Source organism: Prosopis cineraria, unplaced genomic scaffold (assembly GCF_029017545.1).
Source record: "Prosopis cineraria cultivar Desert tree isolate PC_DT_omini unplaced genomic scaffold, ASM2901754v1 PC14, whole genome shotgun sequence".
NCBI lineage: Eukaryota > Viridiplantae > Streptophyta > Magnoliopsida > Fabales > Fabaceae > Prosopis > Prosopis cineraria.
Genome location: NW_026555345.1, coordinates 22382405 through 22670762, shown reverse-complemented (window position 1 = coordinate 22670762; position 288358 = coordinate 22382405). Strand labels below are relative to the sequence as shown.

Sequence of the window (288358 nt, the reverse complement as noted above, 5' to 3'; positions counted from 1 at the left end):
GGTATAAACAAACAAACAAACAAAAGAAAGAAGAGGAAGAGAAGCTTTCGGCGGGGAATGATTACCTATACATATAATAATAATAAAAAAAAAAGGAGAGAGGAAAGAGGAAAATTTAAAAAAAAAATTGTGGGACCCACTCTTTATTTTAAAACCAACCTGTGTTTTTCATTTCTCTCCTCTCTTCTTCATTCTTTCTTGCGCGACACAGAGAGTGAAAACAGAGATGGCAAGCGCGACACCTGCGACATAGCTGATTTAGAAGGTGAAGCTCCATATTAGGATACTTCATATGAGATTTTAAGTATTCTAAGACTAGGTAAGTGTTCTAAAAATTTTTCTTAGTCATCCTTTCTCTTTGGTTTCTAATTTTGTGGTGGTAGAAAATTTAAGATCTGGAAGAGGGATGAATTTATGTTGAATAAATATGGTTTTGAGGTTGTTAGTAGTGTAATAAATATTTTAGAGTATTATTTTGTTGATAGAATTGGAATTTGAGGCATTTAAGTTTATTTTTAGATCCCTATGGGTAGATTTTTGATTAGATCTGAAAATATAAATTGATTTGTTGATATTTAGATGATTGTTTGAGATAAGAAATAGATTATTATGGCTATAGAATAATGATTCTAGGTTTGAAATCAAGTTTGTAATTTTTTGGGTATTTTTATGTGCGAATTTTTGGAATAAAAAAAGAAATTTTAATATTAGAAAAATATTTGAATGAAATTATTGTGAAGGAGACTATTGAACTAAGTAGATAGGTTCAAATACATGAAATTAAATTTTAGAATTTAAGAGACTAAGACTAATTTCTTAAAAATAAATAAATAAATAATAAATATAAAATAAAATAAAATAAATACTTAGGTTTTAGAGTATGAGTGAAAATTGTGTTAATAATATTATTGACACATTAGGATATGATTAATTGTAGATTAATTTTCTTTTGACACCATTTTGGAAAGCTTTGGAAATGTTGTAACTTGAGGGGTAACCTTTGACCTCTCAAAGGTTAAGGTAACCAAGAAAAATCTATTTTATTCATTTGTATGTTAATTAATTAATTATGTTAGTGAAACAAAAGAATATATATATATATATATATATAAAATTTGAAATAATTGTTTGTAATACATGTGACTTTGTTGAGACTTTATGACTTGTGACCAAGTTAATTATGACTTGGTGTGAGTAATGAGATTGATGGTTGATGATTATGTATACACTCTTAGTTATAAGTTGTGGATTGTGCACAGTGATGAAGTGTATGAGCATGTTGAGTTTTATATGATGCTAATGTAGTTTTGTATGATAATATAAAAATTGATACAAGAGGCATGATTGAAATATGATGATTCTTGATGTTTGTATTATATTAATGGGCCAAAATATTTGTGCAAGTAAAAAAAATTAGTTATTATCATGCTTCCGCATATGTTTAATTGAATGATATGAATTCTTAAAATATTTTAAAAACTTGAGATCCCTTTGTATTAAATAGCTTGTGAAAAATACGTGTTAAAAATTCATTGAGGTTAATCTCGTATTGGATAATCCATTTTGATTAATCCTTGATTAACCATGGTTAGTGTGATGATTAAGTCCTAATTTAGGACGCCCATTACATCTTGCGCGGCTCTCTATATATAATATAAACGGACTTCCATTTGCGTACGTCCAAAAGAAAAACTAATAATAAAAATGATAAAACTACTCTAAGTGACTCTAATTGAAAACTATACTAAATAACCCAAAATAAATTCAAACAAAATTTTAAAGATTTGATTCTTGATTTAATCTCTAAGCATGCCCATATTCTTCTTATTCAAAATATTCTCTATCAATATCTTCTAAATTGAATCTAAAAAATCTGCACAAATAAAATAAAATTAAATAGCACCTGTGCAAAAATATTAAAGATATTATTTATATTTTAAAATCAAATATTTAGTTAGTTAAAATTTTAAAACTAAATATTGGCTAATAGAATCAAATAGTATCTACTTAAACTCAATTAGCCTCAAATAAATATTTAAAAGTCTAAATTAAAAGGATAAAAATATATAAAATTGCTATTTATCAGGATTCGTTTAGAAGCTACTAGCTATGCAGGTGGTATTTAGTTGCTTATAATAATGATGAGATCAATATTGACTATATCTATTCCAATGTTTAACTCCTTTATTGTAAAGTTAATCACATCTTAAAGAAAACATCCTACCTCCTATTTTGTATTTATGGTGATCCTAATCCTTGCAATCGAGACCAACTTTGGAATTTTATTAATAATCTTGCTTTTACCATTACTAACCCTTGGCTCATTATGGGGGACTTCAATTCCTACCTTTCTTGTGATGATAAGAATAGTGGAAGTGTAACAATCTTGAGTTTTAATTCCTTGATTAATTAAATCTAATTAGGGTAATTAAATAAATTAAAGTGGTGTATGGCCAGAGAGGTCTAATAATCATGTTTGATGCTATTTTAGCCCTAGTTATGGGTTTGGTATCGAGGCAGACTAACCGGGCATCGAAAGGAGAACAAAAGGAAGAGTTGAAGTTATTGTGCCACACGTCAAGGCGCATAGATCGTCTGTCGTGGCGTACAGCCATTTCTAAGTAAGGGAGGACCTCTGTGCTATGCGTCACGGCGCATTGTGCATCCGTCGTGGTGTATGGCTATTTTCTATACTTTATCAGACGAGAAATGAGATAGAAAAAGAAAGAAGAGAAAAGAGAGAAAGAAGAGGCGCACCAAAGCTCTGCTAAGGTTTACTTAGGAGCCACTTTAAGAGTATTTTGAAGGCTACAAACACCCAAGGTAAGTATCATACTTATTAATCTCTCCATTTCTTCCATATTTATAAGTGTATGATTAGGGTTTGATAGTAGAAGTGGGATTTCAATCTATATAGATTATGGGTCTAAATTTTTTGACTCAAATGGAGTTAATGAGGGTAGATTAGAGTATTTAAACCTAAGTATGATGATTTTTAGTGTCTTGAGTTGTTGGGCATAATAAATGTCCAAAAATTCCATTTATTATGGGTGGTTGAAAGTTTGTGATGCCATTAACAGGGATTTAATGGCTCATTAATGCTATTGGAAGCTAAAGATAACCATTAAACCTAATGATTAGGCTCCACCTCTTGTAAAGTGAAGGTTGGGCAATTTAGAAGTAGAGATTGAGGGTTTAAATGTTTGAGTTTGTTATGTTGATGGAATTCAACTTGGTTGATTGTAGTTTTGGCTCTTGGTCACCTATTGAAGTGGAAATTCAAACTTGCAAGTTTATTGATTGAGGGATAAACCTTTGACCTCTTAAAGGTTTGAAGTAACTGGAAAAAACTCTACTTTGGATAGTTGTATGTTAATTAATGGTTAATTGGTTGTTGAATGTGAGATTATGAATGTTACATGCATGGAATTGATTGTTAAAGTAAAAACTATATGTTAGTTTCATTGAGCACATGAAAAAGCTATTCTTGGCTTGAAAATGCTTATACTTTTAAAAGATGAATATGATGATGTGTAAGGGTATTTGTATGTCAGTGATCAAATGTATTTGAAAAAATAATGAGAATACACACTTGGGTAGCGCAAGGTCGTGAACCCAACGTGGTGGTTGTAATAGTGAGTAAATGAAAGCGAAAAAAATAAACTCAAGTGTGTAATGATTATGGCATGATCAATGGCAGGAGTTTGCCTAGGGATTGTGAGTAGAGAAAAAAATCCATATGATAATTAGGCTGCCTTTCAATGCACGGGGGCTATAACCTTGTCCCATTGTTTGTTGAGAGACTGTCCCGTAGTTTGTCGAGGGACTAAAATCTAACTATCTCCACTAGTTCAATGAGGAGAATAGCCTAGGTTATAAGACACCCTAAGGATTTAAAAATGAGGGAAGTTGTGGTTCGAGAGTGAGTTTTGTGATCTTTAGCTAGGTTATACCTCACAATTGATGAGCTTGGGTAGTCCAGTCACACGAATGGAGCCCTAATCAGTGTTATAGCCCACAATTTTAGTCTGAAGAAATAAGGAGGATATAAGGTTGGTTGATCATTACCTAAGTAAATATATGACGTGTCACATGTACTAAATAGTGGCAGGTCGTGAGAGTAGGGGTCATGTCACATATATGAGATATGGTGACAATGTACCTAATTACGTGAGTTAAATAAGCTATATAGTAATAAATGGTAAATTATGATACATGTGAGTTTGATTTGCATATTTGCTCTCCTTGTGCATATATTTGTTTTATAAGTTATATACAACTGCATAGGATAAGGTTAATCTTAGTTATTGAGTGGCTAGACTCACCCCTCTTATTTAATACTTTTCAGGCTCTAGCTCTGGCGTTGAGAAGGAGAAGACTAAAGAGGCAGAGAATTAGCATATTCATACTGTATGCCTCTAGTTTAGCTTTAATTGTATAATAGTATATGGCTTGCCAATTCTAGAATGCATATTACCTCACTTGAATTATTTTGGTTGTTGAAAATGTTAGAATTGTATTTTGGGCCCTTAGCCTTTGTGTATATTGACATATATATGTTTATAGGGCTAAAATACTAGTACAAGTGTAAAAATAAAGATTTAAGCATGTTTTGAATGATTTGAGTTAAATGCAATGGCAAATTACCTCCTCCTTTATTTTTAATAAATTGGGGTTGAGGAGTGAATTTTAGTTATACTAATGTTTTGATGCTTGTGACATGTTATACTGGTAGTCCCGGGTCCATTGGATATGGTCCAGGTGTTAGAAAAAACTTTTGGCACTTGTTGAGGATTTTAAACACTCATTTTGTGTAAAAGTATTAAAAAGTGATTAAAATGTGTTTGGGTGTCCAACTTCCTAGTGTAACTTGTTTTGAAAGTAAAACTCATGTCATTAGTTAGTACAGGAAAAGAGCTTTCCATAGATACCTAGATCACATCATTCAGATGTCGGACGGAGAATCAGGGCGAGTCAGAAGTTCCCTCGATTCTGCAGTCAAATGATAGCAGAACCAATGAAATTTCGTGCAACACGCTACAGTGCATGGTGCCTGAACCACGACGCGTGGCACAAAGAGCAACACACTGTAGCGCAGAGTGCGTCCGCCACGGTGCATTGCCCTATATTTTAGTACATAATTTATTTCAACCGTTTTCGACTTCTTTTACTCCTTTAAGGTATCTCATGCTTCTAAAACTTATCCTTACTCTGATATGAAAGATTTTGATCGATTTTAACTTGTTTCTATTTAGAAAACTTAGGATTCCTTACTTTTGAATTAAACCTTGGTAATCACTTTTTAAGCTAATCCTCTGATTACCATGAGTTTCTTTTATTAATTACAATTAGTGGAGTGAGAATGTTATAGGAAGTGATTATAATTGAAGGTCTATGAAACTTTTTAGACAATGCATCAACTCCTTCAAACTTCTTAAACTTAATTTTGCTGGAGATACATTCACTTGGGAGAAAGGCAACACTAAAGAAAGACTTGATTAGTCCTTCTGTAATGTTGAATGGAGACTCAAATTCAACCAAGTGAACATGTATCATCTCCTTGAATATGGCTCAGATCATTGTCCTATCAGCATTCAACTTGAAAATTCACCTAATTCTACTCTTCATGAAAAACCTTTCAAATGTCATGCTACTTGGATAATCAAAGATTCTTTCCAAACTATAGTAAAAGATGCATGGAAAAATCAAGAGTGGAAACAAGGTGCTTCAAGATTTACTACCTCTACAACTTCATGAAACAAAAACTATTTAGGTAGTATCTCAGCTAATAAGAAAAGGATTTTAAGAAGACTTAAAGGAATTGATCGTAATAGGAACTCAAATGACAGTTACTTCCTTAGGAAACTTGAAAAGTCTCTTTGGGAAGACTACAATAAACTCTTCTTCAAGAAGAACTTATTTGATTTCAAAATTCTAGATGCAAATGGTTGAAATGGGGAGATAGGAATTCTAAATTCTTTCATACAACTGCCATCATCAAGAGGAAAAAAAAATCAAATATTATCTATTCAAGACGAAAATGGTAACTGGATTCATGATCATTCTGCTCTTAAGAACCAAGCTGTCTCTTACTTTGGGAAACTCTTTTGTGAAGATACTTATCCTAAGCCAAAATTGTTAACTGATAGGAGCTTTCCACCTCTGTCCCCTATTCAATTAAAGTCTATCCACATAGAAGTAATTGAGGAAGAAATAAACATGCTGCTTTTAACATTGGTGCTTTTAAGGCTCTTAGGCTTGATGGCCTCAATGTTGGATTCATTCAATGTTATTGGAATGATCTTAGAGATAGCGTCAACTAACTTGTAAAGAGGATTTTCATTGATCCTAATATCATCAGTGAAATTAATGATACCTTCATCACTTTTATCCCTAAAATCGATAACCCATCTAGTATGAAGGATTTTCATCCGATATCTTTATGCAATGTGAGCTATAAAATTATAACTAAGATATACTCCAACAGGCTTTAACAATGTATGAATCTCTTAATTGGAGACAACCAATGTAGCTTCTTATAAGGTAGACAAAGTAGTGACAATATCATTATTGCTTAAGAAATCATTCACTCTATGAGAAATAAAACTGGGAAAAAGGGCTTCATGGCACTCAAATTTGACCTTGAAAAAGCTTTTGACAGACTTTCATGGGACTTTATTGATGATAATCTTCACATTATTGGTTTCAATGAAAAATTCAGAAAACTCATTATGACAGTAGTCTCCTCCACTCGTATGAAAGTCCTTTGGAATGGTGAACCCATTGAGGAATTCACCCCATCATGTGGCATAAGACAGGGAGATCCTCTTTCACCTTATCTCTTTGTTCTTTGTATTGAATGTTTAAGTCATATCATTTATAGCAGTATTGATAAGAAAGATTGAAAACCCATTAGCCTTACAACTAATGGACCTCCTATCTCCTATCTATTTTTTGCTGATGATTTGTTTCTTTTTACAGAATCATCCCTCAAACAAGCCAAGATTATCCAACAATGTCTCACTGATTTCTGTAAAGCTTTTGGGCAAAAAGTCAATAATACCAAATCCAAGCTCTTTTGCTCAAAAAAATGTTAATTTCAACAGGGTGACTCAACTTAGTAAGGAATTGAGAATTCCCCTGACCAGCAACCTTGAAAAACATCTTAGGATTCCCATCATTCACGAAAGAGTTTCAAAACTCACTTTTGCTCCTCTAATTGATAAAATCAATTCTCGTATCTCTAATTGAAAAAGTCATTTCCTTAACACAGCTGGGAAAGTGGTGCTTATAAAATATGTTCTCTCTTCTATTCCTAGCTATGTTATGCAAACCATGCTTTTACCTGATAATATTCTTACAGATCAAGAAGGTATTGGCATCAAAAAGCTTAAAAGCCGTAATATAGCCTACATTATGAAGCTCTATTAGGGAATCATTATAAAGCCTAATTGCCTATGGGTTCATGTCTTGTGTGATAAATACAAATGCAATAGCCCTATTACTCCTATGGTTGTTAAAACCAACTCTTGTTCTTACACATGGACCAGTATATGCAAAGTATGGGACCAATTCATATCCCATGTGGGTTGAAAGGTAGGAAAGGGGGATCACATTTCTTTCTGGTAAGACAAATAGTGCCCCCTTCCTGAACCCCTTGTTAATTATGCATCTCCTAAAGTAGACTCGATTTTACATGCTAAAGTCTCTGATTTCTGTTCTACCTCAGGAAAATGGAATGTTGATCAATTAAGCAGATATCTCCACCTAGATGTCATTAAACATATCATCATTATCCAACCTCCAAACGCCAATGCTGACATTAATGCTATTTGTTAGAGACCTTCAAATGATGGTAACTTTACCATCAAATCTGCTTTTAAGGCTATTAATAACCACTATACAGTCCTCATTCTAAGATTTGGCTGAGAATTTGGAAATGGCCAATGTATGAGAAGATCAAGACCTTTCTTTAGAAAGTAGCCTGGGATCGTCTTCAACCTAAATTTATCCACTCCAATGATAGCCATACCTTTTTTAGACCATGCCCATTTGGCTGCAACTCCTTAGATTCAACCGCTCATATCCTGAGAGATTGCAAGACTTCTAAAAAGGTTTGGATAAAACTTGTTAAACAATCAAAACTTAACACTTTCTTTTCTCTTCCTCTACAAGATTAGATAGTTTGGAATGCTGATCACGATGCGGGAATGCTTGTTCAAGAAAGATCCTATGGCAAAAATTATTTGCTCATGTTTGTTAGAATATCTGGAAAGACGGATGCAAAATCATTTACTCTACAGAAGATAATCCTAAGAGAGACATCACTTTTATTAGCATCCAAGATGTTCTCAATAATCTACGTCTTCAATCTAAAATCAATTTTTTGAACCAACAAGGTGATAGAACAAATGCTAAATGGCTATGCCCTAGAGAAAGATGGGTTAGACTTAATATCGATGGCTTAGTTAATAATCAAGGTGCTTCTTCTTACGGTAGGCTCATAAGAGATGAACATGGGAATTAGATCAAAGGATTCTCTAAGTATCGTGGTTACCATCCATGTACGAGAGCTGAGCTTTTGGGAATATTGGAAGGACTTAACATTTGTTGGGGAAAGAAGATAGACAAAGTTCATGTCTACTCTAACTCTATGGAAGCCCTTACGTTAAGAGTTCTCTACTAATCATCTGCTAATTGCTACCATCAACAATATTAGAAATCTCGTTATGAGAGATTGAATAGTCACTTTTGATCATGTCTTTATGGAGGCAAACAAATGCACAAACTGGTTGGCTTATCAAGCTCCTATCGAAAATTTTAATGTTCAAATCTTTGACACTCCTTCCCTAGCATGTAGGGATTTTTTGTACGTTGACATGACATAACATGCCTGCACGGTATCCACATGGCCTTTTTATTCAAAAAAAAAAGAGTCTATGTTTCATTATATAGATAGGCTACCAACATCCAAAGCCCATTATAATTATCATCTTAGGCAGTTTTTTTTTTTTTTGCAAAACATAATCTTAGGCCTCTGAAGACCAACTTTCCACTCCACTAGGCCCAAGCCCTTATCATGTAGGAGAGGCTCACTCACACCTAGGGAAGAGCAAATTTGGTGACCTAAAAAAAAAGGCAAGAGTAAATTTTTTTTTACTACATTATTTTTAGGGAGAATGGCAAAGATGTCTTTTTTAGAAGGATTGATTAATTCAACCTAGGTTTTAAGTGCCAAATTTTAAGAATTTATAAGTTTGGTTCTCAATTTTACAACTTTGTTGTAATAAATTTTTAACTTATGTTTCAAATTTTAACATGATTGAAAAATAAATAAATTTATTTTTCGTGTTAAAATTTGGAACACGAGTTACAAATTTATCACAACATAATTATAAAATTGAGAGCTGAACCTATAAATTCTCAAAATTTGGCACTTGAGATTTAAGTTAAAAGGGACCTCTCTGTTATTCTCCCTTATTTTTTTGGTGAAAAACACAAAATATGTTATAAGAACAAGAATGGAAAAGAGTTCACCAAGCATAGAAGGTCACTAACAAAGATTTGGCCTATAACTTACAAAATTATGGGATTAAACCTTCGATTGATGTAAAAAATTGTTGGTGAACAATTTGTAAGTACTTATGCACGTGTTTTTTTGAGCTTGCAAGTATGTCCTAGCTCCAATGAGCTCCTAACATCCAACTCTCTCTCTCTCTCTCTCTCTCACACCCCCAAAAATCCCAAGCCCAATCACTTTACTGCAAAACATAAAACACCACAATCACCGACCCCTTGACCCAAAAAAAAGAAAAGGAAGTCAGGAAAAAGAACTCTAGTAATAATGCTAAAGACAAAGGATGGGCCACTTTATTTGTTAATTACATCAAGGGGGCGCTTGATTTAATTAGTTGAAGGAGTTGAATCAATTCATCCTAGGATCTCAAGTTTGAATTTTGAGATATGTAATTGTATTAAATAAATATATTAAAAGTATTCCTGAACTACTTATGAGGTAGCTATTGGTAATAATAGTCCTACACAATGAGAGTTCATGTTAATCTAAGCGAGAGATGATAATACCCATCTTTCCTAGGCTAACAGGAGGTAAAATAAAAAACTAGTAGTAAATTATTTTAGAGATTTCCATTTGACTTGCCAGAATCTAACTTGTATGTGTTTGTGATCAGGGGCGAAGCTAAAAATTTTAATTAGGGGCTGAAATTACAAAGTAAAAGGCTAAAAGCATTCATGTAAGGAATTTCAATAAATTAGATATTTAAAGAATAAGTAACTTTTTTTCTAGAAAACTTCCCAACCTTAATTTTTCAATTTTTGAATAAGTAATCTTGTCATTGTTATCAAACACAAAACATTCAATGTATGTTGAGATTTTTGTGCAATACTTGACATAATTTGCTAGTAATTCTTATAATTTTTTTCATTAAATGTAAAGTAAAAGCAAAATCAAATGATTTCAATGTTTTACGAGCACATGTAGCTATACCTCATTGAAAATAAATAGATCATGTGACAACTATATCTTTCAGAATTAAAGCAGTTGCACTATATATGCATAAAAAATTGTATATATAATTGAAATGAGAATATCATCTAGTATTTTTATACTACTATAATGTGCTAACTTAACCCCTTTCTGTTGGAATCTCATCATTTTCAACCAAAAGGGCAATTTGAAATGCAAAAATGTCTTGTAATTCATTATTGTTATTACAAGAAGAACACACAAAATGAACAAATATATTCAAGTTTTGAAATAAGGAATGTACATAAACTATTTCTTTACTTGCAGCAACAAGAGTTATTTATAATTGATGAACTAAACAGTACATGTATTTGATTTTTAAGAGAGGCCGAACATATATACCTCTTTCATTTTATTTAGAAAAAAATATTAAGAAGTTAGGGGGGTTGTCCCCCTGTTTCCATCACTGTTTATGATTTCATTGAAGAAACCTTGTCCTATGACTTCCTTAGTTCTTATTTTTATTTTTAATTGTGTACAAGATATTAAAAACTAGACCAATGATTTAAGTAATTATGATATTGATTCAATTGTTAGTAATTAAAACTGCAGTTAAATCATGGTCAAACTAGTATGATCAAAGCATTTCATTGAACAAATAAATACATTGGTTCAACGTTTTATCTTTCTAACTAGCCGGGTTAACTTTAGATTTACACTTGATCTTAGCCAAAAGACTAAAAATGGTATAACTTATATTTCAATACTGTGGATATGTATTTAACTTGAACGCCCCTCTCTCATAAAATTTAACCTTGATTTATCATTAAGTGAAAACTCATCAATTTTACTAGACTCAATGACGCTTTAATATACTCAAATCCAGATTCACCGTCCGAAATTATGAGATCAAGATACAAACCATCGTATCTCCGACTGATTCAACCTGGCATATATAATTACAAAGTAAAATTAAAAAAGATAGAATGTGAAAAGAAGAGAAGATCCCAGTTGATGGCAAAATTATTGGTGGGGACAACTATTTCTGGAAGCTTCTTAGATGTGGGGGAGAATGAGTGTACCTTATTTTGTGAATGGCAAAGCATGTAATGCAAGCAGTGTGATTTGTCATTTGCGAACTGTGGTGTGTGGATCAAAGTTGGGAGGGACGTTGGTGGGTCTCATTCATAGAAAAGTGTCCAGTGCATGCACAGACTTTTATTAGCAAAACGACATCGCTTGCATCATAAACATACTATTCCAAGTCCACGGCATTCTCTATCTTCTCTCTGTTTTTTTTTTTTAATTTTATTATCAAAAAGTTGAAATGAATTGGATCAATTAAGATTTATTAAAATCAAGACATATCCTCATAGTTTAAATTTAAAAAACGCTTATAAAATATTTACAGATCATTTATTAATAAAATTTTTACATTAATAATAAAATTTAATCTCATAATTTTATAAATTATGAGTTAAATTATTATTAATTGAATTACCTTTTATTAGTTTTGGTGAGATGTTTCTGTGGTCTCCTCCGCCATCTGTTTTCTCTTTCTTGTGTTTTCTTTTCCTTCTTTGGGCTCCATTTCCTTTTTTTTTTCTTCTCCGCCACCCATTTTTTGATTTAATTTTATTAAAAATAAAAAATTCATCGTAATTGACCCCACCATTATATAATATATTATCATCTTCTATCTAATTCAAACCGACATCCTCAAGTTAAATCTTTCTTTCAATGCGTGTTCAGTATTTACTTTTTACATCGGAAATTTTAAAACCATGGGAGCAATATGACTACATAATTTTACAAAACCATTTATGGTGGCATTTAAACCAGATAAGTGGACATAAAAAAAAATATAAATCATGATCGCAAAGAAAAATTTATGTATTTTTTATTTTCCAGTGCTTTTCTATATATAAAATATAAAAGCTGTATTAAAAATATATAAAATTTTTAGGAGTATAAAACACTAAAAATTATAGGAACAAACTTAAAAATTAAAATAAACTAAAAAATCAAAATATTATTTTTTTAAAAAATTACTTCTTGTTGTGTACTACATTAGTACGTACTGCATACTATTGGGAAGGGGAAAAAAATAGAAGGGGTCTTTTTCTCTCAATCACAAACGAATTAACAAAAGTCAACAAACTCATTGGGCTTAAGCACAGATTTATCCATTATGTAAATGTTATGCTAGTCAATTATTTGAAATCAAGGTGCAGGCTTGCAGCTGCAATCCATCAGGATTGAAACTAATTGGTTTATTTTCACACGCCATTTTCAACTAAATCTATATACTTTTTTCATTAAAAAAATATAAGGTATTTTTTGAAAGTTAGATAATTTAAAATATAATATATTTTTAATCTTTCGAGGTGTGATCATTTTTTTCTAAAAATGCCCCTATTGATAATAATTTTATATTTATTATAGGGTGTTTAATGGGAGTAAATATAAAAAATAGGGTTAGTTTAAAAATATGTAACTATTTTATTGGAGTGAGGTTCGGTTCTATTAAAAATGTCTTACATTTTTTAATGGAAGGAGTACTTGTTTAACAATTTCTTTAAATAAAATATGATACATGCAGGGCAAGATTTATATATTTAGCTTTATATACTCGATATACTTTTATCAAATTAAATTAAGACAAGTAAATTTTAATGTGCTAATAATATTAATAATAAAAATTTTTTATAGAATAAATAATCTATAAAGATCTATATCTATTGATTTAATTGAAAATAAATTTCTTAACTTTTTTTCCTTTTGTTAATAACTTAATATGGTGCGGGATTACAGGACAGAACATATATGAGGTGAGTTATTGTAGAGAACTCAAAAAAAAAAAATACATATACATAGAGATTGATTATTTATTAAATTACTTGAAATCTAAAAAAATAATTAAATTTCTTTAAATAAAAAATTAAATGAAAATTTTCACTCATGATCATTTTCCTGTTGAGGTAGGAAGATACATGTAGAACAAGAGAATCCTATGACTAGTGTTTGACTCTATTCCTATAGCATATGTAGTTTATATAGCCATGTTCCTAAACTATAATGATAGTAATAATAATTCAAAGGATTTTTTTTACACAAGTAGTGTGAGTTCTGTGTCTTATTTATGACTTATGAATATGAAACTCATTAAAATTTTGTATTATATATAAATTATCTGATATTTGATGCTAACAACTCAAATTTAAGTATTATTATATCAATTAGGATAATTCCCGCAAAATAATTTTTTTCATTTACAAGAGTTTATACATGATTTTTGTTTGACCATGTAATTGAACGAATTTGACAGGCTGGTTACCTTGCAGAAAGAATTCCTTAGTTTTTCTAAAATGGTATTATTATTATTATTTTCTTTTCTTTTTTTTTTCAAAATTTTTTTTTCCCTGCTACATGCCCCGGAATAGAAGTTAGACTAACAGAGAACGAAGCATATTCTGCTTCCAGTATTGTGCTGCAGAATCAGGTTCCTAGCCTTTTTTTAACTTTATACCATTCTCAACTTTTTAGCTAAGGTAAAGCAAGGCATTTTTCTTTCCTTTTAAGAACACTTCAATAAACAATACGTTTTTATTTGGATCTCCTTCCAAAAAGCTGTGTGAATTATGTTCCTCTTTTCCACTAATACCTGAGATCTCTTCCCTACTAGTTAAAATGAATTATCTTTTAACCGCACAAAAATCAATCCTGATTCTCCCAGAAAAAAGCTTTCTTTCCCACAGTTTCATAGTAAAATATTCACCAAACATTGATGATCACATTGCAGAGAGAAAGAAACTCCATGAGATATATATTATCAACATATAAGTACACAGCTTTGCTTCTCAGTTCTGCACATAATTTACACATTTTTAATGTCAAAACTCAAAAATACATTACAACATCAACAGAGATGAAAATGCCCCCAGTGTCAGCAGAATTAGTAAGCCAAAAGGTTTTTAAAGCACTAAAACATTTGCAACCTTTTACTCTTACAATTACATACACATGATTTTGACATTGACACAGAACCTTAGCTCTGGACTGGTGAAACCAAAGTCTCAACATAGACTTCTGCATCAAACCAGCCCTTTCCACCTTCAATCCTGGGAAACTTAAATGACTGGTCCTTTTGATCGTACAGAACCAAGTCAAATTCAAACATCAACAGGACTTGACCATTCTTTGAGATGCAATATGGTACTGAGTATGAAAAATCTTCAGGATTAGGCAGATAAGGGATGCTTACCAATTTCACCCAGGATTCTCTAACACCATAGTCCTTCATTAACCACACAACAAAATGGGTTTTCTTGTAGTCATAGTTCATGCAAAGGCAGCCTCTCAGAACACCTAAAGTTGGTGTGGAACAATCCTCTTTCTCATACTCAGGAGGATGAACTTCCCTGTATGTTTCGTTATGAAGATCCAAAGATATAATTACCCACAAAGAAGTTGGACCAGAAGAGTAATTTGCCGCCCAATTGAGAGACCCACTCACGAATTTCCCTGAGTTCTGGTACGGTGTGATACCAAAAGGGAAATCCTGAATCTTCCTCCATGAATTAGAAGCCATGCTGTAAATTTTAACTTTAGTTTCACTGTAATACACATTGGGGTCACAGAACACAGCGACAACCTTGTAATCGTCGTTGACATGATCATAACCAAGCCCAAAAGCAGTGTAACATCCAGGTCTCCAATCATTACCCAGTGGAGGTGATTTCTTCGATACTCTAGTTGATGGGTTCCAAAGAAGCACAGACTCAGCTTTAATGGCGAAACAGAGTAATCCATGATAGGAGCCTATGATACCATCATGGCGAAACTTGTTCTTTACTGGGTAATTAAGGTCCTCAGAAATGGTGGACGGGTTATTGATCAGAGAGCTCATATGGCAAGATTTGAGATTGAATTCGGCAGTTGTGGAACTTAATATGATCCTATGGTGAGTGAAATTGGGGCTCTGAGTTGATAAGTGAAGGTGCTTCCTCACAAAGTAAGAATCAGATATTAACGACTTCCATCGCTTGCAAACGCACCTGAATTTAAGAAGCGATTTCACGGGAAGCCTCGAGAGAATTTCTTCGATGAGCTCGTCGGGAAGGAAGGGCAGAAATGGAATCAAACCCAGAGAAACGGTGTCGTTTCTACGCGGAGCTCTATACTGATCCTGATGATGAATCGAAGGTGGTGGAAGCAGCCCGAGAGCTTGATGATGATTCTTGTGATTAGTGAGTCGCTCTCGCTTCCGAGTAGAATCAGGGGGAGTTCGCCGGAGAAACGGAGGGCCTCGGCGGTGGCGGTCGTGATCGCTGTCGTCTCCCGACGACATAACGGTGACGGAGGAGATTGTTGGGCGGATAAAAAGGATTCGCTTCGGAATTTTTCTGGGTAGTGGTAGGGGTGAGTGAGTGAGTGAGTGAGTGCGTGATTTTCCTCCTCTTCTTCTTTGTGTTGGTGTTTCTGGTTCTTCTTCAACCTCTCGCTGTCACAGATTCATTGTGGCTTATGAAGATTAATAGATTACCATCATACCATGATTGCGCGCCACAAACACGCCATGACAGTGTTCTCCTTTTTATTTTTCAATTTAATAATCTTAACATATTTTTTTTTTTTTACCCCTCCTCCTTCGGATATAGTACAATATAGAACATGAAGTTGAAGTTGCGTAAAGACACAAAAAATAATAAAATGTTTAAGACCTATTTAATTTTGTATTTTTAAAATTATTGTTATTCTATAAAATTATTATATTAAAAAAACATTTCAGGTTTGTTTTCTTTTTTTTAAAAGTATTTCTTCTGTCCCTGTATATAAAATGTTACACTTCATGTAATCATTGTAAATTAACTCTTAATTATAATTGATTACTATTATAAACTATTATCATAAAATCACTAATCGCTTACTACCATTACTCTAAAATTGTTTTAAAATTAATAAAATCAAACATATTTTATTTTAAAAAATAATTTACAAAATATTTTTAAAAATAAAAAAATGAGAACAAATTCATATAAACCCTAAACATACAAACTTATGGTCGCGTAGAACATCGTGTGGGATCAAATTGTTAAAATTTATTACCTATAAAATATAGTTGTGATCGATCTAAATTACTAAAATTCCAAAAGCTTCCTTCAGTAAAATAATATACATCCATTGAATTAACATTTCAATAAAATAATAATAATAATTACTATGACGTATTTATAACAACCCTCCCTTTTCGAAAGAAACTTTTAACATTAAACAGTTGTTTCTGGTGAAATTTATGGAGGCAAAAGCAGTACAAGTACAATACGACTAGAATTCCACAAATTACTATGTCGTTTTCAACCTCATAAGTAACTTTTTGGACCTTCCAACTTAATGAACTTTCGAGATTTATCAAAAAGAGTATGCTTGAAACGAAAAAAGAAGATGAAAATTAAAAATTGCTTTTACAAGTAGCAAAGAAAGCAGAGATCAAAGAATTCTCAAGCGGTTACAACAAACCTGATCAAATAGGGTTGGGGCTTACTTCATCGTCATCTAACAATGGTCGCCGGAGTTGTTATAGGCGGTGTCTGCAAAATTTTCGGTGGCGGTGAGTGAGTTTATGTGATGATCGTCGTCGTCGTCGTTATCTTATTCTATCACAACCACTCGGTCTCAGAGAGCTTGAGCTTCATGTTTTTAAAGAGGATGATGATAGCGATAAGTTTGTATGTATTATCATATAGCTACACAGTCGTGCGGTCCCAGCTTTCTCTATTTTCTTAACTCTTATCTTTTCTTTATTCTCTGGATAAGACAAGGGTAATTTGAGAATTCTTGTGAGTCATTTAAATTACTTAAATTCAAAAGCTCATCTGTAAAACGACAAAAAAAAAAAAGAAAAAGAAAAAGAATAGAATAAGTAATTTAAGGGGTTTTTACATATATATAGCTTACTCCTTTTGTTTTTATTTATAAAAAAATATTATTTTTTACTTATTTTTTATATAAGTAAAATCACCCATTTTAATAAACATTTATTATATATTTTTTAAATTACTTTTTATAAGTTACATCAATGAGAAATGATTAATAATTTCTTATGTTGATTAATATAAGATATTTTAGTTTAATTTTTTTCATTTTTAGACATAATTATTATGGTTAACTAACTTTTTTTAAATTGTATGATATAATTTTTTTCTTATATATAAAAGCGAAGGAAGTATATTATAGGGCTAAATCAAGCAAACATTATTATATTTATTATATTTATTATATTTTGTGTTGTGATCGGTTTATTATATTTATTAATAATATACCTTCAAAGGAAAAGGAAAATACTTGGATAAATCAGGTGCATTATATTATTTATGATCTGTCTAATTAAAACATAACATTTGGATAGTATTGAATATAAGTTAATTTTAATATTAATGATAGTAGAGAGAAAAAGCAAAAAAATCAAATAGGTATTATGTTATAAAAATAAAATTAATTAAAAAATATTATATAATATTTTATTTAGATTACTTAGAATATTTTAATTGAAAAGATTATAAATAATATGATACACCCAATTTATTTAAATATTTTTTATCACTATATATTAATGACAAATTTTTTATAAATTTTTAATAATAAATTTATTGTGTATCAAGTTATATTATCAAGTTTTTAAAAATTTAATTCATATCTTTTGAGTACCAGATATTTTTCCCCCCGACCAATGAACTAATTTATCTTTAATTTAATTATGTGATGATGTAGACTTATCCGCTCCATGCTGTTGCAGTACATAGGAATTGAATTCCAATAATTGTCTGCTTAGGAATTATTAGTTGTTTCTCTGTAGCTTTGTCAACTTGCTTTTTAAGCTTATTGGTTCGTCTGTTATGATGTTTATCATCACGGGAGATTCTTATGGAACTCTCTGCTCTCTGTTTTTTTTTTTTTAATTTGGTTTTTGTTTTATTAAAATAACATGAAATGATTAGTTTAATAGTGATGATTCATCTTCTCGTGATGGTAGTTAGTCAAGCATGATCAATATTCTATATCCTAAATTCTTCCTTAACGGCTTACCAATTCTAATTTGGATTCTATTATGTGATGTAAACAACGTTACCTGTTTGAATTTCAATTAGATATAATTAAAGTATGTTCATGATACCCGATTACTTGATATGCCTGCCAGAACCCAATTAATTTTTGCCCAGTCCGGCCAAAAAAAAAGCTCAAAATGTTCTGTGCATGTTTGGGCAAGACAATGTGCGGGCAGGGCCAGGCAACAAGCAAGTCATGCATCCCAACCCCTTTTTTTTAATTATTATTATTTTTAGTTCAGAGTTCAGACTTATTGAGAATGAGAGGGAATTGGCTACAGTCAAATAAAAAAAGAGAGGGAAAAGATTAAAGTTAAAATTTTTCTATTGCAAATCTGCCATTTCCCTAACTGAAACCGAGAGTCAAAGATTAGGGAGAGAACAAGAGCGACTAGCGAGTGAGCGACAGGCAACCACGACTGAGCTCTTCTTTCCTCTCCAATCTCCTCTCTCATCTGAGCTTTTAAGCTTGAACAAAGTCGGATCATCTCCCAAATTCCATCAACGGCGTGCGAGTGCGATGATGCCCTTCCCTCCCATCTGCAAATTAATGCTTAATCTTCACCTTCTTTCCCTGTGCAAGTATGAGTGGCAGTACAATGTGTGACTGTGCAAAGGAGCTTGAGTGCTTGACTAAACTCAGCATCTCTCACTCCACCACTCTCTAGTCTCCAGTCCCCACAATTGCATTGTCGCACAAAAGCTCTCGTCTGCCCAAGTTCACGGTTTGTCACTCTCATCACACAGAAGGTCTCGTTTGCCTAAGTTCATAGACTCATCTGCCCAAGGTAAGATCTTCTCTCAATTTTTTTTCCATAATCTTGTCATGGTTCCCTGTATTATAGAAATATTTGATTTGAGCAACCCTGTTTTTAGATTCTTCCCTTAAGGAGGTTCTTGGTTTATATTGTGAAATTTTTATGCTCAAAATTGATCTAATGTATTTCTGCTAAGAAATACTAGGCTTGAATGTTCAATTTAAAACTTTGTTTGCTTGCTTTCATTGTGCTGATTGCTAAACATGTGGTTTGGCATTGCTACGTGTAACACCCTCAAATTTACAAACCGATTTTTCGCAAATTATTAATTCAACAAATTATTTTTTTTTTGAACCCTTATCATACCCTTATCATGGTAGAAAAATTTCTACCATGATACATCCAAGATAATATATCACAGGTCTTAAAATATCTCAAAAAGCAATTAGAACCATGAGGGACAGACAGGATCCTCATGTCATGATATTCAAATCAGATCATAAATCAAGAGGGACAGACATAATCCTCTTGGTCATATAAATACTTTTAATAAAAAGAATTAGAGTTTACATGCTTCACAAAAAGATATGTCCTAAGTTGGCACAAGATACATTGTATAATCTAAAATAAGAGGCAACGTAAAAGATGGTGTCTCATACACCATAGTTACACCTCTGGTGCTTTCTCGGCCGGACTCGCTCCTGTAAAAATATTAACCACGAGGAATGAGACTTAAAAGTCCCAGTAACCAAAAATTAATATGTAATGATGCATGCGGATGTAACTAATCATGCGATTGCTAAGTGGGCACACAAAACATTTAACCGAACAATATTTTCAAACAAACCGATCAAGTATTTAATTGCATGACTGCACCTTATATCCTTCTTTCACCATGCTCGGACGCCAAATCACCCGGCCAAAGGTGAGTTGGACCAAGCGACACGCCACTCATTGGGTCCAATGAGGGCTTACCACGTGGTAATAATTAACCGAACAGAAATTCCCATTAACACCATACATTAAAATACCCTGACAAGTCATGCATCATTCAAATATCCAAACAGGAATATATCCGAACAATAATATCTCATCATGATAAACAAAAATAAATTTTTAACCCACTTGACAACGATTTCACAGAAGTATATAACAGTATTTATTTTCAATAATTCATAATTTTTCCAAACAACAAAACAACACATAATCATTCACAAACACACCCATCACAACACATTAATAATGGTTACCTTGTGTCTTGAATAATAAGTTTCCCTTCACAACTCCTTTTTCACCACTATCTTTGTCAATATAATCTACATAATTATTTCATAATACTATATATTAATTTTACATTAAAATAAATAACTCTAATTTAAAGAGTTAGAAAGTCTTAGATTTATAGTCCATATTAACACTAATTTAAGATTTATGCCTTATTTAACTTCTCAAATTCTTTTCTAAAATTCTCGTACCCTAATGAACTATTTTTTTTTATCCTCAATTCACTTCTAGTATCACAATTTCATCCTTCTATATTCTAAAAATTCATCCAAAAATAAATTAAAAATTTTAGAATTATCCTGAAGCCTCAAATCACCTTTCTATAACCTCAAAAATACCTATTCATACTTAAATAAATATTTAATAATCATAGGTTTATCCCTACGTCTCAGATTCCACATAAATTCAACCATATAGATCTAGATTTTAACTCAAAAATTCTTAAACATGAGTTTCAACCTTAAGAAAATATTCTATAATATTTTTTATATTCCTAAAAATTTTAACCTATATTTTTAATCCATCATATCATCAGATTAACTATCCTATAGAAAAATCCTAATCAAAATATTTACTCTATCCTACAAAATAATCATATCACTAGAAAGCTAATATTATTTAGAAAATAACTATAAAATTAATTTTGTAATTAAATAAATTTTTAAACGCTAATCTAAACAGGAAAGTTAGAACATACCTGAAGAAAAAGAAAATAATCCCCCCTTGCGAGAAAAACGCCGAGCAACGTGAGAGGAAGAGAGAAAAAAAATATAAAAATGGGATTGTGGTCCCAAAATTATATAAAAAAAACTATAGGTTTGAATTTAATTATTCAAACCTTTGGGCCAAAAGTTGTAATTTTTTTTAAATTGCATCTTAGCCCTCATGCTTCCTAATGCACACACCCCCTCCTTTTTATACATGAAGGTACCTCTTCTCTTCCCTCATCTAACCAATGTGGGACTTAGAAACAACAACCTTCCACCCCCTTTTTTTTGTTCCTTCTACCTTCTCTTTTTTTTTCAACACATACATAAAAAAAATTATTTATGTATTATATCTTAACTAAATATTGCTTATGTGATTTTAAATTTAAATTTTTAAAGTCATAATTAAATACCTAACCATAATATTATTTCTAAATAACCTCAAATAATATAAATTCCTATTATTATCATTTTTTTTCTCAAAACCTAAATTCCACAATTTCTTTATTATATAAAAAATCAGGATGTTACACTACGGCCATCTAAAGTTTTCTTTAACTACTACTTGGGTTAGTTGCATATATACCTCAGTGCAATTATATCACATTTTGTAAGGTGTTATTCTCAATTTTTTCTATTTTTGGTTGCATTAGTGCATATCACATCCTATACTACAAGCATTTTGAAGGTCTTGTCTGCCCAAAGTTAGATTTTCTCTCAATTATTCTTATACCAAATTCTACTCAGGAAGTCAAGGGAAAGAATTGAATTAATGGAATTGGATTACATTTTGAACTTGGACTACATTTATGTGTGTGTGAATTTATTGTTGGACTTGGATTTGCACTTCTAAATGGATTTATGTGTGTGTAAATTATTGTTGGACTTGAATTACATTTTAGAGTTATATGTGTGAATTAATGTTGGACTTGGATTAGATTTTTCTTAAATAATGTAATTTGTGGTTCTGTATTTTTTTATGCTAGTTTGGAGGATCAAGCTTCTGAACACCCCTTTCTTTAGTTTTTATATTAATGTAATTATTTTTTTTTTGTCTTCAGATGCAATACTTGGAGGGGAGAATGTAGCTGCTAGTGCTGATTAAAGTGTTTCTTTAGAAGTAGTTTTTTTGCTAATTTTTCTGTTAATTTCTTGCTAACTTTTCTATGATTTCTTGCTAATTTTTCGACAAACTTATATATTATTGTTGTTAAATCTCTCATATTCTAGTTCCCATTTTTCTTTAAATTTTCATATATGTTCTTGCAATTTTTCTATCTAGTTATAACATATTTTTTCTCTTCCATTCATGCAGGTTGGGAATTGAGAAGAGGCTTTTTATAAATTGGAGCCTACTCTTTGAAATTATTATTTCTCATATGATGTTCCAAGCTTTTGTTATTTCGAATTATAACTATTATTTTAAATTGAATTATCAATAATTTAATATTGTGCTACAACTTGTGATAGTTTTAGTTGTTGTTGAGCTAATAATTGTAAAAACTAGCTTTTTTTTAAAACACTTTTCATGAAAATTTAGATATTAAGATTTTAAAAGATCCGCTACTCATGTATAAGAAATTATTGTTCTATAACGTAATCTAATTAATTTTTCTCCCTTTAGAAATAATTATTAGTCGGGCATGTAAATTTTATAAATTTTGTATTTTCTATTTTTAATATTTTGCACCATGCACTCAATAAAAAAAATTTTGGATTCAATTTTTTTTTCACCAACTGAATTCAAAATTTTATTAGATATATACTATTTTAATAATTACAATAAAATATGAATAGCATATTTACATAACAAATTTCAATAAAAATTTCTTTAAAAGATAAATAATGATCAAGTTATTTTTATTATTATAATTTTAATCATAATATACTTATTATTTTTAATTATTAAATTTTTATTTTTAAATTAAATTATCTTACATTTGGCTTCACCAAGCATGTCAAGCTACTGTATTAATATTTTAACTTTTTATTATAGAACTTTCACAATTTTTTACTTTAAAATTAATATTTTTTTGAACAGCACCATTTTTAAATTCTTGAGTTGACTCTCCTAATTTATCATTTTTTGCTAACAAAATCATGCCAACTCACTTATAAACTCAAATTAGATACAAATTTAATTAAACTCCTAAGTTGATGCTCCACATTTACCAATTTTATGTTTTTAACTTATAAAATCATGTCAACTATTTATAAACTCAAACTAGACATAAATTTTCCAAATTCATGAAATTTTTTTCAAATTGAGTGAGTCAAGTATATAGTGTAGAAATAAAACTCAATTTATAAAAGTGGTATGATTTGGTTTAAAGAAAAATAAAACTCAAAAAGTAAATATTAATATTAATAAAAAAGAAAACAAAAAATAACAAAAATAAGTTGCATTTGAAATTTCTATGTTAAATATGATACTTTATCCATGTAGATAAATTTATTTTCAATGATTATATATATATATATATATATTAAAATCAAATTATGATCATATTTTATATTTTAATTATTAATTATATATTTTTAATGGTTATTTATTAATAGAAATAAATTTTTTCTACGATCTAAGTTTACATTTCTATCATAAGTTTATTTAGATTTACGAGTTTGACAACATTGATTAGCATAAACAGATGAACACAACATAAATATTTAATAATACAGGCAACATACACAGTTTTAACTGATCATCAGCGTTTTTACCAATATGCTATAAATAGTAAATAAAATTACAAAAATGCTACATTGTGATAAGTATTTATCCAAATATTATACTAGAAATCGTTCAAACTGAAAATAAATTTGCATTTGTGCACAACTTATTCATATAAAGAATAATTTTGTAGTCAGAAAATTTGACATTTAATTATTTATGAAAAGTGAAATGTTTCACTTTGTGAATGAGTTCAACTTTTTTTTTTTTATTGATGAGACATGATATTCGTTGGGAAAATACGACCCATCCTTGTAAGAATCTCCCTATATGTTTTCCCTTTCTTATTATTATTACATGGTGATTGCTTGTTTTCTTAACCATCAGTTAAAAATGTGTAAGAGAATAAGAGCTTTAAAATTTTATTCAATCTCTTTACATGTTGCCTTCATCATCATCATCTTTTTTTAGCTCACTCACTCCTACTTAAATGTTAAGTTGAAAAGGGATGACAATGATGAGGGTGGCATATGATGAAATTAATTAAAATTTTGAAACTTGTATTCCATTGCATTTTCATTTTCAGTTGGTGTGGGTAGACAATTACTCACCATGCAATGAGAATAGGGAAGGAAAAGCATGTAGGGAAATTCTCTTAGGGAGGAGTCGCATCTTCAAAGTGAATATTATGTCTTATTAATAAAAAAAAAAGGACTTCATTTTTTATAAAAAAATAAATGTCACATTTTTTGATTACAAGATTGTTCTTTATGTAAACAAGTTCTTCACAAATATAGACTCATTTTTTGTTTGAATGATTTTTGGTATAGTACTTGGATAAATATTCTTCCGGTGCAGTATCTAGGTAATTTTGTTTCCTGTGTACAGCATATTTGTGAAAAAGCCATGATCATCATTTGCTTTTTAGCTTTTAATTAGTGAAAAATCATAATATCCCACTGTAAATACTGTTTCAAAAATGAAATGATTGCATGATAAAATAATGCGCAAAGTAATAATTTAATTCTTGAATTGGATTATTAATCACATGGCTCGGTGTTTAAATAGGGAAAGGTCGGTCGACATAATCGTCTTATAGATAAGTATTAGTTTTATAACAATATAAGAAACATTACATACCTATTTTAATAACATGAAAAGCAAATAATTCTTAGATCTAAAACCAAATTAAATAATTCTTAAAATTAAAAAAATTTAAAAATAAATGTATTTTGATGTTATAATTTTGATCATCTTGGAGTCGCTTATTTTTATTTTATATTTAAAAGAACAAATTAGTCTCTCAAACATAAATTTAGAAGTGTATGGGATCTTAAACTCTTTATCAGTGTAATATTTTTCTTTAATTGTTGAAAATGATGTAATTCAATTCCTACCATTAACAATAAAAATTAACTTTAATCGTTAGTTGATAAAAAAAATAAAAAGTATTTCAAAAATTACAAAAAAAAATAACAATCAAATTTTCTTAGTCTTTTTCTATAAGTTTTTGAGTCCTTTATTATAATTTTTTAGGCTTTTTTTTTATAAGTTTTGAGATTCTCTTCTGCTATTTTCTAGTCAACTAATTAATAATTAAAATTAACTTTTATTAATGATAAAAATTGAATTGTCTTGTTTTTAAAAATTGAGGGAATATTAAAGAAAAAATGAGTTAGGATTCTAGACACTCCTAAATCTATAATTTAGGAACAAATTACTTTTTTATTTTTTTAATTACTAATACTTGTTTTTTTTTTTTTGCAAGTCGAATATTACACAATTAAGAAGAATAGAAATTAAGGGTTTATTTGGTTACCTAAAAATAGTTTTCCGTTCTCCAAAATAACAAAAACAAAAAAATTTATTTAGCAATATGTTTTCAAAAAGTATTTTAAAAAATAAAAAAACAGAATCATCTTTTAAATGTTTTGATATTATTGTTCTGAAAAATAAAGGATAATAAGAAAAAGCTCATTTTTATTATTTTTATTCTCAAAACATGTTCTATAAAACACTAATTTTTAAAATAATTAAATAAAAATAATTTCAAACAACTCATTATTTTTATTTTCCTTCTTCAACCAACTTTACCTAGACTTTTGGCACCATAGAAGCAAATTTAGTGCTTGTTTGTTTTTAGTATTTAAAAACTATTTTTTGAAAATAAAAAAATTTAAAAACTTATTTACATAAGTGTTTTTAATTTAATTAATTTTTTAATTTTTGAAACAAAAAATAGAAACAACCTTGAGTTGTTTTTATTTTATTTTTTTCAATTTTAAAATATTCTACATTTAATTATTAAAAATTACAATTATCTTTGCCAATTTCTTTCATCAGTCATTACTATTAACCACTTATAATTATCAATATCAGTCCATTTTTTATTTCTAAAACTGTTTTTAAATTAATAGAATCAAATGGGTTTTTATTTTATTTTATTTTGTTTTGCAAAAATTAAAAAAATATAATTTTAGATCCCTACACTTTACTTAAGTTTTGTTATAGGTTCTTATATTTTTTCAGTGTTCTAGAGAACAATAAAAAATAAAAGTATAGGAACCTAAAATACTAAAAAATGTGTAAAAATTTTTAATAAAACTTGAGTAAAGTATAGAAATCTAAAATTATATTTTTAAAAAAATTTTAAAAATTATATTATAAAACAGTGTTTAAAAATAAAAAATAGGGAGAAAAACCAAACAACATAAATTATATATAAATACATTCACGCATTCTTATTCTTTTAATATATAGATATTTTGTACCCATCCAACATGAGGGTTCAGATTTAGATAGCTCTAAGCCTCTAACTGCTACATGTTTGTGTTGACTTTCCTCCTCCAAGTGGAGCTTCAAGCATATCTAAGATCTCTAGTGGGGAGAATTAGCTACATCACCAATCAAAGAACTGTCTTATTCAAAATATAAACATTTCATTCAACTAATCTTAATTTAAAATTTATACAATTTAATATTTGTAAAAAAATTATTTTATCTCTTTTTATTTATTAACTTGGATTCTCCTATATGTGAATCTATAATCTTCTTCCTTCAACATAAAGTAGAATTGAAAGTAAGAAGGGAAAACAATATACTCCTATATTTTTATGAGAACTAAAATTTTCTTAACATACAGATTATTGTTAAAAGATTCTTACAATTTAAATCATAGCAAGTATTTTTGATACATTTATTTTTCTTTCTTTTATATTAGGATTTATATTTAGATTGGGAATGGAGATGCTAATGCTTAAAAAATTGTAAATATAGATGCATTTGGTAGGTATTCAGTATATGAACCATTTATACTTTATAATACGTATGACATGTTGTAACATACGTATAATGATTTTTTTTTTACAACAAAACATTTCTATATTACTTTAAAATGTTACAAAAATTAATATTTTAGTTGATAGTTGTAAATATTTTTTATATTATTTTAAAACTATTTGTTTAAAATTCGAGATACTCATACATATATTCTAAAATTTTTAAATGTACATTACACACAGTCACACACACTCATATAACCGTATCTCAAACATTTTAAAATTATTGTTTTTGAGCTTGTTTGTATACCCCAAATTAATCAATTATGCCAATTAAAACCATGGTTTTAACCCCAAACAAAAAAAAGCAAACAAACACCCTCCATTTTTTGTTAATTGTGTTTGGCTAAAAGACTCCATTGTGAAGAAAGTTAATACCATGTTGGATGGGTATAAAATACAGGGACAATTATATTGAAATTTCACACAAAGAAATTAATTACGGTAAGGTCCATTGTTTAGTTCAGTTGTCAATGAATCTTGTAGTAATTAATTCTCTTGTATGAAATCTAACTGTAATTCTCTCTAAAATATATGCATTAACTTTTCAATTTTAACCCAGAGACTACATATTTGTAAATCCTCCTTGACACATTTAAAAAAAAAAGAAAAGAAAAGCTTCAGCACATCTCTTCTGGAGGCTATTGAATGAGTTCAATCATTTTTGTCTCCTTCATCTTCTTCCGCCTTTCTCCAAGTTCGATCTTGCTCGTCATCCTCTATCTATAGTAGAGTTGAGAAACGGGCAAACCTGACCTGTATGAACTTGAGCCCTTAAGCATGGTTTTCTTAAAATACCTAATTTTTTAAAGCCTGGTCTTTATATAAAGGGCCTAAGGTCAAGCCTGTAAGCCCTTATTATTATTTTTTTTATTTTTTTAGAATTTTTAAAAATTAAAATTTTTAATTATAATATTTCATATGTTTTTTAAAAATAAAAACTATAATATTTAAAAATTAAAAATAAATAATAAAAATTTTAATTTTAAATTATAAATATATATTCCAAAGTTTAAATTCAATTTAAAAATTAAAAATATTTTATTTTTTAAGGAAAAAACAAAAACAAGCCTAAAAGAGCTTTCAAGCCCGATTTTTTTTAAAAATATAATTTTTTTAAAGCTCAAATTTTTATAAAAATGAGCTTAAACGAGCAACCCTTCAGGCCCGACCCTTATTTTGGACTCTAATCTATAGTAAAGCCACCTCCATCTTTTCTCCATCGTTTTTCCCATCTGAGTCCCTCCGGTGTGACATCCTCTCTTTTTTCTTAATTAACACTAAAAATGTCTTTTATTTAACATAACTTTAAATTCATGTACTTAATCATTATACTATAATTATTTTAATTCTCTCTCCATTTAAAAAGTAATATTGAAAAAATATAATTAATGAAAACTTATTTTTGTCAAATTGAAATCCAAACATGCCCTTTGTTATATTACATTGTATCATATAGTAAGTATTTAAAGGTGAATTGCTAGTAAAATAAAGTGCTTAAAGCTAAAGAAGTAATGAAATGTATTAACCAAATGAGTGCTTGGTTCAACTAGTCAAGCATGTCAAATCAATTTATTCTAGGATCAATATTGAAGGTCGTCCTAGTATTCATGAGGCTACCATTGGTAGGAATTTTTTCTTACACCATGAGGTTCAAATTAGATTGAACTGAACATGTAATAGTAATCAAATAATTTGAAGAATAATCTTCATCCTTTAGGATTCAACAAATGATAGGCAAATTAAATTGTAGCAAAAATAGAGAATATATTCCTTACATTACATGCCCCATGATCATTGTTGTTGGTTGTCTCCTCCTCCTTCCTCACTTTCACTATGAAGTGAACGTAAACTCTCTCTACATGCAATGGCGTTATCCTCATATGGTTGATTCTTGTATTCATAATTCTCCAGCACTTTCCCTTTGTCATTGCATTTCAATAACTTATCATAACCAAGTACTGATCCAACAATTTCACCACGTTTGGTGAGGCATATTGGGAAGAAGAACTCACAAGGAATCTCAACAATCACAACCATGGATTTAGTCCAAGACGACTTCATTCCATATTCCTTCATCAACCATATTTCAGCTCCGTTAATGTTTTCATCAACAATGGATGGATTGAGGCATCTTCCAAGTGTCCCCAAATAAACAAATTCCATGTCTTGCAAAAAACAATTAAGCAGTGGAATATCAATTAATTTCCTCTATGTTAAATAAAAAGAAAGAATTAAATCAACAAAGGCATCATCGTCACGGTAGACCAATGAATGAATGGCTTCATTAAGAAATACCCCAGCTCTAGAGCGCTCCACGGCGTTGATATAGGGAAAACCAGTGCCCTCAATTTTCTTCCACGAATTGGCTTTCATGGAGAAAAACTGAAAATCGGATTCCGAGTCACCATCATTTGGACCAAACTTGCTTAGAAGTATCTAATAGTCATCATTAGAGGCGTCATAGCCGAGACTATCAATGAAAGGGAAAAGTCAAGACAGCATAGGAAAGTACAGTACTTGTTTGTAGACACCAGTTGATGGATTCCACACAAAAATGATGATAAGGATGAAAATAGAAAAGCACAAAGCCTCTACAAGAACCTCTAATGATCACATTAAAAGGAGGTGGTGTAATTGGAAAATTAAGGTTTACAACAGCAGAATCGTCGGTTGAAAGATGAGTGGAAATCTATGGATCGAACTCCAGAATCAGAGATGTTAACAAGCCTATCGGTGACGGAGGAAGATAACTGATAATGGGATTGGGCAAAGCAAGGATCAGAAATCAGAGAACGACATAACTTACATATGGATTTGAAGCGCAACAAAGATTTGACGGGCAATCTCAAGAGAATGTCGACAATAAGCTCCTCAGGGAGGGTCTCCATGGTCAGCACACACTGCAATATAAGGGATTTGGTTGCTTTATAGAATGGTTATTGCCAGAAACTTGCAAGAGAATTCAGCTATTGGAAAGTCACTATTCAGATGCTTCACTTCTCAGTTCTCAGACCCCTATCCATACAAGTTAGCTTCTTGAAGAATACTGCCTGGCATCTTTACATTTTTGTCATTTTCACCCTCAACTCTTGGGGTAGAAATAATGTCTGTCTAATATCCTAATTTTCCTGGTAATATTTTCTTGAGAAAATTTCATTCAGGACTTCTTGACCATGTTTAATGAAAAAAAAACCTTCTTAAACTTTGAAAATTTATTTCAGACAAGAGGTATTGAAATAAGATTAAAATGCAAAGTAAAATTACCTCATTGTTTCTCAGACTTGTTCTAATGACACAAATAATTCCTATAGGTCAATGAATAATTTATTTTATTATAATTACAATATTTGAAATAAAATAAAGATTTAGTAATGACACAAACAATATTGATTCCTATAAGTCAATGAAAACTTCATATAAGAAATGAATAATTTGTTTTACCATGATTACAACACTTGAAATAAAATTAAAATTCAATAATGATATAAACAACTCTTGTAAGGCAATAAACAACTTTATGAAAGAAAATGAACAACCCATTTTACTATAATTACAACACTTAGAATAAAGTTAAAATTTAATAATGGTACAAACAATTCTTGCAGGTTAATGAATAATTTTATGTAAGGAAATGAACATATCATTTTACCATGATTATAACATGGAATAAAATTAATATTCAACAATGACACAAACAACTCTTGTAGGTTAATGAACAATTTCATATAAGGAAGTGAACAATTTTGGTATGGGCAATGAACAATTCATTTTATCATGATTCCAACATTTGGAGTAAAATCAAACTTTAGTAATGACATAAATAACTCATGTTGAAAAAATTAATAACATATATTAATAAATTATCATTTACATTAGCATCGAATGTTTTCCCACATGAAATCTTTTCATATGCAAATGAACCACTTTACAAAAGGCATCCTATATGGAGAAACCTAATTTACAAAGATTTACCCATTTCAGTAAACCTCCTTTACAAAGAGCAACTCATGCAAAAAAAAAAAAAAAAAAAACTCTAAATGGGTTGTGTGGATACATTCATGTACAAACTCTAAAGGCAAACTCTATTCAGTTAAACTTTCTGTATTGGAGGATCTCTGCGAGCTTTGAAAGCCAGCTGGTGGCACACTTTGCAAGGGAGAAGGAGTGTTTGTTGGCACTAAATTGAAAGGACTCAATGAACTTCCCTCTACAAATCCTTACAATTTCAGTATGCTGCATTAACAAGTGTACAAGGGAAATTAAGAACTTAGTGTATGTCAACTAACAAGTTTGTTAATATGATTGCTTTGGTAAAAAGGAAAAAAAAAATTCTAATAAAAGTAACCTCTTTAAAATAACTCATCTTCCCATGCTGACCCTCCGGACCAAAATTAGAACTCGTTCTCATGGCCAGAATCCCATCTTCAGATACAAATTCTCCATCGAACCAAGCTCGGCCAAATAATGTACAGTAGACCAACGAGACATTGATGACCGAATTGAACCAAACTCTTCGACATAATTGGAGGTTACCTTCCCGGTCCCGCAACGTTCTTTGATTCTATTCATATATTTGTCCTGCTCAAGACTGCGTACATCTGCAGAATTTTCAACGGCAATTTGATCAAAACTCAGAGTCATTTGATCCAATTTCATTCAAGATTGCGTACTTGCCCGAGAACAACCACGCATGTTTGACAACAGTTGATGACTTTTGGCAGCGAGCTCAACCAAGTGTGGAGACTGGAGAGCTTATTCGTTGACAAAGAAAAAATGAAAATTAAGCCAGAAAAGAATAGAGGCTATAAGAGATAATAGATAATTTTACTCTGTATTTTAATTTTATTTCAATACTTTCGTTTAAAGTGAATTTTTAGACTTTAAAGAACCTTTTTTTTTTTTTCATCAAGTGTGGTTAAAGGATTTTAAATCACATTTTCTCCATTTTATTTCAACAACAACTATTTTTAAATAAAAAAGTCTGTTTATTGCAAACACATTAGTCCAAACAAAACAGACTTGGCCCACAAAGCAAATGGAAAGAAAAACTAACAAACACCATAGAGAAAAAAAAAAAAAAGAGGGACCCTCTAAAATAAATCCCACTAAGACATCATCAACACAGAGTGAGACAAGTAATTGCTGAACTTGAGGAGAATTACAAGCCTATAATGCAAAGTGTGCATGAAACGAGAACGATGAGTTCTCCAGGTAGCGGCAAACAGGCATGAAAAAAGTGGGACGGCATTCATTCGGTGCACAATAACTGATCTGGACGGTCCATTTCATTTAGAAATTGATCCCAACAGTTCATTTTAAATTGCATTTATCTAAATAAAATTTATAAAAAAATTTTAATTTTAAAACTAAACTATTAAAAATATATATAAATTATGTTATTATAAATTTTTTTAATATTAAATTGGAACGTGTTTATTATTTTTATAATTTATAAAAATGATAAAAAATTTAATATTAAATTAGAATGTCTAGATTAAATTTATGCTGATTGATGATTAACATATTTATTAAAATATTTCATAATTTTCCATTTTGATAAATAAAAAATTTAAATTTACACAGTCCAGTATCTCATGCGTGATGAGCACGAAAGATAGTTTAGATTTAATATAATTATTTTAAATTTTATAAATTTTATTTTTATAAATATAACTTTAACAATATATTAAAATTAATTTAAAATGAATGGCTAGGATTATTTCAAAACAAAATGGTGACTCACATCATTCAGTGGCCAGTGAGCACTCGATGCTCATCACAACAAAGAGCACTGAACACATTAGTCACCCACATTTGACTTCCCCAGTAAAAACTGACAGAAAACTAGCAAACCAAACAAAGGAGTAGCCTGAAGAGATGGTCAAGATTATGACACTGTCCGTTTCATGATCTTAAAAATGGATATGCAACAATTTAAGCAGCATCCGATATAAGTGAATAATAATAGAAAAATATGTTTAAAATTTTTATAAATTTATTATTAAAATACATGAGATGTCACATAAGCCACTATATATCTTTTTTTTTTTTAAACATGACATAGTAACTTTTATTAATAAGATAACTAAAAAATAATAGTAAGGGAGTCTATGGTAAAAAAAAAATTATAAGATTAATTTTAAATTTTTAAATGTGAGGAGATTCTGTATAATTGTCTCAAAATTCAGAAAATTTTATATATTAAATTATATAAGAAAAGAATTAAATAAAATTAAGATAGATTAATTTTAATTTATGGATACTCTTAAAAAGTGGTAATATCTTTTTATTATTTTAATTATACAAATCATCTTTTGTTACTTTTTAATCTTTATTGAATAGTTAAAAGTATATCTTAGATTTTGAACAAATGTAGACAATACTTCTTCTGCTCCTATTATAAATCACTTTTGACATGTTTTATTAAAATTAAAAAACTTTAAATATCATTAATTAAATAACATTACTCTAATTATATATATTAAAAATAAAATATCTTAGCATTTAATACCATTTCTCACATTTAATATGGTATACAAAAATTTAAAAAAAAAAAACTTTATAAATAGGATTGAAACGAATGCTTCCTCACCCTTATAAATAGGACAATAGCCAATAATTGTTGTTGCTTTGAATAATGATTAGAGATATTAATTGCATTGGTTGAAGCTCGAAAAGAGAATTAAAAGTGAAAACCATACAGCATGCAGGGGAGGGAAAACACAGGATTCTGCAGAATTAATTTCACCCTTCAGAATTCAACAAAAGAAAGGAAAATGTAATTGTAAATAAAAGAGAGAGAAAATGTTCCCTAGTCCTTGCCCCATGCCTTCTCGTTCATTATTGTTGCTTGTCTTCTCCTCCTTCACCACCATCACAAGGAAGTGAAAGTAAACTCTCTGTATATACAACTGTGTTCTGCTCAAACATTTGATAATTGTAATCGCCACGCTCTAGCACTTGTCCTTTCTCATTGCATTTCACTATCCCATTGCGACCATCTGATCCAACTATTTCACAACTCTCGGTTAAGCATATTGGGAACAAGAAATCACAAGGAATCTCAACAGACACAACCATGGATTTAGTCCAGGACGACTTCGTTCCATATTCCTTCATCAACCAAATTTCTCCTCCGTTCAAGTCATCATCAACAACGTATAGACTGAGATATCCTCCCAGTGTTCCCAGAAAAACGAATTCCAATGTTTCGAAAAAGTCACCAGGCAGAGGAATTTCAACTAATTTCCTCTGTATCACATTGAAGGCAAGGATTAATTCAACAGAGGTATCATGGCGGAAGGCCAACCAATGAATGGCTTCATTCAGAAACACCCCAGCCCTAGCGTCATCTGTGGCGTTCATATAGGGAAAACTACCAGTGCCCTCAATTTTCTTCCATGAATTGGCTTTCGTTGAGAAAAACTGGAAATCGGATCCGCAGTCATCATCATACGGATCACACGCCCCGATAAGTAACAAATAGTCATCATCGGTGGCGTCATAGCCGAGACCAAGAACGAAAGGGCAAACTGGCGACGGCATAGGGAAGTACGGCACATGTTTGTAGAAACCAGTGGATGGATTCCAGATAAACAGGTGATCATAAACATCGAGAAGCACAAAGCCTCTACAAGAACCCCTAATCATCACATTTAATGTGATCGGAAAATTAAGGTTTGCAATCGCAGAATCGTCATGGAAAGATGAGTGGAAATCTATGGATCGAGCTCCAGAATCGGCGATGTGAACAATCCTATCGGCGCGGGAGGAAGACATTTGAAAATGGGATTGGGCAAAGCGAGGATCGGAAATCAGAGAACGCCATAACTTACTTACAGATTTGAAACGCAACAAAGATTTGACCGGCAATCTCAAGAGGATGTCGACGATGAGCTGCTCCGGGATGCTCTCCATGTTCAACACTGCACACACTGCAAATTAGGGGTTTGGTTGCTCTATAGAATGGTTAATGACGGAAACTTGCGAGAGAATTCAGCCATCGGATACTTACTATTCAAACACTTGACTTCTCAGACCCCATCCATAAGCAAGTTAGCTTCTTGCAGAAGTGTTTGGATTCTGCTGCTCAAAAGATTTTTCTTAACATATTTCCAGATAAAAAAAAATATTTTTATTAAAATATAAATAAATAAATAAAATATTTTCATATATTTCATTGATCCTATTTATAAGATAAAGAGAGGATATTTGCTTTGATCTTATTTATAGAGCACAATTATTATATTTTTCTTTACTCTTTTACCTTTATTTAATGTAGGAAAATTATTAAATGCTAGAGTCTTCTATTTTTAGAATAAATATATTTAATAACGATAAAGTTAAAAACTTATTAAATTTTTAGATAAAATTAATAAAATTTATTTTTTTTAATTTTAATAAAAATATTAAAAGCAACTTATAAATATTATGAGAGAGAGTAATTGAAAAGATTATTTTAGTTCTATTTTGTTTCATTGTGTGTGCGTGTGCGTGCGTGCATGTGTGCGTATTTTATAAATTTTGAATAAATATTTATAAATAATAATTTTAAAATATTAAATATTTTAATAATATTTATTAAATTTTTAGGTTATTTTTTATAATTTTTTGGTCAATTAATGATTTTTTTTAAAATATTGTGTCATCCAAATTTAATATTTTGATATTTTGCAAATTTATATGAAAAAAGAGAAGGAATGAACATCCAAATTAATGAATAAAATGAATCACCAAATTAATCAAGAGATTTTTTCTCATCTCTTCATTATTCTCTTGTTAAGTTTTTTTTTTTTGTAGCACATTAAGGGGACATATAATATTATTCAAACAAGCATTTTTGTTTTCATACTGATCCTGGTCTATTATATTTATAATTTTATCCTTAACACTACAAGAGTACTGAATTTAAATGGTATAATATTTTAAAGGAAGATTATTAATTGATTAAAAAAAAGTATAGAAAAGTGCCTAAAAAATTCAAAATGTCCAGTATTTCAGAAAAAAGAATTTAAAAATAAACTAACATAAAAGGATACAGTTAGAATCTTACTTATCACAGAAGTTAAAAATAATCAAACTTCAACTTTGAGACAGTCATGTAAGATACCAACAATATTTAGAGTAACAGCCGAAGACTCAGCTCATAACACCATCAAGGTGGGCCATTTTTTTATCTGACATACTGTTAGAAAATGGAAGTGCTGACGCTGCTTTGCTCCAGCAATTTTTTTTCTTAAAATAAAAAAAAGGGCTTAGCATGCGTTCAGCACCATGGTTTTAATTAGGCTAATTTGTGTTGCAATTATGACATTTGGATCTGCTATTTAATTTAGGCATGTCATAATTTTGGCCTTCGTATTAATGATTGTGTAGCCTAGTAACATATAAATTTTCCTGTAATTGTAAGTGAAAGATTATGAGTTTAATATAGCTTGTAATCTCAGGCTATTAATAGATGTTCTTCTACTTAAAAAATAATAATTCAGGCCTTCATTTATTTTTGGTTCTATAAATTGTTTAAAAGGCAACAAATGCGGAGCTAGGCTTCGTTGGGCCTTTTGAGCTGGATTTGTGATGCAAATTTCCAGAAAATTGGTTTGGGCGCCACTTGTGTTCTTATTAAATTCTCACCGAAATTTTGATGTGTATGCAGTTCAAATGCACATACCCACTCTCGGCTCTTTTATTAACTAACTAATCAAATCAAGAAGATATCGTTAAGTAATTAATTTTGTTTAAAAATAAAATAAACTCTCCATTTTACTTCTATTTAAATGATTTTTTTAAAATTTCAATTACATTCTTTTTATAGTTAATGAGTCTAAATATAAGTAATATTATAAAAATATAAATAATATGCTTTTGAGTGTTTTATATTAAGGATCAAAGAATTTTTTAAAAGACAACCTTTGTTATACTAGCGTCTTTGTCCACATGTAAATATTAGTATAAACGTCATTAAACATACATGCATGGCATTGTGATTGCCTCAAAACTAAAATGTGACTGTGTTTACTTTCCTTTTCTAATTGTCTTGCAGTTTTTTTTTTTTTTTTTGTTATCTAGCATATATCTATAATCGGCAACCATGTGACTAATTCCTTAAAAAAAATCTAAGCAAAGTTGTCCTTTCAAAAACAAAGTTCTTCTTGTATACCTCCAAAAATCAAATCTTGAAATGATACTTAATCTTGTATTTTCTATAGCCACTTCTAGAATTGTTACATAAATTAGTAGCAAAACGTTCATAGATGGTACTAATTAACTACTCGGACTAAAAGGATGATGTTTTGCTTCAGCTTGGTTGCGTGGATTTGTATTCTGCTTTAAAGGTTGACAAACCCCTAAGCTAGTTGATAATTCTACTAAGCAACATGCAATGAACTATTATGATCAGTGGGAGCAATCTAACTGTCTATGACTTCTGCTATCTGAACACGGATTACAAGAAGCATTCGGGTGCTGTCCCTGAAAATTGTATTGCCAAAGATTATTTGCAGCTGTAGAATAAGCAATTCAAGCCATCCAACAAGTTGTTAGGTGAGAGTATTACTTTGAAAATCATATATGAAGTATTAGACTTGCAGGTATTGGAGGAGTAAGACAACATACAATGAAGATGAGATACTTCTCTTCACATAGAGGCCTTTTGACGATACAAAGTTTCTTACTACACACACATAATGAAAACTAGACAGGGGACGAACTACAAACCATATGTGTTCAAGAGGAAACAAGATTGCCGAAAAATGGGAGAGATGCACCAAATTAAAAGAGGCTTATTTAGTTGAGTTTTAATGAAAACTATTACATAATATGCTTTTAATAATGGGTAAAAAATATTTTTAATAGCGATTACATAACCGCTATTGTTATGGGGGATGTTAAAAGTCTGTGACGGACAACCGTTGCTAAAAAAACTTTCAACAACGGTTCAAAATCTGCTATTAAAAGTTGATCATTGTTTAAATTTTTGGAAAAAAGTGAGACTTTTAATAGCAATTATCGTAACAACCACGGTTGAAAGTATGACTTTTAATAGAGGTTGTAGTCCAAAAAAATTGAATCTGTTTCTACTTATTCCCCCAATTCTTGCAACTGAAATGTTCTATGCAATTTAAAGCCAGTTAGTTCTAGTACATATAAACAATGCAAATTTTAATACAAAATTTTATAGAAATTACGTAAAACTCAAATGGCCTATACAATTTCTTAAAAAACTACCTAAATCTCATATACCATTCACAAAATATTGTGCTCAGCATATGAAGATGTTGTTAACCTCTTCTTCAGAGAATGAATCTGCAATATCAAAAATCTAAATTGAAGTATAAAATTACAATTAAAATATTAACTAACTAATTCAAATAACAACAAAATTAGCCTTTCAAAAATATATTTACCTCATTAGTAAATTTAGTCATTCCTAGTGTGATGATGTTGAGTATGTGCTTCATCACATATACCCGCACAAGCTAATCTTTTATGGTTGCCTACGACTTTGTATAAAAACAATAAGGAATGGAATGAGTACCTCTAGTACTTTTACATCTTCTACCACTACTCTCACTTGATTTGGTTGCATTTGCTCATAGTGGAAGGTTTGTTCCAAAGTGTGAACACTGCCAAAAGCAACCAAGCATCTAGCAAAGTCCTTTAAATATAACTCACATAGTTTATTGATATTTCTAACTGAAGGACCCTTTGACACATGTCTAATAATATTACTCCCTTTCTTGTTGTGAAACTAATAAAATTATGTATGAAGTGCATTGGCAGTCATCTCTTATCATGAGGTCATGAAAGTCATCATCTCCTCTTTCATTTTTTGCAAGCTAAGCTTCCAAGCAAGCTTCAAATAAAGCTTTAGTATTCTTCATTGCTTGTTGCCTTATATTTGTCATTATAGTTTCTAGCTTCTCTCTCATAACAGCACTCGAGTTGCTAGGGTGTGTAGGTATTCTAAAGTAAACTTTGATTCTCACACCAAATCCAACACATCTAACATGTACTAGATGCTTTGGGTTGCCTATAACAACCAGCAAGATGTCATTTCTACCCTCTGGAGTGAAGGATCCTTAAACTTGCTATTCCTTAAGTGCCTCTTGTAACAAACAAAACAAAAATCATAACAAAAAATATGAATAATTGAATAAAGAAAATTTAAAAATTAAATGTTACTTACAATCCTTTCGGCAATCTCATGTGCCTTCTCACTTGTATACCCTACTTTCATGTATTTATGACCATATCTCTATTTATCCTCACAAGAGATAAGTGATGGTGGGCATAAGAGAATAGAATGATTGAATTTAGCTTCTTCTTCTCTCTTTTTCAACTTTTCATTCATTAAGATATCGTCAACCCAATGATAACTCCCATGAGATATTATGTGGAGGCTTTCATTTTTCCCAACAATTTCTTGCCCTTTTGCTCATTTCTCCTGTTAATTAATAAGAAATTAGCAAATTAATACAATCAATTAAATTAAATTACTAAAACTAAGTCAATTAAAAATTAACTAACTATAGCTTTTTCAAAAGTCCAAATCCTATAGAATTCCTGCCAAGTTTGTTCATCCAAAAATTGCCTCAAGAGGATTACGACGAGCCTGACATTCTTTCAACTCAACATGGATAAATTTCCTCACAAGGTCAGTCTTAAAAGCTCTTTAACACTCTCCATAATATTTTAGCAACTGTCTCTGACATGCTTGATCATTTGAAACATCATAGGTGAGCTACAATTAATAATAGTTAGTATTTTACATGTAATAATCACAAATATTTATAACTTTTCAATGATATACTTGAATGCTTTCCCAAATTTGTTTCTTCACATGTTTTGGCACATCAAGCCAATCTTCAAACAAGATATTGGGATTGTTACATGATAGGAGCCTAAGGTAGCTAACAAACTTAGCCTTATTTAGCCCTTATGGTTTCTATCGCTGGTCGAACTAAATTGATAATCTGCAGCCAATAGTCTCACTTAAGGTCAGCTCTCTTAGTTGCATGCCTCGTCTGTCCCTCCTCACTGACTAGCTTTGACTAAGATCATTATCACCACTCTAAGCAACCTCTACAGTTGGCTAGCTCTAAGTAACCTTTGTAGTAGGCTAACCTACGCAGTCGGCTAGCTCTGAGCACTGTTAGTAGATTTACTTTGATACATCTTCAAGTTCATAAAAATATAACAGAGAATTGTAAATAAAACATAATTCAAACAATACAACAATAAATAAAACACAAAGAATTGTAAATAAAACATAATTTAAAATTAAAAAACTAAAAATAATTTCAAAATTAAATTCATATAAGGATATTCTCTCATATCCCTTAATGGTAATCACTTCATATGGCATGTTTGTCATTTATCTCATTTAAATTCAAATTGAGTAGTCCTGACTAGAAGGTAGGGGTCTTAAAAATATCAAAGCCTGCTTCATTTTTATCATCACTATCAATTACCATTTTTCCTTTGAGAGCTATTGACTAACTTTTATTTGCTGGATTGGTGACATAGAAAACTTATTTTGCTTAGTCTGTTATAATAAATGGCTCCTCCCCATAAGTTAGCTGATAGGTAAGAATAATTTGGAAAGATAGAAAGTTGGGGGAGGGAGCGGGAATGAATGAGAGAAGAACAGAAAGATAGAGAGAGCAGGAAAGAAGAGAGATTAAAGAGGAGAAGTTGAGAGAGATTGAGAAATAGAGATTGCACTGAATAATACGTCTTCCGTTCATAAAACCTCAAAATACAATTATCAGCCTATATATAGATGTCCCTTCCCAAGCTTTTCCCAACGGCTATACTTTAACGGCTATACTTTTCCCAACGGCTATATTAACTAACTAATCAATTATATCCTAATTACAAATTTATAACAATACCCCCCCAAAGAGATCCTTGCCCTCAAGGATCAGTAACAACAAATTAAGGAAATTACTGCTGAAACTGATGTAAAGCTGTCCAGGATGCTTCTTCCTCAGGTAATTGCTTCCACTTGACTAAAATTTTAGTAATTATCCTCCTCTTTTTCCAGCCAACTCTTTTCTGCAAAATGCATTCAGGTTCTAAAACAGGAGGTATTTCAGGCCAGTCAAGAGGTGGATGCCTCTGCTTGACTTTAGGATTAGGACATAGCTTCAATAGGGATACATGAAAGGTTGCATGTATTCTAGAATCAGGTGGTAGTTCTAACTTATAGGCCACTACTCTAACTTTTTGAATCACCTTGTAAGGCCCAAAATAATCAGGTTGCAAATTCCCGATCAGATCTGTGTGAGTCTGCCCTTTGCTTCATCATATTCGCAGCACGATGGAGATGATGTTTGAGAACAGCTATCATCTCTTCCCTTGCTGTAAACGACCTGTCCACAGCATCTAGCACACTATTATGAGGTAAATAAGGAGAATGGAGAGGAGGTTTCTGACCATATAGAAGTTCATAGGGAGTAGCCTTAGTTGCTGTGTGAAAAGTGGTATTATACCACCATTCTGCCTGTGACAGCCACTTACTCCACTGCTTGGGCTGTTCCCAACACATACACCAAAGGTAGGTTTCCAAGCAACGATTAAGCACTTCAGACTGCCCATTCGTTTGAGGGTGATACGTAGTGGAAAGAAGTTGCTTTACTCCCAAAACCTGCAAAAACTCTTTCCAAAAGCCGCTAACAAATAAAGGGTCACGGTCACTAATAATTTCAGATGGTGCCCCATGTAATTTATAAACTTGATCCATAAAAATTTGAGCTAATATGGAAGCTGAAAAGGGATGAGTGAGTGGTACAAAGTGTGCATACTTACTCATACGGTCAATTACTACCCAAATAGTGTCCTTGCCAAAGGATTTAGGGAGCCCTTCAATAAAATCCATAGTGATACTCTCCCATACCTTACTAAGAATAGGCAAAGGCTGTAATAGTCCAGGGGCAGCAACAGTCTCATATTTACACCTAGCACATGTATCACACTGTTTAATGAAATCAAAAATGTCAATTATCATTTTTTTCCACCAAAATAAGGACTTAACCCTCTGATATGTAGCCTGAATTCCTGAATGACCACCTTGTGGGCTTGCATAGAGCCATTCCAATATTTGTTGCTTCAAAGGAGGATGAGACCCTATTACCAGCTTCCCTTTTCTTCTTAATAAGCTCCCATCCCAAGAAAAATGACCCCAAATTCCCTCATTCTCTTGCGTTTTCTTCCGAATTTCTGAAATAACAGCATCCACATCCCAACTTTCCTTTATCTTCTCAAGCAACTCTGGTGATGATGTGTCTAAAATCATCTGCATAATTTGCTGTTTTGGTATTCTTGAGAGAGCATCTGCAACAGAATTTTCATTCCCCTTTTTATACTGAATCTCATAGTCAAAACCAGCTAATTTAGCAACCCAAAACATCTGAAAACTGGTTTTTAACTTCTGCCCTAGTAGATATTTTAGGCTTTGCTGATCTGACCTTATTATAAATCTTTTCCTTTCCAAATATTGATGCCAATGAAGCACAGCCAAGACCACCGCCATCAATTCCTTTTCATATATCGAGAGTTTTTGATGCCTTTCAGCTAAACCCTTGCTAAAGTAAGCAATTGGTTGACCGAATTGCATTAGAACAGCCCCTACCCCTACTCCACAAGCATCAGTTTCAACTACAAATTGTTTCGAGAAATCTGGAAGAGTGAGTACAGGTGCAGAAATAAAGACTTCCTTGAGTTTAGTAAAAGCTGTAGCAGCTACCCTTGACCACTTAAATTCATTCTTCTTAAGAAGAAGAGTTAGTGGCTTAGCTAGAATCCCATAGCTCTTAACAAACCTTCTATAGTATCCAGCCAGCCCCAAGAAAGCCCTTAATTGCTTGATATTTGTGGGTTCAGGCCATTCAGCCACTGCTTGCACTTTCTTGGGATCTGTTCTGACTTGCCCCCCACCAATTAAATGTCCCAAATACTCGACTTCACTTGCTGACATTTGCTCTTTTTAATAAAGAACTGATGCTGTCTCAAAATAGAAAACACTTCCTTGAGGTGCTGCACATGATCATTAAGATTAGCGCTATAGATCAATATATCATCAAAAAAAACTAACACAAACTTCCTAAATAAGGACGGAATATACTATTCATAGCCCCTTGGAAAGTTGCTGGTGCATTCGTTAGACCGAATGGCATAACTAACTATTCATAATGCCCACTGTGTGTCTTAAAAGCAGTCTTTGAAACATCTTGAGGCACCATTCGGATTTGATGATAACCAGCCCTCAAATCCAATTTTGTAAACCATTTTGCAACACTTAACTCATCAAAGAGGTCTTCTACTAAGGGAATAGGATATTGATTTTTCACTGTCTTTTTATTTAATTCCCTATAATCTATACACATCCTCCAAATACCATCCTTCTTTTTGACTAAGACAATTGGAGCAGAAAATAGGCTGGAACTCTCTTGTATTACCCCCGTGTGTAGTAATTCCTTGACTAACCCTTCAATAACATCCTTTTGGGTGGAGGGATATCTATAGGGCTTTAAGTTTACGAGATTGGTACCTTCTTGAAGAACAATAGAGTGATCGTGTCCCTCACGAAACGATGGCAACCCCTTGGGTGCTTTAAAGAGGTTAGGGAACCCTTGCAATGTGGAATTAATCGCCTCTGGGATTTCCGTACAGGTCTGTACTGAGAAGATTTCCACCTTCTCACGCCCCTTGGGAATTAATTGCAGCAAAAATACTTGGTTAGTAGAAAAATCCTTAATTTCCACTCTCTTTGGTTGCACTACTCGTAGGGTATTGGAAGGCATAGCTTGAAGCTTACACATTTTTCCTTCAAGCTTAAAAAACATGGTTAGAGATTCATAATCCCAGAAAGTATTTTTAATACTTTTGAGCCATTTCAGCCCCAATATTAAATCATAGGTATGTAATTCAAGAATTCTGAAATCAAAAGAAAATTCTAAGCCCTGCATTCTCCATTTGAACCCCTCCTAAATTCTATGCACCTTTAATCTTCTTCCTCCAGCCACCTCTACCCATTCCTCCTTCGTTCCATCAGCTTGCCACCCGAGTCATTTTGCCACATTAAAGTCCACCAAGTCATGGGTGCTGCCACTGTCAATTAGAATATGAAGCTGCCTCTTGCCAAAATACCCTATGAGCCTCATTGAAGAGCCATCATCAACTCCTTCCATAGCGTGTAGTGAGATAAAAGGTTGGGTGTCTTCCCCTTCAACCTCACCATCTTCTTCCAGCTGAGTAACTTCTTTTGGGACATCATTAACCTCAATAAAATGAAGCTGTAATCTCTGCCTTTGTGGGCATCTATGATCTCGTGAAAAATTTTCATGACAGTAGAAGCACAAGTTTTTTCTTATGTGTTCAGCTTCTTCGTCCGCCGAAAGGATTTTCGGGACAGTGTTGACTAATTTTTGATTGACCGAGACACTTTTCTGAGGTAAAGAGGGTGTCTTGACTTTAGTATGGGCCCCATTACCCATTAGTGCTTTTTTATATGAACCCCACGTGTTTGACTGGAAGGTTTGTGTGGCTAGTGCTGAGGGTTGGGTGGCCGAAACTGAGGTGGCCACGTATCCTTCCCCTTTATTCTGGGTTTTCTTCTCGGTCTGTCTCTGGAATATGATTTCTTACATTCTCGTGAGTTTCCGAGCCTCCCTCAGGGTCCGAGGTTTGAATAGGCGGACTGGACCCTCATATTCCTCTCGAAGACCCGAGAGGTACATGTCCACCAAATACTCTTCTGGCAGTCGCAGCTTACACGCAAGCATATCAAACTCATCGTGATACTCAGCCAGAACTCCTCGTTGCTTCAGACGAGCTAAATCGCTCATTGGCATCTCATGAACAGGTCTGAAACGATCTTTCACTTCTTCTATATATTCTTTCCACGTCGGCCGAATTCCTTCCCATGATTTCTTATAAGCTTGATGCCATTGGAAGGCTCTTGGGTCAAGATGCATGCTTGCTATCTTGATCTTGGTTTCTTCTGGCGTCTCATCAAGCTCGAAATATCGCTCACATTTCAAAATCCACCCGAGAACGTCTTCCCGAGTAAACTTTGGGAACTCCATCTTCGTGAACTGCATGGGCCTCCGGTATTCTCTTCGTTCATACCCCTCTCTGTGTCTATAATCCTCATGCTCATGATGGCGTTCAGCAATCTGTCCATTTCAATGGTGGCCTTCTCTTTCAGCCTCTCGGTCCCTTACCAAAGACTGAAACTATTGGGAAAGCCTATCAACCAATTCGGTCAAGGCGTCAATCTTTCCATTGTTTTCTTCGATCTTGACCATGAAATCTTCCATCTCTGGTCGGCTTTGTTAGTGTCTGCTACGCATCTTGACCATGAACCGTAATTGGAGATATAAAAGAGGGGGCCAAGGAGCGCCTGGCTCTGATACCACTGATAGGTAAGAATAATTTGGAAAGATAGAAAGTTGGGGGAGGGAGCGGGAATGAATGAGAGAAGAACAGAAAGATAGAGAGAGCAGGAAAGAAGAGAGATTAAAGAGGAGAAGTTGAGAGAGATTGAGAAATAGAGATTGCACTGAATAATACGTCTTCCATTCATAAAACCTCAAAATACAATTATCAACCTATATATAGACGTCCCTTCCCAAGCTTTTCCCAACGGCTATACTTTAACGGCTATACTTTTCCCAACGGCTATATTAACTAACTAATCAATTATATCCTAATTACAAATTTATAACATTAGCCTTTTAAGATCAACCAATGTAAATCCTAACTTATCCTCTTGAATATCATTAATGTCAACCTACTTGCATTTGAAAACAGACACTCTAAATTTTGCATAATTAACCTTTCAAATCTCTTCAATAATCTCAAAATAAGGCATGGATACCAATTCTAGATTCTTATCTTTCTTACTTGAGTAGTATCCAGTTTCAGCCATTATCATAACTCTATTATTTTGCACAATACTCTTCTTATCAAGAGACTTTGTATAGAAGGAATGCCTAGTAACATCGTATGCACTCTAGCATATCACATCCAAGTTAAGACCCTATGCTAACCATTTAATCATATAAAAAATGTTATCTTCATTTAAGACTTTTTGTTCGAACCAATATGCAAAAGTCCTATTATGCTTTTTCAAGAACCTTTGTTTAGTCAGTCTGAGCCAATTGCGTTCTACCTTAAAAAGTTCTCTATGTGTATCTATGTAATTTCACACTTCGTCAATATTATTAAAGATATATAAATGTACTTCTTGTACTTCATCACGATTTATGCTCTTTATTGATATCCCATGTGTGCCTTGACCTAATTGCCTCCTCTCCTGATGAGGTTTAGAAAGGCCAATTGGTTCTGTATTTGATAAGTAATCAGAACAAAATTTCATAACTTCTTCAACAACATATTTTTGAACGATAGATGCTTCAGGGCAGTAAGAATTCTTTGTATACCCTTTTAATATTTTTATGTATCTCTCAACTAAGTACATCTATCTTAAGTAGACAGGGCCACGCATTTTACCTCACTCACTATATAAACCATTAAATGTATCATAGTGTTGAAAAATTAAGGAGGAAAGTGCATCTCAAGTTGACATAAGATAATATAAGCTCCTTATTCTAACTCATCTAATTTAAGGGGATCAATAACTTTACTATATATCACATTAAAGAAAAAGCAAAATCTAGTTATTGTGTGCCTCAAATCTTCTTTTAATATATCTCGAATGGCTACTGATAATAATTGTTGTATCAAGACATGATAATCATGAGATTTTAAACTTACCAATTTCAACTCTTTGATCCAAATATTTAAAGAATACACAAGCTTATTAATATTTGAAGTCAACCCGTTGTTGAGAGTTATTTATTTTTTTTATTTTTAGCACTTTCAACATCAGGTTAAAAGACATCTGATATTAAAAGTATTTTCTACAATAGTTTAATTTGAAGATGTTTAAAGTTTTACAATGTTAACAAATATTATAAAAATGTTACTGTCTCTACTTTCAATGGTGGATGCCTTTGAATTGATGTAAAAAATCTCCTATAAAAGATAAATTATGTACAAGTGGAAATTGCTGATAGAAGGGAAAGAAAGATAAGAAAAGGAAGAATAAATTTGCCCCGACATCAACAAACAAATAAAAGGGTGGCCAAATGTTTCTTTTGATATGCAAAAAGAAGGTGCACATGAAGAATGATTATACGAAGAGGAAGACTTGACCTTTTTTTTTTTTTTTGCCAGAAGGAAGACTTGACTTGAAAAGAGATGTATGATTGTTTAATGCGTTACTTTTAAATCTCACTTAACTGGTCTCAACAATGACACTTGATCTGGTGCCATCATACACATGTTGAATACCATGCAGCCTTTCTAGCTAGTAGCCGTCCACATGCTAGTGAATAAAAAATCTTCTCAGATAGTGGGATTGGCGATCGTGTAAAAGTGGTTGAAACTTTTTGAATTATTTTATCCAATGCTTTTATTTTAGATCTTTATTAAACTTGTTATGCTCCTCCGTACAAGAGCAACTTGATTTCTATGTCTAAATTGATTCCTTGATATATGGCTCGAACCTTTCTAAAGATTTTAAGTTTTAATAAAAATTCTTACAGTGGATATTGTTTTTATTGATGAATTTAAATCACATCACAAAGGAATCATCATTATAGACATAAAAATCAAATATCTCTTGTATTCAGAGGAAAGATCATTGAATTATATTTCTCACATGTAATCGATAACACAATAATTAAATAAAATAATAATATTTATATGCATGCCCACATATATATATATATATATATATAACATCAAGAATATTCAAATCATCTCAATTTAGATTTGTTCAATCATAATATATTTATTTTTAATTAATTTTCTTGTTTTTTAGATGTATATTTTTATTTAGCTTATTTGTCACCTTAAAGTAAGCGAGTTTCCACTCAAAATTTTATTATAACACTGAGAAGAAGTTGACATTAAAACTATTAAATTGAATAAAAAATTTTATTACTAAAATAAGATGAAAAAAGATAAAATGGTTTAAAGTGGTCCAATCATTATAGGTTCCGGGTTGATTTTAATTTTTTCAAAATTATTCTAATACCGAAGCCCACACAATAACTCAAAATTTCACTGTGTCTTATCTCACGAAGAGCACACAAATTGAAATACTCAAATGAAGATTTGGAATTATGCCTAAAATCTCTCAAACAAGGAACTCTCAACACTACAATTATCCAAAAGGTCACATGATATTCAACTTTGAACACGATTAAACAAGCAAAGCTTGTTAGAAAAAGAAATAACATTTATTCCATACGCTCTCCTTTGATACCCTCTTCGAGTAATATTTACAAAAATAAAAAGACACCTAACTTAAGTAGAACTCCCTAAAAACTCTAACATAAAAACTCTGATGGATAACTTAAGCCTAAAAGCCCACAATAGGTTATTAAAGCTTAAAATATTACGTAAAAAAAATACTTGAAAATTAAATACGAAAATTCAATAAAAATAGAAAAATTTGACTAAATTATACTAAATGAACTTTAATAATCCAAATATTATTTCCAACTTCTTAACCCTGCCACTCTTGATGCCACCATTGATGCCACCTTCAAAATCTTGTTGAATGCCACATTAATGAATCAAACAAAGCAACTCTTGTATCCAAATGGTGGTATAATCGTTCAAGGGGTCAGGTTCTTAAAATATTGAAATTATTACATCTTTTCTCTTTTTAAAATGGAGCAGAATTATTACTTTTTTTTTTTTTTGCAGAATTGTTAGATCCTTTTGAATTCAACAAAAGAAGGGAGAAAATATACTAGTGAAAAGACAAACAGAGAGTGAGAGAGTAATTTTTCTAAAGTTTATTAATAATCTTATCTATTAACAATGCATTATTAATAGCTTTAATTCAATTGTTAATAAATTTATAGTAATTAATTGTTTTTAGGTAGAACCGGGATGCAATTCTCCCTATTTCTTAATACCTCTTCTTCGTTTTTGTTGCTCTTCTTCTGTTTCTTCCACACCGCCCACCGTCACAAGGAAGTGAAAGCAAACTGTCTCTACACACAACTGTGTCATCCTCATCCATTCGATAATTGTAATCGCCACGCTCTAGCACTTGTCCTTTCTCATTGCATTTCACTAGCGCATTACGACCATCTGATCCTACAATTTCACCACTTTGAGTTAAGCATATTGGGAAGAAGTAGTCACAGGGAATCTCAACAGACACAACTATGGATTTAGTCCAGGACGACTTCGTTCCATATTCCTTCATCAACCAAATTTCTCCTCCGTTCAAGTCATCATCAACAACGTATAGACTGAGATATCCTCCCAGTGTTCCCAGAAAAACGAATTCCAAGGTTTCGGAAAAGTCACCAGGCAGAGGAATTTCAATTAATTTCCTCTGAATCACATTGAAGGCAAGGATTAATTCAACAGAGGTATCATGGCGGAAGGCCAACCAATGAATGGCTTCTTTCAGAAACACCCCAGCCCTGGGGTCATCTATGGCATTCATATAGGGAAAACTACCAGTGCCCTCAATTTTCTTCCATGAATTGGCTTTCGTTGAGAAAAACTGGAAATCGGATCCGCAGTCATCATCATACGGATCACACGCCCCGACAAGTAACAAATAGTCATCATCGGTGGCGTCATAGCCGAGACCAAGAACGAAAGGGCAAAATGGCGACAGCATAGGGAAGTACGGCACTTGTTTGTAGAAACCAGTGGATGGATTCCAGATAAACAAGTGATGATAAGCATCGAGAAGCACAAAGCCTCTACAAGAACCCCTAATCATCACATTTGGTGTGATCGGAAAATTAAGGTTTGCAATCGCAGAATCGCGATCGAAAGATGAGTGGAAATCTATGGATCGGCCTCCAAAATTGGCGATGTGAACGATCCTATCGGCGAGGGATGAAGATAATTGAAAATGGGAATGGGCAAAGCGAGGATCGGAAATCAGAGAACGCCATAACTTACTTACAGATTTGAAACGCAACAAAGATTTGACTGGCAATCTCAAGAGGACGTCGACGATGAGCTGCTCAGGGAGGGTCTCCATGGTCGGCACACACTGCAAATTCAGGGATTTGGTTGCTTTATAGAATGGTTAAACGCGGAAACTTGCGAGAGAATTCAGCCACCAGATATTCAATTTTCAGACGTTTGACTCCTCAGACCCATCCATATGCAAGTAAGCTTCTATCTACTTTGAAATTGGATAAAAGCCCGTCTTTTGATCGTAAATATTTTTTGTACGCTGACTCAATTTGTTTGTGTGTATAATTTTTTCTTTAGCCTTCTATTAAAAAAAAAAAGTTAAAGGCTTATTTGTAAAGCCAGATTTAGATTATCCAAGTTTTCGTGGCTTCTCTGATGGAAAAAAAAAAAAAATACTGGGTTTGAATTCTGCATGCTCAAAAGATTTAGGAATTTCTCTAAAATTATACTCAATATAATTAATTACTATCAAATATATTAATAATTGAATTTAGAAAAATGACAATACATAATCTTAAATTCAGTTGTCAATAAAAATGAGAGTAATTAATTATGTAAAGTGAGATTTATATGTAATTCTTCCATATTTTTAAAAAATAAAATATTTTTTATTGATATAATTGAAAGGCTATTTGAATTCTATTGTTTCATTAAAATTTAAAAATAAAAAAGAAATTCATTATGTTAATATTTAATGTAAAGACTTGTTATATGCCAATTTAATACGTGGGAAAATATCAATCAAGCTGAAGAAAATTTATATCAGTCAATGATCATTTTATTAAAATCAGAATAGATACTTATTAGTTCAAGTTAATCTTTTACTAATAAATATTTATTTAAGTTTTAATAAAAACTAATTTTACAACTTATTTGAGCTTTTTTTCATTTGAATTTTAAAAATAATTAGTTCTTGATTGATATAAATTTTTTTTAGCAATCCTTCATTATTATTTTCCCTTAATACTTCCTCCCATTTCTTAATGCAATATGCAGTTGTATATAATTCAAGACAGTTTACTTAGTAGTTTATGTCTAATTTTTTTACTATTTCCAAATTGATTTACTTCTAATTAATATATTAATGATTAATGATAATGATTAAATCATTTATTAAGGGTTGGGAGGAAATTAACTGAGTACATATTTGCTATTTCCATCCAAAAAATTCCAATAATTAATACGATTTTATTGACAGATTGAGACAGCGCCTTTACTGATTATAAGAAATTAAAAATGCAATTGTTGAAGTATTTCGAATCAAATTATTTACACTGCAAAGAATATTTTAAGGAAAAATTATGCATGGGCACTGTAAAGCAAACTTATTTATAAATAAAATTAAAGTATAAATTCACTCCTAAACTTTTTCATGAGAGGCAATTAATATAATTAAATTTTAAAAAGTGTGATGTTTCCTCTATACTTTTAAAGGTAATGTAATGTAGCCCAAAATTATAGGATTCCCAACAATATTTCAAGATAAGCACGATAGGCCACCTGAATAAGCTTAAAAGATTTTAAATATGAGCTTGAACAAATAATATATTTTTAATATTCAGACCAATTAAAGTAAGCCAAAATAGATTTGAAAAAAAATTGGTTCATTTTACATAGAGAGACCATATATTTGAGTATATTATTATAAATATTTTTTGAAAAAAATTAAAAACATGAGTATTATTTTATATTTTTTATTATTTTTAAAATATAAAATATTTAGAAAAGTGAGAATAATTTTTTTTATTATTTCTAACAACATGATAAATTAAGATTTAAATTTCATTAGGGGAGGTGCTTGTCTTGGAAGAGCTGTTAAATACATTATTTGGTAATGAAGAGCAAGATTTTCCATGAATTGGTTGTGACAAAGAAGACATAAAACCCTCATACTGAAAGAGGCAACAACAACAATGACAATACAAGAACTATTAAAAGAACTATTAAAGGCCCGTTTGGATTTTAATTGAAAAAAATTAATTTTAAGAATATGATAATGTTTGGATAAATTTTCAAAAATTAATTTTGATAAAATTGAAGAGGTTTGGATAATTTTTTTCAAAATCAATTTTAAATGGGTAAATTACAATAAAGGACATTCATTTTTATAATGTAATAATTTTTTATCAATTTTTTTAATGTAATATTGATAAAATGAATCCATGTAAAAATATAAATCTATATATCTAACTTAAAATAAATTTAATAAAAGAGACAAATATAAATCTTAAATATTAAACATCTAGTTTACAATCATTAATGACTTGGGAGATAATAAATCATCTGATCTCTAATGGCATCGTGAAGATGAGCCATATTTGATGAGGATGCTGTAGATGAAGGCAGGGATGAATAGTCATCAACATGATCATTATCCTCATGCTCCATGTGATCTTCCTTTTCATAATACATAAATTCATAATCAGAATCAAATTGCTTTCTAATAAAATTATGTATTGCCATTGTTGCAACAACAATTTGAACTTGTGTATCATAATCATAGTTAGGCATATGGTGTAAAATTGCAAATCTATTCTTCCAAATTCTAAAAGTTCTTTCTATGGTGCACCTTGAACTTGAATGATAATAATTGAAGACTCCATTTATTGTTTGCAAATGAAGATGACCTCTTGAAATTAAAAAGATGATAGCACTCATGTCTATACGGTCCAACATATCCATTTGGGTTTGGATACATAGTATCTACCAAATAATATTTACCTTATAAAAAACAATATTAATGTCAATGTTTGTAATTTTAAGTCTAAGATAACTAAATTTTTTTAAAAAAATTAATATACTTGAAGGCGGATGTGGGAAGTTCATTGAAGGAATTGTGAGAGCATTTTGAAATATGCGACAGTCATGTGCAGTGCCCTCCCATCTAGTTAAGACAAATGTGAAACACATGTACCAATCACAAACTGCCATTACCTTTTGCATTGGGATTCCTTTTCTTTCAATATATTTTTATTGTTCACCGGTATTGACCACACATGAAATATGTGTACCATCAATTGTTACAATTGTATTTTTAAAAAAAGGACAATATCGTGTACCATATTGCAATTTTGTTGATCTATGACAAAATGTTTGATCTCGTCGTTTGATACATTCCATTGCAAGGATATTGCAAACTGATAAAACACATGAAAGTGCTTGCTAATAGTTTCTCCTGAGTGTTGAAACCTTTCTTACGCCACCCTGTTTCCTGACCCATGTGCAAGCGTATTAAAAAAATATTGAAACCATTTCTTGGACTCCCATTTGCCTAGTTTCTTTCAATCCATACCTTACCAATTCAATACATAATTGATCAAACACCTGTTTTTCTATTCTAAACATTTCATAGCAATGAATTGGATGCCCTTCTAAAATTGCATTAATCCAAAATTGACCTGTATATTCACTATTTCTTCGAAGCTCTTTGCACAAATGTTTTACTACATATAAACCAACTATGGCACTGATTTTTTGAGCTCTTTTTAATTGTTATTTATATGACTCTGCCATAGTTCTTTGTACATGTAGTCAAATACATATTTACATGTACACTTTATCAATAATGATGTTTATGAAGTTGAATAAGTGATAAGCAACTGTAAATGCATAATCATATATAAAAGCATAATAATCATCTATGAAGTCAAATACCATAAAGTCAACAAAAAGCTTTATAGTACCATAGAGTCAGGAAAAATCATTACAATACCATGAAGTTAAGCTAATATAACTAAGTTACAATACCATCAAGTCAAGCTAATATAACTAAGTTACAATACCATAAATTCAAGCTAATATAACTAATTACAATACCATGAAGTCAAGCTAATATAACTAAGTTAATAAGTTAATAACAAGTTTTAATACACCTCATAATCATCTATTTTTAAAAGATTGATCTCTTAACCATGCAATGCAAGCCTCCATATTAGTTTTCCTCATCTCGGTAGACATTTCCCTTACAGTCTGGTCAATGGGGAGTGAAATACATCATGCACACAAATCATAGTCATTTCTAATTTCATCAACTGCATTAACATGTTGCATAACTTCAACTATTGATGTTCCATTTACACGGGTTGCTTCTATCTCTGATACACTGGCTATTTTACTTATTGCATCAGTTATTACTTTTGAGGTGGTCATTTTTTTTTCTCTTGTTGTTGCATTCAACCCTCTTCCTCTTCCCACTGCCTCCACTTATGGTTCCCAATTCCTTCCCATTACCTTCACCATAGATTCCCTATGAAGTATTTAGAATTACTCTTTAGAACTCACCACTTACTCCAGTAGTAACTCATTAAAATTTTATCACTATCTCCCAAACCTTCTTCAACATATACACCTTGTTTCATATATAGGCAATACTCATCTTCTTCTTCATCTTCAAGTCTATGATATTGATAAGGGAGGGCTCTACTTGATGGAGCCCATGATTTGGCTCCTGTGGCTGCTATATCTTGAAACAATTCACATACTTCATTTGCAAAGAATAATTCTTTATATCAAAATTTTTCATATGTTGGATCTTCCTGCACATATATTAGTAATAATATTGCACAAAACACATGAATAAAGAAAATAAATATATATCCTCATCATACCGATATCTTTTTCTCTCATCAATCATCCGGAGCATCTACCGTGTTCTTTTCATGATTCCATCTTAGCCCTGTCTCACTAAGAATGAATCTATTTTAGTCTTTCCATTCCTTTCTCAAATTATCCCATTTGTTTTTGAATTGTTGCTTATCATATTTTCTCTTGGTCTTACTATTGAAGGTAGTTTCTATATTTATCTAGCTTGCTTTGCTAAAGCTACCACCATTTCTTTGCTTCTTGTGCACTGGTCCAAGTATGTCAATAAAAATCTTAGTACTCCTCATATCCCATGAGGCTTTCAATTTATCCTTGGTCATTGTACTATATAAAAATCAATTTCAGCATATCACATATCAAAAATTATTCATCAACCATATAGTAAGCATGTTGAGGATTATTTGAAAAATTATTAAAAAACATATATGGAAGATGAATTTGAGGAACAAAAAAACATGAAGGCTGATTATCATCAACAATTCAGTTCACAAAAATAAAAAAATAAAAAGGCCAAATATTCTATTCATCATCTCCTGTGTTATTTTTTTTTTATTTTTGTTTTCATCATCTCCATAACAAAAAGCATGTTCTGAAGAGGTCAGAAGTTGAAGATACAAAAAAAAACATAAACACAGAGAAATCACAAGCAGAGGTTGGAGGAGACAAAAGGAGCACAAAAAAATTGTACATTACAGAGTATACAAAAGAACACCTAAAACAGGGGACCAAAGCCAAGAGGTAAAGGTCAAAGTTCGACAGAGAAGTACTAAAGGAAGGAGATCGAAGCTAGAGGAAGGAGATCGAGGATAAAGAATGAGGATGAGGAAGGAGTCAAACTTAGATAAAAGCAACGAAGGAAGGTTGTTCACGTCAAAATGCAGTGAAGAAGATGCTTTGTAGGTCACCACTCATGAGACACCATTCACAATTTAGAGCTTTGAGGGAGAAGATGAAGTTCTGAAGTTTAAAAGCTTGGAGTTTTAAGGAATCAAGAAGACACAAGGTTATTTCACGTGAGGGTTGGAGAGGAGGAGGAAAGAGTTTAATTTTTTATCTACCATCTGAGGCTATAATAAATGCAATAACAGTCATAATTGATTTTCAAAATGGAATAAAATTTTGCTTCACTGAAATGGAGTTTGGCAAGTTAAATGGGATTTCAGAAACATGGGGTGTTTGGGTAAAAATTTTCAAAACTATGATTTTATGGTTAAAATAAATTTTTTAAGGTTTTTTCAAACAGGCTCTAAGTAGTCATGAGTGGATTCTATGGTAGAGCCACAAGCATGTCCCCCTCAAATAGGAAAAATTTATTACATGGAGATGGAAGTATAGGTATTTGTATTTTATACCCCCTCTTTTTTATATTTTGTACCCTTCTTTTTTATATTTTACATTTTAAACTCATTTCATATTACTTTTTAACTTAGATCCAAAATTAATTTTTTTTAACTCAAAAGCCCAATAAATTTTAGCCCACAATTTCAATATACCCAAATACTAATATTATTTTATAAAAAATTAACATTTATTAAATCTTTAAGAAAATAAAAAATAATAATATGGAAAAATTAGTTGAAACTGGAAGACATATTTTCTATCCATTAGTTTACCTTCTATTGAAATTAGCAATGGTATTACCTATTGTCACAACAATAATTGAAAAAGGCTTTTCTGCTATGAAGTTTTTGAAAAATCAATCGTGTAATCGAATAGGAAATTTATGAATGAATGATCGTCTTGTGACTTATATTGAAAAAGATGTATTTGAAAGCATTGATAATGAGTTAATTGTTCAATGATTCTAAAACATGAAACTACATAGAAAAAATTTATAAGATATGTAATTATTAAATAATTTTTGTTATTTTTTTCAAATTATGAATATGTAAATGATTTTACCCTCCCAGCCCAGGATCCTGGCTCCGTCACTGAGTGGATTCATCATAATAAAAGCCATAAAACTAAGAGAGAACCCATGGAAGAGGAAGTGGGACATGTTTATGCTCACTAGTGGAATGATTCCAAAAAAGAAAATCATCTTCTTTCTTATTCAGAAGAAGTAAAAAACCTCAACAAGAAGTTAAAATCATATTGTAGTTGATGGGGGAATGGAGCTTAATGGTTATAGAATCGTCGTGAAGAGATGTATTGAGATCTATGGATCAAATTTGTTAATGAATTCTATAAATCGTTGCAAGTTAAGATTTATGAAGGAGGGATCAGAGATAAGAGAGAACCATGACTTGGACACAAACTTGAAACGTACTGCAGATTTCACAGGCAGGTGAAGAAGGATCTCCATTTTCATATTATCAGGAAGGTTCTCAATTATTGTTTGTTGCTACATAATCAGATCAATACCAAAAAAAGAAAGGCTTAGAGGGATCGATGATGTTAGTATAATCATAGTGGGTAATTAATCAAATTTTCAAAAATATATTAGGATAAGAAGATATCTCTATCTATATTTATAACTGTTATAAAATAGAGATTAAGAGAAAGAGAAAAAAGATAAAACTATACTTAGAGAAATATTAAGAGAGAATATTCAAAAGAGTGAGAGAAGAGAAAATTCTTATTTCAATATATTGAACACAACTGAGATGTCTCCTATTTATGAGCACATACTGTAATCAACTAGAATAAATAAAATACATAAAATATTAATAACTAAATGATATTTGAGTAACCGAAAGATACGAACATCCACATAATATCTTAAATATTCACAACACTCCTTCTTAGATGTCCATAAAAGATATTGTATCTCATTAAAACCTTATTAAAAAAACCCAGTGGAGCAAGATTTTAATGAAGAAAAAGAATGCACAATATACTCCTAACATTGCCTCATTAAAAACCTTTCCACAAAAAAAACCATAGGAAAAAAAACATGGTCAAGGAAAAAAGAGTATAGTGTATATAAACTCCCTCTCGTGACTAAATCATTTAATATTCTTGAGCCTGTAAACTCTAATGTTGTATACAAGCTTCACAAAAGTTGAAATATGAAGTGTTTTGGTCAACAAATCTGCTAGATTATTATTTGAACGAACTTGTTTAATTTGAATTTCTCCATTTTTTTGAATAGCATGTGAAGAAGAATTTTGGTGAGAGATGCTTTGTTTTGTCTCCTTTAATATATCCTTCTCTCAACTAGGCAATGTATGCAGCAATATCTTCACATATGATTGTTTGGATCATTTTTCAAAAGAAAGACCATAGGTGCTTTAGATGTAATAGACCACAAATCTTAACTAAATGCATTCTTGGCTTGCTTCATGCATTGCTAAAATGTGTGTATGATTAGAAGATGTGGCTACTGTAATCTGTTTCATAGATTGCCATAAAATATTGGTGCCACCACAAGTAAACAAGTAGCCTATTCAAGATCGACCATTATGAGGATCTGACATGAATCCTGCATCTACATAACTCACTAAATCTTTCTTGATTTTATTAGAATAGAATAAACCTATATCCATAGTACTTATAAGGTAACGTAAAATATGTTTAACTCCATTTCAATGTCTTCATGCTGGTAAAGAACTATGTCTTGCTAACAAATTAATAGCAAATGATATATTAAGTCGTGTATGACTAGCAAAATACGTTAATGCTTTAATGACACTAAGATATGATACTTTTGGACCAAGTAGTTCTTTATCCTCTCCTTGAGTCCTAAAAGGATATTTTTCATTGTCTAATAATCTAACAACTACCAAAGTTCTTAAAGGATGTACTTGGTCCATATAAAATTATTTTAGGACCCATTTTATATATGTTTCTTAGTACACAAAAATTCCTCCATTTAAATATTCAATTTGTAATCCAAAGCAGAATTTTGTCCTCCCTTAATCCTTCGTCTCAAATTCTTACTTCAAGTAATTCATAGCTTTTGGAATCTTTGCAAGAGTTCCAATAATATTTATGCCATCAATATAACTGCGATTATTACATCATTCCCAAAAATATTCAAGAAAATGCATAGACAAATAGGACCATTCTTATATCCTTCCTTTATTAAATATTCACTAAGGTGATTATGCCACATACTCCCAGGCTGTTTCGACCCATAAAAGGATTTATTTAACTTGATTGAATATTATTTTTGAGAATCTTGATTGTTTGCTTTTTACAATTTGAATCCTTCTGAAATTTTCATGTAAATATCTTTATCAAGAGACCCAAATAAATAGGTTGTAACAACATCCATTAGGCACAAATCTAATCTCTCTCGTACTGCCAGGCTAATCAAGTAATGAAGGGTAGTTGCATCCACTATAAGTGAGTATATTTTATCAAAATCAATGCCAGGTCTTTGTGAAAACCCTTGAGCAACAATTCATGCTTTATACCTTACAATCTCATCTCTTTCATTTCATTTCCATCCAAAAACCCATTTATACCTAGCGGTTTTTACATCTTCAGGTGTGCAAACTACAAGCCCAAAAACTTTTTATTTTTTAATAGATTTGTAATTCTGCCTCTATTGCATCTTTCCATTTTGGCCAACTACTTCTTTGTTTGCATTTCCTAATAGACTTTAATTTTTGGTCCTCATTGTCATTCATGACATTAAGCATTATATTATATGTAAAATTTTTGTCAATATTGACTTCATTTCTATCCCATTATGCTCACATATTTCAAGTACCTATGTCTCATCTAAAACTGACAAGACTTTAGTTGTGTCTAATAATCTTTGTGGAGTTTTACTTTCTTCGACTTGACATCTAGATCCTTAGCTCCTTTTCTTTTTTTAAGAATTTTTATCTTTGAAACCGATGAGTCTACCACAGTTCAAATAGGACTTATACTCATTAACAATGATTGATTGTCCAATAGGGACATCAATCTTGATCGGAGTATTAGTAGCTAGAATATATGATTTAGTCACTCTTTTTAGGTCAATAAATGAGTTTGGCAATTGATTTGCTAAACTTTGCAATTGAATTATCTTTTGAACTTATTATTTATACTATTTTGTATGAGGATCTAAAGAAGACAATGATAATTCATTCCAACTAATTTTCTTTTCCAACTGCTTTTTTTCTCCCCCTAATGTAAGAAAAAATGATTTATCAAAATGGAAATCAGCAAACATGCTGTAAATAAATCTTTGATTAATGGTTCAAGACATCTTATTATTGACAGAGATTCATATCCAGTATATATTCATAGCCTTTTTTTAGGTCTGATCTTTGTGCACTGTGGTGGAGCAATTGGAACATAAATAGCACAACCAAAGACTTTAAGATGGAAAATGTTAGGCTCTCAACCCAAAATCATTTGTAAAAAGAAGGAATTTTGACAACCTATTGGCCTAATGCGAAATAATGTTGCAGCATGCATGATTGCATGCCTCCAAGTGGATGTCAGCAGTTTTGATCACATAAGTAATAGGCTTGCAATAAATTTTAATCATTTAATAAATGATTTCATAAGTCCATTTTGTGTATGAATATGTACTATACAATGCTCAATTTCAATTCTAATGGACACATAATAGTCATTAAAAGATTGAGATATAAACTCAACAGTACTACCAAGGCGTATTTTCTTAACTGAATAATTAAAAAAATAAGTCCTTAGTTGGATTAATTGAGCAAGCAATCTTGCAAATGCCTGGTTGTAAGATAATAATAAGCAAACATATGACCATCTAGTTGATATATCGATCAAAACCATAAAATATCTAAATGGTCTACATAGTAGGTGAATTGACTTACAAATATCACCTTGTATGTGTAATATCCTCCTCTTTCTAATCCCATAATTAAAACTAATTCTCCAGTAACAAGGAAATGGGATTAAAGTAGTTAATATAATACCAAGTTCTAAATTGTTAGAATAATAGGGATCTTAAGTTTGAAACTAAAATCATTTTTAAAGTCTTATAATTAGACAAATCAGAGTTCACAAATATGTGAAAATATGAGATCATTCAAAACATGAGTGCATTTAATTAAGAATTTAAAAAAATAAAATTTTAAAAATTTTAGGGCGTGTTCGCCTCTGTGACATGCACCGCAGCTCGTGACACCATGCACTATGGCACAATTGTATGAATTTTGACAATAAATTCTATTGTCAATTTGACAGCTTTTAGGACAACTTCTGAAGTGCCCTAATTCTCTGTCCAACGTCCAATTGATGCAAACTAAGTGTCTACAAAAAGTTCTTTTCGAGCTCTAGCCAATGACTTTGGTTTTATAATCAAATTATTACTCAATGAAAATTTAGACACTCTTTTCAAAACTTACACTTTTTCAATACTTTTCATAAAACCAAGTATCCAAACCATTTATCATAAGCCATTAGCCATTGGCACCCATTTAACCATATGCAAAACATCAAGTTAAACTCGTGCAATGCATCATGTCACAGTAAACACTTATAAATTAAATTTTTACTACTCAACCCCTTAATCTCAAAAACATACAAAGGAAAGCTTAACATAATTTTCATCAAATAATCCATAACCATCTCATAATATGCTCTAATCTTACTTACATTAGTATTTTGGCCCTAGCACATATAACATATATCATCAACTCATTTCTTAAGGTCCAAAACACACTTCCAACTTCACAAATCACATCATGCAAGTAAGAATCAAAATGAACTATCCCTATTTGGCAATTGAAATTGTTAAATACACATAATGATTTAAAAATAAAGAAGCATATAAATTAGGATCACAATCCTAAACCTTTGAGAGCTTTCCTCTATTCAAATCTCTTGAGCTATTCCCTGAAATATTAAAGATAATGGGGTGAGTATAACTATTCAGTAACTAAGTCCCAACTAACTCATACTAATGCATGTCAATTAGTTTAAATGCAAGTGGTAAATAATATCAATACTTTAAACCATGTGAAATATTTGAAAGTCTATGTTCATACTTCCAAGCATAATAGCACATGCTTAGGAAATAAAAATTTTCAACAATCTTCACATCCTAAAAAATTTATCACATAATACAATTACATATAATCAAGAGTAATTAAAACTCAATTCATGAATATTCTCATTAAAGTCACAATACAGACAATCATGTACCCTTACTATATGCATAATCACACCTCTCTTATATCCTCCTTATTCCTATGACATGAAATCATAAGCTATAACACAATAGGATAGTCTATAATCTATGACTTCCCTAGCCTAAACACTTGTGAAGGGATTACTTGGCCAAGACGTACCCTACTCACTTATGAAACACGATTTCTCCCATTTCTCACACTATGAGCTATCATATACCCTAGACTAGCTTCTTTATTAAACCAACGGATAGCTAGCTAGGTTCGAGTCCCTCGTTAAATCAGTGGAATAGTTCCTTATTGAACAAGTGGGATAATATGAATATAATCAATCCAGGCAACCTATCATTAGGATGGGAGCCCTACCACATGAATTTAATTCTCTATTCCTCTTCCTAGGCAAACTTCTACATCTTAAGATCATGCAATGTATATTCATGAAATAATTCATACTTTACACAATTCACTCCACATAGCCAATTTCATTTAACTCCTTCATTTTACAAATCTTTGAACTTTTTAAACACATTTTCATGGAACTCCAAATCATACATGTCATTGACCTCTAATTCAAACAAATCGTTGAACTCCAAGTTTAAAAGAAAATCATTATACCTTACACATTCACTATCATTAAACTCCATACATTTCAAAATCATTGAACTTCTATTAACTCAAATCAATGAACTCCTATTTTCATCATCGTGGTACCTCATACTTTGAAAATCATTAAACTTCACAATTTTAAAATCATTGAACTTTATTGAATCACCTCTTCACAGTGGACATTTCAAACAAAACAAGCCACATTTGTATTTTAATCCATTTCACACAATTCAATTATCAATATTAATCAATAAACTAATTACCACACAAAAATACAAGGTAGAATTCTCCCGATTACCTCAAACCTTTGAGAGGTCAAAGGTTTTACCCCTCAATTACTCACTCCTAAAGCTTTCAAGAAGCTTGAATGGTGCCAACGGTAGTCACACTACAAGTATTTACTATACAAATCATTAATATCCATATTAGAGCTAATTTCACTAATACTTCCATATTTCTTAATATTTAAGATTCATTTTTTACTCATGTAAGAGTATTCATAAGATTTATTAGCTTCCTCTAAACCTCATTAATATTATTGAGGCCTTTAATGGTCATTAATAAGACCACATTATTCCTAACTACCACATTGATAGGAATTTTCTGACATTTAATGTCCTCAACCACCAATCATGATATAATCATAAATATTAAGTTTATTTAGCTCAATCTACTCTCATTAATTCTATTTAAGTTAATGAGTTCGGAGTTATAGAATCTATGGACCAAAAATTATCATTATCAATCAAACCCTAACTTCTACCATTGATAAAATGGAAGAAGAGAGGAAGATTTAAATGTAAGAAGCTTACCCTTGGTGTTAATAAGCTTCAAATTACTCCTATAAGTCAGTTTCTTCCAGCCCTAACTTAGCTCTTTCGCTACTCTCTCATGTTCTTTATTTCTTCCCCTGTTTTCTGCTTTATTTTGCATCTTATGACAGTAGAAATGTGACCATACGCTGTGATGGATGCACAATGCGCTATGGTACATGGCACAGAGAGCCTCTTCCTAGGCGTGTTGTTACACATGCGCTGTGGTAGCTCATCCACAAGCCACAACGTGTGGAGCAAAATCTCCTTCTTCCCAAATAATCAGATTCTCCTTCGAACCCGTGTTTAGAGCTGCAATCGAGACCAAACACGCCTGTTAGGCCCCTCTGGCCACACACCTCACTAACACACTTAATTCATCAATTTAGGCTTAATTAATCTGATTCAAAATCAAGGATGTTATAATATGCACTTTAAAAAGTTTACTGATTTACTCCCAATTTTAGTTAGTGATGGTTAGATAATCAATTTCCCTTGGAAGCAAGTAACACATGAAAAACCATTAGATTAAGAATCTGTTGGCTCTTTAAGTCATGTTTGCATGTACTTTCTATTACTTTTCACATCATAATTGATCCAGCATGGCCCAACTAATCATGCCAAATAAGGAACATGTGATTTGTATACTTCTAGTTTACAATAACATGTGATTTGATTGTACTAATATGTGTGTAGTGCAATCCGAAAGAGAATACAAGTAATCTTTTCAATACACATTTTTCAGTCAAGATACTTATCGTGATATGCAGATATTCAATATTCTTATTGTTCATCATTTTAATGTGATATCCATGTTTTTGGAAACCTTTAAAACTTAATAAATTCATATGAGACTTATAGGAATTTAATGCCTACAGGAGCACTTTTTCCAATAAGCACTCCCATATGCCCCTACATATGGGAATGCTTAACAAAAGAGCGCTCCCATAGGCTTCTTATTAAATAATATTTATCATAATCAAAGTATCTAAAATAAAGATCTACTACCACTTCTTAAGACTAATAAACCTTTAAAATGAAAGCCTATGGCACGAGAAATAACCTTATCAGTTATATCGCTCCTTGTTCTTACAAAGTCATATACCTTAAAGGCTTAAACTCATTCAATATGTACCTTTGTTTAAATAAAATAATACTAATATCCCTATATCTTAGATAATCGCACCTCTACATCTGTTATTTAAAATTTTTGTGACTTACCTTTTCATTGAAGTTGTTGAAGTAGCTCACGGTTCCACCTTCGCAAGTCAATAGCAATGAAGATCCAGAATTTAAACTAAAATGACACAGCATAATACCCATCACCCTCTCCCAATGTCATCTCAATCTCCATATATATACTATAAAGCTAAAATCAATCAACACCCAAACAAAAAACCTAAAATTTAAAATACCTTGCTACTAAACAAAGCATAAGATGCGCAAAGTTGGGCATGGCAAGGATAGATCTGAGAAAATGAGATGACATGGCTATGAGAGATGGCACGTCATTGATGGAGATGGACCTCACCTAGCAAATAAACTTTATCAGACACACACACATAGACAAACTACGTCAAACAGTAGCAGTAAATGGAAGAACTCATGGCTGGATAGCAGGAACACGTACACAGAAGGAAAATCTTGACATTAATGGCAAGATCTAGCGGACTAAGGGTTGCTTTGAACGGTGCCAGAGGAGATGGGTTTGTGAGGGTTAAGGCTGGCTAGAGGTGAGAGGAATAAAAAAGGAGATATCATGTGAGGAGCTCAAACATATTTAATCTTTATATCTGTTTTAAATTTTTTTTACGTTACTGCCTTTCGAAATGCTCCACATAGAGCGCTCTGGAAGGCTAGTGTTCAAGAGCGCTCTGCGTGGAGTGCTCCAAAATGGCTACGCTTCAAGAGCGCACCAGCTAAAGCGCTCCTATATATATTTTTTACAAAAATAAGTTTTTAATATTATATATTAATTTTTAATTCAAAATTCAAAATGTTAATAATTAAAAAGTTAAGCAATAATTAAAATAGTATTTTAAATAGTAATTTAAGTAAACATTATATTTATAATAAAATTACAAAGCTAATATTAATTAACTCGATGTAAAAGAAAAGTATATAATACTTTAATTAATGAAATTATAATATAATATTTTATAGATTCTTTTTATTTTGGATAACCAATAGAAGTAGTTTTGGATTTTTTTTTTAACTTAAACATTTGGAGTGCTTCCACAAAAGTGCTCCTAAAGGTATTTATTTATTTTTTGAATATTTTTTATGATTTACAGGAGCACTCTTTTTATAAGCGCTTTGATAGAGGTAATATTTTAGAGCACTTTTTCAAAAAAGCACTCCTATAGGTTCTACCTTATCTCATTAGAGCGCTTTTTTCTGTAAGCGCTGTAAAATAGGTGCTTCTAAAAGCATATTTTGTAGTAATGTGCATGCGTCATAGCACTATCCACCACAAGGTATATATCCGCATAATTAGTGTTGGTGCCAATCATAGAATTAGCCATTCTTCAAAACATTAAAAATAAATATAAGGATCGATGTGCTAAAATACATAATACATAAATTCCAATAAAAATATAAACTTTAACATAAATTAATATTCCATCATAAACTTCAATATTCTAGAAATGCATAAAATTATAAAAAAGAATACGTGAAACCTAAATGTAGAAAATAGAATTTAATAATAACAATATAATTTACGTTTAGACTGTTCTATCATCAATAAAGTGCCCAATATTTCCATGTTGGGTCAAAGAAGAAATCAACAATGTCCAAATTGGAGATGTCCATATTATCATCAAGATCATTATCATAAGATACAAAGTTTGTCTCCACTTTATTCTCCCTATTTTAGGATTCTCAATAAAGGTCAATAAGATGCCTTAGGTTACGATAGGTAGAAGCCCAATGACTAGTTCTGCCACTATGATAAAATTTATTGTCAACAATTTGATCGCTTACTCTACCCTTTTTATTATTGCATTTTTGCAATTCGTCACTTTGGGTAGGGAGTTTTGTGATGCAAGTCTTTACCTTGATCTTACGCACGTCCACAACCACGAACATGACCACAAGTTAAACCTTGACCATGTGGTTGCACATGAATATAGTAGTTATGTGTTGCTACATTCCCTAATGTAGCGATGCCAATTAGATGTGACTCATGGTTTTTCATCAATAACTCATTGTTTTCTTCAACAACCAAGAGACATGATATTAGTTTTGGATATTTCTTAAATCTTTTTTCATGATATTGCTACTGCAAGAACATATGGAATGCATGAAAGGTGGAGAATGTTTTTTCTAGCATATCTTCATCAATGATTTTTCCTCCACACAATTTGAGTTTAGAACTAATTCTAAACACAACTGAATTATACTTCTTTACAGTTTTAAAGTCTTGTAAGTTCATATACATCCATTCATATCATGCTCATGGAAGAATAATTGTTTTCTGATGATCATATCTTTCCTTCAGGCTTTTCTAAAGAAAAAGTGAGTCTTTCACATTAAGATATTCAGGTTTCAATCCTTCATGGAGGTGGTGGCGTAGGAAGATCATTGCCTTTGCCTTTTCTTGATTAGATGCTTCATTGGATGCTTTAAAGGTATCTTCTAGACCATTTGCATCTAGGTGAATTTTAGTAGCTAAGACCCAAGATAAATAATTTTTTTGCCATAATATCCAAGGCTACAAATTTGAACTTAGCCAAGTTTGACATTGTTTGTGCTATCACAAAATAAATTTAAATTAGGTGATGATTATTCAAATTAAATTCATGTAATATTATGGCTAACAATAAGAAGTTATGATAATAATTAAAGTTAACGATAAGTGAACAATAAATTAAAAAAAGGAACAGTAATTATGGATATCTATAAGCAAATGTAACAATATTATAATAAAAAATAATTAAAAACAAATGGGAGGTATAGTTGTAGGATTAAAAAATATTATAATAAAAGAAATTATTAAAAATTAATAAAATGGAAGCTATTACGAGATTTAAATGTAGAATAAATAAATAAATAAATATTTAAATGTAGATGTCTTTAAGATCTACTTTAATTTATACTGTGAATAGTTTCTAGATCCATTTTAGGTTATGTGAATATCTTCAGAATTCACTTTATATTTTATATAGATAAATTTAGGATCCATTTTCATGTTATGCTTTGATAACTTTATGACTCACTTTTCTCAAAATTATATAAGGTTAAGGTGCATTTTTGCCTCTAAACTGTTTTTTAGGAGCGTTGGACACCCTGTACTCATAAGTAGGATAATTTTTTTCCTGAATTATTTTTTTTAGGAGCAACAAATCCCTTTTGTTAGTCAGCCTTTAATTTTTTTCTACTAACCTGGCATGTGCGTAGGACCCACATATAGTAACAGGTAAGACTATGACCATATTTTTTGATACTAATTTGCTCTTAAACTATTTTTTTCAAGAGCATTAGGCATCCTAAAGTCTTTTTTAGGAGTATTGGCACCCTAAAGTTTCGTTAAAATAAAATTTAATAAATATTGCTAAAATGTTAAATATTTAAATATTTAATAATTTAAATGTTATTATTTATAAATATTCATCCAAAATTTATAAATTATTTTTTAAATATTAACATCTCATAAGTTTTTTCATAAATTTATAAATTATTGGTTATTTTTGTATATATTGACATCAAAGTCTCTCTTAGAGACAATGCATCAGATCATTATGCCTTTTGTGCAAAATCAAAACTTACGCATATTTTTAATATTGGTTAGGCTTCTTAAATTTTTAGATCATTCTCTTTAATTTTTGTTTCCAACTAATAATTTTCTTTTAAAATATTACACTACCCAAATTTAATACTCTTTGTAGGCTGTAGCATTAAGGGTAAAGTCAGAAATATGACAAATCAGGACTAATAATATGCTAATAAAAATACTTATTTGAAAGATACTACCTGTCCCATTAATATCCTACAAAAAAAAAGTTACTTAAACTAAACAATAATGGAGAGATGAGGGAAAAAAATCCTTTCATTAATTTAGAAGTTCATTCGCTTCATTTTTTTTAATATAAAATTACAAAATATCAAGAATATTAAAATATTAAATTGAGTGGTGTAATATTTTGGGAGAAAACCATCAATTGATTTAAACAATTATAGAGAATGTCTTAGAAAATTTAAAGAACTCAATCAATATTAAAAATATGATCGATATATAAAATATTACAAGCCATCTTCAAATTTATGAAAAACTAGTCTGAATCATTGATATTTAAAAAATCATTTATCAATTTTGGATGAATATTTATAAATAATAATATTTAAATTATTAAATATTAAAATATTTAATATTTTAATAATATTTATTAAATTTTATTTTAATAATATTTTAAAGTATCCAACGCTCCTAGAAAGACAGGTGCTACATACTCTTGAAAAAAGAATTCATAAGTAAATTAACATTAAAGGATATTGTCAGAGTTTTACTTGTCACTATATGTAGGCTCCACACACATGCCATATCAACATAAAATGAAAAAGTTAATTGTTGTTTAACATGAGGAATTTTTTACTCCTCGAAAAAATAATTCAAAAATAAAAATATACCTTAACTAAATTATATGTGTATATAATCAAAGGAATTATATATATATACAAGGAATTAAAAATAAGAAATTAAATGCAGGATAAATAAGTAAAAAAATAATTAATTAATTAAATATAAATATCTTTATTATATACATTATATCACCTGAATAACTTCAAGATCCACTTTAAATTTTGTGAATATCTTTAAGATTCACTTTTACATTTTTTGTGTATATCATCAAGATTTACTCTATGTTATGTGCACATAGCTTCACCATCCACATTATTTAAAATTTAAATTATGCCTTATACTTCTAGATGTGACACATAATATGCAATTTAATTAAAAAATAATTGATAAATAATTTTAATAAATAAATAAGTAACAAGTAAATATATTTTAGACATTGGCTCATTTTCAAGATAGTGCACCTATATTAGAGATGTTCATGGGCATGGGCTTAAATCTCTAATGCACTAATAGAATAAAGTAAAGTATACTCAAGAACAAAAAATAAAAGTATACACCTAATGATAATAGAAGTAAGACAATCATGTTAATAACGTGTTATAAAATAAAAATTGAGAGAACACTACTAAAAAAATGTGAATTAACGAGGGAATTTAGTTAGGAATTGCTTGTTCCTCTCAAAAATGCCAAATTAATAAGGAAATTAACAAGGAATATTGATTTTATATCTAGACTTAAAATTAGTGAGGAAAATAGTGAGAAAATATCTATCTCTATCTAAAATAAGATAAATAGTGAGAAAATAATGAGGAATTGTCAATCCCTCTCTAAAATAAAATAATTAGCAAGAAAAATAGTAAGAAATTGCCATCCCTCTTTAAAATTAGATAATTAGTGAGGGATTCAGTCCCTAACTAATTACTGTAAAAATAATTGACTTTCTAAAATGACTTTTAATTAATTATATATTAAATTATCTTTATTGAAAAATAAAATTCAAATTTAAAAATTAAATAAAATATTCTTGATAAAATTATTTAATATTTAATATTTCTTTATTTTAAATTCACTTTCCTTAAAAAAATATTTTTATTAAAAAAATATAATATAAAGAGTCATATAAATACTAATATAAATATTTTTAAAATATTAATAATTAAAAATAAAATATAATATACACACATATTTTTATCATATATTATTTGATATATTTCTGTAGTTAAATAATATATATTTAATTTCTCATATAATGATTACATATGTATTTTAGTTCAATTAACAAAAAAAAAAGAATATAAAAGCTTGGGAAAGGTAGGAGGGCAAGAATTCAAGTCTTGGCCTTATAAACTTAACAAATATGTGACACATGATAGTAAGCAGGTGATGTGACGTAAGGTGGATGATGACATGACATGAGTCGTCGTACACATGGTAGGTAATAAGGCATGGGATGGTAGATGATATGTTATGAGCTGACCCACATGTGACTAGTGATGTAACATTAGGTGACCATTTTTAAATATAGACATGTTTAGTGAGAGATTAAATTAATGAGGGAATGTATTTCGTTGTTAAATTTAACAAGGTTGCTTTTTATAACAAAATTAGCAAGGAACAAAATCCTTCGATAAATCCCATTTAGCGAGGGATATATGTCTAAATCAATTTTTTCTAGCAGTGGAAGGAGGGAAAAGAGAAAACTATACTGATGGAAATATTAGAATGAGAGAATATTCAAAGAGTGAAAGAAGAGATAATTTATTATTTCAGTGTATTGAAATACAACTAAGATGCCTCATATTTATTATAGGCACAGATTGTAACCAATTGAAGTAAATAAAATACATAAAATATTAATAACTAAAATATACTAGAATAACTTAGTGATATTGGAATAATTGAAAGATATGGACATCCATATATTATTTTATATATTCATAATAATAACAACGATTATCTATTTCTTTTTTTATAAAGAATATTTTATCTATATCTAGTTTTCTAATAAGTCTAATAAATCTTGGAATCAAGTTATGAAAAGGAACAAAACAAACACACACACACACACACACAAAGAATCAATGGAGAAAATTTACTTTAAATGGTAATAATTATTGTAAATTAATTTTTATTAAATATTATTAATTTTAATAAAATTTTAAAATAAAAAAATTAGGAAATACCAGCGTAATATCAATTTGAAAACAACTAATTTAGAGCACAAGTATATTTATTGGAATTCATGGAAGATGTGCTTACATAGTACATCCGTTCCAATTTATAAAACATTTTTAAATAAAATTATATATATATATATATATTAATAAATTTTATTAAATATATTTTATAAACTTACTTATTTCAAAAGTAAGGTTATAAAGTGTAGTAGTGAAAAATGATCATTGATGAAATTTTATTTTTATCAAAGTGTCCTTCCTCCATTCCTATATATGGTATTTTCTAAAAGCTTATTTTACTTTTTTTTTTGAGTAATTAAACAACTTTGTCATTCTTTCAAAAAATAAAAAATATATTAATTGTGTATTTTATACACCACATCATGATATTAATTAATATTATTAGGAGCAAAATTTAAAAATTATTATAATTTAATATGATTTTTAACTAAAAACTTTTATTTATATGTAAGATTCAGTTAAAGACGTGCTATGTATAGGGACAAAGGGGGTGTATTTTAAAATATCAAAATCTTCAAAAAATATCTTATAAACTAAGATGGAGGGAGTATTTATTAAAGCTCATATTTCATTTTTTGTCGTATTTGTATCCATTTAATATCTTCTTAATTTGCTTAAACTCTTAGACTGACTCATACATGATGGCCAGAATTTATCTGATAAGTAACCAAAGTCTGTTTATTTAATAATTATTTCATGTGGCATAATAATAATGGTTAGATTTACCCGAATAATTGTTAGAATTTATGACATGATACTCCATGAACTTTATAGTGCGAGTTTAAAAACTTTGATGACGATCTTGGTCAAAGCCTCCAAGAAATAACGGTGAGAGTAAGAGTATGACTTTATCTCCTGGCCCCAGAAAAAAAAAAAGTGAAATTATCCCAATAATTGTAAATTTACCTTCCGATCGATCCTATATAACGGGAAACCACCAAATCTCCACTTTTGGCAAAATATCGAAACAACAAATATAAATATAATAATAGAATACAATTGCAAATTTAGGTCAAAATAAGGAGAAAACTAATCAACAAAACCTGATCAAATCAATCTACAATCTCAAGGGAAGGAAAGTAAAGTTTCAGTATATAGAATCATAGGTCTCCAAAACTGAGTGCGTGGATGAACAAAAATTTCATGATGTTCTAAGAGCTCTCCTTTGTCACTCCATTTAGATAATGTTACATGACTATCTACTGCAACAAGTTCACCGTCTTTTGTAAAGCACAATGGCAAAATATCGTGACTGATCATCCTATCCCTCGTAATTTGACGATTCACAGACATGAACTTACTCCAAGATGACTTCAATCCATACTCTCCCATCATCCAAATCCTGATTTCATCGTCACCCTTGTACTCAGTCAGTGAAAGACATCCTCCAAGTACTCCCAAATCACCAAATGTTGTGTAATTAACATCATTTGGTGGCGTTGGTACTTCTCGTAAATTCTTTGTTGCTATATCGACTGCGATGATTATTTTTGCTGTCGATGGAGCCCCTCGAAGCCAAACTAACAAATGAAATGCGCCGTTGAACACTGAAGAGCCTCTGATTGGGAGATAACTGATAAATTCTTTATCGAGATCAAGTCTTTGCCCTGAATTGGTTCTCAGAGAGAAGACATAAAAGCTTGAAATGATATCAGAGATACGTGATGCAAGCAGAAGTAAGTAGTCATCGGTGGATTCATCGTAACATAAGCCGCACGGAACTACGAATTTCGATACGAGAGGTTGTGAGATATGCTTGTGGAAACCAGTGGAGGGATTCCAGAGGAGAAGATTTTGTTGTTTGGTGAGGACGAGAAGAAGACCTCGGCAAGAACCCAAAATATGGAAATGAGTGCGGGGTTGATTAAGAGGGAAATCGAGACTTACAGTAGTAGAATCGCGGTGAAGGGGCGTGTCGATGTCTATGGATCGGATTTCTGAAGCAGTTGTGTAGAGGAATCGATGGGAACGTTGGGATGTTCCCCGAAAATGCAGTTTTGCGAAATTAGGGTTTGAGATCAGAGAGAACCATGACTTGGACACACACTTCAATCGCAGGAGAGATTTGACAGGCAAGCGGAGAAGTATTGCCATCTTCAAATCTTCAGGAAGATTGTCCATCGTTGCCTGTGGTTGCTTCAGCATACGAGCGACGATCTCACAGAGAGAGAGAGAGAGAGAGAGAGAGAGAGGATCTTTTGAAGGTGACCGCCGACCGGGTAAAAAAAGCGACGAAGGAACGTACGTATTGGTGACGATGATGGTGATGATATCTAATTTAACGAAAATCAATCACTCAATTAAATCTTTATTTATTATTATTCTTTTTCTCTTTAACATGATCATATTTTAAGTTTAAATAAAATTTAATTTTGAATCTTAATACCTACTCTCTATACCTATGTCTATATCTATATTATATATATATAATAATATAACTGTAAACAACATATGATAATAACACATATTTTTTATTCTATTTTTCGTTATTTATAAATTTAAAATTAAATAAAATCATCCTATACCAAATATTTTTCTATTATCTCAACTTCACATTTACTTATTCATAATTTTAAAATTCTAATTTAAAAATAATAAATAAAATTCTAAATTAAATATAATAAGGATATTATCATAACTTCCCATTAATTTACTTATACTTCTATATTTCTAATATATATATATATATATATAAAAGTAAAACGGCAAGCTTATATTTAGTAATATCACCTATCTTTTATGTTTTTATATCAAGTTAATAATCATCCTAAATTTTAAATTATTGTGTGAATAGTACTATAAACTCTAAATTCGTGAAATGTAATAAAATTATTACCAACTTTTAAATTTTGAGTGCTTGAAATTCAATAACTAAGTTAGAGAAAATAGCCATTATTTTTAAGAGTCAAGATAAGTACCACATTAACATACAACTAGGCTCCACAAATACAAAAATAATAGCCATTTTTTGTAACTTAATGACATGATTTTAGATGCTCGAAATTTACAAATTAATGAGACTTCTTACATATTTCAGAAATTCATGATCCGAAATGTTATTCATCTAATAATTTAGAGTCTATGATGCTCATTAATCTTTTTATATTTTTTTCTGATATATTTCAAAAATAAATAAAACAGCCTCACCCCCCAACATATCTCATGCCACATGTCATTTATAATTTTTACATTTCATTGTTTATTTTAAAAATAAATAAAAATACCTCCTATCTCTCCGTTATCTTGCATATCTCTCCATTATCTCTTCAATTATTTCTAAAAATATTTTTTAAAAGATAATAACTACAATATTTTTAAAACTAACTGAAACCACTTTCCCCGATCTCTTATTCATCTCTCCTTTATTTTCATTTATTTTTAAAATATTCTCTCCCATTATCCTTCTCATTATCATAACTTCTACACTAACATTGATTTTTTAAAAAAAAAATAATTTTAAAAAATATATAAAAGTAGAACCACAAGTTTAGGTCTAATGATGCCACGTGTCATGCTCATATGTTTTAACTATAAAATTACCCCACCCTCAAATATCTCCTCATTATCCCCACCCCATAAAATTTTATATTTAAAAATTATAAAACTACCCCGCAAGTTATGATTTTCGTGAATGCTTTGAGCAACTGTCGTGCGTAAAGAACTCTTTCTCACATTGTGATATTCCTCAACATTTCTCAATAGGTGGTTAATTGTTATTTTTAAATCCAAATCCCTCTTCTAAATTTCTTCAGCATGCATATCAATCTAGCTAGAGACTTGTTCCCTCATCACTTTTAGTCTTTCTTCTTCGTTGAAGTCAGGCTATACCATCACCATTGCTCCGTCAATAACCTTGAACAAAGTATTACTGCTAATGTTTGTATTCTTTGTTGGAGGCAATATTGACTTCAATACTCATGATAGATCTCTAGAGGTTGGTGAAATTCTCCATCGATACTTGTCTTCGTTTTATTTCTTCTCTTTGGCAAATTCTTTTTACAATGAAAGCAAGAGGTCAAGCAAAATCAGTGTATTGTCAAGAATTAACTTTTCTTGGTCAATTCTTTTTTGCATTCTTATATTTTGGCAGTTTAGGAGACTCTATCAATGATAGAAATGGATTGCTATTTTCTGACTAAGATATACATGGAGGAAAAGGAAATGCATGAATGAGGTATGGCTAGCGAAATTGATTGTGTACATAGTTTGCTTCATATTTTTATCCTAGGTAGTAAGCTGAGGTTTTTTTGCTTAAAATTTTCTGGTACAGGAATATGGAGAAATCAATCCAAATACGACACACATAAGCTAAGCAAATCTCAGAAAATGAAGCTTATACGCGTATTGATTCATTCATAAAATATATTTAATTTTGTACTTTTTACCATATGGCTGATTGGTTGTAAAAATTTATAATCTATTGCTTTTTGCTTAGTAATAAGGTATGTGCCAATGTTCCATTCTTTTTTATCACTAGAGATCCAAACCATGTGCTGTTATCAAAATCACCCAAAGTTTTTATGGAAAAAAAAATACTTTCAGCGATGACTTTTAGCGACAACCCTAAAAAGTCGCTACTAACTGTAAATTTTCAACGACAACTTTTATTGTCACAACTGAAAGTTTGACCTTTTGTGGCGATATGCAAAGTCACCGCTAAAAATGTGACTTTCTGCAATGACAATATAAAGTCACCACTTATTGTCAAACTTTCAGCGGCAACAAGTGCATGTTACCGCTAAAAATATAAGCTTCAGCAATGACATATATGTCATCGTTAAAAATTTACAATCAACGATAATTTTTTAAAGTTGCCACAGAAAGTGTGACTTTCAGCGAAAACTTTTTAGAGTCACTGACTTTCAGCGGTAACTTTGTATGTCGTCGTTGAAAGTGTGACTTTTATAACTAGTATAACTAAATATTATCATCATAATTATTTATTTTTGGTTTAATCCAATATTTAACGTTTTAAAACATTAATTTTCTTGTATTATTGTAATTTTATGATGAATATATAAAATAACATAATAACTTTTCATTTAATATATGTTATGGTTATATTGATACTTTAAAATAAAAAAATTATTTTAAAATAAGGTTAAGGTATTATTTAATATTAATGAGTCGGACTAAAGAATCAAGCCAAAGCATATTATTTTAGGTCAATTTTTGGTATCAAGTAATGTTCAATTTGATTCGGCCCAACAATATAAGCCAATTTAGTTTATTGGCACTATTCAATTAACACTGAATCTAACTGAATTGACCAATGCATACCTTTATGTAAAGTAATAATTGCATTCAAAAACCTATTGTTTTATATATTAGTTTGGAATGCACTTAATGTAGTAGCAGAGTTTCTATTTTCAAATGTTTTATGATTAAATTGATATTTTAAACAATAACACTACTTATTCATAATAATTAGACATGTGATAGTTAAATTTATTCATTCATAAAATAATATTTTATCTAATCTAATTTTTTAATTTAAATTCTATATTTTATACCAGAAACTTTAAAGCTTGATGTTGGTTTAGATATTCTCAATTTGATAGCTAATGATAGGGAAGAAGAAGATGAAATGAAATGAAATATTTTAAAATTTTACTTTTAATTTTTACAATATATGAAATATATCTATCTATATCTATGTGATGCTATATAATTTCTTATAATTTTATCTTGCTACATAAATACAAAAAAATAAGATAATATAGTGTATAATTTTCTTATTTAAAAATGAAAACTAATTAAAAGTAAAATGTAATGTAAAAATAAGACAGTTCCATTACTTAAAAGTTTTTGTTACTTCTTTCGTTAAAAAGGGTAGGCATTTTTTGAGAAGTTAAACATCTTATTAAATAATGCTAAATATGAAAAGATGATATTAGTTTAAAGACAAGTAACTGCTTTATTGAAGGATGACATATTATTAAAAATACCGTATAGTTTTGAACAAAGGGAGTATTAAAATATATAATCATATAACTAAAGTGCGATATATATATATATATATATATAACACAAATTTATATAAACATAAAGGCAAGACTTATGTACTTAGCTATATATACTTAATTTTTTTTATCTAATTAAATCAAGACATGTGAACTTTAATCTATTAATAATAAAAAAATTTATAAAATAAATAATATATAAAAAAGACACATCATGATTTAATTGGAAAAAATGTGTCCTAAATATATAATGCAAGTTTTTCCTAAACATATATAATTCAGTTGGAAATACTATATATTATAATTATTTTCATTTTAGTTTTTTTTATAATTTAAATTACTTATTAATAGAACGTTTCCAATGTATGAATGTTTGAAACAAATGATTATTATATAGGTCTATATAAAAATTAATGTCATACATGGCCGAGTAACGCATTTGGCCTTAGTCGTAAGGTAGCGCGTTTCTTTCCTTGCTTGTGGACCCACGTTCGAATCGGCTGGAGCACTTTTCTCACCAAAATAACATAAAATTGTAGCTGATGTGGAAAGTACCTAAAAAGTGACGTGGCTCCATGCAAGAGTTGATGTGGAGTGACATGCTGTCATGTGGTAAATGTTCATTACGATCACTTTTTTGCTTATGCTCAACTTTTGGTGATGACAAATTAATCGTTGCTAATTGTTGGCTTCAACAACAAATGTCATTGTTGATTCTCAACTTTTAACAACGACAAATTTTACTTTCTATAACGACATTAGTCGTCATTGATTGTACACATTCATTAGCAATTTTTTTTATCGTTACAGATAGAATCAGTGACAAAAGCTCTCACGACAACATTTCGGTAATTTTTTGTTGTTGCTAAAAACAATCAACAATGACTTTTCAAGTTTCAATGGCAACTTTTGTCACCGCTAAAAATTAATTTTTTTATAGTGATTGGGAGACTTGTTAATCAAAGTGATGCTTATAAGGTCTTACATTACAATAATTAAGTGTTATCTTTAAGAAATTGCATGAAGCATTTTATCTAATGTGAAATTTTTAGATGCCTTTAATTACCCACGTCATCTTTCAAATAATCCTAACTAACACTATTACAAAATATTCCTTTACTTGACGGTTATTTTTTATATACTCGACAATTAATAACCATACCATTACTATAAAATATCCCCTTACTTGATAGCTATTTTTTCATACTTGGGAGCTATACTTGATGGTTATTTGATAAAATAACTATCAAGTATTCTCAAATATTTGATAATTATTATGATATATTTATCAAGTATTTATGATAAATTTTCACTACACAAATACTTGATGTATATTTCAAAATAACCATTAAACTAAGTATTCTCAAATATGTTATTTTGAAATATACATCAAGTATTTGTGTAGTGAAAATTTATCATAAATACTTGATAAATATATCATAATAATTATCAAATATTTGAGAATACTTGATAGTTATTTTAAACTAATCATCCCCTTTAGTGTAGTTGACAGTTATTTTGAAATAACTGTCAAGTATTCTTTTTTTTTTTTTAAGGAAAGCAGCCCTCTGAAAATTTACATAGACGAAATTAACTACATAACAACCAGTCAGCAACCATAAACAAATCAATCACTATTTTTATTAAAATTACTATCTGAACACATTAAAATTTTGATATTATTCGTATACCCTAAACCCTAAACTATAAAAAATCTATAATGTTAGCTAATTTGCAAACAAAAATTCCAAAATTAAGTAGCCTAGGATATAAAAGTTGTCTAAAAAAATGGATGTGTAAGTTATATATGTATATATATATACCTAAACAAATTATTGGGTCTAACTACCGCTGCTATCCATGTGTTAAACACAACTTGAGCCACATCTTCAAAGACTTCTTCTATATGTGCAGCTGCATACCAAACGCAGTAGATGTCAATGTATGTAAAGGGTCACAATATATTCAAGTTAATAGCTAGCTAGTTAACTAAAGTTGGTTAAAATTTATAATTCAAGTGTAATTAAATTTAATGTATAACATGCCATGTAATGTTGTAGGGGTATGAGTGATGATGTCTTTTATGCATCTCATCAAGCAATAACCACAATGATTACTCTGATCTGACTAGAGTAGACACTATAAAAAAAGCACATATCAATGAAATGATATAATATAAAAACTTAACTAATTAAATGAATACCTTAATTGTAACACATTTCTCACAAGAAAAAAAGTAAAGAATAAATGTGAGAAATTATGTGTGTGTGGGAGGAATTAAAATAACAAGTGAAGAAAATTTAACTCACATGTCAAAAAGTTATATCATATCTAGCCTATTGGTTGATTCTCCGTTAAGGGAATCGAGATATCATATTTTTCAAGCAACAAGAAATATTTAAAATAAACATCCAATGCCCCCTAACAAGAAATAGTAAGTGTTAGCAAACAAGTAAATATCTAAAATATTTACTCATATCAAAAGTAGCTAGAAAGCAGCTTACCCTTAGCATTAAGGAGTAAGAAATAAAGTATCCTTGCCTGCTCATCTGTTCTTGAATTGATCTGAAAACTTTCTTGCTCGATCTTCAAGAGCTCTCTTAGTAATATCATTGTGGGAAGAGATGTCATGGGAATTAATCACCTTGAACCTCAACATAAGGCCACCAAGAATCACGAATGAGGTATAAAAGTGACTTCGATGAAAAAATAAATGGGTTAATACGATGGGCGTGCATACACATATATATATAATTTAAGTAATTGATCAAACATTATTAAAGAACCACCTCAGGTAAAAGCTCATCAAACTAGTACTTGCCATTTCATGCATAAGGATTTCATTTAAAATTTTATCCATGACGACTTTAAATAAGCTCAATCTACCATATAGCCTATCATCAAAATTAATAACATCCACAATTGCCATTTGACAAGCCATTCTCATAGCCATCACATAAGTCTCAAGAGAACCATAGTATTTGTATTCTACAACAAACACCGATGCTGGATGCTGTGAAACCGTGGCTGACTCTTTGGTATGGCCCGGTGCCTTATCTTTCAAGTTGCTTTTCCCCCTCTACTATACAAGAGAAAAGTTAGATATATATAATTATATTATAATATTCTAAACAATTATTTAAGCTATAAATTTTCTTCGATGGCAATGGGTTCTTTGCTAGTGGCTTTGGCATTGCCATTATTACGAGATGACTAAGCCATGCAACAAATCTCCCCACTGCATCTCCCAAATTTTATAAATGTTTTTAAGTAAATTGCAGCTTAATCATTTTCTATCATGGTAATATAATAGGGGTTTAGTCAAATTCTTAATACCATGATAGAGTGTTTATATGTGATTTATTCTTGTCAAGATAGATATTACATAAAACCTTTACCAAGTTGCATTATTCTTAAGCTCTGAACAATTGATTTAATGCAGAATTTTATAATTATAATTGTTAAAAGACATTATGTCTTTATACGACACGTTCTTTAACTAAATTGTATGTATGAATGAATAAAAATGTTCTAAGGAAATTTGGTACCAATTAATTGTTAAAAAACAAAACCCATCAAGCTTCACTAATATCGGGATCCTACCTCTACTATTAGTGCGCATGACATGATTGATCTAAACTATTTATTTTTCAATTCTTTTGTGGGTTCCCTAATGTCTTGTAACGGTTACATATTGTTTTTTTTTTTTTGGCCATTTGATAGAAATATTATGTGGTGAATTTGAATTATTTACAAGAAAATTAGATGACTCAAAACATATATTTGCACTTAGTCTGTCTCATATTATGGCTTCAGGATTTGATATGCATTACACTACAATTTCATTGTAAATCGTTGCAATTTGTTGATACTTTAAATTTCTCATTGTGTCAATTGGCATTCCAGTAGCAGCTGGCATTTATGAAAATGTCATTCTTAAAATTTATATACCTAATGTGTGATGATAAATAGTTTGTTCTGAGGCATGTATTTTTTTTTTTTTTTTTAACCATCAGTTCCATGGCATGTATTTAGGTTCTAAAGAATATTGCCTCATGAAAATAGAAGAATATTAATGTGAGCCTCTTGAATGTATAATGGGATTTTTGTTTTATTTACTTACATTTACTTTTTCCTGCCCTTTGTTTATTCTGATTATATTTTCTTTCACATTTTGCTTCAATGTCTTTAAAAGAGGAAGATTATATAATGATAAGTTAATGATTTAGCAATGACCTTATGCCACAGTGGCACCAGCACTTCTCTTATAACAAGGAGAACATGTGTTCAAGCCAAGAGTGGGCAATTGTGGAGGGTGTGTGAGTTTCCTTCATATGAAAAGGGAGTGTAAATATATAGGTAGGTGAATTGGTATTATTGGGTAATTGTCCCCTACCAAAAAAGACAAAGATATGTTAATGATTTTATAGCTCTGCAAGTATATTAAACTTTCGTGAATTGTAAGATGAAAAGTTTTTAGTCATTTTAGCTTACTCAAATCAAAGTCAAGGCTTCTTTAAATCCATTGAATGTTTCCCCTCACACTTATACTCTTAAGCATCTTTTTGTAAAGTTGTTTTCAAAACCATGCTAAATTTGCTTAAGGACATTTACTTGATAAATCCCTTGACTATGGAGCAAACACGATTTGAAAATATTGATATTTCAATTGGAAATAAAATTTCCAGTACTTGATATATTAATATATTTATTTGTTAATGTCATATTTAATCAAAAATAAAATCTATATTGTTTCGAAAATCCATCTACCCAAACATGATTTCGTAGAAAAAATGGCACCCAATTACAATTTTTTATTTTTACCTTGTAATCTTAATTTTTCATAGATTGCATGTTATAAAAAAAATTATAAACTATTCAATTATTACGTATCCCAAAGATGAAGAGAACATACAAACTATCAACATTCATAATAAGTATAGGATATTTGGATGAAGTGCATGAGACCACTAAGGTATACCATTTCCACAATATTGGATGTGCAATAAAAATAATAAACTACGATTTCAAAGAAACTTCAATAACCTTGCTTATTAATAATTTTATTAGTTAATTTTTTAATTTAATTTATGTATATATTTTATCATCTATATCAGTTAATATTATAAAATTATTTTACTTTATGTTACAAAAATCCAGTTTATGAAATTAATTTTAATTCTTCATTATAATTTAATTGTACAGTATGGATATAATTTAAATCTATTTTATAAAAATTGATTTGGATTTTTAATTCATTCCACCGGGAAGGTACATGGGGATTTTTTAAAGGAAAGATGATAATCAAGTCCCAAAGGAAGCAATTCATTCAAGATAAACCCCAAGAGATTCAAAAATCCCACATAAGTCCTATGATCATTTAATGATCATAACTAACAAGCAAAAATACTCAATTTTCCTTATAAAACAATTCTAATCGTGCAATACTATTGTGATATTCTCTCGGAAACTCATGCTCCTAAGTCTCATAGATGAATACATCCCTTTTGAAAATAGTAGTGTACCATTATCCTTTATTTCTGACGACTCCGCCTCTATCATCGCAATGGGTGGATGCAGCTACTTGTTCCGCCATCCGTTGTGCACTACCTGGTGCTATCAAGGCTTCAATCCTCTGAATCAATGAAATGGAGGAGCTCTTTAATGATTTATTTGTTCTATGAAAGAAATAGAAGCAACTAGCCTAATTTCAATGCCTTGAATCAAGGACCAATACCAGAAAAGAGAAGCTACTCATTTTAGATCTACAACTTGAAAATGTACATTTTCTAAGTGTGTAGCATGCATTGTAAAATAAAAAAATATTGAATTTGAGAAACAGTTGCAAATTATTATCACTGAAGGAGTGGAAGAACTATTAAATTCTTAAAAAAAGTTATTCTAGAAGATAGCTCCAGTAATTAGTAAGTGAGATTTTAAATTTTGCAACTTCTCTACGAATAATTTGCAACTCCTTATTGAAATTTTGGGTGAAAAAACTATTAAATTTTTAAACTTGCAAAGCTATTAAGCTATTATTTTAGAACAACACTCCAATAATTTGCAACTAAAATGCCAAATTTTGCAACTATCTTACGAATAATTTGTAACTCATTCTCCAAATTTTAGGTAGAAGAACTATTAAATTCTTAAACTTGCAAAGCTACTAAATTATTTTAGGACAATACTCTAGTAATTTGTAACTTAAATAGCAAATTTTGCAATGTCGTTACGAATAATTTGCAACTCATTCTCAAATTTTTGAGTGGAAGAACTAATTCTTGAAGTTATTATTCTAGGACATAACTCCAATAATTTGTAACTGAGATACAAAATTTTATAACTTTCATATAAATAATTTACAACTCTTTCTCAAAATTTTGGTTGGAAGAACTATTGAATTCTTGAATTTGTAAAGCTATTAAATTATTTTAGGACAACACTCCAATAATTTGCAACTCAAATACCATATTTTGTAACTTCATTATGAATAATTTATAACTCTTTCTTAAAATTTTGAGTAGAAGAACTATTAAATTCTTAAAGTTATCATTCTAGAAGATGGCTCCAGTAATTTACAATTGAGATACTAAATTTTGCAACTCCTCAAAATTTTTAGCTCCAATAATTTACAACTGAGATACTAAAATTTTGAGAAAGAGTTGCAAATTATTCATAGGGAAGTTATAAAATTTGGTATTTTAGTTGCAAATTACTGAAGTCATCTCCTATAATAAATTTTTTTAGAATTAAATAGTTCTTCCACTCCTTCAGTGATAATAATTTTTAACTCTTTCTCGAATTCAATAGTTTTTTATTTTACAATGCATGCTACACACTCAAAAAGCACATATCTTTAAGTTGCAGATCTAAAATGAGTAGCTTCTCTTTTATAGTATTGGTCCTTGATTCAAGGCATTGGGATTAGGCCAAGTGCTTCTATTTCTTTCATAGAACAAATAAATCACTGAAAAGCTCCTCTTTCATCGATTCAAAGGATTGAAGCCATGATAGCACCAGGTAGTGCACAATGGATGGTGGAACAAGTGGCTACATCCACCCACTGTAATGATAGAGGAGGAGATGTCAAAAATAAGGGATAAGGGCATATTACTATTTTTAGAAGGGATGTATTCAGGTTCGAGACTCAAGAGCATGAGTTTCTAAAACATCATAATAAGAAAGTGGTGCATGACTAGAATTTTTTTATAAGGGCAATTGAGTATTTTTACTTGTTAGATATGGTCATTGAAGGACCATAGGACTTATGTGGGGCTTTTGAATCTTTCGGGATTTATCTTGAATAAATTGCTTCCTTTAAGACTTGATTATCATTTTTTCATTTTTAAATCATTATTATATTCAATCCATTTACTATTATTGAAAAACACCAATTACTTTAATTTAGAACTAATTTTTCTTTAATAATAATGCAATTTTGTAATTTAATTTATATCTTATTATTTATTTAAATTATTACTTTCATTTTAAACGCATACATCGCACAGGACACATGCTAGTTCAAAAATAATAAGAAAATTATGTATCGCAGGCAACATTTGATGACATCATGTGTCCGTAATTCTATTTTACTTTATTTAAAAAAAATAAATAAAACTATGTCACTCGCAAATGTCATGTTGTAACACCCTCAAATTCCTTAAATCTATATTTAAAGGACAACATCAAGCCTTTAGATGCAAAGGAAGATAATATAGACTTCACTATCTAAATAACGTGACTCTAATGGTTCAAAACGACAGTTACTTTCATATGCTTTCAGCACATTTGTATCTGCTAAACAGACTTCCAAAGCAAAAGATAAAAGCATATGAAAGTAATTGTCATTTTAAACCATTAGAGTCACGTTATTTGGATAGTGAAGTCTATATTATCTTCCTTTGCATCTAACAGCTTGATGTTGTCCCTTAAATACAGATTTAAGGAATTTGAGGGCGTTCCAACATGGCAAAGCAATAAAGTTTCAAGACGGATGGGTTGTGAATGATAAGAAAACTACACTCTTTTTATGGTTTGAATCTTGAAATATTGGTCAGATTAGTATCCAATCATAGATAGGTATAGAATTCATGACTGATAATTTTAGTTGTTGGTTTAATCTTTGATATCATGTGACTGTATTTGATTATTGGTTTTTTCTGATTTATAGTTTCATTAATTTGCAGACTTTATGGCTTCTTTAAGTGTGGGTCAAAGTAGCATGAACTAAGAGTTAAAATATCAAAATATGACATGCTTATGCAATCAAAGAGCATCCATCCAAATATTAGACTTAGACAAAAATTCTAGCAAATCTATATACACCATATATACTAAGGAGGTGCGAATTTTATGCTTGGGTCACACCAAAAAATGAAAAAGCTAAAACTGCCAATGGAGAAGTATATAAACTTGACATGGTCATATTTAATCATGTAATGTTCTCTTAAACCTTAATAGAATCAGCAATACACAAGTTATGAAAATGTGATTCGAAGTGACCATATTCATTCAATTGAATTCTTCAATGTAAAGTCGACATGAGGTCTTTTTTTTTTAGAATAAAAAGCTACAGAGACACCGTGCTAGATGACATGTTATGTCATGTTAGTGTACAAAAAATTTCTACACCCAAGTGGTGGAGTGTCAAAAATGTAAACATTAAAATTGTCAAAAGAAGCCTAATGTGCCAACCAATCTATGCATTTGGTGGCCTCCCTATAGTTGTGATCAAAGGTGATTGTCCAGTATTTTATAACAAGATCTCTAATTTTATTGATAGTAGTAGTTAGAGGATGATTTGTAGAGAACTCGTTGCATATTAACCTAAGGGCTTCGATAGAGTTAGAGTAGACATGAACTTTGTCAATCTTTTCATCCCAACAAATGCTTAGTCCTTCCAAGGTGCCCAAAAGTTCATCTCCCGTACATAGGTGAAAACCAAAATACTTGGACAAGCCTTTAATCCAATTGCCATGCTTATCTCGTATAAGTCCACTGCAGGAAGTAGCACCTTGATTATTAACTGAGTAGTCTATATCAAGTATAACTCATTCATCTTTAGGGCATAACCATTTAGCATTTGATCTATCGCCCTGTTGATTCAAAAATTTGATTTTTTAATTAAAGATATTGATCATTGAGTATATCCTGAATGCTGGTAAATGCAATGTCTTTGTCAGTATTATCTTATGTGGAATAGATGTTTTTGTATCTACCTTTCCAGATGTTCCAACATACATGGACGAACAATTTTTGCTAGGGGATCTTTCTAGAACTAGCATTGCCCACATCATAGTCAGCATTCCAAAGTATCCAGTCCTAAAGAGAGAGAGAGAAAACAATATGCTAAATTTAGATTATTTAACTAATTTTATCCAAACTTTTTTAGAATTCTTACAACCTCTCACGATATGAGTGGTTGAGTCTAAGGAGTTGCAACCAAATATAAGGTGTTTTCAAATTATAGTGACATATGTTAAAGTTGGTGTCTCAGTCATGTTCACAACATATATTCATAAATCTTCTAGTTTTTTATTAGAAACCCTCCAAAACACAAATTTAAATATCATAGAGAAATATTATCCAAATATCTATAAAGTTCAATTTAAAATCAATTTGTAATATCCCTAAGTTTGATTTATGACTCAATGAATTTTTCTAATAACAATTCATTCTTCTTTTTTATACACAATAACAACTCATTTTAGATGTTAACTAAATCTTGTTATTTTTAAATTTTTCACATCCCATGCTTATACTAGTTAATGTTAAAGAAAGATAAAGACACTAATATTACTCTTATACCTAAGGTTGATAAACCTGAATTATTTACTGAGTTCCTCCCTATTAGACTTTGTAATTCCTGTTACAAAATATTCTCTAAAATTCTAGCTACTTGCATGAAACCTTTTCTTGATACCTGTGTTTCTCAGAACCAAGGAGTATTTATCCCGGGTAAATTAATTCATGATAACATCATCATTGCACATGAGGTGTACCATTATTTGAGAAGGAAGCTCAATAGTAAGAAATTTGATTTTGCACTAAAAATGGATACAAGCAAGGCCCATGACAGGGTGAAATGGGATTTTTTGAATCAAGTTTTGCTGAAGTTTAGCTTTTGTAGACTATAGGTGCAGCTAATTATAAACTGCATTAGCTCAGTCAATTTGAACCTCTCTTTCTAGGAAAAAGTTAGCTTTGATCAAACCTGAAAGAGGTCTAAGACAAGGGGATCCCATTATCCCAATATCTTTTTATCCTAGTTTCAGAAGTTCTATCTAGTATGATTGTTAAGTATCAAGAGCCACACAGATTAAGAGCAATTAAAATGAGTTTACACTGTCTGAAAGTTACTCAGCTTTTTTTTGCTGATGACACCCTCTTCTTTATGAATGCAGAAGGGAATAGTTGTAAATTGATTGCACAGATTTTAAGGAATAATTGTGAAGCTTCTGCTCAAACTGCTAATATGGAGAAGTTTGCTCTTTTCTTCTTAGCAAATACTCCTCCAGCAGTCAAGAACTCAGTCAGCAATATGTTAGGTATAGATGCATCGAATGATCCAGGATGATATTTGGGTATCCCTAGTGTATGGGGAAAAACTAAATACCAGGCTTTATCGTATGTACGAGATCGGATGCAGAGAAAGGTTCAATGGTGGAGCCGTAGCTTCTTATCACAAGCAGGCAGAGAGATTTTGATTAAAGCAGTTATTAATGCTATTCCTACCTATGTGTTTCAAATTTCCTATCAAAATGCACAAAGAGTTTGATAGTCTTATCTCAAATTTTTGGTGGGAAGGTAACACTATAGGTAAGAAGATACACTAGATTTCTTGGCAAGACCTTAAGAGACCTAAGAATGATTGGGGCATGGGCTTCAAGGATTTTGTGAACTTCAACAACGCTCTTTCGGCTAAGACTGCTGAGGCTTATGAATAATTCTGACGAATTATGGGCTAGGGTTATTAAAGGGATTTACTTCCATCACTGTCATTTTCTTGAGGCCAAAAAGGGGTCGAAAGCTTCTTGGTGCCAGAGTAGTCTTTTGGAGGGTGGAGAGTTTTTGAGTGATAACCTGTGTTGGCATATAGGGGATGGTTGTTCTATTAAAATATGGCAAGATAATTAGATTCATACTCTTTATAGCTACAAGTTATGTATTGAGGATCCTGAGTTGAAAAAATCTAATGCACTACTGAGTACTCTTATTGAAAATGGACAGTGAAATCTCAGAGGCATTATTCACTATATTGATGAGGAGGCTGCTGCAACTATGAACTTTTGAACTCTTGCCTCCAACTCTGCTCAAGATAAGATTTGCTAGACATATGCCAAAAATGGCATCTATACAGTACAACAGGGTTATAAACATGCCATGGAGGGCTATGCTAGTGGGCAAACAAAGGTGGGATCCTCATCTCCCATATCCAGTCTTAGTTGGAAGGCCTTTTGGAAGACTAAAACGATGCGATGAATTATCCGCTTCATTTGAAGGTGCTTTTCAAATGCTTTGGCAACTAATGAAGCATTAACCAAGAGCCAACAGGCACAGGGGGCGCTCAATGTTGTGTCCTGTTCGTGAAAATATTTAATAAAATAAAGAGCAGTATTTTTTTTTTGGCAACCTTTGGCTATATAGAAGTGAAGAACATTATTTTCAACTAGAGCATTCATTTGACAACAAATAATCATATAGAAACAAAGAGGTGAAGGAACATAATTTTCCTATCTTAAATAAAACTTGAAACTTGCATATTTCATTATATACAAACTTATCAAACTTTAGAATATCAAATTAATTGCAACAGTAACTTGTTTGTCATTATCATAACTCCACCCCATGCATGTACAAGTATCTTGCAGAAAGAAAACAAAGCAATCCTCTATTGTCTATTGTCTTTTCATGTTTGCTTGTGAATAATGCAATATTATAATCATTTTGTTCAAAAAAAATGTAAAATATTTTTTGAATAGTTAAATATTAAAAAATGTAAGGTATTTTTAATATTTTAAAAGGTAATTAATATGTTTTTTTTTAAAACATCCATAATAAACAAATCATTTTAAGGACACTTTAAAGCATTCATATATTTAAAGATTAATAAGTATCCTAAATCCTAAATTATTATTTGAATAGCATCCTAGACCATGAATTCTTAAAATGAAAAAAAAACTCTCCTTAATTTGTAAATTTCAAGCAAATGATACCCCCATCATTTATCCATACAACGTTGACTGCTATATAGTCTAACTAAAATGCCACATGTCAAGAGGAGATTAGTTTCACATCAGCCTTTTGATTGAGCCTCACAAAGTTATAAGTAATAGCTGTTATATATAAATTACTAGTAGGAGTAATTTGCTATTTGAATAGTAATTTAAGGTCTAAGATACTCATTTTAAAAATTTAAAATTCAGGATACTATTTAAATAATAATTTTGGATTCAAGATACTCATTAACACTATATTTAAAATTGTCAATTGCAATAGAGTATGTGCAGCAACAATTGTTCTGCAAAGTGAATTTAATATGAGAGAAGGAATAATTGACACAAGACACTAGAATCGAGCTAATTCATTTAAGAAAATCACATCACAAATTCACAATGGCATTTCAAGGGAGACTTTTTGGATTATGAAAATATTATATGGACAAATTAATCACAACTCACAATATAACAAAATCATACTCTTCCCTTAATAGCAAATTATAACAAAATTTTTGGGACCAGAGCTAAAGGTGTATTTGATTTAAATTCAAACCTCATTTTTTTTGGGCCACAAAATCCAAAACCTCAATGGCTCCGTTTAGAATTTTAGATGGCCATGGTCTGGATTGAGATTTGACAATTGAGGTTAGCCCAGTTTAACTTTCTTTGGGAAAAATTTATATGAAGATTGACTTTTGGGTAAAACTAAAAAGTGAGATTAAACAAAATTTATTTCCTTTTATATTTATTTATAAAAACATAAACTACGTTAAAAAAATATTCAAACATATATTACATTAAATTAATTTACAAAAATACTTAAAAGTTAAATCTCGCTAAAATAAGTAACTTTTATCAAACTGCAATTTGCAAATTTCAATTTATTGAAACTCGAGTAAGTTTTAGTCCAATTATACCATGAGATCCTTGTGTGTTGTTCTGCCTAGAGAACTGAGCACCCATACCACAGCCACATTACAATATATTAGTGAAATTCAATATTAGTGCAACATGCGATGTACAATTAACAAGTAAAAACAAGTTTAACTGATAGCCTGAGCCTTAAAACAGAGGGCCTGAATAAAGCTGCTTCTGCATTCTCTCTCCCGAAGCTTCAGTTTCAACCTTCATAGTAGTCATACATTATTAATCCATAAAATTTTTATTGACAAATTAAGACAGCTTTTCTACGAGCTTATACAACACAATGATTTTGACTTGTTCGTAAATTATTTACACTACTAAGGATATTGTAGCATGAAAGTTGTTTATATTAATCGATGATTATCAGTAGAACAACCCATCATTATAATATTGATCGACTCCTTTGCAACAGAATCAAAACAAACTACCATTCCTATTTCATCATAACGAGAGCATAATATGTGATATTCTGTCAACCTATTACAAGGACCAAGCCAAAAAACTAGAAACCTTGAATACAGCTTCTACCGTCTTCTAGGGCATCACCTGCAAACTTATAAACTGCAGCAGAATATTATGAAGAGCATGAAAGCCAATCTGCGGAACTATCCTGCAACTGCAAGAATTTGCAAAAATAGCATAGCCAAATCATTAACTGTCGATGGATGCATGCAATCCCCACAAATCAGATTCCATCAACAAGCATAGTGTTAGCAGCAATGAAGTTCCCTCTAGTCCTTGAAAGTTTAAACAACGCATGAATTGTTAGATCTTATATTTCCTTGATTTGATAATTTTCAGATACTGAAACGAATTTAGGTAAGAAATTGACGTCTAAATATGAACTTTCAGATTTCTAAATTGTGAATCTTCGAAGAAGATGGGAAAGAGTTAAGAAGTTGCAAACAATATTACACATATATTATATAGTAGAATCAGAATTTGAGTATTTCTTTTTGAGCTGAACAAAAAGAAATTCTTACATACAGTCAGCAAGATTAAATGAGTCTGTTGAATCAACAGTACATATCAGAATGTAATTTGAGCTGCAAATTACTGCAATAAAGATATTCAGACATATCAGCCACCAAATGTCTAGCAATAGGACCACTAGAATGTTCCTATAATTGTTTCTCATTCTGATTATTTGAAGAGCAATTTCAAAAGTATCATAACAAAGTTAAGTCTTCTAAAGAAAACATCATATGATAGGGCGTCTTAATGGATACCAACGTGAAACGTGAAAAGGTTACCTTCAAGGATGATATGGATTTTGATTTCATAAAGGGTATTCACGAACATTACCATAGAAATATAATTCTTTTTATACCCTAACCAAGATTCACGTGGGAAGTAAGAAATATCTAATTTTCCATGACAATTTTTCAATTAGTTTCCCAAAAATGTTATTTTAGCTTCTTAACAATACTCAGTACAAAAGATCAACATTATTCGTCATCGTTATCAGACGTCTATATGCTTGCAAAGTTTTAACTCTATTTGACAAATTCCGAAGCTGCTCTGCAATTCCTAACATGAAATACACCAACACAACCATAAAGTAACCATTATAGGGTAAAAGCACAGGGTGACGATAAAATACCTGATCCTTCTAATTGGTCACCATCACTCTTGGGCCTCCTCCAAATGATCACACTACACTGACGGGAGGGAAAGCAGAGTTTCAGTGTACACACTTGCACACGCAAACGACATCGGACTACGAAAAAATTTCAGATAATCTACTACTTGCAGCTCTTCTTTGGCACTCAATTTTAGTAATCCTATAGTACTATTTCTTACAACAAGTTGATTGTCTTTGGTGAAGCATAATGGTTGAAAGAATTCGATATGGCACGGATTAGTAGATACAGTGAAAAGACGAGTCCAAGATGACTTCACTCCATATTCTTTCATCACCCACATCTTAATTACATCACTGTTCTCAGTTAGCGTTAGGCATCCTCCAACCACTCCCAAAAAACCTGAACCAACTTCATAATCATCAGGAACAGGTATCTCCCGCAAATTCTTCGCTGCTATGTCAAAAGCAATAATTGTAAAACACTCAGGTGGTGGTTGTCGTACACGCTTAGCAAACCAATGAATAGCACCGTTTAAGATCGAACCACTGGTCGGCTCATCCCATTGATAGATATATTGGCATTCATCAGCAAGTATTTCCCATGATTTGGTTTTGAGTGAGAAGAAAGCGAGGAAGTCTGACACAAGAACTAGTATGTAGTCATCAGTGGACTCATCATAAGCAAAGCCATACATATATACAAATATGTTCCGATTCAATGGCGGTATCTTTCTGCAGACACCATTGGAGGGATTCCAAATAAAAAGTTTTTGTTGTTTATCAACAACTAGTAACAGAAACCCTCGGCAAGAACCCATAATCTCGAGATCATCAGGTGTCCTGCGTCGGGGAAAATTGAGATGTACAACAGCAGAATCGTCATGAAAGGGAGCGTTGAAATCTATGGATTGAAATTGCGAATCAGCAGTCACAAGGATTCGATGGGTGCGTCCGGGGGATCGTTGAAAATGCAGTTCCGCGAAAAGAGGACTGGAGATGAGAGAGTGCCATGACTTAGAAACACACCTGAAACGCAGTAGAGATTTGACGGGCAAGCGAAGAAGGATTTCCCCAATGACTTCTTCGGGAAGGAACTTCTTGTGTTCTCGCCGTCGCCTTTTGGAAGAGTAAGCGCCCGAAAAAGAGGAAGCAGCTTTTCTGCTTCCGGAATGAAGTGAAGCTGACCGGAAAGAAGCGCTCGATCGTTTCAATCGATTCCTCCTTAAGGAAATTTGGAGAAGAAAAGATTTAGGGCTTAGAAACATAACCATGATGTAGCTAGCTCAAAGGTTCGGAAGAGAAAAGGCTCGCTTGCTTTGGAAAATGGTTCTGTTGTTGCGGGGAAGACGCATAAAATCTAGAAATGGGTTTCAATTTAGGGTTTGAAAGGGGCGGCAAACTCGAAAGAATTGGCGCGTAAGTTAAAAAAAAAAATTAATTATCTAGACTTTATAATTTTAAGACTAAAATACGTATTTAATCATTTAATTTTATACTCCCTTCATTTAAAAATATAATATATTTTTTAAAGAGTTAGATATTTAATAATATAATATATTTTTAATCTTTTAAAGTGTCACTATTATTTTTTTTAAAAATGCCCTTATTAATAATAATTTTATATTTATTGTAAGGTGTTTAATAGGGGTAAATATAAAAAAATAAAGTTAATTAAAAAGTAGTTAATTACTTTATTGGAGAGTAAGATTTAATTAAAAATGTCATATATTTTTAAACGGAGGGAGTATAAGGTTTTATTTTAATCCATTAATTTTATAAAATATTTTTTTAGTCTTTTAACATTGTTAGTTTTATTCCAATAAATTTTTATATTGATCTTTTAAATATTGATAAAACATTTTTAACTGTGGATATATTAAGTTTAATTTTTAAAAAATAATAATAATTAACACAAAAAATAATCATTTAAAACTAACGATGTTAAAATTAAATAATTAAAAAGATTCTTTATAAAATTAAAAAATTAAATTAAAATCTTATATAAAATTAAAAAATTAAAAGTATACCTTAACCTAATTTTAATTCAATTGTAGTTTAGTCTTGAATTTTAACTCATTGTAATTCCACTTTTATAATTTTAACTCAATTTTAATTTAATTTTTAAATTTTGACTCTTATAATTCAGTTTTTATAATATTAATTATTTAAATATTAATCTTTATATTTTAAAAAATAAAAGTGTGAATATTTAAATTTAATACTAATATTTTAAATTAATAAATCTTTTTAAAATGAGGTAGTTAGTTATAACTAAGTTAAGGACCTAGTTAAAATAAGTCAAAGAAATTGTAAATGAATCAAAACTCTAGGAATAATATGCTTAATTTTCACTTTACTTATCTTAGTATCGGTCCTGATTTTTGCGGCCTGCCGACATTGGCCCTTAAAAGTTGAAACTTAAATTATCTAATTTTTTTAAAAAAATTAGTATTATTTATTTATTATAATCAATAAATCAAGTTCTAAATAAAATTTAATTTTTAATTATTTTTAGTTGTCTAGTATATTTTTAATTTCAAACAGAGATAAAGGTGCATAAAGTTAATATGTAAGATTTACTTAAGTAAAAAAAAAAAAACTTTATGCATTTTGCATTGTGTAGATTTTACATCATGCGCGACACACAATAACATTAATGCTTTGTATATTGGGATGGGAACCTCTCCTTTTCCTCCTTGCAACAAGTGACCATCTCGGTAAAAATTAGAGCTAGGATATAAGTGGGCTCAATTTTTATGAGTTTAGTTTTTATGAGCTTGATTTATAAGGACTTGACTCTTTAAATTTGATTTTTTATTTTTTATTTTTTTTAGATTTGACTTTTATTTAAAAGGTTTAGAATCAAACTCGCAAGTCTTATTTTAAATAAAATTAAGTATTATAAATTAATTAAAATATTTTAAAATTTAAAAAAATAAAATTCTCATAATTTTTAGAAATTAAACAACACACATTTAGAAGTATAATAATAAAATTCAAATTTTGGTTAAAAAATAATTTATTTTTTATAAATACACAAATATAATAATTATAAAAAAAATTAAAAAATTAAAAATTTTATATTATACATTGATATTTATTAAATTAATTTTAAAATAAATTAAAATTAATAATAATATAATACATATAGGATTAATATTTCGAGCAAGCAAACCCTTATTGATTTCAAATGTGTATTTCACCAGAAAAAAATAGTAATAGTAACATAATAGGATTTGAAGAACCGCTCGAGTTCAAATCTCTTTTTACCAAATTTATTCAAACCAAGCCTTTAAATTTCATTATTTAAAAAAAATAATTTTTAAAATTTGAATTTTTATTTCCATCTTTAGTAAAAATTAGGCCCATTCATTTCTTTTCAATGGCCACTGCTTTCTTTCGCAGTTACAGATCTGAAAAAATTGTGGAGTAGCAACAAAATGCAACAAAATTTGTACTTAAATAATTTACACCTCAGAATAAAGTAAACAATGATACCCTTCTGTCCCTATCGCAAAGCACTTTTCAAAAGGAGCTTTTGGTTCTTATATTAAGGTACATAGAAAGTTATTAATTACTATTTTCCAATTTTATTTCCTTTGTAAATTAATTTCTATAACTCATTGTTTACTGTATATTTTTTTATTTTTATTTTTAATGGGAGTAAAATTGAAAAAATCACTCAAATCTCGCACAAGTAAACTAAATATAGAAAAGTCTAATATAATTAGAAAATTTTATTATATTCAAATTGCTTTGGAGTTGATATTTCAAGCCAAGTTAATAAATCAACCTAAATAAATTTAAAAAATTTTAGGTATGAGCATAAAAAAATAATATATTTTTAATGTTTAGGCCTGTTTAAATAGGCCAGAGTAGGTTGGTAAAAATTTTGGCCTAACTCAATTGGATTAGTCGAATAACATTTTATTTTTTTAAGAAAGTATATATAATATATTAAATATAAATTAATCATTTATACATGTATTTATACTTATAAAATTGGCAAATTGATCTCAATACTATAAAAAAAATTATTTACTCATATACTACACTTATAAATCTGAAACTTGAATTGTGTCATACTAAGATCGAAACATTTTTTTAGTATAAAAGTACAAAATTTGGTCTCTATCAGACCGAGTTCATGCTCATGAAGGAGGAAAAAAAAACCTCAGTCTCTATCAAACTGAGCTGTAAAATTTGCTAGAGAATTATATTAAATTTTATTGGCACTACGTGTACTGCTCGGTCTAACAGAGATCGAGTTTTGTACTTTTATATTAAAAAAATATTTCAATTTCAATATGATATAAGCCAAGTTTTAAATTTATAATATATGAAAAAAATACTTTTAAAAGTATAGTATATGAGTAAATTTTTTTTTTTTGTAGTATCGAAATTATTTGCCAATAAAATTTTATTTAATTCTCTAGCAAAGTTTAATCGATTATCAATACCAATGCCAGAGAGGTATCAGTGTGCGTATGCTAGACAACTCATGAATCCTCTGATTATCATATACAGCCTGCAGTGATTTATTTGTTTAGCTATCAGAAGACAACTCATGAATCTTTTGTCACTAATTTGCCAAAAGAAGATACATGAAGGAGACATGAGTTTTTCTAACATGGTCCTTAACAAGGCTAATTGAAGTCAACCAGGGCAAACGTTGTTTAGACTGTTTTTGCTGTTTAAAATTGAAGGAAACTTAATACCACTAACAGTTTTAAGATGACAATCTGTGAAGTAGAGACAAGTTAGATAAACTATTACGATGAGAAAAAAGGTTAAACGATGATGGGTCCGTTTGATTTTTCTCTATTTTACGTTCAGGAAGTAAAATTTTATTTTTAAAAAGTTAAAAATTGTTTGTATAAAATATTTTACAGAAAAGCATATTCTGAAAGTACATTCAAATAGTAATTGAAATTGAATTTTTAAAACATAACTATTTAAACTTTTAAAAAGTGAATTTGAAAAGTAAGATATTATTTGATCATACTACCCTAAGTTTAATCTATTATTTAAAAACTAGTTAATTCATTAAAAATATAATTTTTATTTTAATAATAATAATTAGATATCAATTTTTTTAGTATTATAAATTGAGAAATTAATCATGTTAATTTTTAGAATTAATGTAAAATAAAAATTATAAATCTTCATTACATCTTTTAAAAGTACAAATTAAAAAATACAAATAACTAGAAATCAAATTTTTAGCATTATAGATCAAAATTTATGTTATTTAAAATATTTATTATTATTTTTAAATATTTTAAATATATTATATTTGTAAAATAAAAATTATAAATCATTATAAATCCATATCTTTTTTTATAATTATATATTTAAAAGCACATTTCACTATCATAAATCAAATAATTTTTAATGTATTAAACTAACTTTTAAAAAAATATATTTAAATATAAATTTTATTATAATAACTGACTTTTATTAAATTAATTTTTATTAAATAAATTTTATTAAATAAATTTTTGATAAATTAAAAATCAAACGCTTTGTTGGTGATTGAAACAGGTTAATGGTAAATGAATTGAAAATATGATAAGCTAAAGATGTTCGAACAGAATTGGCAGAGTTCAATGGCAAAAAAGAGATCATATCAAAGTACACTTAGCTACTTTATTGAAGATCCATACTGACAGACTACTATAGAGGCATGCTTGAGTAGGTATGAATTACAAGTCAAGGACCAGTAATCCTATTCTACTCTTTTCAGGATATCAGATCATGATGCAGGTACCAGCATAACAGTTGCTAATGCTTTGAAATAAAATTTATGAAGAAGATGATTTTGGATTATACCCATCAAATGGCAAGTTGAAATAAAACTGAACTATGCTTCCCCACCCATGGGAGAGGATGTCTCCTCATCTCTTCTTTTCATTTTTGTTTTTAACTTTTTCTCTTCACCTTTATATCAAAATTTTTTAATGGTTCATATTTAATTTTAATGAAATTATGATTATAATTTTACACAAAATATATAAATAAAATATTATAGTTTTTCATTATTTAAATTAAAATTTAATAATTCAAATTTATTTATATATTTTTATATAAAATTAAAATAATAATTTTATCAAACATTAAATTTAAATCATTGAAATTTTAATTCAAAGTGATGAGAGAGAAACGGAGACATCCTCTCCCCTCACTGTCATCTATGCCTGGAACCAAGAGCAAGGGCAATAAATATTTACTTACATCAACTGTCTCCATCTGCTGCCAATTTATCCTTCGAGATATAATTCCCAAAACAACATTTTTTATATCCAAAGCGGCACAGATTTATATTTTTTATAATTTAAAAAAAATATTACAAATACATCTTGTTAATTTTTTAAAAATAAAAAAATAATTTTTTATTATTTTAAAATATCAAGATGTCAAGATATCTTTTATTTTATATAAAAATTAATTATTTAAAAAATAAAAAATAAAATTAAGAAGCTGAAACATTGCAAGAAATATTAAAAAATGACACATTATTCCTTTGACTCATAAATCTCACACAATCAATTGGTATTTGTTGCTGTATATTGAGACTCTAGATTAAACAATACAAGCTTAGCTTTTACGAAAAGTACAATGACTTTGAAGGAAAGTGTTAGTGTATATTATCTATAAAAATTTATTTTGTTTAAATTTCAAAAATATTTTGTATTCATTTTATATTATCTTTTTTATTTTAAGTTATAAGATATTTTTAAATAAAAACTCACATATTAATAAATCTTATTAAATATATTTAATAACTTTTTTTAAAAAAATATAAACTTTTATAAATATTGTTTATTTAATAACTTTAAATATACACTTAATTAATATTGAATAGAAAGAAAAAGGATAATATTAAAATAAATTTATTTAATAAAACATTAATATTTTTAAAGTATCTCATATTTTAAAATAGTAAATTTATTTTAAAAATATTTTATTATTTGAGATGGAAAGAATATTAAGATATTATACCTTACATGAGTAAATGGATTCAAGTTACTTACCACCCAAACACCTTTTGGTAGAGTCAGCAGAGTCAAATGTATGACTAATTCAAATCACATAGCCATGGGTGATATTGCTGGCTGAACAACCAGAGCCAAAAGCCATGCTTGTCAAGCCAGCCTGATTTACTAATAATTAAACATGCGCGCGAGCTTGAGCACACAAACAAACAAACACTAAACAGAAGGGAAGCAATCAAAGAAAATCAGCAATACAATGTTAAGCAGTTGCTGATCATTCCGTCATGATTGATGGAAAATGAGAACTCTGCAGCATTTATAAACTACGTATATGATTAAAAAATTTACAATTAAGTTAGGACTTAATTGAGGTTAGGAAAAAAGGCGTATAATTGTAATATAATTTATGTGTTCGGATATCTTTTTAAAAAAAAAATCAGTTGAATAAATTAAAATTTATTTAAATAATTTGATTTAAAAGACAGTTGAAATGTATAAAAATAAAATATAAATAAATTTTTCTGTATATATTTTTATGACTAATTTGAAATTTTTAGGAAAAAGTATTAAACTTAAAATTATAATTAATAAGAAAAAAAACGTACATGAAATTTATTGTATATATTTTTGTAATTAATTTAATATTTTTTAAAAAAATTAAACTGAAAATTACAATTGAGTAAAAAATCTTAATTTTTAGCGGCAAGTAGAGGATGAATTAGCAAAAAGGTAAGAAGTAATGTCAGGCAAAAACATCACCGATATATACAATTAATAAATAATTAACGACACTTGATTACCAATTAAGCTAATATTAATATGTCAGAGAGCTGACCCTCTCTTCTTCCTTTTCCCTTGAATCACACTATGCTCTATCTGCTTGAGCCCACCGCTAATCCAAACGTCCCACCAGCACCGTCCAGCAGCTTCGTCGCGCGTTTCTCTCCCAACACCTTTTCACTATTTTTTTTAATCCAAACAAAATTTTTTCGGCTTTTATCATGCCCCAACTAAGGAAAAATTACAGTCAAGACTGCCGGAGAAACATATTTACAATTGAGGATCACTTAGTTTTTAAATTACACTGCAGTTTTGAATGTCCTAACTATAATAATTTGCACTGTGAAAGGACGAAAATGCCCCTGTAATAGCTGTGTGTTCAAAGTTGGTGAACAACACATTGTTTGGCAAAAAACAATTCCCTTTTGTTATTTTAACAATAAATTATTCCGTGTGTTTTAACTCATTTTTTGTAAAAATGTCGTGTTTAAAACTGGTGAACAATGCACCGTTTAGGAAAAAACAACTTTCTTTTTTATTTTAACAACAAATTATTCTATGCATTTAAATTCATGATTTATGAAAAGGTTGTGTTCAAACTTGGTGAATTACACACCATTCAAGAAAAGAAAAACAACTCCCCTTTTCATTTTAATGACAAATTATTCTGTGTGTTAGAATTTCTAACTTGTAAGGGCCTGTTTGGATATTTATTGAGAATTAATTTTGGGATCAATATTATGATTTTGCAAAAATTTATCAAAACACCCTCATTTTACAAAATTTTGCCAGACTTGAGAAACTTCATTTTAGAGAAGTTGAAATTTATTCCATTTGCAAAACTTCATTTGGCTCTTTTTTTTTGTATCATTTATTTACACATTCAAAATTAATTCTTAAAAAATCATCCAAACATATTCAATTTATCAAAATAAATTTCTAAAAATTTATCCAAATATCATCACATTCTAATAATTAATTTTTTTAATTGAAATCCAAACACATCCTAAAAGGATTGTATTTAAAGTTGGTGAATGACACACCATTTAAAAAAATAATTCTTATTTTATTTTAACAATAAATTATTTCGTGTGATTGTTAGGACCTTCATTATAGGGGCATTTTTATTTTTTTACACTATAAATTAATTACAGTTAGGATTTCTGAAATTACTGTGTAATTTTAAAATTAATTGATCATCCATTGTGAATACGTTTTTCCAGCAATCCTTGACTTTTCCAAGTTATAATTTTATCCAAACACACACTGTATCAAAAGCAATCCAACTTGTATTGAAGAAAACTTCATTATTCAAATAATTTCATGCAAGACCTCAGCTGATCAAAAAGTAAACGCCATATCATGGTTCCTGACTTCTGATACGGATGGAAATTGGTCTTTTCGATGTAATTACATAGCTTGCTCCATACATGTCATGTCAGATCAGAACACTCGTTTGCCAGCTCTCTTCTTTCTTTCTTTTCTTTTTCTCCCTTTTATTCTCATTCATTTTGGGAAACGTGGCTTATCATTTTGTCGGAAGGCTTTGTTAGTTTCTTTTTAATATTAAAAAAATAAGGGAAAAGTATTTGCAAATAAAAACCTATGTTATTAAATTAAATCAAATAAATAATTTAATATTTATCATATTTTATATTATAAATAAATTAATATTTTTATCAATAATATAACATTATGTATTAATAATAAATGTTTTATAAATTTTTAAATTATTAATGACAGATTTTTTATATATTAATAATAAATTTTTTTATATTAATGTGAATTAATTATTTTTTTAAATTTTTAAAAATTTAATTCATTTTCTTAGGTGTAATATTCATTTCGTCCAATGAACCAATTTATTTAATAAAAAAATTAAAAAAGGAACCAAAACTAGTAAAAGTAAAACAAACCACTAAATATAACGGCGTCACATGGAAACTAAGTCCTTAACATCTTAGTTAATATCCTGCAAAATGTAAGGGCAATACGTGAATCTCAAAATCCTGGAAGAATCATATACTAGTATGTATTATTTATTTTAATATTATTATTACAATTACTTGCGTGTATTTTCTTCTTCTACATATATTTATGTGTGTATACTTAATAATTACGGTATACTATACATGCTTACTTATATAATCCTATAATATATATTTTATTTGTATGAAATCAAAACTTGGTTATATTTAGGGTAAAAATATTTTCTATGATTTTTTTTTGACAGTGTTACAAGATTCACAATTAACTCTCTTAAATTTTTAATTAATATTATAAATAATTTTAAGTACGTTTTGTTGATTTTTTAACTGATTATTTATATTTTTTTAATTGCAAATAAGAAATATGATTTGTATTAAAATTTTAATATTTCAGCATTTGTAATTTTCATTACAATCTTATGAAAATCCGTAATTATTATTTTCCCTTTACTTGATGAATTTTTTCAAAGGCAACAAATGTGGAGCTAGGCTTCGCTGTGACTTGTGTGCGGAATTTGTGTTGCAAATTCTTAAAAATTAGTTTGGATTCCAATTTCGTGTTTTTATTTAAATTCTCGCTAAAATTCATGTATGTATGTATACTCTCCTTGGTTCTTGTAATAAAATACTTTTAACTATCTCACCAAAATTAAAGAGAAATAATCAAGTTATTAACTTTGTTTAAAAAATAAAATAAATTTTTAATTTTATCTTTATTTAAATAAAAAATTTTAAATTTGTATTACATTTTTTGTTATAACTTATGAGTTTAAACAGAAATAATATTTAAAAATATATAATTAATACCCAACCTTGTGTTTTATATTAAAGACTAAAAAAATATTTATAGAAGATATCTTATAACAGAGATTAGAAGATATATATATATGTGTGTGTATACACTACCTCCGTCCCAATTTATAAAAAAGGCAAAATTTAAATATTTAACCTTATGTATTTAATATACTTTTATATAATCAAATTAAAATGACTATAGAAGGGAATATTAACAATAAAGATAATGAAAACCTTACATTAATCTTCCCAATTAAGATAAATTACAAACCCTAACTTTGAGATGAAGTAATAAAATGAGGACTTTTTTTAACCTCCCTATGGGTGTGGGATACAACTCCCAACCTCTAATAAAACGTAATGTCATTTATATATTTATCTATTTAAAAATATAAGATATTTTAAACTGAATATCATCCTTTAATAAAATAATTACTTATTTTTAAATTAATACAATCTTTCTATATTTACCCCTATGTAATCGGGCATTTTACTTTAAAATAAATATAAAGTAATTATTCAATAAAAAAACTTTTTAAAAAAAGAGATAATAATTTTATTTTAAAATATTAAAAATATTTTATATTTTTTAACATTCAATTCTTAAAAAAAATACTTTTGCATTTTTTAATGAAAAAATTAGATTTTAAGGTCATCAATGATTAACTGATTAAATCTAATCACCTATTAACACCTTAATATTCCAATAAAGCAATTAATTTATAAATAAGATATAAAATTAAATATTAAATAACTATTTAATATTTATATATTGCAATTAATTTATAAATAATATATAAGATTAAATATTAAATAACTATTTAATATTTAAAAATTAATATATAAGACTAATATATAACTAATATATTCAAAAATAAATATTTTAAATATATAAGTTCTGTGGCTGCAGATTCAAGATTCTTTTACTCTGCCAGGTGGCTGGCAAAAGGACAGGGGAAAGGAATCCAAGTCTTTTCTTCATATCGAAGAAAACTATTTCAACGGAAGCAGCAAGGAATCGACATTTATATCATCGCTGTCGAACTTAAAGAGGACCACAATAAATATCAGTTTGTTCCACTCGTCCTTCAAAAACATAACCAAGTTCATATTTTGTCAGGCTTTTCATTTAGCTTCAAGCTTATATAGAACCATGGCTTCCGGAGGACAACAATCAGCAGCCCCCATCCTCTTGGTGCTTAACCTAGTCTTGTACTTCATAGTTACAGCAATTGCTTCCTGGGCAGTCAACCATGGGATTCAAAGGTCTCGTGAAACAGGTAATAATTAATCATCATAAGTTCCTTCATATTCTCCTGATAGATGAGTCGTATTATTGTTTATTATAGGTTTTATTGCGTGTATTGATATGGTATTGATTCATGCATGTCGGTCATGTGTTTGTGGAAATGCCTGCAGCATCAAATCTGTCGCCTCCAGTTCAGTTGTTTCCGATATATTTTCCAATTGGGAATGCAGCAACTGGTGTGTTCATAGTCTTCTCTCTGATTGCTGGTGTGGTGGGCTTCACCACCTCACTCACTGGATTGCAGAATGTATCCGATGGGACTCCGTCTGGCTTATATACTGCAGCCACATCTTCACTCACATCTTGGGCTCTCACCTTACTAGCCATGGGGTCACTCTCTTACTCTGATATATATTTTTCATTGTACATACCATAGAAGTCTTCCTGTTAGAATTCTCCCACCAACATTTCAAACTTTAATTCACCACGTTACGAAACTTTAATTCACCACGTTACGAGAAATTAGTCTCTTTTGTTAGATCCAACCACATTGATTACTTTGATATAACAGTGTATTAATATTTCATTCACTTGATGTTACTTTTCACATGACTGATGAATCAATTGCTCTAATCATCGTTCAGATTAGCTTGTAAAGAGATTGAAGTTGGTTGGACGGACGCAAGTCTGGTAAGCTCTCTTAGAATATCCTCCTGGGTAACATGGGATTTCTAAATGATGATAAATGAGAATTTTATTTATCTGTATATTTTTATTTTTGTTTTATTTTATACATATAATTTTCAGAAGAATGAAATTTTTGGAAAAATTTGAAAAATTTAATAATTGCATCAATTCTGTTTTATACATATATTAGCTAAAACTCATATATGCATTATATAATTCAGTTTATTTTATAAAAAAATCACTTATTTTTTTTTAAAATTATTTTTTAAAAAATTTTATTTTGTGAGTTTTATATAGAAGTATTTACATAGAATGGTACGAAATTTAAAGAATGATCAGTTGTATTCTTCATGTGAAAAACACAAATTTTTTGGACTTTTTATATTTTTTGTATTACATTGAATATTGATGGATGAGAAATGTCCAAAGTTGTTCACTTTGATTTGCTGATCATCTGATTAACAATTATGAGAGGAATTCAAACTGTTTGATATATGGGTATCTGAATTAGTTGTTAAGGAGTTCAGAAGCCCCTGTTTGTAAAACATTAGAACTTGACATGAAAGAATCATCATATACATACATACATACATACATATATAACCAATTCTGCATGGTAAGCTTTCTGGGTGGCAAATATATATAGCATTAACTTTTCAATCTTCTTATACAAATGTATTTTTGCAGCGATCTTTGGAGATTATCACAATTGTTGTGAGTGGAACACAAATGCTGTGCACTGGGGTTATCCATGCAGGGGTTCCTGGCTGATTCTAAGATGAACAGATTCATGGCATGGCAAGTCTCTGGAAAATATTCTACGATATATCACCATAAAGAATTCAACTTTTCTTTTACTGTTGTTTTAATTACATATATTTTTTTTTTTTCTATTCTTTTATGTCTGGGTGACAGTATATATGGAATGATAAATTTTACCTCGTATTTGTGTATAAATATTGACTGAAGCAGCCATAAAAGATGACTCTGATTGTGAGTTTCGAGACTTAAAAACGGAAGGAAGAATCACGTGAAAAGGGGGCATTCCGAGAATCGAACTCGGGACCTCTCGCACCCAAAGCGAGAATCATACCACTAGACCAAATGCCCACTTGGAATTGGATGTATAACTTTTATGTAACTATTTTCAATTTTTAATTATGACCAAACTATATCTAAACTTGAATTAGTATATCAATAATTTTTTATTTTTAAAACATAATCATGAATTTCCATAAACACGTGCAGATATTCATACCTTACAATTATTAGTAAATTACTATCATTAAATTTAACTCTAATACTACCAATGTGAATAACTAGGAATTTGCAATACCCATTCTTTTATATGTGAGTGTTGACGAGTACAGACACATAGTTATCTGATATACAATATCATTGCATCATATTTCAAGTTGGAAGACCTATCATTTATACAAATTTAAATTTGAGATATTGTGCTTAAATAACTATAATTCATTTTTCTAGGATCAATACCATGTTGATTCCATTTTTTTAGTTAATACTTGTAAAATGGTAATATTCATCTATATGGACAATAATAATATTCATATAAAATTAGAATATAAGAAAAATAATTCACCCAAAGATATAAGAAAAAAATAACATCATTTTATGTGGACAAGTGACAAAATTTTAAATCCACAGATGGCCAAGGCACCATAATATCAGTTTTTTGTCATAGCAGTTTTAATTTGTTGTTGGCTGAAAAATCAAAGAAAAGAATATCATAGGTCTCTGACTCTGGGCGTGACTATTTTCAATTTGTAGTTGTTGGCCAAAAAAAAAGAAAAAAGAATATCACAATCCGCTTGGTCGAATATTTGTTGTCTGATAAGATTTGTACCGGTTTTCATGGGAACTCTCAGCCGCGGACACAAGCACGCTAACAAGGAAGCATGAAACATTGAAACTATGCATCAAAGCGTTCTCTGGGAAACGATCAATTGCACCACGAAATACGAATCATAGAGATTGCCAGATTGGAGTATCGCGACACACTTTGTCTTCATTTCATTTCCCTCTCCTTTACAGTTCGACCCTCACCCATGAACTGTAAGCATGGGGCTTTTCTTTTGGTCGCTTCTCCATCGTCTCTACCTCTGAGTTCTGGTCCTAAGTCTGTAACTTTCCCAAAATTTCGCCCAACCCCTTGTGCATTCCTTCAGAGGAAAGCGACCCGTTGGCTGGTGAAGAAGGCGAGCCTTCAAATTAGAGCTTTGGCTGGTGATAATGGTCACACAGCAGATTGGTCTAAGTGGGTACCCCCCAGCGCTCTCGCTGCTGATAAAGTTCTCAGATTGATTGCAGGTGCCACAGCTAGCCCCATTGGTCAGCACATAGCTTCACCCACTACGTTTCTCCATTCTGTAGACCCTCGAATCAAATTGGTGAGTGACTTCGAAATCAATTTATGGATTTTGTGTATTGAACCCTGGTTTATCAAGTTTTTTCAATGAATTGAGACGAACTTGTTTAAGGAAGTGTTTTAGTTTTGAGGTTGTAATATGTGCAAAATAATAGCTAAATTTCCTGTCATATACCTTTACATGTTAGTAATGACAAATAAGTATGTTGTTCCAGAGACCACTAGCATGGGTTTTGTTTTTTATGTTTATTAACTTTGCTTTGCTACTGCCGGGTGTAACTTTTGATATCCTTCAAATGTCATAGTAGTTCTTGATAAAAGAGCAATGTAATTCCCGAATTGAAACACATGAATGAATCAATGAGAAGACCAATTTCCATCCGTCTCAGAAATCTGAAATCATTATATGGCGCTGACTTTTGGATTAGCTGAGGTCTTGTATAAAGTTATTTGAATATGTTATTGAAGTTTTCTTCAATACATGTTGGATTGGTTTTGGTATAGTCTATAAAATGTTAAGTAGTTCTCATTCTCCATCAATCATGATGGAATGATCAGCAATTGTTTAACATTACAAAATCTACTGTATTGCTGATTTTCTTTGATTGTTTCCCTTTTGTTTTTGTTTGTTTGTTTGTGTGCTTATGCTCACGTGCATGTTTAATTATTACTAAATCAGGCTAGTTTTACAGGTGTGGCTTGTGGCTCTGGTTGTTCTGCCAGCAAGATCACATATAGTTATGAGATTTGGATTAGTTATATATTTGACTCTGCTATCAATTTGGACTCTACCAAAAGATGTTTGGATGGTAAGTAATTTGAATCTATTGACTCATCATGCTTAGGGAATAGAGGTATTGGTTAGTCATTATTAAGTCTTGATCTCTTATATCTACGCTGTTGATAGAATCCTATCAAACTCAAGATCGCATCAGCACAAAAACACATGTCATGGCTGTCCTAACTTCACTGTGCCAGCTGAGGTGGTTATACTTAAGCCATAATGCCATATGCATTTGCAGATAGTTGTTTTCTACTTTATAAAAATATTTGGTGAGTTGATTATCAATTTGAGGTCCATGGTGTTGTCAGATACTCTACCTGATGTTCACTGTTTTTCCCCTTTGCCTTCATTAAGGTATTCATCCTGTGTTTCCTATTCAAGTACACACATAGTTGATTTCTTATTTCCGGAAATAATTTAACCCATTTGAAGCCTTACTTCCCTTATTCCCTGAGGAAGGATGCCCTTGACATTTTACTTAGATTAGTATATTGTAAGTGCCAAATGACCTTTTGCACTAAGTACGATGTTGCCCCTCCCCTCCTCTTCCCCCTTATATTTTGTCATTGATAGCTGTTAGAATATTCACAGTTGTTTCCACATTGGGATGATGTGCTAAGTTAAGGAATTTCTTAATTCTACAATTATGCAGGATCAATTGGGAAGAGTGTATTTGCTCTCAGGATTGTTATTCATAATGTTAGGGCTTGGTTCAGATGGTGTTCCCCCCCTTGTCCAGTCGAGAACCCCACCACCTGCCATGATGGGGCTTCCTGATCTTCCTGTATCTTTAAGAGGTTATTCTTACGTAATCATGAAGTTAGGCCCACTAACTTTTACAAGGAAAGGCTTATCTGTTGCAAGCACCGCTGCATGTTTAACTTTCATTGTAGGCAACTTTCTTCACTCCTGCCTCTATGCTTTCTTTCACTTTTAACGTCTTTGTTATTGAATTATTCCTGCATTTTGAATTTGGATTGGGAAAAGATGATGGAATTTTAAAATGCAGTTGCTGCAAACCCATGAAAGCTTGTATACATTTGTTTTGCACTTTTTACAGAAATCATGACTTGTGTATGAGAATTGGGTCTTCATTTATTTGAAAGGTATTTCAAAGCGCGAGCCTCTGCCTGGCAACCACAACCCCAGAACAACTAGCTTTTGCTCTGCGATGGTTTTTGCTCCCTCTAAGACACATAGGTGTCTCTGTTTCAGAAATTGTGCTTACCCTTTTGCTCTCATTGAGGTTTGTTAGTCTCGTTTTTGATGAGGTAAGAGAATACTGAATATTTTTCCATCAATACCAATTTATGATGTGAGATTTAGTCTTACTTTTTGCTTTCAATATTTTGTTTGGTTCTGTTGGTGCAAAGGATCAGGGTTTTGACTTTTGATGTGGCAACTTTGTAAATGATATAAAACTAATACTCAACACTTATTTTATTGCATTTCCAGGGAAGGAAACTGAAATAATGCATGACAATAGCAGCTTCAATAGTTCTAACTTGTAACCTAATTTGGCCAAACTCATTAAATAGGATTTCCCTTGTTTTCCCTATCTTGTTGCAGGTCAGGAATGTTGCTTTGGGGATTATATCTCGAAGGATAAATTGGCAACAGCTAACTGTTATGGAGACAATTGATAGTAAGTGAATATTTATTGCTCTTACTCTTGGTTCCAGGTATCGGTGGACAGTGAAAGGCATAGTACTGTTTTCTTAATATTTTACTTTTCACCTTACCTGTCGATGGGTATCATCTAAAATCGTCTTGTTCATAAATCTTATTTAGATTCTCTAGGCTTGGCATTGATTTTTATGTAATGTCTAAGCATTAGCAACTGTTTTGTTGGTACCTGCATCATTATCTGGTATCCTGAACTGAATATTAGGAATAGTATTACTATTCCATGACTTGTAATTCATGCCTACTATTGCATGTCACTATAGTAGTTTGTCAGTATGGATCTTTAATAACGTAGCTAAATCTTGGGAAGTCTATCTGTTCCTTTCTGTTTGAATTCCTACTCACAACTTTTAAATGAAGACATCTCTTCATTTCAATGATTTTTTCTTTCTTCTTTTCCTTCTGGGTCCTTGAATGCAGTTTTTTTTAACTACTTCCGGCGCATATTCAAAAATATCTTCAGCCATGCAGAGCAAATTTCTCAGGTTTGTCAAGTGTACTTTGATATGATCTCTTTTTTTCCCACTGGCCAGTGCCAATCCTGTTCAAACATCTTTAGCTTACCATATTTTTAATTCATTCACCATTAATCTGTTTCAATCATCATCATCATCATTTAACCTTTTTTCTTATTGTAATAGTTAATCTAACTTGTCTCTACTTTACAGATTCATATCTTTAAAACTGTAAGCTGTTTTAATTTTCCTTCAATTCTAAGCTGCAAAAACAGTTTAAAAACATTTTCCCTGGTTGATTTGAATCAACCTTGTTAAGGACCATGTTAGAAAAACCCATGTCTCCTTCATATATCTTTTGGCAAATCAGTGACAAAAGATTCATGACTCATCTTCTGATAGCTGAACAAATAAATCACTGCAGGCTATGATAGTCAGAGGATTTAAAGGGGACAGTGGCTCTCATAAAATTTACTTCCTGTCTGAATCATCTTTCGGCACAGCAGATATCGTATCACTGTTGAGCTTGACAGTCCTCATCGGAGCAGCCTTCCTGTCTGAGTGCTACCTTATCTAGTATACGTAAGTTGATGCCTCTTTGGCATTTGTGTTGGTAATTATTTAAACTTTGCCAGAGAATTATATAAAATTTTATATGTGTAAATATGTGTATATATGCATAAGTCATTGCTATTTCTCATTTTCTGGATTAGCAGGTGGAAAATAATAATGGAGTCCCTTGTGGCAGGAGACAGAGCCATCCTATTTAATTATAAAGTTTCCGTATGAAGATATTAATTAAAACTTATAGATGACCAGATAAATTTGGATTAGCACTTTCTTTCTCAAAACTTTGTTGTAGGTAAATTTATTCAATTATTTATTTGATATATATGATAGTCTTTCTGTGCATGTGCTTACTCTATATATATATATATATATATGGGGTTAATGACCTTTTTTCATGAGAAGTCGCTGGGCTTTCTGTATTGAAGGGTGGGGGCAATATTCCCCCCTAAACAATTTTTTTGAAGAGCAAAATTGCCTTTTCATCAGAGACTTATCATCTTCTCTATTATTTGTTGATGTGGGGTAGTTGTAGGCCCACACACAGTGATAGCAAGGTAGTTTGACCATTTTGTTGCTGTTTCGTTGCTTAAATCACACTGATTGCTTTCATTGCCATTGCCACTTCCAGCCTCTTTAGCCCACTTCAGATGGACAAAATAGGTTAGAATGCCTTGCTATCACTGTGCACGGACCGACAATTATTCCATATCAGTAGGTAACAGAGAAGATGATGGGTCTGTAACAGAAAGGCAATTTTGCTCTTGAAAAAATAATTTAGGGAGAGTATTGCCCCATCTTTCAGTACAAGGTGCTCAACATTCTTCAAAAAATTGTTTAACCCATATATATATCTCCAATATCAAACAATTCTTGTAAATCATGCATAGAACCAGTCTTGCTATTAAAACTGAACAGAAATATGGTATGCATCTCATCTTTACTTCATGTGAAGAGAACAAAAGCAGGGCGAGCACAACATCAGAATATGTAATCTGTAATGTGATTACAAGTATTTGAGCCGAAAATGTTGGTCTAAGTTTTTGTTTTTGACCAATGTGAAGTATTCTTCATAATCATTAATATAATTATATAAAGGACTATACTATTCACCTTTGGTTGGCAACACGTGGCTGACAAGTCCCTTTTTGGCCACTAAGCATTGACAAATCGTTATCATTAAATTTGACCTAGTATTTTCTGGTAAAATGCTTCGTAGGGCTCATTCTATAGCCCTCCAAATACACACGCATACCCCCCCCCCCCCCAATGGCCTCCTCTCTAGTGCTAGGTCATTCCCAGAACCAGAAACAAGCAACTCAGGCAACCATGGCGAAGGAGAACCTTCCAGAAAAGTGATATTAGAAATGCTTCTACGCTTGCCTGTCAAATCTCTTACTGCGTTTCAGGTGTGTATCTAAGCCATGGCTCTCTCATCTCTAGTCCCCATTTTGCAGATTTGCATTTTGTAAGATCTTCCCCACTCACCCACCGAATCTTTTACTTTTCTTCTTCTGAAATTCTTTGTTCCAAATTTCAATCTCTAGATCTCAATGCATCTCTTCACAATGATGCTGCTTTTGTAAGCCTCGGTTTTCATCTACCTTACCACCTTATCAACTAGAGATTATGGGTTCTTGCAGAGGTTTCTTGTTTCTAGTTCCTGATTATGATTCTCAACTTGTCATATGGAATCCTTCAACCCGGGTCTGCAAAAATATCCCATCAATGCATCCGCGTCGTTCTGCATTTCTGTTTGGCTTTGGTTATCATCCATGGATGATTACATAATAGTGCTTGCGTCATACAATGGATCTGTTTCTGGTTCTGAGATCCATATCTTCTCTGTGAGAACCAATTCATGGGAAGAACTTGAAGGATGTTTCACATGTATCAGTCCAATGGATCGGCCTGATCCATTGGCTGGTTCAACCTTAAACGCTAGTATTCATTGGTTGGTCGTGTGTTGGATCAGGGAAAGCTTCGCATGAAGCAATAACTGCATTTGATTTAACTTGACTGAGTTTACGCTGATGATTTCAAGTATGAAACATGTGAGTTGATAATACTTGGAGGATGCCTTGGTCTTATTGGCATGACTACTCCAAAACAAGTTGAGATTTGGATGATAAGAGAATATGGGGTGGGATCATGTTGGACTATGCAAATGAGTCTATCAAATTTATCAAATACATGTGTGATTCACACGTTTGAATGTGCCCATATTTATATATATGATATATTTTTATAAATGCGAAGATTCATGTTTGTGTGTGGCTATTTGTGAAGAATCTATCTATATTTTGAATAATTCTTTACATTATATATATATGATTGAAAATAATCAACTAAGTTATCCCAATAATATATCTGTTTAGATTAGTAAACTTTTGATTTACTATAATCAGCAATATTTTTTCCCAATTTCCACGTCATTTGATCGATTACAATCTCAATATAAAGATGATATCCATTAGATATCTATTTCACTGTAAAGGGAACCTAGTCCCACATATTAACTCAAGCTTGTATCCAAATAATTTTCCCCTCAAATGAGTCACAGAAACTTACTTTTCATATTGTATTTTAAAGAGGCTCATAATCGTATAGTAATCCAGTAATACGTCTTTCATTTAGAAGTCCAAATGCTTCTTAAGGCACATGCAACTATAGATTTCAATCCAATATGGGGGCTATTTTTGTTTTCAAGCTACCGACTAACCGGAACTCTGAAATAAATCTTTGAATATTCATTATTAATAATTTTTCTTTTCATAAGTATTCATTTGTAACTTAAATTTATTTGTATAATAATTACAAGAGTAAACAATATTTTTAAATATGTATGCTTGATAATTTTAAAATAATTAGTGAGGGGAATTGGTTCTTTTATGAGGTTCATTGCAATTTTAAAGGGGAGTAAGTGCAATTTTAACAAGTGAAAATTTTGCTGATTTATTGTAGGATTGAAAGTTTCATTGCGTAGAGACAAAGAAATCTTTCAAAACTTCCAAACCTTCCAAACCTTTGATTTGTTTGGTAAAAAATTAGTACGTTTTATTATTAACCTTTTAAATCATGTAACATTGCTTCATGTTCATAATTTTTGTTCATTACTTGGTGTCATTTCCATATTTTTTTATCAACGTAATGTGAAGTGTATTTTGTTGACAAGTAATATAAAATAACTCGTGCAACGCACAAGGCTGTAACTAGTTTATTTTTTGAGAACCACTGAAATTTTGGCTCCTAACTCATAATACTGTTCCTTGGCTTAGTGAACAGTAATTGGCTCTAGTTACAGCGCTGGCTCTAAGCTGCCAAGCTGTGACTTTTGACATGGTTTTGCTCTTTTAATTTCAGCCTTGGCGGGGAATTTAAATTTCAACTCTGAAGTTGGTGACAACACATATATGCCTCTCACATGTTCTAGCACCACTTTCTCCCACCTGTCTCTGTACATCTCACAAAAAATCAGCCTCTCTCTAACGGACACGACTTCTCTCCTCTACCTCTCCTTTGAGGTAGAGACTTGACCTGGACCGTTCAGATTAAATTTAAATAATTTAGATTTAATATTTAATATTTTTATTTTTTATTTATATCTTAAAATAAAAAATATATAAAAATTATAATTTTTTTAATAAATACACTTATCAATTTGACAATCTAGATTTAGTATAGATGATCTATATTTAATATTAAAATTAGTTTAATAAATTTATTGTTCTATTTAGAATATATTATATTATTCATAATATATTTGAAAAGTTAATTTAAATTTTTTATATTAAATTTAGATTATTTATATTAAATTTGGATTATCAAATTGATAAATATATTTATTAAAATTTTTTTACAATTTTTATATATATTTTATTTTAAAAATATAAATAAAAAATAAAAATATTAAATCTGAACCATCTAAATTAAATTTGAACTATTCAGATTTACCTTTATCTCAAAGGAAAGATAGAGGAGGCTTCTCTCTCCTCTCAAACAAGTAACAATATATACCTCTCCTTTATTTTCTATTGCTCCCAACCTCCCATCCTCTCTGCCAAAATGGTTGTGTGTGTGTGTGTTTGGATAGTGTTTTTAATCAATTATTTGAGAAACAAATTGATTTTTGTCAAAATTATCTAAACACTTGTAAATTTGGCTAATCAATTTTTGGGCCAAAAATCAATTTTTTCAGGAAGATGAGAACCCGAGCTTTTGGGAAAAAAGCTTAACAAAAAGTATTTAAAAAATTACAAACAAAGACCCAAGAAAAAATTGTAAAGAAAACACATAATGTAATAAAAATAAAACTAAACTCTCTCTTCTTCTCTTTCTTTTTTTTTAATAAAATTTAAACTTTGTATCCTTAAAAAAAGTTGCTTGCTTAAGTTCTTATCAACTAGCATGCTTCACTCAGCACTTACTATACAACTAATTCAAATAAAATATTAATTAATTGAAAAAAATTAATTTAAAATTTAGAATAATGACAAAGATTGTTGCAAAGATTCAAAGAGAGAGATTTTGCATTCTTTGTGCAATTGTTAATATTTGTTAGAATGTTAAGATTTCAAAAATTAATATTTGTTTTGATTCTATAAAAGCTTTGTCTCACATTGAAAGTAACTTCTATTAAAATTTTAATGAACATTATTATTTAAATCTTTCTTCAATATTATTTCATTTATTGAGACGGGGGACGTCTTGATCTTGTATCAATCCCATCCCGACTCCTAATGGGACGGACGACTTTCGGGACAAGACGGGACACGAGACCAAAACTCAGTCCCGATCTTTTTTTTGGGATAAGACATGGGATGAGGGTGTCCCGATCCTGTCTTATCTGGTGAACACTCCTACTTTTGGGAAAAAAGGCTTATCAAAAAGCATTGGGGAAAATTACAAACAAAGGCCCAAGAAAAAATTACAAAAGAAAACACATAATTTAATAAAAATAAAATCAAACTCTCTTATCTTCTCTCTATTTTTTTTCCTTAATAAAATTTAAAGATCCTCAAAAAAATTTCTAGTATAAGTTCATATCAACAATCATCCTTCATTTAGCACTTACTATAAAACTAATTCAAATAAAATATTAATTAGTAGAGAAAAATTAATTTAAAATTTAGAGTCATGACAAAGATTGTTGTAAAGATTCAGAAAGAGAGACTTTACATCATTTGTGACATTGTTACATTTTTTATGTTGTCAAAATTTTAAAACAGTACTTAACATCTTCATCAGATATGACTTATATTTATAATGTTATTAGTGATCAATTTTTATATTATCATCTTCATTAGTTATTGTAAAATTGATATTTGGTATTTAAGAATTAGATCTTTCCCTTTTATTAAATTTATTTGAACTAAGATATATTGAATTATTTATTTACGTAAATTAAATTGTTAATATTGATATACTTTAAATTTGTATAATTAATCAGATATGCAATTTAAATAATATATTTTATTTCTTAAATAAAATTTAACAAATTTAATAATATTAGATACAAATATATTAATAACTTAATTTTAAAAAGCAATGTCCTTCGTAGTAATTTATATAGCTAAAATTGATTGTGACTAAATCATTCAAATATATTCAATTTTGTTAAAATTAATTTTAAAAAAGGGTATCCACACAAATTACATTACAATATAATTCATTATGATTAAAATCTACTATTTAATTAATTATTTTTAAAATTTATTATACCTAACTGAAATTCAAATTGGCACTATATATCATAGTCATTAATCAAAAGGTAATCTCCCCTTTTTTAATAAGGCATTTGGAGTCTTTCAAAGGATAATCATTATTTTTTTTTAAAAAAAAGTGTTCTTATTGAATAGAATACTTTATATTTTTTTAGGGTGAAACACTCTATTAAATAGGGATAAATATAAAAAGATAGAGTTAGTTTAAAGACAAGTAACTACTTTATTGAAAATAATATTCAGTTAAAAATGCTTTACATGTTTTAATAGAGGGAGTATCATTTATCATATAATTATCAAATAAATATTTATTCAATATTCAGCTTCTATTAATTTTACTTTTGTTTGATTAGAGGGGAATGGTGGGGAAAGAATTGAAATTTTATTGAGTTTAATTTAAAAAATATAGAGAAGAAGGGTTAAAAATTCTTAATAAATTTTACATACCCTTTCATTTTACATGTTATATCTGCTAAAAATTTTCAGATTCACTTGTCCTATTTTTTAATTAAGCACATTAAAATCCTCTCTCTCTCTCTCCCTCTCTCTCCCATTTTTTTAGATCACAAAAGTCACAATAAAATTGTGCATGAATAAAATAAGAATTAGGTATTAGATCAGTTAATAAAAAGCCTTGACATTCAATGGGTGAAATGTGCCGCACATGGTGTAAAATCTACTCGATACAAAATATATAAAGTTTTTTATTTGAGAAAATTTTACATATTAATTTTATACACCGTTGTCCCTTTTTAAAATTAATAATAATATAGCAAGAGTTAAAATTAAATATATAAATTTTTTTATTTGAAAAAATTTTACATATTAATTTTATACACCTTTGTCCCTGTTTAAAATTAATAATAATATAGCAAGAGTTAAAAAAAATTAAATTATATTTATAACTTCATTAATAATATATACAAAGATATGATAATGATAGTTTTTTTTATTTTTTCTTTTAAAAATAAAATCTTTTTGAGAATACTTTGGTTTATGCGTTGTGCTGTTTCTTTTGAAATATTTAAAAAAAAAATTGTTCTTGAGGAAGTTCTCTCTTTGTTCCCACCATACATAAACACTGAACGACACAAGGCTAAGACAAAGGACCAGCTAACCCTAGCCGTTTTAATAAGCTGGGACTGTTCACAAAGCCTTTTTCTTTTTTTTAACAGCTTATTGAAAATGACAGGTTAATAGAGGAGCCTTTCAAAACGGAACTTTTTTCTTAGATATTGATTTGAAACCCATTTTTAGAGTAGAACAAGGCAATTGGATTAAAAAATATTTTAAAAATTTTGATTATCAATTCAGCCTGAACTTATAAGAATTTTGGAAGAGTTAAATATTTGTTAAAATGTTAAGATTTCAAAAATTAATATTTATTTTAATTCTATAAAAATTTTATCTCACATTAAAAGTAACTTCTATCATAGCCATGGCTATCATTTCTCAACAATTATCAAAACTATTAAAAATTTCATCATAAATAATTAAAAGATCATTTTTAATCATATATATATATAAAAATTAATTATTATATAAATTTTTTAGTTCACAAGACTCTAAATGAGTATTTTAATATTATTTTATTTTACAATCCTTCTGCGAATCATAAAAGGCTTACGCATGGCTTTTATTGTGATGATCTTGTATTAAAAAAAAAAAAAGTTCATTTCTAGATGTCACTCGTCTTTCCCGCGGCGCAACAACAGAGAACCATTTTCCTAAGCGAGCGAGCACTTTTTCTTCCCGCTAGCTTCATTCCATTCCCAAACCCTAGAGCTAGCCGCATCATGGTTATGTTTCTAAGCCCTAAATCTTTTCTTCTCCAAATTTCCTTAAGGAGGAATCGATTGAAACGATCGAGCGCTTTTTTCCGGTCAGCTTCACTTCATTCCCGTACTAGAAAAGCATCTTCCTCTTTCTCGGGTGCTCACCCTTCCAAAATGCGACGGCGAGAAAACAAGAAGTTCCTTCCCGAAGAAGTCATATGGGAAATCCTTCTTCGCTTGACCGTCAAATCTCTCCTGCGTTTCAGGTGTGTTTCTAAGTCATGGCACTCTCTCATCTCCAGTCCCCTTTTCGCGGAACTGCATTTTCAACGATATTCCCAACACACCCATCGAATCCTTCTGTCTGCTAAATCGCAATTTCAATCCATAGATTTCAACGGTCCCTTTCATGACGATTCTGCTGTTGTGCATCTCAATTTTCCCCGACGCAGGACACCTGCTGATGTCGAGATTATGGGTTCTTGCCGAGGTTTTCTGTTACTAGTTGTTGATTAACAACGAAAACGTTTTCTGTGGAATCCTTCCAGTGGTGTCTTGAATCGGGGCATATTTATATATATGTATGGCTTTGCTTATGATGAGTCCACTGATGACTACATTCTTGTTCTTGTATCACACTTCCTCGCTCTCTTCTCTCTCAAAACCAAATCGTGGGAAATACTTACTGAGGAATGCCAATATATCTATCAATGGGATATGCCGATCGGTGGCTCAATCTTACACGGTGCCATTCATTGGTTTGCTAGGTATGTACGACAACCGCCACCTGAGTGCTTTAAATTATTGCTTTTGACATAGCAGCGAAGAATTTGCTGGAGATACCTGTTCCTGATGATTATGAAGATGGTTCAGGTTTCTTGGGAGTTGTTGGAGGACGCCTAACACTAACTGAGAACAGTGATGTAATTAAGATGTGGGTGATGAAAGAATATGGAGTGAAGTCATCATGGACTCATTTTTTCACCGTATCTACTAATCCGTGCCATGTCGATTTCTTTTCACCATTTTGCTTCACCGAAGACAATCAACTTATTGTAAGAAATATTACTATAGGATCACTAAAATTGAGTGCCAAAGAAGAACTCCAAGTAGTAGATCATCTGAATTTTTTTCCTAGGCCGATGTCGTTTGCGTGTGCAAGTGTATACACTGAAATTCTGCTTTCCGTGCCGTCAGTGTAGTGTTGTCATTAGGAGGAGGCCCAAGAGTGATGGTGATCAATTAGAAGAATCAGGTGCTTAATCGTAACCCTGTGCTTTTTACCTCATACTTTCTCCATTAAAAAATATAAAATATTTTTAATTAAATTTTACTCCTAATAAAGTAATTACTTACTTTCAAATTAATCTTATCTTTTTATATTTATTCTTATTAAATATTCTACAATAAATATAAAATTATTATCAATAAGGATATTTTTTTAAAAAAGTCAATGATTACACATTGAAAAATTAAAAATATCTTATACTTTTTTAACATTCAACTTCTCAAAAAATTATCTTACATTTTTGAACAGAAGTAATGGTTATTATTATGGTTTTGTTGGTGTATTTCATATTAGGAATTACAGAGCAGTTTCGGAATTACAGATCAATATCGAATAATATTGATCTTTTGTCCTGAGTATTGTTAAGAAGTTAAAACAACATTTTTGGGAAACTAATTGAAAAATTGTCATGGAAAATTAAATATTTCTTACTTCCCATGTGAATCTTGGTTAGACTGTAAAAAGAATTATCTTTCTATGGTAATGTTCGTGAATACCCTTTATGAAATTAAAATCCTTATCATCCTTGAAGGTAACCTTTTCACGTTGGTATCCATTAAGATGCCCTATCATATTATGTTTTCTTTAAAAGACTTGACTTTTTTGTACTTTTGAATTTGCTCTTCAAATATTCAGAATGAGAAACAATCATAGGAACATTCTAGTGGTCCTGCTACTAGACGTTTGGTGGCTGATAGGTCTGAATATCTTCATTACAGTAATTTGCAACCCAAATTACATTCTGACATGTACTGTTTATTTAACAGTCTCATTTAATCTTGCTGACCGTGTGTGAGAATTTCATTTTGTACAGCTCAAATAGAAATACTCGAATTCTGGTTCTATTATATCTATGTGTGTAATATTGTTTGCAACTTCTTAATTCTACGATTGCAATCTTCGAACATTCAAAATTTAGAAACCTAAAGGTTCATACACAATCGTCAGGATGATCAGTCACGATATTTTGCCATTGTGCTTTACAAAAGACGGTGAACTTGTTGCAGTAGATAGTCATGTAAGATTATCTAAATGGAGTGACAAAGGAGAGCTCTTAGAACATCATGAGATTTTGTTCATCCACGCCCTCATTTTTGGAGACCTATGATTCTATATACTGAAACTTTACTTTCCTTGAGATTGTAGATTGATTTGATCTAGTCGTTTTTGTTTTCTCCTTAGTTTGCCCTAAATACAATTATATTCTATTATATTTATATTTGGTTGTTTCGATATATTTCATGTCATTGATCTGACTATGAAAACTTTTGTAGAGAGATCTGACAATGACAAAAAATAATTGAAAGAATGATAGTTTGGTCCTAAAAAAATAAATTAATGACAATTAGATTCTCAACAAAAATTTTTATAAAATAAATTATAAATATTAATTTAAATAGCTACAAAAAAATTTTTTTTTGTTGCAATTTAAAAGTTATATTTTATATTTAAAAACTTATTTGCAATTGAAATTTTTAAATTTATAATAATTTAAATTAATTTTTTAACTTATTTTTTTAAAAAAATGTATCGGAGACTTATTGGTATTAATTTAATATTTTAACACTTAACTGTCATTCTTTCAAAATAACTCTGGCGTGTTGACCAAATTCATCATGTTAGACTTTTTTTTTTAAAAAAATTATTTATTTCATCTCTCGAAGGTATCTTGCTCGGGAAACTTGGAGTATTATCTCCAACGCTATCGTTATTTGTGCATGCATAAAGTTTATGTGTCTTTTTTAGCGCCTTGTAACCAAACGATATAAACTCTCTCTTATATTTATATCTATCTATCTATATACCTATGTCCTTATAAAAAAAGAGAATTTGATAACCAAAAATTGAAGATTTGGTTGCTTCCAGAATTAAGATCGGAAGGTAAATTTACAATTTTTGAGACAATGTCACTTGTTTTTGGCCGCGAGATAAAGTCATTCTAACTAGTCCCGCGGGTTTCTTGGAGGCTTTGACCAAGATCATTATCAAATTTTGTAAACTCGCACTATAAAGTTCATGGAGCATCATGTCATAAACTCTTTAACAATTATCTGGTTAAATGGAATAATTATTATCATGTCACTTGACACACTCATTGAATAACTCAATTTTGGTTACTCACCAGATAAATTTTGGCTATCACATGAGTCAGCCTAAGAGTTCAAGCAAATTAACAAGATATTAAATGGATACAAATACTGAAAAAATATGAAATAGAGTTTGAATAGATACTCCCTTTTTCTAAATTTATAAAATACTTTTGGAGAGTTTTGTCACTGTAAAATATAACACTTTGATAAAAATAAAGTTTTATTAATAATTCTTTTTTTAATATTACATTTGGTAACCTTATTTTTTGAAAAAAAGTTATAAAATATATTTAATAAGCTTTATTAATATATATGATTTTATCTAAAAATATTTTATAAATTGAAATATTACTATGTAAGTACGTCTTCCATCACTTCCAATCAATACTTTTGTGCTCTAAATTAAGTTGTTTTTAATTTGATATTATAATGATATTTCTAAAAAAATATTTTTATTTTTAAATTTTTTATTAAAATTAATAAATATTTATACTAAAAGTAAATTTACAATAATTATTACTATTTAAAATAAATTTTCCTCATTTTTTTTTTCGGATTTTGTTCCTTTTCATGACTTGACTCCAAAATCTATTAGACTTACTAGATAAATAGAGATAGATAAAATATTCTTTATCAAAAAAAGAAAAGAAATATATAATCGTTGTTTTAGATATATGGATAGATATCTTCTTTTCCTAATAATATATTATAGAAAAATGAAAAATCCAATAATTACCCACCATGAACATAATAAATAAACACAGTGAGAAACAAACTTTGGATTTTATATATCTTCCACAACGACGTCGTCGATCCAACTAAGCCTTTCTCTTTCTGGTACTGATCTGACCATGCAGAAGCAAACAGCAATGGAGAAACTTCCCGATGATCTGAAAATAGAGATCCTTCTTCACCTGCCCGTGAAATCTCTGCTGCGTTTCAAGTCTGTGTCCAAGTCATGGCTCTCTCTCATCTCCGATCCCTCCTTCGCAAATCTTCACTTTCAACGATCTTCCCAACACACCCTTCGATTCCCTTACAGAATTCATCAGCAAATTCGATCCATAGATCTCAACACATCTCTTCATGACGATTCTGCAACTATCAAGCTCGATTCCCCCATCAACTATGACGTTATTTTAACTTCCTGTCGAGGCTTTTTGCTTCTTCTGAACAAGGAAGAAGACGATCTTCTTCTCTGGAATCCTTCCACTGGTGAGCACAAACACATCCCACTTCCTCTTCCATGGGTTCTCTCTGAGCTTTATGGCTTCTGTTACGATGAATCCACTCATGACTACTTAATAGTGCTCGCATCGTCGTTGTCGTTGTTGTCTCCTTCAGTATTAGGGTTTTATGTCTTCTCTGTCAGAACCAATTCGTGGGAAAAGCTCGCTCTCGATCATCAAGTATTGCATGTAACCCCTTCTCCAGGGGTTGGTTCTGTTGTAAACGGTGCCATTCATTGGTTAGTTTGGTATCCGCCATGTCGCGTAAAAAAAATCCTTGCCTTTGATATAAGAACAAGGAGTTTATTGCAACAATTGGTATTAGAGCCTGATGATGTTGACTTAGGCGGGTTATGTTATCTGCGAGTGTTTGGAGGATCTCTCGCTCTGATTGATATCACCGACCATGAAATTAAGGTGTGGATGATGAAAGAGTATGGAGTGAAATCATCTTGGACTAAACTGATGTCTGTATCTTCTCTTCGTGGAATGTGTTTTTCTTATTGTAAACCGATATGCTTGACCAAAAATGGCCAACTTGTTACATTACAGCGTAATTTGGAATTATTAAAATGGAGTGAAGGAGGGGAACTGCTAGAAGTTCGTGACTACGATGATTACCAGAACTTTTGGTTGTTGGCTGCTGCAATTGTATATACTGAAACTTTACTCCCACTTTCTTAGAACTCTTGGAAGTTCTTTTATATTATGTATATGTGGTAGTGATGATTGGCTCCTTCTTCTTCTTTTTCAATAGTAGTGATCATTATTATCAAACTCATCATAAGCTGACTTTTCAAATTTATCATTTATATTTCTGACATATAAGAGCATATCAACTCATTCATAAACTTATCTAGTTTTACATTTCTAGTTTACAATGTCTTGTCAAATTGCTCATAAAACTCAAATAAGATGCAAACTAATATTAATAAAAAAAACTAGAAATACAAAAAAGAAGTTTCCTTTTTTTGAATTTTCTATGTAGAATATAATGATCTATTAATAAATTATGGTCATATTTTATATTATAATTATTTAATCATATTCTTTTAATATTAATAGAGATAAACTCTTATAAGTTCATAATTTGAGTTTACATCCACGTCATGAGTTTATTTAAATTTACAAGTTTAACCAACGTCATAGCAATGTAGTGCTTGTTTGCTTAATTTTTTTGGGGCCGAAATTGATTGAGTACTTTTGACAATTAATTTGGATTCTTCTTGTTTTGGGATTAATATTGACAATCATAAGTATTAACATTTGAAGCCTATTATTTTTAGACATTTAGATATTATGGCATTTTTGGAATTTATGATACTAATTAAGGATTACAAAAAAAAAATGCAAGCTTATATATGAACGGAGGCAATAGAGTGAAAATTAATATCTTTTATTGTTTATATAGTCTCGGAGATCTTTCTTTGTGTCTAATATTTATCATCAGGATTCTTCCTCTTGGGGGGAGCATCAGTTCACTTGGTTTACTTCCAATTTCTTCAAAACTAGCCGATCAAATTATACAAAAAGTTTAGACCGAATCAAACCAAAATATTTACTTCATTAAACCAAACTAAAATTGAACCCAACCATAGGCTCAGATTTAACTCTATACAATCTAACTATGCATATATTATTCTATCCATTTTTTCTTCTTTACTGTTGAAGTCCCAAAAAAAAATAGCCATTTTCTTTCACAATTCATGAGAAATTTAGTAAAACCCAATATTATTGCATTAAAAAACTAAATTATAGAAATAAAAAATGTGTAGAAAGTAGAATGATGTTTTCTTAGTCAACCAGATGAGAGGTTGAGCATGGGGGAAAAATGGAAAGGTGATGAGTTATCTTGAGTATTCACTTTAACTTTTGAATATTCTTATTCTTTCCATTTAAAAGTCCTTGTGATTTGTGTTAACATTTGAGTTTTTTTAGTAGTGGAGACTTTATATTATTGCCAAGTTTATGAAAAAGGAATTAAATAATTTGGATACAGAGAACAATCACGATCCCCTAAACATTGAGTGATGAGAGTGACTGCCATATTTGGTGAGAGAAATTAGTATGGCATTGTACTCTCATTAAGCTTTTTACCATGGCAATAGTTAACGTGATTTGGACAACAATGTATGGATTGATTTATTTATCCTCTATACCAGTGACATGTGCTTGGCCTATTTTGTTAATCCATGCTTATGAGGCTTGTGATATGGCTGAAATAATTGTGATTAATTTTTAAATGTGAACTTGATGGTGTTGATGTTCATGATTGAAATGTGGGTTGCAATGTTGTATTGATTCCCAAGGTGAATATGCTTGCTTTGTTGGTTTGGGAGTTCAATTGTGGTAAAATTCTTAAGTCATGTAAATTGATTGTTATGTCCTTGCTATGTTAGATAATCCTATTTTAAGATTATCCATTACTTCCATTTGTTTGATTGCTTTGATTTGTTATTTTGAGTTCAATGGTTTTTTGGGAGTTGATTTTAATTGAGATCCCATTTGAAAAAGTTTTCATTGTTTCTTGTTTCTTATAACTATGGTGAAGCTTTTTTTTTTTTTTACCATGGTAGTGTGTAAATTGGGACATTAGCTCTAATTACCATGTCAATGTGGTTTAATTTGATAGTTATTACACCATATACAATTAATTTTCAAATGCTATTCTGGTTATTACAGATCATTTTTTTAAAAAAGTTTTTCAAAATTATCCTCTAAAATTTTGGTGATGACTCCTCTACTTTTCTCTATTTCCCTTTTCAAGGAGATCACTATTGGAGAACGATATTTTTCTTTTTTATTAATAATAGCTTTTTTTAGTTTTATTTTTTAACTAAATCCTACCATTTTTATGAACCGAGTCTTATATAGTATATACTTAACTCACTTAACTCAGTAAAAAAAAATGATGAGTTTTGTGAGTTTAACTAAATTTACATATAGTCCAAGTTTATGAGAATATTGGTACAATTTTGTAAGACAGAAATATAAAAATGATAAACTCAAAAAGCATACTTGTAATCAATTTAGTTGAGTTTGCATCTATTGTAACAACCTGGGTTTTAACTCTCAGATTAAATTAATTAATTAAAAATAATTAGGTAAGATTGAGTATTAATTAATTTAATAATGATTAGTGATGGCTAACGCGTTTATTAGTGTTAGGTATAGTCTTTGGATTGAGTTTAGTGGTGAATTGAGCCATCTAGGCCCACATTGAAGAAAAAATTATGAAGGCCCATTCTATGCCATTCGCCACAGTGTATGGTAGAAAATTTTAAACAATGAGATTGTTGCTCGAGCTCAAACTAGAAAGGAAGAAATAAGAGAAAAAGAGAGAGAGAGCAATGGGAAGAAGAAACTAGGTCTACTAGGGCTTGATCATTTGGAGTCTTGGAAGCAATTTAAGCTTGGTTCTACTGAGGTATATGTCTTCTCTACTCCTTCTTTCTACACATTGTAGAAGTAAATTTTATGGATGGGACATATTGATTTCAAATCTTAAGGCTATGAGTTTGAACTCATATGTCTTAATGGGACTAATGAGAATTGTTTAACCTTTCTACAACTAGTTTTAAAGATTTTATAAAGTTGTGAGATTGGGTCCAGTGTTTTGGATGAACTCTAGCTTTTTGAAGGAAGAATTTAGGCTGTTGGATGATACATTAGTTGTTATTAGCTAATAGAAGCTAAATGGAGCTAATGAAAGCTAATAAACTCATTGAATGTGATATTAAGATTGTAGTTGGGTAGTTAGGTCATTTAGTATGTATTTGCATAACATTCTAACCTAAGTTGGGATAGTCTAAAACTTCGGTTGGGATGTTAAAAGACCAACAAATTATGTTTGGATGAAAAAAAAATGTCAATTAACGTTATGGTCCAAATGATCATTCTTGACAAAGTTGATTACTCTGGCTTTTCCATCGAGCATTGGCGGGTAATGGGCGTTAGGGAAGGATTTAATGCTAGATTTCTCTCTTTTGTCCTTACCCCCCCAATCACGTGATAACTCTTCATCTCTATCTTCAAGAAATAGAGATCTGTTGCATGACTTGCCTCAGTATCTTCTGGTCATCATTGCGTACTGTTTCTCTGGTTGTTACCATCATCATCCATGAAGGTCGTGGGTTCCGTCGACGTTATTGTCATGATTGCTCCATCAATGTTAGGTCTCGTCCATCTGTTGAGTTTCTTCTTGTTCTATCATTTGTGGAGCTTGTTGTCGGCGAAGGATTGAGCAAAAAAATTAAAAATAGAAAAAAAAAGAAGGAAAACCTAAAGAACTTGAATCGAAATTGATTACTTGGACGAGACATTCTATAACCAAGGCTAGTGTTTCTGCATCAAAAGTCACAACCTTAGCTTTTTAATTGTTGTTTTAGATTTTTAAATTCTATCTTTTTAACATTTAATTGTAATAATTTAAAGTTTAATATTTCTTTCTTAAAAATATTAAATTAATCATAAAAATATATATCATAAAATTTATATTCTTTTTTATTATTAAACATCTAAACTAATTTTTATTTTAGATTTGTTAATTCTATCTTTTTAAAATAAAATTGTAGCTTGCATGAATGGGATATTTTCTCATTTATAAATTTAATTTAACTTTTCAATACTTAAATATTTTGAATTTTATCATTTAATTATACCTCTTTAGAAATTAAGATTTTTGATTTATCAATGCATTTTATATTTGTAACTTATTTTTTAAAAATTGTTTTTTAAGTTTAATATTTTTTTCCTAAAAAAGATCAAATTAGTCACAAAACATATATATATATATATATATATATTCATGTCCATATTTATATAATTCAACTGGATTTTGAATCAAATTATCTAAATAAATTTTAATTTATTTAATTGACTCCTAAAAAAAAGTATCTAAAGATAAATCACGTTAAAGTTATAAATTTTTTTTTCTAACTTCAATTTGTTAATCTATTACTCTAACCTTTAGTTGTAAATTTTTTAATCCAAACACACACTTAAAATGTGAATTTATAAGTCAAAAGTTGTTAAATCTGTTAGCAAGTTTGTAATACTCATATTTCTATATCATAGTTAATTCTAAGGCCAAGATAATCATGAAACTAATCCAATTAAATCACTAAATTTGTAAAATTACACAAACAAAAATTCTAAATTTTCTCAATATAAAACTTTTAAATCCACATATTTATTAAATAAGAGAAAAATCGCTATGCGAAAGCATAGGGATCTAAATACCTTGTGATGTGAGAAAACATCATTTTTGACAAAAACAGTACATGCACCACAGCATACTGCAAATACACTACGACACATTGCATAAAATTTGACAGCATTTTGCTATAAATGACAGCACCTAGATGAATTTTTGATGTATCTCAATTCTTCGTCTAATATCTAATTGAGGTAATTTAGGTGTCTACAGAAATTTTTCTTCTAACCTTAGCTAATAGCACTAATTTCACAACCACAATATTTTTCTATCAAAACACCCATTACAAAACTCACTTCTTTTTCATATAAACACATAAGTTAGGTGTCCAAACCATAACACAAGTGCTAAGAGCTTACACCAACACTTAGACCATATTCAATAGACCATTATTGACTCGTGCAACATACCACAGTCAATTCAAAACATGCATATTAAAATTTTAACACTCAACCCCTTGATTTCAAAAGCATAAAGGGGAGTCAAATATTCATAATTCTACTCAAAACAAAATAATCATTTGTATAACAAGTTTTTCACTTGAACTAGTATTTGAGCTCTATTTAAACCTTACAATGTAGTTATGAACAACTTAAGGCACAAAATACATTTAGATCATTTGTAATTATAGTGCAAGTAGTTAAAACACTCATATGTTGTAACATCTCAAATTTTAATCCATAGTTATTAAGGGATTAATCAAATTTAATTAAGTAAGAATAGTGAAAGGAGTTGTTATAGAGGATTAAGAAACTTTTTGGCCTTGATAATGAGCTCAGAATATGGTTCAGAGGTTGAGTGTGGGCCATGTAGGCCAAAAAGAGAGAGAAAAGGATGGTGTGTTGTTATGTGCCACGTGTCACAACATGTGCATGATTCACCATGGCACAATGGACTGAACAAAGAGGAAGAACAACCTCTTTGTGCCACATGTTACAGTGCAAGCAGCTTACACTGTGGCGCATGGCACATTTTCTATAGCATTTAGTCATGAATCAGTGTCAAAAATCATAAGAGGCAAAAATGAAGGAAAATAATCATAATAATATAATCTTGTTAAACTTTTAAGATCATCTTAGAATTATCTTAAGAGATATAGGTATAGAAATAATGATAACAATAATAAGGAAGAAATTGGTTTAATTTTATAAATTATAAATTTAAATTTTATAACCTCATGAAAACTATACATCTACCCTCATTCAATTTTCCTCATTCTTCCTAGACTTGCTGTACACTGCTTCAAATCTCTAGCAAGTAGTTTCTCAATTTTTCATCCTTCTCTTCCTTCCCTCATTCATACTTTATGACCATCCTGATCAGAAGCAAGCATCATTCGAGTGTAATATTGCAATCACCTCTTCATTAATCAATTCTTGTGTTATATATATATATATAAAATCACATACCGGCAACGCGCAGTATCTTTTCGCTGACATTTACCTTCCCCTCTTGTGTCTATACCCTTCAAATATATATTCAGACATATCTCTAATTGTGCGTGTGCACCCACACACCCTCCAAATATATTATGTAAATTATATTTAATGTGAGTTTAGATTAGGAATTAAGATTTAGGAATTTGGAAATTTCTATAAATTAAAATTTAGCATGAAATTGGACTACTCTAATTAACTAATTAAATTATAAAGGTATATAGACTTAAAAGAGAATTTTGGGTTATCTTAGCAGCTTTAAGGTCCTAAAGTAACTTAGGATAGCCTTAGGGTAATTTTTATCAACTTTGAATCACATATTAACATGTTTGCATATGTGTGTACTTTTGTAGACTCTCATTGAGAGTTTTTACTACTTGAATTTGATGTACGATTATTCGTAAGTTAAAGGAGAACAAGTAACCTGAGTTTTTTCATGTGTGTTCAAATTATATTAGGTGTGGTAATTAATACAAGTTGCTCATGTACAATTCTTTCTAATTGAGTATGATAATTATGCGTAGACTATATGTAAAAATATGATAAATTGTTGAGAAATCATAAAAAATGTAATTATAGAATTTAATGAATCACTTTAATCCTACTAAGCAAGATTGTGACTTATTGACATGAGTTAGTGATGTACTATATTTATTTTAAAGCCTACTTGTATATATTGTGATTGTTGCATATATACGTGACATGCATTGATAATGCGTTGAGGAGATGATAATGATAGTGATGTAGGACCTTGTTCCTCAATACTTATTGGGCTAGGTTTGTAAAAGGTGAATATGAGATAGAGACACCTCATTATTGGATTCTTTAAAAAGGGGAGCTATAGTTTGGGGCTTAGGCCCTATACCTTTAGTTGGATATATTTTGAGCTTTAGAGATACTTTGGTTAGTTCATGTGTGGGCCAAAGTGTGGATAAACTTATAGTTCTAGTCATCAGTGTAAAGTTGGATGGAGCAATAAGAGGGTTACCTATCTTGTATATGATCATATGTTGGATATAACTTTTTATGAATGATGGCAGGTAAATTGTTATGCTCATAATTTGATAATGATGATAAAATTACACGTATGTACATAGTACTAATTATGTGTAGTTTTTAGTTTGTATATATATGGTAGAACTCTTGGTTGCTAAGCCGTTAGTCCTCATCTCTCTTTTTAACATTTTATGTAAGCTTAGTATAGCAAAAGGAAAGCATCCGACAGCTTAAGGCTTAGTTTGAGTAATTTTTAAGTCCCATTTCAGTCTATAAAATAATCATTTTCTATTATAAGACTCATTTATCATTTAGGTTGATTTTTAAAATTTCTTATTATTTATTGTTGATTGTTAAGTACTAGAAGTTGAGGCATAAGGCTATAGAAATTGCATAACTATTTTATTTCTAGCAAATATTTTAATATAGAATTTTAGTATCAAGACTTTTATTAAAATAAATATTTAAATATTTGTAATGGAATGTGACTCATGTGTTAGCGGGCTTTAGTTAGTCCAAGTTAAAATTAATAATTAAGTTTTTTGGTTAGCAAAATTAAGGTGTTACTCTTGGCGATGAAAAATGCTCCAAAATTATGATAAAATGTTATTTTTTATCCTTTCCCTCTAGTATTTTCAATTTGACTGATATCGCTTGCTTTAATATGCTTTTGAACTCTGACTTATACATGTTTGAGTTTTGAAAAGATTTGAATTACTTATTCAACTTAGAATCCCAATGATTTGTTATATTATATCTTATTAATTATGGATTTCAACTTTTTCTAGTATACTAGTATATAATAATTGGTTTCAATCCTTTCTAATGTGGTAGAATCTATTCCACCATGGTAGGTCCATTTATATACATTTTATTTGAATTATATTTATAACTTTAATTTTATTAGCCATAGTAGATCCTTAGTGTTGGTTTTTTTCCCCTTTTTTAGTCCTTTTTAACTATAGTTAATTCATCTCTATTATAGCAAGGTTGTTAGGATAGTTAATCCCTATTTATCATGGTAATGCATAGTATTATCATTAAGTGTGTTGAGTAATTTAGACAATATTACAATTAATTTGAGTTCATGAGCAAATTAACATAATTTTATAAGTTAAAATATAATAATAATAATAATAATAATAAAAATAAAATTTAAAAAATTAACTTGAGAGTTTGACAATGATACAAGAAAGTATAAATATACATGGATCTATTAAACAAATATCCAGTATTAGGAACCATATGCTGTTTGATTCTAAATTTCCAAGACCAAAAGTTGAAAAGTATAGTAACAAACAAGTGAAACATTATCAATTGATATGAAATATATCAAAACAACCATATGGAATAGTATTATGTCAAGATTAATGGCAAATCAAGATCAAGTATTCTAATTCCTATTATAAAGTATTTCTAACTACCTCATTAAAATTAAGAAGAAGTGATCAAATTGTTAACTGTATCTAAAAATAAACTAAATTTTTAATTTTACTCCTATTTAAATAAAACAATTTCAATTTTGCATTATATTTTTTCTTAAAATTAATAAGTTTAGATATAAGTATTGTTACTAAAAATGTAATTAACACCCCCATCAAATGTTTTATATTAAAAATTAAAAAATAATTCTAAAGACGTCCTATAATAGATATCTCAAAGCTTTTTCAAGCCGGATGGATTATCATTGTATTTAAATGCGAGTACCAATCAAGGAGCAGGCGAATGACAGCGTTGGAGAATAATTTTATTATTTTTATTTTAAAATCCAAAAATTTGATTTCAGCGTTTATTATTATTTCTTTTATTTTGGATTTTCTATTGATTCGATTCCTTTTAAAATGATTTGGAGGGACAAGATACTGAGGTTGCAAATTATAAACAAAAGATTAGGCTCTGAACCGAAAATTATGGCAGCAAAAAAATACTTTAGCCGAAAATATGTAAAAACTTAAAATAAAAAAATTTAAAAAAAGTGATTTTTTCATAAAAAAATATGTAAGAGAAATGGGCTTTAAATCCTATTCTTATTAATCTGAAAACATTATTAATTTATTTGAATCTAATGAGAAATAATACAAGTATTCTCTTTTAAAGAACAATAATGGGTTTGTTTGTTTAAAATTTAAAAAATAAATAATTTTTAGATAGTTTAAAGATTTCATAAAAATTTATTTTGTAAAAATTTTTGAAAAATAAACACTATTTTATATTTATTTACAATAATAAAAGATATATAATTATTAATTAGCTATTTTTAAAATTTATGATATCTTTTTTTGTTTTTAATTTATAAAAATAATTTTTATTTAATCATTTTAAAATTTTATGATATTTTCATATGTCTCACCTTTTTAATATATTTTTTAATTATCTTTAAAAATTTAAATAAATATTATAAAAACTTATAAAATAATTTTGTTTACAAAATAAGATAAAACAAACGGTCAAAATAAATATATATGATGTGATTTGATATATGCTTCTCTACTAATCATCCTTAGATTTGGTAATCTCTTCAGATGTAAATCTCCTATTTCAGCTTTGTATATCTTACACTCAACAAGTTCATGTGCGATCGATCTGCAGACTCTCTCTCGCCGGCCATGAAGACCCCTCATCTCCCTGAAGAAATCATAAAGGAGATCCTTCTTTACCTGCCCGTGAAATCTCTGTTACGTTTCAAGTCTGTGTCCAAGTCATGGCTCTCTCTCATCTCCGATCCCTCCTTCGCAAATCTCCACTTTCAACTTTCTTCCCAACAAAACACCCATAATCGAGTCCTTCTCACAATCGGTTCGCTGCAATCCATAGATATCAACTTACCCCTTCATGATGATTCTGCTGTTCAAGATCTTGATCCTCGTCCCTTCCTCAAACCACATGGTGCCACCATGATAACATGTTCTTGCCGTGGATTTGTTCTTCTAGCTCCTAAAGACGAAGACAAGATTTTTCTGTTGAATCCAACAACACCAAAACAGTCCTGCAAAGAAATCTCTCTGCAACATCTGCGATTCAACATGATTGCTGCATATGGCTTTTGTTACGATGAGTCCACTGATGACTACCTTGTTGTGCTTGTATCATGTATAACAGCGGTTCATCAATTTCCACATGGCTATTTTCCTATAGTCTTTGATGTCTTCTCTGTGAGAACCAATTCATGGTTAAGACTTACTCACATTCCCTTACTTGTCATCGAAGCACCGGCCGTCCCGATCGTCGGTTCTGTCTCGAATGGCGCTATACATTGGTTGATTTGGCCGCGACGAGGAGCCCAAATTGTTGGAGCAGGTATTGTTACATTTGATATCAGAACAAGGACTCTACGAAGATGCATAGATATCCCAAATTCTATTAACTCGAAAAGGGATCACTGTGATTTGCGAGTACTTGATGGACGCCTCAGCTTAACTCAAGTCAAGTCTAATAAAATCAAGATATGGGTGATGAAAGAGTACGGGGTAGTGTCATCATGGACGAAGTTTATTTCAGTGTATCGAGAATCGATATGGGATGATCTTAAATACATCATTAAGCCATTATGCTTCACCAAAGATGGTGAACTTATTGCAGCAAGTAGTCACGGAGGATTATCAAGATGGGCTAAAAATGGAAGATTGTTAGAACATCGCCGTTATTTCAACCCAGAAGAAAGTTATTCATGTTCCTATCATTCATGCTCTTGTTGGGTATCTTCAACTGCATACTGTGAATCTTTGTTTTCAATGTAGAAGTAGTTATTTTTATTATTTTTTTTGGACATTTTCTTATGTACATCCAGATATTAGGAAAAATTAATAACATTTTCTTTCTATGTTTCTTGTTGCTATGACTTCTCTTTTCATGTCTTCTCTCCTTGTTTTAATTAAACATCAGTTTCATTCGACGTTACTATCATGGTTGTTTTGGTATGTTTCATGTCAAGAATCATAAAAGCTACGAAAACAATTACAAGGAGATTATTTTACAATAGCAAAAATTAATGTTGAAATTTAATATTTAGACCTTATGGTAAGGAGTAAGCTGTGCTTATACTACTCACTTGAACTTATTTAACCATATACACACCGCACGCAAATAAATTTCTTTTACATCGGTAACAGAAATATGATTTGTGCTGGGATGATGTGCATCTATCAATGCTACTCAATGAAACTAAAAGCACTTGACCCTAAAAATTGTTAATTCTAAAAAGTTGGTTATGTTTGGATTCGAATCATGATGTCAATGTAAAGAACTCATTAGTCATTGGTGAATAATAACTTGTAACTACATTTTGGAATGAGATTCAATTCATCTAGACCTTTTGCATTAAAAAAAGTACAAATGTTTATGCAACTATATAATGCATTTATCTGACAATCCAGCAATGCAAACATTACAGGAAACAAATATTATTTAAATATATAATCAATCAGAATTCCACTCCACCAGGGACTTCATCTGACAACCCATAACAAAAGATGACAAACTTCATTCTCATTATTGTCCAGACAAAATCGCCTCCTACATAAATTTAAACCGAAAATGAAGAGCTTTCCAGCATTCGAACAAACCAATCCCAGCTAATTTGAGTCCACTCAAAATAATCACCAACCAATGGACTTGCTTAGACCTTCAATGCTAACTTCTGAGCTGCAAGAGCTTCAGCCTCTAGTGTTGGTTCCCACAATATTGTAGTTTCTGCCAGTAACGATGTCACCACATATGGGTCCATGTTTGAAGCTGGACGCCTATCCTCCAAGTAACCTACAATCAAGAGGATGGGCAACGCAAACAAATAAAAATCTAGAAACCACTGGTAGATTCAAGCAGTTAAAAGCCTCAGTATGACAGTTTCAAGGCATGTGATTTTGCAATGCATAAATGATACTCTTTCCGATCCAAAATATAAACAGCTCTTACAATAATCCGCACACTATTAAAATCCTAATTCCCATGAAAATATATAAATTGTTTCTTCCTTTTTACCCTTAGTTCCAATTTGTGGTGAGTGAAAAAAAAAATCATAAATTCAGACGCAAAAATCTAAGTTAATAAATTCAAAAGGTAAAATGAGAAAAATTATTTTTACAAATGCTAAGTTGCTTATATTTTGTACCAAGATTAACAGGGAGAAAATGCTTATATTTTGAACTGGAAGAAGTAAGATGTTTGCAAAACAAAAAGGTGGGAACTATGTGCACCTCAATACAGGAGTAACCCAGAGATCTTTATAGCCTGCTCACTTACAAGAGAACTTCTTTGAAATGAAGTCATATTTCAGTTGGCCAAAAAAGAAATGAAGTCACTTAAGATTCTAATTGTTTGAAAAATAAATGTGGAGCGAAAAGTCAATTCTTCAGTTGAAGAGGTCATTCAGATTTAGCTATAGCGCAAGTTCAGGGTATAGAGATTCCCTTGCAAACAGACTGAACTCAAGAAAGCTGTGGAATTACAATCATTCAGAACGCTTAGGCTAATAAAAAGAGTTAGACGGTGCACAACAGTATATCCCATAATTGCAGACAGATTAAGGAGCCTAATTGTTTCTATTGGTCCAATGTTGAGCAAGATCAACTACAAGTTGCTGCAGAAGTATTGTGGGCAACTTTACCTTTGCCTTTGGCCTCGGTGTCTCTTCCCACACGAATTGAGCAACCCCGATTAGCCACTCCCTGCAAGGTAGATTTCATGAGACTGCTACAAAGAATATCAACTTCGTGTTTCTTCCACCAAAATATATTCAACAATTTCAAGTCATACCCAAGAAAATGTGTTAATGTCGGCTGTCTCATGCTTTCCTGTCAACCTCCTCTCGTTTCCTTCTCCATATGCACTAATGTGATCCTTGTGACGAAGTGATAGGTTCAAAATTGCCTTCTTTATCACCTCATAGCCTCCATCTTCCCTCATACTCTTGGTACTGAAAAACCAATGAGAGTTCAGAAATTTAGTAATCTAGCAAGTTACTAAGGCTTAATATCATGATTCATGATAGAGACACAGCCAAAAACCTGTAATTGGAGTGGCATCCTGCACCATTCCAGTCACCCTGTTGACACATAATGCAAAAACATTAAAATGATTACCAGTGAAAAAGAGTTGCTGTCAGTTATAGCTTTATAGTACCTGTATTGGTTTTGGATCAAGCGAGAGAACAACTCCAGCTTGTTCAGTGATTCTCTGTTAGAACAGAGAAAAAATACAACATACTTTATCAGATGATACAGAGAAAATAGTGACGAGAACAGGCACAAATAACCCTGTTCACAAAAGATCACAACAATGTCCAGTTACAAGCAAAGAGACAATTCTACTCCATCATTGACCTATCCAATTGGGGTAGAAGACTAAAGTCTTCAATATACTCTGTATCAAGCTTTAAAGGGGGGAAATTACACATATACCATAGCTACTGCTTTAATGGGGGAAAATACACATTGAATATGATTTCTGAGGTACATTAGCACACTACTAACAAGACATCAAGCCTCATAATCCAAATTATGCTTTGAAAACATCCTTAGCCAATTCGTTTAAAAGCTTGGCCTTCTAGTATCACATGATCCAAAGGTACATGTACAATAAAAGTAGGGAAACTGAACTACCTCGAGGATGTACCTCGCACACCAAATATGATCACCAGCATCAATACCTACACTAGGACCAACTTGAAACTCCCACTGCAATATTCACGAAAGAAAAAGTAAGGAAACGATTATGCTCAAAGTAACATAAGCCATAAAAGAAAGGGAATGGTGTGAGAAAGACCTGCCCAGGCATAACCTCTCCATTGGTACCACTAATGTTAATTCCAGCATACAAGCAAGCCTTATAATGAGCATCTGATATATCACGGCCAAATGATTTATCTGCTCCAGCAGCACAATAATAGGGACCCTAATAGATTAAGGAGTAATTAGATTCTATTCATCTAAAAGAATTATCAAATTCCTATAAATCTGGATAAAAGTTGACGGTAGATGTAGGAAATGCATTACCTGAGGACCAGGATAGCCTCCAACAGGCCAACCTAAAGGCCATTGTACATTTGTTTGAAGTAAAGTGTACTCTTGTTCTATTCCGAACCTTGGAACAATCAACAAAAACAATTAGCATGCTTTCTTCTTCAAGGCAATGATTCAACAGTTAACAACAAAGGCTCAGTTATCTAAGGACAAAGGTTAATATAATTGATCAAGCGAAGGAAAAATCCCATGCATACATAAAATTAGGCATTGCGAGAAAAGATATACCATATGCATTGGAACATAAATTATTAAATAGGTTATATCAATACTGAACTCATTTGGCAGTTTTCCTAAGAATATGCCTTCAGGTTTATGCAACAAAGAGTTCATGCTAAGCAGCAGAATTCTCACTTTAAAATAATAGTTGCTCAGTATTTTTAAAAAATTGCCCCATAAAAGCATACATTTGATCATAATGACCATGAGCTTATCCTTTCTTCTATACGTATAATGATGTACTTCAATGAAAAACAAGTAGAATATATACCATGGAACTTCAGCTATGAAAATCGGGCTACTAAAGATTTAAGAAGCTCTATGATGGTAGGTAAATATTGTTTAAAATATTGGCCCATAAAAGTATACATTTCATTGCCACAATGGTGTGTTTACCCTTTCTTCTATGCATGCAATGGCATGTTACAACAAAAGCAAGGAGAATATATACCATGGGACTTCAGCTACGACCTTTGGGTTACTAAAGATTTGAGCAGCTCTGTGCCGCTTGTTTGTGGGGATAGGCTCGCCTGCTGGGGTGTATGAATCACAAATTACCTTTGCAAAAAAGTATAATACAAATTATCTTAATGATATTTGCATTATATTTCAATAACTCAAAATTAGACTCTTTTAGATATCCCAGCTCTTACCAAAATATTGTTACCACCACGGAAAGGATCTTTGAAAATTGCTTGAGGACTGAATAAAGTAAGAAAAGTAACTTAAACTGTCATAGTATAGATTATAGAATAGTGTCAAAAAGAGTGTAAGTTACAAGAGTCTTACTATAGGATTACTTCACTGTCTTCGCCAGGTGCTTGTCCAGTGCTAGATCCATCATAATTCCACTTAGGGAGCTCAGAGGGATGTTTAACCGGCCTTGATAAAGTCTGAAATCAATATAAAATTCATAAAAGCGTGACATTAGTCAAATTTCAACTAAGATGAAATAATAATGTCTTTTTCTAGCCTGTCCTCAACATTAAAAATAACATACCCTTGATTTGCTGCGCACATCAATTCCTGTCCCCCCAATCCTGTTTCACGGAATAATATGACATTTTTAAACACCAGTATTCTCATACAGAAGCATAAAAATGGAAATGGTTATTCATGATTGGCTATTCATAAGGTTTAACTCAAAAGTAAAATATAAACACAGAGAAAAGCATGTACAAGAGAGAGGGGAAGACAGTGATATGAAATACCAAATGTACTCCGCAATAATCTTATCAGTGTATGGAGTGATATCCAGATTGAGCAGATTCTCTAGCCTGTTGATGGTACTATTTTCAGACTTGATTGCCAACACCCTGAATTTAGAAGAGCTGGTAGATGCACCTTTCTTATTTTTTTTAAACAGTAAAGAACTCCATGTTTTTGATGAAACGGGGCTTGCATTGGCAGAACTTTTTGTGATTCTCATCTGCCATTGTGTAGAGGGAGCCAAAATCTGTGCCATGTTCTGCTCCTTACTGAACATAATGAAGCCATGAGAACTCACACGCCCAGGAAAAAGGCACAAGAGTTGATAACATAATATGATTTTATAATTGATAATGAGAACAAAATACATAGCATTTATAAGTTTTAAAGCATGATGTTTATTAGTCGTTCTTCAAATGAAGATTAATGATGCCTAAAGCAAGATCATTCCTAAAAGCAATCATTAAATCCAGCAAAAATTAACTTTATATGGAGAGGGTGGCAAAATCTGCCATTTTCTGCCACTTAACATAGTAAAACCATAAGAACTCTCTACCCTTTCCCCCAAAAAAGTAAAGAATCAGATTTCGATGCAAATACAATGTCTCAATTGGCATTAAGTACCAAATGATTCAGCATCATGATCTAGGACAACCAATTTAGCCAAGAGTATAGTTTATTTCCCCCAAAAAAAAAAAAAGTATTCAGACAACATTTTTCAATATATAGATAACCAAAAAACCAAGCCTTGTTTTTGGTCAAAATAACAGCTATTCTAGCTTATCCTTGTAGATTTTTCAATTCCTATTTTAAACTACTAAACCACCAGGGTAATTTTAGGAGACATCAAAAGAAGACATGATTATCCAGACTTTATTTGCTAGTATCTCACAAAGATACGGAATTATAAATTCTTTCGTGTTTCGTTCTGTAAAATATCAAAATTCAAAATACTAGACCAAACGGAATCACTATCTTCCATTTATGATCAGAAAACATATATGATGACAAAAGTTTGTGTTGTTTATCACGATTCAAAGATTTGACAGAAAAAATGTAAGACTTAAAAGAGTTGACTTCTTTTGCCGGATAATAACTATAAAACCTCTGAACCATCGCCGTTCATGTAGCATATTTCAAGCATGCCTCTCGTGAAGTAGGTCTACCAATAGCAATCACCAAAGTCAAAAAGTACCTCTTCATTCAAATAACAAATATAATCCACACCATTTCGCCTTTCTTCATTTATCAGATACAAAACATAATAAAAACTGTGGGATTTCTTGAAATCAGTTATAAACGTATTATTACAAGTTTAACTGTCAACAAGATCACTCGTGAACCATCATAAATCATGCATTCCCTTTACAATAGAAAGAATATTGGCAATAGACCCCAAAAAAAAAAAAAAAAAAAAACTCACCAGAACACTGTCGCAAAATGGCTAAAGCTGAAACACTCAAAATGGGTACAACCCGAATCGCAGAATGGGTCCCTAGTGTCTGAGACACTGAGGCAGATGAGAGTGCGAAGTGAAGTGAGAGAGAAAGAGAATCGTGTGAAATAGGGGCTGATGACCAAAGCTAATGGCTCTTCAAAAATAGATAGGGATGTCACATGAGTGGATGAAATTTGCTTTTGGTCCCTTGAGGGACCCCAAAGGAAGCAAGGGCTCTCGTATGATAATATTATACAGATAAGGTTTCACAATTTTCTATTGCAGAAAGACTTTGAAATTAGCGGCTTAAACTATGTTCACAGTGAAGTTGAATTCATGGGTTTTCACGGCCTTGCTTTGACGTTTACTTCTCAAATGATTTGCTCATTTTTAGTGTTGAGCTCAAAAAGAACGAACAAACTCCCTTGGACTTTTCATTTTTCCTAATTGTATATCATTTCTCCATTTTTTCGCTTACTTAATGCTTGTACTTGTCCTATTTAAGGATATGAAAATGTTTGAAGTCAATTAGCTTATAAAATAATTAATCATTAATCAGTGAACAAATAAAGAAAAACTCATACACACTACGGAGTCTAAAAAATAAGTCATACTATTTGTTTCGTACTCATAAATAATGTGGTTTGTTAGAGTCAAAATGATACTCTCTCCATTTAAAGATGTAAGACATTTTTAACTGAATTTTACTCCTTAATAAAGTAGTCACTTACTTTTAAACTAATACAATTTTTTTATATTTATTCTTATTAAACATCCTATAATAAATATAAAGTTATTATCAATAGAGGTACTTTTGAAAAAAAATTGCAATGATTACACTTCGAAAGACTAAAAATGTCTTATATTTTTTAATATTCAACTCCTTAAAAAATTCTTACTTTTTTAATCATGGGAGTATATTTTAAATTATATTTATGTTTCATTTCATTTTACTTGCCAATCAAAATAAGAATTAGCTTTTCTATGTTGATTCCCCGATGAACTATATAATTCTTTTATAAATCAGTTGACAATAAAATTTGGCATTGGATTGCATGAGGAAAAATAATTAGCGTAGATAAATTATTGCTTAAGTGGTGTTCTCTACCTCAGTATTTTGTATTCAAACTTTTCAATCAAATTAGTATCAGTATATATATTAAATTAAATTAAATTTTGATGTAATCATATAATCGAATCAAATTTAAAAATTGTCCAATATAGTTTTCCTGAATACAATTTTTACATTCATATAATAATCTCAAACTTGGGACTTTGCATAGAGGGATCGGTTTTACAAAGATTTTTTTATTTTTATTATTATTATTATTTGACAAATGCTAAAACGTTTGCAGTCCGAACCCGTGACCTAAGCATCATGAGGATGCCTTGGTGCCACTTGAACCAAAGATTCGTTCTTGACATCTAATGAAGATCGTGACATAAAGACAGAGAACTCTGGTACAAACTTTCAATGTGTTGAAGAAAAGAGGCAGGCTTGAGAAGGAAAAATCAAGATGATGTTCAACCCTTAACCTCTAATGTTAATAATATAGAGGTAATAAAGTGAGTGAGCATGTTGTTATAAAGCCCTCTATGTTTAAATATGTGTTGAGAACTTGGATTTTGATTAACAGTCTAATTAAAATGAATGCCTTTAGTTGATAAATAATGAGAATGGAATCATTGAGTTTGGATTGAGAAATATTGTGAATTCAATAAGGTTAATGTTTTTCTTGTGGAAAATATTACAATAGATTCATATATTTTGATTGTGTTTCCTTTTTGGTTCCTATATTTTTAATTTTCTTTCAGTCCTTTTAGTTTAATCTATTTATAACATTAATCCCTATAGCTTTAAAAATGCACATAAGGACTATGAGCTGGCACTGGCTGAATTAATCTTGTTGACATATATTTAACTCTATTAACTCATTTGCTTATGCATACTTGATCTTGCCTTTGTCTCCCACATTTTGTTTAAACCAAACATAAAAAGAAAGTTTTTTTTTTTCATTTGCCTTTTATTTTTAATCATATCTAGTCAATTTATTTTCATGTCATCAACATATTTTTACCATGTTAGCAAAAATGCTAGCAAACTTATAACAAAATTACCTTTGTCAGTGTTATCTCATAGTAGTCTTTATGTGCACTTTAAAAACTATTGGGACTAACATTGCACACTGTTCAAACTAAAAGACTGAAAATAATGAAATAAAACAATAAAGACTAAAAACTATTGTTATGTTTTGTTATGTGTGAGAAATTGAATCATGTGGATTATTTGTGAAGAAGAGTGTTGGGATAGTTTTTGTTCACTACTTTAGCGCGTATACTATGGAAGGTTGTGTTGTTTTGATTTTGTTGTGTGTGTGTGTGTTTGTGATGCATACTTTGAAAGTTTGCAAGGACTTTTGAAAGAGTCATCCTCCTTTGCTTAAAGAGTGTGCTTATGGCTGCAAATGAAAGAATAGCCTTAATGTTTGTGCTTGTTTTTAGGGTTAAAGGATAAAAATATCTCCAAAAAAAAAATTTGCTAGAAGCATCCAATATCCTTAAATTAACAATGGTGCATGGATATTCATGAACTCTTTTTAGTAAGGGCATCCTTCCCCATCCCATTAAATTTGCCTGACATTCATTAATGTTGACTATCATAAAAAATAAAGCAAGCATAATGTACAAAAATATTCAAAACTTTTTTGTGTAAAAATACACAAAAACTTTTTTCTAGGTGTAAACGTACTATACGCCATTGTTGACTTATGGGTACCAATAACCCTTGGAAAAAAAGTTTATGAATATTTTTGCTCTTTAATCCAACATCTCGAGTTCACATTAATGGCCATTAAACCATTTTAATGATTTGGGGAAGGATGCCCTAATTAAAAAGCGTTAATGGATACTCTTGTATATTTTTTTACTTAAAAATAATAGATGCTCCTATCAAAAAAGTTTTTAGGTATTTTTTCCCTTTAACTCTTGTTTTTATATTGAAAATTACTAAAACCATAATGATTTTAATAATTATTTGTTTTCATAAACGTCATTATTTTAATTTAATAATCTTTAATGTAAAATTGAACACTTCATTGAGTAACTTTACATCTGTCTCTTACTTTTTCTGATGCATGAAACCTCAAGCCTCACAAAGCAAATCAAGAGAGATCATGCTTCTATCTTCAATGTAAATATCCTCCACTCTCAGAGTATGCAACTGCATCTCTTAATGCCTTTTTTTACCCCAAATTCAATTCAAATTTTAAATTTAAATTTTTAATATGATCTTGTACAAATAATTATGATCACTATTCATCTCTTCTCTCCCTCTTAAATCTTTTCATCATGCTTCTCCTTCATGATGATTTCAATTGTGACACTTCTTTTGACAACCTACGAGAAGCCCAACATACCAATTCAAGTCTAGATCTATGGGTATACTGCACAGTGCTTGGTTTATGTGGTGCTTGTGTGGCTTGAGTATAAGAGGAGGATTGCAAAGGTTTTTGCAAATGCGAAGGGTTTAAGAGGGGATACTGGAGTGTGTAACATTAGGGATGTCAATGATAGTAAGGATAGGAAAATGAAAGGTAGGAGTTTATTGAATTCATCTCTGTTAGATTGTGTTTAGTGTGAGTGGAATTAAGATAATGTAGGAAGTCTTATATCAAATAAAATTAGTATTGATCATTAGTATAAAATAAAAGAGAAAGATCCGTAAACTTGAACCTTGAGGTTTTAAGTTAAAATGTCGTATCCTTCCTCTACTCTTGTCTATTTCTCCTCTCCCTTCATACCTAGGTAGTCGCTTCTCATTCTTAATAAGTGGTATCAGAGTAAAGTTTTGCTTGGAACTAATGAACTCATTATTGTGTATATATTTGAAGCCTCATTTTAGGTTGGCCCTAAAGTAAGGATTTCGTGTTTAGGGCACTTTTGATACCCTTGTTCCTGAATGATCATTTCACATTTCTAATTAGTGGTATCAAAGTCAGGGACCAAAAAGGTCATTATTATGGGCATGTTAAAAGTCATATCTTAACTTGAAACCTTAAGGCTCAAGTTTATAGGTCTTCCTTTTTATTATATATATATATATATATATTATAGATATTAAGCTTAACTTTATTTGATGTAAAACTTTCTATATTATTTTAAGTCCCCTCATATTTGGGCAACTTGATAGTCTCACTTTATGTAGGTTGTGTTATTAGTTTTCTTTTACTTGTTAAGTTTTGGAGTTTCAATTTCATTGCTCTTGGAGCTGAAATTTTCAAGTACATTTACTATGCTTTCTTTTCACACATTGTTTCCCGTTTTGTAGTTTTAACTATATTGCTCCCGTTTCTTTATCAAGCCACTAGGAATTCATGAAAAGTTAAAGCATGCTATATTTCTATCATCTTTAAAACAACTATAATCTAAATATTGAAAAATGTAAAACTACAATATGCGTTGGATAAAAAGTGTATGGTTCCATATTGGTTTTTTAAGGAAGGGGTTAGGTCATGATTTGAATGATCTTGACTATTAGCAGTCATACAATCTTAAGGAGGACATGACTCCCGCCTTAGTGATCATAGGCGAAGGAAAGGATGAATATTTTGAAGTACATCATATTAAAGATTGATTTTTTCTTTTTTTTTTTCAACTTTTTCTCCATACTTGCTTCAATTTGTAATATAATTAACTAAGGAGGAGATGGACATGTTCATAGATATCTATCCAATTTCATAAGCCAACCAATTTATTAAATTGGTTGAGAGTTGCCACATCATAATTTTTTGGATATTTAATGAACTATAAAATTGAGGTTTCTTGAGAAATTTAATTGAGGATTGATGTTATTTTAATGTTTCATTAGGAAATAAATTTGTAATCGAGATTGTTTGAGGCAAATCCTATGTTTGAGGTGCGTAATATGACTTAAATTGGACCTAGTGTGATATAGTAGAGTTGAATAGGGTCTAAGATGAGTTTTAGGCTGAATTTGGCCCAACGTGGTGCACTTAACAAAGTGTAGCATTGTTACAAAAAAAAACAAAGTGTAGCATTTTTGTATCATGTATTGCAGTGCACAACATAGAAACAACAATTATTTTGCTGTTGAAAAAATTAGACAAAAGAGATGTTTGATAGCTAGGGTTTTGAGTAAAAATTGAGGGCTCTGCTAGGGTTTGATGAGGAACATTTAATGTGCATGATTTTGGCCATCTAATAATTAAGATAAGCTTATTTATTCTTGTATCCACCCTCTTCTTCTCCATTTTAAGTGAGTTTTCTACCACATGTGGTTAGAGTTTCATTTTTGGGGAGACCCAACCCTTGAATCCAAATGAAATAGGTGTTTTAAGGATAAATAAGAGTAGCCAGAGTTGTTTTGAGGTGATTCATGATGCCAAAAATGTAAGGTCCAAAAACCTTAGAGTTGATGGGTGAATTTTAAGGATAATTAGGGTTATGTAAGGTTGAATAAGTGATTAATAAGGATAACAACAATGATTTTGAGTTGGTTAGGTGGTTTTAATGGTTGTAACAATAACCCTAGAATTATGGTATGATCAGTGTGCTAACACTTTGATTAGTGTTAATTAATATTTTATTAACAATAGTTAATTAATATTGTATGGTGTGTAGATTGTAATAGAAACACTAAAGAAGGTGAAGATGTTCTTGTACGAGGGAGCATTAATTGTAAGGAAGTAAGGTAACCACTATTAATGTTTGAGTGTGTGTACTTTGTGATTTGTTATGTGTGCATTTTTGTTTAGAAATGAATATGCTGAGAAGAGAATGTTTTTGTTATTTGAAAAATAATTGCCAAGTGAGATGTTTATTGCTATATATAAATATATGTATTTCGTTTGGAAATAATTCTTGTTCAGAAGCATATTGTATTATTAAGTGTATTTCTGTCTGGTTGTTTGAAAGTATGATATGTAGGAATTGTTTGGAAAATACATGTGTCTGGCTATGTTTTTAGAATTGTTATTTTATCACGTGATAAGTCTTCATTGGACTCAATGAGTGGCTATTAACTTTGATCAACTTATCTTTGGTTGAGTGATTTGGTTCTAAGCATGGAGTTAGAAGGGATATAAGGTGTTGTTATGTTAAAAATATAAATTATTTGATTTTTGTCTAGATATATATTGTTTGGAAATCATTTTGTATGCCACACTTAACAATCACATTATAAGTTGTATTGCACATATAGCTGTATATTAATTTTGGTTACAAAGACTTTTAAGCTCATTCCTCATGATTAATGTTTCTATAGAGAATAGTTCGGCTAGGTGAGCAGACACCAATGGGCAAGCCAACCCCTTTTTAGATTAGTTTGTGTAATTTGCTAACTCTAGAGTATTTAAACTATATTTGAGCATGTGACTATTGTTTGGATGATATCTTATATTTAGTTTTTTTAACATTTAAAAAAGTATTCAAAGCAAATAATTATTGGAATATTAAACTTCAATTAGAAGTGTAAAATATGCAAACTAAGAGTTTGAAGCAGGGTCTATGAATGCAAAATAAAGGCTAAATTAGAGGTTAATTTTATTTTGTTGATAATAAAGAATTCAAATATTTGGCCCAAATCTAATCAGGTTCAAACTTATTTGGGTAGCTCAAATAAAGCCTAAAATAAAGAAAAATTTATAAACTCTTAAGTTCATCTCTAAAAAATTTCAAGCTTATTTATAGTAGTCTATTGAGCTTAATTTAAATTACCAACCTTACTTTAAAGCTCTAAATACTCCATCACAAATACTTTAAAGGTAAAAATATTCTATAACTTAAAGTTAATTTGAAGTTAATAGTCAATGTTCATATTCATTTGTAACAATTTTGACATTTACTGGGGGACAATATTCAATAATAGTTTAGGATAATTAGTACTTCCAATGAAAATGTTCATAAGTAAAAAATATTTTTAAAATGAAGTGACATGTTGAAAATTTATGTCTTTGTAAATTAAGATATTTGTATGAAAGATTATATAAGGAATTGTAATACTAAAAATCATTAAGATTATTATCTAAAAGAACCTTTGGAATGTTATAAAATCAAAGGTCATGTCTTAATTTTACTAATGCAACACCTAGCTAGCAAGGGATAATAAGGGAAGAACAAGTAGAGCCGTAGAAGGAAGATAAAAGTAAATGAATACAACTTTTTTTTTTATTATGCTTGGTTGAAAAAGAAAAAACACAGAGGAAGGAAAAATTATTAATTTTATATAGATAATAATAACCTTATTATGTGTATGAATTTTTTTTACATAATAAAACGTAATACTTTAATATATTATTTATTTAATTTCTATTATTTATTAATAATGGAGTAAAAATATAATTACAAACTAGTTTATCAAAATTTAAACTTTATTTTCGAAATTATTAAATATACAATAATTTAAAAATTTTAAATTAAAAACAAATATAAGAAAATTGAGGAAGGTAGAGTGGAAACGAATATTCAAATTCCAAAATTATTAAATATAAAATAATTAAAAAAATTAAATTAAAAACAAATGTAAAAATTCTTGGCTGGAAAAAATATTCATGAGTAACTCTGGAATTAAAGTTTTTTCTTCAAAATCTCATCATTTTTTGAGAGAAAATTTGGGAAGGAAAAAACATGTGGATTCCACATATTATTTTCCCTCCCAATTCCTCTTCCTCTTATTTTTCTTTCCTTAACTAAATAGGAAAACATATAGTTTTCTTCTCTATTTCTCTCAAACTTTCTCTTCCCCCACTTTTTTTCCCCAGCCAAATATAGAATTAAAGTCATCAAAATGGTGTCTTTGTAGCTAATGTAATAACTAAAGGCACCTTTTTTTTTTGGAGTTTGCCTCGTTTATTACCAAAAAAAAATAAAGGCACCTTTTTTTTTGTTGATAATAGAATTCAAAGCAATATGATCAAAAAAAAATTTTAGCTTGTGATTTTACGAACCAGTATCAATGAGATAGTATTTATAGTTTAAGAGAAGTTTTTACTATTAGAAATAAGATTATAATCATTGCAAAGTTTAAACACACAATGAAAACGTTACGAGTGAAAGCAAAAGGCTCAATAATTATATTAAATGCGTGTCAGAATTATTTTAACGCATTATAAAGGAGATTGACCCCGACCCATTGATTTCTTTAAAACACAATTCTAAAAGCCTGTTTGTTTTTTATTTTTTAAAATTATTTTTTTATTCTTTAAAAAAGAAAATTTTAAAAATTTATTTAAATAAAAAATTTTTAATTAATTATTTTTAAAAATAAAATGTAGAAACAATTTCAAGTTATTTTGTTTTATTTTTACAATACACTACATTTGATTATTGAAAATTATAGTTATCTTGATCAATTTTTATTATTAATAACTATCATTGACTGTTTATAACTATAACTATCAATTCATTTTTTAATTTTAAAATTATTTTTTAATTGAAAAAATCAAACAGATTTTTATTTTAATTTATTTTGAAAAACAATTTTAAAAACTGTTTTATGAAACAGTTTTTTTTTTAAAGGAGAATGGAACCCTAGCATCTCAAAAGTTCAAGTTAAAACTTGAGATTAACTTGTTAGAGTAGAAGATTTCAAAAAGAAAAGTTTTAAAATTAAAACTCAATGATGCATTAAGTATTTTTGGCACAAAAAAAATGATGCATTAAGCATTAACAGGTTAATATTTTGACGATGACAATGATGATTTCCTAAAATGAAGAACAAGGCGTTGGAATGAGAGTTAACACGTTAAAAACTGTGAAAAATAGAAACCCCCAGTTTAAACATTTGGTTGAGAGATACCAATTTTTAATCTAAGTTCAATATAAGAGTAATGCGTCACAACAAGAATTAATGCATTAAAATTTCTACAAAATCAACTTAACAAAACTTATGTTTAACACGTGTTAATATGGATATTAACACGTTCAAATCAAAGTTTCAAGTGTCAAAGGACAATATTGATGTGTTAAAATGAAGTTTTTTTTTTTTTTAAGAAAATGATCACTTTGAAGTATCTTGTAGTTTTTATAAAACAAGATTATTGATGTGTTGACTTCTTTTCAAAAACATATCTTTCATTATCTTCACACATTTACAAAACTCTTTTAAGCTCTCTCATAACACTTTTACAAGAGATACTAAGAAATCAAAGTTTAAATGTCCCAAGTCTTCAATTATCCTCATATATCTCTTCAATTTGTTGTTTTGTCGTTAAGTAGTCATTGAGCCTTGCAAAACAATTTTTTTTTTTTTTTGTAGTTTTATTTTATTACCATCAAAACATGAAAATTCAATCAAAACACGTTAATATATTGATTTATTTTTACTAAAAATATAAGTATTCATCCTAATTTTTATGTTGGAGTCACTCAGATAAATATATATCAATAATTCAAAACTTTATCCTTTATAAAAATTTCTTGTGAATATTTTTTTATCTTTTTATATTATTATCATTAATTTATTATATAATAAAGTTTGCCAGTTTATAATCTCATGTCTGATTTTTTTTAAAAAATGATAAATTTATAAATACTGAAAAAAAAAAACTTGAACTGACTGGCTTTCAGTTTCAGAGCTTGCTTTCCCTAATTGCTACTTCTCAATTTCTCATCAACCCTTTATTTTTATTTTGTTATTATTTTTTTTTTAACCAGCAATTCCGGTGCCCTATTTGAAGTCTTTACAAAATTACGAGTCGGTCGCGGAAATCTGATTAGAGTCAGACCCATCACGGGTTCACGGTACCACGATTCAGTAACACACGCGGCTTCCTTCTCTTCATCATCTTCGTGCTTGTAGTTCCTTCTTCATCTCTGATTCAGATTGGAAGTCGACGTTCTGGGTTGCCGCCGTTGCGTCTCCTCCCTCTCTCGGCCATTTCCTGGTGCGTTTCCTTCTGCTATAATTTTTCTTCTTGTTTTTTTTTTTCCGATTTTCTTTCAAAATTAACTCTTTTTGGTCTTGCTCTGCTACCTCTCACTCATATGGTGATCCTCTCAGGCTTCTCTGAAACTGAAGTGTGAAATCTGAAAGTGAAGTTTGCTTGCTCTCTAGGTTTGTGCTCCCTTTCACTCATCTTTTCACCCATCTCATTTCCTCTGCTTGTTCTGTCTGAACTGAGGTGAGATATTAATTGCTGATATAATAATGCTGCTGGTCTGGTTTGTGCTTGTTCAAATTGCATAACCTATTCAAATTGCGTGCTTTCTGGTTCGTACTGTATAACAAGTCACAATTCTGATATAATGATTCCCTAATGCCAATGTAGATTAATTATTATGTTGGAAAAGTAGTGTTAATTAATGCGGGTAAATAATGGTGCATTGGTGATTTGAGTTTAATTTGTTGTTGTTTCCATTTTATAGTGCTTTTCGTAAATTTGAAGTCAACATTTTTTGGGGTCAGGCTGCCGTTAAGCTTGCAATTCTGCAGTTGAAAAAGGACCAACTTGGCCTTCTTTGAGGGAAGCAGTGTTACAGGTTGCCCTTATTGGTGGCCTGAACGATATTCTTCCTCCCTGTGGTTGCTGCCACTTACTCTCCCTACTGACATCTCCATCTTATTCCTCCATTTTATTCCTTCTCTAGCTTTCCTCTAGTCTTCTGGTCATGTAAAATTCTGATCTAAATTAAAAGGAACAGATGCACTCACTCACATAATTACCAAATTTGAAAAAGCCTCCTGATTCTCACTCCTGAGTCCTCCCTCATATTTGCACCCAGCTTTTTCTTTCTTTCTGTTTTTTCTTAATGGTTTTCCAAAGTAGGAGAGGTTTGAATTGCTATGATGTGTAGTGAATCTCATATTTAGCTAGCTGTTGTTAGCAAAGGGAAAATTAATAGTCCCATGTTTATCTTAATTTCTTGGTGTTGTTCTTGTTAAACTTTGACAGTTAACTCGAGTGATTTTATTCTATCATGCCTGATGTGTTCTGAAACATTTTCCGAATTTCCTTTTTAATTTTTTATGTTTTGCTTATGTTATATATTATTCTCATCATATTGAGATTTTGGCTTCTTGTTACTTGACAGTTTGATATTCATGAATGAACTCACACCCCCCTCCCCAACTTCTTTTCACTTTATGTTTTCATTTAAGTGTTAGCTCTTGAGCTTGAGTCTTCTAATTATGGTTACATATTTTGTTGGGAAAGGTGTATGTAAGAAATTTCAATTAAACTCAATTAAATGTTTTGTTTGTCATATGAAAAACTTCAAATGAATGAGCTTTATTTAATCTTGTCAAGTCTGAATACCTTTTAATCTACTAATTTTTATTTTTTTGGTTATTCTTTTAACTTGTAGATTTTCTGCCTCTAACAATGGATGAGTACCAAGAGATGGAGAGATTTGGCATGGATAATGATTTTGAAGGTGGTGAATGGATTGGTGGTGAGTTCTACTATCGAAAGCGCAAAGAAAAACGCACTCAAACAAGAGAAGATGTTCTTTATGGGGTGTTTGCAGACTCTGATGATGATGAAGATGATTATAACAGAAAACGCAGGAAAGACCGTGACTTATCTAAGCAGCCTGACCTCAGCAAGCCTGTGAATTTTGTCTCTACTGGAACTTTTATGCCTAATCAAGATGATAACCGTTCTAAAGAACAGATGGAAGAAGAAAATTATGCGAGTGAGGATAGGCCAGCTTTAGGTCTTGGTATGGGAACTACTAGCACTTCTAGTTTTGGGTTAGGTTTTAATACAAATCATCGTGGAAATGCTTCTGATGATGATAATCACGACAACGATTTTCTGCCTACGGCATTTGGAAAGAGGATTAAGGAGGGAGCAATGAGAAGGGAGAGGGAAAAGGAAAGGGCAAAATTGGAAAAGAAGAGAGCGCAAGGAAAAACCCAAGCTGAAGATGGATTTCCAGATGTTGGGAAGTTTGAGAAGCATACAAAGGGGATTGGAATGAAGTTGTTGGAGAAAATGGGCTATAAAGGAGGTGGTCTTGGGAAGAATGAACAGGGTATTTTAGCTCCTGTTGAGGCTCATTTGAGGGCCAAGAATACAGGTATTGGATTTAATGACTCGAAGGCAACCACTCCTTTGCCTAGTGTGCAAGTTGAGAAGACAACATTGCCAGGGGTTGCTCAACCTACAGCTGTTAGAGCAAAGGAAAGGTTATGGTCAAAGCATTCAAGGTCAAAGAAGAAGAAAGATGAGGATGATTATATTACTGCTGAGGAATTGTTAGCAAGCAATCAAGAACAGGGTCTGGAGGTTGTGCAGAAGGTTTTTGATATGAGAGGGCCACAGGTTCGAGTAATTACGAATTTGTCTGATTTGAATGCTGAGGAGAAGGCCAAGGAAAATGATGTTCCAATGCCAGAGCTTCAGCATAACGTGGGCTTAATTGTTAGGTTGGCTGAAGCAGACATCCAGGAGATTGATAGAAATTTGAGGAGAGAGAGGGAGACAGCACTTAGCTTGAAAAAAGAAAAAGAGAAGTTAGAAACTGAGGTAGCTCACCAAAAAAAGCAGTTGGAAGATCTAGAAGAAATAACAACTGTGCTAGACCGAGTTGGAGAAGAGAACTTAATGGGGACATTGACTTTGGATTTGCTTGCACAGTGCTTTGCTGACCTGCAGAAAAGATATGCTGATAGCTATAAGTTGTGTAACTTGTCATGTATTGCTTCTTCATATGCTTTGCCTTTGTTTATTAGAGTATTCCAAGGATGGGATCCTCTTCGAAATCCATTACATGGGTTAGAGTTGGTATCACGGTGGAAAACATTGCTTCAAGAAGAAGATTGCCTTGATATCTGGGATGTAACATCACCTTATACTCAATTGATTTCTGAAGTTGTTTTACCAGCTGTCAGGATTTCTGGTATCAATACCTGGCAGGCACGGGATCCTGAGCCAATGTTACGGTTTTTGGAGTCCTGGGAAAAGTTGCTTCCTTCATCAGTTCTCACAGCCATGTTGGACAATATTGTCATGCCAAAATTGTCAAGTGCTGTAGATACATGGGAGCCACATCGTGAGACAATTCCTATCCATACTTGGGTGCACCCATGGTTACCATTGTTAGGACACAAGTTAGAGGGAATGTATCAGATGATACGCTTCAAATTGAGTACTGTTCTTGGTGCCTGGCACCCAAGTGATGGATCTGCGTATGCTATATTGTCACCTTGGAAGACTGTATTTGATTCAGTGAGTTGGGAACAACTTATGCTTCGATTTATTGTGCCAAAGTTGCAGCTTGTCTTGCAAGAGTTCCAAGTGAACCCAGCAGATCAGAAACTTGATCAGTTTTATTGGGTGATGAATTGGGCTTCTGCTGTTCCAATTCATCTGATGGTTGATATGATGGAGAAGTTCTTCTTCACCAAGTGGCTTCAGGTTTTGTACCATTGGTTGTGCTCAAATCCTAACTTTGAAGAAGTTACAAAATGGTATTTGGGCTGGAAAGAACTTATTCCAAAGGAACTTTTGGCAAATGAAAGTATTCGATATCAACTAAACCGTGGTCTTGATATGATGAACCAGGCTGTTGAAGGCATGGAGGTGGTCCAACCTGGCTTGAAAGAAAACATCAGCTATCTTAGGGTACTTGAGCAAAGGCAATTTGAGGCTCAGCAGAAAGCAGCAGCTCATGCTCAAACTCAAGCTCCCTCAGGCTTGGGGGCTGCTGCCCATATGGATGGTGCAGCTGGTGTACATGAGATGAGCTTAAAAGAAGTCATTGAGGCCCATGCCCAACAACATGGCTTGCTATTCAAGCTTAAACCTGGTAGAATGCACAATGGTCATCAAATATATGGGTTTGGTAATGTCAGCATTATAATAGACTCTCTCAATCAAAAGGTATATGCCCAAACTGAGGATGCATGGTCTTTGGAATCTCTCCAAGGCTTACTGGAGCTGCATAGTAAGTCCCTTGGTCGGAGACGCTGATTCTGCAGTGACTTTCTTATGCAGTTTGAGCAAGAGTATCCTTAAGTCATAGTCAGTTCTATCTGAAGGCAGAATTTGATGTGGTTAGCGAGTAAATTTTGTCAGCATTACTTGTTTTAAAAAACATGAATTCTCTCTTGCCCAGTGGCTTGTCATTGTACATTGTACTGTTTTCTTTGATTAAACAGATATCCCCTTTTTCTTGCAAAAATACTTGAATAACATTTCTTTTCTAGGTTCTCTCTCCAAACACACACTTTTTTTTTTGGGGGGGGGGGTTTATAATTCTCACCACATGTATTATATAATACTGCACAATACTGTTGGGGATATTATGGTCACAAAACGGTGAGTTTTTGTTTTTTCACCTTCAGCGGTAACAAATTGTTCATTCTGGTTTAGAATCGCATTACATTGTTGAATGATCAATGTGACTTGATTCTAACTTCATATCACTGTGTAGTGTACTTGCTAGTGTGCTTGTGCTGTGTTGGTTGGCCTTATTATTCTTTCAGGTTTCCAATATCTAAATCGGTGGACAAATAATAATCAGGTACCATGAATTTAAGTTTCCGGTTAAACTTTTATAACATTTTCTTGATGTGAAACTGTGTGCTGGAAAATGATAAATGCTGATTTAATCATTGCAGCAAGGACACTTGCTTTTTTTTTTTTTGGCATTCATATAATTAGTCATCTTTCCTATTCCATGCTCTAATCTGCCACCTAAAGGCACAGGAGCTATGCCTGGGAGGCATTGTATCTTGATAGTTGAGTCATGAGTTGAATTGTGAATTAAAAGGCCAATTTTTAAATTATAAATTGTATGAAATTGTAAGATCTGAAGACACATTGAAAAATAAAAATATATAGCATAAAAAATTGTTTGAATTAATAAACTTAAATATATACCATAGGTTTGGGTTTTGGATGTGTATATATATGGCAATGAGATTCAGGTCAACTTGCAATGGATATATATACCCGATGGTTTGGGTTTTTGGATGTATATATGAAGGCCAATTTTAAACCAAAATGATTTTCTGTTAGCTTCATTTGAAGGACAAAGAGGCTTTTAATGGATCCATATTGTTCATGTTGGAGGCTATCATTTTCTTCATTAACTGTCTCAGCTCATAAAGGACCTCACTTTTGACCCAATGGAGTTGCAGTGTTTTGCATTGCTGTTTCTGGCAATTCGAAAGTATGAGTCTGGTTTTTCCTGATTCAACCAACAGTTGCTATTGTTTTCCTTTTATGAGACAATACACTCTGAATCGTGAATTGTTCGTTTCCTATAACTCTGATGTGATATCGGTTTTTTTCCTATTCATGTCAAGTGCTTTGTTGGAAGGAGTCATTCTTGGATTTATTATGAAGCAGTTCAAGTAAATCCTTGGTCTTGGAAAGCAAATGATCAGTTTGTAGACTCTGCTCTCTGGGGCATCTAAGTTAAGTTGGGTTGTACTGTTACAACCCAAGTTTCACATTGGCAAATCAGGGTTGATAATTTTTCTGTAGCAAGCATATACAAGGAATGCAGGTGTCAGTTCCAACTAGATTTTTTAATTCGTATTCGTGATGCATGGTTAAGGCCTAGGATAGGTCAGAGCTATGCGTGACTAAATGCATTGGAACTAGAACGCAGAGATTGAGCTACAAACAAGAAAAGGACTCAAAAATTATGGATAAGTCTGGTTATTGTCTTTATCCCGTATCAATAACATTGGGCTGCTGCACATTTCACATCAAGAAAGTGCTTTTGCACTTTCAAAAAGCCTATGTTGTTTGGGTATTAAATTTTACCCAAGTCAGCCTTTGGAAAGCACATTCAAATAGGCCCTGAAAGTGGATCCCTAAAACATGATGGCTTGTACATTCAATTAAGAAATTTATATTCAAATACAAATTTCATTATAACTCCTTACAACAATTAATTTTTATTGAACTGATTTTTGCCAAATATTTTGAATCAGTTTATCAGAACTTAGGCGCTAAAATGTCCATTGCTGTTTTCATCCCTGCAAACTCTTCTCTTCGGAATCAGTTCTCTCAATGCATAAGATTCGGCTTTGCTGACTATATTTTTATGACATTCAATGCTCTGACTAACGCAATGTGAGGAATCTCTGTGTGCAGGGAAATGTAAGAAGACCTTAACTGAGAACTTGAACTGCAGATAAAGGGGGACTGAAAACCCTGTTGTATCAGAACTTATTGGCGTATGCTTTATTCTCTTACCACATACATTAAGGCTTTAAGCAAGGTTGAGCTCAGGCTCCATGTCTGGAAACTGAGATTTGAAATTTGCAAATGAATCATATGCCTATTCCTCTGCTAACAGGTTCAAAATAGTTAGGGCCTCCTGCGTGTATGATGTTGACGTTCTTGAAATTGGATAGCCAGGTCTTTTGAATTTAGTAGTAAAATTTGTTTTTTCAAAATTAATAATAATGTTCAAATTTATAACATTTGAGCACTCAGGTGTAATTTGATTCGTTTCAAAATAAACATTTTAATTGAAAATAATTGGGAAAAAAGTTTGTAAATGTGTGCCAAAAAAAATTGTATATTTCCAGATTCAAATGAACGTGCAAGGCGTTCTATTTTTTGGCCCGAACATTCCGCAACAAATAAAAAAAAAAGGTAAATGGATGTAAGAAATTAGAAGCAGTAAGTGAAGAATGAAAATGTGCTTTCAAGGGTTACGGATAATTTTGCAATTATGCTTTTTTTTTTTTTTTTTGTGATCTAGGATGACTGAAGCTAACCTAAAGTGTCATTTCTCGTTACTGCTTGCCATCTTTGGAAGACTGGATCAAAGACTTCATTTCCAATAGCAATACCGCCATTCTAGATTTGATCTCTTCATGATTTGGAAGCACGGCTTTTTTATGACTTTTTTTTTTGGGTGGAGTTGGCAAGCTAAACCCCCAAGTGCCACAAAGTCACAAGAGATTTGATAATTGATACTTTTTTAGTTAAAAAATGTAAGATATTTTTTTAGGAGTTAGATGTTAAAAAATGTAAGGCATTTTTAATTTTTTAAAGTGTAATTAATTATTAGTTTTTTCTTTTAAAAGTGTCTTTATTGAATATGCCATTTTATATTTTTTTTAGGATATAAATAAAGGTGAATATAAAAAGATTGAATTAATTTAAATATAATTAGTTTATTGAGACGAGATTTAATTGAAAATATTTCATATTTTTTAATGGATGAAGTATAGAAGAATGACTTTAGAGTCTTTTTATTGCATCTTTTGTTTTTTCTTTTGTTGTTGCATTGTTTGGTTTGTTTATTGTGTATTGGTTTAGTTTTGTTGGGATCGGAGAACATCTTAGAAGATTGAAAGAATTTAGTTGGGCGATTGAATGATTTTAAAGAGATACACATAAGTAAATATAACATCATTTCTTAACTCAAAATTTTAATGCGTTGAATTTATAGGCACTTTTCACTTATATATTTATTCTTTAGCTCAACTTTATCTGTTTTTTTCACACTAAGTTACATTCACTCACATTTGATAATTCAATAAGTTTTTAGATTGTCTTTTATTTGTCTGCATTATGATCTACATTATTATTTATTATTTAATATGTCTTGATCATTTCTGTCCGGAAAACAAATTGTTGGGGGTCATCATCATGCCACTGTACTAGTTGATGTCATTAGGAAATTTTGATTTAAGGATTTTAAAACTGAAATTATGGCTAAACTTTGTAAGATTTATGTCTAAATTTTCCAAAAAAGTTACTGTTAAATTTAATAGAACTATAATTAAACATTATGATTGTAAGTAATTTTAAATTAGAATATATATAATGTGACGGTGACAATGATTATTAATTTGTGCATGGCTTGGGAAGTCAATCAATTTGTGGGACGACATGGAGGAGGAAGCATATGCTGATAATTGAATTGAGAATATTTGGGACGGAAAATTCTAAGTGGCTGCATTGTTTTGCTGATGTCTAACCTTAATCATCATGCCCTGTTGCCACGTTGCTGTTGGCAGGCCTTATTAATTTTTAGGGAAAATATCATTCTAAGGACCATAGAAATAATTTAATATCAAATAAAGATCATAAGATTTTGAAATATTACTGCAAAATCAGGAGATTAATTTGCAAATAATTTTAAACAGAAAAAGATTATAATACCTCTACTTTTCTTTTTCTTTTTTAAAACTTGTTGGCGAAAAGTTTTTTATTAAATATAAATGAGTACTTATTAATTAACAAATGACTACTTGTTAAAATATGATCTACATTTGTCTTTCTCACAACCAAATTTTTCAAATTATTGAATTTGTCAATTAATGAATGATTTTTTGTTAAATACAAATATGTACTTATTAATTAATGAATGGCTATTTGTTGAAACATAATTTATACTTGTCCTTTCCCACAATTAAATTCTTTCATATTATTGAATTTATCAATTAGCGATTGGGTACTTGATAATTTATGAATGGTTATATGTCAATTAAAAAAAAGAAAGGCAATGTTATTATAATCTTTTTCCATATAAGATTATTTTCAAATCAATCTCTTAGTCTTGCAGTGATATTTTAGAATATTTTGATCTTTGATTAATAGTAAATACTTTCAGTAATCCTTGAATGCTATTTTCCTTATTTTTTTAAACAAGACATCACCTAGTATTTGACGTGATGTTAAACTCTAACTAATCCAAACTTGAGCTGAACTAGGATTCAAATGAATGTAGAATCTCTGCATTCCCTAATCATTTTTTCCTTCACTTCCTTAATAATAACCATTCATCAAATCTATAGCTAAAACAGATTCACTTAATGTAATGATGTCCAAGGTTATGATTGCGGAAGTGAAGAAAAAATGATGGTAGAAAAATGGAAAGGTTTCACATACATGGTTTAAGTGGGGTTGCTCTTATAAATGTTTTTTTTTTTTGGCATTTTTATGGATTCAAACATGAGACCCATACTTATGCATGTCTTAATTTTTTGTTCTTGCATTCTCTCGTACTACTCTATTTATCATCAAATATAAGGCACAAATCTATTGATTCACACAGATAAATAAAGCACCATTAAAAATAGTTGTTGTTTGAAAAATACCTTTTCCAATGAGCATTCCTAATGGGCATTTCTAAAGAGACATCATTAAATATTTACAAAACTCTGCATTTTGCCTTGTATCATATTTTTCCCCAATTAGTAGTGGGACTGATGCATGCGTCAAGTCATGCTATTTGTAACTTTGTGAACATTATGATTTGTTTTATTAATTTATTAAATATATATGCCAGTTATAGATGCCACTTCTCTCAAACATTATTATTATTAATCAACATGCTTGGTCTCACTTTTTATATTAACCACTGTAAATTAAGGTTTAATGGATGTTCAATTATGTGCGTTGTTGACACAGTACAAGCGTGGTGGGTATTGGGTAACACTCATACATCAAATTCATGATGTAGTGGTGGTGGAAAGTTGTCCCATCATTCTCATTAAAATATTATATGCGTCATCTTTACCCTCCATCCTCGTCAATTAAATGCTCTATCATAAATATCTATACTTTGTTTTTTTTAAACAAAATCAACCTTCAACCCCAATAATTGCCGGAAAAAAAAAAATCAACCCCAATTAAAAAAATCCATCAAACAAAATTTGAACTTTCATATTTCTATGGTCTCAAAAATGTTAGTCTTGGTACAAAGGTACTATAATCATTTAAACATGAACTTTTAAATTTAAATTTATGTGAATGCAGAAAATATTTTTAAAAGAATTATCTTCAATAGAGTTAGACGATGCTCGAATATGATTCAGCCAAATAATTATATAAAAAAAATTAAATCCAACTTTTTCTAATAATACTTGACTTGATTTGAAAGATGTTCTGAGGATTATTAATATATTCAGTTTATTTTTGCTAAAAAAGTTATTTTTTAATAAAAAATTAATATTATAATTTTTTTATTTTTTATTATGACCATCAAACAAACTCAAACTTGGTTGATATTAAGTCTTAATATAAGAAAGTAATTATATATTTCTTTGTAATCATCCTTTTTAATTTCTGTTGAATTGTAAGATTTTTTTAGCTAATATATTCATTTGACTTTTTTTCTTCAAAAAAAAGAAGGTAATTATATATTCTGCCTCCATTTCTTATTATGAAGCACCTTCTAGAAGATATTAATGATACTTAATATGAGGCTTTTGGTAGTGTATTAATTATATTTTTTTAATATTATCCTTATTAAAATTGATTAATTGTGAGAGAGAATAAATTTGAAATTCTTTTCATTTAATATGGATAAAATTAGAAGTTTATTCTTTTTAATAGATAGTTAATGGCTTAATTGCCCCTTCTTTGTTTCAGTGGATAGTTAGCGGTGTTTTATAATAAGAACTGGAGGAAGTATTTTTTCAGTCCTATTTATAAATTATTTTCAACATATTTTACAATAACCAAACAAAACTTTAAAACTAATTTACTTTATCTAAAAATTTAATAAGTTTCAAACCTTACCCATAGCAAATACTACTCATTCAATCCCAAATTATAAAGCATTTTTAGGGAAAATTAACGTACCAAGATGTAAGTCACTTTAATAATATTAATATTTTATTAAATAAGCTTATTGTAATATTATCATTTCTTTAGCTCTATTTAATTTTTGTTCCCATCTTTTTTCAATATATTAAATGAAGGGTGTTTTTGTAAATTTATATTTTTATTTTTAAAAAAAGGTTGTTAAGAGTAAAAGTGTTTTATAATTTAAAACGAGGGAATATTAAATATATAGGCTTTCCTACCACACTTTCTTTCATCAATATTCAATAGAGAGTAAAGAAAACATTTTGAAATAAAAATTTAATAATATAATTTATAAATAAAAATTAAAAAATTTCTTTCCCTATCTTATAAATAGTACTGAGAAGTTTATGTTGTCCAATACATTCCTTGAAAGTTTGAAAAAAATCGGAAGAGAGCCTGGCATAAATTGAATAATTTATAATTTACTTTAAAACTATTTTGTATATATTCATGTGGCTTTTTTGTTGTTGCTCAAATATAGTTATATTGCTTAAAAATATATTTTTTGTCAAATTAAAAAAATATATCATCCAAGTTAAAATATAGCAGCGTGGAATGCAAGCTAACAAAGGGTGTCCATTTGGCTGTGAAGCTGTTGAGAACTTTATGCACTTACTGTGTGATTGTGTTAATGCTAGAGGTAGATGGCATACTTTCAACACTTTGCAAGATGTTGATTGGCTACGTCGGAATTTATCACAAAAAACAGGTAAAAACTTTACTAAAAAAATAAATTGGAATATTTTGTTTTGATATGTATGTTGTGACATCTATGTTGACAGGTGTAAAAAAGTTTCTTGAGAAGATGATTTTTATGATCATTCAAATGTCTTAGTGAGCTTTTATAGAGCTTGCTCTGATAGTGATTTAATTAGGAGAGCTCTTTTGTTAATTTATAAGAGAAATCGGGTTCAAAATCACATTTAGGGAAAAAATGATTGTAATTTGTATCAAGCTTCATGTTAATGGCTTGGTCTTTAATAATGGAGATAGTGGTTGTGGAGGGGTTATTTTTCATGCAAATGATGTTTGAATACGTGGTTTTATCTGCATATTAAGAAAAGTTTTCCCAACCATCTCGAAGGTTATTGGAATCATCCAATGCATGTATCGTTGTTGGAAAAATGGATACAGAAATATTGACCTTTTCAATGATTTCATTGAAGCTGTGAATTTGATCTCCAAGGGAAGCCCTCTAAATAATCCTATTGAGAATATTATTGATGAAGATCATTTGTTATACCACAAAGCATGATCCGTTAATATTTAATATTTTTCTCGCAAGGATATTACTATTGCTAATTATTTAGCTAGATTATCTCATAGTTTAGAAAAAGAGTTTTTGTATTTTTGATTATCCCCCTCCTCTTACCTAAGAGATAGTGAATGATAAAGGATTACTTTTTAGCGTTGATTAAATTATTATATTTTTCATGTTGCTTTTAGCAATGTTTTCAGAATCGGATCAGATATTGAATTGAAAAAGTTAGCTATTTACGGTTTGCATGGTTCGACCGGGTTGGGCCAATGGTCCAATCGATGATGTATATAATAATTTAAATATAAGAAATACATATGAAATTACTATTTAACTTAAAAAAATAAAATATTTTAAGTTTATCATGACTTAACAAGTCACATGATGCAACATAATATCAAATGATTAAAAAAATTAGTCATTTTTAAAAAAAATTGATTAAAAATATTTTTTTTGAACAATTCAGTTTTAAAAACTGGATCCGGTTTCCGATCCGATCGTCGGTTTGAAACAGCTCAATCCAGCTCAACTCTTAAAATAATTTTTTTATATGAACCAAACCAAAAACTAGACTAGCTAATAATTGAATTAGTTCGATTCGGTTTTCAAAACATTAGATTTTAATAATATTTGATTCAGTTTTATTTAAAAAAAAAAGTTAAGTTTCACGTCACTCGTACTTTTATTTTTTTTATTCGTTTTCCGGTCTATGATAACTTTATTCCTTTCTCTGTTCTTTTGCCCAACAAATTGGACGAAATTCAATTTGAAAAGTACATTGGCAAGCGATGTTTTTCGTTTTTCGTTTTTCGTTTTGGTTTTCGGAGATGTAAATTAGGAGGACGAGTATAATTTAACAAAAGAAACGGTAAATGTTGACCCATTATAATTGATCTGTAAAACAAACATACGTTTGATATTCAGATGAAATTTTCAATATTTTCCAAATTAAACACACTATAAAAACCTTCTTCTATATTGAATTTCACATAAAATTAAAAGACCATACATAATCATTTTAGTGATAAAGGTTGATCCAATTGAGTTTGGCAAATAATTATAAAGTTGTGTTTAAATTTCGCGGCTAATGTAATAATTATTTTAGTACTTTTTTTTTTCTTCTTTTTGTAATTTTAGAAAAGTTAATCATATAGTCTCTATATTTTTTTACTTGATTGTAATTTAATATCTCAATTTTTAATTTCTTACAGCTCAATTTTTATAATTTAACTCATATTTAAATCAATCTTTAAAATTTAACTTGATGCAACCCAATTCTTTATAGTTTTATTCATTTAAAACATTAATACATAAAATTTAATAATAATTTTATTCTTCAAAATCTTATTTTTTAAATTGCAGGAACTAACATTTTGATTGATACAATTTTGGAAATTGAATTGTAAGATTTAAAATTTAAAAATAAAATTTTAACTGAATTAAAATTATATGAACTGTACTTATCAAAATTCAGATGCTAGATTTTAGTGTATAAAAGGTATTGATCAAATGGGCAATTTTCTCTTAAATTTTTTAATATAAATTTATAATTTTTATATAAAGTCAGGATTCAATGAGGCAGCGAGGAAGCCACGAGGGACCAGACATCAGCATGGTGGGTGGTGGCATGGCAACTGGCAACAGTACATTTCTCTGTCATTTCTTTTTCTTTTTCTTTTTCCTTTTTTTAAAGAAAAATAGTAAACAAATGAAAAAGAAAAACACATAAAAAACAAAATCGGTCTGGTCGTTCTGTTTCTGTTTCTCTTTTACTTCTTCCATTGTCTCAAAAAACCGTCGTTGCCCATCAAAGCCCGTCTCTCTCTCTCTCTCTCTCTCTCTCTCTCTCTCTCTCTCTATGTGCTTCTCCTCTCAAATATAGAAAGTGATATTTATGTTAAGGGCATATTTGCTGAAAGATTTGATTTTGGTTCTTTGAATCTATGGAGCAGCTTATAAACTTCATTATTCGCCCACCAAGGTCTCAAATCTTCTTCGTATTCTCACACGGTCTCGGCTATTATTACTTTCTTTCCTTTTGTCTTTCTAATCTCTACTGAAAACTTTATATGTGATTTTGCTTATGTTTGGTTTTCTTGGTGTTCTTCTGTTGGAATATGATGGAATTCAAAGGTTTTTTTTTTTTTTTTAGTTCTCTGTGAAGCCCCAACTCAGCTAAGAGTAATTGGATTGTGTATAATCATATGTAGTTGTGAATCACTCAACTTCTTTTAGTCGGCAAGGACAAGAACATGAAAAGTAAGGAAATAAATGTCTTTATAGTCTTTCATTGATGGGCTACCACGTCGTGTTTCATGTTTTAGTTTTATCGTTCACGAGTTGGAAATTCAAGATCTAGTCTGAAGCTATCATGAGAAAATTCTCGGTTTCTGATGTTCTGATATGTTACTGTTCGTTGTTCATATCACCATTTGACATCTCAATTGTATTCTCTTGTGCTGATCTCATTCCTCAGGGGGATCAAACAAAACAAAGATCTTAAGTTAACACGCTTATCTCATGTTTGTACTGAATTTTTTTTCCCCTTTTGGGTTTTTCTTGAAATTATGTTGCTTATGTGATGTGTTATTTGCCTCCTCTGTCACCACAGATAAGCATAGCAATATTGCACTGCATATTTCTTCTTTCAAACGGAAAAAAAACCAAAAAACAGTGGTTGTTTAAACCGAATATTGTAGCTTATTATTTCTTTTTTCTATTCGCTTTTACAATCAAATGGTTTTTGAGTAGAAGCAAGCTGTTAAATCATTATTACACCAGAATCCATACGCCTCAACTAAGAATTATTATTTTGGGCAACTCTATCTTGGTGTATGATTGAGTTTTGGTGGCATACTGAATATGCAGTTTCTTTCTTCTGAGAAGAATATTCAGGGAACGGGATTTTTTTTTTCCAGAAAAGAAAAGGAAACTTTCATGCAGCTATTTTTTATTTGTCTATTCTATGACTTCTCGATTTTTCTTTTCAAATTCTCACTCAAATCATTATGAAATAATGATTATATTCATCATCGGAATGAAGAGCTGAATATGACCCTAAGAGTGATTTATTGGAGCAAGAGTTCATGCTGAGAGGGAAATGGTATCAAAGGAAGGATGTAGAGGTAGGATTCCAAAAACAGAATTCTCTTTGTCTGTTAAATCTTTTCTGTTAGAGTTGAAGAACTGTACTATCAGCGTTTCATGTGAAATTAAATATCCTCAGATCAAAAACAGCCGGGGTGATGTTCTTCAATGCAGTCATTACATGCCTATTATCAGTCCTGAAGGAAAGCCTCTGCCATGTGTGATATATTGCCATGGAAACAGGTGATTGTGGGACTTAAATCTTTTTAGTCATTTAGCATGATGTTGGTGTTTCGAAGAGTTCCATTGACACTGTTATACTTGCCTTTCAAACATTTCTGGCTTTACTGTTTTGATTTTTATGACGACTCTTTTTTCATTCCTATATTGATACTAAGACCATGAAGCATAAATTACAATGACATCCCCTCTGTTAGATTTTGCTTATTTATTTATTTATTTTTTGAAACACATGTCCTCCTATGTAAAACTTACTCCCTCCATTCAAAATGTAAGGCATTTTTTGATGGGTTGAATTTTAAAAAATGTAAGATATTTTTAGTTTTTCAATGTATAATTATTGTATTTTTTCCAAAAGTGCTCCTATTAAATAAATCACTTTATATTTATTTTGAGGTGAAACACCCTATTAAATAGGGGTAAATATAGAAATATAGGGTTAGTTTGAAGACAAGTAACTATTTTATTGGGGGGTGAGATATGGTTAAAGATGTGTTACATTTTTGAATAGAGGGAGTAAGATATAAGTGCCCCTTGAAAAGTTAACTATGAATGAGCTATTTTTACAATATAAAACTAGAAGTGGGTTTTCATTGGTTCAAGTTTGCGAGATCATTGTAATTTACTCAACTATAAAACATATAGTAGTTGCAATTGTAATATTTTTAGGCTCTTTCTTTTTCAGTGTTGGTTTAGCTGTTTGCCTTTATAAATTATTGGGTGGCTACGTTGAATATGCTGCATTTTCAACAAAATCCATTCAACTACTTGATAATTTTTCTTGACATATCTTTTTACTCACCTAAAGTGTTTAGTGTATTCCATTATCCCTTTCTTTTATGTGTAGTTATAATAGTCAGTATGGCATAATAGAAAATAAGTGACAAGTGCTGATATGTAAGTTTCTTGGGCTCTTGGCACGCAAGATACCGTCCCACTTTCTTTTTGTTCTATGAAAATCTATTAGCCATAGCTTTTAATCTCTTTAAATGCACATGTCAGTTGATCATTGTCTATTATGGAATATTTTTAACTTAATTGGGTTATGTTGACTGGGTACCATGTTATATGACAGTGGATGCCGGGCAGATGGAAGTGAAGCTGCTATAATTTTGCTTCCTTCAAATATTACAGTTTTCACTCTGGATTTCTCAGGATCTGGACTTTCTGGAGGGGAGCATGTCACTCTTGGTTGGAATGAAGTATGTGTTTGCTCGTTAACCATTTAAGAAAGATAACATGTGTTGAGTCTTGTTTGTGTTAACTTTATCTATTCTTATTTAATATCTTGTCCTGTTTAAATGGGAGTATGGTGGAGTCAGGAAGGGGGGATAAGTAGCATTAGTCCTGTAAGATGGAACTGAAGGTGACATTTTCACTCATCTCTTAGTTTTAGATGATACAAATTTAGGGTTAAGATAAATAAGTGGACTCTTTCTCATGTTCTATTTTCTAAAAGAATTTTTATGGAGAAAAAATAATGTATTGATGAGAAGAGAGAATACAGAAAGGTGATGAAATAAGCCTGAAGAAGGAGCTTATATTCGATTTTTGTTGTTCAACTGTCCCAAGTTAAATATGTGAAAATGGATAATTCAGCACTGCATATATATATATATAGATCAATAGAAAGTATGAATCTTGCCATATGCCTGAGTCTAAAAAGTATCATTATGTTTTTTTTTTTAAAGCTTGATTATATCACAGTTAAAGTATAAATCCTTGATTCTATTATCCCTGCTATTGGATTTGAATCACCATCCAACCTGGGGTTTGCATATTAACAGCCATCACTTACTCTATTGTCTTCATTTTGAAATGGATATCTATCCTTTTTTTGTTGTTGTTTTCAGAAGGATGATCTCAGGGCTGTGGTTGATTATCTGCGGGCAGATGGAAATGTCTCTTTGATTGGCTTATGGGGCCGCTCCATGGGTGCTGTGACTAGGTATTCTTAATTCACTGTCTGTCTTATTTTGTGCTTGCAATAAGAATGAAATTACAGGAGCGTTTACCCTCATACTTGGGGTTGTGGAAAGAGATGTAAATTCTAATGTCATTGTAGTTTATGGCAGCTGAGACATTGACAGATTTGTCAAAGAAGCTACATAATTTACCTTGATATTGTGAATCTCTTGAATGCAAGCTAGTGTGGTTTGAGATGAACATGAATGCCCACTTTGACATAGAACCAGTGGTAAGAATAAAGAAAAGGGGATAGAAGAAGGAGCGAGATGTAGAGGAAGGAGAAGGGGAGATGAGAGACGACTTACAAGCTTAGAGAGCTTTGTTAATGATAAATTAAAATGCTAACATAACCCTAACTGTCTAAGTGCTTTATTATCCATGTGAGCGTATGTATATATGTTTGTGTGTGTATAGGGAGAGAGAAATAACTCCTAATAAGATTAGTTCAGAAATATAAAGGTGATTAACAAAAGGATAATTAAGTTCTGAGTAAAACCCATTAAATAATTTCTAATGCCTATGTTTATCCTTATTCCTTAATCCCTAATTTACAAACAACTATCAACATCTCCCCTAATACTCTCCAAGTCTCTTCCCATTCTCCATTAGGCTTTCTCTCTATATCTTTTGATAATGATCTTTGGTAACAACAATGAAGAGATTACAGCCTGAGATGGTAGCTGAAATGGCTTGTGAATGGAGGTGTATCTACCAATATCATGCTTGATATATTATAACATCAAACTGAGAATTGTAATATTATTCCAGAGTAGTTTGTAGTTCTGAACCCGTGGAGACTTATGGAAATGATTGGAAATTGATATATTTTCATATTTTTCTGTTTTAAGAAAATCCTTTTTAACAGTGTTTAGACACTTCTTTTGTCTTTCTTTCTTTTAAATTTTTTAACCCAATTACTGCACTTTGGTTGTGCAGCGCTTCATATTTACTATTTTTTGCTTTGGTGATTTCATATTTCACTGTGCTGACTGGTGTTTTATTTCAGCCTTATGTACGGAGCTGAGGATCCTTCAATTGCAGGGATCGTTTTAGACAGTCCCTTCTCTGATTTGGTGGATTTGATGATGGAATTGGTAGATACATACAAAATTCGTCTGCCGAAGTTCACTGTGGGTATATTCATTTTAAAAATGTAATTATAAATATAAATCAGAAAATATATTCATAAATGAATGAGCATCCAAAATTTTGAATTAAATATTATTTTGTGTTTTCGTATTTCTTTACTTGGAGATTATATAATTTTGAATTAAGTCCAATTTGGAAGACGTGGACTTCATGACAGTTGTCAGATACCCGCATTAAAAACTAGACAAGAATGTCACATCATATAGCACACGGATGCATGCTTTAGATTTTGTTTGGTTGCCTTATTCATGTCATTTTCCATGCTTCTTAGGAAGCGACAATTTATTGTTTGCGTTATTTGATAGTGTTTGCACTGTCTGCTGATTATTCACCTTACATTTCACGCCATCCTTGTTTCATTCATCTCTGAAGAGTACAATTTTATTGTCCTAGGAATCACCATTTATTAAGAGATCAGTTTTACACAGAAGCAATGAAGCCTAATTGCTTGAACTATTTTTCTCATGCCTGATTAATTTATGATGTTAATCAACGCCAGCCTTTTTTCCTATTTACAGGTAAAGTTTGCAATCCAATACATGCGAAAAGCAATTCAGAAGAAGGCAAAATTTGACATAACAGACTTGAACACAATTAAGGTTATCTAATTAAAGAAGTTCCTTTTACTTGTTTGCATCATGTAGGCTTGACTTACTATGACATGAAAAACTGATGAACTTCTATCACTTTTCCCCATTAATAGTTCACTGAGTCTTCCAGGCAAATATTTTGTTCTTTAGGATATATTTTAATCAGTCAGTCAATGACAGGAGAATGTCTTGATATTATTTTCATTATTTTCCCCTTTTGAATCAAAAGTGGGAGAATCACATGGTATCATAGTAAAGATAACATAATAATGGGCCTCAGTTCAGTCTTAATTTATTGAAGTGTCTTCTGCCTGGTGCATACCAACTATTTGACAAATTAAATTTTCAAATGTTGTCGGAACTTTTCAAGCCAAAAGAACTAGTTAGATGAGATAGTTTTATCATAATGATACAAAATTTCATCTAGTTGAAAGGTATGAGGGAATTAAAAAAATGTTTGTCAAGGAGATGCAGGGGTGCCTGATTCTTCAGAACAGCACTTTTAAATTGTAATCTAAATTGGCTTTAAATTACATATTTTCAAATTAATGCACGCTAAACTTGTTGAATATATATGGTACTGTGGGCATTCATAAACACAAAAATTGTATAGAAAATATATCTTTTGGATCCAATTTAGAAATTTGAGGAGTTGTTTGGAATTTTTCTTTTTCAAAAAAGGTATGCATCTTGATTTTCTCTTGTTTATGTTTGCGTGAACACTTTATATTATTATCCATAATTTAATATTGCAGGTGGCCAAGAGATGTTTCGTTCCTGCTCTACTAGGGCATGCCATTGATGATGATTTTATACACCCTCATCACTCAGATCGTATATTTGAGGCCTATATGGTAAATTTGTCCGTAAGAATTACAAGTTCATTACTGACATACATTAACATCTTCCTGACCTGTTGGGTTAGACTTAGTCTTCATGTCATTTTGTAAGCCTTGTAGATAATTTAAGGTATACTTAATGCATGTTCTTAAAATTTGTCTTCTATAAATTCGAAGTTGCTTAGTCATTTGTCTGGATTTCACTTTACGTTCCCTTTGTTTTATCTTTTGTTTCTTTTGAGCCTCGTTACTGAATCATCATTGTAATATCTGTCTCCGCTTTGCAGGGGGACAAAAACATTATTAAATTTGAGGGAGACCACAACTCTCCCCGTCCACAATTTTACTTTGATTCAATAAACATATTTTTTCACAACGTTTTGCAACCTCCGGAGGATGAGGTTGGGGGATCATTTTTTGACAATGTCACTGATTACTTTGGTAAGGTAAATTCTTCTGCAATGGCATCCATCTCATTGGGTTCTGTTTCAGTCAGACTGTAAAGTTTTCTTCTTGTAGTTTGCAAAAGCTGACTAATTTACATTCAGGATGTTTGGAGATCGGTGCATGAAGTAGCATTTGATGATGAATCGCCATCTGAATACAAAGGCATGATTGAAGTGTCTATTGTTTTTAACTATTTTCGTTTCATTGGTTACATTTGGTTACCTGTATCTGAAACTCTTAATTGTTTCTTTGTTAGATACAGAACCATCAACAAGCAGTACAGTAGATGCCATTAAGCAAGTCCGTTCAAAAAGACCAATGAGTAGGATGGAGGTTTGTATTTAATTTTATGAATTATCAGAATAACATTCAGAGTTACAAAGATGCCTAATTAATCCTCTGAAGATTTTTTCACATGACCAGTAAAGATGTGAAGATATGGCTGTTTAAGCTGCCATTAATTTTGTTTTAAGTTCTACCAGTTGCATGACTTTTATGTTTCTGTCATTTGTTTATTATATGACTTCTCTCAGGTTCCATCTGATATTTCTTCAAAAGATGAATATCACGAGCACAAGGTATGTCCTTTCTTCTGTTCCTTGATTTCTTTCTTTGTTCTGAGCTTGTTTTGCTCTTTCTTATTGTGACGCTTAGTTTATTTATGCTGTGTGGAATTTAGTTAAAGTGGAGCTAAATCTTCAACTATATTTAAAATCTTCTATATTATATCAAAACATGTTTTGCAATATTAATGGAACAATTCAAATGTTAGCTTCAGATGAAGAGTGGGAAAATATAAAAAATAAACTGAAGAAAAACGATAGGTGGCCAAATCCGTAAGAGGAATTAGATTGTCACTCATTTCCGTGATGATTTGTACTACAGGATGATAAATGCAACGATCTTTCCTCTTCATCTTCTAAAATGATTAGCTTTGATCTGTCAAATGGAAATCCATATGGTCCTCATGTTCCAGCAACATTGGATGATGATCAGTATGTGGAATATGCACTTGATGACCTGACAGGTTTTCCATCCAGTGAAGAGGAGGAAGAAAGAGTGAGTCAGTTCATCAGATTTTTCGCATGACCTTCGATTTTCAGTCTCATTATTGGATTTTATTTACCTTCTTTTTGTCTGCATTACTTAGATGTTCATGGAAGCTGTGATGGCATCGCTGAAAGACATGGAAATAAGACATCCTCAAGAAGAACAACCACCACCCAATGTCAATGCTGTGTCTGCGAAACCATCAGATAAAGATGTTTCCTTAGAGGAGTTTCATAGGTCCTTAGAGACAAAACAAGCTTCTTCCATAGTTGACCATAATAAGCATTCAAACTCTGAAGCCATTTCTAGCAAAGCTGAATCTTCCAAACCTTTGAAAGCTGAGTCAAGTTCCAATTCGGTGATCCAGAACCAAAATTGTGCTCCTGAGACATGTTCACCAGACCTGAGCCCATCATCAAGAGAAACTCTGACAGAGACTTCACTCACTGGCATGAGCCACACAAGTGCTTCTTCTGCTCTTAGCGATAGCGCTAGCACGCGAAGTTCATCAGACACTGACATTTCACATAATACAAAAGCAACTGTTACTGTTGTTAAGAATCCAGCAAGCCACATTAAGGATGGCTTAATGCGTCGTTGGGATTTCAACTTTTTTCGAAACAGTCATGGTCGGTAAGATGGAGACCAGATTGTCTTCGATCCGGATTCCAGATAGCCCTGCATTGTTTTTCTCTTGGTGACAGATAGTGATGCATTGTTTTTGTAACTGTCAAAAGGTTATAGTTTGTAAAATTCTTGTCCAAAGGAATAGGTTTCTGGTGTGTAAAGTAGGTATGTTTAGGTTTATAACTAACAAATCAGATATATTCTTTGACTGTAATATTGTGATGTTTCATCATGGTATCTCTTTTACATGGGGAAAAGAATTCTTCTTAGACTCTTAACTGTGTGTGCTTAGGGAAGTTTTCGATTGTGAACAAGTGGGTAAAATCCTATCTGGGATCCGGGTTGATGCTCAAGGCTGACGATCATGTATGAAAGTTTGAAGATGTTTCTGCTCAAGAAGACAGTTTTAAAATTATATAGCTTGGTATCTTAATCTAATGAAACAGTTCTGGCTTTAAGCCTGACAAAATCATATGCTAGTCACATGAATTCTCTGGTTATCCCTAGTAAGCTAAAACAAGGAAACGAGATATACAAGCTGAGATCTAAAATAATCTCTGCTGGGTCCAGTAAATTAGCTACCAATATTACTAAAATAGTAACTATAATTAATTCTAATGCAACATAGAGTCAACTTAGATCATCTTCCTAGTGAGTGGCTTATGTCTAAATGTGAGGTTAACAAGTGAATAAGTGAAACTAAGTTTTGGGATTAATTTATCTAAAATTACTAAACAAAGAACAAAATTCTAAGCTAAAGTGAGAGTATGAAAATTTCTTTTCAAAGAGTTGGAACCTTGGAGATTGATTGATATTGGAATCATTATTTTCTTGATGATTAAGCCAATTTATGGTTCCCAAACTCCCTTGAACAAATTTGCATTGACCCAATAAAACTATCATAAGCTAGTTAACCTAATTAGTTTAAATCTCTATAAGTCTTGTACTTTGCCCTTAGTTCATTTCACTAATTAGTATAAGAATTAGCCAAGTGAGACTATTAAATTCTCCCTTGAATGCCATGGCCTAGAGCTAAATTAGAGTAATCACAAAACTATGTCAAGCTACTTAATGAGACAAGCATTAACATCACAATATTATGTAATATCAACACAAGCAATTTATTGAATAAAAACACAAAACTAAGCATTCTTCATAGAGTGGCTGAAAATCTCCACTACAAACAAGGAAAGAAATAATGCCCCAATCCTCTTATTCACAATGGAATGACAAGGCAATGATAATTAAACCCTAGACTAAAGTATCTAATCATCAAGTGAAAAGAGAAGAGGAAACAAAGGAAGCTTAGCCATATAAAACTCTTGATTCATCCTCCATCTTCATCTTTCCAGGATTCCATCAAAGAGCCTAGCTACTCAACTCCATCTCCATGAAATCATTGATGTCCTTAAGGTAGCTGAACTCCATTCTTGCTTGGATGAAGAATTTTAGGCTTGGATCCTTGGAAGAAGGTTAGGGAAAGGACGAGCTATGGGAGAAATGAAGAATGATGCGTGTCTTGTGGTGATTTGAGTGAGAAATGATAAAGAAAATGGTGCTGGACATGAGGGTTATGTGGAGAGCAAATGAAGAACAAATGAAGAACGAGAGAGTGTGTGTGGATGATGTGAAAGTGCGTGCAGATTGGTGTTGGCATCAGCTCCAAATGAATGAAATAAAAGAAAATAAAAATAAAATGCAAGTAGATCTAAGTCATGTGAAAGAAGCTTGCAAGATGGCATGCTCCTGTTGGCTTATAAAAATTTTCAAAGTGTATCAATTTAATTCCATGCTTCATCTACATTTTAATTAGATCTAGTCCACCCAATTATAGCATTTGCAAGCCACTTAAGTTTAGATTTCCCTCCTTGAAGCTTTGCCCAATTGATACACATGTGCACATTTCACCTATGTCACAACATATATATAATTCAATTTAATAAAATGTAACACCATAAAATATAATTAAAGTGTGGTAATAAATTCATATTTAGAAGGAAGAATTTACTAAAATATCTAAGTATTTGGGTTTGCAAAATTATACAAAATTCCCACACAAATGCAAACAAAAAACTTAGTCAAAAGAACACATTTGAAAAAATTAATGATAAGTGTTGACTTTTATTTAATTGCTTCTAAACTAAAATAAATTTATAAAATCTAATTTGACCAGTCTTCTTCTACACTTGAAGTATATTTTGTCAATTTTTTTTATAAATTTTCTCAAAAATTTATCTCTGGATCAAAATATTCTTAGTGCACAAAACTTAGGCACTTAAGCAAATTTTCAATTTTAATACAATATGTGTGCACTTTGAACCAATAACACATGATTAATGATCCTAATTAATATAAAAAAGTGTTACAAAAGCTCAACTCCTACAGGATTGCTTTTAAGTTAACTACTTCATAATGTACTTATGGTGAGTCATTTAAAGTCATCGATATAAAACATAAAAACTTCATTAAAAAAAAAAATCAAAAACTATACCAATTTTTATGACACGACCAGCGTAGTTTATTTTAGACTCGGTGCAATGCGCAAAAATGCTGTTTAGTTCTTTTGTAATCTTTGTAGATCGACGAAGCAGCAACCTAAGGTCAAGACATAAATGTCAAATTTGGTTAGTAAAAGTCAAATTATTGTATCACATAATTTTTGAATTTTTAAGCAAGAGGCCATGTGATTCAAAATATTTAGACATGCCAATAAGTTAAACCAAATATGACATTAGATCTGAAATAACAATGAATAAATTGCTGAATGCTAGCTTTCCAGCCCAAGCAAACATGCATGCTTTCTTGGATAAACTATAACTGCTACACCTTAAATATGCACAATATTACAGCATTTTCTGAGTCACAGTCATTTAATAACACGGTACTTCGTCAACTATGTTTTACGTCTCCGAGCAACGTCAATGCTGCTTCAACCAGTGAGTGAATTGTCACATTGTGCCGGTTAAGACCAAAGGTACCAGAGAAAACGTTAAAGCTTTCAAGCTCAGATGTGGTCTCTAAGACACCTTCCAGCGCTTCCTCCATTCCCAGTTCCTTGAAGATACATATGTTTTCTGCTTTGTCGTTCATCATCCCTATTGACAACTCTATAGCAAACCTCCTTATCCTAGGAACCTTAGTTGGTGGATATTTGTGCTTCTTGAGAATCTGGATTAACTTGTTTGCCATTTCAGCCTCAGAAATTCCAGCTTCTTCAAATAAAGTGCTTGATTCATGAGAAGTCATGAATTTGAAAACACTTGCTGCAACTCCAACCATCACTTCCTGTAGTTTGTTTTCTTCTGACATGATTGCTGGAAGTATCTACAAGGTTGAGAAGTGGCAGACATGACCAAGATTCTCTTCAGAAAATAGAAACATAATATAAAGCTTATCCCAAATTTGAATAGGAAGGAAAAACACTTACTGTTGGTGCTGCAGTTTTTACCAACTCCAGCCGGCTGAAGCATTCTGATCCACTGTAAGTGCATAAATTTCTTAGTATTCTAGCAGCATTGATGCGAAGCAATGGAACTTTCAATGCTTCTACAAGACTTTCAAGCACTTTCAACTTCAAAATGCGATGACAATTGTTCTTGCTTTCTAGAGCCAACATTGCTAGGGTGTCACCAGCAGCAATGGCCACATCCTTTTGATTTTCTGGTATGTTGTGTTTGAAGAATATGTTGAACAATTCTTTAAGTACTCCACCTGTTCCTCCAATTATTTCTTTTGCATCCTCTTCCAATGCCAAATTGGTCAAAATTTCCATGCACAGTTTTTGTAATAAGGGGTGTTTATCTCCATGCCTTAATATGTCTCTGAGATTGCTGATTGTAAAAACTATCTCAGAAATCTCTCTCCTCAGAACCTTCCCAGTGGTACCTGTTGTGCTAGCCAGCATTTTCATTAGTTGCAAGGATTTCTTCACTGTAATAATTTGGTATGGAGCAAAATTTTCATTCTTCAATATTCTTTCTTCAGCATGTGTGAAATCTACGATCTTTGGGAGGAGGCCTCTTGTATGTCCGATCTTTCCACAGTTATCATGATTACGAGCAAGTTTTTTCAAAATGAGAAGTCCCAAGTGGTTAAATGTCCAAAATCCATAATTTGGATTATCAAGTACATGCTTCTTTTCTCCAATTTCGTCGGCTGCAGGAACGTAGTTCCGATTAGTATGAAGAAGAGAAGATATTGATTCCATAGCTCCTGGTATCCCAGCTATGCGCAGAGAGTTATGCTTCTTGCCTGCTAGTTTCAATAGGATTTCTGCTGCTGACACCCTAATTTCTTCCTCTTTGTGATCTGTCCAATTCAACATCTCAACCAGTCTCTCTAACACAGATATGGCAATTCCAATCTTTTGAAGAGTATCCTCAGAGAACCGTTCACTGGTGGCCAGCTGGCGAAGAATTCTTGCCCCAGTGAGTTGCTCATCATGAGAGTTTGAATCCAATAGATCCATAGCAAAACTGACCATGCCCATATTCAAGCCATCAAATATGCTTCCTTCAATACATCTTGAATAAGCATCATAAAAGAACCTTCTGATTGACACCATTCCTAACAGCCCCAATTCACACTCATCTCTAACCTCCTCCAACATTTTCCGGTAGCTGATCTTCCATTCCCAGTAAGCTTTTTCCATCAGAAACAATAAAGCTTCTGCCAAAGCCAATGCATAGAAGATATTAAGAGCAAATTGCCTGTTCCTCTTGTCAGTATCTCCCTTAGCTACCTCTCCATAGTTATGCTTGATAAGCTTTACGGATGAGAGAACCACACAAGCAGTGGCAGAAAGAAGCTGAAGCCAATAGAGAAGCCTACTGATACGGCTTGACAGGAAAACCCAATTAGCATATGGTAGAATTGGAACATCTGAGCTTGTCCTTGTTCTAGTTGGTGTGCTGTCCCGATAAGGAGGACTTGCTGCACTGGCCTCTTTTGTTTCTCTCTCATGTTGGCTACAGTTCTTGACAGCAACAACTGGCTTCCAAAGGCAATTCTTTATACTTTCAAGGACATAGTTTGAAGTTGACCTCAAAACCTTGAAACTATTTACTCCAGCATCAGTTATGGACCAAGTGGCTTGGTGCTGCCATTCTAGCTCATGGCTCCTGCTGAAAATTCTGGTCCCTTCAATCAGTAGTATGATGGTGATGAACCAGAAGTCAGTTGAATCCAAAGTAATGGCAAAACCACCCAGAAGGACCACAGTAGCCCAGATAAACCCAAGTGTTCCTAACCCAGTTGCTGCTTTCTCAAACACAGCAAGTTGAAGAGCAAAGAGGGTTAGCTTCTTTTCTGGTGCTTCAACATCTAAACAGGATGAGGAGACAGATTCAGCAGTAATATTGCTCTCTGTTTTCTCAATAGTTCTTATGCCATGAGGCTCAAACATTGTGGTACCTGCGCTGCTAGTTTGGCTGAGCCTTGTGAGTTTATTAGCTTGCAGATCAGTGCTCACTCCATCTTCTTCCAATGAAATCCTATGATCCATGGTTATTTAGAACAAGTGTTTGTACTGTTTATCTTTCAAAACAGAGGTCAAGTGTTGAAGAGAATGATGAATGATGGGGTTGGTTTTATACCCAAGAGGGAAAGAAAAAAAAAACACTGAGAATGGTGAACTTGGGGAGCAAGTTCTGTTGTTTTGTGGCACTTAGGAGAAAGGGTAACGTCAAGTTCTCTTTCATACAACTTCCCACGAAGTTATTATGCACTTCTGTATCTGTTGCTTCTAAAGGTTTGTTGCTTTCTCTTTCCAGAAAGTGTTTCTGTAGAATCACAATGTCATGTACCCAATTGACATAATTGTCTTTGTGAAATTACCATACACATTAGAATGAGTGTCAAGGAATGCCAAAATAAAATTATTATTGAAGCTTCAAAGGTTGGTCCTTGCCAATGCCAAAACGTAGGATATATCATATATCCACTTGAGCCTTCAAAGTCACAGAAACAAAAAAGAAAGTAATAACTTTTGATAGTTCTCCATGAATATACTTGCTCCATTTTTTAATACAAGGGGAACAACCATGTGTCTATTTATTTATATTTATAAGTAAAACTACAAATTTCAAGAAGCATTTATCATATTTTTCCCAAATTATTTTTCATAACATTACTGTTTATCTTCATCAGACAAATTTATTTCATTAATTACAAAGATAATTTGGCATAATTTTTCTAATTTCAAAAATAATTATTATATTTAACTAATTTTTAAACTATATAAATTTATTATTATCATTATTTTATATTTGAAAATGAAAGGAATATATCTTTATGAGATAAACTTGGGCAGAAAGAATGTTGTGAATGAGATGGAACTAGTCCTGGCCCTTTTTTGCATTGCTCTCTATACAAAAAGCATGAACTTGAGTGAACGAGTTTTTTGATCTGTGAACTTCATGGCCTGCCAGGCGCCAGCTGATAATGATCTTAGCAAAAGCATAAAGTAGTTATTTTGATTTCCCCCACTTTTTTCCCCAAAAAAGATTCTTCCTCCAAGCCTGCATACCATGCTGCTACTTATCATAAAGCACTTACTAACAAATATAGACAGTCCTCATTATAAATCATTTGATGGATGTTGATTAATTAAATTTTTTAATATTATTTTTATTTAAAATTCTTCAGAAAAAATGTAATGCAAAGATAAATTTTTTTTAAATATGAGTAAAATAAAAAATTATTTTATTTTTAGACAAAATTAATGATTTAACTACATTTCTTTATTTTGGATGAGGTAGTTGGCAATATTTTTTAATAAGAATTTGAGTGGCATGTAAATCACTTGTAAATACCTTATCAAAATTAGGGATAGATATTTAAATTATTGATGTTGTTTGAAAAAGAAAGATAGATATTTAAATTATCAAAATCAGGGATAGATATTTTTTAATTTTCTCTCGTTAAATGGATCATCTTTGAAAACAATTTTTAATAGAAAATTGTGAAAGGTTAAAATTAAAAGAAAGTAATTAGTCCCTCCGGACCGTAATTTAATTTTTTATTAACTAATTTACGTTTTAAAAAATTAGTTAAAATCCTGATTTTTAAAAAATTCTCACATCTTTTCAATTGTACTTTGAGTGTAATAAATATAATATTTAACTTATTCAATATAACTTCATTAATTAGTAAGGGTATAATTAGAAAACAAATATAACACATATCCAATGCTTTATATTTTAGATTAAGTAAAACTATTAAAAAGCGAGTTATATTATAGTTCACGGGAACTAATTATCTATTTTTTTATACAATGTACTCCCTCCAACCCTATATATGAAAGTCTTTTAAAATTTTTTTTTGTACCTAAATATAAGAGGTTGTTGGTATATTTTTTAATGAATGGACCATTATATTCTTGTTAAATTGAAAGGGAAAAAAATAAGTAGGCTCATTAATTTACTTTAAAAAAAAATTTATTTTTATTTATAATAATTGGGATCAAAATTAAAATATTGTTGTACTTTTAATTAAATAATTAACTTTTATTAGTTTATATGATTTGATTAAAAATATTTCATATAGAAAGAGTAACATGTAAAAGGATTATTAATCCGTGACTTATACACACAATTAGTCAACCAAATAAACAAAAGCCAGATTGTTGTGTGAATCTGATAACATTTTGGGATTAAGATAAAACTTGTGTTGTGGTTGTGGGGTTTAATTAATTTGTCTCTTCCTAAATTAATGAATTAATATGCAAAAATCATTAGGAGAAACTGATTACTAGGAGGGTCCTATTCTTTATCTTTAAAGTTAAAAGAGTGTCACGTGATGGGTCCCACCCAAACTCATAGGCACTGCTCCGTTTATTTCTTGGAGTGCACGTCTCTGCATCGTCTGTCATCCTGATTTTTGAACGCAAACTTGAATGAAATGGTTTGCTTTGTTTGACAGCTAATTAGCAATTACGTTGTTTGTTCATCAGTGCTTCTCAGCTTATACGCTGAAACAATGATCATTCTCGTTGGTTCTGAATCGGTTGGAAATGGACACGTGGCTTCATTCTGTTTCAGGTCAATTGTTCATTCAATCATTCATTGTGTTCCTCGTCCAGTTTTTTTTTTTTTTAAATATATATATCAATTATTCCTCTTGGTGTTTCCATTTTCAAACAAAAAAAAAAATAGTGATAGATAAGTTCCTACAATGATCCTTACACAAAAGAAATGCATTTCATTTTGACAAAAAGGAGGTGAATTTGAAAGAAATTTATCACCGATTCTTAATAACTTATGCCATTGTTAAATTTAAATTAGATGAATATGTATTATTTAAATTATTAAAATTTATATCAATAATTTAAATAAATTCACTCATTCATTAATATCAAGTGCAATATAAATTTAAAATTATTAATATGTACTTTAACAATTTAAATGATATGGGCATTCCGTGTGTTTAAATATAAATATAGTCATTAAATCCAAATCATATCATTGGTAGTTTGCTTCATGAAAATGAGATGAAGAGAACAGTGACCGTTTCATATGAGGATGGGAACAATATGTTATAGCAGTGAAATTCGAATCAATCTAATCAGTTGAATTAGTAAATAATTGAATTAGTGTTTTGAATAATTTAATAAAATTTTTCATTTGTAATTGCACTAATTATGATTCAATTATGTTTTTGACATTAACTTTTAATACCTTGACGGATTTGATTTTCAGTCTTAATATTTACAAGGGAAGTCTTCAAATTTATAAAATCAAATACAGTAAATTAAAAAAAACATTGAATAAACCATTTGAGACATGAGTAGCCCAATTTAAATATGTATAAAAAATTAATAATGATTAGGTTAAATAGTAAGAGATTCAATACTCCCTTAAGTCTTATTTATAAGTCATTTCTACCAACCTCATCAATATCAATACAACAAAAGTATAAGAAATAAAAATTAGTGAAATTACAAACATAATTCTCTAAAAATAGATAAACTATATAATATTATTTTTTTATCTCTCTCTCACTTTTTAAGAATAATTTAGGCATTCTATTTAAAAAAAAAAGATTACCATCAATTTAATGATTTATAAATTAAATCACTTTATCTATTTAAAAAGTCATCGATAAGAATAGGTACTTCTTGAATCCTATAATTTAGAGGTTGGGGATAAGAAAAGCCACGAAAAGAATTTTTTTTGTTTTTTTGATTTGGACATGACCTTACTTAAATTTGAATTAGTAGATAAAATGAAGTACTAAATAATTTGGTGAGCAAAACATGGGAATTTGGAATGTAACTTTCACGTCTCTTCCAATAAATTGAGCCGATGAGGTGGGTCGGTGTGTTTTCTTGTGGAAAAAGAAGAAAAAGAAAAGGAAGAGATAATGCAGATTGATAACAAGAAGATTCTCATTCTTTGTACGAACGTTTGATGGAGAAGAAGACTTGGCCTGGCCATATATTTTTGCTTGTAGGGTATTTGTTCTTATTTCATGTCGTATAAGAAAGGTGACCACTTTTTATTTTCGGTTATTACCTCACATGTGTATCATACAAGCTGAAGCTTACTATCTAAACAATGTTGTTCTAAGTTTTAAGAAAAGATATTCAGAAATTGTTATAACTTAAGAATTATGAAAAATATACAACAATAACAACAAAATTTATCCATCTAAATGTTATTAGTTATATGGATTGCACATATCGACAACTAATCCTGAAATATATTATTAATCAAGAAGTTTCATTTTGCAAACTTCTATGAGTATTTTTTTTTTAATCTTTGTCCATCCCTCTTTATAAAACTCAAGACTATCTGTTCTACTTTTATCACTAATGTCTCTTACAACCTTTTGTACATGTCCAAACTATTTTAAATAATTTTTCACCATTTTTTCCTTAGTAGATCTCACATCCATTTTTTCTCACATATGTTAATTAGTGTAGCAAATAAATTGAAAACTCTTATCTAATTGATCCTGAGGCATTTACACAGATTTATACATGAGAGAAGACAATCAAATCTCCAAGAAATAAGGAGACTAAATCAAAAGAGGATATTCGAGAATAAATTACCTAAAAAATCTCTATTTTCACTACCTACAATATCCCCTTTAATAATAAAAAATACTTACATTAAATATAATAAAACACGTTCAATCATACTCTTTCTCAAGTTGGATCATAGATACTAATCATATCCAACTTGCTTATACACCTATCAAATGCTGGCTTGTGTAATCCTTTGGTGAGTAAGTCAGTGGCCTGGAGTTTTGTTGGTATGTAGACGAGGCACACAACTCCTTTTTCAACCTTTTCCCTCATAAAATGTTTATCAATTTCCACATGCTTGGATCTTTTATGTTAAACTGGATTTAGTGCAAGCTTTGTTATCACAATACAACTTCAATGGAGGATCAATCCTGACATATATCTCATCCAGTACTCGCCTTACCCATAGTACCTCTAATATACCTTGAGCCAATGCCCTTAGTTCTGATTCTGCACTACTCCTTAGGACCACTATTTGCTTTTGATTCTTTCAGGAAACTAGATTTCCCCATACAAATGAGCAATAGCTTGACGTTGATCTCTTATCCTTGTATGCTCCTCCCCAATTTGCATCTGTGTAAATTTCTATTGATTGTAGGTTTTGCTTCTTGAACAACAACCTTTTGCCTGGTGTCACCTTCAAGTACCTTAGGATTTTGTATACAGCTTCCATATGGCTTTCTCTAGGGTCACACATATACTGGCTTGTAACGCTGACTGCAAAAGCTATGTCTAGTCGAGCATGAGAGAGATAAATTAGTTTCCCAACTAACTTTTGGTATCTCTTTTTCTTCACAGATTCATTCTTCTCTTCTTCTTCTTCACAATCATCCTCCTCAAATTCAACTTCATCTTCTTCATTTTTCATATCTTTCTTCAATTTCTTCCCCTTCCTCTTCACAACAATAGGTGTCTCTGTAAGTTTACACCCCAACATTCCTATCTCATTAAGTAAATTGAGAATATATTTTCTTTGAGACACATAAATCCCTTTCTGTGATCTTGCAACCTCCATGCCCATAAAGTATTTCAAGTTAGCAAGATCTTTCACTTCAAATTCCTTTTCAAGAGCCTTCTTTACTCTATCTACCTATTCCTTATAGTTACCTATGACAATTATATCATCAATATATACAATGAGTATACACCTCTTACCACCTTATATTTTTACAAACATCGTGTGATCAGACAATCATTGCTTATACCCTTCAATCTTCAAGATTTCAAAGAATCTATCATACTAGGCCCGCAGTGATTGTTTAAGGCCATATAAAGATTTCTTAAGCTTACACACTTGATTGTTCTTTCCTGCCTCAAAACCTGAAGGTAGTGTCATAAAGACTTCTTCCTTAAGGTCACTATTTAGGAAGGCATTTTTAATATCTAGCTAATGGAGAGGCCAATCCAGATTTACAACCACATAGATCAAGATTTTGATAGTATTAAGTTTGGCCACAGGGGCAAAAGTCTCTTTATAGCCCAAGCCATATGTTTGAGTGAACCCTTTTGCCACTAACCGTCCCTTTAATCTGTCCAAATTAGTATTATTGTTGTTTTTTTTTTATCTACAAGTATCCTCTTATTATAAGAAATTATATTCAAGACACTATTAAGTACTAAATATGTAAATACCTCTCCTAACAAAAATTTAAACATTGATTCATCATGTTTTAAGAAATCAATCCCTTCTACCAAACACAATCTCATTAATATTATTGATCTTGTTTTTATTGCTATTAATGTTTAGGATTTCAATTTTTGGGCCCAATTTGAGCAGAAAATAAGTTAACATGCCCAGTTTAAATATGTAAAACGACCATGAAAACGTTGCATTGGAAAATATATAAATGCTATAAGTTTTGATAAATATCAAGTCATATAATAACTAGTTTCACTGCCTTGATATGACAATTTTATTAATCTCATGTATATTTCATCAGGTGTGAAAAGAAATAATACACACAGGGAGAGACACTCTTATGCATTCCAAATAATAATAATAATAATAATAATAATATGACTATTATAATTTAATTACCAGTATAATTTTTAAAATATTGATTAGGATAAATGAAAAGGACCTAGCTCAAATTACAAGACATTTTTAAATAAAATCTCACATAAACCTCATTAAATATATTTAACAACTTTATATTTTCAAAACAAAAATATAAACTTTCAAAAATACTCATCATCTAATAAATTGAAAAGAAAAAGGACAAAAATTAATTATAGAGAGAGAAAGGGTAATATTAAAATTAATGCATTTAATAAAACTTTAATCTACTTAAAGTGTCTTATATTTGTGTCTTATATTTTGAGACGGAGAGAGTAATATTTTTCTAGTAGCAGAAAAACAAATTTTATGATAAAACATAAATGAATCATCATTGTAATTCATCTTCAGTTGAAATCCTGAATTTTTCTGAGTGAAGTGGAACAAGATCCATGTAGCCATTACAATGGGCGTGTAAAGGGAATTAGGCATAGCGTATCGTAGAAACAAGACAAACAACTACAACACCAAAAGTGGACAGCCCAACAATGAAGAGTGACTACTGGTTATATGCTTACTCACCATAGCAACAAACTGAATGAACTTACAGTCCCTTCTTCATTTGCTTGATTATCCTCACAACTATTTGATCTTCCCCTTTAAGAATAAAACTATTTTTTAATCCTCCCCACCCCTACAAAGAAAAAAAAAAAACCAAAAGAAAGAGAAAAAGTAAAGAAAACTACTTGTAGGTAGGTTTAAGTCTTTAAGCTGCTGTCATTTTCATCACAGTTCACACCGCCTCAAGATTTAGTGGGGTGTGTGTGTGTGTGATCCTGAAAATAATATCCTCAAGCCACAGCATAAGTAAAGAAACTTATATCTGTACACATTTTATATAATTTCTCTGGTTATATTTATAAAGGACAGAGAAAAGGATTTTTTTTATCTTATTTATAATCATGTCATTAAATTTTTATCAAAAGTTTTCCTTCATCCCCTCGTTAAATTTTGGTGAGAGGAAGTTAAATTATTAGAGTATTTATATTTAGTACGAGCAACATTAGAAACTTATTCTAGACTCCTCCCTTGATCTTGGTAAAACATGTCAAAAGTGACTTATAAATAGAATTAGAAATATTTACTTAGATCAGCAGAAAAAAATCAATGGATGGAAGAAACTAACATTAACTAAAAATTGGACTACAATAGGTGTTGCAGCAGGAGTGTGAGAACAATCAACATAATATCTGTCTACAGAAACATGAAACGAATGGTTGGAAAGCACCAAAAGGAACCATGTTCTTTTCATTGACAGTGAGCTCAGATCACAAATTCAGGTTTTATGGCATTCTCTGTTCAATTGTTCACATCAAACGAACAGTCACAGCAAGTTGAAGAATGCTCCTTTTTTTTTTCCCCCTTAAAAAAAATGCACTAGGACACACGAATTAGCCAGAGAATATGGAACAAATCGCAAAGGAGATAAAAAGATAAAAGATGATAATTATAAAGAGAAGAAAAGAAACAGATACACAGAAACATATTTTGCTGCCTCTCTCTCTCTCGAAATACATGACTACATAATTGCAAAGGATCCAATATTTTCAAGTGCCTTATCGTAGCTTTTTTTCACGGTCAGAAGACATGGGCCATTGTTGATTTAAGTTCTAAATTTAGGATAAAACTTCAAATCCTTTTACATAAATCAAAGCCCATTTAACACTCCGACAAGACACATCTCATTAGTACCAGATTTGTCAATTGATTTTCGCTGTGTTTACCAAAAGTATTAGACAATCTTTGTGCAAAGCCTTGTATCCTCCAAATAGCTCATACCCACAAAATCTGAAACTGAAGTAACTCATCAAAAGGGTACAATAGATGAAGAGATTCAAAGTGACTGGGATTAAATCGAATAGTCAGCTCTTACTTACTGATAGGATGAAAACAACTGGTTAAGTATCTGAAAAAGTAATTAAGAACTTAAGGCGTACCTTAATAACCAGAATCATAACAGTTAGTAACCTATACTATACTACAGCACTCCTTTGCGAGACCTTAGCTTTCTCAGCATCAATTATGGAACTCACTAATGTTACTGCATTTTCAAGCCTCCCTTTAGCATTCACAACTACATAATCAAAATTCTTTAGATGCTTCACTTCCTCTCTAGCCGTAGCAATCCTCACAAGCAGTGACTCTACAGTTTCTGTCTTTCTATCAACCAACCTCTCCACCATTGCCATTTCACTTTCAGCCACAAGAAAAATGAAAACTGCCGAGTTACCAAGAATTTTTCTCAATGTTTGAGCCCCTTGAATATCCACCCTCAACACAATATCATACCCTTTGCCCATATATTCCCGAATTTGCTGTTTTGGGATACCTTTATAATCTCCATACACAAGCGCGTACTCCAGAAGCTCGTCCCTCTCAACCATGGATTGAAACTCCTCTTTACTCACAAAGAAATAATCCTTTCCATCAACTTCACCTGGTCGTTTCGCTCGACTCGTTGCAGTGACCACAAAATGAAGACCCTCCCGAGCTTCCCTTAGTTTCTTGATTACAGCGTCCTTTCCAACACCACTCGGTCCGCTAATTACTATTATCAATGGCATCGGATTTGGGATCACAGCCTCTGAGCTAAACGACGAACCCAGAGACGATTCGAGAGCACGAAGGAGCTCAGACTTGTCGGCTTTGTCGACGGCCGGAATGGGAACCGACAACGGCCGCCGGGAATCACCCATTCGTGAATAGGAGGAAGAAAATCGCGGGAACGCTCTGATATTTTGAAATCTTGCAACGACGTAAGATTCGGTGAGCAAATTAGGGATGGGATTGGCGAGAGGGAGGGCTTTCTGAAAGTTTGTGTGAGAGATCGGAAGAAGGCGACGATGGTGAAGATTGGATGGGGCCACAAATGTGCAAAAGAGCCTACGAAACATGGAGTCGAGATGGACACAATCGGTGTAAGCTGGAGAAGCGAGCAGAGAATCGAAAACTTTTTGGCTATAACGGTGACACAAGTCTTGAAACTCAAATTGGTAGTAGCGCTTATCACCTTTTAATATTATTGTGCTTTTTAATTTTCGAGGAAAATAATTCATACAAATTTATATTTAAGTGCAATTTTTTTAAGAGAAAATTGGCTTAATGATTTCAAAAAACATAACTTCCATAAATTATGAATGATATTTTTAAATATTTTAAAATATGATTCATTCATATAATTAATTAGATATATTTTATTTTTTTATTATAAAATTAATTTATTATTAAAACATAATATATTTATTTTAACTAATCCTTAACTGATTGAATTTTTTCTTTTTTTTCTTTGAATCATTCCTTTTTCCCTCTGAATAAAAAATTATCGTTGCCTTTCTTTATTGTAGAGCTTTTCTTCTCTTTCTTTCTTTATTTTTTTTAGGAACACTATGAAAAGGACATTAGGCATTGAAAAAGGAATTTTCTTCTCTTTTCCTCTCTAATTTTTTTAGGAACACTATGAAAAGAACATTAGACATTGAAAAGGAATTTTCATTTTTGGAAGCAAAAGGCTAGGCTAAAATCTATTATCTTTCATCAGATTTTCAATATCTTTACATCTCTCGATAATATTAAATTTTTTGTGAACTGTGTTTGATTTATTTTGAGTAAATGATTATGTATTTTTTGTGTTGCTGATCGGCGATGTTACATCATTGATATACATATATATATATATATATAAATGATAAATAAGTTTATGTCTGATTGTTTAGTTATGCTGATTTACGATAATATATCAGTGATATACAACAGTATATCAATGATGTAATATTGTAAATCAGTAACATGAAAAACATATAATGATTTGCCTAAAATGGATTAGACATAGTCTACAAAAAATTTTAGACTCTTAGTTTATCACAGAAAGTCAAATATTTAAATTAATAAAATAAAAAAATCATGAATCTGTAGCTCCATTTTCCCATCGACATGCTCCATTCCATCGAATACCATCGATGTATCTCACCTCGTGCTTGTTTCTCACGGTCGTGATTGTGGCTTGCTTACACTACTTTGCTATCTCATCTCTTTCACATCCTATTTTATCTTCTCTCTCATATTCATCTTTAAAAAAAAGCCACTTTAAACTATCTCACATTCATTACGTTCAATTTCAAAAATTTCTTGCGTTTTGAATTTTTTGATATTTGCAAAAAACATATATTAAAAGGACAATTTTGTAAATTAATTATAAACTAAATATTAAAAAAGTCATTTTTAAAATTTAAAAAAAAGATAGACTATTTCTTTTACTTAGTCTTATAATATAACCTATATATACAAAAGCTCCTTTTTTAATGAAATTAAGTGCTTTTTTTTTTTTTTGCAAGATATCCAACGACCAGTTGTAAGATTAATGCCTCTAGAACTCTAAGTACCATTTAATAACACTTTTTAATATTATTTAACAGAGAAAAAAACAACTATTGGTCCTTTTAGATTTTTTTTTTTTTTGGTTATTCCAAAATCTTCTAGTTTATCACTCTTGTAATGTTAATCCTTATATTTTTAAAAATACCCAAAGAGATGATGAGATGACAAACAATATTAAATATGCTAATTGCTAATACATGACTAACACCATTACAACTGAAATTAAAAAGTTCATTAGTTAAGAATAAGTTAAAAACCATCTCTCTATTGTACGCCCTTGCATGGCTCTGCAGTAAAAACGAGTAGCATATCAGAAAAACTCTCACAGGATAAGCAAGCATTCAAGTGAAGCAACATAGAATTAGTCTGATAAAGGTCAAGTTTTGGTCCTACTTCTGCCACCAATTATAGTTCAGGATTCACAATACAGTTGCAAGAGGACAGGATGTTGATTATTTAGAATACAACACAAGCAAGAAAAATACAATTATCAGTGTGATGGCCCAAAATAAAATTAGGATAAAAGTAAGCAGCTGCTATTGTGGAATGAAAAGAACATCACTATTTTGTTGGTACTAGTCTTTCCTGTTCCATGCTATTAAATGAATCAGAGTGCAAGAAAATCATCCATCAGAGACCAGACTATTCAAACCCTTCTCATGAAAATTACAAAGATGTAACTAAACTTCAACCAAAGGCTTCTTCAACTTCGTTCTCTCAGGTTTTTCCCTTCTGAGTCCAACCAGATGAAGGCAGTGCCACCAACTAAAGTTCAGACTATCATTCTGGGATTAGGACAAACCCAGAACCCAGATACTAGAGTTGCAGAGCTCAGTGGCAGTTGTTAGCCAAAGTTTTGGTATATAAAACAATAGTTCAATACCAATGACTAGAAGCTCCACCTTGAGCAGCAGCAACTTTTCTGGGCATATATTGAGGCTTTGGTTGTAACCCATTAGAGCCTTCTATTCCATCATCTTCTGCCCTCTCATTTTTACAGCTTGGGTTTCTTCTGGGATATGAACAGCTTGAAGCAGCATATTGGGCAGTAACAGGTGGATTTCTAACCATCTGCCGCTGTTCAAATGCCTCGGCTGTGGCTGCTACCCCACAGTTGTTGTAACGCAATACTGAACCAACAACTTTTCCAGGCCTTGCACCTAAAGCAGGTGAGCAGTAAGTAACATCTCATATTCAAGTATGTAAACAAACTTTTTATGTCAGACACTTTCTAGAAGAATTCTTTGGCCCTTAACATAAGGCACTTGATGGGTATTAATTATGTTTTTCCAATATTACCCCTATCTAAACTCATTAACTTTGAGAGAGAATATAATGCAAATTTGAAAATATTTCATTTAAATATGGGTAAAATTGGAAGTTCATTCTATTTTCAAATAAAATTAATGACTCAACTACATTTTTAGTTCCGGCAAGGTGGATAGAGGTGCCTCTTAACAAAGACTGGGGAGAGTATTGAGGAGAGGGTTGGGGAAGAATAACAGCGTCAAAAAGGATAAAATTTGATGCCTTGCACTTCTGTTAAGTAATTTACCACCTTCCACAAGCAATATCACTATAACTTCTTCGTGTTAGAAACAGAAGTCTCATCAAAAGAATCAGAGAGAAAGAAATCTATAATTATTTTCAAACAAATTATGCTGCCTTAAGCTATTCACACACAAAGGTTGTTCTTCATGCTGAAGGAGTGCAAAATAGAATATGGATAATTGAGAAGTGAAAATTGAAAGATATCTAGACATCCCTCCTTTCAATTTCTCCATTTTCCACATTTTTACTTTAGCAACACCAAGCACACCCTATGTTCACATCCAACACCAAAAAGGAAGATGTATCAAACATGCATACCTATGCACAACACATATGGTGATGGTTCAAAGAACGATGAAAGAAAAATTAAGCAAGCTACAAGAAAAAATACAGAACTCTTGCAGGATAATGCCTTATAAATAGTAGTAAGGAGGAATAGAGAAGAGGAGAAAAATCTACAAGCCAGTCGTCACACCTTGCATATTTTGTGGAACTTGTGGAGGAAGCCGAGTCAAAGGGATACCACCAGTCCTCTCTACCGGTGGCTTCTCAACTTCTTTGATGCAACATTTAGAGAGATCCTCTGCAACCTCAGCTGGACTTTGTCTTGAGTTATCTGAATATAATACACATTGCCTGCACATGCAATCTCAAATAAGCAGAGTCGGCAATTCCAAAGCAGATACATAGGCATGTTAATAAGATAAAAAGGCAGTGACCAAAGAAGAAAGCTGCATTACACAAAAACTACAACAGTAACTAAAAGGATACCTGGGCAATGATGCATGCTGCCTCTCAGGTGGCATAACAGTCCCACCCTTCCCATAATGCTCCTCAAGATAAGCAAATTGCTTCTTGAAGTGGTCCACAGCACTATTTAGAGGAGACGTTAGTGACTAGAAGAAATGTGATGCCAGGAAAGAAAGGCTGACAAACTACATCAAATAGTGTGACAAACCAGACAAAATACAGCAGCATGTATCCACAGAAGCTTAAGAATTAAATGTTGATCAAAGTATTTCAAAACAAAAATTTTTACAATTGAACTTAAATTTCAGCAAACAGTCCAAAGAAAATTGTCAAACCCAAAGCATTCAAAAGAAATGGATAATTTTAGATAGAGTCCAATGCAACATGTCAACTTCAAGGTGAGCATTGATGGAGAATTAAAACTGCTAATCAAGTACCCCACATGGCTTCTGGTTACCAATGATATGCTTTCGGATACATGGGAATTAGGAATAATAGAGGTAAGTAGGGGAATTAGGGATATAAGGGTAGTTTGGGTATGAAAGAAATCCCTATGTTATAAAACACATTTAAAGAATACAACATGTATGACAACCAAAAGAAAAGTACCTTGGGTACATAAAACTTGTTGGCTCTGCTCCCTCTAGGTACTCCTTTAACATCTTTGGATGGTACTCTAGAATTTCTCGATATACGAGCTCTCGTATGTCCTCCTTTGTTATCCTGCGCCTCTCAAATTCAAATTCCATCTTGCTAACTGGCTGTGCTGAAGGCTCTCTTTCAACCTTGGCCAAACCTTTAAAATATGGATCTGCCAAAGCCTAGCAGTTCTCCAAAAAAAAAAATGCCCTGTTAGAACCAGACAGAACAGAGAATGTGAACTGGAGATGCATGAAATTCAACCTCTTCAGCATTAGGCCGATCCTTAGGATCAAATGCCAGCATTCTTTCCAACAAACAAAGTGCAAGCGGATCTGCATTAGGAAACTTTTGGGAGAAAGGAACTGGCTTCTTCTTTCGCATGCTGCTTAAATATCTCCTAGCTTTCTCATTCCGTATCTGTGTTTATAAAATAACAAGGTTGCTGACAATCAATATCAATACTCCTCCTGTCTTCTTTATAAGTCATTTTTACCAACCTCATCCATACCAATGCAAAAAAAGTAAAAGAAATAAAAGTGTATAAAATTTCAAATATGTCCCTATATAACAAATCTGAAAAGTGATGACATGTTACTTTTTCTCTCTCATGAAAGGTAATTTTGAAAATACCTTTCAAATATTACCTAAAAAGCCGCACCGAGACTTATATAAATAGGACCAAATAAACCTTTTAAAATATGCCTTATAAATGGGACTAGAGGGAGTATATTATAATAAAATAGAATCACTGTTCACCCATTAAACAGGTCTCATCTCTCATGGGCCTCTTCTGCTTTTTTCTTTCTCAAAATCTTGTGCATTCAAAATTTGAATCTCATTCACACAACATGTCATTATACATGTGAATGAAATTAATGTTTATTATTACATTACAAATTATTATTTATTGTTTGTGCACCATTTTTTCAAAAAAAAAAAAAAAACAACGTGCAATTGCACAAGACTACATACCGCTGGTAACAAGACTTCAAAAAAAAAAAGGAAGAAAAGGAAAGAAAAATAAGCTAAACGGATGGGTGAATGAATTACAGACCCTAGCAATGGCTTCAGGAGATGGTGTTCCAAGAAGTTCAGTCATGAGGTCCAACTGATGGACAACATTCTTCCCAGGGAAAAGAGGTTTTCCGGTTAAAAGTTCTGCAAAAATGCAGCCAATGCTCCATATATCTATAGCTGGTGTGTACTGAAAAAACATGGGAAAATCACATTAAAAGAAAGAAAGAAAATATCTTGCACACCATATTGATTAAATGACTAAAAAACAAATAAAAATATTATATTTATATACATATAGTGCATAAATAGATAGGTTGTCTGACCCTAGGACATGGTCAAACCTTCAACCGATTTAAGATAGATAATAAATAGTTAAAAGCAAGGTACTGAAAACAGACTAGTCATTGAACCAATAAAGGTACTGGTTCAAGGGCTAGTGGTTCAATCAGGATCAAACTAGTCATGATAAAATAATATAATTTAAATAAAAAGACATTAATTCTCAATACATTCGTTCATATTCAACACACAACAACAATTTTAACAATAATAAAACACAACATTACAAATATTCATCATTTCAATCCTTCAATAATCAAAAAGTCTAAAACTAATAATTTCAACCCAAATAAACAATAAAAACAATAACTTTACTATGCAAACTACAATAAAATCAGATACACTAGATTACCAAAAAAAAATTCATCAATATCATTTAAAAAAAATTATGTCTTAAAAATTGTCTAATAAATTGTTTTATATTGCAACTATACAGTAGTAATGCTTTTAAAATATTTATATTTTAGAAAATATTTACATTAAAAAATAGTAAAAGAAAAGGAAGAACACATTTTTTGAAATTGAAATGACCAGGAAAAGCAATTCATTTACGCTTCTCAAAAATCAATATTGCGTGTTGCAAATCAAGACATGGGGTTCTATCTTCATCATTCTGGACTTTGGTTCTGTTTATTTTTAAAATAAACCTCTATCACTTTGCCCCCTCCTGTGTCTTTTACTCTTCTTCAATTTCTGGTTTTCTCTTCGCGCATTCACCCGAGACGCTGCATTTTTTCTTCAGGTGAAATGTATTTGGAAACTCTAGTTGTATTATTCATTATTTTCATCGGGTAGATCTTTAAGTTTTTCTGTACATTTTTTATTTGCTTTCTGTGTTATATGAGATCTTCTTCATCTTGTTCTCATTTTTCTTCTCTTCCTTACCTCTTCCTTGCTTCTGGTGTGGTGTTTGGGAGGCTCTTATAACATTTTTCAAAAAAAAAAAAAAGTTGACCCATGCAACCTGTCCATCCCATCCCTCTGTAGGTTAATCCCAGCCAAGCCGAGTTGAACCAGGTCAACCATTTCCTAGTTTGAACACTTGCTCGGACTGGCCCAATGGCTGGTTCACTGGTTTAGCAGTTCTACCGGCTGGTCCAATCTGAGTTTTAATACAAAGGTTAAAAGGTACAGATTACCCAACCAAGGTCCATGGACCACCCAAAGCTTTCACAAGTGGGTAAGTCCATGTGTTGGAAATAGACACTTAGAAATCACAGTTAAGATAATGTTACAAGTTCTTATCAGCATTCCAAAAAGAGAAGAAAACTAGAGAATTTATTAACAAATATTTCTTTACTAATTTTAGTAGAAGACAAGGAGAAGAGTATACTTTCCCAAGCATGTAAAATTATGTGAAATATATGAAAGTTCAAGAAGCTCCTAGCATGTTTAATAGAAGGAAAAAAATAGGATGGAAGGGGAAAGAGAATGGGACATGCCCATAATTTCAAAGTCCAAACAGGAGTAGTGATTGAATAAAGAAATCAAGGACCCAAAATAAATATGTAACAGAGATTGCACTAGAGCACCTTGGAGAAAAAGGATCCACACAGCTCAGGAGCCCTGTACCATCTTGTTGCAACATAATCCTGTAAGCAGTCAAATGGAAATAAGCATGATGAATAAAGACAATACTACATTCAAGGCTATAGTCTCAGGAAAATGAGATTCTTACCGTCCAGAATATGGCAGTGGGTGTATCATTAAATGCTACTCTGGCAAGCCCAAAGTCACAGATCTTGAGTTTGCAGTCAGCATTTGCTAAGATGTTTTTTGGTTTTAGGTCTCGATGAAAAACATTTGCTGGGGCAATTCAGAAGTTTACAATGTTCCAAAATTAAAATCAGCAACTAGTTTGATATGATCAAAACCTAAATAGTCAATAAGAGAATAAAGATTGCTAGAGCAAGCTATCTATGAAAAAACTTCTGATTTATAAAGATTATAACCTGTGTGTATGTACTTCAAGCCTCGAAGAAGCTGATAAAGAAAAAACTGATAGTGTTCTGGAGTCAGATCATCATTTGCTTTGATGACCTGATGTAAATCAGATTCCATAAGTTCAAACACTACATAAATATCTTTAAATTCTCTCCTAGAAGGTGGTAACAAGATATGTTTGATCTCCACAATATCTGGGTGACGCAAGAGTCTAAGAAGCTTAATTTCACGAAGAATGCGTGTGGCATCAGAGACATGTTCAAATATGTCATTAATTTTCTTTATTGCAACCTTTTCTCCAGTGTGTGTATCAAACGCAGAGCAAACAACACCATAGCTTCCTTTACCAATTACTTCCTCTATTCTGTATCTGCTCCCTTCACCATATTCTGTGAAGAAGTTCACATCCACAGAGGACTGCATAAACAGTTAAACACAAGTTATCAAGCTATTCAGCAAATAAAGTAATTAAAGTCAAATCAATGCTTGTGTCCTAAATGATCTGCAACGGGCATGCATGTGTAACTGTGTGTTGAGAGAAAAGATGGCGTGCATATTTTTAACCAGAAAATTGCAAGTTATTCATCTAAGTTCCACATCCATTCATGAAAAAAATAATGCTGAGATAAGCTCCTAAGTTCTAGACTACTGACTATCACCAGATGGTTCACTAAATCACCAAGAGCACATAAGAGCTTATCATCTTCAACAGTAGATTTTATTTTCTTTAGCTACAAAAACCTACAGCAAAACTTGCCTCAATATTGTTAAATTTTAAAGGATAAAGGGAAGCTGAAGCATATCCTATGATCGATAATCAATATCAATAAAGCGGAAAATTGACATGAACAGGAAAACCAAAAGAAGAAATCCCAATATAAATCGATTGCAATGATCAACAGATACAACAGGATCATCAAGATTAGAAAAAATGTCCCGAACGATGCAAATGTTCTGCAATGTCTTATACAAACCAGAACTAGACATGTCAGCATGGCAATGAAGCAGATATTTGCATGATAAATCATTCATCCCAAACAAGACATAGGTCACTTATGCAGTCATGAGAGGAAGAGAGATAGGCAACTCCTTATCAAATGATACGAATGAACAAGATCACAACGATGTGAGCATTGAAGTATAAATTGTGATCGGTGAAGAAAACACCAAATCAATGAGCATTCATTGTCCTCAATAAGCATCCAATTTCTCCCCCAAAATAAATTAACAAACTCATATTTATATCTATAACACATAATTGAGCACGTATATTAGAGGAGAAGCTTCACCTTTTTTCTTTGATCAGGCAGCATCTAGACAACTAAGCATAAAACTCGTCAATGATTTAGGCCAATATGTGCATCAAACAACCCCTTCTCTCAACGCAAATCCAGATCCCCCAACTCCCAAAACCAATTCCAAACCCAGAAAAGCGAAAACTTTCAAAAAAAAAAAAAAAGATGATGAACTTGTCTTACGACGCTCAGGTACGCGGTGATTAAAGTACAAGGCGAAAACCAAATAAAAAGTTAGAAAACTTCAACATAAAAGAACAAAGAACAAAGCTCAATACGAAAAGAGAAGCAGTTCAGTTTGGAAGCTATAGTAGCATCTAGGATAAGGGATCACAAAAGAAAAGACAAAGGGTTGAAATTAAGGACAAATCCTCTAATACTTCTATATTTAAATTAAAAAAGTGGGAGACTTTATCAAACACAACATAATCAAGACAAGTTGGCGTAAGTAACAAAATGCAGCTGGAAACTTCCAGGTTACAGATCACGTAAGAGAATGTCCTCTACAAATTTATTGAGCTAGAATAAACGGAAAAAACTAATCTTGGGAGGATCGGCTATGGCGATAATCTCAAACGCGGCAAAAAGAAATGAATAAAATATTTGCAGACCGAAATGGGAAATGCTCGGGCTTTCAGAGCAAAATAAGATTCTTTTGTTGTGTGTGAAGAAAAGAAATTAGGAATAGAAGAAGAAGAAGAAGAAGAAAACTCCGCAGATTGGAATGGAAAAAATTTCTGAGGGAAAACGAAAATCAGCTTCCGAGAGACGCCTGGTACTTCAAGTTGAAGGCTCTGTGGTTGTGAGCTGAGAGAGAAACTTGAGGGTGAGAACTGAGAATATAGAAATGATCACTAAAAATACAAATTCAAAAAAATTATGATTTTTAAAATTTGAAAACTAATGAAGAAGAAAACCACGGAATATAAAAAAAATTACCATTTCTCCCATTCTAAATTATAAAATATTTTTTAAAAAATTTTTTCATACAAAATATAAAATACTTGAAATAAATTAAAATTTTATTAAATATATAATTTTTATATTATCTTTTTTCTCTTTATAATTAATGTTTGTCTCTTTTTTTTAATATGTTAAATGATAAATATTTTTAAAAGTTTTTATTTTTATTTAAAAAAATAAAATTATTAAATATATTTAATAAAATTTATTGATATATAAAATTTTATTTAAAAATATTTATAATTTAAGATAAAAGAAATAATTACTAATACTAATTATTAAAAAGTTCCTGGGTTAAAACAAGGATCAAATGACTGGAGTATAAAGCACCTCGACTTAAAGTGTAAGCAGAATTATTTGAAATTTTATAATTATCTGCTTGCACTTTAAATTTATTTGCTTGCATCTTGATCTTTTGATCTTTGACTTACTAGTAATTTTTTAAAAAATATAAATAATTTATTATTTATTATTAGCTTCAAACAAATTAGTAGTATTATTTAATATTTTATTTTGTTTAAGTTTTCATTTAAGCGTATGATAACTGCTACTTTTTAAATTATGTTTTCAATTTTATTTATTATTTATTATGTAATTTTTATGAAAAATTATGTTTTTTTTAGCAAAATTATGGAAAATTATGTTGAAGTTACATATAAAAAAATTAATTATTACAAAGCATTTTTTTGTGTGAAAATTGTATGTAATTTTTCCTAATTTTTAATTACAAAGCTTAGGTAGAATTATACTCCCTCCCATCACAATTTAGTCATTTCTTAACTAATTTACATTTCCAAAAAACAAAAGTTTGTTAATATCTTAATTTTTAAAAAATTTTACATTTTTACAATTGTATATTTGAGTGTAATAAATATAATATTTGACTTATTCAAACATCTATTAATTATTCAATAAAGTAAGGCTTTAATTCAAAAATATATACTCCCTTCTTTTAAAAAATAAAACATTTTTAATTGAATTTCACTCCTCAATAAAGTAATTATTTACTTTCAAACTAACTCTATCTTTACATATTTACCTCTATTAAATACTCTATAATAAATATAAAGTCGTTTATCAATAGAAGTACTTTAAAAAAAAAAAAGACAATGGTTACATTTCGAAAGACTAAAAATATCTTATATTTTTTAATATTTAACTCCTTAAATTTACATCAGAAAAAGTCCCATGCATTCAACTGAATAAGTTTACAGCAACAAAGAGTTCAAAGCACTAAAACAAAATGGAGAACCGGATATAGGAAAATAAACTAGTGCTAATCAGTACTAAATATATATATATATATATATATATAAATATATAAATCATCTACCAAATACTCTATATTTTAGATTAAGCAAAGTTTCTAAAAACACCTTACATTAAATGAAATCTCAAAAATACATTTATTGTCATTATTTTGCTAAAAATAATGAATTGTGTTATTTATTTTAAATTTTGTTAAATTAACTTTATATATCTCTAGGGAAAAATTTAGAATGAAATGTTAAAAAGAAAATTAGAATATTAGAAATTGGAAAATATCTAGATATCTAACATACATTATGAAAGTTAATCAACATATTTTGTAAACTTTTTTGTTTTTTACTTTAAAACTCAAATATTAAAGGAGGAAAAGTAATTATACCTCTCAAGCAGATTTGGAAAAACTCAGGAAACTCGGATAACTTAATTCTCTTAATTAAGATAATTTTTATCAATTTAATTATCATAACTAATTATCATTTACAAATCATACTTCTCGATCTAGCAGTAGCATTAGCTTAGTTAAACTATCTCTGAGATCATCAAATCAGGATTGTTCATTGCAATCATTGACGACTGAGTAGGACAAGATCAGATCATTACTCACTAGTCTATAGAAAATGAAAATTCGTTTAAACCAAAAATAAAAGAAAAGAAAAATTGACAATTTTATTTTCTTCGAAACACATGGGACTGTTTATCCCTTTGAATAAAAATCATTAAAAGAAATTCTCAGCATTAATTAATTCCACGAGAGCATGTGCGTCACATGGGTTCAAGAGTTCTCTAAATGGGAATAGGTGGCATTTGTTTATTTGTAAATTAATTAAATAAAGGGAATCTGCAAAGTGCAAACCAGTATCATCTTCTTCAATCTTCAGCCACATTCTTTATCGCAGAGGAATCATTTTAATTTAAAAAAATTATGCTTTTCCTGGATTATGGATGAGAAAAATCTTTTTTGTTGATAAATTTTATTCTTCTTTTTTTTTCCTCTTTTATTAAAGCAAAAGTTGGCCTCAATACTTTTTTTCCCTGCATATAAATAAAGAAGAAACTACTTTTGAAAAAGATATGAAATTGATTATACCATCGCATAATTAATGTTTTTTCAAAGTTTTTTTTTCTTCTGTGCAAGGAACAGATGATAATTTGGCAAAAAAAAAAATTGGCCAGAAAAAAAAAGTAACTTACTTGAAAGAAAATATTTAAAATTTCAAAGAGAAAAATATGATAACTTTTATTTTAAAAAATGTAATTAATGTGTTGTGAGAAAATTAGAGATAGGATTGCCAAATAGAGTTATTTTTTTTTTAAGAAAAAGGAAAGACAATGGCTTGGAGCCAATGAAAAACCAAATTGATGAGAGATGTTTGCATGGACTCAATGCATTACATCATTCATTTTTCATCCAATAAAAACATGGCATTCATACGATATCAAATATAAATTAATTCTCCCATTACTAATAAGAGTTAATGAACATTTCAAACTTTAAAGTATTACATAAAAATTACCTTAAATCTTGAATTTTTAAAATATACAAAGTAGATTATAAACTTTTAAATCCAGAGTAAATTACCCTTGATCGTTAACTTATAAATAATAGTCGTTAATTATTGACTTTATAGGGTCCAGTCAATGTTGATGTGACAATCTCTTATTGATGTATTATCGGTTGATAAGCACCACAAACCCTAAGCTATTATGAGAGTAGCATCTTAGATACTAAAATTTTAAAATGTGTAAAAACTCTTTGAATTTTGAAATTCAAAGCAAATTATCCTTACCATTTATATGTAAAATGTTGACTGTTATATAAATTAAATTAGTCATAATGTAGTCCACTGTGGCAAATATATCGTTGGCCGCAACGAACAACCCAAAATTTTGTAAAATGACATTTTTTGTTCCTTTTTTTGCAATATTTTTTAAATGATTGATATTTCATACTTCTGTATATTCTATAACTTTAATTTAGTTTTATTTTAAATAATATTTATTTATTTAATGGTGAACTAATAAAAACTTGAAATCCCATTTAAAAAGAAGTTTAAGTATTAGAGAATTTTAATTAACCAATTAAGTTGGGTTTGAAATTAAGATTTTACAAATAATGGATATGGAAGCCGATTATTTCATCAACAAATACAAGTAGCAACTAAAGCTGCAAAGACTGAATTCTCTCGAATCCTCCAACTGACGAACTAAGTAAAGGCAAAGAGGTGAGAGCATCATTAATATATGAGGAGAAATGACACATCATTGAAATGGGGGGTAATTTGCTTTGAATTTTAAAATTTAAAGAAGTTTTTATATATTCTAAAAGTTTAAGATCCAAGATGTTACTCTTGCAATAGTTTAAGATATGTGTAGTATTCATTAGTTGATGACACATCAACATTGACTAGCCACCACAAAGTCAACAACTAATGGTGATTATTTATAAGTTAACGATAAGGGATAATTTGCTCTACATTTAGAGGTTTAGAATCAGTTTTGCACACTTTAGAAATTCAAGGTTTAGGATGTTTTTCATATAACACTGTAGGATCTAGAATGCTCATTAACTCTAATAATAATAAAGGGACAAAATGTAAGAAATTAAATAAACATTCTATTATTAAAAATAATGACACATTAAAATTTTATTTAATTGAATTTGTACAGCTTTATTATATGAAACATGGATGACGTAATGTACTGAGTTTATGTAAGAATTTCTCCCAAATTAACACTATTTATGAGTCATTTGACAACCTATAAATAAATAGTAAGAGAATTTTGTTTCGTGAATAACCCTCCTAGCGGGTTCAAATTAGTTGAAACGTAGACTAATTTTTTTTTTTTTAAAGAGCAGACTTAAATTAAAAATAATTAAAATGGGGTCCCATATAGAATAAGTGGAGCATGAAGAAGATAAAGTTTGTTAAAAGTTGAATTTGACATTGAATTTCCTTGTGTTGGGGATAATGACACCCACAATGCTTCAAAGTCCTTTCTGGCAAACGTTAATAATCATCTCACCCATGTCTCCTTGCATTATTGAAACAAGACTGAGAAACTTTTCCTAAGTTTTCTCTCTTACTTCCCAACTTGCAGGAGATATCATAATTCCCAACTGTGGATCAGGGCCACATCTGTTTGTTTCATTCTTGATTTTGGCTTTCAACAAGACACATAACATTATTATTATTATTATTATTATTAGTGACATCAAAAAATTGAATAGAAAACAAAGCAGCTTTAATGCTGTGGATGTGGCTTTGGATTGAGGAGGGACCATTTCCACAGCAGTTTGAGCTGTGATTGACCAGTGAGTGGTCGCTACAAAATCATAACCCAGACAACCAACACCACACACACAAAGTCATTTAATACATTGAAAGCACTTAAACTTACACAAGTCATTTAATACATAGAAAAAACTTAAACTTTATTTTTAAAAAATAAAAATATAAACTTTTAAGAACACTTTTATTTAATATATTGAAAAGAAAAATTAAATAAAAGAGGAAATGATAATATTAAAATAAGTTTATTTAATGAAACATTAATATTTTCAAAATGTTCTTAAACATTGAATTTCTCCTAAAAATAAATTATAATTTGAGAAAAAAAGAATATTATTAAAAGAAAATCACTCCAAAGTCTCTTGCATAGATTCTAATTACCACACAGTCTTATAAAATGCATAAACTCTTCTCAAGTCTCTTATCCTTTTTTCTTTTTTTTTTTTTGTAAATATGTAATATGTATAATTACCAAAATACCCTTATTTATAACACATCAACAACCGATTGCTCGAGCTTTGATGGGGCAGTCCAAAACTTCAGTCCACCATCATCACCGGTGAGCCACCACCACAATCACCAGAAATTTGACAACCGATAGTGGATGCGTTCAGGTTCTTAACCAAAATATATATATATATAATAAGAATATTTTAATAATTATACATAAAAAAATTTACAAATAAGGGATTTGAGAATTAAGAGTTAGACCATGCATTTCATGACTGACAATGAGAATCATTGTTGGGGACTTTATAGCGATTTTCTCTATTATTTATTTCTTCATTAATTTCAAGTTTTCAACCTTATTCTACTAGACAGGATCAACTATATGGATTACACATCTTAAAAAAATTTGTGGCTGTAGAAAATATAAATAGATAGCTAGAAGGGGGGCCCAGTGCTACTGATGACAAGAAATTCTTCTAAAATCCCTGTTAAGTCCCAAAAACATAACTTCATCATTATTAATTCCCAAAACATTTTTTGTACTTGGTACTCATCCTTGTAAATAATACTTTTCTCTCATAGATTTTACATTGACATTGATGGTTGAAGACGACATCGATTTTGATATGAAAAGTCTAGATAAAATACAATGAACTAATTAAATAATTTCATATCCGCTCACGCAAACACAAATAATTGCCCACAAAAGTCAAGCTAGGTTTCAAATCATTTCCACACTGATCGATCAGATAGTACAATGTTTCTGACCTCCGTCTGTAGATGAGCCTTTGGATTAGCCAAAAATGCCGAACTATATGAAAACTACGTTCTATCAGAGGTCATGGATGACAAACTTGCATCAACATCAGACTGTTTGACACGTTATTTAAATTATCCATTAGACTTGAGTCAAAACACTAGAATAGTCAGCTAGAACAATAAAATCTAGTATAGTGGACACAGAATATAATTGAAGAATAAAATCATCCCTTTTTCACAAAAATTGGAAGAATAATTAATTTGCAACTACCAGCATATTTTTGGTATTCTAGGAGCATTCTACAATAGCTCCAACATTCATATCAAGTCTAAAACAATCCCTCCCACAAAGACCTGTTGAAGGGGATGCTATCGTATTATGGTGAAGTAAGAATCATAGCACAGTTATTTGATTAATCATAAGCACCAAATTGTACTTGCAAAACAAACTAAAAGCTCATTAGCAAACAACTCAGCTAAACTTGATAACACTGGGAGATTACCACTTTGTCACTACAATGATAGAAGTCTCAAAACTGGAGTCGCACTCATCAAACAAAAGCATGCCTAGTAAAAGAAACCCAACACTTTACCACCAACATTCTTTCTCCTAGCCTCTTCATGATCCATGATACCGGCTGAGGTAGTCAAGACAATGTAGCCAAACTGCATTAGAGCAACCAAAGATTAGGGTCAAGTAGAGCATGTTTTCTCCACTCAAAATGGCTGGCATTCATTCCAATGCAGCGCTTTGGGAGATCCTAAAAAAGAACTTATGGAAGGCTTGAAACAGAAAAACAAACACAGAAATAGTAGACTATGCAAAGTTGGTAGGCTTATCAAGTAATAGCAAGTTCATGCCACAGGCTTGCAGTAGCCCAAGAAATACAAGCAAGCAACCATGAAACTTGAGAATCTATGAATCCTGACATGAAGGTACAAGAAGCAAATGCCAAAATACTTTTCTATGACTTAACAGGAAAACCTTACACAAGGGCTACGCTTATAGAGAGCAATGAAGATCACAAGTTGTCTGGAAAAGTTCGTTGACACATGATAGGACAATTCAGAGAAACAGACAATGTTACCAAGCCAGTTAACATAGGTGAAAAATACTAAGACGATGCTGAGTGGAGCCATTAATCAACTATGGACTAAGGGTCAACATACAAGAAGACCTAGTATTTTAATTGTATAGCAAGCGTTTTAGCTTACCTGTCTTGAGGGAAGTAGCCTTGCAGTCCAAGGTTCTATCTCCTTGACACCCACATCAAATCGGGGACTGATAACCCCACATTTATTCAATCTTCCATTCAATTCAACCACAATTTTGCCAGCCCTGTGATCATCAACGTACTCAAACTCTCCAATGTACCCTAGAAAGCACCAAAGTAAACCAGATCAAAACAAAATCTACATAATCAAGATTCCAAAAAGGAAGTGCTTTTAAGAAATAAAGTTGAGACATACCATGCTTCTGCATCACCAAAAGGAATTTAATGATCACTTTTGAGGATGGCCTAATCATGACCTGACGTTTTCCTCGTTTCTCAGCATTATACATACTCTTCAGAGCATCATTTAAGACACTAACTCTCACCATTGCCGCTGTTAAGAAAGGTTAAGAAGGGTTAACCATCTTCAACATAAAGTAACAAACCAATGCAAGACAGAAGCATGCATAAGTAGAAGAGAATTCATATTTAGAGGTTTAAATTCCTTTTAATGATACAATCTAGACATGTTTATACTACCACTTCCATCCTCTCTTATTTCCCTTGATAAAGGAGATATATCATGAATCAACATTACTAATTTAAATGGAAGCTACAAAAGTCCGTCTATCCATTACTGAAAAAATAGCCATAAGTGACACGAACTCTTGGACCGACATCCAAATAGCAATTCAGATTATAAAGAGTAAAAAGTTTCTTAAAACAGGAGACCCAAAAATAGTGCAGGCTCTGGTAACCTCTAACTTATGAACCCCCACCCCCAAAACAAAATAATAATCATAATAATCATAATAAGCAGATTCCTAAGAGCTGACTCAAAAACCAACTTTGCTTTGTTTAAATATGGCCGAACTTCAAATCCTTCGTGTCATCAAGCCATTCCAGTAATTTCTGAAAAAAATCACGTGTTTCAGACAGCTGCAATCCATTAAGAAAGTACACCAAAAACTTAATGTGAAAAAGCAAATTTCAAACTACACCGTTGTGGTTCCTCAAAGTCAAATATACAATATGAAAAACAGCACCGATAGGTAATAAAACCAATACAAACAACCAGCTTGCCCCCACTTTCCGAACAACACGTAAAACAACGGGAGAGGGGATTAGCAAGATCATGAAATGCAATTTCATACGTTTCTTCAAAGCTAACAAGAGGGCTGGAAACAGTAAACCCAGATCTTACCGACTCGAACGGAAAAACCTCTGTGATTCGGCGCGAGTGCGGTCGAGGCTTCAGAATCGAGACTGATCACAGCTCACAAGTTAAACGAAGAATAGCTGTAAAGCGCCTTCAAGTCTATTTAGGGTTTTGAAATTTGGGCTCTCCACTGATTGAGCGAAATGAGTTATTTGTGGGCTGAGTCTTTAACTCACTTGCGTGTTGGACTTTTTTCCATTTAAGCCCTTTTCAGTTCATGTTAAATAATAATGTTTCAAGCAAAAAAAATTTAGTTTTGGAACATTTCTTTTGTAATTCCGCTGAGAATTTAATGGATTTTTTTATTAGAAAATGCATGTTAAGGTTTTGAATTTAATAATTTATTAATAATTAAAAAAAAGAGTGACATTCAATAAAGACTCAAGATTTAATTTATATCAAATGGTTTAAGTTTGGAACCTAGTTATAAATTAAGTTTTGGGTTTGAAATTCATATCATATTTTCATTTTGCATATCAAAATATCTTATTTTAGGTCGTAATATTAAAATTGAAATTTTCTTTACAAAAAAACTGAAATTTTAATTATTATTTAACAAATATAAATGGTAGTAATTTTTAATCCTTAGTTTCTAGAATAAATAATGAAAATTTTAAAGTTATTTATATGAGCAAACTGGCATATAAATTATAGGTTCAAAAGCTTTTGAGACTTTAAACTCATTTTTTATGCAATATTTCTTTTTAACTTTTAAAAATGATACAATTGAATTCTTATCATTAACAAAAATTAACTTTGATTATTAATGAACAAAAAAAAATAATAGAAAAAGACTTTAAAAATTATTAAAAAAAGACTCAAAAATTAGAGACAAGGACCCCAAAAATTATAGAAGAAGACCAACAAATTTTTGTCAATTATTTTCTGTAACTTTTGAAATTCTTTGCTATTATTTTCTAATTAAATAATAAAAATTAACTTTTATTAATAATAAAAATTAAATTACACTATTTTTAAAAGTTTAAAAAATATTACATAAAAGCTTCTAAATTTATAATTTAAGACCAATTTACTCATTTACCTTTTAATTTTTTTACCATTGGTACATCATCAAAATTAATATATACATAAAATGCTTGCAGGCCTGTTTGTGTACACACACTATCAACCTTTAACTATATTTTTATCATTCAATTTATCAATATATCATTATCGTTTTGTTTTGGTAACCATATATTTATCTATGAATTCCGTGGCTCCAAAAAATATATTTTCTCTATTTAAAAATATAAGATATTCTTAACCAAATCACATCCATTAATAAAATAATTACTTATTTTTCAACTAATCCTATCTTTCTATATTTACTTCTATTAAACATCTTATAATAAATATAAAATTATTATCAATAGAGGTCCTTTTGAAAAAAAAAAGAATAATGATTACACCTTAAAAAATTAAAAAAAACCTTACATTTTTTAACATTTAACTTTTTAAAAAATATCTTACATTTTTGAACGAAAAGAGTATATAGTAACCTCTAAAATTTGTATAACCATTTTCAACCAAAAAAAAAAAAATACATAATCAATAAGACCCATTGTCATGGTTCATGTCCAAGTGATGTGCAAAATTCGCTATAGTACATCTTTTTAATTATTCAAAAAGAACAAGGTGCAAAACTCAAGATTTATATGTTGGCAAAAAAAAAAAAAACTCAATTTATATATCGAGAAAAATCACTACAGTACATCTTTTCTATTATATCAGGAAAGCTTAAATCTCACACATCTATCCATAAGACCATAACTCACCTAATTTTTGCCACTTGATATGAATTAATAATGTACATTTCTCAAACTCAAACCACATCTAATATCAACATGTTACTATTTTTTGCACAATAAAAAACACATTTAATAAAAGTAGTAATTTTATTTTTGGGGAAAAAGATCCAGAAAAAAATTTTCTCTTCTCAACTCAATCATAAGACTTTAATATTAGAAAAACTCGCTTATTCTTTTTTACCAAGTAAGGGATTCAATTATCTTAGAATCACTTATTTCACAACCTGAATTTTCAGATAATCAAGACTTTAGCTTTACATGCACTGAAATAGGTGTTGAAAACTAGACTAATCATTGAACCAATTAAGATACTAGTTTAAGAGTTAATGGTCAAAACCATAGTCAAATCATAATCAAATCAGTTATAAACAGAGCATTTTATTAAATCGGTCAAAATATTGATTTAACAATTTACCAATTCAACCATGCAGAGGCAGATTGACCCAAATTTCCCTACTATGACTGAAACTTCCACATTAAAAAAGAAAATGCCAATTTCAGGAAATAAAACAAACATCATTCCTTCACCGCAATGATTAAATGACTTATTAAGAAACTTGTGCACAACAGGTGGTGTAAAACCAAGCAACACTGAGTCAAAACATTTCACTGATCACCTTCAGATCAATTCAACCAAAGTGCTTTCTCTGGGTTTGAAAACTCCCCATCAGAAATGCAGGCAAACACCATCAGCTCGTCCAGCAATTCGGAGCAATCATTATTAATACCTGCTCCTTGGATACCTGAAATTCATGCCATCATTCACCATCCCCATTGCTTCATGTCAAGAGATTTCACAAGTAAATATAGACTCTGTCTACTTCAACTTCCCCAAGCGTTTCCCAGAAAAAAAAAAAAAAGAGAGAGAATTTCAATAAAGACCCCTTAATCACACTTAAATTTAAAATTTTTAAATTTCTAAAATTACACTGCAATTCAAAAGGTATTGGTTTGATGTTAAACGTTTGAGAAAACTAACAAAATTACCCCTCATTTGAATTTATATCAAAACTTTCCTACTTCATTTATTCATTATTCTACTTCACTTGTTAATTTATGTACGAAATGTTGTTAATCGCCCTACTTAACTTGTTTTCATTTTAAGTGTTTAAATCATCTTAAGACAATTTGTTAATTCATATATTGCATGTTATTCATTTACTTATGAACTCTTGTTCATTATTCTACTTCACTTGTTCATTACCAGACTTTTACTTGATTTATTTCAGGAAAATTTGAACAAGTAAAGTAGGACAATTAACAACATTTCATAAGTAAATGAACAAGTAAAGTAGAAAACTTAACAAGTGAAGTAAGATAATTTTGATATAATTTAAATGAAAGGCAATTTTGTCTTGCTCCTAAGAAATTTAATATCAAATCAGTACCTTTAAATTGCAGTGAAATTTCAAAAATTTAAGAGTTTTGAATTTAAATAAGTGTGATCAAGGGGTTTTTATTGAAATTCTCCAAAAAAATAAAAAAATATTCAAGTTTCTCAATTTGATGTGGTTTACAAAAATAAATAAATTAAGCCAAATAATTGTTTCTTTTTTCTTTTTTTGGACAGATGAGTAAATTACTCCTTGAATTTTAAGTCAAGTAGCATCACAAACTCTAAATTCATTTATTGTGCAAATTATTCCCTCAACTTTTGAAAACAATGCAAGCCATTGCCACTAACAAAAGTTAATTTTGATTGTTAATTGACTAGAAAATGAATTCAAAAATTACAAAAAATGACCAAAACATTTTAGTCATTTTCTGTGATTTTTTAGATCATTGTATGTGACTTTTGGGTCTTTTATTATAATTTTTCTATCATTTTTTGTAATTTTTAATGTCCTTTTCTATCATTTTCTAGTTAACTAATGGCCAAATTTATCTTTTGTTAATGGTAAGGACCAAATTACACCGTTTTCAAAAGTTGCAAAAATAATTTATGCAATAAATGAGTTCAAGACCTATGATGCTACTTGACTTAAAGTTTAAAGGACAATTTACTTATTTGCCCTTATATAGTTTTGTTTTCATAGAATTGGTGTACTTGAGAATATATGATTCTGGAAATCCAGAGAGGCAGGCATCCACCTTCTCTACAAGCTAGACTTGAAGGAAGGGAAACAGCAAACCTCGTCATGGCTATCAATGGAGGAAGTTCAAGGCTGCCTGTGATTGGGGATGAATGCAAATACAAAGTTGAAGTGCAAGCTGATAAATTGCACTTTTAAAAGGATTAATGAGATTTCATCAAAGGCCAAGCGTGTTATGGAGAAGTGGAAGAATAGCTGTTATGGAGACAACTCAAAGAGGCAGCGTGGAAAATTAAGAGTGCAACTTACACAACATTAAAAAACTACAAAGCCAGAAGCATATTAGATTTTAAAACAATGGTAACAATAAGCCTTATTTCATTAAGTAAAGTTGGCTACATGGATGGCAGAAAGAAACATTGCTACATTATTCAACCTAGCAGTGGGATTCATGTCCAAAAAGTAAGACCCCATCATTTATTTCCCTGACAACTACAATGCTTTGACACAATGCACAGGACTTGCTGCTAGAACAAATCAGCAGCGACATCAAAGGACACTTTCACATGCCAAGTAGTTGCATGCATGTAGATGAATACTGATATCTTCTAATCTGATATGCGATATAATCCACATAGAAAATTTCCAGGGAAGAAGATTTCTTACTTGACATGCTTGGCAAACCAACTCAACAAGTCTTGATGCGCCTCTTCAGCTGCTGACACGGCTTTAGCATCTTCAGTGTTGTACCTAACAGCCCAGCCGTGTACAACTTGAGGAAATATTTTCACGAAACTGTGAACCTGCATAAAACAAAAATGTAAATCAGAAACAAATCAAATACATATAAAGAGGACAATATTATCTTTCAAACAAAGATTTGGAGGTCAGCATTGCACTATGCATGTGCATGAAATCACAAAGGTGGAAACAGCAATCAGTAATAAGGTTTTCCAAGAGCCGAAGAGAAATCATTCTCTTCCACTATTAGGATGTCAAATTAGTACAAAGAAGGCAGTGTGAGATAAACACTTGTTATATTAGGATGTCAAATTGGACATTGGAATTGATTGCATTATCGGTTTTCAGGTCCTCCTTGTGCACATGATCATGAAAGCGAGAACTTAAAAAAAAGTGAAGACTGGTCCAAAGTAACAAAAATGCTAAACTCCATCGTCATGGCAGAACCAAATACATGACCTTGTGCATTAATGTCTGCCATAAAATGAACCAATGCAAAGGTAACTTGAAAGTTCTAAAAAATTCTGTCCTACTAAATTTTATGGACAAATTTCTTAATCTTGAACATAAATTAGAAGGAGCAGCTACCGCTCAAGTGCAGAACATAAGAATAAAATGTAATCATGTTATCATTACCCCCAGAAGGTGTGAATAGCATGACACTAAGTAGAATGGGATAATAATGGTGGAATATACTCAAAGTTGAGATACAGGCATACTCCCTCCAATTTTATTTATAAGACACCTTCTAAAGTAATTTTTGACCCAAAATGTAGAACACATTGTAATAATTAAACTAATTTTTCCAATTTTACCCTTTGTTAATCAATGTTGAGATATTTACTTTAGTTGTATCATGAATTCATGATTTAAAACTAAGGATAAAAATGAAAATACATCTATATTTTTATGATATCAAGAAAAAAATAACTTTTCTTAAGATACATAAAATGGTTAAAAGTGTCCTACAATAAGAATCAGAGAGCGTATACAATAAATCAAGCTTGTCATCCAAAAAAGAAAAAGAACAATACATTTTCTAGGTGAAAAAAATTTGTATGTTTTCAACTATACATAAGAAATTGACGTTGTTAACAAATCATCTGAGGCATAATCAAATTACCAAAATTTTGTAAATAAAAAATAAAAGAATAGCTCTTCATCACAAAGAGAGAGGAAAATCCTACCCCAGGTTTAGCAGATAGGATTTGTTCGAACTGTTTAACAAGTTCTGGAGGAGAAATACGGTCAGTCCCAGCTCCAAGTATAGCAATTGGAATTTCAATACCTGAAAGAAAATCCAATTATTCACTGCTACACTATGTAAATATCAGTAACTGGTTCAAGAACTTCTCTTTGAATGGAAGGAGTTCGTAAATCCTAATATTATCAAAATCATCTCATGATCAATTATACCAAAAGAAGTTTAATACAAAATTTCAAAAGAATTGGATACAAAGCCAATGTAAACAGCACCAGTTCAGGAAATAAATACCCTCCCGAATCATAAATCATATGAACAGATTACCATGTAATTTAAAAGTCTCTTATGCAACATCCTTAAATTGATCATATAATTAAAAACTGCAACATAATTCTGATAGTTATCCTCCTTTAGGAAATGCAGATGCTATATTTTCCCCCTAAAACAGCATAGGCAACTTAATATGAAAATATGGCATTGAAAAACCCTACTCTTGATGTCATCCACAGTGACTAATGATGGGTGTAATAGCACAGCAGCATTAATAAGTCCATGTTTTGCAACTTCAACCACAACCTTGGCTGAGAAGGGGGTAAAAAATACATGTCAAAATCACTCAAGAGTCAAGACAGTTGACTAAAATCACTGTATAACCGGTAATTTAATTTTAAATTTATTTGTAATTAAATAGATCCAGTACATACACCTACAAAGATCTGAAACTGCTATATACCCAAAATGAGAAAAATACAAAGAACACATAAAAAGTGGAGCAACAGGCACTCACCACCCCAGCAAAAACCAGCAGCCCCAATTGCTGAAATACCTTTACCTTTTAAGGCTTCAATCACAGGTTTAGCAACTTCAACACCCTTGTCCTAATGGAACAATATGACAGTATCAGGAAATACTATATTTCATTTTTACAAATGAAGCATGATTATTATACTTTTTTTTTTCCAATTCATAATGGTTGATCCCAAAATCCAAACCATGCTGTTGAGATAGAAGTTTTCTTAAAACAAAGCAAAAGATTTTTTTTTTTTTAACATGCACACTATTAGACAGACTTCCCATTTCTTTTAGGATCAACTAACCCATGTGCAAGTGCTGTTCACATGGAAGCTTTCCCCTCTTTGGCCTTTAAAGTTTTCTTAGGATGCAAAAGATTTTATTCAGATTAAATTAAAAAAATTATTTTTAAAAATAACACAAGACACTGTACAATAAAATGTGTTCAAGTAACATAACAGGTAACATTAAGAACTGACCGGTGAATGATCTTTTACCCAAACAGATAGTGGCCGGTCAGCTTTCTTAGCATCAAAGGGATCGCCATGGATGAAATCAGGAACTACTACAAAATACCCTGCTGCAGCAACTTTGTCTGCAAGCTTCCTTCACAACCAAAAAGAAATGGCATTACTATCCAGGGGATATTAGTTCATTAATCAAATCAGAAAAATTGTGATGAGAGAGAGAAAACAAAGAAATAGCTGACAAGTACAGTCAAAACAGATGATCATATCGCCTCTTATCATCTAAGAAAGTCAAAAACCTAGTTATATAGTACCTACAAATATCATAGACATCATACAGCACTACTTTCATAAACCTTGACCTCTAAATGATACTTTGCACATCTATATGTTTTTGGCATGGTAAAAAGATAGATAGCCATTTCATTATTTCTTCATAAAAATTAAACTCCGTCTGCTACCTGAAGCAGAAGCTAAGCTAATGGCACAAAGAGGACCAATTGGTTCAACTACAATATCAGGCAGATTATCTTCCATACTAACTTCATGAAATTCATGAATCCATAATAGAAATGAGCAATTGGATCCAAGAAAACAGGGATTTGAATTTTGAAATATAGAAATGCACTGGGATTAATTTATTATTAGCAGCAGGTGTCAATCACCCAAAACGTATATTAAAAAAAAAAATTTGAATAACCAAAAAGACTATTAACTATAATTACAATAGCCGAAAAGAACTTTAATTACAATAGACATCACTTTCGAATAACTTTCAGGTTCCAAACATAACAACTAATGAAGTCAAACTATAATACAGGTTGAAGCAAACAGAAGGCCAAAATAAATAACGTACTATGAAAATAACTATATCAGCCAAAATAAGAAACAAGAAAAGCAGAAAGTATATTGGTCATACCTCAAATTTGGCGCTTCATAACCTGCAGGACAAGTTGCACATGCGAAGTTAAAAGATGAATTTGATTAACATCTATAAAGCCGATACATGTTATTACTGATTCGGTGAAGAGATCACAGCTTCAAAAGATACTGACTATTTTAATCTCTATCAGGGTAAAAGATGATATCGTGCATGAGTGCATGAATCCAAAAATATAGGCATTTGCATGTTTCAACTTTAGACCAAAATATATCATGCACATATATTTGAACAGAGATAAGCAAATAACACTATAATAGATACATTCAGCCCAAAATAGCACTTTGGAACCTAAAAGAAACACATCCTAAACTTATGCCCCATTCAGCCCGAAAAAGGGGGTCTTCATAAAATATAAATTGTTTTATCGTGAGTCATGTGATAGAAACAATAGACCAAACTTATTCAGAATAAACTTCCAGAACTAAAACCACATGTCTCAGAAATAGACGGTATCGGTAACTCAAGGCTGAAACATCATAATCGGAATTTATTATATCTTTGAACAATATCTTCTGTAAACCGGAATAGGGCCATGGGTGTAAACTACAAATAACAACATTGAACACAAAATGAAGATACTTCATAGAAGACTAAGAGTGAGTGAACGAACTGATGAAAAAATAAACAAGTTACCAAAGACATCAGAGATCAGGAGAATGGCAAGCTTGAAGTCGGCGGAGCCAGAGACGTAAGTATCGACGCCACCGACTTTTTCAACTCGACCAGCTCCAGCACTGGGGTTGAACGTTGGAGGGTTTGAGCAACACTCTGGACCTGACATCTCTTGCTTCTTCTTCTTCTTCTTCTTCTTCTTCTTCTTCTGATTCCAGTAATCACAACACGCAGTGAAGATCAGAGCTCGATACTTCCTCGGAGTATTTAAATATGATGAACGGACCTCTCTGGGGTTTGCTTCTAGATGATTGAGGAAGAAGGACCACAACCGGGAGTTCCATTTGCGTCTGTGATGACTGATGACGCTTAGCGTTAGCACCAAATGGCGAAATGCAGCAAAAATGCTATTTTTCTTTCACGTAGAGGATAGATGAATGCTTGTTTTTGTTTACAGGGAAAAAGAGAACAAATGAATACTTTGGCCGAATAAAAAAATTAAAAATAAGAAAAATAGAGAGAATTACAATTAAAAAAATTAATTATTTTCTTAATTTTAACAAGTCAAATTTCGATATTTACATATCAAACCTTAACTAACCCATTGATAATTATTTTTTTATTTTTGAATTGTATATAATTATCTCAAAAAAAGCAAAGAAAAAAAATAAGATGTTAGTAGTTCTCATTTCTCGCCGATTCTGAAATATTATTGATAAAGCTAGGAATATTTCTGAAAAGACTGGAATGTCTCTTTGGATTGTATTATTAGGCCAAATAAGACTTTTCCTTATATTCTAATAAAAAAAAAACTTCTCTTGACATTCCTTCCAATATTATTCATAAAAATTTAATTATTAGTTATTAATACAAAATTTCTTTATAAAATTTAGGGTGAATGAGCATCTAAGACCATAAATTATTGCATAAATAATATTTTAAATTATAAACTCATGAAATGTGTATTAGAAATTTCATAAATAAATATAAACTCTATTTACTTCAACTTGCCCAAGTGTTTCCATGGGGGGGGAATCTTCAAGTTTCTTAATTTGACATGGTTTACAAAAAGAAATAAATCAAGCCAAATAATTTTTTTTCTTTAATAAATAAGTAAATTACCTTTTGAATTTTAAATTCAATAGTATCATAAATCTTGAACTTGTTTATTGTGGAAATTTGAGTAAATAATAGAACTTTTAGGGGTTTTATAGAATTTGAAAGCAAGAACCTCTCTTTATTTTCTCATGAGAGATAATTAAATTTTAGAACCAATTGCTACATATGCCTAGATCTTGGATAAATGAAAATTTTATGGAAAACCCGTCGTCGGACTTGATTAATCACTCTTTGTTGTCCAAAATGAATGGTTTCATTTTTGTAACTTTCTAATTGTTTCAAAGTCATATAAATTGCTTGCAGTCATGGTAAAATCTTGATTTATTTAATCATCAAGGGATATCAAGTACTAGAAAATACAACATTTTTGTCATTCGACCAACCATCAAGAGAAGTAAATACAATAGGTACACCAATTAGTAAAATTGATGAAGTAGCAATTAATGCAAAAACAGCCAATTGGAAAGCAATATTATTCCATTAATTTTTAAAAACGATGCAAGCACCTGTTGTTAATAAAAGCAAATTTTGACCTTTAGTTTACCAGAAAATGATAGAAAAGGATCCCAAAAATTATAAAAAAATGATCAAAAAATTTTTGTCCTTTTCTTTAATTTTTGGGTCATTGTCTATAATTTTTAAATCTTTTATTATAATTTTTTTTCATTTTCTATAATTTTTTGTTATTGTCTTTAATTTTTGGGTCTTTTATTGTAATTTTTTGGTCATTTTTTATAATTTTTTATGTCATTTTTATTATTTTATGATTAACTAATGGCTAAAGATATTTTTTTGTTAATGGCATAGATTAGATTATACCATTTTCAAAAGTTGAGAAAAATAATTTGCACAATAAAGGAGTTCAAAATTCATGATGCTACTTGACCTAAAATTTAGATGATAATTTACTTATTTACCCTTATATTTTTGCTTTCATAAAACAAGCATACTTGAGAATATATGGTTCTGAAAATCTAGACAAGCAGGTATCCACCTTCTCTAGACTTGAAGAAAGGGAAACAACAAACCTCATCACGGCTATCAATGGAAGAAGTTCGAGGTTGCTTGTGATTAGGAATGAATGCAAATACAAAGTTGAAGTGCAAGCTAATAAATTGCTTGATGCAACACACACACTTACATAGATTTGAATAGGGAAAGATAGTAGAGAAAAGAAGAAATAGGGAGGGAGAAATGAAGAAGATGAAGAATAGAACACTGGGAAAGTAAGAGAGGGAGAGAGGGAGAGCCTCAAAAACTCATAATACTCAAATAATATTCATTCATCAAGTATGTTTCTTTACAAGTGCAACCAAGTCTATTTAAACTATAATGACTAATAAGGAAACCTTAATTAAATTTCCATATGGAGCTAATTTTCATATTTCCTCTTACAAAATAACACAAAAGGAAACTTTAATACCATGTCCATATAAAATTAGGTTTCATATCTCCCTTCTTACAAAATATTAAAATAATATAAAGGAAACTCATCTTTTTTCTAGAATAATGTTTCCCATATTTTCTATCAATTCCCTTTGCTTCAAAGAACTTTTAGATAGGCTTCTAACAGGGCAAGATCAAGTTGTCTAAACTCAATTTTTGAGATTCAGGTGACATCTTTATTTGAACAACCCTTCCAAGAAATCAAGTAACGATAGAGGGGCCCCTCAAAGGTAAAGACAATTTGGTCATCCATAATGGTTTCAATCTCTTCCATTAATAGTGAGACAAATGACAGTTGCAAAATTGGCACTTACAGGAGCTGAGTACCTATAGAATCATCAAAAAGTAAAGAGAGGGGCTTAAAAGTTCCTTGGTAAGGCGTAAAATCCTCCACAATAAAAACTGGACTTATTGCCATACTAAGAGCTAATTCTAAAAAATAAGCATTAGCTCCTAATTTCTTTACTATGCAAAAAGGTATAGTAGCTCTAGCATGCAACTTTTTAAAAGTGTATTTAGGATAATGTTTTGGACGAATTTGAGCCATAACATAGTCACCTATATTACAACTTTGAAATTGATGGTGAGTATTAACAGATAATTTATATTAATCATTACTTGTTGTTAATTTGTGCCTAATTTTATCATGTAATTCATGAAGGTGATGAGCAAAGGATTCTATAATGTCAATAAGATTGGCATAAGGTCAATAGGCTATTTAAGATTAATACCTTGAATAATATAGAAGGGACTCATCCCTATTCACTGAATTATTATATGCAAACTCAATAGTGGATAGAACCAAATCTAACTAAACTTCTAAGCAAATTACCCAAACTTCAATTAGTAACTTACGATTTGCCTATCTATCTGGGGCTGGAAAGCAAAAGAAAACTTTAATTAGATATCAAAAAGCTTCCATAAGGTTTTCCAAAAGTAGCTAACAAACTTAATATCCCTATCAAATACAATGGTAGTAGGTAACCCATACAGATGCACAATCTCATCAATAAACAATTTTGCAAGATGAGAAGCATCTGTAGTCTTGCCACACGGAATAAAAAGGGCCAACTTGGGGAATCTATTCGAGGCAATATAGAATCATGACTTCTAGTTGTTCGAGGCAATCTCAAGATAAAGTCTATACTCAAGTCTTTCCAAGGTGCCTTAGGGATCGATAAAGGAGTGTACCAAACAATATTCTATCTTTTAGCATTATAAGTTTGACAAGTTTGACATTGAGACACTATGCGAGCCACATCACGCTTAAGGAAAGGCTAATAGAATATGTCTTTGACTAATGCCACAGTTTTAGTAATCCCAAAATGACTAGCTAAACCTCCAGTATGTAATTCCTAAACATAAAAATCTTGCATAGAAGTACAGCAAATACACATTTTGCTTCTGCAAAAGAGATGACCATCTTTAAGGATGAAATCAACATGATCATGACAGTTACTACTATTAACCTTTTGGAATATTATCCCAAAATCTTGACATGAAGCATAGTCTTCCTTTAAGTTTTCAAAACCTACAACACTATCGCTCATAGTATGTGATAAGTTGGTCCATTGGCTTAGAGCATCAACCATTTGTTTTCTATTCCTAACTAATGTTTGGCTATAAAAGTGAATCCTTGAATATACTCAACCCACTTAGCATGTTTAGCATTTAAGTGCTGCTAAGAGTTGATAAGCTTAATTATCTGATGATCAGAGTAAAGAATAAACCATTGGGGAAGGAGATAATATTTCCAAAGCTTGAGAAATCTCATGATGGCATAAAACTCTTTGTCATAAGTGGAGTATTTTTATTTTGCATCATTTAGCTTACCATTAAAGAAAGCCACTGATTCCTATCCTAAATGCATCACAAAAAATCTCAAAACACTTTGTAAAATTCGGTAAGGATAAGATTAGAGCTTCAGAAAGCTTCTTCTTAATATTCAGAAAAGCTAAGGATGCTATAGAAGTTCACTTGAACTTATCTTGTTTTAAGCAATCAGTGATAAGAGACATAATGGTACTAAAGTTTCTAATGAAGTGTCTATACAAAGAAGTAAGGCCATGGAAACTTCATAGAGAGATTTTGGCTCGAACTTTCTCAGGGTTGGCTGCTAATCCCTTTTCAAAAATTGTAAAACCTAGGAAGATGATTTGATTATAAAGAAATGAGCACTTGGGCAAATTAACATAAAACTGTTTGTAAGGTGAGAAAAATTAATTGAAGATGTTTCAAGTGTTCCTTTTTAGACTTGCTAAAGACTAGTATGTTATCAAAGTATACCAGTAAGAATTTTCCTAAGTATGAGTAAAGGAGGTGAGTCATTACTCTCATAAATTTACTTAGGGTATTTGACAACCTAAACAACATGAGAAGCCATTCAAACAATCCATCTTGCATTTAAAGGTAGTTTTCTACTCATCTCTAGGTCAAATCCTAATTTAGTAATAGCCATTCTAGAGATCAATTTTTGACAACTAACTAGATTTAGATACCAAATCAAACATGTCATCAAGTCTAGGAATAGGAAACCTATACTTGATGGTAATCTTGTTAATGGTTTTACTGTCTGCACACATTCTCTAAAGAGCCGTTTTTCTTTGGAGTCAAAAGAACAGTTATTGCATAAGGACTTATACTATGTTAGATATAACCTTGCTCTAACAGTCCATTGACTTGTCGGTTAAGCTCTTCCCTATCTTTTGGATTTATTATGTAGTTTGATAAGTTAGAAAGTTGTGAACTTAGAGTAAAATCAATCGCATGTCATGAAAGTAATTCACAGTGATGTCCTAAAATTGTTTTAAGAGTTGTTGCAGTTCCCTTAGCATTTTCATAGTTGTAACTGAAGCAATTTGTTCTGATATCTTAGACACTAGAACAAGCATAAGTGTACTGTTTCTGCTTTTTCACACAAACTGTTTCTCTATTAAAAGGTGAAAACTTTGGCTTTTTAGCTTTGTACCTTTCGATTTACTTAAGTGCTTACCATTAGTGTCAGGCTTAGCAGGGCATAGCAGGATTGTCTTGCCATTATACTTAAATGTTTATGTATTCTTCCGAATATGATTGATGACATTGTAATCATAAAGCCATAGTTGACTTATAATATCCTAAAAAAATTAACCCCCTAATAATCAACCTAATTAAGAAAAATTATGTAGGATTCATATGATATGTGGTTAGAGGGGATTAATGAGTATTTTTGGTGTGATGTTGGCCATAAATTTGGACTCCAAGTGAAACTGGGTCACTTGGCATCAAAAGAGTTGAAAAACAAAGAAAGAAGGCCTCTGTGCCTTATGCAATGGCGTGTGCATGGTGTGTCGCAGACTCGCAGTGCATAGGGCTAACAGATAAGGAGTAATGTCCTTTGTACCACTTATCGACATGGTACATTTTCTGTAGAAATACTTCATGAACAGACATAAAAATTAGAAGAGAAAGAAGGATAAAAATTAGAGCATTAGGCGTGCTCTTCTAAGGCTTTAATTTCAAGATGATTCGAGGTATTTTTAAGCCATCTAATCTTAAGAGTAAGTCTCTTAACCTCTTATTCTCCCTCCTCAACTCATTTTCTTAAGTTTTTTGTTAGGGTTTGATAATGGGATACTAATTTCAATCTATTCCTTTGCTTGTATTTATAAGTCACTTCTAACATGTTTTATTAGTACAAAGAAAAACCTTAAAACTTATTAACTCTATCTTAAAATTTAATAAGTTTTCAAATTTTCCTCTATTAAATATATATACTTCAATAAAATATTTTCTCTTTTTAACATTTAATTGAGGGTAAAAGAGAAAATTTATGATAAAAATTTAATGATGTGACTTATAAATAGGACCAAATAAAGTATATAGATAATAGGTTCGAACCCATTGACTCAAATGGAGTTAATAGGAGTTGTTTTACATATTTAAACCTATAAATTATGGGTTTAGATAATAATGATAGTTGGGAACCAATAATGTCCCACAACGGGCATTAAATTTGAACTTATGAGGGTTATTGAGAAATTAATGACCTTATAAACATTTAATGAAGCTAATGGGATCTAAAGAGAGTTAATACACCCAATGGGTAAACCTACATATGAGAAATAAGGACTTTGAGTATTTTAAAAATGAAAAAATGAGAGTTGAAAAATGTATATTTTGCAACGTTTATGATTTTGGACTTGGTTAATTGTAATTTAATCATTCGGGCATCATATTTAGCTTGAAAAGTAGGATTGAAAATAAGTTATTAAAGGATAAACATTCGACTTCCTAAAGTTTAAGGTAACTAGGGAAAACCTATCTTGGGTAGTTGTTTGTTAATCAAGTTGTAATATGAAAATAGATTTATTCGCATGCCAAAATTCATATGAAAGTTTATTAATTTTACTTTGATTAAATGCAGAATTGAAATTGAAAAGATGTGTAAACTACAATAATAGGTTATAATGAAGACTATATGGCATGTGATGCGATGAATGTGTGTTATAAATAAAGTTGTGTTTAAGTAAAGTGTAAATTTTACGTGACAAGTGATAATTGATGATGATGCTTACTTTCGTTAATTGATAAAATGATTTTACAATAATAAGCTTGTTATAGTGAATACAAGCATATGTAAATATGTGTACAAGCATAAGACATTACATGATTATTTGGTGTGAGTTTATTTAGAGAGAGGAGTAGATAAAATCTATATGGTATTTACGGCTTCTTTCTTGGGCACGAAGGCTAGTCTTGTTCCACTATTTATCGAAGGATTGTCCCATAATTTATTGAGGAACTTAAACTTACTTATCTCTACTTATTTGTCAAGAAAACTAGTTCCTAGACATTTGGGAATAGGAGAAGCCGTGGTTCGAAAGTAAGTATTAGGATCTTTAGTTGGGTCACACCTTACAATTGGTGAGCTTAGCTAGTCTAGTCATAAGAGCAAAACCCTAATTGATATTATAGCTCATAGTTTCAGTCGGAGGAAATAAGGAAGATTTGATTATGCATATGTTTATTTAACGTATCACATAGTTGTTAAGTTTATGGTAAGTCATGATAGATGATTGTGCCATTATCATATGACTATCTATATTATGGTGATATGCATTATTACTGTTGATTGGACTGTTTTCACATGGTTATCTGTGTTGTGGCAATATGTCTTATGATGTGATTATGTGAAAAAGTTAATAATAAGTTAAAGGTGTAATTGTAATATACTCATGTTATGTGTGATTTTATGAAATCAAGTCTTCCACTCCCATTGATGTGTTTTTATTAATTGATATGCAGCTGCATGGGGTAGACGTACTTTAGTTACTTAGTAGTTGTACCCACTCCTCTCTTTTAATATTTTACAAGCTCTAGCTCTGATGTGGATAAGGAAAGACTATAGAAGCATAAGAGTTTGTGTATTCCTAATGTAAAGCCTCATAATCCCATTTATTTTGTATGATTGATAACATATTGTCAATTAATATATATTTTATTTACATTTGCACTATCTTTGAGTTTATGATTTTAGAATGCATTTTGGGCCTTGGAATGTGTATGTATGTTTATTATTAATAAGGCTAAAATATTAGTATAAGTATAGGAATGATGGTTTGATTATAACTATGAAAGTTATTTGTTAATTGCAATGCTAAAATCTTCCACTTCTATTTTTAATATTCAAGGGGTTAAGGAGTGAAAATTTGTTATTGTTAAGATTTTGTGCATGTGGTGTGTTGTATAAGTAATTTCAAGTCCGTGAGTATATTTTGAGTGTTAGTTATAGCTATTGGCACATGTGTGGGGTTTTGGGACATCCTTAAATTGTGAAAAGTATGTAAAGTTGTGAAAATATGTTTAGGTGCCAATCTTCCTTGTATGATATAATTTAAAAGTAAAACTCATGCCAATAGCTAGTTTATAAAAAAAGCGTTATATAGACACTTAGATCACTTTAATCAAATATCATATAAAGAAATGGAGCGTATCAAAAGTTTCCCCTGGTTGCTGTCATTTGATAGTAAACAGTTGTCTGATATGTGCAACATGCTATGACGTGTGGTGCCTACCTCACGAAGCATATGCACATGCCATGGCATATCATCCTATTTTTCACTTCTCAGCATTTTTAATTGATTTTGAGTATTTTTACTCTCATAAGATATTTCATGATTTCGAAATAATATCTTGATCTAATTTAAAAATTATTAAATGATGCTTAAGTACTTTGAATGATGAAAAGCTTGAGATCATATTTCCACAGATTACAAACTTGGTAGTTTAAAGGGGCTTAGCTCATGATTACCTTGATTTTGGAGTTAAGGGTAGATTAGTAAGGGTGACCTTGCTTGTTTACCTATGATCTTACATGACCTAATAGAATGTGAGCAACATCCATCGGGAGAACATCACAAAGAGCCTCCTCTTTATAGTCATCTAGTTGTAAAGAAATGCGACATTATTAAGTGACTGATAAAGAAGTTTTGTCAACCCACGCAACTAAAAAAGGTTCTAGCCGAGGTTCTATCATGAGATTGAGTTGGGTAACTCCTTAACTAGAAAACACATTCTAGAACTCTTACTATCAATAACTAACTTACAAGATTTACCTCCATACTTCACAAAGGTATGGAAAATACTAGTTTGCTTCCATGAATCACTAGGCAGAGTGACCGACAAAATGCATCACATAACCCTAGCTTGACGTGCCTCACACCCATGTTCATCAATGATAATGTCCTCATCAATATCTAAAGGATACTCAATTGGTTCCATAACTATGTCAACATCAGTATCATTCTCCTCATCCTTAAAAGGTGAGTCAATAATTAAAGCTAGCTGTAGGAACTTTAAAGCAATGTGACTCTTTAAGTGACAATGAAAACACTCAACAAGAGAGTTACTAGGGTGAAAAATCTCGCTAGGCTTAGAGGTATTTCTCTTGAACCTTATTGTTTGTCTAGGTGTAATGGACAGGTTAGGCCAAGATGTAGGTGCTCCAGAAGGTCACTCTATCGGGTTTGAACTTTGTGTCTACTAAAACTGATTGCTTTGCAATTTGATAGGCCTAATAGAAGAGTATTGCAATAGTGACTCTACTTCTAAGGTTTTATGGTAAGCTTCCTCAAGAGAGCTAAGGAAGTTTAGCTTGAGCTCTTTTTATATGTATGGCTTGAGTCTGTTAATAAACCTAGTGATTGTGTTCCATTCTTCTTCATCCACATCACTTCTAATCATAAGGTTATCAAAATGCGATATATACTCAAAAGTAGTGGAAACTTGCTTCAGGTTAAGGCACTTATCGTACAATTGACTCTTGTAATGAATCGGCACATATTTCTCTTTTAACTTTGCGTTCATCTTATCCCACACCTCAATTAGAGGATATCCTTGTTGCTTGTTATTCCTTTAAACATTTTGCTAGTATTTTCTCACATAGAACCCACAAGCTTTATCTTTGCAAATCGAACTCATTGGGTATCACTCATGTCATACCATTTAAAGTAGTTTCCATGTTGGCCAACCAATCTAAGAAATTACTAGCATTCAACCTTTTATCAAATTCAAAGGCCTCAACCTTAACTTTTTTGGTGATATCATCTATATACACCCTTTTAAAGTTTTCTTTATCATTTCGATGGATTGGCTGAAGTAAACCATGATGATGTTCTTCATGGTCTTGACCATCCCAAATATCATTTAAATCTCCATATTGATGATTGATAAATTCTCGAGGAGAAGGTCTATCATGTCTTCCACCTATAGTTCCAAAAGAATGACTAATCCTAAAGGGAGTACCCATAGGTTGATTAAGGACAGGGGATTTCTCATTCTTGAAACTTGGCTCTTCTATGCATATTAGACTCTCTAACAACCCTTCAACTACCTTTCCTGTATCATGTCTGTATTGCAATTAAATTGCACTCATGATCTCTTTAAATTTATTATTAATGAGTTTCTTGAATTTATCAATTTACTAGTCTACATATGCCTTTTAAGTCCTCTCAAATTCCTTAACATGATTCTAGGTGATTTGGAAGTTACTTGCCATTGTAGATTTAAGGGTAGTGATTTCTTAGTTTAGTAAGGCTAGCTTGTCATATAAACCACAAATGGTTATATAATGACAAGGAAAACATTTTTAAAGTGTAGAGTTTTAGGTGGTTCTATAAACCTAAGGAAAAGGTTCCCAAGTTACTCTTACCTAAAAATGTAAAGTCTCTTTTTAACAAAACTAATCTCCCAAAAATTCAAGAATTCCCCAGGGATTGTATGTTAAAGAAGTAACAATTTGAGTGAAGTCTTTATAGTAACCTTTGAAGGTCTATAACCTCACAAGAAAACCATTAAAACTCTAACTAACCTAGGCTAATTTCTTGACCTAGTTATAAGGCCGAATTGTGTGTGAGGTAAATGTATCTTAGGTTGGAAACAATGTTGTCAAGAGTTATAAATTAACAATAATAATGATCAATTAAATAATTAATTTTTTTTAGAATATTAAACTAAATACAATTTAAAATTTTAAATTACATGCCCAAAAAGGACCAAATAAAAGATTTCAGACTAAGCATAAAAGGCAGAACAACCTCCTACTAATAACCATGTAAGTCAGTTTAATGAGAGGTTGATGGCTTTACCAACAAGGCTTTAAAAGTTTAAAAGTTGTACTTTTACCCCAAATAATTATTTGGAACCTTCAAGTTGCCCAAAAATGCAAATAATAATAATAATAATAATTAAATTTTACACTTCGTTCATGTCAGCTCATGAAGTCATGTGTTGGAGCTGTCACCAATGCGTGGGGCACTTGAAGTCCATGCTCAGAGAACTCCATCGACACATGGGGGCACGTGCGGCAGCGTACTGTGGCGAGCCTTTGGATTCTAGCCGAATTTTCCCTTTCGAGCACAATAACAGTTGTGGTTTTTTGTGATTTGACATTGGGAAGTGAGGTTTCAAGACTGGTAGTGTGAAATAGAGTTTTAAGGGTTTTTTTGGCTGCAAGTTTTTGTGATTTCAAGCGACAAAAAAAAAAAAAAAAACCAAGGAAGGCAAAAACACTGGCTTTGACATCAAACTGATGCAAGCAAACTTGCATAGATTTGAATAGGGGAAGAGAGTAGAGAAAAGAAGAAACAAGGAGGGAGAAATGAAGATGAAGAATAGAACAATGGGGAAGCACCAGAGGGAGATAGACGTAGAGAGAAAGGGAGAGCTTCAGAAACTCATAGTACTCAAACAATATTCATTTATCAAGTGTGTCCTATTACAAGCATAACCAAGTCTATTTAACAAAACTATAATACCTAATAAAGAAACCTTAATCACATCTCCATATAAAGCTAATTTTCATATTTACTCTTACAAAATCACACAGAAACCTTAAACCATGTCCATATAGAAAGGTTTTGAATTTCCCTTCTTACAAAATATTATAATAATAAAACAAATTTTTTTTTTTTGAATAATGTTTCCAATAATGTTGTTTCCCATATTTTTTTATCATTGTTCCATTAAAAGGATCTATGAGATTTCATAGAAGGCCGAACGTCATATGGGGAAGAGGAAGAATAGTTATTATGGAGACATCTTAAGGAGGCGATAAAATTAAGAGTGCAACTTACCCACCATTAAAAAACTGCATAGCTAGAAGCATATTAGATTTTAAAACAATAATAAGTCTTATCTCACTAAGAGAAGTCAGCTATATGGATTGCTTGCAGGAGGAAACATTGCTACATTCAACCTAGCAATGGGATTCATGTCCAATAAGTGACACGCCATCATTTATTTCCCTGACAACTATGCTTTGACACGATGCACAGGACTTGCTGCTAGAACAAATCAGCAGCGACATCAGAGGACATTTACACATAATAAGTAGTTGCATGCGTGTGGATGAATACTGATATCTTCTATTCTAATATGCGATATAATCCACATAGAAAATTTCCGCAGAACAAGATTTCTCATTTAACGTGCTTGGCAAACCAAGTCAACAAGTCTTGATGCGCCTCTTCAGCCGCTGACACGGCTTTAGCATCTTCAGTGTTGTACCTCACAGTCCACCCGTGTGCAACTTGAGGAAATATTTTCACGAAACTATGAACCTGCATAAAACAAGAAACATTTCAAATACAGATAAAGAGGACAACATTATCTTTCAAACAAAGAATTGGAGGTTAGCATCCCAATATGCGTGTGTATGAAATCAATGAGGTGGAGACAGCAATCAGTAATAAGAATATCTAAAAACTGAAGAGAAATCATTTTTTTCCAATATTAGCATGTGAAATTAGTACAAAGAAGGCTGTTAGACATTGGAATTCATTGCATTATCAGGGTTTTCAGGTTCTTCTGTGCACATGATCATGAAAGTGAGAACTTCAAAAAAGTGAAGACTGGTCCAAAGTACCAAACATGCTAAACTCCATCGTCATGGCAGAACCAAACACATGACTTTGTTTGTGCATTCATGTCTGCCACACAATGAACCAATGCTAAGGTAACTTGAAAGTTAAAAAAAATTCTGTCCTACTAAATTTCATGGACAAATTGCTTATTCTTGAACATAAATTAGAAGGAACAGCTACAGCTCAAGTGCAGAACATAAGAATAAAATGTAATCATGTTATCATGACCCCCGAAAGGTGTGAACAGCATGATACTAAGCAGAATGGGATGATAAAGGTGGAATATACTCAAAGTTGAGATACAGATACATGCAATAAATCCAATTTGTCCCCGCCCATCCAAAAAGGAAAAAAAAATAATACAATTTCTAGCTGAAAAAGATTTGTATGTTTTCAGCCATACAAATGAAATTGATGTTAACGAATCATCGAGGTATAATCAAATTACCTACATTTTCCAAATAAAAAATAAAAGAATAGCTCTTCATCAGAGAGAGGAAAACGCTACCCCAGGCTTAGCAGATAGGATTTGTTCGAACTGTTTAACAAGTTCTGGAGGAGAAATATGGTCAGTCTCAGCTCCAAGTATAGCAATTGGAATTTCAATACCTGAAAGAAAATTCAATTACTGACTACTACAGCATGTAAATATCAGTAACTGCTTTAAGAAACTTCTCTTTGCAATTTTCATTTGAAATCTCAAAAATTTGAATACATTTTGAATGGAAGAAGTTCCGAAATCCTAATATTATGAAAATCGTTCCATGATCAATTATATCTAAAGAATTTTGATATGAAATTTCAAAAGAATTGGATACAAAACCAATGTAAACAGCTCCAGCTCAGGAAATAATTACCCTCCCAAAACATACATCATATGAACAGATCTCCATGTAATTTAAAAGTCTCTTATGCAACATCCTCAAATTGATCATATAACAATAAACTGCAACATGATTCTGATAGTTTTCCTCCTTCAGGAAATGCAGATGCTAAATTTTACCCCTAAAACACCGCAGGCTAATTAACATGAAACTATGGCATTGAAAAATCATACCCTTGATGTCATCCACAGTGACTAATGATGGGTGTAATAGCACAGCAGCATTAATAAGTCCATGTTTTGCAACTTCAACCACAACCTTGGCTGAGAAGGGGGTAAAAAATACAAGTCAAAATCACTCAAGAGTCAAGACAGTTGACTAAAATCACTGTATAACCGCTAATTTAATTATAAATTCATTTGTAACTAAATAGATCCAGTACATACACCTACAAAGATCTGAAACTGCTAGATACCCAAAATGAGAAAAATACAAAGAACGCATAAAAAGTGGAGCAACAGGCACTCACCACCCCAGCAAAAACCAGCAGCCCCAATTGCTGAAATACCTTTACCTTTTAAGGCTTCAATCACAGGTTTCGCAACTTCAATACCTTTGACCTAATGGAACAATATGACAGCATGAGGGAATAATGTATCACAGTTTACAAATGAAGCATGATTATTATACATTTATTTTTTTTTCCAATTCATAATGCTTGATCCCAAAATCCAAACCATATTGTTCAGATGGAAGTTTTCTAATAAGAATGCAAAATATTGTTTTTTTTTTTGGGCACATGCACATTATTAGACGGGCTTCCCTTGTCTCTTAAGATCAACTAACCCATGGGTAAGTGATGTTCACATGAAACCTTCCCCCTCTTTGGCCTTCAAAGTTTTCTCAGTGGATGCAAAAGATTTTATTCAGATTAAATTAAAAAAAAAACGTTATTTTTTAAATATCAAACAAGACATTGTAAAATAAAATGTGTTCTAACATAACAGGTAACATTAAGAGCTGACCGGTGAATGATCTTTTATCCAAACAGATAGTGGCCGGTCAGCTTTCTCAGTATCAAAGGGATCACCATGGAAGAAATCAGGAACTACTACAAAATACCCTGCAGCAGCAACTTTGTCTGCAAGCTTCCTTCACAACCGAAAAGAAATGGCATTACTACCGAGGGGATATTACTTCATTAATCAAACCAGAAAAATTGTAATGAGAGAGAGAAATCAAAGAAATAGCTGACAAGTATAGTCAAACCAGATTATCATATCACCTCTTATCATCTAAGAAAGTCAAAAACCTAGTTTTATAGTACCGACAAAAATCATAGACATCATACAGCATTACTTTCACAAACCATAACCTCTAAATTATACTTCGCACATCTATTTGTTTTTGGTAAGGTAAAACAGATAGACAGCCCTTCTATTATTTCTTCATAAAAATCAAACTCTGTCTGCTACCTGAAGCAGAAGCTGAGCTAATGGTAAAAAGAGGACGAATTGGTTCAACTAAAATATCAGGCAGATTAACTTCCATACGAACTTCATGAAATTCATGAATCCATGATAGAAATGAGCAATTGGATGCAAGAAAACGGGGATTTTAATTTTGAAATATAGACATGCACTAAGATTTTTTTTTTATTAGCAGCAGGTGTCAATCACCCAAAACGTATATAAAAGAAAAATTTGAATAACTTAAAAGACCGTTGACTATTTTCATGACTTTAATTACAATAGACATCACTTTCAAATAACTTTCAGGTTCCAAACATAACAACTAATGAAGTCCAACTATAATACAGCTTGAAGAAAAACAGGAGGCCAAAATAAATAAGTTACTACGAAAATAACTATACCAGACAAAATAAGAAACAAGAAAAGCAGAAAGATAAATTAGTTATACCTCAAATTTGGCGCTTCATAACCTGCAGGACAAGTTGCACATGCGAAGTTAAAACTTAAAAGATGACTTTGGTTAACATCTATAGAGTCGACACATGTTATTACTGATTCGGTGAAGAGACCACAGGTTCAAAAGATAATGACTATTGCAATATCTATCAGGGTAAAAAATGATATCGTGCATGAGTGCATGCATCCAAAAATATATGCATTTGCTTGTTTTAACTTTAAACCAAAATATATCATACGCACATATATTTGAACAGAGATAAGCAAATAACACTAACGGATACATTCGGCCCAAAAAGGCATTTTGGGACCTAAAAGAAACACATCCGAAAGTTCTGCTCCATTCAACCCAAAAAAGGGGGTCTCTATTGTTTTATCAGGCGTCATGTAATAGTAATAATAGACCAAACTTATTCAGAATAAACTTCCAGAAGTAAAACCACATGACTCACAAATAGATGGTATTGGTAACTCAAAGCTGAAACATCATGATCGGAATTTATTAGATCTTCGAACAAAATCTTCCGTAAACCCGAATAGGGCCATGGGTGTAATCTAAAAATAACAACATTGACCACAAAACGATGATACTTCATAGAAGACCAAAAATGAGTGAACGAACTGATGATAAACTAAATAAGTTACCAAAAACATCGGCAATCAGGAGAACGGCAAGCTTGGTGTCGGCGGAGCCAGTGATGTAAGAATCGACGCCACCAACTTTTTCTACTCGACCAGCTCCAGCACTGGGGTTGAGGGTTGGAGGGTTTGAGCAACACTCAGGACCTGACATCTCTCACTTCTTCTTCTTCTTCTTCTTCTTCTTCTTCTTCTAATTCCAGTAATCACAACACGCAGTGCAGATCAAAGCTCGATACTTCCTCTATTAGAGGGATTTGGCGAGTAGTTAAATATCATGAACGGATCTTTCTGGAGTTTGCTTCTAGATGATTGAGGAAGGAGGACCACAAACGGAAGTTCCATTTGCGTCTGTGATGACGTTTAGCGTTACGTCACGGATGATATCTCCGTGACCGTGTAAAGACCAAGATAATGAACAATCCGTTAGTTAGCCTCGCACAATATGGGTAAAGGGGGCGACATTAGCATTGGGGGTGTTCTGCCTCAATTTTTGGACTGTGTGCACAACTGGTTGGGGGCTAGTGCCGCCTCCCTGATAAGCCCATGGCAGGGCGAAACTAGTGTGATCCGTATGTGGTAAGGCTTGTCCTGAGAATTATAGGGTTCTCCAGGACGCCGCACGGGCGCCGTGTGCTGCGCCAGACTCTCAGCCCGTGACAGAGTGGTATCAGAGCAAGACATACTTTATTGTCGTGTGCGCGTGGGGTCCCACGTTGGGACTGGTCGGCCTCGGCACCGCTCCAGAAAGGCCTCCGAGCAGGTGGGTCCAAAAGTGGGGACTCGGGCGGGAAGGTTGGCCGTTGTCAACTCCACTCCTGTTAGCTCGCGGGTGCGAGTGGGTCCGAAGAGTGCAGGACTCGGGTGGCTACTCAGCAGTAAGCTGATGTGTTTGTGGCAGTACTGTACGTACGATCCTTGGGCGGAGTCGTTCTCCCCTAGCACGAGGGCGTGCTGGATTGGGTGTGGGAGAATGTCACGGATGATATCTCCGTGACCGTGTAAAGACCAAGATAATGAACGATCCACTGGTTAGCCTCGCACAATATGGGTAAAGGGGGCGACATTAGCATTGGGGGTGTTCTGCCTCAATCTTCGGACTGTGTGCACAACTGGTTGGGGGGTAGTGCCGCCTCCCTGATGAGCCCATGGCAGGGCGAAACCAGTGTGATCCGTATGTGGTAAGGCTTGTCCTGAGGATTATGGGATCCTCCAAGACGCCGCACGGGCGCCGTGTGCTGCGCCAGACTCTCAGCCCGTGACAGTTAGCACCAAATGGTGAAATGCAGCAAAAATGCTATTTTTCTTTCGCGTAGAGAAGAGATGAATACTTGCTTTTGCTTAGGGGAAAAAAAAAAAAGAAAGAACAGATGAATAGTTTGGCCGAATAAAAAAATGAAAAATAGGGAAAATTACAATTGAAAAAATTAATTATTTTCTTAATTATTTCTACAAGTCAAGGTTTGATAACTTTGATATTTAGATGTCAAACCTTGACTAACCTATGGATAATTATTTTTTATTCGTGAACTGTATATAATTATCTCGAAAAAAAAACAGGGAGATAAATGAGATAGGGTTAGTTCTCATTTCTCACCCATTTTAAATTATTATTGACAAAGCCAGGAATAATTTCTGGAAAAGACTAGAATGTCTCTTTGAATTGTATTATTAGGCCTAATAAGGCTCTTCCTAATATTCTGATCAAAGACTTTTCTTGATATTCCTTCCAATATTATTTATAAAACTCTAATTATTGGTTATTAATACAAAATCTCTTTATAAAATTTAATAAAATGTTTGCCAATCATTTCAAATAGTCCTCTCAAATAATGGTTTTTCCATCTCCTCTCATCCAATGAATACCAATACGAGGAAAATTCTGAAAGTTATAAAAAAATTATATTTAATTAATTTTAACTAATTTCAGTAATCTCATGAAAGTAGTTAATGAAGCTTTATGACAAGGATTAGAGCAAGTATTTAGCTTAAACAGCTTATGATTTTGGTAACATAATAAAATTCTGTCCAACAACCACCTCAGTTGTTGGACGATGATGGAGGATGAAAGGATAAATATTTGTACTTAATAAGTTTTAATTTTTTTTTATAAACGATGTATTTGCTGAAAATTATGGGTGTTTTTTTTTTTGGGATTTCCACTTCGTTTTTAGTTTTTCTCTATTACAAAAAGAAAAATAATTTCGCAACTAAGGAATAAAAATCTTTAAATTAGGTTTTGTCTATCAGTGACTCTTAACATTTCGGAAAAGGAAATCTTTACTGTTTAGGGGTGTTTATTCCTTGTATTCACTAAAAGAATAATTTTTTTTTCTTACACACAATTTGTTCTTAAACAAATTAAGACATGCAGTGCCTATATTTTTACTATTTCTTATTTACAAATTGAGATAAGTTATATTTCTATGACTTCAATAGTTTTATAAGGTTGGTGAATTTGAATCAGAACATTTATTATACTATTCTTATTATCTGAACAACCCGTATGTAACATCAAATGCAAGTTACCGCTAATGTTTATCAGTTTTAATCTCTGACTCTAGTTGGGAATTTAAAAAGAAAATTTGTTATAAGGGTTTTCAAAATTTTTATGGTTTCAATATTTTTTTTTAAGTGAGAAGAAAGAAAGTTTTCTTTTAAGAGTTCTATTAAAAAAAAAAGTGCATTCATTTTTCGAAAATACCCTCGTTAATCATTTTTATTGGAATTTATCCCTGTTGCATGCAATCAATGAAAGTAATTTGGAGGAAAACAATAAATGTGAGAGACAAGTGAGATTATGATTTTACATTTAATATCAAAACAAACTCTTCAACTAATTTCTATAAATAATTTAGATCTAAGCAAGTGTTTTTTTTTTTTTGACCAACAGATCTAAGCAAGTTTAAATAATGTGCCTTTCATACCACACTTTTACAAGAAGTCTAAATGCTATATTTATAAATTATATGTCGCATTCTGCTAAGTAAAAGTATACCGGAAGAAACATTCAAAAAATTCTAACTCCCCAATTGTTTATTAAATCTACAACATGCCAGCAATTTATATTTAATTATCACGTCGTTGAATGAGAACATTAGAAAAAACTATTTTGATTTTATTTTGATATTAAACAATTAAACATACACTAAACCAAGTCAGGCTTTTTTTTAAATTAATTAATATTTTCAAAATTGTGAAACTTTCTATGTGACTTTGCACTTTTAATAAGCATTGCATCAGCCCACAACGTAGAGTACATAAAAATTTTAAAATTTATATCTCCAAGTCTTTAATACAATGCAATGTACACACTACATACTATGCCTTGACACAATGCACACGTTTCTGTCGTGTGCTAGAACAAATCTGCAGCGACATCAAAATACACCCACACATACTATGCAGTTACATGCACGTAGAATGAATACTGATAATCTTGTACTCTAAGATTCGACATAATCCTCATTGAAGATTTCTGCAGAACAAGATTTCTCATTTAAGGTGCTTGGCAAACCAGGTCAACAAGTCCTGATGTGCCTCTTCTGCTGCTGACACGGCTTTAGCATCTTCAGTGTTATACCTCACAGTCCAACCATGTGCAACTTGAGGAAATATTTTCACGAAACTTTGAACCTGCATAAAACAAATGTGTTAATCAGCGACATATCGAATATAGGTGGTGGATGATGAGAAGATGCACGGAATGTTTCTTGCTAGGCATGCTGCTATTTCTATAGGTAATTTTTATACTTTTGATCAACCACCATCTTATTGTCAACAGGTGATGGATGATAAGAAGCTGTGGTTTTTTTCTCTGAACTGATTCGTAATTGTTTTTCCAATTAATGTACCTCTTTTCCCATTAAAAAAAATACAGATTGTATAAAGCGAACAACTGCCATGGGAATACTTAACCGAAGGATAGAAGGATACAACAACAATAGCAAGGCTTGTCCTACTACATGGGGCTAGCTACATGAATTACATGACATCATTATGCTCTATCAAAACTAAAGGATAGAAGGATAATGGTAGCAAACTCGCAAGATGCCAAAAGATACTAAGGACAGAATTATCTTTCAAACAGAAGATAGGAAGTTAGTATTCCCCTATGCATGTTTGTGTAATCAATGAGGTGGTGATAGCAATCAGTAATAAGGTTCTCTGAAAGCTGAAGAGATATCATTCTCTTCCAATATTAGCATGTCAGATTAGACATTTGAATTGATTGCATGATTAGGGTTTTCAAGTACTTCTTGTGCATGTGATCATGAAGGTGAGAATTTTCTAAAGGAAAAGATTTCAGTACTTAACCTTATATACTTAATATATTTTTATATAATCAAACTGAGAACACTAGACTTAAATGTGTTGGTAATATTAATAGTAAAAATTTGTTAAAGAATAAATAATATATAAAAGATCCACATACCTTGATTTCATTGAAAACAAGCACCTTAAATATATAAGGCTAAACATATAAGTTTTTCCTTCTTCAAAAAGTGAAGACTGAGTCATAGCACCACCAAACAAGCTAAATTCCATTGTCATGAGTCATCACAGTGCTAAATGCTCGGCTTTGTCAGTGCCTTCTTGTCTTCCATACAATGAATCAATGCAAAGGTAACTTGAAAGCCAAAAAGAAAAAACAAACTTGCTTTCTACTCAAGTTCATGGACAAATTTATTATTGTTGAACTACTACAGCTCAAGTGCAGAAGATAAGATTAAAATGTAATTATGTCAATTACCCCAGAAAGGTGTGAATAGCATGATACTAAGCAGAATACGATGACCAAGATGGAAAAGTTAAGATACAGATATAATCAAGGTATAATCAAATTACGTAAATTCTCTTTGATAAAAGAATAGTATTTCATCACAAAGGGGAGAAATCTTACGCCAGGCTTAGCAGATAGGATTTGTTCGAACTGTTTAACAAGTTCTGGAGGAGAAATATGGTCAGTCTCAGCTCCAAGTATAGCAATTGGAATTTCAACACCTGTAAGAGAATTCAATTATTGACTGCTACACCAGGTAAATATCAGTGACTGCTTAAAGAACTTGCTTTGCAATGTCCATTTGATATCTCAGAAATAAGAGAATTAATATGAATGGATCCTGAATCCTAATATTATGAAAAGTCAATTGCATGACCAATTATAGATCTATAATACCAAAAGAAGTTTAATTAAAAAAAATCAAAAGAACTGGATAAAAAACCAATGTAAAGAACTCCTGTTAAGGAAATAATTGTCCTCCCAAAGCATAAATCATATGAACAAATCTCCATGTAATCTAGAAGTCTTTATTGAAAATGCTTAAATTAATCATTTAACTAAACGCTACAATATAATTCTGATAATTTTCTTCCCATTGAAAATGCTCTATTTTTTTCCATAAAACGGGGTATGTAATTTAACAAGAAAATAAAGCATTGAAAAGGCATACTCTGGATGTCATCCACAGTGACAAAAGATGGGTGTAATAGCACAGCAGCATTAATAAGTCCATGTCTTGCAACTTCAGTTACAACCTTGGCTGAGAAAGAAAGAAAAAATATGTCGAAGATCTGAAACTGTTGATATGTAAACAAAATGAAAAAAATACACAAACACAAAAAACAAGTGAAATAAGAGGCACTCACCACCCCAGCAAAAACCAGCAGCCCCAATTGCTGAAACTCCTTTACCTTTTAAGACATCAATTACTGGTTTAGCAACCTCAATTCCTTTGTCCTAATTGAACAATATAACAGCATCAGAGAATAATGTATTACAGTTTACAAATGAAGCATGATTATTATACAGTGATTTTTCCCCCCAATCCATAATGCTTGATCCCAAAATCCAAACCATATAATTGAGAAGAAATTTTCTGATAAAGATGCATATGCAAAAGATTTTATTCAGATGAAATCAAAAAAGGTTATTCTTTATAATAAGTCAAGACATCATAAAATAAAATGTGTTTAAGTATCACAACTATTAACATAAGAGCAAACCTGTGGATGATCTTTTTTCCAAACAGATACTGGCCTGTCAGCTTTCTCAGGAGCATAAGGATCACCATGGAAGAAATCAGGAACAACTACATAATAACCTGCAGCAGCAATCTTGTCCGCAAGCTTCCTTCACACTCAAAAACAAATGGTATTACTTTCCAGTGGAACATAGTTGATTAAGCACATCCGAAAAATTGCAATGAGAAAGAAATCAAAGAAAGAGATGACAAATATAGTCAAACCAGATAATCATATCACCTATTATCATCTAAGAAAATCAATAACCTAGTTCTATACCTACATATATGCCAGACATCATACAGCTTTGCTTCCGTTAGTAAACCTTAATCTCTAAATTATACTTAGCTCATCAATTTGTTTATGACATGATAAAAGATAGACAAGCCGTTTATTATTCCTTCATCAAAATTAAATTCTGCCTGCCACCTGAAGCAGAAGCTGAGGTAAAGGTATAAAGAGGGCAAGTCAGCTCAACTACAATACCATGCAGATTATCTTCCATATGAACTTCTTGAAATTCCTTAATCCACAATAGAAATGAGTAATTGGATCCAAGAAACAAAGGATTTGAATTTTGATAGGTAGAAATGCACAGGAATTTTATTATAAGCAGGGGGAGTCAATTACCCAAAACGTTTATAAAAGAAAAAATTGAATAATCTAGTCCCTTTAAGTAAAAAAGACATCACTTCCAAAGAATTTTCAGGTTCCGAACATAACCACTAATGAAGTCCAACTATAATACAGCTTGAAGCAAACAGTAGATCAAAATAAATAACGCACTATGAAAATAACTATACCAGCCAAAATAAGAAACAAGAAAAGCAGAAAGTATATTAGTCATACCTCAAATTTGGTGCTTCATAACCTGCAGGACAAGTTGAACACAGGAAGTTAAAAGATGATATTGATTAACATCTAGAGCTGATACATGTTATTATCATCGCACATATATTTGAACAGAGATAAGCAAACAACAGATATATTCAGCACCAAATGGCATTTTGAAACCAAAAAGAAACAAATCCTAAACTTCTGCTCCATTCAGCCCAAAAAAGTGGGTCTTACACAATTGTTTAATCATGTTACAGTAAGAATAGATCAAACTTATTCAGAGCTGAAACATATAATTGGAATTTATTAGATCTTTTGACCAATGTCTTCAGTAAACCCCGAATAGGGGCCCAAACCAACAAATAACAACACTGATCACAAAACAAACATGCTTCAAAGAAGACAGAGAGTGAGTGAAAGAAGTGATAAAAAATAAATTACCAAAAATATCGGAGATCAGAAGAACGGCAAGCTTGGAGTCGGCGGAGCCAGTGACATATGTGTCTATGCCACCAACATTTTCAACACGGCCAACTCCAGCACTGGGGTTGAGGGTTGGAGGGTTTGAGCAACACTCTAGGCCTGACATCTCTTGCTTCCTCTGATTCCAGTAATCACAACACAGTAAAGATCAAAGCTCGATAATTAGGTAATTCCTCTATTACAGGGATTTGGGGGTATTAAATGGCGGACGACGCTTTCTGGGGTTTGCTTATGATTCAAGAAGGACCACAAACGAAGTTCCATTTGGCGTTGGCTGTGTCGCTCAGACCTCAGGCCATGGCACGAAATGGCGAAATGCGACCCAAAAAAAAAATGATTTTTGAACAGTTTTAGGCCTTCAGCCAAAAAAAAAAAAAAATTATAGAAAGAGAGATGAATACTACCGAGATTCCTCCCCAATACATTAGTGAAAACTGAAAAGGGCACCCGACTAAAATTGATATCGTAAATATTTCGATTTCGGTTACTTAAATAAGTGGCTGGGAAGCAATGTAATACTTTGAGCGAGAGAGATTTTCTATTCAATAGAACCTACTCTTTTATATACTTAAAAAAAAAAAAAAGGACACCTGATTATAATGTTTGGATAAAACTACTAGTGCATAAATTAAACATTTTAGGGGACATGATCTGGACTTGGACTAAATTACCCCTTTAATAAAATATGAAATGAATATAAATTTGAGGGCTGGATGCATCTAAGTCTAGAAAATAAAATTATGAAAACTATGAGATATACAGATATTTATTCCAGGTAACAAAATTTTTAAAAATAGTATATTTAAATATTTGGTAAATAACCGAAGATTTACAAGCATTTAGCAAATATTTGGTTTTGATGAGGGGAAAAGTAGCAAGAAAATGGAGGGTAGAGAAAACAATTAGGAGGAGAAATTTTCTATTTTTTAAGGTTTTTCTCCTAATTTTCTTTCCTCTATCTTTTCTCCAAATGAAGGATTTGGTCATAGCATGAAATGGCAAAATGTCAAGAAAAACAATTTTTCTATTATTTTAAAGGAGATGAATAGTTTTGGCCAAATAAAAAAGGTTAAGTTTTAATTTTATCCCTATATTTATTTTTAAAAAGCAATGGATTATAATGACTTTTATCATTAACCCCAGTTAAACTAAGTAATCATGGTTTAACAAAGATTTATTTAAAGATTTTACCCAAAAGAATTTCATTTAAAGAAAACAATCTTTACATATGGGATTCCCAAAATAAAATTAAAAATGTGATTAGATCATTTTTCATAAAATTAGAGTATATTTAATATGCAAAAACATGAGAAAAAGCGAAAGCCATAAAAAGGAAAGATAAAAGGTCATAATTGTCATTTTTGAAAAACTATACTAGTTTGATGCAACTAAGACTTCTTTGCCGAGGCCAACTATATGTTGACACACATGCCATGGTGAATGTTATCTCTACCACAACCGACCCCATATTGACGCAAACGTCATGGCTATTGACACTCATGCTATGGCTTGTGGCTTAAAAGCCTTCTCATCGCAACCTACGACATTCCTTATTACAACCAACACAAATATACATACTCACCATGGCCAAACATGTTGTTGTGGCGGCAAACTCCATACTATCAGTGCAGCAACGTGATAGTAGGAATACCATTCCCAAATACATATAAGTAATTTAAATTCATGTATAAGCTACTCTAAAATAAATATATTAGACTATGACAAGAAGTAAAGGTCATTAATCAGGTCAATACACTTATATGGATAATCTTTCTCAAGACACAAGATCAAGCAATCAAAAATGCTCAAGTTAAATGCTAGGCTTATGAAATTGAAACATGATCAAAACATGAACAAATCCCTAATATTTGGAATATTAAGTATTTAACTACACAACTAAATAACTTAGGACTTAACTTGTGAAGTTAAGCGTCTCTAGTCTCTACTTCTTCCTCCATTAGCCTTACTCTTAGTGTTTCTTGAAAAAATGTTAACAAGCGTGAGTGAGATTATACAATCTTAATAACCAAAAAAATTTAATTAAGGTATATTAAAGTGTGGCAATTGTATACATATAAACAATTCATAATATATACTCAACCCATCACATAATCACATATATTCATATACTAATGCTTTATGATCAATGCAACTACTTTACATCTCTCCTTATATCATCTAACTGAATCTATGGGCTAATAACTCATACAGAACTAACTTATGTGATTAGATTAGCCTCAATCTCCAATTATGAGAGTGCACCTGGCTAAAGGCTCTCACACTCACTCTCAGACTATAGGACTCGTTTACTTGAATTTTATGGTGTTATAAGTACCCAGCCCATACTGTCCAGTCCAAGATTAACTCGTTTACTTTAATTTTATATGATAGATTAAATTTAATAACAAATATGATATGAAAGAATATCATATCACTTTTATAGTTTAAATTTATAAGATAAATTTAAATTAGATATGATATTATAAATTTTATTTATGAGATAAATTTAATCTAAATTTCGTTTGGCTCTTCAAGAGGAAGGCAAAAATCTTAATCTATATATAATAGATACAAGGGGACGTGCCAAAAAAAAAGTTAGAAAAGTTCTGACGGCCAAACATTTTGAGAGCCATGAAATGTAACATCCCAAAAATTAACCTAAGGTTAATTAAGTTAATTTATAGCAAATGAGTAATTTTGGAGAAATATTTAAATATAAATATTTTTACTTAGAAGATTATTATTGAATTTAATTTAGATTAAAATTTTAAGTTATGATCTTATAGTAAATAGAAATAGTAATGATAATATTATAAAAAAAAAAAAAGAAAGAAGAAGGAAAAGGAACATAAAATAAATTGAAAATTGAAGAGGGGGAAGAGAAGTAATTTTTTCTTTAGGTGTTGAGGTGTAAATAATGCAAGAAAAAAAAGAGAAAAGTTGGGGCGAAAACCGTGTGCACATTGGAGAAAAACAAAAGGAGAGAGAGAGGGGGGCATGAATTTATGTGTGACCTACACCTTTTTTTTTCATATGTGATATATATATATATATATATATATTCATATGTGTATGTATCTGATATACATACATATATGCATATGTGATATATATATTATATCATATTATATCATATTATATTGTGTTAGTTTTAAATTTAATTTTATATGATATATTAAATTTAATAACAAATATGATATGAAAGAATATCATATCACTTTTATAGTTTAAATTTATAAGATAAATTCAAATTAGATATGATATTATAAATTTTATTTATGAGATAAATTTAATCTAAATTTCAGTTGGCTCTTCGAGAGGAAGGCAAAAATCTTAATCTATATATAATAGATACAAGGGGATGTGCCAAAAAAAAAAGTTAGAAAAGTTCTAATGACCAAACACTTTAAGAGCCACGAAATGTAACATCCCAAAAATTAACCTAAGGTTAATTAAGTTAATTTAGAGCAAATGAGTAATTTTGGAGAAATATTTAAATATAAATATTTTTAGTTAGAAGATTATTATTGAATTTAATTTAGATTAAAATACAGTTATGATTTTATAGTAAATAAAATAGTAATGATAATATTATAAAAAAAAGAAAGAAAGAAGAAGGAAAAGGAACATAAAATAAATTAAAAATTGAAGAGGGGGGAGAAAAGTAATTTTTTCTTTAAGTGTTGAGGTGCAAATAATGTAAAAAAAGAGAGAAAAGTTGGGACGAAAACCGTGTGCAGATTGGAGAAAACAAAGAGAGAGAGAGAGAGAGAGAGAGGTGTGAATTTATGTGGGACCTACACCTTTTTTTTTTCAAAACAACATAGTCACCCCTTCTAATTTCATTTTCTCTTCCCTTTCCTCACTTCTCTTCACGCACGATGGAGAGAACAAAAACAGAGCAAGTGCGCGTCATCGATGGGAGCTGATTTAAAAGATGAAGCTCCATAATAGGATACTTTAGATGAGATTTTAAGTATTTTAAGATTAAGTAAGTATTCTAAACATTTTTTCTTAGTCGTTTTTCCCTTAGAGCTGCAGATTTTAAGATTTTAGAACACCTAGAGTTTGAAAGAGGGATGAATTTTAATGAGTAAATCTAATTATTGAGGTTGTTAGTAGTGTAAAAAATTTTCTAGAGTATTATTTTGTTAATAGAATTAAAATTTGAGACATTTGAGTTTATCCCTAAATCCCTATAGGTAGATTTTTGGTTAAATCTGAAAATATAAATTGATTTGTTGATATTTAGATGATTATTTGAGATGAGGAATAAATTATTATGGCTATAGAATAATGATTCTAGACTTGAAATCAAGTTTGCAATTTTTGAATATTTTTATGTGCGAATTTTGGAATAAAAAGGGAAATTTTGATATTAGAAAATTATTTGAATGAAATTATTGTGAAGGAGACCATTGAACCAAGTAGATAGATTCAAATACATGAAATTAAATTTTAGAACTCAAGAGGCTAAGACTAAGGTCTTAAAAAAATAAAATAAAATAAAATAAATACTTAGGTGTCAGAGTATGAGTGAAAATTGTGTTAATAATATTATTGACACATTGGGATATGATCAATTGTAGATTAATTTTCTTTTGACACCACTCAAACTTTGAAAAGCTTTGGAAATGTTGTAACTTGAGGGGTAACCTTTGACCTCTCAAAGGTTGAGATAACCGGGGGAAATTTATTTTATGCATTTGTATATTACTTAATTAATTATGTTGGTAAAATAAAAGAATATATATATATATATATATATATATGTCTAAATTTTAAAATGGTTGTTTGTAATGCATGTGATTTTGTTGAGACTCTATAACTTGTGACCAAGTTAATTATGACTTAGTATGAGTAATGAGATTGATGGTTGGTGATTATGTGTACACTCTTGGTTATAATTTGTGGATTATGCACAGTGATGAATTGTATGAGCATGTTGAGTTTTATATGATGCTAATGTGGTTTTATGTGATAATATAAAAATTGATGCAAGAAGCATGATTGAAATATGATGATTCTTGATGTTTGTTGAGCAAGAAAGTTGATGAGCAAGTGAGATAATTGTGAATTATATATATGAGTTTTTAAAATGTATTTTCCCATGAGCATTATTATATGGTGGGAGTTTGCCTTAGTGAAGGAGTTAGCAGTTATGCAAAATTCATATGGTACTTGGCTATTAACCAATAATCCTAGGGGTTATAATCGCTATTTACCTTGTAAGGTACTATAGCATTGTTCCTATCAAGGAACTTGACCCAACTGGCCTACCTAAAGTTTTAGGTAGAGCTAGTTTTGGGTATGACACCCCATAGTGTGCAATTTGGGAAAACTGTGTTCATAAGTGAGTAAGGTAATCCTGGCTCTGTAGCCCCTCATGATATGATTAAGGCCTTGGATAGTCTCACCACATGGACGATCCCTTCTGGTTGTTGGCCCATGAATTTCATGTCAGAGGAAATAAGGGAGGATATAAGGAAGAGATTGATCATGTATATTATTACTATCATGCCATTTGAGTGATTGATGGCTATACTGAGAAAATGATTATAATTGTAGAAATGAGAACATGTAGTAATTATGCGAGTAATGTATATGTGGCTATTTGTGTAAATTTTGTACTTGACTCTATTTCTGAAATTATTCACATGAGTTGAATGTTAATGTGATTAGCATGTTATTAATGAACTTGACTCTATTCTTGAAATTATTCAAATGAGTTGAATGTTAATGTGATTAGCATGTTATTAATGTGATTGTTTGCATGGTCACCTTGATAAATTTATTGGCCACTTGCATTCATGAATAATTATCATACATTTGTATAACTTAGATGTACCTTGGTTACTGAGTGATTGTACTCACTCCTCTCTTTTAACATTTTACAGGAGCTAGCTCATCTCAGAAGAACAGAGGAAAGGAGCAATAGGCCAAGTGATAGTAATCACTTCTGTAGGCCTTTCTCTTTTTATTTTGATATGTGTATTTAACTTATGATATTGCCAACTAGGATAATATATTCTTGATCCACTTGCATTATGGGTTTTGTGTTGGGGGAAATGTATTTTGGGCCTTAGGGAATGTGGTTTGATGCTTGTGCTATATTAACGGGTCAAAATATTTGTGCAAGTGGAAATAGTTATTATCTGCTTAATTTGAGAACTTGAATGTTGTTATGGTCTCCCCTTGTATTTTTGATGTCCAAGGGTGAGCAGATGATATTAATTATATGTGAATGAAAAGGGAAATTCATACATATGATGGGCTATTGATGAATAGATGATATATAGAGTATGATGATTAGGTAATAGTCATTGTGATAAATGTGATTGAGCCTTGACCCCCCGCTACCAGTTATAGAAGGGTTTGAGTGGTCAAGTGTTATGTTATAAATATGTATATATGTATTATGGAGTAAGGCATAGAGAGAAAATAAAGGGAGAAAGCTTTTCTCCCATGTTGATGTGTTTCCTTTATCATACTTTCACATATGTTTAATTGAATGATATGAGTTCTTGAAATATTTTAAAGATTTGAGATCCCTTTATACTGAATTGTTTGTGAAAATATATGTTAAAAATTTATTTAGGTTACTCTCTTATAGATAATCCTTTTGGGTTAGTCTTTGATTTATTATAATTGGTCTGATAATTAAGTCCTAATTTAGGACACCCTTTACATGAAACACCCTAGAGAAAAGAAAACTAATGTTTAAAGAAGAATGGACATTGGGAGCGCTAGCATGTTGTTCGAGTTAGAGAGCTGTTCGTGTGGATATTGGTAAAGAAGCAGATTTACATTGTTAGCTCTTAAGATCTAAACTCTTGAAAAGAACCATAACGCATGTGAAGCATGAAAAAAAAAGGTAAATCTTCTTCCCACCTTAACTTAAACAATTTCATTCAGTCCACATTAGGATAGGAAATTTAAAATTTTAATATTCCAATGTGCCTCTCTAACCAACCATTGAATCTATAGGCTAACAATTCAATAGGACTAAATCTATATGATTAGACTAGCCGAACAATTATGGGAGGCAGCCTGGCCAAAGACACCTTTGCCCTTTTTTGGACCATAGATTTCCCCTCTCTCAAATACTAGAGGTGTTATATGCCCAACCTATCACAAGCATAATACTAGGACTTCTAAATAAGAAGGAACTGAGCATCAGGGCCTCCAAAGTGCAAGTACACTATATGGATTTCAAATAATACAACCCTACAACCTTAGGGTGAACTCTCACTCATTCACAATGATCATGCACATGCACTCAATCCAACATACCACATTACATACTGATTTACTCTGATTCATTTATGAGCATATCAATTCCTAAACAAATTCGTAAGTATATACACATATATGACTTTGGCAGTATGATAACCTCTCTCTCTCTCTCTTTCTCTCTCATACACACACACACACACACACACACACACTTACTCACTCTTTCTCATTTTCCTACTTCACATAAATTTCTAAATCCCACAATCATTCAAACACATGAGTAAAAAGATTAGACTATTTAGTTATCTTAACCTTTTCATTATAAAGAGGGTTATTGTGGCAATTAACAACTCCTTTAGACTCCACTATCTCAAAGAAGTTTGATTAATATTTAATTTACAAGATTACATATTATTCATTAATTTGCAATTCTAATAAACACCCTTTTAGCATAAATTTAAGTACCCACATACCCAATTTTTTCTTTAACATAATCAATACTCCTAACATATTCCATTATCCTTATCTGGTGCTCATAGACCTAAATAGTACATAATCACAACTCATATTACTCCTAAAACCTAAATTTCAACTTAGGGTTTGTTCAAACCTTAGCTCAAAATTCTAAATCATTATAAAATTATTAAATCTAAGTTTAGAAGCTCAATTTAACTGCCTAAAGACCTAAAAAATATAATGAGTTTGGTTACAACATAAGGAAGGACAAAATCATACCTAACAATCCCCAAATCTCCCTAAATTTGGATAGAGAGGAAGGAGATAGGTAGCTTACCCTAAGGTGTGGCTAGCTCAAAATACCTCTAAAATGCCCAAAATGTGAAGCCCTTATAGATCCTAGTTCCTCCTCAGTCACCTCTCCTATATCCTTCTTTTTCTCCCTTTGTTTTTGATGTGTGTGACTATTTGATAAAATCATATTTTTGCACATCTGCCATGATAGATGGCATAATGAGCCTAAAAAGAAAGACACTTTAACAACTGAGCAATGAGAGGTGTGATCACCATCTCCAAGCTGACCAAATATGTTGTCTTCACAAGTGAATAGACACCTACTATCTAGAGCTTCAACTAAAGGGCCATGCACATAGTTCACAACTAAAGCCAGCTCTAGCATGTTACAGACGGTGTGGTTGAGCCCATGAATCCCATAATCCAGTGATGTGTAGGATGAGAGGTCATCTACGTGTTTAAAGTTGGGTAAAAACCAACAATTGGGGTTCAAGTCAAATGCTTGAGATGGATTGTTGTAGCTTATGCATTCTTGACTTCAAGTGCAATGGTGAGAATTGCTAAGTCATGGCAGGTGATGAAGGCAAGGTAAGACTTGCAATCAAAGGTAAGGATAGAGGAGGAGGGCTTCAAGCTCTCATTGACAGCAATGGAGCAAGAGCAAGGAGCAGTGGAGAAGAAAGAGAGGTAGCTGGAACAAAGGAGATAGGAAGAATGAGTGAGGTTGCTAGTAGAAAGATTGGATTTGGCGACAAGCAACATGCTAAGATATTTTATTAGTGAAGAAGAAGAAGTTAGTGATGGTGAGGAGAGAGTGAAAGAGAGAACGTTAGTTAATAAAAAATTAATAGTTGGTGTTAGCTACTATGATTTAATTAATTGATAATTTTTTTGCATTATCTTATAATATAAATTACTTAATAGACTTCAAAAAATAGTTGTGAACTAAATTTACACATCTATCCTAAATATTGTTTTAGTAAAAAAAATGTTGGCCAAAAAACAAAAAAAAAGCCCACACACGCACAATAAGAAGAATCAAAAACACTAAAGTCAAAACCCCTTTTACGGGAGGATCCTTCTATTCTGGAAGTACAAGAGACCGAAAGGACAATCGCAATTTCTAATATGCATGCACGCTAACAAACAAAAAGACCGAAAGTCGCTAATGCTTTCCGTGCTTTCTTCGTTGGAAATTTCGGCCATTGCGTTTCTACCTTGCGCAGCGCAGTGGGTTTTTGTAGGGTTTTGCTGATTCACCCTTATCTATCAATTCTGTTTCCTACGCTTTCACTTTAAAGGCTTCAACTTCAGGGTCACACTCTTACGAAATTGGACTCGCAAGGATAATGGGGTCTTTGAAGAATGAAGCAGAAAAAGCTAAGGATGGACAAGAAGAACTTGCAGAACAAGAACCCATATTAATGGAGCAAACCCAGAGGTTCTGCATGTTCCCCATCCGGTACAAGCAACTCTGGGAAATGTATAAGAAGGCTGAAGCCAGTTTTTGGACGGGTATTTCAATCTCTCGTATCGCTTTTCTTGGTTGGATATTAAAAAAGATTAGTTTTTCATGCTGTTTTCTCCCTCCTCTGTCATGCTACTAATTTGTGTGTAGAAGCGCATTGCTCTCGTTCCTCTGTTCTATTAATTAACAATTGGGCTTACGAATTTAACGTAAGTACTGACGTTATTTGAAATTTGAGCAATTTCCTGGTTTAATTTTCATTCGGGTGAAGAGTTGAGCCTGGAATTTTGCACAATAACCATAATGCTTTTCTTCGAATTGAATTGGAGCAAGTCTGTCCCTGTGTTTGCCTATGTCGTATTTAATTTCTTTAACATATCATATCTATATTTATTCTAGTTATATCATCTGCAGCGGAGTCACAAGTTGGGTCGGCGTTGTCGAATTAATGTCCTTATACAGTCATTTGGCATCTAATTTTTAGCAATGCTTGGATAGGTGAGGTGCAGTAAAAACAAAGATAGATATCTTTTACTGCCCCTGTAGGTTGTGGTTAATCACATGTTACCGCTGATATGTCTTTTTGTCTCCATCCCTACCGTCTTTTTTAGGTCAATTCTCCAACCCGATGTTAACCTTATGAAGTTTTGCTATATTTTTTTGTCATGTCAAATATTATCCCGGGAGAATATCAATGAAGGATCTCTGCAATGATTTAATATCAAACAAGGACTTCTAACAAGTAAACATTAACAATTAACATGTGAAGTTCAAGTTTTAACAAGTATCCGATTTATTTAAGTTGTTGTCTGATATTAAATCATTTCAACGGTCCTTCATTCATATTCTCTCTAATCTACAAGTGGTCTTTGCCTTGGTTTGGCAGACACTAGTAGCTCCATGCCTGATTTGAAGAATAACTACTACCAGTTTGAGATCTATTAATAACAAGTAACTGGGCTTAGCTGAAGATAACTGATATAAAACAAAAGTTGTCTGATAAAATTTCATGAAATTTAGGTTTAGACTAGAGGTGTTGGAGATCTAGATAATATTGATTGGGTTTCTTGATAAATTTTTGGTGTTTTGGGTGGCAGCATCATGGTATCTTGACTTTGGAACTTTTGAATTAAATTCTACTGGGTTTTTAACGTTGGTACCTTTATTCTAGCTTGGAAGGATGACCAATTTGACAAAAATGGTCCCTTGACAGTGAAGCCAATAGTTGCATCAGGCTGTACTTGAGTCATTGATTCCTAATGTTAAATTGGACTTAGCATGGTGAATTTTTATCTTGTCTACTTGTTTATCTTGGCAATTTGGTAAATGGATTTACAGCTGAGGAGGTTGACCTCTCCTGTGACGTTCAACATTGGGAAACCTTGACTGACTCTGAGAAGCACTTCATAACCCATGTCCTAGCCTTTTTTGCGGCATCTGATGGCATAGTACTAGAAAATTTAGCTGCAAGGTTTCTCAAGGATATTCAAATTCCTGAGGTAAACATTGCATTCTGCTTGCATGCTAGTTATTTGGTGCTATTTGCTGCTGCTTAAGTGGCTGAGCCGTTTAACTTATTTTTCTGTTCTAAACATCTAAAAGTTCTTTATGCTGTTTACTTTTTGCTTGTGTTACTTCAGATGCTTGTTTGGGTGTGTCCGTGGTTAACTTTTCCTATGCTTTGAGTTTTTTTTTTTTTTTTTAAATCTTCTTTTTGGGGGACCATTAGATTCATGATGTTATGACTTGACATCTTCTATTTCAAATTTTTTATTTTATAGTCGTTGTTGTGCAATTTTCTTTTCTTATTCCTATTTTGTGCACCTTAAAACTTGGAAAATGACTTCTAGATTTGTGAGCTTTTTATGGTGAACTTGTTTGCAGATGATTTGGGGAAGATCTTTTCATTTGTTATCAGCATGTTTATGGGGCCTGTCACTTGTCATGATTATTGTTTATGAACTCACATAGACACCCTTGCTTACAAGCAAAGAAGTAAAAGTTGGCACCTAATATGTTTAATTGTACTCTATCATTTACATTTGCATTGGCATTAACGGCAGGCTCGGGCATTCTATGGCTTTCAAATAGCTATGGAGAATATTCATTCTGGTATGGCATTTTGATTGATGTCTTGTCTCCTTCCTTATTATAACTTCTTGCTCCCTGATCAAGGTTTATATTTTGTCAGAGATGTACAGTCTGCTGTTGGAGACCTATATCAAGGATTCAAGAGAGAAGCATAGGTTATTTAATGCAATTGAACATCTACCTTGTGTAGCAAGGAAGGCTGAATGGGCATTAAATTGGATTCATAGGTAAATGATTGGTCCAACAGTGTTATCATGAGGGAGCACACCATGCATGTATGAGGATTTGCTGTGGTTAGATTTCTACATACATGCAGACAAGTCTGCAGTGCACACATGCATTTATAGAATTTATGCATGATGTTCATGGGTTCCTGCCCTCTGCCACCTTCATTTAATTGATGCATTAGAATTTTGAGCTGCTGACTTCTTGGGAATCAGCATGCATGTGAACAATTCATCTTTATTATTGATATATGAAGCCCTCTATCTGTTGCATGCATGTAGTTGGCTTATTTTCTGTTGACCTTCTTTATTACTATAAAGTAATGCATGTTGTTATCAAGGAGTAAAAGGTTCAAGCCTGCCTATTTGTGCATATTATGTTCTATTATCTTTTGGGGTTATACTTTCCAAAATATCCCTCAAAAGAGATTTTAGGGGTTTATATAACTTGGTTTCTAAAATATAGGGTCTGTGATGAAATTTTCAATTTCTAAAATGATGAAAATTTCAATTTCTAAAACCTCTTTATGCTTCAATTTTCGTGTCATTATTTTGAAGTTTGTTATTTCTTTTATGTTTCGTGCAGTTATCTAATATTTGTAATAGTGCATCTTTGTATTGTGCTGCATATTGTTGTAGAGAACTTGGAAATTGCTGACTAATAATTTCATTTCATGAATTACAGCTCTACTTCATTTGCAGAGAGACTTGTTGCTTTTGCTTGTGTTGAAGGAATCTTTTTCTCAGGAAGGTAGTTATCGGAAGAAAGAACAATTTGTAGGAGTCCTTGCTTGTTGATATAAAGGAATTATGTGTAATAGAATCTTTTGCTGCATCCTTTTTTTTTTTTTTAAATTCATTTGGTTTTGTTTTCAGTTTCTGTGCCATATTTTGGCTTAAAAAGAGAGGACTGATGCCAGGTCTGACTTTCTCAAATGAGCTAATCTCTAGAGATGAGGGCCTTCACTGTGATTTTGCTTGCCTTCTTTACAGGTTCTGTAAATATATGATAGTTGTTTTCTTTACATGAATAGCTATTAATTTTTAATTTGCGTGATTGATTTGATTTGGTTTCATTAATGATGCACCAATATAAAGATACTTAGTTTTAGTTGACAATGATTAGTTAATGGATTGCGATTGCCTGTAGTTTGTTACAGAGGAAACTTGATTCTGAGCGGGTTCATTGCATTGTCCATGATGCTGTTGAGATTGAAAGTTATTTTGTCTGTGAGGCCCTCCCTTGTGCCTTGATTGGCATGAACTCTACACTCATGAGCCAGTACATAAGATTTGTTGCTGATAGGCTTTTGGTATGACAATAATAACCTTATTATTATTATTATTATTATTTTGCTTCCCACCCCTTTCTACCCAAACAAAAAGTTCGGTTAACTTGCTTTTTTCATCGTCTTTCAGGTTTCTTTGGGGTACGAGAGGAAGTACAATGTGGAAAATCCATTTGACTGGATGGAGTTTATTTCCCTCCAGTGAGTATATTGCATTTATTTTTGGATGATTGGTTGTGACAATGATTGATTAGGAATTGAACTGCCACAGGCCTGGATTCTATATTTTCATTGTAATTTTGGGAAATAAATTTGTAGTTTGGGTTATTGATCTTTGATTAATTTGCAGAGGAAAGGCTAACTTCTTTGAGAGAAGAGTGGGTGATTATCAGAAGGCATCAGTGATGTCAAGCCTCCAAGATAGTGGGAAAAATTTTGTCTTCAAACTTGATGAGGATTTTTAGTCACCACTTTTCTGTTTCTGCTTAAAGCATCATGGGGATGCAAATGGGAATGCAGAATGGATCATCAATTTTTTTGTTTCTGCTTAAAACAGAATTCTTTTGAGCAGCATGTGTAGCCCACACACCACCAAGTGGTTCTCTCTTTTGGCATTAGCTGATTAATGCTGGACCCTTGATCAGGCCACTTTGTAACCTGTATAATATCTTCTCTGCTCTGTAGCTATCTCTCTCTGCTATGGCCAGTTTACTCTGTAAGACAATAAATAATTATATAGATTCTACCCCAGTATCCAGTTCTCTGACTTCTCTCCATCAACCATTCAATGAAAGACACAACTCACGAAAGTTCTCTCTTTTTTTCTTTTCTTTTCTTTTCTGTTTTTGAAAAGCTAACCTTTTTAAGTCTGAGGCATGTGTGGTTTGGATTATATGTAATTTGATTGAAGAAACCTTTTCTGCTTGAATTTATTGCCATTTATGTCATATCCATTGTGTTTTTATTAGCTGCTACACTGCCGTGTAAAAGAGAGAAATATTGGGTTGTGGTGGGCACTGGGCCTCCCTTGGTGGGACAGGTAAGTATTATGGGACTGCAACGTAATATTTTTTGCCAGCAAGACTGCAATGTATAATTTTAACATTTGGATTAGTGGCAAAAACCAACTAGGGGCTCCAGCGTGCTTAGCTTAACTGATCAAGAGAATTGAATTTATTTATTTTAGAATTTTAAATTTGAATCTAGGAACATGCAGTTATATAAAATAAAAAATATGTCAAAGGCCTTGTGGGTTTGTTGGTAACAATGATCCTATAGAGAAGGGGAAATGGTTATATCTAAATATATTAATGGCAAATTAAGGGTATGTTTGGCTAACTTTTAAAAATACATTTAAATCACACTTAGAATATATTTTTATCAAGTCCAACAAATAATTAAATCACTTAAGTAAACTTTTGTTAAACAAAAACTGAAAATTAAATACGCACTTAAGTCTGTGGGTGTGTTTGAAGAGAGACAGGGCAGCAATTCAAAGCGATAGATAATTATTAGAGGTGAGGTGGCACTCCCACTTGCCACACACAGTGCGCTGCTTGGTGTTTCCCACTATAAATCTTCGATGAAATGGGCGTGTTTGTTAAAATTCTGCAACAATCTCTTTTTTCTCTCTACAATCTCAATCAATCATTAGTCAACATTATTTTGGATGCAAAGTAAACTAGAAATGCATCTGATTAGATTTGTTGATAGTTTTTTTAGTTGGCGGTACCTTTTCCTGGGTTTGTTGAAAGGGATGATGCATTTTGTTGTGAAGGAAAATGACATTTAAAATTCATAACTTAATATTTTAAGAATTTCTCTTGTTATTGTATTAAAAAAAATTCTTTTCATGTAATTTAAAATAATGATATATATATATATATATATATATCTCTCTCTCTCTCTATAAAGTTTTTATAAGATTCAGAGACAAATTTAAAAGATTGGTAATAGTGAAAAATTATGGTGTATTTTAGAGAATTATGTGCTAGTTTTAAATAATAATAATAATAATTTATTTTCATAGTTGATTTTATTTTTAACATTTGTAAATTATTAATATTACATTTTATGAGTTTTTAATTATTATTTTCTTCGATATTGATCAATGATAATAGATGTAATATACTTTTAGACTAAAAGTTTCCTATGTATTCACTTTTCAATTAGTAAGTTCAAGATACCTTGCTGTAATCAATGTCAAATACTTTCACTAATGTCATAGTCATAGAGAGGTGGTGACCTAATAAAATGAATAATTTGATTATTTTTTAATAACTATTAAGTTTTCAAACTATTCTTTATTATTTAATATATATATATATATAACGAAAATAATCTTGGAATGAATAAAAAATAATTTTTAAGAGATTAAATTTAGTGAAATAATTTTGGTGAGGTTGAATGCTCACCAATTCAATTATTGTTGCTTGTGGTTGTGGTGTTAGTTGGATAAGAACTAACAAGGGGGCACGATCATTTGTGGATCAAATTAAAGCTAGGGGTTGTGAAAGAATCAAAGGAGTAATGTAAAATTCTTATATCATCTTTTTCTCCAAAAAAAAAAATCTCATCTCATCTCCTTAAAAAAAAAATTCTTTTTATCATATAACTATATATGTAGACATATAAAATCATTAAAGGAGCATATATGTGAATGTAATTTTTTTTTTGGAAAATTGACAAAAAAGACATAACTAGATTTAAGTTTGCTGAGAGGGATTTGGGAGAGATTCGAAATTGATGTCCTTCACTGGCATTAATTTGAAGCTCTAAATGGCCAAATTGCCCGTATAATTGAAAAAACAAAAGTTGAGCAAGGTTTTTTTTTTTTGTCAATATTTTGCACAAGATCTTTTGCTATCAATATATTAAATGAGGTCCTTTAGTGTCAATATGTCAAGCAAGTTGTAAGTTTTCAGGATATGCAAAATGCATATTTAAATAAATAGAAGCCAATTCATATTTCCTTAAAGGCTACTTGCATATTGTGGAAGAATGGTCGTATATGGTTAAAAATACTCACATATTATTTTAAAACATGACATTAAGCGTAAAATTTCAAAATATTCAAAATGCATATTTAAATAAATGGAAGCCAATTTGAATTTTCTTAAAGTTTGCTCACATATTATGGAAAAAAAGGTTGCATATAGTTGAAAATACCTACATATTGTTTTAAAATAGGACATTAAGTGTAAATTTTTAGAATATTCAAAAATGTATATTCAAATAAATGTAAGCCGATTTATATTTCCTTAAAGGATGCTTGCATAACATAAAAGAAAAGTTACATATAGTTGAAAATACTTACATATTATCTTAAGAAATGACACTAAGTGTAAATTTTTAAAATATCCAAAATGCATGTGCAAATAAATGGAAGCCAAATTCCATTTTCTCCAAGCATGTTTGCATATCATGTAAGAAATGCCATGTATAGTTGAAGATACTTATATATTATCTTAAAATATGACACTAAGTATAAATTTTTAGGATGTTCAAAATGTATATTCGAATAAATGAAAGCTAAATTACATTTTTAAGATATGCAATCTCACATTCAAATAAATTGAGGGTTAAAAGTGAAATATCGCCTTTGTCATATCAATTTTTAAGATATCCATACTTTATATTTGAATATTAGAACATGGAGCTAAGATATCGTACCAACATTGTGTTTTTAAAATATCACAAATGCATAATATTCTAAACATGCAACTAAATATTATGAAAATATACTTATTTTTCATGAAATCACAAAAAGATATTCAGAAAAATGCAAATGAATATTTTAAAAATTTTCTTTTTTTTATGAAACTATACAAAAAAAGAGCTATATAGATTGTATTTAAAAAAAAATAAAAAAACATGATCCTAATAAACATAAATTTTTTTTATATAAGTACGGTTTTTATTTTATTATAATTTTATATTTCATGCATTGTTTTTAATATTTACTTTTATTATAGTATATCATTAATATAATTTAATAAATATTTAAAATTAAGTTTGAAAAAATTGATAAGATTCTAGCCTTTTAGGTCAAAAGCTTTTTGATGGGGTAAGTGATTTTTTGTAAAGGGGCAAGTAATTTTTTTTTTAAATGATGGGGTAACTGAAAATTTTAAAGGGGGGAAATAATTTTTTTTATTCATTTTATATAATGCTTTTTAACGTGGATATGTCACTGATCTCAAGCTTTAAATAAGTGGTTAAGAAATGGGAAAAAACTTATATACTTAATCTTATATATTTAATATACTTGTTTTCAATTAAGCAAGACATGTGAATCTTTTTAGATCATTTCTTCTATAATAAATTCTTATTATTAATTTTATGAACATATGATGATCAACTTGTAATAATTTGATTAGATATAATTAGATATTAGTATATAAGGTTAAGTATATAAGTTTTATATTTAAGAATTTGATATCCTTTGAGAATGTGTTTTGATTAATATGGACTTGAATTTGGATTTGGATCAAATCTCTCATCTGAATATATAAAAATTTATGAACTTAGATTTGATGTCTTATTATAATTTCTTTGTAATTTTAAATTTTCCCTACACTCTATTCATTTGAAATTTCAATTCAAACTTATCCTTTTTTTTTTTTGTGTTTTTACTACTAATGTCCACATGACTCTCATATCTTTTTTTTATTTTTTTATTTTTGTCTCTTATCAATTAAAAAATAAAGATAAACTCCTTACTTCTCTGTTTTTTTTTGAATCCCAACTCATCTTTTTTCTTTATTTAAAATTTTTTAAACAGTCCAAACAAAATTTTTTCAATTTATGAATTTTCAATATGAGATTAGAAATGCAATATTTTAAATTTAAAATCCAAATCCAAATCTACCATTCTATATGCTACATCAAATTACAATCTAATTTCTTAGATATACCTCTTTAATCTAACATCATTTTTATTTTGCCCCCTAATGCATGTTTTATCATTTATCTTTGTCAAATCTATACTTTTGCTCCTAAAAGATTAGATCATATGCTGAATCATATCATGTGTGCTAATATTTTGGAGATAATGCAGATGTGCCTGGCTTAAGATTTTTGTTTTTGGGGGCTTTTTATGCTATAAAGGCTTAAAAAATGTGTTTATAAATATAAATAATTCTATTATTTCTATAATTTTTCCATGGTATTTATACTTATTAATTATGTGGAAAATAAATTATTTTTAAAATATATTCATTATTTTTTATAACAAAAAATTTAGGTAAGTCGAATCTCGGGACATTGTTTGAAATCTTTACAAATTACTTACTAACAAAGTTTTTACATTGATAATAGAATTTGATCACATGCTCTTGTGATTTATAAGCCAAATTCTTATTGGTATAATAATATATTTATTAATAGATAAATTAATGTTTAATTTCATTATTTTTAGTACATGGAAGATAGACAAGACATTTTTTATTCAAAAGATACCCACCTTAATTATTTAGAAAAAATTAATCTTTGGGTCCTTATAGTTTCTTTTAATTTTAAATTAGGTATCTATAATTTATTTTATTTTAATCAAGCTCATAATTTAACCGATTAAATTTGTTAGTTCCTAAAAATTAAAATTATTGAATTTTTCTTTTAAAAAGGGGAAAATTGGTCAAAATGACCAAATTAAAAGCAAAATTGTTCTCCAGGATCACATGTTTTTGAAGGATCAAAGTTAATATTTTATTCATTTAACAATTTATGGTCGGACTAAAATGCCCCTATCTTGACAAAGGAATTAAAAAACGAAGACCACTCTCTCTGCTTAGTTTCTTTGTGCAATTTGAATGAGAGAAGACCATAGTGTTGGTGAGGGAAACTTTTGACGTTCTATCAATAATGGTATGAGCTGTGAGAGAGTTGTGAGCAATGAGTTTTGAGAAAGATAACCTTATCTCTTTACATGGTGCCTTAATTGAATGAGTTATGATTGGTGAGTCTTCAACAATGAGTTTTGAGCGACTTCAAAGTGCTGGTGGCCTAAGTGACAACGACTAAGTACGCATTGTATATGAAAGCTTCCATTTTGTTTGAGTGAGAATAGTTTTGGTTTTCTCATATTCTAAGTTGTATGACATCCTCCTCCTTCTAAGCCATAATTAACTTCAAATCTCAATAAAGAGATTGAATTAAGACAATTAATGTAACACTAATTTTCAAATGGGTGGAAAAGTAAGGATCCCAAGTATTCAAAAATAAAACCATTTTTAATTTTTTTAAATAGACGAATCAGAGTTCACAAATATATAGAAGCATGAGATCATTTCAAATATAAGTGCATTTACTAAAGAATTAGAAAAACAAAATGATTCTGTAAAAACTAGGGCATGCGCCACGGCATGTTCGCCTTTATGCCATGTGCTGCAGCTCATGGCACCATGCACCATGACACATTTGCACAATTTTTTATAATAAATTCTACTGTCAATTTGACAGCTTTTAGGACAACTTTTGATGTGCCACAATCCTCTATCCGACGTCCAATTGACGCGAACTATGTGTCTACAAAAAGCTCTTTTCGAGCTCTAATTAATGGCTTTAGTTTCATAATAAATTTATTTCACAATCAAAGTTTGGACACTTTTTTTTTTAAAACTTATCCTTTTTCAATATTTTTTTCAAAACTAAGTGTCCAACTCAATCAATAAAAGCCAATAGCCATTGATACCACTTAGATCACATGCAAAACACCAAAACTAACTAGTACAATGCACCATATCATATTAAGCACTTATATATATATATATATATATATATCATAATTTCACTACTTAACCCCTTAGTCTAAAAAATATACAAGGAAGAGTTCAAGTCACTTTGCATCAAGTATTTCATAATTAACACATATGCCCAACTCTCACTTGTATTAGTATTTTGACGCTATCACAGATATCACATATTATAAACTTACTACTTAGGGCCCAAAATACACTTATAACTCACAAATACATAATACAAGTAAGAAATAAAAATGGACTAATCCTAGTTGGCAATTTAAATTGTTAGATACACATAATGACTCAAAAATAAAGAGGCCTATTAAACAAGATCATTGTCTTAAGCCTTTGGTTGCTTTCGTCTGTCTAATCCTCTTGAGCTATTGCCTATAATATTGAAGATAATGGGATAAATACAACCGTTGAGTAATTAAGGTTCAACTAACTCATACTAATGCATGTCAATTAATTTAAATGCAAGTGGCAAATATAATCAATTCTCCAAACTATATAAGACGTTTAAGAGTATAAATTCCCATTTCCATGCATAATAGCACATATTTGGAAAATAATACTTTTTAATGACTTCCATAAAGAAGAAAGTCTGTCATACCATCAATGACATATACTCGAAAATGATTAAGACTCAATTTATGAGTATTCTCATTAGGGTCACAATACAGAAAACCATGTGCTCTTACTCTCTATATGTATGATCATACCTCCCTTATATCCTCCTTATTCCTCAGACATGAAACTGTGGGCTATACCATAATGGGATAATCTATAATTTGTGACTTCCTTAGCCTAAATACCTGTGAGAGAATTACCCAGCCAATGCTCACCCAACTCACTTGTAAAACACAATTTCTCCCATTTCTCATACTATGGGGTGTCATACTCCCTAAATTAGCTTCCTTGTTGAACCAATAGATAGTTAGTTAGGTTCGAGTCCCTCATTAAACTAGTAGAATAGTCCCTCATTAAGCAAGTGGGACAATAGGTACATATACAATTCAGGTAAGCCATCAACTCAGATGGGAGCCCTACCATGTGGATTTGATTCTCTACTCCTCTTCCTAGGCAAACTCTTGCCTCTCGTGATCATGTGATGCATAGATATTCCTTATTATAAGCAATCATTTACTCATCATTATATCTAATCACAAATAGAACAATCATGTAATGCACACTCAATCAATTTATTGAATTCCACTTACCTATTTTATTGAACTTCTCATTCATAATTTCATTGAACTCCCCAACATTATGTTTTCATTGAACTTCACAATTTGATTTCATTGTACCATACACATATCAAGTCATTAAACTCTCATTTTTCAACGTCATTGAGCTTCAATCTAATCATTTAGCTCACAATTCACATAATTGAACTCCCAATTAAACAAGTAATTGAACTTCATAATTTTAAAATCATTGACTACCTTAAATCACCACTTCATAGTAGACTCTTTAAGCAAAACAAGCCACATTTGGTTCACACAATTCAATTATCAATATAAATTAATAAACTAATTAACACATCAAAGTACAAGATAGATTTTCCCTGGTTACCTCAAACCTTTGAGAGGTCAAAGGTTTTACCCCTCAAATACTTATTCCCAAAGCTTCCAAGAAACTTGAATGGTGATAACAAAGTTTCTCTACAAGCAATCACAATATAATTCATCAATATCCACATTTGAGCTAAATTTTACTAATAATTCCACACTTTTTAATGCTCAAGATTCATTCTTGACTAAGTAAAAGTGCGCATAAGGTTTCTTAACTTCCTATAACCCTTATTGACATTATTGAGCTCTTTAATGATCATAAATAGGACCACATTGCTCCCAACCTCCATATTTATGAGGATTTTCAGACATTTAATGCCCTTCAACTACCAATCATCATATAGTCATAAATACCAAGTTTACTTAGCTCAATTTACTTCCATTAACTCTATTTAAATCAATGGGTTTGGATTTATAGCCTATATGAATCAAAAATCACCATTATCAATTAAACTCTAACTTTTATCACTAAGAAAATGGAAGAAGAGAGGAGGATTTAAGTAAGAAAGCTTACCTTTAATGTTTAAGAGCTCCAAAATACTCACAATATTTAGATTTTCTAAGCCTTAGTATTACTCTCCTATTGCTCTCCCACATTCCTTTGTTTTTCCTTTGTTTTCTACTTTATTTCATGAACTTATGACAATAAAAATGTGACCATGCACTGTGGCAAACACACAATGCATCACGGCATATAGCACAAAGAGCACCTCCCAAGTGTGTTTCCACACACATGCACCACGGTGGCTTATCCACAAGCTACCCCAGGTAACCTAATTCTCCTTTGAACTAATATTTAAAACCAAACACTTAATTAGTCTAATTGGACTTATTTAATCTGGTTTAAAATCAAGGATGTTACAAGTTGCTCCTTCTATTCTTTATTTTGTCTATATTTAAAAACTTGCAATTGAGATTGATCTTGAATTTACAATTGTGTGAAGCCAGTGCTATTAAAAAATTTCATGTAAATTAATCTATGAACAAAGCTAGGTGTGCTAAAATTACATGTTATGTATACCAAATTTCTTGTAAAATGAATGCAACATTCACATGCCCTTGCCTACCTTCCATGTTAGCCATTATGTGATACCATGTAAAATAATATGTGATCATGTTAACATGCCAATGAAACAACTACCATTAATGATCATGTTAACATACACAGAACACACACGATTACATTGTGATTGAATTGTCTTCAATGTTAGGTGATACATGATCTTATATTGTACAATTAACTAGGACTTATACATACATTTGGCAATTGGCAATCATGGTTAAGGGAAGGGATGTGTGTCATTTGAGGCTCAGTGGATTGCATGTTTATTCACATGAGTTAAAAAATAAAGACAAGGTGAAGGATATAAAAAATGTTGCAAATGAAACAAGAAAGGAATGAAAAAATCTATCTGAAGAAAAGAGGAAACAATTCAACAACATGGTTGAAGATGAAAGGCATAGTAGAGCATGTATGTCTTCATCTAATGAAGCACTAAAAGAGAAATTACTTATATGTTGCTTGCTTAAGCAAGTTATTGAAGTATTTGAACATGTCAAGCAAAGTGAAAGTCTCATGGTGAGGGCTAATGCAATCGATTTTGGCAAGCTCCTTGACATCAAGTACACACAAATAAACCATGCTCTATGTGGAAGTTTGTTGAGAGCAACTGACCCAAAAGCAAGAACACTATCAATAAGGCAAATTGAGTGACAAGTTGATGCCAACGACATGCACACATTTGTAGGCCTACTAAAAGAAGAAAGGAGGGGTTGAAGAAGTTGGCGAGTTATACAATGAGTTAAAAGGGAAGTATGTTGGGCACAAATATTCAGACACTAAAAATATGATCATTAAAGGTAATGAAGAAGATATATTTGAGGTATTGCTTGTTCTGTATATATTAGGTATGCTTTTGTATCCTCTTGTGTAATATCTCTTGTATCATAATTATTATCAAATCAAGGTAATCAAGGGTCTAATCCTAAAAAGATTACTAAGTTTGTAATTTGTAAAAATGGGATCCTAAGTTTTCATAGTTAAGAATAGATCAAAATCATATATTAAACTTTTAATCAAAGTAAAATAATGTTTCAGAAACATGTGATACCTCAAAGGAGTAGAATGATTCAAAAAACAATTGAAAAGTATCAAAGACTGAAAAATAGAGTAGTGCATTATGATGGCTCCTTCTCTATGCCACGCGTCGTGGTATGTTGCACATTTATGATAGCAACTTCGCTGTTATTTAATAGCAATTTTGGGCAACTTTTAATGTGCCCTATTTCTTCGTCTAACAGTCAAATGAGATAATCTAGGTGTTTACAAAAAGCTCTTTTCATAAACTAATTAATGGCACCAGTTTTATTTTCAAATTAAGTCATACATGAAAGTTGAACACCCAAACATATTTTTGTAACTTTTCACAACTTTTCAATTAAAGGGCGTCCAAAACCTCACACAAGTGCCAAATGTCATTCATAACACCCAAATCATACTCAATGGACTTAGGACTACCAATACAATACACCACAAGCACATTTACATCACAATATCAAATTTTTAGTTCTCAACCCCTTAATACTAAAAACAAAAGGGAGAGGTTTTAACATTGTATAATCCATTTAATACTCATATTAAAAACACACATCAATAACCCTATACTTGCACTAGTATTTTAGCTCTATTTAATATTTAAACAACTTACAACTAACAACTTAGGGCCTACAATACATTCTAAAAATTATTAACAACAAAATAATGCAAGCGTATGCAATAATGCAACCTTATTAGCAATATGCAATGCATTATACAAAATAATTAAAGATGAGAGGCTATATAGTAGGAACCCTAGATTCCTAAGCCTTTGGAAGCTTTTTCCTTTCGACATCAGAGCTAGAGTCTGAAAAATATTGAAATAGAGGGATGAGCCTAGCTACTCAATAACTAAGGTACGTCTACCCTATGCAGTTGTATATCAATTGAAATAACACATATATTTATGAGTTGATTATTCAAAGGTATCAATTATGTGTGATACAAGTTATATTATCACAATTTGATATTAGATATAATCATATTCTTCTTCTTAACCACATAGTACATTGCCACAAGAAGTGTAGACATGCGACAATAACCCACATCATCATCTTAATATACTTTGCCACTATAATAGCATAATCTTTATCATGACTTGCCACAAACTTAACAACCATATAACATGTTGGATTAACATATATGCATGATTAACCATCCTTATTTCTTATGACTAAAACCATGGGCTATAATATCAAATAGGGCCTTATCCGTGTGACTAGATTGCCCAAACTCACCGATTGTGATATGTAACTCAGCCAAAGATCACTCTTGGACCATGATTTCCCCCATTCTCAAATCTTTGGGGTGTCGTATGCTCTAAACTAATCTCCTCAATAAACAGGTGGAGATAGCTAGGTTATACTCCTTCGATAAATTATAAGACAATTCCTTGACAAACAGTAGGAGAAAGTTGTGCCTTCGTGCACTGGAAGGTATCCATATATACCTATGAATTTTATCTACTTCTCTCCCTAGGTGAACTCCTACTTAATAATCATGTATTATACAATGCTTACTAATTTTACAGTTTCATTTATTCAAAATCAACATATTATGCTACTCAAGAGCATCAATGTTACATTCACAAATACTCTCCTTTTCAACTATACATTCCAATATTCCATAACATAATTCCAAATTCCCATTTAGCCGTAAACATAGTCCTTACATGTTAACACAAGCATTTGACCATCATTTCACCCAAAGAAAACATTTCATTTCAATATGCACTCATAGTTTTGAAACTCATTTTGAATCAACTCCACATTTCAAATCAAACACAATTATGCATATTCATAATTTATTCAATCATCAAGGTTTAGGACATGCTTACACATTCAGAATCCAACCATATCTGCAAACATGCACATTTTTACATTAAAAACTTAATTAATAAACAATTACCCAAAATAAAATTTTTTCAGTTACCTCAAACCTTTGAGAGGTTAAAGATTTATCCCTCAAAATATTCTCTCAAGCTTGCTTCCCAAGCCAAATACAATGCTCAGATAATTATTCTACAATTGATCAAGTCTGATCCATCAACATTGTCAATTACACAATTCCAAGCTCTCATTTTCTACTACCCTTATTTCTCACACTTAGGCTTATCCATTAGGTGTATTAACTTCTATCTATCCCAACTAACAATTATCCAACTTATATAGGGTCATTAATGTCACAACAACCCTTATATATTCAAATTAAATATCCATTTTCAGACATTAATGAAGCTCACCAATCAAAAATGTCAAAACCCATAAGTTCTAAGTTTAAATACTCAAAAAAACTCTCATTAACTCTATTTAAATTAATGGATTTAGAATCATAACCTATATAGATCGAAAATCATCATTCCAACTTAAAGCCTAACTTTAATCCTCATTAAAATGGAAGAGAAAAGGAGAAAATGGGTTTTAAAACCTTACCTTTTGTGATTAGAAGATTCAAATCTTCTCAAATCCTTCTTAAAGTCGTGCCTTAGCAGAGCAAGGACAAGCTCCTTTATTTTCCCTTTCTTCCTCTTCTGATTTCTGTCTCAATTTGTGAGCTACTTATGAAAGATTTTGGCCATATGTAGCGGCTCCCTTAGCAAATGCTACGGTGTATGGCACAAAGAAGTCCTTCCTCATTGTTATCCCTCGTGCATTGTGATGGACTTGATTCATGCTGCAACACATGGCACATACGTTTCTTCTTCGACTATTCTCTCTTTTTGGTGCCCAAATGGCCAAACTTTACTTTAAACCCATAATTAGGGTTGAAATCCTAACTAAATACACTTATTAGACCTCTCTGACTACACACCACATCAAATCACTTAATCATCATAATTAAACTTAGTTAATTAGAGTTAAATTCCCTTAAGATGTTACATCTTGCACAAAGAGAAGTGACTTCATGATTGGTGAAGATAATCTCTCATGGGAAAATAACTTTGACTTCCTACTGCTAGAGTTAATTTGTTATTAAAGAGTTATTGAGAGAGGTCAAGCAAGCGAGAAAAAATCACACATTGGTGGCTACCTCTATTTCTTGATGATAAGTAGCATTATTTTCTTGTTTTTACATGTTAATTAACTTATGTATATGACATTTTTTCCTCCTCATGATTTCAGATTATGTTTCTTTAAAATGTTCCCTTGGATGATAGTTAGGTTGTCGAGTCAAGCAACGCTTTACTCTATTGGGATGATGAAAAGATAAAGAAAGCTACTATGAGAGAGAAGGAGGTCCTATATTCAAGTTTTGCATCAAAGGTGGAATGCAGAGGACCTACACTACTCAGAATGATCAAGGCATCTATGAAATCTACCCTATAAGCAGCACCTATGAAACTTGGGTAGTAAAAGGACAATAAAGTCAGTGATCCTCCATACTCTAAGTTTAATGATCTAGTATGTTTTAAGTTGAGTATTATAGTTGATATGTCATTTTCATTCATATTCCATGGCCTTATTTGTGCCTTTTGTGTAGAAAAGGTCTCTTGCATATAGCTAAATAATGGGATCACTCAGTGACATTATTGCTAAGGGATGTTACAGATGCAATCAGAGTGAGGGAAGGGTTTTTGTCCAACCATTGATAAATCAAATGAAGAAGATATTGCCTGGTTTGTGTTGGAGACTAAGTTGCAAAAGATGAAATGTGTAACATTCTCACTCCACTAAATAAAATTATCCAAATAAAACACCTGGTAATCAGAGACTTAGCTCAACTAGTTAATTATTAATGTTCAATTTTAAAAATAAGGGATCCCAAGTCAAAATTGATCAAAATCTTTCATATCAAAGGAAAAATAAGTTTTGAAAGCATGAGATACCTTAAAGAAGTGAAATAAATAAAAAATAATTGAAAAACAAAACATGTGTTGTGATTTAGAGCCATACGCCATAACTCGAGCACGATGCATCATGGCATGTTGTTCTCTATGCCATGGGCCACGGCTTAGGCGCTATGTGCTGTGGCGTGTTGCAGGAAATTTCACTAGTTCTGTTGTCATTTAATAGCAGAATCGAGGGAACTTCCAACTTGCCCCGATTCTCCGTCCGACGTTCGAATGACATGATCTAGGTGTCTACAGAAAGTTCTTTATATAAACTAGCTAATGGCATGGGTTTCACTTTCAAATAGTTACACTAGAAAGTTGGACACCCAAACATAATTTGACCACTTTTCTAACACTTTTACACAAAATGGGTGTTCAAAACTCTCAATAAGTGCCAAAAGCTTTTCCTAACACCTGAATCATGTCCAATGAACCTAGGACTACCAGTACAACATGTTACAAGCATCAAAACATCAATATAATAAAAATTCACTCATCAACTCCATTTGACAAAAAACAAAAGGGGAGGTAATTTGCTATTGCATTTAACTCAAATCATTCAAAACATACTCAAATCTTCATTTCTACACTTGCATTAGTATTTTGGCCCTATAAACATATATATATATATATATATATCAACATACACAAAGGCTAAAGGCCTAAAATATAATTTTAACATTTCCAACAATTAAAATAGTACAGGTGTGGTGATATGCATTCTAGAATTGGCAAGCCATATACTATTACACAATTAAAGCTAAACTAGAGGCATACAGTAGGAATATGCTAATTCCCCACCTCTTTAGTCTTCTCCCTCTTAACACTATAGCTAGAGCCTGAAAAGTATTAACTAAGAGGGGTGAGTCTAGCTACTCAATAATCAAGGTTAACCCTACCCTATGCAGTTATATATTAATTATAAAACAAATACATTCACAAGGAGATCAAATATGCAAATCAAAGTCACATGTATCATAATTTATCGTTTATTACTATATAGCTTCTTTAACTCACGTAACTAGGTGCATTGTCACCATATTCTCAGATATGTGACATGACCCATACTCTTGTGACCTGCCACCACTTAGCACGTGTGACACGTCATATATTTACTTAGGTAATGATTAACCAATCTTATATCCTCCTTATTTCCTCAGACTGAAACCTTAGGCTATAATACTGATTAGGGTTCCGTTCGTGTGACTGGACTATCTAAGCTCACTAATTATGAGGTGTGACTCGGCTAAAGATCATAGAACTCACTCTCAGACTATAGCTTTCCCCATTCTTGAATCCTTGGGGTGTCTCATACCTTAAGATATTCTCCTTATTGAACTGGTAGAGATAACTAGGTTCTAGTCCCTCGACAAACAATGGGACAATCCCTTGAAAAACAGTGGGACAAGGCTATAACCCCCGTGCACCGGACGGCAGCCTAATTACCATATGGATTTTTTGTACTCCTAAATCCCTAGGTGAACCCCTACCACTGATCATGCCATAATCATTACTCACTTAAGTTTACTTTTTTGCTTTCATTTACTCACTATTACAACAACCACGTTAGGCTCACAACCTTGTGCTACCCAAGTGTGCATCCTCAACATTTTCTCAAATTCATTTCATGACTAACACACAATTATCTCTACTCATAATTGCATTCATTCTTCAAAACATAAGTATTTTCATAGTAAAATCCTTTTGACTTTGCATTTTGCATTTCAAGCCAAAATAGCATTGTGCTCAATTAAATTTTCATACACTCATTGAAAACTACTATATAGTTTTACATAAAAATCAATCTCATGCATGTAACATTCACCATTTGCATTCAATAATCAATTAACATACAACTACTCAAAGTAGAGTTTTTCCCCGGTTACCTCAAACCTTTGAGAGGTCAAAAGTTTACCCCTCAATTAACTAGCTTTTAAGTTTGAATTTCTACTCCAATAGGTGACCAAGAGCCAAAACTACAATCAACCAAGTTGAATTCCATCAACATAACAAACTCAAATATTTGAACTCTCAATCTTTACTTCTAAATTGCACAACCTTTACTTTACAAGAGGTTGAGCCTAACTATTAGGTTTAATAGTTATCTTTAACCCCCAATAGTATTAATGAGCCATTAAATCCCCATTAATGGCATCACAAACTTCCAACCACCCATAATAAATGAGATTTTCAGGTATTTATGGTGCCCAACAACCCAAGATACCAAAAGTCATCATACCTAGGTTTAAATACTCTAATCTACCCCCATTAACTCTACTTGAATCAACAAATTTAGACTCATAACCTATATGAACCAAAATTCCACTTCCAGTATCAAACCCTAACCATAAACTCATAAATGTGGAGGAAAAGGGGAGATTAATGAGTATGATACTTACCTTGAGTGTTTGTAGCCTTCAAAATACTCTCAAAATGGTCCCCAAGTAAACCCTAGCAGAGCATTGGCATGTCTCTTCTTTCTCTATTTTCTTTTCTTTCTTTTTCTGTCTTACTTCGCATTTAATAAAGTGCAAAAAATGCCCATGCGCTGCAGCAGACGCACAATATGCTACAGCACATGGCACAGAGAGGCCCTCCCTTACTCAAAGATGGCTGTACGCCACGACGAATGATCTACGTGCTGCGACATATGACACAGCAACTTCAACTTTCCTTTTCTTCTCCTTTCGATGCCTGGGTGGCTCGCCTCAATACCAAACCCACAATTAGGGTTGAAATAGCATCAAACATGATTATTAGACTTTTTTAGCCACACACCACTTCAATTTACTTAATTATACCAATTAGGTTTAATTAATTAGAGAATTAAAACTCAAGATGTTATAAAATGTAAGTATAAGGAGGTGTCATGAGGTCAATAGGAGCTAGGGCAAGTAATGTGTGAGCTAGATATGACCTTGGTGAAGGGAGTAATGTAACATCATAAAAAATTTAACTTAAAGTTAATAGGGTAATTAAGAATAAATTAGACACTTGAGAGTTAATTTGGATTAAAAAGTAATGTACAAATAGTCAATGAGTCTATTGGATCCTAATTAAGGCTTAAATTGGACCCTTAGTGGTATTAGGTCATATTTTAGCCCAATCATATAGACAGTGTTTAGAATCTAGCATTTGATCTTTAGCCATAGCTAACAACTGATTTTTAAGTCTTTAAATTTGCATTTCAGCTAAAAAAATTAGATTTTTGAGTGAGAGTTCAAAGGTGAACAAGGAGGGCTCTATTAAAGTTTATTGTGGGTGTTCAATTGAGTCTATTTGAAGCTTCTAATTACTTAGTTAAGTACCTATAACCTCTTATGTTCCTCTCTTGTGTATTTTCATCATTGTTTTTAGGTAGTTCTTTGAGAATCCAAAAATGGGTAGTGACTTTGCTTAGAATTGATGAACTCCCAAACATATTTTGAAAATTATTTATAGTCAACTGGCATAGTTTCAAAGAATCAAAAGTATCCTTTGCAGCCTTTTTCATGGACTTGTAATCAATAGGATTCATGGACTCAAGTTTAAGTAGAAGATCTTTCAAGACATTTAATACAATCTGCTTTTTCTTCTATGCTTAGGACATTGGATTTCTCTCACTAGTAAGTGATACATTGGTGCTAGCAACATTTCTAAAATCCTTAGAAAGGCAACCAGTTGAAAGTGTCATATGTTCACCATGTTTTCTAATTACGAGTTGATTACATTTATCATAAAGTCCCACATGATTAATTTCTTGCATATGAATGATGATAGCATTAAAAGATAGAAAAAATCAATAAACAGGAGATAGGGGAGCTATGCTAAATAAATATAAATGAAGAGGGCATGAACTCATTAGAAAAATTGAATAGATCATACTTACAAGATAAAAAAGGCTTAGGTTGGGGGAGTTTTAAGTTTAGAGTTGGATGGAAAAATACAAGCCAAACCAATTAGACAAGGATTAACAATAGGATTTATAGAAAATAAAGGATAATGTGAATAGAAACTCAAGGATATCTCTTTAAAATTGAAAGGACCTAACAAAAGACTTCAAAAAAAAAAAAGATACCCACCAAAAGATGCATAAACATTAGTAGAGATACATGGTAACTAAAAATTGTTGATAGATTGATTGTTCATCATGCTTTCTCCTCAATATCCTCCCAAAAATCATAAAGTGTACTTTGACTACCTGGTTGAAGAGGAGCAATGTTTGGTTTAACCAATAAGGCATCCTCCTACAAGTGGTAATTGCAAGCCACAGGGTCTATTTGAAAACTTATTCTTTTAATTAGGTAGAAGTGAATGATCATAAAGTTATTGTGCATCAAATCTATAAAAGGGAGAATTCATTCAATAAATTATTATGAAACAATGGAAATTATTCACATAGCATACCTCTTCAATTGGGTAAGTAAAGAAATAGCGACACTCATTTTCACTAATGGTTTGTATCGCTATAGGCTATCATTTGCTCTATCATCAACCAATTGCAAGGCATTCTGAAGTAGCTTGAAACTTGTTCGTTAAGGCACCATGCAAAGAGATGGGGTTGTCTTTATCAAAATTTATCTCTTACAACTTGCTTATAGCTCACACCATCATTGATAGTTTATCGAAAACGTCCCTTGCCAGCACTTTAGTCTTCTCTCATTCAAATCGAGTAAAGAAACTAAGTAAAGAGTGTGGTTTTTGTGCTTAAATTGCTTTGTTAAGATAGAGGCATTTTGATCTAATAATAAAATTGTTAAATGAATAAAATAATAAGCTTGGTCCTTTAAAAATATTTGGTCCCTAAGACCAATTTCTTTTCTAACCTAGTCTTTTTGACCAATTTTCCCTCAAAGAATGAAATTAAGAGTTTTATTTTTTTAATTAATAGACTATATAGCTTTAGATTAATTAAATAATTTTTATAACTCAAAATTTATATAATTATGTTATATTTTCTAAATAATTTTTATAATTTAATAAAAGAGTAAAATACTCTGACCTCTCCTCTGTTTTACCTTAATTACATATACTTATTTTCTATTTTAGAAACCTATGGGAACTTTTCCTAGTATAAATAGTTACAAAACACAAACATCCTCTCTATTTCTAAGATTTCATTTTCATTCACCCATCCGTTAATTGATTGTTAAGTTACATTTGTTGGACCAAAATACCCCTTCTTTAAATATAAATGTTATCTAAAAGTCATTCAAATTATTGAAAAAAATTAATGCATATATATTTTTTACTTGTATCTTTATATTTTAATTTTTTAGTTACATAAACATATTTATTTAGTAACATTTTGTAAAATTTCTATACATGCATTAGAAAAAAAATAAAAATTTAAAGGTGCAGTTAAAAAACTTAATGAAATAATAGGATTTAATACAATAAATTACTCAACATAATTTATATTTTTTATTTTATTAATTTAACATGAAATTTAAATTTATCTATTTAAATATCGATGCAATTATTTAAATTTTTAAAGGGGGAGAGAGTATGCAATTAAATTATAAAGGTAAAATAATAATTTTAAAAATTTGAATATAATTGCAAATAAAAAAATTAAAGATTTTAGAATCTTTAACAAAATATTCCTAACTAGGGCTGTGCATAATGCCCAATAGCCCGGTATGCCCAGCTCGACCCAAGGGAAAAATGCCCAGCTCAAGCCCAAAAAAACTTGCTTGGTATTGATTAGGTATGGTCGGGTTCAGCCCGATCTTCGGGTTGGGTAGGTTTAGGGTTAGAGTATCCAACCAATTGGCCATGCCTGACCTGAGGTTTAATTATTTTTTTTTAAAATTATTAATATATGTCATTTTGTAAATTGATGTGGGCATAAATAGAAAATAAAAATATTAAAACCTTAAGATCTGACTCAAATATGAAATTGAAACACCTGAACAAGACCATTCGTTTGATCTATGCCTCTCTTATTCTGGTCTCTCTTGCTCCACCTTGTCTCATCTCCGATCTCTCTCACTTGATTAGGGCAGGGTTGTCTCGTCCCTGATCGCTACTCCATCTCCAATCAAGTTCGTCTCCCTCTCTCAATCGCCACTCTGTTCTGGTCAAGTTCATCTCCCTCTCTCAATCGCCACCCCATCTTCAAACTTCTTCTGTCTCCAGTTGCCACTCGCCACTCGCCACTCTCTCTTACTCTAGTTCGTCTTCAATCACCGTTGTCTCTCGTTCGAGCTCGTATCCGATCACCTTAGCTCCAAAGCTCGTATCTGGCTTGTTTCTCTTTCTTTGTTAGATCTTTCTTTTGGTTAAAATTGAAATTATCTGCTGTCTATTAGTTTTGTTGATGTTTTGGTTAATTCTTATTCTTTTATTTTAGGTTGTTTATAATTCAACATTAAAGGAGGAAGAACAATGGACGATGGTGTAGGGATCAGGAAATTTGCTATCTCAAACTTTATAATTTATATTTAACTTGTTTAGTGTTCATAGATGTATTGTTTTTCAATTGATTGGCTTGATTGAGGAAATCTTGTTTTATTTGTATGAGTTAGATTTTATTTAGGTTTGTTTATTTCTTATCTAAGTTACTTTGAGCCCATTATTTATTGTTGGACATGGCTTATTGGTGGCTATTATGAACCCAGTCTTAATATATTTTGGTTTGACAAAAGGCTTTTAGGTGCCTAAAAAAGGGAAGTACTGGACATCCAGCCGGATGGCCTAATCCCTGCCCAACCTTGCCCGCTCGACCCCTCCAAGAATGGGCATCTTTCGAGTAGGGTCGAGCTTTGGGCATGATTTTTTTGCCTGAACACAATTAGGGCAGGGCATCAAGTTAAGGGGGTTACCCTACCCAACCCTGCCCATACACAGCCTTATTCCTAACAATGCTAAAAATTAGATTGAAGTATAGGTTTTGAAAATAGATGGGAGGTCTATGTAATTTAAACAAAACATAAAAGAGGTTATTGTATTTTACTCTGATTAAAATTTTATTTTTTTATGGCCAAGATATTAAATCAAATTTTCTATAAAATTTAAAAATATTTTTATTTTGGAAAAGTTAATTATCCATTAATAATTTTAACTTTTAGGAATTAATATATTTAATTGATCAAATTATAAGGGTTTTATTAAAACAAAATAAATTATATGAATTTAGTTCAAATTTAAAAAAAAACTAGAATGATTTAATTTTTCTAATTACTTTATTTAATTGATGAATATCTTAATATAGTAATCTAATGCCATAACTTTTCAAATCACTAACCAGTAAAACAATGCCACACAGAGATAGACAAAGGCACACCTCCGAATAAAACATGTTCAAAGACACCAACAATAATTAGCTTGGAAAAGTTTGACTTTCTCCTTTATTTAATGTTTTAAGATTAAGTTCTAAAAAAGTTATTGGGGAGTTTTGTACTTGGGATCCCATCCATCAACTTAAGAACTAGCCTAATGTACATCACACTTAAGTTGACAGAAGTTCTTACTTGGCATACATTATCATCCATATTTTGTTCAATAAAAATATATCATGTTTGATTGTTATAAGTATAAATTTGTTTTATCATTGATGATGATAGAGAAATAAAATATAAAAAATTAAGAAGATATTCTATTATAAAATTGTAATAACATAAAAAAATTATTTAATTTAAGTGATAAAGTTTTATTGCGCATATCATATATAGTTTCATGTATTGGATCCAAGAATTCCTTCCCAACGAAGGTGGTTGAAATATATATATATATATATATATATATAAGAATCTCTGCAATCATTGGTTAAAAAAAAAAAATCTCTGCAATCAAATGAAGTCTATTTTTTATGCTTTCAAAATGTACATATATAAATCTTTACGCTTTCTTCAATCAAATCATGGACGGAAAGTGGACAAGAGATAAATACACCTTTATTTTATTTTAATTAACCAATGTCGTCTCTTTTTTCAATTTTTATTTTAAAAGGCACGAACCATAGATACCTTAAAATTTAGCTACATTGAAAAAATTTAAAAAAAATGAGAGTAAAGCGAAAATCTAATCTATATATAATTATATATTTTATTTTTTTTTAATTTTGAAATATACTATATCATATATTTATAATACCTTCCAGTTCTATTTACTACTCCCTCCATCCTAAATTATAAAATACTTTTATTAATAAAGCTCATTAATTATAATTTATAATTTTATTTTTTTAAAATAAAATATAAACTTTTAAAAATACCCCTCATTTAATATTACATTGATGAAAGAATATTGAAGAGATAAAATATATGAAAAAAGTAATATTGAAAAAGTATCATTAATAAAATTTTATTTTAATTAAAGTGTCTTATATTTTGAGACGTTAAATTTTTTTTAAAAATATCTTATAATTTGGGATGAAGAAAGTATCATTTATAATTAATGCAATGTAGTTTTTTAATTTCTTGCAATATAGTGAAAGGAATCTTATCTAGTTTTACACTTTTATAAACTATCTAAATTTAAAATTTCTAACAACACTAATAGCATTAGTTGGGTTGGAATTGAATTGAGTTAAATAAATATATTTTATTAAATAATAAATCAAATTGGAAGCTTGTAAATTAAATAAATATATATATATATATATATAGCAACAGATCTCTATCTCTATTTCCTCAAGTACCAACAATCATTAACATATCAACATACAATTTATAGAAAAAAAATATTGATATGTTATAGACTTATAGTATTTATTTATAAGACAGTTTACAATTTTTGGCTGTAATAATAATTTTTTTAAAAATGTCTTTAATAATAATAACAATGATGATGATGATGATGATGATGATAAAAAAGCAACTTCGGTAGCGAGCGCGCAAAGCAACCCAAGTCACCATCTCTACCAAACGTAACCACTTGGAGAATGAAAGGTCTTTCACCCCCTTCCACTTTAATTTTCGTGCCTGTTTACCTAACAAGTTTATCAATAAAATATTTTGATTTGCCTATTTAATTTGCAGAGGAAATTTTGCACTCATTCTTCATTAATTCAGACAATAATTTGGAAGATGGTGAATTAATAAAGTTAATTTAATTAATAAAGATTTGCCTCATAAAATTATAGATTCAAATTTTATTATTAATATGGGAGTTTTTTTAATATGTTATTTATAAGTATCGTGTAGTCATTTCGTTCACTATTGTATGTGATTTTGATGAAATTACATCATAATAAATTAGTTAATTATTTTTAAAATTATATACTATTTTTATATTTATTTTATTTAATAAGTTTTTTAATTAAAAAGCCTCATTTGTTACATCCTTAATGACATTTTTTTTGTGAAAAACTTCATTAATTACATTTTAAAAGACATAAAATGCTTTAAATTTTTTAATATCATATTTTTAAAAATGTTTTATGAAGTACTCTTTTCACATCATAAAATAAGTTACTTTTTAGAAGCATCTCTCGACCCAAAACATAAGGTATTAAATAAATTTTATGTTTTTCACCATTTATATCCTTATTTTTTTAATTTTTGATCTTTAAATGTTTTATATTTAAAGATCATGCACATGTTATTATGAAAACACAAGGACATAAATGTAATAATGTATAACATTTTTATGAAAGTACAGTTTCAACTAATATTTTTTTATGAAACATGAATTTGTTAATAATAATAACATATTGTGATTCCGGAGGAGTAAGTGCCTTCTGAGCAAGAGGTCTGACTTTGGGTATGTTTTGGAATTTATTTTCTAATTTTAACATTTTATTTCGGATTTTCTTTTCCCTCTTTTTAACCACACGTGAAAGCTGCAAGCACGGTTGAAAATGGAAACTGTTAAACAACACTCCATCTTTCGCAGCATCCGTAGAAGATTCACTCGGATTCCTTTCCACCGGTGAAACGAAACAGTTGCCGAACCTCTGCCGCCGGCGTGCTCATGGAGGTTTCTGCCATTGGCAGCAGCCTCTGGGACGGCGTCATGGAGCTGACGAAGGTGGCGCAGGAAAAGGGTAGCGATCCTGTGGTTTGGGCAATGCATATAAGTTCGAATTTGAACTCGGCGGGAGAGTCGTTGCCTTCGGTAGAGCTCGCAGACGTATTAGTCTCTTACATTTGCTGGGAAAATAATGTTCCTATAATTTGGAAGTTTCTAGAGAAAGCCTCCATATTCAAGATCGTGCCTCCTATTCTTGTTCTTGCTCTTCTTTCTGTCAGGTTTGTTAAATATCCTTCGATTTCTAAATTTTCTTTTCCTTCTTGTGTTGGTTCTTCACATTTGTAAATTGAAGGTAAATGCTAATATAGTGCCATTATAGATAAGAGAGAATAATGAGTCAAATTAATGCCCCTATTCCATTGGCAGGGTTATTCCATGCAGACATATCCGGCCTGGGGCATATAGGCTGTACATGGAACTCCTCAAAAGACAAGCTCTTGAACTTAAATTTCAGCTAAAGCTGCCGAACTATCTGAAGTAAGCATTTTCTTCTATTTTTTGTTCTCTTGGTTTTCAATGGCTCTTTAGCTTCGCCTTGTTTACATGTTTGAAATTTTCCTTTGCAATGATGTAAAGATTTTTGTTCCTTATGAGGTTGGCTGCATTACAGTCTGTGAAAGAGGTACCGAACCATCGGGATAACTTTCTTAATTTCATCTTTCATGGAGCGTTCTAATGAGGCATAGGATGAGCCCAAGAGTAGGTCATATATTTGGAGATGATAATATGGTTATTGCATTTATCTTTTAAAGCAAAATCTACTCTCATGGAGAACTCGTGTCATTTTGTTTTACCATTATATATAATCAGTTCAATATTCTTTTATGTGGCTTCCACAGTCGGATATAATCGACTGTTCTGTTTAATGATGTGATTTGTTTTTGTTCAATGGTTTTGTTTCTGCTTTGAACAGGGTCATGAAATCTGTAGATTCTGTTCTTCATCTTTCGCAGATATTTGACCTTTCACAAAGAGAGCCTGGCGTTTTGGTGGTTGAATTTGTTTTTTCAACTGTCTGGCAGTTGCTCGATGCATCATTGGATGATGAAGGGTTGTTGGAACTCACTCCTGAAAAGAAGTCCAGATGGGATATAATATACCAAGAAATGGATCTTGATAGGCATGGGAACTATGATGTTAATATCAAGAAGGCTGAGCAGTTTGAGAGAATGCAGAATGCAAATACCCTTGTGGCTATTGAGATGATTGGTCATTTTCTTCAGGATAGAACATGTTCTAGGCTTCTTTGCTTAGCCCGCAAAAATCTGTTAGTATTTTTTCTTGAATATTTATTTACAGCTGAACTTTACCCTTTTTGGTTTAACAATGTCAGTGAAATCATGGATAATATTTATATAACCTTCATGTGGCTCTTCTTGCATGACTGGAATTTAGCTAAGCGCTTATCTGCCATTTTATCAGGCCTAAGCATTGGCGAAGTTTTGTTCAGCGGCTGAAGCTGCTGGCAGCTCATTCATTGGTATTGAGAAATTCAAGAACTCGAAGTCCTGAGACACTTCTCAAATTGACTTCAGATGCTTGCATCATCTTGTCTCGAGAATGCAAAACAAGTTCACAGCAAAAGTTCCATAAAGTTACAGCTTTTGAATGTCTTTCTTCCTCAGCATCTATCTGCCACGGTTCTACTCATTCTGCTCTCTGGATTCCTCTTGACCTGGTACTGGAAGATGCCATGGATGGCTATCAAGTTAGTGCAACAAGTGCTATTGAAATAGTTTGCAGTAAGACTGAGTACAGCTATAGAGATCTAATTGAAATGATCGATATTATCTCTCAATATATATATATATATATAATAAGAGATTAAACCTCATTACTTGTTCTGTATAGATTTGGTCAAAACTTTACGGGCAATAAATGGCACCTCTTGGCATGACACGTTTTTAGGCCTTTGGTTAGCAGCTCTTCGTCTTGTTCAGAGGGTGTGAACTCCCCTTCTTCAAATTAGTTTGTCTTTATGTTCTGTAGCATCTTTACCCGTAATCAAATTTGTTATGTACTTGTAGGAAAGAGATCCTATTGAGGGCCCAATGCCTCATCTTGATACACGCTTATGCATGCTATTGTGTATCATGCCTCTTGTTGTTTCCAATCTTATTGAGGAGGAGGAAAGAATACCCATCGATGAAACAGAGAATGGCCCTACAGATCACTGGAAAGATAAGACCCCAGGAAATTGCCGAAAGGATCTAGTCTCAAGTCTACAGTCATTAGGGGATTATCAAAGTTTGCTTTCTCCACCTCAATCTGTTGTTGCTGCTGCAAATCAGGCTGCCGCAAAAGCAATGCTTTTTGTTTCTGGGATCACAATAGGAAGTGCATATTTTGAATGTCTCAACATGACAGAAATGCCTATTGACTGTTGTAAGTGATTTTTTCTTTCAAAGCCAATAAGGAATTATGCATGGAATGTGAGAAATTCTTAATTAACTTGATGTCTTGGTTTTCAGCTGGAAACTTGCGTCATCTGTTAGTTGAGTCTTGTATTGCCCGTAACCTCCTGGACATGTCAGCTTATTTATGGCCGGGTTATGTGAATGGGCATATGAATCAAATGCCTCAATGTGTGCCTGCTCAAACACCTGGCTGGTCGTCTTTTATGAACGGAGCACCACTTAGTCCTGCAATGATACATGCTCTGATTTCATATCCTGCTTCGAGGTATGATCTATTCTATGTAACTTCTAAATGAATTTGTTTTTAGAGAATCTGCCAAAATGGCTGAACTGAAATTTTCTTTTTAACTCGAATCTCCTGCCTAACGTTTCTGTCAGGATGAATTGATGCATTGAACATGATACTCCTCTAGTGCTATTTGTAGGGTAAAAAGAAAAGATTTATTTTGGTTATATTTATTAGGCCCTTCATTATTTTTTATGTTCATCTCTACTTTTTTGCCCTTATTAAATGTTAAGAAAAATTATTAAAAATAATTCTTGTCCTTATTAGGGGGGTAGATATGGAAACTTGTTAAATTTTAAAGTTAATGAGGTTTAAAGTTTTCTTTGATTCAGATGAAACATGTTAGAAGTGACTCATAAATAAGACCAAGAGTATAATTTTATAGGTATAACAAGAATAATGCCCTCTCTTCATTGGCTGAGGTTAAGTTCATGTACATCATAGCCGATGGTTGATACATACATCAGAAGAAAGATTGATAATATTAACAAGTTCGTTCTTTTTTGGGTTTATGTTGTTCGGTCTTCAGTTTTTCCTTTTTCTTTCCCGAAGCCAGGTATATCATATGCTCTTTTTTGTAATTTTACCCAATGGCGAACCAACTGAATTTCTGCTCCTGGATTTCATGGAAGCTTAGCAGAACTGGAAAAGATATTTGAGATTGCAACCAGAGGATCAGAAGAGGATAAAATATCTGCTGCTACCATTCTTTGTGGTGCATCTTTGATTCGAGGATGGAATGTGCAAGTAATGAAATTTGACGCTAAAACGTGGAAAGTCTAATTACCAGTAGATTAGTATCAATTATTTTTTAATTCTAATTGTTACAGATCTCCATTCCATGCAGGAGCACACTGTTCATTTCATTATTAGGTTATTGTCTCCACCAACTCCAGTAGAGAATACTGCAGGCAACAGCCATTTAATTAATTATGCTCCAATTCTTAACGTACTTGTTGTTGGAATAGCATCAGTTGATTGTGTTCAAATATTATCGCTTCATGGCTTGGTAAGTTCGATTCAAAATCTTGATTAAAAGCATTATAATATATGCTCCTCCCTTTCAAATATAAGGAATTTTAATTAAACACACAGGAAAAAAAATATTTAGGTAATCGAGATTTCAATTTTTTTCCAACTCTACCCTTCTTTAATACTACCAATCATTAATTATTTGTTAGGCAGGAGGTAAGTAATTTTGACATACTTCTAGGGGCATTTTAGGTGAAAAGTTATTAATTGCTCTTAAAATATTTGAAGTGCCTCATATATTGAAACGTAGGATTATACAAAACATGCCTTATATTTGAAATGGAGGGAGCATTAGTTTTCCTTCCTGGAATACATAGAAGATAATGATGCGTGGACCTAATCTTGTTTTTTACATAACGTGAGGAACTCCTAAATTGAAGTCTTTAAGCTAATGGAATAGCCAAATGTCTCACCAGATTCCACAGCTTGTGTGCTCATTGATGCCAATTTGTGAAGTTTTTGGATCATGTGTGCCCGACGTCTCATGGACACTAACATCAGGGGAAGAAATATCTGCCCATGCTGTGTTTTCAAATGCCTTTATTCTTCTTTTAAAACTGTGGAGGTTCAATCATCCTCCTCTTGAACATGGAGTTGGAGATGTACCCACTGTTGGATCTCAACTAACTCCTGAATACCTCCTGTTAGTACGAAACTCCCACTTAGTTTCATCAGGTAATATCCACAAAGATCAAAACAGGAGAAGACTCTCGGAAATTGCAAGTTTGTCATCACCAAATTCTGTTTTTGTTGACTCATTTCCAAAACTGAAAGTGTGGTATAGGCAGCATCAAGCATGTATAGCTTCAACATTGTCTGGTCTTGTTAATGGAACCCCTTTTCATCAGATTGTTGAGGGGCTTCTTAACATGATGTTTAAAAAGATTAATAGAGGAAGCCAGGCTTCTGTTACATCTGGAAGCAGTGGCACTTCTGGGGCTGCAATTGAGGATACCTCTATGAGACCAAAATTGCCTGCTTGGGATATTTTGGAAGCTGTTCCCTTTGTAGTTGATGCCGCTCTCACAGCCTGTGCTCATGGAAGATTATCCCCCCGTGAATTGGCAACAGGTACATCACTACTAGCCTTGTGTTTGAATAAGGTAAATCCAAAAATACAACCAAATTTTGGTAATTCTTGACGTTCAAAATTTCTTTCAGTAGGCAAGTTTTCAAAATTCTCCTTCATTGATGCATGCAGCAATGTCATGAATACCAGAATGTTCTTCACTTTTTATTGTCAGGGCTTAAAGATTTAGCTGATTTTCTGCCTGCATCTTTGGCAACCATAGTAAGCTACTTCTCCGCTGAAGTAACTCGGGGTGTTTGGAAACCTGTTCTTATGAATGGAACAGATTGGCCAAGTCCTGCTGCAAATCTATTAAATGTCGAGGAACAGATCAGGAAAATTTTGGCTGCAACTGGCGTTGATGTCCCAAGCCTTACTCCAGGTTTCCTCCTGTTCTGACCCTAAATTCTGAATGCTTCTTTTCATAATTCTGAATAAAAGGCATGTTTAGGAGTATCAGTTTAATCATAATTTCAACGTGTAAATAATTACGATCTGAGTCAATTAGTGTTTTTGGAGATATCTACTTCCACCAACCTATTTTCTCCTAACAATATCTTTTTCTTCTCCTAATAATATTATTACTGTAGCTTTTTGACCGAAGGTCACTTCTACAGGAGGAAGCTGTCCGGCCACACTTCCTTTGCCATTGGCTGCCTTTGTAAGCCTTACCATAACCTACAAAATTGACAAAGCTTCAGAGCGTTTTCTCAATTTGGCTGGCCCAGCTTTAGAGTCCCTTGCTGCGGGTTGTCCATGGCCTTGCATGCCAATAGTAGCTTCTTTATGGACCCAAAAGGCGAAGCGTTGGAGTGACTTTCTTATCTTCTCAGCATCTCGAACTGTATTCCTCCACAACAAGGATGCAGTAATTCAACTTCTCAAAAGCTGCTTCTCATCAACCCTTGGCATGAATATCTCTCTTATCTCATCCAATGGTGGTGTTGGAGCCCTCCTTGGCCATGGCTTCAAGTCTCATTTTTGTGGAGGGATTTGTCCGGTTGCTCCAGGAATTCTTTACCTTCGTGCTTATCGATCAATCAGAGATATTGTCTTCTTGACAGAAGAGATAGTTTCCATAATAATGCAGTCGGTGAGAGAAATTGTATGTGGTGGGGTTCCAAGGGACGGGCTAGAAAAGTTGAGAGCAGCCAAAGATGGCATAAAATATGGACAGGTTTCACTTGCTGCATCAATGACCCGGGTCAAACTTGCGGCTGCACTAGGGGCTTCTCTTGTATGGTTATCAGGAGGGTTGATGCTAGTTCAATTACTAATAAAAGAAACTTTGCCTTCCTGGTTTATATCTGTTCACAGATCTGAGCAGGAGAGGTGTGATGGGATGGTGGCAATGCTTGGAGGATATGCACTTGCTTACTTTGCAGTTCTTTGTGGGGCTTTTGCCTGGGGGGTTGACTCATCATCTTCAGCTTCAAAGAGACGGCCAAAAATTCTGGGCATTCACATGGAGTTTCTGGCTAGTGCACTTGATGGTAAGATATCACTTGGCTGTGATTCTGCCACTTGGCGAGCCTATGTGTCAGAGTTTGTGAGCCTAATGGTAGGCTGCACACCAAATTGGGTGCTGGAAGTAGATGTACAAGTGTTGAAGAGACTGAGCAATGGACTGAGACAGATGAATGAAGAGGAGCTTGCTCTGGCTTTATTGGGCGTAGGTGGGATGGGTACCATGGGTGCTGCAGCTGAGCTTATAATTGACAACAAAATGTGAATTGCTATAACCCTTTTACTAGTATCAACATATTGTAGGACGCAGAATTTGTAATCTGCTCTAGTTTGATGCCCTAAAGTTGCGCCGTGTTAATTTCTTTTGGAAAAGCATCACCCGTTAAGAATGAAATTTTCTGTACGTATCACTATCATGTTAATCTTAAAGTTGACAAGCCTATGAAATCAATGTTCATTTGTCAACCACAAATGGTTAGTAGTACTCTTGACGAGACATTTCTATTTTTCAGAGCAGGCACATGTGAAGCATAACTTAACATAAATATTTTGTTTGAGGACCGAGGATTTAACTATGCTATATCAATCACTTGAATAAAAATTGAGAGAGGTGAGAACCCACGATTTTTTGGTTATGTAAAAGCTAACGGGATGGATCAAATATCAATAAGAGATTCATAAATTTATTGCAGTTAATTTTGTATTATCCTTCCAATGTTATAGACAAGATCCATGAGAATGTGTAAACACCGGGAAGGATGGCTACAATCAGATCATAATTTTCTTTTTCATACGAAAATGGTTCTGATGAAAAGTCTTCAACCAAAGGGGAACTGATGAAAATGATAACGCTATATAAGCAAGAATGCCTGTGGAGTAAATAAACAACAGTCAATCAGCGATGATCTCCTTGTCTGTTATGGGTCACGTTTATCAGAGATCTGCAGAAGCCAACATAATCATGTCACTGGAGCATAAAGAACAGAATTCATATCGGGTAACATTCAAGTTCACTAATATTTATCCAAAGAAAGTCATTCAAGTTCATGGAGAATAACCACAAAAATTCAAATAGCCATGGACTAATAAATACTTCATTCAGTCCAAAAAGAAAGAGAAAATACTTCATTGTTTTCCTCCAAGTAAATGCTAAATGCTCCCAATTGGAATCGCAGGAGCTTGTATAAGAAAGTTCATGTGAAATAGATTGATAGCATATATATATTTATATATATATTCTACAAGTTAACAATTGTAACAAATCACACATTTTGACAGTTCTCCAAGTCAACAATTGTCCGATGTCACAGCCTATGTATTTTTTCCTAAATTCCCGCTGCATTGTTTCTTTGGTTTCCTTTTTAAGGGGGAAAAAGCGGTCAGCCTACTGTGAGATTCACGCACCAGCATATATCATAATGGCTGTTCAGATTAAATCAATAACCTTTCAAATAAAAGAAGCATTGAAGCCAAATACACATCAGATGCCCCAGGATCCAAAGGGCATCTCCTAGTGCCATACCATTAAATTGTTTCAACTTTGAAATTTTCAAAATGCTAGAGTATAATCAATGCAGTCCACGTCAATAAGAGCTCCAAATTGCTAGAAGCCAAAGCGTAGCATTTCTTGAGTTCATAATTGTGGTTATCATTGGCAAAATTAAACAAACTGCCTCGGATCAGCCAAGAGTCACTAATATTAACAATCTTTTTCTTGATAAAACACTAACCCTCTGTCTTGTTTGAAGGGAATGAAGGCAAGGATTTGAAAAATTTTAAAGAGTTCGATTTAAAAAAAAATGGACAAGTGGGGTTATAAACTATTAATAGAGAGAAGAGGTAAGGGGAAAGGACAAGAAAATTTAATTAAAAACTCTTAACCCCACTTCTCAAATTTTTTAAATCAAACTTATTCCCTTCAAACCAAATGAAGGGCAAATAATACTCCCTCCATTCAAAAATGTAAGGCATTTTTTGAGGAGTTAAATGTTCAAAAATATAAGGCATTTTTAGTTTTTCAAAGTATAATCATTGCTTTTTCTCCAAAAGTGCCCCTATTGATAATGACTTTATATTTATTGTAGGATGTTTGATAGGAGTAAATATGAAAAGATAGGATTAGTTGGAAAGTAGGTAATTACTTTATTGAGAGGTGAGATTTGATTAAAAATGTCTTACATTTTTTAACGGAGAGAGTAATAATAATCATAACAAAGATATAATCAAATTATCAATTTATTTATAAACAAAAGTTCAAAACACATAATGTGATCATCTTCATGGAATAATTTGTACATCAGATCAACGCAAATAAAAAGTATAAAAGTTCTACTAGATAATAATGATGTAATTCCCACTGTACGTTAAAAAAAAAACCATTTAATTGAATGTAAGTTCAGACAAATTTTGGAAAACCTGATTGGATATTATTTCAATATGACAACGTAAATTTCACAGCCTCTGAGCACCATCTATACCCCACCACAAGAAACACATTTAGCATTTAGTTGAATTATTGTCAAATTGATTTCGACTGAAGTAAGTCTAATGACTTCAATCACAAACAAACGGTTTTCCAAACGAATTCCAAGCCAGGCATAGGATTTGAATCAGTCCCTTGACCAAAAAATTTAGCATAATTGAACGGCTTAAATAGAAAGAATTAAACAATAGAGAAACTTAGTCCACATTCCCAAGGAACACAAGAAGAAAGTTGCACATAATATCCCATCTAACCTTGTCCAAGTAGAATTTCTCAGTGTAAGTCACACAGGTTCACTATCAAGTTATATAGGTCTCAGTAATTTGGAAAATTAGCAGTTGATACTTTATGACTCTATTGCTTTGGATAGTTTTGGAAGATTTACACCTGATGAGACTTACAAATCAGGGCCTAGATTCCTAGACTATGAAGTTACAATATCCATGGAAAGCAAGATATTGTGGCTTCAGAGTCCTAGTTAAGTAAAATCAAACTTATTCCATAATGTAAAACATCAGTAAGATCAACTTTCTTTCCTCTGGGGTTTGTCAAAGTATAAAACATTTGCAGTCACCATGCACAATTTAAAAGAATGCACCCATATGGAAAGATGCATGTGCCCAATACTGCATGGGATAGGATTTAGCAATGGCTGGGCTGACATAGTCTACAAGCAAAAGGAAAAAAATGAAGCTACCATGTTGACCACAATAATGACACCAAACCTTATCCTACTAAGTGAGAAGCAAAGATAAGATTCATAATGAACACATACGAGGAAGAGTTGGCATGACATCTAGTTTAGACATCGAATGAGAGATTGGCACGAAGGGTTGAACAGATGATTTTGAGTCAAGTGAAGTTGCCATGCTGATTATTTTATTTAAAATTGCATGCCACCCTCACCAACAAGACTTCCCCACCAAATAAGAGGGCACCGATACAGGGGGAGATGGAACCTTAAATCAAGCCGTGGGCTGTATACTATGCCACACCAGCCCTCTTGAAGAACCAAACAATGGTCATATAGCTAAGGAATTAATTAACAGAACAGAGCATTATCAGTTCGAGATAGAGAAATTTATACAATACATCAACAAGGAGAGTAAACAGATTCAGTGCTTAAACAATCAGGAAACCTGAATGCGACATTTCTACACAGGTTTCTCTAATTGAAGAAGGTTGTTCTAAAGACCTGGATTTATGGTTTGGGATAATCTGATAAGGATTCTCTGACCGTTTAACCAAAGCAATTGAAAGAAGTTAAGAAGAACTTAACACTGGCAAAACCAAAGCAAAAACAAATGCACAAAAACTCAAAGTACTAACTCCTCGACAGTGTCCAATGCCTATCATAAAGAACCTAAATCCAAAGAGAAATGATGCAAATTCTAACAAGTACAAACTCATTTAATCATAACCCTTTATCAATCACGCCTACGAATGAATCCCCAGGTAATGGAGGAAAGAGTGCACTTGCAAGATTGAATTCAGAAATAATGTTACGATAAAAAATAAAAACAGTCAATTCATGACTAACAAGACTAGTTTATGAATTCATCAAACTGAAACCAGACTTACTTCTTCTGCCGCTTTCCTTTTTTGGGCGCCCACCCCACAAGCTTGGCATTGGGACATCCACAGCGTGATCGGAACAGCAAAAGAGTGCAGCTCGGACTCATAATCGGGGTTGTCATCACTCCCACCCTTCCAAGGCAGCTTATCAAACTCATCACACCCAGACTTGAGACAGTCCTCCGACTGTAATTGCAAATCAAACTCCATCGCTTTCTTCAGTCCTTTGCACCCAGGTTTGCCGCACCTCCGCATATACGCACCGCAGCAACGTTGCGTCACTATTGCCGAAACAACAAAGAAGGCCAAAAACCCTAGAACGTAAGGGATCCGAGGGAACTGATAAATCTGGGGCGCGGATTGTGCGAGAAGGATGGAAAGCGAATTGAAGATGTATGAGAAATAAGAAGACAGAAGGAAAGCACCAGAGAAAAGGACGAGAATGAAGATGAGGAGATCGAGGGTAGCGGAAGGAGAGTGCTTGCAGGGAGAGAGATGAGAGCTGGTGTTTGAATTATGACTATGGTTTGAGAATTTGGGTTTGTGGTAGGACGATGAAGAGTTGAGAGACGGAGAGGGCGAGGAGGAGACAGAATGAGAAGGAGGAGCCATGGTAGAGGTGTCGGTGGCGGTGATAGGTGCTGCGGAGGTCACGGTGCCGGAGCCGGTGGTGGTGGCGGCGCTTAGAAGCTGGCACATGATAGAAAAAGGTAATAATTTTTAGTAAAAATAGTTACTTTCTTACAAATAAAATAGCAACATATCTGATCACATGCACCGAAATTTATGGGACTTGGACGCGAATGTACGAAGATGAAGATGTGAAGTGGCGAAAAACTTAGTGGGTAAAGTTGATTTACCTATGTATATGTATGTATACACTATACAGCTACTCTTCGTCTTCTATAAATCTCTAGTTCAATGAAATTACCAAAATACTCGAGCGTGAAGCAAATCATTGTGCAGACTCGTTGTGTCGGCCGGAGATCATAATCATCGACAAAATGTTGAAGTCATTTCACTGAAAACTTTACTTCCAAAGCATATAAATTTAGATGATTTCTTATAGCGAATTTATAACTGATCTGTTTGTTTTTCTATTTGAAATGCTTTTTTTTTTTTTAAGTTCCCGAAGGCCTACTTCGAGTAGAGCGTATTTGAAATTCTAAAAATGCTATCCAAACAGACCCGTCCTATTTGACATGAATTTTGTTTTTAAAAAATAATTGCCAAAATTCTAAAAGAGTTATCTTTTCTTGACTGCAAGAGAAAAAGTTGCAAATTTTCTTTTAAATCTAATATTTTTTTATAACTATCACTCTCAAATTTGATTTACTTATTTTATTTATTTCTAGTTTATCTTTTTGTTTATTAAGTATTTCTAGTTTATTTTTAAACATCAAGATTTGTTGGTTTGCTCGAGATCAAATCATCAACTAAATGTTGAAGCTGTTTCACTAAAAACCTTGCCTTTGAAACATATAAATTTAGATATTTTTTATATTAGATATGGTAAAAGTATAAATTTAGTCACATACTATTTTTTTAAGAACATTTAGTAATTTAAACTATTAGATGGTGCCAAAAAAATTATGAACTTTTAGAAACAAAACATCTAGTAGCTCACCGTCAACTTCATTGGATAAACGTTATGTGGAGCCTATAATAATATGTGGCACTCTACAAATATGCTACATCAACATGTGTAAAGGTATAAATTTAATTACAAATTATTTTTCAAGAAACATTGAGTAGTTTTTACTATAAAAAAATAGATTATCCAACACATTCCTATCAATTTTGACCAAACATCATTTATTTTTAAACTTATAAGGCCTACTATGCATCAATCTCTTTAATTTTCTTACCTTCGTTCTTAGTCTCAAGTCAAAAAAAAGAAGTTTAAAGAGGTCTTACATGAAGAGATTCATAAAGATGATACCAATAAAGTAGAAAAAATAATTCATAACTAAATTAAGTTAGAATCAAGTTTCTCCCATGCATAGTAAAATCAAGCCTATACTTTGTTGGCGTCATCTTTATGATGCCTTTAGATAAGAATTCTTTAAACTTCTTTTTTACAAGCTGAAACTGAGGATGAAGGCAAAAAAATTGAATAAATTGATGCATTGTGGGTTCATAAATCTAAAAATAAACAGTGTTTGGTCAAAATTGATAGGAAAATATTGGATAGTTCATTTTTTTATAATAAGAATTACCCAATACTTTTCAAAAAATAGTTCATGACTAAATTTATATTTTTACATATGCTAACATAGCATGCTTGTGGAATGTCACGTGTCATTATGAGCTTCACATAACATTTGTCCACTGAAGTTAACGACAAGCTACTGAATGTTTTGTTTTTGAAAGTTCATGGCTTATTTCGCATCATTTGATAATTTAAGCCACTAAATGCTTCTAAAAAAATAATGCATGATAAAATTTACATCTTTACCTTTAGATGTATAACTGACCTATTTGTTTTTCTATTCAAAATATATTTTTTTAAAAGTTCCCTTTTCTTCTCATTACATCCACCTTGAGCATTGAGCCAAGAGGCAATAGCGTATTTAAGATTCTAAAAATGATATCCGAACATACATGTCTTGTTTTTAGAGTTAAAAATACAGGCGGGCCCAACTTTTAAGGGCTGAAGCCCTAAAGCCCAGTTCTCTATTTTGAGCCCCATTTCTCAAGCTCAGCCCTTATATGAAGAGCTTAAGGTTAGGCCCAGAGCCCTTTTTAAAAAAAATTAAAATAAAATTAAACAGTATAAATTAATTAAAATATTATGAAATAAAAAAAATAAAATCTTCATAATTTTTTAGAAATTAAACAACACACATTTAGAATTTTAATAATAAAATTTAAATTTTGGTTAAAAAAATAGTTTATTTTTTATAAATACACAAACATAATAATTATAAAAAATTAAAAAATTAAAAATTTTATACTATACACTAATATTTATTAAATTATATTAAATTAATTTTAAAATAAATTAAAATTAATAATATAATGTATGTAGGATCAGGTGAGTGTCATTGATTTCAAACATGTGTTCCACCAAAAATAATAATAATAATAATATAATAGGGATTGAAGGGCCACCCGAACCCAAACCCTTTTTTTACAGGGCTTATTAGGATCAAGCTCTCAAGCCCAATTACTTTAAAAAAAATTTATTTTTAAAGCCTGAACTTTTATTTAAATAGGGCCTTCAAGTCCTACTCTCTAGGCCCGATCTTTATTCTCATCTCTACTTGTTTCAGCTGAATTTTGTATTTTTTTAAAAATGTAATTGTCAAAATTCTAAAATAGTCCTCTTCCATTCACCATTAGGAAAAAAAAAGTTGCAAATTTTCTGTTAGATCTAAATATTTTTGTTGACTATCACTCTCAAACTGGATGTCTATATTTTATTTACTTTCAATTTATCTTTAGACATTTGTTGGTTGCCCGAAATAAGATCATCAACTAAATGTTGCAGCCATCTCACTAAAAACATTACTTCCAAAGCATACAAATTTAAACGATTTTTAATTAGATATAGGAGAAATATAATTTTAGATCTTTATACTTTACTT

General features: G+C 31.4%; 26 protein-coding genes, 1 long non-coding RNA gene and 1 other non-coding gene across 50 annotated transcripts; 10 read left to right on the top strand and 18 right to left on the bottom strand.

The window, feature by feature from the left end:
* The first annotated feature begins 203 nt into the window (after window positions 1–203).
* LOC129292608 (uncharacterized) lies at window positions 204–4580 on the top strand. The gene is made up of 3 exons (XR_008588911.1): window positions 204–319; window positions 2492–2823; window positions 4349–4580. It is a non-coding gene; the product is annotated as an uncharacterized LOC129292608 (long non-coding RNA).
* Window positions 4581–14287: 9707 nt separating this feature from the next.
* Window positions 14288–17182, bottom strand: LOC129292850 (F-box/kelch-repeat protein At3g23880-like). The gene is made up of 2 exons (XM_054930514.1): window positions 17006–17182; window positions 14288–15989 (listed from the first exon to the last, which is right to left on the bottom strand). The coding sequence occupies exon 2, from the start codon at window positions 15834–15836 to the stop codon at window positions 14535–14537; it is 1302 nt and encodes a 433-aa protein (XP_054786489.1). The 5' UTR covers window positions 15837–15989; window positions 17006–17182; the 3' UTR covers window positions 14288–14534.
* An 11858-nt stretch (window positions 17183–29040) lies between these two features.
* Window positions 29041–30371, bottom strand: LOC129292853 (uncharacterized). The gene is made up of 2 exons (XM_054930517.1): window positions 30156–30371; window positions 29041–29514 (listed from the first exon to the last, which is right to left on the bottom strand). The coding sequence occupies exons 1-2, from the start codon at window positions 30235–30237 to the stop codon at window positions 29141–29143; spliced, it is 456 nt and encodes a 151-aa protein (XP_054786492.1). The 5' UTR covers window positions 30238–30371; the 3' UTR covers window positions 29041–29140.
* A 3689-nt stretch (window positions 30372–34060) lies between these two features.
* Window positions 34061–35423, bottom strand: LOC129292851 (F-box/kelch-repeat protein At3g23880-like). 2 transcript variants are annotated; one of them, XM_054930516.1, is made up of 2 exons: window positions 35364–35423; window positions 34061–35274 (listed from the first exon to the last, which is right to left on the bottom strand). In XM_054930516.1, coding segments are annotated over exons 1-2 (1086 nt in total). In that variant the 5' UTR covers window positions 35365–35423; the 3' UTR covers window positions 34061–34189. The 2 variants fall into 2 exon arrangements, with proteins under 2 accessions (XP_054786491.1, XP_054786490.1); XM_054930515.1 differs by having other exon boundaries at window positions 34061–35283; window positions 35364–35396.
* Window positions 35424–42921: 7498 nt separating this feature from the next.
* Window positions 42922–43328, bottom strand: LOC129292368 (uncharacterized mitochondrial protein AtMg00860-like). The gene is made up of 2 exons (XM_054929934.1): window positions 42984–43328; window positions 42922–42936 (listed from the first exon to the last, which is right to left on the bottom strand). The coding sequence occupies exons 1-2, from the start codon at window positions 43326–43328 to the stop codon at window positions 42922–42924; spliced, it is 360 nt and encodes a 119-aa protein (XP_054785909.1).
* Window positions 43329–48603: 5275 nt separating this feature from the next.
* On the bottom strand, window positions 48604–50741 carry LOC129293561 (F-box/kelch-repeat protein At3g06240-like). The gene has a single exon (XM_054931591.1). It carries the CDS (start codon window positions 50442–50444, stop codon window positions 49344–49346), a length of 1101 nt encoding a protein of 366 aa, XP_054787566.1. The 5' UTR covers window positions 50445–50741; the 3' UTR covers window positions 48604–49343.
* Window positions 50742–72262: 21521 nt separating this feature from the next.
* LOC129292161 (F-box/kelch-repeat protein At3g06240-like) lies at window positions 72263–73383 on the bottom strand. The gene has a single exon (XM_054929703.1). It carries the CDS (start codon window positions 73377–73379, stop codon window positions 72300–72302), a length of 1080 nt encoding a protein of 359 aa, XP_054785678.1. The 5' UTR covers window positions 73380–73383; the 3' UTR covers window positions 72263–72299.
* A 17282-nt stretch (window positions 73384–90665) lies between these two features.
* LOC129292549 (F-box/kelch-repeat protein At3g06240-like) lies at window positions 90666–93277 on the bottom strand. Of its 4 annotated transcripts, none has more exons than XM_054930112.1 (3): window positions 91943–93277; window positions 91323–91395; window positions 90666–91076 (listed from the first exon to the last, which is right to left on the bottom strand). In XM_054930112.1, exon 1 carries the CDS (start codon window positions 93193–93195, stop codon window positions 91996–91998), a length of 1200 nt encoding a protein of 399 aa, XP_054786087.1. In that variant the 5' UTR covers window positions 93196–93277; the 3' UTR covers window positions 90666–91076; window positions 91323–91395; window positions 91943–91995. The 4 variants fall into 4 exon arrangements, with proteins under 4 accessions (XP_054786087.1, XP_054786088.1, XP_054786086.1 ...); XM_054930113.1 differs by having other exon boundaries at window positions 90666–90955; XM_054930111.1 differs by lacking the exon at window positions 91323–91395.
* A 10226-nt stretch (window positions 93278–103503) lies between these two features.
* On the top strand, window positions 103504–105363 carry LOC129293737 (membrane protein PM19L-like). Its single transcript, XM_054931828.1, has 4 exons — window positions 103504–103762; window positions 103902–104121; window positions 104376–104421; window positions 105106–105363. The coding sequence occupies exons 1-4, from the start codon at window positions 103636–103638 to the stop codon at window positions 105187–105189; spliced, it is 477 nt and encodes a 158-aa protein (XP_054787803.1). The 5' UTR covers window positions 103504–103635; the 3' UTR covers window positions 105190–105363.
* A 93-nt stretch (window positions 105364–105456) lies between these two features.
* TRNAP-UGG (transfer RNA proline (anticodon UGG)) lies at window positions 105457–105528 on the bottom strand. Its single transcript has one exon. It is a non-coding gene; the product is annotated as a tRNA-Pro (tRNA).
* Window positions 105529–106228: 700 nt separating this feature from the next.
* Window positions 106229–110644, top strand: LOC129293897 (protein ABCI12, chloroplastic). 2 transcript variants are annotated; one of them, XM_054932021.1, is made up of 8 exons: window positions 106229–106829; window positions 107500–107616; window positions 108244–108480; window positions 108698–108862; window positions 109161–109236; window positions 109698–109762; window positions 110157–110314; window positions 110446–110644. In XM_054932021.1, the coding sequence occupies exons 1-7, from the start codon at window positions 106488–106490 to the stop codon at window positions 110307–110309; spliced, it is 1155 nt and encodes a 384-aa protein (XP_054787996.1). In that variant the 5' UTR covers window positions 106229–106487; the 3' UTR covers window positions 110310–110314; window positions 110446–110644. The 2 variants fall into 2 exon arrangements, with proteins under 2 accessions (XP_054787996.1, XP_054787994.1); XM_054932019.1 differs by having other exon boundaries at window positions 106231–106829; window positions 110449–110644.
* Window positions 110645–117711: 7067 nt separating this feature from the next.
* Window positions 117712–119177, top strand: LOC129292029 (uncharacterized). 2 transcript variants are annotated; one of them, XM_054929524.1, is made up of 3 exons: window positions 117933–118063; window positions 118250–118564; window positions 118671–119177. In XM_054929524.1, the coding sequence occupies exons 2-3, from the start codon at window positions 118381–118383 to the stop codon at window positions 118997–118999; spliced, it is 513 nt and encodes a 170-aa protein (XP_054785499.1). In that variant the 5' UTR covers window positions 117933–118063; window positions 118250–118380; the 3' UTR covers window positions 119000–119177. The 2 variants fall into 2 exon arrangements, with proteins under 2 accessions (XP_054785500.1, XP_054785499.1); XM_054929525.1 differs by having other exon boundaries at window positions 117712–118063; window positions 118250–119177.
* Window positions 119178–122026: 2849 nt separating this feature from the next.
* Window positions 122027–123088, top strand: LOC129292366 (F-box protein CPR1-like). The gene has a single exon (XM_054929932.1). The coding sequence runs from the start codon at window positions 122027–122029 to the stop codon at window positions 123086–123088; it is 1062 nt and encodes a 353-aa protein (XP_054785907.1).
* A 9476-nt stretch (window positions 123089–132564) lies between these two features.
* Window positions 132565–133839, top strand: LOC129292783 (F-box/kelch-repeat protein At3g06240-like). The gene has a single exon (XM_054930428.1). It carries the CDS (start codon window positions 132622–132624, stop codon window positions 133786–133788), a length of 1167 nt encoding a protein of 388 aa, XP_054786403.1. The 5' UTR covers window positions 132565–132621; the 3' UTR covers window positions 133789–133839.
* Window positions 133840–134435: 596 nt separating this feature from the next.
* LOC129292782 (glutamine synthetase leaf isozyme, chloroplastic) lies at window positions 134436–140110 on the bottom strand. Its single transcript, XM_054930427.1, has 14 exons — window positions 139919–140110; window positions 138498–138764; window positions 138287–138326; window positions 138076–138179; window positions 137940–137988; window positions 137738–137844; window positions 137041–137128; window positions 136811–136939; window positions 136648–136722; window positions 136169–136222; window positions 136054–136091; window positions 135803–135962; window positions 135654–135714; window positions 134436–134806 (listed from the first exon to the last, which is right to left on the bottom strand). Exons 2-14 carry the CDS (start codon window positions 138749–138751, stop codon window positions 134667–134669), a joined length of 1299 nt encoding a protein of 432 aa, XP_054786402.1. The 5' UTR covers window positions 138752–138764; window positions 139919–140110; the 3' UTR covers window positions 134436–134666.
* A 9559-nt stretch (window positions 140111–149669) lies between these two features.
* On the top strand, window positions 149670–156208 carry LOC129292932 (septin and tuftelin-interacting protein 1 homolog 1). Of its 2 annotated transcripts, XR_008589045.1 has the most exons (5): window positions 149670–149835; window positions 149952–150005; window positions 151256–153902; window positions 154383–154420; window positions 156007–156208. XR_008589045.1 is itself a non-coding variant. In XM_054930647.1 (3 exons), the coding sequence occupies exon 3, from the start codon at window positions 151273–151275 to the stop codon at window positions 153865–153867; it is 2595 nt and encodes an 864-aa protein (XP_054786622.1). In that variant the 5' UTR covers window positions 149670–149835; window positions 149952–150005; window positions 151256–151272; the 3' UTR covers window positions 153868–154117. The 2 variants fall into 2 exon arrangements, 1 of the variants encoding a protein (XP_054786622.1); XM_054930647.1 differs by lacking the exons at window positions 154383–154420; window positions 156007–156208 and having other exon boundaries at window positions 151256–154117.
* A 7310-nt stretch (window positions 156209–163518) lies between these two features.
* Window positions 163519–172000, top strand: LOC129292874 (uncharacterized). Of its 4 annotated transcripts, none has more exons than XM_054930547.1 (14): window positions 163519–163706; window positions 164769–164850; window positions 164952–165055; window positions 166128–166254; window positions 166906–167000; window positions 168027–168150; window positions 168688–168768; window positions 169515–169613; window positions 169886–170044; window positions 170147–170207; window positions 170302–170378; window positions 170579–170623; window positions 170931–171104; window positions 171196–172000. In XM_054930547.1, exons 1-14 carry the CDS (start codon window positions 163669–163671, stop codon window positions 171730–171732), a joined length of 1803 nt encoding a protein of 600 aa, XP_054786522.1. In that variant the 5' UTR covers window positions 163519–163668; the 3' UTR covers window positions 171733–172000. The 4 variants fall into 4 exon arrangements, with proteins under 4 accessions (XP_054786522.1, XP_054786523.1, XP_054786525.1 ...); XM_054930548.1 differs by having other exon boundaries at window positions 163520–163706; window positions 170308–170378; XM_054930550.1 differs by having other exon boundaries at window positions 163685–163735.
* Window positions 172001–174287: 2287 nt separating this feature from the next.
* On the bottom strand, window positions 174288–177433 carry LOC129293455 (uncharacterized). Its single transcript, XM_054931444.1, has 2 exons — window positions 175150–177433; window positions 174288–175046 (listed from the first exon to the last, which is right to left on the bottom strand). Exons 1-2 carry the CDS (start codon window positions 177223–177225, stop codon window positions 174612–174614), a joined length of 2511 nt encoding a protein of 836 aa, XP_054787419.1. The 5' UTR covers window positions 177226–177433; the 3' UTR covers window positions 174288–174611.
* A 4806-nt stretch (window positions 177434–182239) lies between these two features.
* On the bottom strand, window positions 182240–182764 carry LOC129292365 (uncharacterized mitochondrial protein AtMg00810-like). Its single transcript, XM_054929931.1, has one exon. It carries the CDS (start codon window positions 182762–182764, stop codon window positions 182240–182242), a length of 525 nt encoding a protein of 174 aa, XP_054785906.1.
* Window positions 182765–184913: 2149 nt separating this feature from the next.
* On the bottom strand, window positions 184914–186775 carry LOC129293287 (guanylate kinase 3, chloroplastic-like). 3 transcript variants are annotated; one of them, XM_054931163.1, is made up of 2 exons: window positions 185743–186775; window positions 184914–185599 (listed from the first exon to the last, which is right to left on the bottom strand). In XM_054931163.1, exon 1 carries the CDS (start codon window positions 186697–186699, stop codon window positions 185779–185781), a length of 921 nt encoding a protein of 306 aa, XP_054787138.1. In that variant the 5' UTR covers window positions 186700–186775; the 3' UTR covers window positions 184914–185599; window positions 185743–185778. The 3 variants fall into 3 exon arrangements, with proteins under 3 accessions (XP_054787138.1, XP_054787139.1, XP_054787140.1); XM_054931164.1 differs by having other exon boundaries at window positions 184914–185593; XM_054931165.1 differs by having other exon boundaries at window positions 184914–185167.
* Window positions 186776–188519: 1744 nt separating this feature from the next.
* On the bottom strand, window positions 188520–196539 carry LOC129292919 (mitogen-activated protein kinase 15-like). Its single transcript, XM_054930619.1, has 10 exons — window positions 195712–196539; window positions 194431–194839; window positions 194157–194284; window positions 194011–194070; window positions 192177–192326; window positions 191384–191539; window positions 191090–191301; window positions 190502–190603; window positions 190206–190366; window positions 188520–189339 (listed from the first exon to the last, which is right to left on the bottom strand). Exons 1-10 carry the CDS (start codon window positions 195733–195735, stop codon window positions 189056–189058), a joined length of 1686 nt encoding a protein of 561 aa, XP_054786594.1. The 5' UTR covers window positions 195736–196539; the 3' UTR covers window positions 188520–189055.
* A 6239-nt stretch (window positions 196540–202778) lies between these two features.
* LOC129293271 (40S ribosomal protein S15a) lies at window positions 202779–205025 on the bottom strand. 2 transcript variants are annotated; one of them, XM_054931141.1, is made up of 5 exons: window positions 204867–204954; window positions 204511–204574; window positions 203919–204056; window positions 203664–203824; window positions 202779–203114 (listed from the first exon to the last, which is right to left on the bottom strand). In XM_054931141.1, exons 3-5 carry the CDS (start codon window positions 204049–204051, stop codon window positions 203016–203018), a joined length of 393 nt encoding a protein of 130 aa, XP_054787116.1. In that variant the 5' UTR covers window positions 204052–204056; window positions 204511–204574; window positions 204867–204954; the 3' UTR covers window positions 202779–203015. The 2 variants fall into 2 exon arrangements, with proteins under 2 accessions (XP_054787116.1, XP_054787115.1); XM_054931140.1 differs by lacking the exon at window positions 204511–204574 and having other exon boundaries at window positions 204867–205025.
* A 2014-nt stretch (window positions 205026–207039) lies between these two features.
* LOC129292633 (endo-1,3;1,4-beta-D-glucanase-like) lies at window positions 207040–213887 on the bottom strand. Of its 7 annotated transcripts, XR_008588925.1 has the most exons (9): window positions 213503–213887; window positions 212846–212867; window positions 211939–212065; window positions 211455–211545; window positions 211159–211248; window positions 210651–210751; window positions 209389–209525; window positions 207441–207515; window positions 207040–207409 (listed from the first exon to the last, which is right to left on the bottom strand). XR_008588925.1 is itself a non-coding variant. In XM_054930219.1 (8 exons), the coding sequence occupies exons 1-8, from the start codon at window positions 213648–213650 to the stop codon at window positions 207411–207413; spliced, it is 693 nt and encodes a 230-aa protein (XP_054786194.1). In that variant the 5' UTR covers window positions 213651–213887; the 3' UTR covers window positions 207043–207410. The 7 variants fall into 7 exon arrangements, 6 of the variants coding, with proteins under 6 accessions (XP_054786194.1, XP_054786196.1, XP_054786195.1 ...); XM_054930219.1 differs by lacking the exon at window positions 207441–207515 and having other exon boundaries at window positions 207043–207432; window positions 211500–211545; XM_054930216.1 differs by lacking the exon at window positions 207441–207515 and having other exon boundaries at window positions 207046–207432; window positions 213503–213885.
* An 11779-nt stretch (window positions 213888–225666) lies between these two features.
* Window positions 225667–230208, bottom strand: LOC129293713 (endo-1,3;1,4-beta-D-glucanase-like). The gene is made up of 7 exons (XM_054931798.1): window positions 229847–230208; window positions 229194–229215; window positions 228299–228425; window positions 227803–227893; window positions 227507–227596; window positions 226958–227058; window positions 225667–226146 (listed from the first exon to the last, which is right to left on the bottom strand). The coding sequence occupies exons 1-7, from the start codon at window positions 229992–229994 to the stop codon at window positions 226006–226008; spliced, it is 720 nt and encodes a 239-aa protein (XP_054787773.1). The 5' UTR covers window positions 229995–230208; the 3' UTR covers window positions 225667–226005.
* A 2884-nt stretch (window positions 230209–233092) lies between these two features.
* On the bottom strand, window positions 233093–237530 carry LOC129293716 (endo-1,3;1,4-beta-D-glucanase-like). The gene is made up of 7 exons (XM_054931802.1): window positions 237143–237530; window positions 236714–236735; window positions 235847–235973; window positions 235490–235580; window positions 235294–235383; window positions 234744–234844; window positions 233093–233476 (listed from the first exon to the last, which is right to left on the bottom strand). The coding sequence occupies exons 1-7, from the start codon at window positions 237288–237290 to the stop codon at window positions 233336–233338; spliced, it is 720 nt and encodes a 239-aa protein (XP_054787777.1). The 5' UTR covers window positions 237291–237530; the 3' UTR covers window positions 233093–233335.
* An 8733-nt stretch (window positions 237531–246263) lies between these two features.
* LOC129292562 (ribonucleoside-diphosphate reductase small chain A) lies at window positions 246264–250999 on the top strand. Its single transcript, XM_054930127.1, has 9 exons — window positions 246264–246685; window positions 247977–248137; window positions 248702–248750; window positions 248830–248956; window positions 249639–249704; window positions 249830–249946; window positions 250104–250266; window positions 250373–250443; window positions 250592–250999. The coding sequence occupies exons 1-9, from the start codon at window positions 246520–246522 to the stop codon at window positions 250704–250706; spliced, it is 1035 nt and encodes a 344-aa protein (XP_054786102.1). The 5' UTR covers window positions 246264–246519; the 3' UTR covers window positions 250707–250999.
* A 23255-nt stretch (window positions 251000–274254) lies between these two features.
* On the top strand, window positions 274255–281195 carry LOC129292195 (mediator of RNA polymerase II transcription subunit 33A-like). 3 transcript variants are annotated; one of them, XM_054929752.1, is made up of 12 exons: window positions 274255–274658; window positions 274807–274917; window positions 275354–275707; window positions 275863–276182; window positions 276292–276383; window positions 276468–276825; window positions 276912–277122; window positions 277776–277890; window positions 277991–278152; window positions 278592–279246; window positions 279420–279626; window positions 279862–281195. In XM_054929752.1, the coding sequence occupies exons 1-12, from the start codon at window positions 274381–274383 to the stop codon at window positions 280974–280976; spliced, it is 3978 nt and encodes a 1325-aa protein (XP_054785727.1). In that variant the 5' UTR covers window positions 274255–274380; the 3' UTR covers window positions 280977–281195. The 3 variants fall into 3 exon arrangements, with proteins under 3 accessions (XP_054785727.1, XP_054785728.1, XP_054785729.1); XM_054929753.1 differs by lacking the exon at window positions 274255–274658 and having other exon boundaries at window positions 274801–274917; window positions 275394–275707; XM_054929754.1 differs by lacking the exon at window positions 274255–274658 and having other exon boundaries at window positions 274815–274917; window positions 275463–275707.
* A 179-nt stretch (window positions 281196–281374) lies between these two features.
* Window positions 281375–285784, bottom strand: LOC129292196 (uncharacterized protein At5g19025-like). 2 transcript variants are annotated; one of them, XM_054929756.1, is made up of 3 exons: window positions 285629–285784; window positions 284775–285458; window positions 281375–281652 (listed from the first exon to the last, which is right to left on the bottom strand). In XM_054929756.1, exons 2-3 carry the CDS (start codon window positions 285378–285380, stop codon window positions 281629–281631), a joined length of 630 nt encoding a protein of 209 aa, XP_054785731.1. In that variant the 5' UTR covers window positions 285381–285458; window positions 285629–285784; the 3' UTR covers window positions 281375–281628. The 2 variants fall into 2 exon arrangements, with proteins under 2 accessions (XP_054785731.1, XP_054785730.1); XM_054929755.1 differs by lacking the exon at window positions 285629–285784 and having other exon boundaries at window positions 284775–285603.
* Window positions 285785–288358: the final 2574 nt, after the last annotated feature.

Coding starts and splice junctions, on each gene's coding strand:
- LOC129292932 (XM_054930647.1), top strand. CDS start 151,273: ATGGATGAGTACCAAGAGATGGAGAGATTTGGCATGGATAATGATTTT.
- LOC129293737 (XM_054931828.1), top strand. CDS start 103,636: ATGGCTTCCGGAGGACAACAATCAGCAGCCCCCATCCTCTTGGTGCTT. Junction 104,122..104,375: donor CTCACCTTACTAGCCATGGG/GTCACTCTCTTA, acceptor ATCATCGTTCAG/ATTAGCTTGTAAAGAGATTG. Junction 104,422..105,105: donor GTTGGACGGACGCAAGTCTG/GTAAGCTCTCTT, acceptor GTATTTTTGCAG/CGATCTTTGGAGATTATCAC.
- LOC129293713 (XM_054931798.1), bottom strand. CDS start 229,994: ATGTCAGGTCCTGAGTGTTGCTCAAACCCTCCAACCCTCAACCCCAGT. Junction 227,597..227,802: donor TGCTGGTTTTTGCTGGGGTG/GTGAGTGCCTGT, acceptor CCCCCTTCTCAG/CCAAGGTTGTGGTTGAAGTT. Junction 226,147..226,957: donor TCCTATCTGCTAAGCCTGGG/GTAGCGTTTTCC, acceptor TGTTTTATGCAG/GTTCATAGTTTCGTGAAAAT.
- LOC129292029 (XM_054929524.1), top strand. CDS start 118,381: ATGGCTTTGCTTATGATGAGTCCACTGATGACTACATTCTTGTTCTTG. Junction 118,565..118,670: donor GCCATTCATTGGTTTGCTAG/GTATGTACGACA, acceptor AAGATGGTTCAG/GTTTCTTGGGAGTTGTTGGA.
- LOC129292919 (XM_054930619.1), bottom strand. CDS start 195,735: ATGCTGCCTGATCAAAGAAAAAAG. Junction 192,327..194,010: donor GTGGATCCTTTTTCTCCAAG/GTGCTCTAGTGC, acceptor ATGTTTTTTCAG/TACACACCAGCTATAGATAT. Junction 190,604..191,089: donor ACAAGTTTTATGTACCCAAG/GTACTTTTCTTT, acceptor TCCTCTAAATAG/TGCTGTGGACCACTTCAAGA.
- LOC129292783 (XM_054930428.1), top strand. CDS start 132,622: ATGTGCGATCGATCTGCAGACTCTCTCTCGCCGGCCATGAAGACCCCT.
- LOC129292782 (XM_054930427.1), bottom strand. CDS start 138,751: ATGGCACAGATTTTGGCTCCCTCTACACAATGGCAGATGAGAATCACA. Junction 136,940..137,040: donor GAGGCTATCCTGGTCCTCAG/GTAATGCATTTC, acceptor TTAATCTATTAG/GGTCCCTATTATTGTGCTGC. Junction 135,963..136,053: donor GGATGCCACTCCAATTACAG/GTTTTTGGCTGT, acceptor TTGGTTTTTCAG/TACCAAGAGTATGAGGGAAG.
- LOC129293561 (XM_054931591.1), bottom strand. CDS start 50,444: ATGGAGACCCTCCCTGAGCAGCTCATCGTCGACGTCCTCTTGAGATTG.
- LOC129293716 (XM_054931802.1), bottom strand. CDS start 237,290: ATGTCAGGCCTAGAGTGTTGCTCAAACCCTCCAACCCTCAACCCCAGT. Junction 235,581..235,846: donor GGAAAAAAGATCATCCACAG/GTTTGCTCTTAT, acceptor TTGTTCAATTAG/GACAAAGGAATTGAGGTTGC. Junction 234,845..235,293: donor CACTGTGGATGACATCCAGA/GTATGCCTTTTC, acceptor ATTCTCTTACAG/GTGTTGAAATTCCAATTGCT.
- LOC129292195 (XM_054929752.1), top strand. CDS start 274,381: ATGGAGGTTTCTGCCATTGGCAGCAGCCTCTGGGACGGCGTCATGGAG. Junction 276,384..276,467: donor CTCTTCGTCTTGTTCAGAGG/GTGTGAACTCCC, acceptor ATGTACTTGTAG/GAAAGAGATCCTATTGAGGG. Junction 278,153..278,591: donor TATTATCGCTTCATGGCTTG/GTAAGTTCGATT, acceptor ATGTCTCACCAG/ATTCCACAGCTTGTGTGCTC.
- LOC129292633 (XM_054930216.1), bottom strand. CDS start 213,650: ATGTCAGGTCCAGAGTGTTGCTCAAACCCTCCAACGTTCAACCCCAGT. Junction 212,066..212,845: donor TATGAAGCGCCAAATTTGAG/GTATGACCAATA, acceptor TTGGTTGTGAAG/GAAGCTTGCAGACAAAGTTG. Junction 207,433..209,388: donor TGGTTTGCCAAGCATGTCAA/GTAAGAAATCTT, acceptor CATGAATTTCAG/GTATCCAAGGAGCAGGTATT.
- LOC129292549 (XM_054930112.1), bottom strand. CDS start 93,195: ATGGTTATGTTTCTAAGCCCTAAATCTTTTCTTCTCCAAATTTCCTTA.
- LOC129293455 (XM_054931444.1), bottom strand. CDS start 177,225: ATGGATCATAGGATTTCATTGGAAGAAGATGGAGTGAGCACTGATCTG. Junction 175,047..175,149: donor TAAAAACTGCAGCACCAACA/GTAAGTGTTTTT, acceptor TCAACCTTGTAG/ATACTTCCAGCAATCATGTC.
- LOC129292850 (XM_054930514.1), bottom strand. CDS start 15,836: ATGTCGTCGGGAGACGACAGCGATCACGACCGCCACCGCCGAGGCCCT.
- LOC129292562 (XM_054930127.1), top strand. CDS start 246,520: ATGGGGTCTTTGAAGAATGAAGCAGAAAAAGCTAAGGATGGACAAGAA. Junction 248,957..249,638: donor GCATTAAATTGGATTCATAG/GTAAATGATTGG, acceptor CATGAATTACAG/CTCTACTTCATTTGCAGAGA. Junction 250,444..250,591: donor ATGGAGTTTATTTCCCTCCA/GTGAGTATATTG, acceptor ATTAATTTGCAG/AGGAAAGGCTAACTTCTTTG.
- LOC129292874 (XM_054930547.1), top strand. CDS start 163,669: ATGGAGCAGCTTATAAACTTCATTATTCGCCCACCAAG. Junction 166,255..166,905: donor TCACTCTTGGTTGGAATGAA/GTATGTGTTTGC, acceptor TGTTGTTTTCAG/AAGGATGATCTCAGGGCTGT. Junction 170,379..170,578: donor GACCAATGAGTAGGATGGAG/GTTTGTATTTAA, acceptor GACTTCTCTCAG/GTTCCATCTGATATTTCTTC.
- LOC129292368 (XM_054929934.1), bottom strand. CDS start 43,328: ATGTCAGCAAGTGAAGTCGAGTATTTGGGACATTTAATTGGTGGGGGG.
- LOC129292365 (XM_054929931.1), bottom strand. CDS start 182,764: ATGGAGGTTGCAAGATCACAGAAAGGGATTTATGTGTCTCAAAGAAAA.
- LOC129293271 (XM_054931140.1), bottom strand. CDS start 204,051: ATGGTGAGAGTTAGTGTCTTAAATGATGCTCTGAAGAGTATGTATAAT. Junction 203,825..203,918: donor TTTGGTGATGCAGAAGCATG/GTATGTCTCAAC, acceptor GGTGCTTTCTAG/GGTACATTGGAGAGTTTGAG. Junction 203,115..203,663: donor GGCTACTTCCCTCAAGACAG/GTAAGCTAAAAC, acceptor GCTCTAATGCAG/TTTGGCTACATTGTCTTGAC.
- LOC129293897 (XM_054932021.1), top strand. CDS start 106,488: ATGAACTGTAAGCATGGGGCTTTTCTTTTGGTCGCTTCTCCATCGTCT. Junction 108,863..109,160: donor TTAGTCTCGTTTTTGATGAG/GTAAGAGAATAC, acceptor ATCTTGTTGCAG/GTCAGGAATGTTGCTTTGGG. Junction 109,237..109,697: donor TGTTATGGAGACAATTGATA/GTAAGTGAATAT, acceptor CCTTGAATGCAG/TTTTTTTTAACTACTTCCGG.
- LOC129292161 (XM_054929703.1), bottom strand. CDS start 73,379: ATGCTGAAGCAACCACAGGCAACGATGGACAATCTTCCTGAAGATTTG.
- LOC129292366 (XM_054929932.1), top strand. CDS start 122,027: ATGCAGAAGCAAACAGCAATGGAGAAACTTCCCGATGATCTGAAAATA.
- LOC129292196 (XM_054929755.1), bottom strand. CDS start 285,467: ATGTGCCAGCTTCTAAGCGCCGCCACCACCACCGGCTCCGGCACCGTG. Junction 281,653..284,774: donor AAAGGAAAGCGGCAGAAGAA/GTAAGTCTGGTT, acceptor TGGCTTCTGCAG/ATCTCTGATAAACGTGACCC.
- LOC129293287 (XM_054931163.1), bottom strand. CDS start 186,699: ATGTTTCGTAGGCTCTTTTGCACATTTGTGGCCCCATCCAATCTTCAC.
- LOC129292853 (XM_054930517.1), bottom strand. CDS start 30,237: ATGGAGACCCTCCCTGAGGAGCTTATTGTCGACATTCTCTTGAGATTG. Junction 29,515..30,155: donor GTTGCGCTTCAAATCCATAT/GTAAGTTATGTC, acceptor GTTTTTTGCAAG/ACATGGAATTTGTTTATTTG.